The sequence below is a fragment of the Podarcis filfolensis genome (assembly GCF_964270895.1).
Source record: "Podarcis filfolensis genome assembly, chromosome: 5".
NCBI lineage: Eukaryota > Metazoa > Chordata > Lepidosauria > Squamata > Lacertidae > Podarcis > Podarcis filfolensis.
This window is the reverse complement of record NC_139608.1, coordinates 37,585,970-37,855,326: the sequence shown is the minus strand read 5'-3', so window position 1 is coordinate 37,855,326 and position 269,357 is coordinate 37,585,970. Positions and strand designations below refer to the sequence as shown.

General features: G+C 43.2%; 10 protein-coding genes and 4 long non-coding RNA genes across 33 annotated transcripts; 8 read left to right on the top strand and 6 right to left on the bottom strand.

Moving 5' to 3' along the window:
* The first annotated feature begins 2,509 nt into the window (after positions 1 to 2,509).
* Positions 2,510 to 23,523, top strand: UBE2G2 (ubiquitin conjugating enzyme E2 G2). 2 transcript variants are annotated; one of them, XM_083615045.1, is made up of 7 exons: positions 2,510 to 2,562; positions 3,436 to 3,615; positions 7,726 to 7,761; positions 7,845 to 7,890; positions 17,108 to 17,226; positions 20,070 to 20,210; positions 21,468 to 23,523. In XM_083615045.1, the coding sequence occupies exons 2-7, from the start codon at positions 3,573 to 3,575 to the stop codon at positions 21,578 to 21,580; spliced, it is 498 nt and encodes a 165-aa protein (XP_083471171.1). In that variant the 5' UTR covers positions 2,510 to 2,562; positions 3,436 to 3,572; the 3' UTR covers positions 21,581 to 23,523. The 2 variants fall into 2 exon arrangements, with proteins under 2 accessions (XP_083471171.1, XP_083471172.1); XM_083615046.1 differs by lacking the exons at positions 2,510 to 2,562; positions 7,726 to 7,761; positions 7,845 to 7,890 and having other exon boundaries at positions 3,539 to 3,615.
* A 25,684-nt stretch (positions 23,524 to 49,207) lies between these two features.
* Positions 49,208 to 85,283, top strand: TSPEAR (thrombospondin type laminin G domain and EAR repeats). Of its 2 annotated transcripts, XM_083616283.1 has the most exons (13): positions 49,666 to 49,767; positions 58,068 to 58,111; positions 59,453 to 59,673; positions 61,468 to 61,706; positions 63,591 to 63,681; positions 69,814 to 69,970; positions 71,412 to 71,543; positions 72,359 to 72,591; positions 74,093 to 74,279; positions 76,879 to 77,108; positions 80,889 to 81,070; positions 81,383 to 81,484; positions 83,763 to 85,283. In XM_083616283.1, the coding sequence occupies exons 3-13, from the start codon at positions 59,518 to 59,520 to the stop codon at positions 83,914 to 83,916; spliced, it is 1,863 nt and encodes a 620-aa protein (XP_083472409.1). In that variant the 5' UTR covers positions 49,666 to 49,767; positions 58,068 to 58,111; positions 59,453 to 59,517; the 3' UTR covers positions 83,917 to 85,283. The 2 variants fall into 2 exon arrangements, with proteins under 2 accessions (XP_083472408.1, XP_083472409.1); XM_083616282.1 differs by lacking the exon at positions 58,068 to 58,111 and having other exon boundaries at positions 49,208 to 49,767.
* A 1,569-nt stretch (positions 85,284 to 86,852) lies between these two features.
* On the bottom strand, positions 86,853 to 95,126 carry LRRC3 (leucine rich repeat containing 3). Its single transcript, XM_083616320.1, has 2 exons — positions 93,765 to 95,126; positions 86,853 to 90,265 (listed from the first exon to the last, which is right to left on the bottom strand). Exon 2 carries the CDS (start codon positions 90,235 to 90,237, stop codon positions 89,452 to 89,454), a length of 786 nt encoding a protein of 261 aa, XP_083472446.1. The 5' UTR covers positions 90,238 to 90,265; positions 93,765 to 95,126; the 3' UTR covers positions 86,853 to 89,451.
* On the top strand, positions 91,252 to 96,004 carry LOC310763712. 2 transcript variants are annotated; one of them, XR_014548769.1, is made up of 3 exons: positions 92,223 to 92,371; positions 93,305 to 93,405; positions 95,828 to 96,004. It is a non-coding gene; the product is annotated as an uncharacterized lncRNA (long non-coding RNA). The 2 variants fall into 2 exon arrangements; XR_014548770.1 differs by lacking the exon at positions 95,828 to 96,004 and having other exon boundaries at positions 91,252 to 92,371; positions 93,305 to 93,420.
* A 3,551-nt stretch (positions 96,005 to 99,555) lies between these two features.
* TRPM2 (transient receptor potential cation channel subfamily M member 2) lies at positions 99,556 to 138,339 on the bottom strand. 6 transcript variants are annotated; one of them, XM_083616220.1, is made up of 34 exons: positions 138,198 to 138,339; positions 133,250 to 133,312; positions 130,824 to 131,131; positions 130,476 to 130,561; positions 128,248 to 128,416; positions 126,571 to 126,751; positions 125,240 to 125,403; positions 124,319 to 124,499; positions 122,038 to 122,099; positions 121,156 to 121,356; positions 120,952 to 121,054; positions 119,243 to 119,364; positions 116,576 to 116,926; positions 115,209 to 115,346; positions 114,490 to 114,619; positions 113,431 to 113,576; positions 112,158 to 112,270; positions 111,789 to 112,002; positions 110,875 to 110,993; positions 109,758 to 109,890; positions 109,426 to 109,597; positions 107,811 to 107,994; positions 107,212 to 107,393; positions 106,591 to 106,723; positions 106,107 to 106,194; positions 105,518 to 105,605; positions 104,140 to 104,291; positions 103,205 to 103,281; positions 102,916 to 103,017; positions 102,740 to 102,826; positions 101,797 to 101,902; positions 101,209 to 101,310; positions 100,388 to 100,504; positions 99,556 to 99,759 (listed from the first exon to the last, which is right to left on the bottom strand). In XM_083616220.1, exons 3-34 carry the CDS (start codon positions 131,016 to 131,018, stop codon positions 99,634 to 99,636), a joined length of 4,524 nt encoding a protein of 1,507 aa, XP_083472346.1. In that variant the 5' UTR covers positions 131,019 to 131,131; positions 133,250 to 133,312; positions 138,198 to 138,339; the 3' UTR covers positions 99,556 to 99,633. The 6 variants fall into 6 exon arrangements, with proteins under 6 accessions (XP_083472346.1, XP_083472345.1, XP_083472344.1 ...); XM_083616219.1 differs by having other exon boundaries at positions 133,183 to 133,312; positions 138,164 to 138,327; XM_083616218.1 differs by having other exon boundaries at positions 138,164 to 138,327.
* Positions 123,470 to 124,388, top strand: LOC310763714. The gene is made up of 2 exons (XR_014548773.1): positions 123,470 to 123,799; positions 124,035 to 124,388. It is a non-coding gene; the product is annotated as an uncharacterized lncRNA (long non-coding RNA).
* A 204-nt stretch (positions 138,340 to 138,543) lies between the features above and the next one.
* CFAP410 (cilia and flagella associated protein 410) lies at positions 138,544 to 145,798 on the top strand. 2 transcript variants are annotated; one of them, XM_083616318.1, is made up of 7 exons: positions 138,544 to 138,766; positions 139,595 to 139,613; positions 140,731 to 140,777; positions 142,035 to 142,264; positions 142,520 to 142,694; positions 143,586 to 143,682; positions 144,804 to 145,798. In XM_083616318.1, the coding sequence occupies exons 1-7, from the start codon at positions 138,576 to 138,578 to the stop codon at positions 144,930 to 144,932; spliced, it is 888 nt and encodes a 295-aa protein (XP_083472444.1). In that variant the 5' UTR covers positions 138,544 to 138,575; the 3' UTR covers positions 144,933 to 145,798. The 2 variants fall into 2 exon arrangements, with proteins under 2 accessions (XP_083472444.1, XP_083472445.1); XM_083616319.1 differs by lacking the exons at positions 138,544 to 138,766; positions 139,595 to 139,613 and adding an exon at positions 139,675 to 140,139.
* Positions 145,799 to 150,346: 4,548 nt separating this feature from the next.
* LOC310763678 (ATP-dependent 6-phosphofructokinase, liver type) lies at positions 150,347 to 196,042 on the bottom strand. 4 transcript variants are annotated; one of them, XM_083616264.1, is made up of 22 exons: positions 195,256 to 196,042; positions 182,394 to 182,467; positions 180,275 to 180,352; positions 175,484 to 175,673; positions 173,682 to 173,847; positions 172,476 to 172,520; positions 172,188 to 172,296; positions 170,949 to 171,044; positions 169,887 to 169,979; positions 167,663 to 167,788; positions 165,968 to 166,032; positions 163,987 to 164,050; positions 162,850 to 162,996; positions 162,442 to 162,512; positions 158,952 to 159,039; positions 157,922 to 158,074; positions 156,931 to 157,095; positions 155,333 to 155,394; positions 153,589 to 153,700; positions 153,071 to 153,170; positions 152,301 to 152,406; positions 150,347 to 151,411 (listed from the first exon to the last, which is right to left on the bottom strand). In XM_083616264.1, exons 1-22 carry the CDS (start codon positions 195,359 to 195,361, stop codon positions 151,264 to 151,266), a joined length of 2,364 nt encoding a protein of 787 aa, XP_083472390.1. In that variant the 5' UTR covers positions 195,362 to 196,042; the 3' UTR covers positions 150,347 to 151,263. The 4 variants fall into 4 exon arrangements, with proteins under 4 accessions (XP_083472390.1, XP_083472389.1, XP_083472392.1 ...); XM_083616263.1 differs by having other exon boundaries at positions 153,071 to 153,166; positions 153,585 to 153,700; positions 195,256 to 196,037; XM_083616266.1 differs by lacking the exon at positions 195,256 to 196,042 and adding an exon at positions 182,909 to 182,983.
* LOC310763721 lies at positions 191,759 to 193,689 on the bottom strand. Its single transcript, XR_014548780.1, has 2 exons — positions 193,610 to 193,689; positions 191,759 to 193,169 (listed from the first exon to the last, which is right to left on the bottom strand). It is a non-coding gene; the product is annotated as an uncharacterized lncRNA (long non-coding RNA).
* A 4,623-nt stretch (positions 196,043 to 200,665) lies between the features above and the next one.
* LOC310763704 (endothelial protein C receptor-like) lies at positions 200,666 to 207,202 on the top strand. 2 transcript variants are annotated; one of them, XM_083616322.1, is made up of 5 exons: positions 200,668 to 201,463; positions 202,959 to 202,994; positions 203,913 to 204,164; positions 205,215 to 205,487; positions 206,321 to 207,202. In XM_083616322.1, exons 1-5 carry the CDS (start codon positions 201,406 to 201,408, stop codon positions 206,431 to 206,433), a joined length of 732 nt encoding a protein of 243 aa, XP_083472448.1. In that variant the 5' UTR covers positions 200,668 to 201,405; the 3' UTR covers positions 206,434 to 207,202. The 2 variants fall into 2 exon arrangements, with proteins under 2 accessions (XP_083472449.1, XP_083472448.1); XM_083616323.1 differs by lacking the exon at positions 202,959 to 202,994 and having other exon boundaries at positions 200,666 to 201,463.
* Positions 207,203 to 209,879: 2,677 nt separating this feature from the next.
* DNAJB11 (DnaJ heat shock protein family (Hsp40) member B11) lies at positions 209,880 to 223,474 on the bottom strand. The gene is made up of 10 exons (XM_083616314.1): positions 223,277 to 223,474; positions 219,754 to 219,910; positions 216,664 to 216,761; positions 214,982 to 215,114; positions 213,196 to 213,338; positions 212,600 to 212,682; positions 211,729 to 211,786; positions 211,287 to 211,398; positions 210,961 to 211,120; positions 209,880 to 210,243 (listed from the first exon to the last, which is right to left on the bottom strand). Exons 1-10 carry the CDS (start codon positions 223,342 to 223,344, stop codon positions 210,179 to 210,181), a joined length of 1,077 nt encoding a protein of 358 aa, XP_083472440.1. The 5' UTR covers positions 223,345 to 223,474; the 3' UTR covers positions 209,880 to 210,178.
* A 165-nt stretch (positions 223,475 to 223,639) lies between these two features.
* On the top strand, positions 223,640 to 234,521 carry TBCCD1 (TBCC domain containing 1). 6 transcript variants are annotated; one of them, XR_014548759.1, is made up of 9 exons: positions 223,640 to 224,343; positions 226,431 to 226,790; positions 227,108 to 227,257; positions 228,299 to 228,665; positions 228,786 to 228,972; positions 229,089 to 229,586; positions 230,863 to 231,020; positions 231,314 to 231,426; positions 234,066 to 234,521. XR_014548759.1 is itself a non-coding variant. In XM_083616308.1 (9 exons), exons 3-8 carry the CDS (start codon positions 226,446 to 226,448, stop codon positions 230,990 to 230,992), a joined length of 1,677 nt encoding a protein of 558 aa, XP_083472434.1. In that variant the 5' UTR covers positions 223,640 to 224,085; positions 224,157 to 224,343; positions 226,431 to 226,445; the 3' UTR covers positions 230,993 to 231,020; positions 234,066 to 234,521. The 6 variants fall into 6 exon arrangements, 3 of the variants coding, with proteins under 3 accessions (XP_083472434.1, XP_083472433.1, XP_083472432.1); XM_083616308.1 differs by lacking the exon at positions 231,314 to 231,426 and having other exon boundaries at positions 223,640 to 224,085; positions 224,157 to 224,343; XR_014548760.1 differs by lacking the exon at positions 223,640 to 224,343 and adding an exon at positions 224,350 to 224,476.
* Positions 234,522 to 240,886: 6,365 nt separating this feature from the next.
* On the top strand, positions 240,887 to 245,303 carry CRYGS (crystallin gamma S). Its single transcript, XM_083614941.1, has 3 exons — positions 240,887 to 241,126; positions 243,470 to 243,712; positions 244,956 to 245,303. The coding sequence occupies exons 1-3, from the start codon at positions 241,106 to 241,108 to the stop codon at positions 245,226 to 245,228; spliced, it is 537 nt and encodes a 178-aa protein (XP_083471067.1). The 5' UTR covers positions 240,887 to 241,105; the 3' UTR covers positions 245,229 to 245,303.
* A 7,392-nt stretch (positions 245,304 to 252,695) lies between these two features.
* On the bottom strand, positions 252,696 to 266,006 carry LOC310764017. Of its 2 annotated transcripts, none has more exons than XR_014548977.1 (4): positions 265,250 to 266,006; positions 256,476 to 256,556; positions 255,505 to 255,633; positions 252,696 to 253,265 (listed from the first exon to the last, which is right to left on the bottom strand). It is a non-coding gene; the product is annotated as an uncharacterized lncRNA (long non-coding RNA). The 2 variants fall into 2 exon arrangements; XR_014548978.1 differs by having other exon boundaries at positions 265,526 to 266,006.
* Between the last annotated feature and the right edge of the window lie 3,351 nt (positions 266,007 to 269,357).

Here is a 269,357-nt window from a genome sequence, read left to right as displayed (position 1 = left end):
AGGGTCTTTTCCAGGGAGTCTTCTCTTCTCATGAGATGGCCAAAGTATTGGAGCCTCAGCTTCACGATTTGTCCTTCCAGTGAGCACTCAGGGCTGATTTCCTTAAGAATGGATATGTTTGATCTTGCAGTCCATGGGACTCTCAAGAGTCTCCTCCATAACTCAAAAGCATCGATTCTTCGGCCATCAGCCTTCTTTATGGTCCAGCTCTCACTTCCATACATCACTACTGGGAAAACCATGGCTTTAACTATACGGACCTTTGTTGGCAAGGTGATGTCTCTACTTTTTAAGATGCTGTCTAGGTTTGCCATCGCCTTTCTCCCAAGGAGCAGGCATCTTTTAATTTCGTGACTGCTGTCACCAAATAATAAATAATAAACCATGGTGATATTATTTATCCTTAATATCTCAGATGAAATGCACTTACTATTTAGAAAAACGGATGGCGTGGGAGGAAGTGGTGATGGTGGCTTAAAGGGCAAGGCCATATTTTCTATTCAGTATTTCTGAGATAATTGCACATCAAACACCCATTTCAGGAAAACATTGCAGATCCATTTGGAATTGCTTCTATATGTAGTTACACCTGGACCATACAGCTGCTGCTTCTGTTTAACTTGCACATAAAAAGTTTCGCATTTGAGTAATTTAGCTTTAGTGTAAAATTTGAGTTGTTGGAAGGATATCTCACAATATGCCTTTACCACAGTAGTGTGCCAAAGCCACATTTTTGCAGTTGTAGCTTGATGGTGGGCAATGCTTAAATCTTTCACTTTGACATTATTTGGGGTTGTAGCTATGGAGATGTTGCCATTACTTGCTAAAAGTCTAGTTACCTGCAGCTTTTGTTTCAAAACCTTTGGGTTGTTGAGAGTCCTGCAGATTCTTTGTCCCTCAACTGTTTGACACCATCGGCATCAGGTTATTATTGAGTCCGTATACAACAATAATAGAGTTGTAGAGTAGAAAGGGACCACAAGGGTCATCTAGCCCAACCCCCTGCAATACAGGAATCTTTTTGCCCAACGTAGGTCTTGGAACCTATGACCCTGTGATTGAGTCTCATGCTCTACTAACTGAACTGTGATGGCATAAAAATTGCTGCATATCTTCGGGAAGCAGAGGAACATCCAAATATTGCAGCCTCTGGTGAAGCTACCTTTTTAGGAATGACTGCCTGTAGGTAAGTCACTTTTTGTTTTGCCCCAAAATGACTTCTGACCCTAGTTGGTCCAATGAATACCACTTTGAAGGGCTGGATGAATGCTGTGTGTAGATCAGGGGTCAGCAAACTTTTTCAGCAGGGGGCCAGTCCACTGTCCCTCAGGCCTTGTGGGGGGCCGGACTATATTTCGGGGTGGGAAATAACAAATTCCTATGCCCCACAAATAACCCAGAGATGCATTTTAAATAATAGGACACATTCTACTCATGTAAAAACACCAGGCAGGCCCACAAAAAACCCCAGAGATGCATTTTAAATAAAAGGACACATTCTACTCATGTAAAAAACACACTGATTCCCGGACCGTCTGTGGGCTGGATTTGGAAGGCGATTGGGCCAGATCCAGCCCCCGGGCCTTAGTTTGCTTACCCATGGTGTAGATCATGAAGTACATACTACTAAGTCTCTAACCAGGTATTTGAAATGTCCACATGAATTAAACGCTTTAAAAAACGGTATGAGCAGTGTGAGGATATGGAACCCAAACTAATAAGAATATCCCACGGTACTCCCATAATTTGTTTCTTTTCTTTTTAATCATTTTTTATTTTAGAAATGAATTCATAACCATACCAAATGCACATCCATGTAAAGAGATTACTTTGTGCCCCCTAATAGGTTCTATTGTCAACATTTTCAACTGCATATTGTAATCCATATTTTATGTCTATCCATATTGTCCATAGCATTTGTTCCAAGTGAGATTAAAATCTTGCTAATGTTTTTATCTGCTTTACAGTGGTCTAAATAAATTATAAACTTTTCACATTTCCCATAATCAGTTTCAAGACAGCATGTTTAATTGACAAGTACTGAGTAAAAGAAAGTTAAATGATTCCAAGCGCTTTGGCGATTCCCTTTCTATTTTGTGAAGAAGCAAAAGTCTGTTTCCTAGTACAGCACAGATTCTCCCTGTCTTTACAGTGTGTAGATAAAGAACTACACAACTTTTAGAAGACATCTGAAGGCAGAACTGTATCAGGAAGTTTTTTATGCTTGATATTTTACTGTTTTTATATATGCTGTAAACCGCCCTTATTGGCTGGGGGAAAACAAAGCCAAATGGGCCGAGTATAAATGTTATTATGGGCGGGAGTTTAGTAGTAGTAGTTATTTTATATACATCTAGATTACAATGGAAGCGAAATTAAGGATCGAGTAATTCCGATTGCACATGACAGTTCTTAAGTTACGGGAGACCGAAGCTCGAGTTCTGCGGCGCCGTCACCCAGAGCGAGATGGAGGTTGTGCAGAGGTGAAGCCGCTCGATTGACGCATGCGCACAAAAGTAGTTCAGCTGGGTGACGACATACAGGTTTGCTCACAGAGATAAGGTATGGGAAATGGCATATCATATCGTGGACATGAACAATTTCTGTGTTCATCTTGTTAAAATCTCCACCAGGGTAGAAACAAGCACTCGCTGGGGCACCAGCATGCCTTCTTAGAAGGAAGCAGTAAAAAGAGGAGTTTGTGCTCTTTCTAAACTCGAATAGCTCCGCCAGTGCAAACACAGGAGTGCCCTATGGTTGAGAACGATTTAGACGGAAGTGTGCATGCACACGAAAATTCATACCAACAACAAACTTAGTTGGTCTTTAAGGTCCTACTGGAAGAATCTTTTTTTTTGTTTGGTCTGTACTGTAATGTACTCCACATCCCGCTGCACGTTGGGGTTGGCACTGAGGCTGAGCAAGATCTTTGGTGATCACTCGTAGCAATGCAGCCCAGGGCTGCTATCGCCCACGTCTTAGATGGGAGTATTGCGGCTTCTAACAGCCCTTCAGCGTAATTCGCTGTCAGAGGAGGGAACGAGACTGGGTTGGCTTTCCATTCATCACCTTATGCAAAACACGACCTCTCAGGCTACACAAACGATTCCTTCCATTCCGAGGCCAGATCCAGCGCCCACTTGCACGCAGAAGCCCTCGTGCTCCGTTTGGTCCGTTGACTTGCATACCAGATGGGTTGCACTTTGGCCAAAAACCCTGAAAAGACGCCGCATTTCCCCACGAGTGGCAACCAAGCTAGAAAATCTATACTGATTTGGGTTGTGAGGCCCGCTTCCCAACGTCGCCTAAGGAGAACTGCGGGCTTTCTTTACCGATTACCATTATTCCTGCTCCCCTCCGAAGCGAGGAATGAAATAAAGTCAGAAAAGTCGATGGAAAACGTTTGAGGTTCCCTCTACCTATATCTACCTCTAGGGAGAGAACGAAGAGCCTCCTCCGGGAGCGGCCTCTCTATGGTAAAGGTCAACCGGAAGTGGCTCCTCGGATGGTTCCGGTGACCCGAGGCGCAACAGCTGGCGCCGGATCCGACTCCCCTCGTCACTGCCTGAGCTATGGCGGGCACGGCGCTGAAGCGGCTGATGGCGGAGTATAAACGTGAGTGGGGAGGCGAGGGCAGGCCCCCCCCGGGGTCTCTGAGGGAGAGGCGGGAGCTACGAAGCGGCGGCACCGGCCGTTTCTCCGGGCTCCGTTGCTGGGGGTGGCGGTGGGGCTGGGGGGTGGCAGTCCCGGCCGGCTTCGGAGCGATGCTTCCGAGTCCCTTGGCCGTTGCTCCCCTCACTCCTCGTCGAGCTCCTCCGTCCAGTCACGCCAGTCTCTGGCACCCCGGGCCAGGGCAGACATTCACCAGGCGCAAGGGAAACTCCTTTTGCTGGATCGCACCAGCGGAGGCCGTGAAATTGGCTTTGGCTTTTGGAGACTGAACTGCCCCTAAGCCCCCACATCAGTTCCCTGTATGTGGAAATCTGGTGCGTAGAGAGAGAAGAGTTTCTCTTCAGGGGTGGGGAGCCTGCGGCCCTCCAGAAGTAATTGGGACTCCAGTGTCATCAGGCCCGCCCAGTATAGTCAATGGGAATTGTAGCATAGCTGTCAACTGTCCCCTTTTCTTGCGAGGAATCCTATTCGGAATGAGGGAATTTCCCTTAAAAAAAGGGAAACGTTGACAGCTATGAATTGTAGTCCAACATTGTCCAAAGGGCCACGGGTTCTCCAAGCCTTGGTTCACTCTATATAGTAGTATTCTTCTTGACATGTTTTTTTTTTTATGTGCAAAAGGTGTGGGGTGTTTTCTTTAGGCGGTATATCAATTTCCTAAGTCCCTTCGGTGGTTTATATTTGAAAAACAAAACAAAATTTTCATAATGGCATATTGTAATAAGCGCTACCGTCTGAAGTGTTAGCAACGCAGCCGAGACTTCAGCGCTTGCTTCTCTTTTGTGTCTGAATTAGACAGCACCAAACAGAGGGTTCTGCTGTGCTGTTCTATTTAAGAACCTGAACAGAAATACGAGAGTTAGTTTTTGCTGTGTGGAAGGCGTTTTGTTTGGTCATTCAGTTACCAGTGTGTAAGAGAACTTGGAATGATGATGCCAAAAAGAAGGTAATATTTTTCATATAGACTGCTTAGGAAGTCTACAGTAGACAAACCTAGTGCCATATTAGCTAATCATGAGAAACCCTTAACAGGGCTGTCAGCTACGGTTGCTGCAGTGAGCTATGTATCCCAGTGTTTGACATTTGCCCCAGGTGCGTGGCATTTCCAGGTAGGACTAAAAGAGGCTCCAGCTCTAAGTTCTGGAAAGATGCTGCTCATTGAGTATTGAGCTCAATAGTATTGATCTTACTCAATGATCTTACTCTGCATAAGGCAGTTTCTTGTGTTTCTTGCAGCAGAGCCTATGGGAAAGCGCTGGACTTAGGGAAAAAATCCTGTTAATATAGCAGTCTTGTCAAATTTATATCATTAGGTATAAAGGTAAAGCTACTTTCATGTGTTTAACTTTGAATGGTAGTATATAAACACAAAAATTAACAAATACATGGCTCCCTTATGTGGGATGGAAATTTCTCCAGTGCTTTATTTTCCACAGAAAATTTTCTGTTTCATAAGTTTAACAGTAACAGTGAATAGAGGCCAATTGCAAAAGCAGTACAGTATTAAGCAAGGTGGACTTTTCAATACATTTTTTTAGCTTTGTTTACTAAATACAAGTAAAATAAATGTGCTAAATAAGACCACTCTCTAGGGCATCAGTTAGCTTTCCAATGCAAGTTAGGGTAATTTGCAAATGAAATTCATTTTTCCTGGAAAAAAACATTAAAAATTCATATGATTCTATGATTTTTAATTGTATTTTAATAGATTATGTTATGTCTTACATTTTATTGCATTACAGTTTGAATTCTATGGAGTAAATATAATAAAATAGATATGAAATAAAGGGAACAACAATAATACAATTAAAAAATCATACAACATCTACCAGAGCACATGATAATTGCTTCGAAATTGGCAAATTAAATTTTGTGAATGCATAAATCTGGCAAGACCCACAGCTTACATAAGGGGACAATCGGACCAGAAATTATTTAAAAAATGGGGTTGTGCTAAAGAGTATATGAAAAAACATTGTTCTGGAGTAAGTATATTGGTATGTAATGAATGATGCTTTACAGGGTAAAGAAAAAGAAAAATGGTGTAAAAAAAAAGTACAAAGGTGGAAGTAATCTAATTAGACACAACAATATAGTAAGAGTAAATTTTTTGAGGTCTTAGAACAAAGGAAGGAAGTCAATTTGTGTTTATGTACGTAATGATATGGTTTTTTTCTGTAGATGTGTGCTTTTTCGTTTTTGTTTAGTTTAGTTTTGTTTCCTTTGTTTTTTTTCCCCTTTTCTTTTCTGTTTTTTTTTTTGGTATGTTCTGGGTTTTTTTGTTTGTATAGTATTATTTTGGATTCAATGTTTGTAATTTTTGTTATGATTCTGCATTGAAAATAAAAAATTCAAAAAAAAAAAAGATAATTGCTTCCATAGGCAGAAAAATCATTAAGTAGTCTGCCAAGACCCTCAGCAATCTTCAAGTAGTCCATGGTGGGGGGAGTTTGAGAACCACTTTTTTTAAAACAATCATTTGATGCTGATATTTGCATCTTCTCCACTAGAGAGAGCAATAACTCCTCTTTTCACTCGACTTCTCCTGTCCTCTTCTCCTGCCCTCATCTCACATTCTAGATCTTATTGTTGTAAACAACTAGAAAAGTGGTAAGAATATGCCAGCCTTCCTCATCCTGTGGCTAATGTGAGTTGCAGTCCAAAACACCTCTGCAGGGTCCTAGGTTTTGGAATGCTGGAGTCTGCATTTGTTAATGAACACTGTGGGTCAGATTCAGCTAACTGGCTCTGCTAGCACAACAGGGCTTTTGCCCTTGTCAGCCCCAAGGTGCCCTGCACACAGCCCCCAAATTAGCTTGTAGGGGTGGTCAGTAGAACTCCCAAGAGCAGAGCATGGGGGAGGAGAGAGGAAATTGTTCCACCAGGCAAGCAGAAATGCTTGCACTGATAGAACATGATGTGGAATTCTTTCCAGTTTAGGAATCAGGAAGCCTAATAGATTCCATCTGCTAAAATAAATAAAAACTTGAATAGCTGTAAGATCGCATGCTTATTGCTTGCTGACTGTATTCATATACATACTTTTGCATGCCTCAATATAAATGATAGAATGCAAGCTTGTTTTATATATAAAACAAGTCATCTCTGTGGCAGTGAGAACTAGATTTAAGAATATAAGAAAAGCCTGCTGGATCAGACCAGTGGCCCGTCTATTTATTTTTTATTTTTAAAATTTGTATACAGCCCTTCATCCATGGATCTCAGGGCAGTTCACAACATAAAAATGCAAGATAAAAACATAAAACAACTAATAAAAACAACACCCCCCAAAAAACTAATAACCCCCTCCCCCAAACACATTTAAAAGGGTATAAGATGCTAATCAGTCAATGACCTATTTAAAGAGGAACATTTTTGCCTGGTGCCTAAACGTATAATGAAGGTACCAGCCAAACCTCCTTGGGGAGCCACTGCAGAAAAGGCCCATTCTTGTGCCACATCTGGATCTCTTGTGGAGGAGTCATGTGAAGAAGGGCCTCTTATGATGATCACAGGGTCCAGGTATGGAGAGAGGTTGTTCTTGCAGTCCTGAGCAATTTAAGGCTTTATAAGTCACAACCAGCGCTTTGAATTGGGCCCGCAAACTAATTGGCAGCCATCACAGTCCTGTATCCTGTTCTCAGAGTAGTCAACCAGATGCATCTAGGAAGCATGCAAGCAGGACCCAAGCCTGACAGCAACAGTGGTTTCCAGCAACTGGTATTCAGAGGCATACTGCTTCCAGTGGTGGAGGGTGAACATTTTAAAGAGAGAACTGGGTTTCCATGAATACAGATAATGCATGTTTACTTGGAAGTAAGTCCAGTTGTATTTGATGAGGCTTATTCCCTTGTGAGTGTGCTTACCCTAACAAGCAAGCAAGCAAGCAAGCAAAATAGCAGGATATAAAGTTTACTCTTGTTCTAAATCATTTCCCTGTGTTGAGTTATCTGTTATTGCTGTCAGAAATTATTGTGGCCATATAGATTGTTTTTGTGGTATTAATTAATGAAACGAGGAAAAATACTTTAAAATATTTATTCTTAATTTTAGAGTTGACCTTGAATCCACCAGAAGGCATAGTAGCTGGTAAGGAATCCTATTTATTTTATATCTGTATACCTTGACATTAGAAAACTTTAAATAAAATAATACATTTTGTCTTTAAATAGGGCCTATGAATGAAGAAAATTTCTTTGAATGGGAAGCTTTGATAATGTAAGTTTATAAGCTATTATTCTTTTAAAATTATATCTACATACATTTTGCTGGTGGACCTCAGAGAACAAAAAGTAATCCTATGTGCATCTTTTAATAAAAGGAGTATCAAGTTTAGGGATTCCCCTGAAACAGTTCAGGTTGCATTTATCCACCTGCCAACACAAGTCTTCTTAATACGTTCTGAAAAGATAAAAGCTTTGCCAACTTGCAAAGAGGGCAAGTTGTCGAGTTCAATAATAATCTCGTTTTCTTGTCTTAAATGAAACAAAAAGCAATGTTTGCCAACCAAGCAGGCTTCTCCTTTTTGTTGAATTCATATGTGGCCTTTAGTACTGAAAGAACTTAAGAGTTTTGCATGCCACCACACCTTCTGGGACAGACTCAGATAATGAAGAAGAGAAATAGTGTTAGTGTCTTGAATTTCACCTAGTTTATTCATAGCCACATAGGAACAAGAGAGACTTTTCAGCATTGTGCTCTCACCTACAAGGTTTTTTTTTTTAATTGAGATGAAACAGGCGGTGAAATTGTTGAGGTCTAGCCAACCTTAGGGGAGTTATTTTCCACGTTTATCTTAACAAGGCTTTGTGCATCCCATTTTCACTCAAAGGGGACCTTGGCTTGTTGGAAAGACTTGGGCTTTCTTTACCATAGCCCCAACTTTTGGGGTTTGTCTTGTGAAGTTTGCAGATGACTCAACTTGCCAGTGTCAGGGGAATGTTTCAGAAATGAAGAGTACAGACAATGGGAACACAAACAATATGACACAAGTCTCAAGATCTGGAATTTCTCTGAAGTCCGGTTTTCCTCTTCTGAAGTGCACTCTTTCTGTGTTATTTGGCAATGTGCTGTATAAAATTTCAAATAGGATCATAGCTCTGGAAAATTGTAGCAGTACAGTATGCATTAAGACACACTGGAAGAAATTAAAATAGTCTGTATACCATTGATCTGGGAGGCTTTTTCTAATAAGAAAGGCGGGTGTTAAAGTAATAAGCTAACTGTTACAAGTTTGCTGCAAGTTTTGATTGTGTGGCCATAGCTGATAGAATAGAGAAACACACGCTTAATTTTGTGCAGTGGCGTAGCGTGGGGGGTGCAGGGGGGGCCGGCCGCACCGGGCGCAACATCTGGGGGTTAGGGCAAATCCATGGGTTAGGGGGCGCAAATCCACGGGTTAGGGGGCGCAAATTACTTGCCTTGCCCCGGGTGCTGACAACCCACGCTACGCCACTGATTTTGTGCATCAGGCTACTAGTCAAATTGCAAGAAAATAAACTTTGGATTATAATAAACCAGTGCTTTGGAAGGAAGTGTGGCCAGTATACAGCGGGGTCATGTTTTTGTAGCTCTTAAATACCAAATGTTATTTTTCATTTTGTAACACATGTACACATGGAAAGAGTACTTTGAACATTTTTTCAAGGAATTTGTGTATCAGCATCTTCCCTTCCCACTGTGGTGGAGGTGTAATCAAGGGCTGCACTGATAATGAGAGTGCCTAATTTATGAGTGGCACCAATAAAGATTAAGCTAATAATAATGAGGCATCTTTGTTCATTTACTTTGGGCCTCTGTATTAGAGGCTCAGTTTGGAAGAACTACAGAGCTGTAATACTTTCATGATTTCTGAAAAATTTAATTGTATGTAGATGTGAATATCAAAGTGTAGAGTCTGAAGTTTCAGGAGTGAGATTAGAAGGGTGATGAGAATGACTGCTATTCAAACATACCAGAAATACCAAGCCTTGCATTTCATGATGAAAACTAGTATTGCTGAAACATCATAAATTGAGTAATTTCAGTGTGGCTAAAGCTGAAAAGAAACACTGGTTGGCATCTGATCCTAATACACTTACGTGGAACAAGACCCAATGATTTTAGCAAAAAAATCTTATTTAGTTTTGCTGTGTCCATCTCATGGCCAGTAGTATGTCCACTTTGGTAAAACTATGCTTGTTTTTAGGGCCTGAAAACAAGTGCTGTGATCTTGTGCACAATTTCTAAAGCAAATAAATGCTCACCTTTGATCTTGTCACATCAAAAGTGCAAATAGGCAGTGTTAGATAATGGGAATACATAAAGACTTCCAGCTTCATACCGTGTGAGTGCCGTGTTGCGTAAATCAATTAACTTGATATGTGAGATTAATGTATTTTCTCTCTCTTATCAGGCTATTCTCACTTAGCTTTATTAACTTCAAAACGGATGGCATTTGAAAACTGTTAGTGCTCATTATCACAACAGTTTACCCCACTAAAATGATACAAAAGTATTCATTGTTAGAACTTGGCTAGCCTAAAGGCTGCTCTTAAAAATAACAAGTACAAATTTAAGCCAATATTTCAAAAAGCTGTCTAGAAATGTAATTATATTTCAGTTTAGTGTAAATGTTTACTTCATTGTGGAATTCCCCTTTGTGCATTGTAAGATTTTGGGAGCAGGGATTGCAGCTGCTTTCATAAAAAATGGAAAAAACACACACAAATGTGCTTAAAAACAATTATTATAGCATTAACTGACCTCCCATAAGTGTTTGTTCTTTTGTTCCATATGTTTATGTGAAGGTTTTCTACCCTTTTATTTTCTGTAATTGTATGTTACTGTTATAATGTTTTTGCTTATGCTCTAAGATACATGTAAATTTATGGCTGTTTGTCATAATATTTTTATGTCATGTGTCACTGAAACTCAAGACACCACTAACTTTTGAAAACTTCCAAGTTTTTCTTATATCTTGAGCTACATGTGAATGGTGTTTCAAGAAATAAGAGCCCTGCTAGGACCCCTCAAGTCCAGCACTCTGTTAACCAGATGCCTATGGGAAAACCATAAGCAATACATGAGACTCCTGCTCAGGACTCCCAGGAATGAGTATTTAAAAGCATATTGAATTTGTCTATCCGCTCTTTAAAGCCAATCACATTGGTGGTCATCACTGCATCTTGTTGCGAATTCAATAGTTTAACTATGTGTTGTGTGAAGAACTACAGTCGTACCTTGAATCCTGAACGCCTTGCGAGTCAAACGTTTTGGCTTCCGAACGCCGCAAACCCGGAAGTGAGTGTTCCAGTTTGTGAATGTTCTTTGGAACCCAAACATCCAACACGGCTTCTAATTGGTTGCAGGAGCTTCCTGCAGCCAATCAGAAGCCGTGCCTTGGTTTCCAAATGTTTTGGAAGTCAAACGGACTTCCAGAACGGATTCTGTTCAACTTCCGAGGTACCACTGTACTTCCTTTTGTCACTCTTGAATTTTCCAACGTTTAGCTTTTTTTGAATGACTCTGGCTTCTAGAATTATGGGAGAGGAAGAAAAAAATTCTCACCACCCAGGCATCATTTTATACAGTTCCATCAGGTCGTCCCTCCATTCACCTTTTTATAAACTAAAAAGCCCCATACATTGTAACCTTTCCTCCTAGGGAAGTTGCTTCAGCCCCTTGATCTTTCTGTTTGTACTTTTCTGCGCTATAGTTTATATTACTGTATTGCACCTAATTATCAGCAACCATTATGTACTGAGAGCTGGAAGAGTGATATACAGTCTGTAACAAGTGACTACTTGCTCAGTGTCGCTATTTTAAAGTTTATGGGGGTAGGGTGGAGGAAGTATTAACGTTTAACCCCTTAGAAATTGTAGCAGTAAAACTACCTAGACTTATTTATTATCACATTTAAAATGTAGCAAGGAAGCCTAGTGGGAACCATGCTTAGACTAGGAATAACTTTTCTGTACAGGTTTATCATTAAGTAGTGAATTTATGATGTGCTATAGATCTAGGCATCTGAAAGTTGTCTGTCTAATGGCTGATCCAAGGTTTTTGTTTTTATTACTACTACTTATTTGTAATGCTTATTTGTAATGTAGTGCTCTGGTCCATGGGGTCATGAAGAGTTGGATTTAAAGTATTGGTATGTTCCCGCTAGTTCCCATAATGCTAGGCAAAGAAAGGAGGCATGCTATTTCTCTTCTCCCAGAAGTGAGTAGCTTTTCTTGTTTAATATCAAAGAAATAGCTTAGACTGGGAAATGATAGTTGCCTTACAAATAAAAGGTAATGATCAACTTTGATCCAGAAAGATCAACTGCCCAGGAAAATAATTTGTTATTCTAGGACCAAAAAACATCCATTTGGTTCTAGTCTAAATATGCAAATGATATTTTTTTTAAAAAATACCTAGTTGCATCCTACAATTCCATAATAGGAGACATTAAGCATGTATTTTGCTTTTATGGTGGAAGCTATATCATTTCTCCCTACTATGGTGACAGAGGCAATTTCCACGTGGGGAATGTTGGTTCAGAATGTTGCTTTGATAGTTCTGTACTACCTAATATGGAGTCAGAGTACTGGAAAAGTTCTAACTTAGAACTTGCTCCCAGCACCTGGGAAGCTGAAATAATTTTTTCTGCTACACGCGCATAGGAATAGTGAAATAACTGGCACAACCTTATTTAATTCCAGTATTATACCCTAACTGTTTAACAAATACTCAGGGTATATTACAAGCAAAATAAAAGCAGTGAAGAAAGATAAAAAATAAATTGGAGCTAAATCAAAAGTATAAAAACAAAGTTACAAAGCTGTTACTTTTTATATAAATAATTTATTATCACTATGATTTAGACTTCTTCTTTTGTTGTAACTTGGAATGCATGCCAAATATCTTCTACTTCAGTGAATAGAGCGTTCATCAATTTTCATTCTTAATAACATAGATTATGGTTCCTTTAAGAGGTTAAGGTACCTGACACCTCTAGTTTGCCTATAATAGCAGAGGTTCCTGACCCATTCATATACATAAGGCTTACATTTGCAATTTCTAACACCTACTACATCCATGCTGTTGTCTCTTTGGACATTCACAGTACAGCAGAAATGCTTTCTGCTAGGGCTTAAGGGTTGTATCCAACAGTCATACACCGAATAGACCCATTTAAATCAGTGGACCTTAGTTGGCATGACTTGGATACAATCCAGAGTGAGCAACATATATCTCATTATAAACAGAGGAACCCCCCCCCCTCTCTCTCTCTCTCTCTATATATATATATATCTGTTCAGAAGTAAGTTCCACCGAGATCAGTGGTTTTCCCCCAGGCAAAGTATGGGATTGCATCCTGACCAGACCAAGGGAAGCATAGAGGAAACTTCAGGTGATTGAGGATCAAAAAACACTGTTCTTGTAAGCAGATAAAGGTTCTTCTAAAATAAAACATCTAAACATAGCACTTGTCAAAATTGCCTATAAATTTTGTTCAGGGGTGCTCAGAGCATATAATAGTGTTGCAAGGCCATCCCAGTCCAGGAATCACAAGTGGGTAGAGTGATAGAGTTAGTATAGTCTTGTTGCTTGAGTGTTGGATCTGAATGTGAGAACCAGCATCAAATCCTTGCTCAGGCATGAAACTATCTGGGTGGTCTTCGACAAAAGCACAGAAATTAAAGGGTGAAATAAGGCCCTCCAAGGGGTTCTGCTCAATGCACTTAAGCTATATTAGGTGAACAGATTGGAAAGAAGAACCTGTTCTGTTTTTGGAAGGAGAAATGCGTACCGGTAATAGTGAAGTTCTACTTGGCTAGACTATGATGGCTCCAAGATTTTTTTTTGCCAAGGTGATTGTTGAAGAAAAAAAGGAGGGGGGATGTTTTTGTTTTCTAGAGGAGGAGAAGCTGTTTAGACCCAAGAAGAAATATGCTAGAAGTGACACTGAGAAAAAATGAGAGGCACAGGTTGTGCATTTGTAGGAGGGAAATAAAATAACAATAGAGAGGTAGCAAAGGTTGAAACTCCTACTTCTAATACTTACTACTTATGAGGACTCTAATTCTGAAATTCAGCCCTATGTTTGTTGTTGTTGTTGAGCAGTGCTCAAAAACACATGTTCATTATTGTCTAGAAAAGCTATGGGCATACAGGTGGAAGCTTCCACTTTGAATGATTTAGCTTGCCAAAAATTATGGTCAGTGCTTGGTATTTATGTAACCCCATTTATAATCTGGGTGTGCACCTTGGGTATACTTACCTTCAAAGTCTGAAGTCTGGCCAGCATGCACATCCTAATTGCGTATCCTGAAGTGGCTTTTATTACTTGAGTTGTTGTGTTAAAATCTAACATGCACATCTTTCCATCAGACCATTATAGAAATAATAAACATTGGTTATACAATGCCTTGCAAATGGCAGTTTCTGACACTTTTGTCCATGCATTATAATAGTGTCTTCAAAGTAGCAAGATCAAGCACCTGTAGGCTATATCTCTTGACGTGCAGGCACTAAAATCTGGAACATGCCTTGGAGACAGATTGAGCATAATTGAATAAACACACCCTGGTAATTAAGCAGTATTGTGACCTTCCTAGTAATTTAATGTGCAAGCTTTGATTTCTCTCCCTTTCAGCTTCTTGTTTTAGGTTAGAGAGGATGTGAACAAGTTAACTCTTTATAATCAAGGCTTCCTTCTAAGAAAACAGCATGAATTTTTCAGTACACATTGGGTTTCACTGTGTAGTATAGCCTTGTAAATAAGCTCACCAAAGTTACTTGTCTAATATTTTGTTTAAGTGGCACAGAAAGTTGGGTAAATGTGCTTTCCACAAATTGGGCTGGCAGTTAACATATGGAGCTGAGGGACCAGCTTCTTGTCTTCTGTGACAAGCTCAGAAAATTAACAAACAGGCTGAGAACAGCTAAAGAGACCTGTCCCTCCTTTGCCAGCCCACTCATTCGCTTGCATGGAATTTCTTGTCACCTGTGGTTTCCAAGCAAGGTGGTGGGAGAGACAGGACCAGTTTAGTACCTATAGTGGCCCATGCTGAAGCAGCTTCTGTAGAAGTGGTTACCATCCAGCACGGAAGCTCGCATGCTGTTAATTAGCTATGACAAATCACCAGTTGTAGAATGGCAAGCAGACGAGTGTAGGGCTGTGTGGATTGGGCAGAGTTGTCTCTGATAGCCTCTTGCAGAGACCAGCAGGAAGCCCCCAGATGGGTCTTTTCTAGGGAGGGAGAAGGGCTGAGGCAGCCCATGATCCATTGGAAACTGAGCTTGCTGCTCTATGTCATGTGATAGCATTGAGCCTAATTTGGGCCTGATCACTTGGTTGCAAAAGTATAAGTGTAAGAATAGTGTGTCAGAAAAGCTGTAACCTTACTATTAGGTGAGAAAACAGGGTTTCTTTTTGCAGTGAAAGTTGAGCCAAGTAGTAGCTTAGCTGTAGTATTTAGTGATGCATTTCCGTTGAGAATAACTTGGCACTCACCCCCTGCTGACAAAAAAATCACTTTCTTAACCTGGTATTAGGAATCAGACCTCCAATATTGGATGTTACAACTTTAAAACAAAACACAATAATTACTGAGAGTTAATCCTATTTCATATTTATAGTAACAGGAGTACAACTGTATACAGCTTATGTATGTAAAGACCCCAACAGGTGGAGTGATTTAAACTGAGGCTATTTTAAATCACAAATTATATATGAAGTTAGGTGAGGGGCAGGTGGAGATGCTGCTGTCCATGTACAGTTGGATGCTGCATTAGAAAGAAAAATGTAAGCCCAGCCAAATAGGGCTTGCCATTACTGCTGAACAGCTGATTGGTGGTAAATTCAAACCCCACTGGGATAAACTTCAGATTTTTCTTCCTAGTGTGGCTTGCCATAGTACAAAGAAAAAAAATGGCTCATAGTAATGTCATGTGGGCACGCCCTGAGAATGGGGGAACTCAGGATCTGGCCCACTTGTTGTTGTTTAGTCGTGTTGACTCTTCGTGACCCCATGGACCAGAGCACGCCAGGCACTCCTGTCTTCCACTGCCTCCCGCAGTTTGGTTAAACTCATGTTCGTAGCTTCGAGAACACTGTCCAACCATCTCGTCCTCTGTCGTCCTCTTCTCCTTGTGCCCTCCATCTTTCCCAACATCAGGGTCTTTTCCAAGGAGTCTTCTCTTCTCAAGAGGTGGCCAAAGTATTGGAGCCTCAGCTTCAGGATCTGTCCTTCCAGTGAGCACTCAGGGCTGTTTTCCTTAAGAATGGAGAGGTTTGATCTTCTTGCAGTCTGTGGGACTCTCAAGAGTCTCCTCCATCTGGCCCACTAGCTGGATCCACTTCTCTACTGCCATAGCATACAAAATGATGCAAGTTATTCTCCCGGGGTCATTTAATGATTCCAAATATGTATGACGGTTAAACAGCCATTAGTTAACTGGCCATTGTCTATTGTGGAGGAAGCAAGTGGTGGTATCCCTGCAGCACAGGCTTCCCCTGCTTCTTTAGCCTTTGTTCTTGAGTATGATTGCTGACTCAATAAGTCATCTGTGGCAGTGCCAAATGTACAGCTGCATCAAAGCACTATGACTATAACATCAATTATAGTTTATCATCAACTTATTTATGTTTAGGAAAATATATATAAACCATCCACTCATAAAATAGCCAGGTGGTGTACTACAATATATACACATAAAATCAACATGCAATAATCGTAAAACTGACTTGCTCATTTTGGCAAAATCTAAACAACTGAATGGGTCTGTCAGCACAAAAGATATTCAAGAGCTCCCTGAAAGTTAGCAGCAAGGGTGCTTGCCAAATCTCTACTGGATTACATCTTGGATATCCTCTTGAAGATTGATCTGTTTGAAATGGAGAATACGCTCCTAAATAGTTTATAGTTATTCACTTCATACAGTCTGGAAACTACTTCCATGTTATAATTGCATGTATCTACTAATCTAGAGACTTCCTTGTGCTGCTGAAATACTTGATTACCATCAACTTTCATTTTTAGTAGCTAATATTTTGGAACTAGTTTGAAAGTGGTGCCAACCAGTGGCGTAGCATGGGTTGTCAGCACCCAGGGCAAGGCAAGTAATTTGCGCCCCCTAACCAGTGGATTTGCGCCCCCTAACCCGTGGATTTGCGCCCCCTAACCTAACCCCCAGATGTTGCGCCCAGTGCGGCCGGCCCCCCCTGCACCCCCCACGCTACGCCACTGGTGCCAACTGTTTCCATGCTGCATAGATGTAATGTTTATTTTGCTTCGGCAGCACATATACTAAAATTGGAACGATACAGAGAAGATTAGCATGGCCCCTGCGCAAGGATGACACGCAAATTCGTGAAGCGTTCCATATTTTTGTGTCTTTTTTCAAGAGAAAAATTAAAGTACTCTGAGTCTTTCAAAAAAAAATAATGTTTCTTTTGTTTCAGGGGCCCAGAAGACACATGCTTTGAGTATGGCGTTTTCCCTGCTATTCTGAGTTTTCCTCTCGATTATCCTTTAAGTCCTCCAAAGATGAGGTTCACATGTGAGATGTTTCATCCCAACAGTAAGTTCTACCAACAGGTGCCTTGATGGTTTCTACATGGGTAAAGAATGTCATCAAGTCCAGCTATCTAAAAAAAAGCTTAATGGACCCTTAAAACACTTCGGCTATCTTTAGCTAGGAACTATGTGTTATCTGGACCTACCCTTTGATTTTTGTTGTTGTTCATTATTACACAATTAGAGAACCATGTACTTAGTCACTTGTTAACACCTTTTAACTATGTTTTACTCGTAAGCCACTTTGAATTGTGGTACAAAATAAAGCAAAGTACAAGATGTGATCTTCTGTATACCATATACCCTTAATGTCAGTAATTTCGTAATGTAAAATGCCCTGAAATAGAATGGAGGAGATAGAAGGGCTGAGCTAGCCTGGGATCTGTTGGAACCTAAGCTGGTCTCCCTGCCATCACATGATAGGATCAGCAACCTTGCTTCCCCATCTGAACTTCTGCCCTATCCATCTTGTGTCCATAAAGTCCTATTGGTAGGGGAGTGGAGAGGTTTGAGTTACAGCCTGAGATTACAAATACTTGACATATAGATTTACCAATGAGATTAATTTAGCTCTTCAGTAGCTCCATTTCTGGTGATATTTTGTCTTTGTTTGCCCAACTGATAACAGTAACTAGTTGGCCTCTGCATAATTCCCATTGTATTAAAAGAAAAAAATCACAGGGTTGAGACCGCCTTTCTGAATTCCATGTCTTTAATAACAGGAGAGCTGGATACTTCTCTAGGAGCATTATAGGCAGATGGATAGGTACCATGAAGTAGCAACTGAAGAAGAACAACAATGATGCCCACCAAAAGCATGGACCAGATTCAATTAAATAGTTGTTCTGGTGGAAATCTGTGCAATGAGTCCTACTAGTGCAATGGGGCTTTTTGCCCCCCTCCACCTCCTAAATCAGCTCTGCAGAGCATGAGTTAACAGTGTAATGTTGGAAAATGTCGATCAGTTCTCTTACCTGGGCAACTATCTTTCCACAAGGGCCGACATTGATGCTGAAATCCAGCATCGCCTGAGCTCTGCGAGTGCAGCTTTCTCCGGATTGAAGCACAGAGTGTTTGAGGACCGGGACGTTAGCAGGGAAACCAAAATGCTTGTTTACAAAACTATTGTACTACCAATCTTACTGTATGCTTGTGAAACATGGACCACTTGTAAAGGCCATTGCCACTCTTCGAAAGATTCCATCAAAGGTTCTCTCTGAAATTTTTTACATATCACTTGGGGGGACAGGTGAACTAATGCCAGTGTACTGGAAGAAACAAAGATCACCAGTGTCAAAGCAGTGATTCTTTAACATCAACTTCGTTGGACTTGTCATGTTATTTAGATGCCTGATTTTTATCTTCCAAAGCAACTAGTCTTAAAAAATGGAAAGCATAATGCCGGTGGTCAACAAAAGAAGTTTAAAGACTCTCAAGGCAAATCTTAAAAAATGTAGTATAAACACCGACAGTTGGGAGACACTGGCCTGCAAGTGCTCCAGTTGCCTTTACCAAAAGTGTCATGGACTTTGAAGACTTTAAACTCAGGACGAAAGGGAGAAACGTGCTAAGAGGAAGGTACATTTGGCAAACCCTCACCTTGATCAACTCCTGCCCAGAAACCTATGTCCTCACTGCAGAAGGACATGTGGATCCAGAATTGGCCTCCACAGTCACTTATGGACTCACTCTTAAGACCGTGTTCATGGAAGACAATCTTACTCGGCTGTGAGTGATCACCAAAGAAGAAGAAAGAAGCAGCAGCAGCAGGGCACGAGAGGGGAGATGGTTCCATCTGGCAAGCAGAAATGCTTGCACTAACAGAACAATTGTATTAGCATGATGTTGAATTCAGCTCTGTGTGATTAACTCTCTTTTCATGTATTATTTCCCCTAAGTTTGACTATTGGGACTTTCAAAGCATATCATCTTTGCCTCTTCTATTCAAGTTCCTCCTCTACAGAATAGAGATCCATCAAAGTCTTCTCTCCCTTTTCCTCAGCAATGGATAGACCAACAACAACCATTCCCTACCCTAAGGCTGTAATGAGGGAGTAAACACAGTAACCTATATATAGCACTTAACAAGTTTCAAACTTGCACAGAAATTAGCTGAAGGGGAGATTTGAAAATGTGCCTGGCAGCTTTCTACCACCCGTTTCACTCTGCTGTTATTTTGGGTGGAGAGTAGCTGGACAAATGGAAGAACAACCCTGGGGGGCATGAGAGAGAAAAGTGAAGAGTCAAATCTCTCTCCCAGTCAGTCGGTTAGAAGAGCAATACCAATTTATATTTATAGCATGGTCTTTCTCCATCTCATTCAAAGTGAAAAACAGTAAAATGGCACAAAACACTAGTGCAAGGCAGAATGTTAAAAGTGCACCAAAGGTTTGTTGACTTTAAAAATCTAGCATCTTTTAGGCTGTAGACCTACTTGTTACGGGAGTATTTTGGGGAGGGGGAACTTGTCCTTCTATTTTAAGACACCTTAAAATAAGAACTAATGTCAGTGTAATCCTATGCACACCTAAGTAAATTCTATTGTGTTATATGATATTTATTCCCAGGTAAAAGGATTAGGATTGTAGCCTAAAATGCATAAACGATGGACAGTGTTTGGACAGAAAGCATGTGGGGAAACATATTACACTGGAGAATTTGGAATCCCTCAGAAATTGATCTATTGACCCCTCCTTTTTATCTAGAAAGATGTGTTTTAAGAACATTAGCTCTGTAGTTGCAAAAAGTATACTGTTGCCTCCTAGATTCTTCCACTTTCTTTCTGTTTTTCTTAAATGACTGTTGTGTAGAGGAGGCTAAAGAACAAAATACTTTTCTTCTCCACAGTTTATCCAGATGGGAGAGTTTGTATTTCTATTCTTCATGCTCCTGGGGATGATCCCATGGGCTATGAGAGCAGCGCAGAACGATGGAGCCCAGTACAGAGCGTGGAGAAGATCCTCTTGTCAGTGGTCAGCATGCTGGCAGGTATGAAACAGCAGTTCATCTCCAAACACTAAGCTAGGAAAGCTGTTCAAGCAGCAACCAATTAACGGGCTGCTAAAATAACAAGAGTTTCAGCAGCCACCTTAGAAGCTGTTTAGCTATGGTTCTCTTTTATGTAGTCTACTGTTCCCTTAGATTTGGCATTGGCTTTTCTTTAAGATAAATTGTGTCTACGAAGAGAAGAAGTGACCAATTTAATCAATGTCTTGCTTCCAGGTAAAGCAGTCCACCTTCCCAAATGTAAGCCTTTATGTTGCTACTTTTGAAGACTGGAGAATAAGGCTGTCACTGGCTACTAGCCACAATGACTATGTTGTACCTACACTGTTAAAGACAATATGCCTCTGAATGCCAGTATCTGGGATTCACAGCTGTTGTGCTCAGTATCTCCACGCAAGAACAGAGTGCTAGACTAGATTGGCCTTTGGCCTGATCCAGCAAGGGCTCCTTAGGATGAGTTGAAATTCCTATGTTCAAATAGTTCATTGTTTACCTAAATAGGAGAAAGTTGTTACTCTCCCTCTATGGCAAAGTGCAAGACAAGGTGATGAACTACAGTATGTTCAGACGACAAGGGTGAAAAATACTACTCATTCTGGCATTGAAATAGTCATTATTTGAGGTCTTATTTCTGTAAGCCCCTGCAGACATGAATGGTATGTGCTTATGTATATAAACTTTGGCTTAAGTAAATCTCAAGGAATTGTGAGATTTGCTTTAATTAAGAAACCACCATTCTACTAATTTACTGTCAAAACAGCTACAAATTTAACAACAACAACCAAATACCAATTCAAAATCAAACTTATAGGTCCAATTTAAATGAAGATGGAGTAGCTCAGACCGTCAAATGTGGGTTGCCAAACTAAATTGTTCAGTGAGCCAGCTTCACCACCTAACCTACAATCCTGGAGTTGTTTTCAGTCCCTATACGTACTGGCAGTTTTCTGTAGCTGTTGATGCCTCAAATTCTGTGACTCCCTTTCTTTAACACTGTGCACGTGCAGTTGTGGTATAGTGTAAATACTTAGTAGCCCCATTAAAATATTGGTTGGGTCCGTAATCCATGTATAGAGTCCAGTACATTGTTTATCTTGCAGTTCTGCAAGGTGGTCTAGGGTGGCAGCAGTCCTTGGAAGCAGTAGGGGATGAAACTGAAGAGGCAGAGAACCAGTCAGAGTCTTAGGGTGCATTCAGATGTAATGCTAAACCCAATTTTTCTTTTATTCCCTTTTTCAGAACCGAATGATGAGAGTGGAGCCAACGTGGATGCTTCTAAAATGTGGCGGGAAGACAGAGAGCAGTTTAACAAAATAGCCAAGCAAATAGTCCAGAAATCACTTGGGCTTTAAAAAAAAGGAAGGAACAGACATTTGACAATCATAGTATTTGATCTTTTATCAGACAGACAGATGGCAGTACTCCGTGTTGATAGGAAAAAGCAAATCTTGCAAAATTGTTGACTGGATGTCTTAATAACACACACATCCTCTCTCCCCCCTCTCTTCCCTTTCTCTTTACTCTTCTGAGGGCGAGGGATCTCCCTCCACATAAGACATGTAAGTAGCTGCGATACAAGTGGATTTAGTCATAGGAGAAAAGTTGCATAGTGCTGTGGTTTCTTTGCACTAGTGAAAGCATGGGAGCATTGCATAGTGTCTGTGTCTCTTCAGTTATATTTATATTTTCCTAACCCTTTTCAGTGCAGTACTGTGCACTTTCTGGTAATGGGGTTGAGAAGATCTATGAATTAATAACTGCCCAGAACCATGGAAAGCTGCTGAAACACCATTGGACTCCCTTGTCTGGAAATGGAGAAATGCTGTTCTAAGGATGTCTTACTTCATAACTGGATGTAACTTTTGAAGGCCTCAGATTCTCTCCTCCTTAAGACCACAAAGCAACCACACCTGAAGTCAAATGAGAACATAGTTAAGCTGCTGGGCAAGAGTATTTTGAGAGCAAGTGAATTACTGTATCTAATTGAGGTAAATCGGAGAAGAAGTGGCCAATGTAATCAGTGTCTTGCTTCCAGGTACAGCAGTTAACCTTCCCAAATGTAAGCCTTCATGTTGCTACTTTTGAAAGCCTTCAAGCACTACTGAGTTCCTCTTGAGACATTATTTGAACTTGGTACAACTCCAGAAAGTTTCATAAATAATCCTCATTTCTAAAATGTATTGGTTTTCTTTAACAGCTATCTCTACTCATAAGAGATATACCTTGTATTGCAGCAGAGCAGTCTTTCCAAAGTTAATCTTCAGTCCTCAGCTGACAACACTTAAACCTAATACAAAGAGTCTGTCTTGAATCTAATGTCACCCAAACTGTATTCCTAATAGAAATCTGGAGAACAAAATCAAGTGTGAATATTATTTGGATTAGCAGGACTTGATGGTATTCAACTTCAGTTACTCTTTTATTTTCCTGAGTGTGCTGTGGGAGGGAATCTTTATCTTGGAAACACTAGACTAAGTAGTACTAGACATCCTCTAGTTTCTTAGTCTAGTACCAGGAGAATAAAAGTTATTGCTTTACTTTCTTACTGGCTGGGAACAACTGAGCAGTAAACAGGTTCTTGATGTGTATTTCAAAGCCAGGTTATATAGCAGTTGACAACCATTTCTTACTACATCTGTACTACTTTAGAATGCCAAATTTAAAGTTACATGGCAAGAAATACTATTAATATCTCTTGCTTAAGCTTGCATTTTAATTACTTTTATACTGTTTACAATTTAATCAATTTCTGATTGAGAGGAATTATCATTCTCTGAAATTTCATGCATTGAAATTCAATTTCATATTTTTTTTTACAGTGGCATAATTTCCAGGAAAAATAGCTCTCATAATTTGATTGATCCACAGCGGAAGCTGAATCTAGGCATTTTTTTAGCAGCATGAAGCCCTGACCTTATGAGAGTGATTTTCTGTGGGAGTTGTTCCTGAATTAGAAGACCTTTCTACTTTAAAGGGTTTTGAGAAAGAGATGATACTTTGGGCATGGATTAGGGGAGGGTGAAAGTAGTAGTATTTTTCCAAAACAACATCTACAAGTGGTGGTTTTCATGGCAAACGGGAGGTGTTTATTTATTCTACAAGTTGTAATTTAGCTTGACGAGTCCAACAAGACAGCAGCATGGAAAGAAGGTGCTCTTTGTTTAATTGTGATTAAGGCATATGGGAAAGCTGTCCTGCTCTTACACAGTATTCAAGTGTATTTAAACACATTGTTTTATATTGGACACAAATATTGTCAATGAAAATAAATGCATATTTTCCTTAAAGTACAAAATCACTTGTACTGCTGTTTTTGGGAGATGTCCTACTTTAACACATACTGCATGTGGAAGAGAGTGTATTTACCTCAGATTCAGTGCCACCATGAGAGAATGTGGGGGTCTTTCAGATTGTAGAAAATGAATTGTAGAATTGGAAGGGACACCCAGGGTCATCTAGTCCAACCCCCTGCAATGCAGGGATGCTGCCCACAGTCCTTGGGTGGGCTCAAACCAGCAAGAGAAATAACAGTGTATTTTTTTGCTCCACGTGTGACCCACCCTCACTGAAGCACATTTACCTTGAAACAGCAGGGCAGATACATACCAGTTTGTAAAGAAAGAACCTCAGCAATCTTCTATTTCATCTGGGATTTGATGGGCAAGTGTTTACAGGCAGGGGGGTTAACTGTCTACCACAAGGGTGGGGAACATCTGGCTCTCCAGATATTGTTGGACTCCAGTTCCCTTCATCTCTGACCATTGGTCGTGTTGGCTGGGACAGATGGGAGTTGGGGTTCAACAATATCTGGGGGGCCTCAAGTTAACCACCCAGCAGCTACAGTTCTTCTCAACCACACACATACATACACTGAGTTCACAACAGAAATACTCAGATATAATTATCTGCACAATTATCAGCTGTGCTGGCTGACCACTATTGAAGACAGATCTGATGAAGAAGAGAAGAGGAGTTTGGATTTGATAATCCGCTTTATCACTACCCTAAGGAGTCTCAAAGCGGCTAACATTCTCCTTTCCCTTCCTCCCCCACAACAAACACTCTGTGAGGTGAGTGGGGCTGAGGGACTTCAGAGAAGTGTGACTAGCACAAGGTTACCCAGCAGCTGCATGTGGAGGAGCGGAGACGCGAACCCGGTTCACCAGATTATGAGTCCACAGCTCTTAACCACTACACCACACTATGATCCAGCATAGACAGTCTTTTGTTTTCATATAGTGGTCTTAATACTTGTGCAGGTATCTATAGTCTACCTATGGTGGGAAAAACTAGGTAGCGACAGGTCTTTAGCAAGCACCTGCTTTTTGTGGCAAGGTATGAAGCATTTTTTTAGCTTCTTGAACTAATGCCCAATACGTATGTACTATTTCATTACGAGGGGAAATGAGCACATGTCTTTAACTTACATTGTAGATGGATGAGCTTGCATAACTTAATTGGGAACACTTGAGCCTCTTGGTGTGCTGGCAAGGAAGGGAACACATTATCGTGTGTGATTCAGCTGGCTCCATGTGTACGAAATTTAGAGATGATTAGACTGCTGTTGGAAGAAGCCATGAGGAAATCGCAACCAGGTCTAAAGCTGCTTTTTGCTCCAAAATACGGTCGTTTAGAACTGCAGCTTTGGGAGAAGACTGCAACGTAGTGCTTCAAAAGGCCGCTGCTCTCAAATCTTATTAGTGCCAGAGTAAGAATAATTTTTGTCCTCTATTCTTTTGACAAGGATATGTGTGTGTTAGCAGGCTCTGCATCCCTAGCTCCTGGAGACATTTCTAATTGGTGTACCTTTTCTTTCCTCTAAGAAACAATTACTGTAAAACTTGTTCCTCGGCAGATGTTATGAAATTTTTTTTTAAAGGTGTTACTATTAAATACATGCAAGTAGCTTTTTAATCTACAGTTTTCACCTTTCTGCTTAGATTGTTTGCTTTAGGCTTTGTAGTTGGAAAGGATGCAAACAAATGCCTCTCCCCTGGCAGCAAGGGAGGTGTTAGGACACACAAGACACAGGCAAGGGAGAGACTTAAATTAATCATGTCTTCCATCCCCCACCCCGCTTCTTTGAAAAAAAACAACCCTGCTGTATTAAATATGTTGGAACCACATAAAACAGTTGACGCTGGAGGGCAGGGCTGATCTCTGGATTCTTACTGCCTTCTTGTGTTTGGCCCAGTTCTCACTTCGCGATTATCAGCATGTTGAAAGAAATATGCGTGTTCTACAATCTAGCTGGCATGCTAGCTTTAAAGTTACTACATGCACTGCAATTGACACCTGTCTTGGTTTTTGGTTTTGTTTTTTACTTTCAATTTTCTTGGCAGGGTCCCGCTTCACAGTTAAGGCATGAGCAAAAGAGATCCAGTTAAATCTCACACCATGAGCTGCTGACAGTTCATACGTTACTGTGGAGTTAGCATCCTACCGATAGGCCCCAGCCACCACTGTAACCAGCCAGCTGACTTCTATGTCCCTCAATTCATGGTCCTTTGGCCCTGTCCAGGAACTGAAATCTATGCTCTTATAGCTCATTATATCTCTATATCATGTCTCATAAGTAGTCCTTTTATTTCCTTGCCCCTTTGCTGCCTCTCTTTGAGAGGAAGGTTTTTGTCTAAGCCAGGGGTAGGCGAACTAAGGCCCAGGGGCCGGATGCAGCCCAATCACCTTCTCAATCCGGCCCGCGGACAGTCCGGGAATCAGCTTGTTTTTACATGAATATGTCCTTTTATTTAAAATGCATCTCTGGGTTATTTGTGGGGCATAGGAATTAATTCATATTTTTTTTTCCAAAGTATAGTCCGGCCCACCACATGGTCAGAGGGACGGTGGACCAGCCCAAAGCTGAAAAAGGTTGCTGACCCCTGGTCTAAGCTGTCATAGAATAATTCCACAAGAAACATTATAAACATTATAAAGTTGGAAGGGACCCCTAGAGTCACCTAGCTCAACCTCTGATCATACTCTGGGGTGCTTTCATTAACTGCTGTCCTGTATACCCTCAGAAGGAGTAGAATACAGTGGTACCTCGGGTTAAGTACTTAATTCGTTCCGGAGGTCCATTCTTAACCTGAAACTGTTCTTAACCTGAAGCACCACCTTAGCTAATGGGGCCTCTTGCTGCCGCCGTGCCACCAGAGCATGATTTCTGTTCTCATCCTGAAGCAAAGTTCTTAACCCGAGGTACTATTTCTGGGTTAGCGGAGTCTGTAACCTGAAGCGTATGTAACCTGAAGTGTATGTAACCCGAGGTACCACTGTATGCTCATCCGAATCCCTTTGGTGCTGCTGGACAAACGTTGCCAGTTCTATCCCCAACATGTGGTTTAACCATGCCATCCGACTGAGGCCTAGCTTGGGTATTCTGGGTACTGTGGGTAACTAGAATTTCACCCGCTTTCTGGAACACCCTTGACTCAAAGTTCCTGTGTTTATCAGAGTGCAATTCCCCCAGCACTTGAAAATCAGAAAAAGAAAATGGTCAACCAAGGCATTTGCCACTATCACAGCTTCCTGTTTTGTAATAGCAGACACCTCTGGCCACCATGTGAAATAATCCATGGAAACCAAGATGTAGCAGTTGGGTCCTAGCACATCCACTGCCACATGTTCCATTAAGGCATCACCAGGTGTTGCTGTATTGGGGCTCTCTGTGCTGGGAAGAGAGCTTCTTTGTTATGCAGGCATCACACCTTTGACACCAACAGTCCACGCCAGTTGAACCCCCAACGTGTGGTTAAACCTCTCCTTAATGCCGAAGAAAATGACATTGCAGTTCCAGTAGATTTGGAATTAAACTTGCTGCATAGCCTGCCTTTTGGAGTTTATATCCTCTCAAGATGGGTTACAACAAATGCTACAGCATTAACATTCCAATCGTTAAATCAGCAGTAGTGAAAACAGCAAATAGAATGGTGTGTGCATATTTAGAGATTACAGCATTCATTAAAATTTGGACGAACCCAAATGAGAACGATTGGTTTCGATGGAAGTACTGTCTCTTGTGGCCTCAGGCTGGTACCCTGGATAGCGCCAGAAGGAAAGCGTTAAATCTAAAGCCGATCCATGTAAAATCCTGCAAAAGTGTTGCTTTTCACTCCTTCGGCCACTTGGTGGTGCCTCCAGTTTGTCTAAATGAAAAAATTGTTCCTGAAATGAAATAATCATCTAGGCCTCAACTATAAGAAACATGGAAAGAATGCAAGAGTCAACCAGTCCAGTCAGCATGGAAACATGCTCTGCTCTCCAGGAACAGATTGTCCCCTATTCCTTGAGACTAATTTCTGGTTGCTGGCCTTGAACATTCACAGAGCTAGAAGAACTTTTAACGGGATTGCAAGAGTATGAGACCAGCAGCATGAATTGGAGCATTTCACAAGGGTGGCTTAAATTGGTTTTGGCTTAAATTAGCCTGCATCATGAATATAAAACCTGTATTACCTGTGCAAAGGTGATTCTTATATCACAAGGGAATCAAAAGCTTAAGAGGTTTCACAGCTGTGAAAATGTCTTCAGACTCTATAATAGAATGGCTAATGTTATATGCAAAAGAATAGCTTTTCAACTCAATGGATTTGGAATGGAGGGCATATCAAACACAGCCCTGAGCCTCTGAGAACTGGCTGTCATGCAACAGTGTCTGGAGTCCTACAGCTAAGCTATATACGACTTCCATAATGTAGCTGATTCCCTTCAACAATACATGGAGTGAACCAGATTAGAATCATTTCAGGGGGTTGGACTAGATGATCCTCAGGGTCCCTTCCAACTCTACAATTCTGATTGTGGTGGGGATAGGGAAATTTAGCCCTTTGCTGCTGCCACAGCCCCAATCAGAATTGGACCCCTTCCTTCACCTTCTAATTGCAGTAGAGAAAAATGTGATTGTGATCACATCTTTGTTGTGTTCATGTATGGCATTTACATATACTGTATATATGTAAATGTATATGTATATACAAATGTATATGTATATAATGCATATATATATATATATATATATATATATATATATATGCATTTTATGGTTACATTATAAAAGTGTAAAGCAGCCATTAGATGATTCTTCAGATGCATTTCAACAGAAGCAAATATCAGACGAAAAAGATAATAAAAGTTTGCTTTGTTTACATATTGATATTCTGTGGCTGAAAATTGGAGTGCCAATGCTTGCTCAGAACTGCTTGTGTAACATATAAATGGCCAGTATCAAAATAAATGTAAAATAAACAACTATCTGACTTTTAGAAGATATCTGAAGGCAGCCGTTTAGGGAAGTTTTTAATGTTTGATGTTTTATCATGTTTTTAATATTTTGTTGGGAGCCGCCCAGAGTGGCTGGGGAAACCCAGCCAGATGGACGGGGTATAAATAATAAATTACTACTACTACTACTACTACTACTACTATTAGTACTACTACTAGTAGTAGTATTCTGTGAACACAATGGCACTTTGAATGTGTGGCCGCCTCCTTTAGCAGTTAGGCCCTGTACTGCATGAGCAATCAGCTTTTAAAACCAAGGGGAATTTAAAAAGCAATTTGTGAGAGGGCATGGATGAAGGTCAGTGATTCAAAGGGAACTGGAGTAAAAAAAGAAAGAAAAGACATCAGACAATGTGTTGGCACAAGTGCCATGTAAGTGTCTAACCATCTTTCTGGATCCTAGGCAAATGCCATCATTTACCAAGGTGAAAATATACAACTCTTAATTATACATCCTAAGGCTCAAGCTCAACAGTTTACATGCGTAATAAAAACCCTATTAACTAGTTGTTCCAGACAAAGCGACTCTTGGAGCGGGAAGCAGAGAAGGACACACGCATTTGAAGCCCCATGAAGGCAGTTACAGTGGGAAAGTGGCAAAAAGAAGGAACATCCCTTCCCGCTACTGCTTCTCCGCTGCAAATTTCTCGCTCTCCAAGACACTTTGCCTAGAAAAAGGAATCCCTGGGCTTTTATTGCCTATATTTGCATGGAATGCAAATATAGCTTGCCCTTGATCTTATAGTTATGGTGCTGTAGAAAACAATACGTGAGCAAGCCGTCGTCTGAAAGATTGGCTATTGTGCCAGCCAGTACTTGCTAGGGGTAAAACGGCAAAGCAGCCTAGAGATACCTTCAAGGCTTGTGGAGTTTGAATGTTGTTAGGGAGAAGAACCACACTAGCAATTACTGGCACTTTGCAGTGGGATTAAGGCGATTACTCAAAGTACAGCCCAGCAGCAGCCTGCTGTTGCTGTGCAATTACAGGGGGTCTGGCTGTGGCAGGGCACCTCAGAACTATTCCTGCTTTCACCTGGAGAAGCTGGAGCTGCCTGGCGAATAGCTGTGGCCGATAAGAGAGTGACAAATGTTCATCCTGCTACATCTGGATGACTTGGGATCTGTTGCTGTGATCTGAAGGCAACCTGAAACAAAACATTTCACAACCACCGTCCCCAGCTAAGGGCAAGACTTGGGAATCCTTCCTTCTAACAGCAAACCCGAGTGACTTAAGTGCCAAGGCGATTTGAACCATACTGAAAAGGTATCAGCATGCACAGGTGAGGCAAAATGTATGCAAAAAATAGGGTGTGTGTGTGAAAGTCCATCCCAGTGAGAACTAGGTATCCTCGGAGGTCTCCAGGAGCCATGACATGTTGGTGTCAGTTGGGAAAGAATCCCTTATAACTTCTTATAGTATCTTGGAAGAGGGCATGTCTAGATGGCTTGGACCATAAAAAGGAGCGCAGCTCTTAGGCCCCATTTGCACCACACATTTAAAGCAGTACGGTACCATTTTAAACAGGTCATGGCTTCCTCAAAGAATCCTGGGAAGTGTAGCTTGTAAATGGTGCCGAGAGTTATTAAAGGTAAAGGTAAAGGGACCCCTGACCATTAGGTCCAGTCGTGGCTGACTCTGGGGTTGCGGTGCTCATCTCGCTTTATTGGCTGAGGGAGCCGGCGTACAGCTTCCGGGTCATGTGGCCAGCATGACTAAGCCGCTTCTGGCGAACCAGAGCAGCGCACGGAAATGCCGTTTACCTTCCAGCCAGAGTGGTAGCTATTTATCTACTTGCACTTTGACGTGCTTTCGAACTGCTAGGTTGGCAGGAGCAGGGACCAAGCAACGGGAGCTCACCCTGTCACGGGGATTTGAACCGCTGACCTTCTGATCGACAAGTCCTAGGCTCTGTGGTTTAACCCACAGCGCCACCCACATCCCTTACCGAGAGTTATTAGGAGGCCCCTATTCCCCCTGCAGAGCTACAGTTCCCAGAGTTCCCTGGGAAGAGGCATTGATGTTCTGCAGGTCTGGCTCGAGACATTTTGGCACCTGAGGAGGACCACAAAATGGCGCCTCCCCCACCAAGGAAGGAAGGGCGAGAGGAGATCTTGCATCGGGAAGAAGGGGGGAATAGATACTACATTGGGAATAAGGTGAGAATCAAATCACCCTAACCCAACTGTTAAAATGGGAATCAAATGCCATGGGGTGGGGGTGGGGCTCTGAATCATGCTGGAAGGATGCAGACCCCAGGAGACCCCAGAGGGCAGCCCCTGACATTTCCTCCCTGGGGTGGGAGGAGATGAGCAGCACCTCCCATTCACCAGGAGGCCATTGGAGAGACAACATGGGGGGGGGAGGCATCAGATCCAGCCCCCAAGGAACGTGTTGCAGTGGGTGATTCATTCCTTGAAGCCTGATCTGGTCCTGCGGATCCTGCCACCCAAGGCAGTCATCTCAACTTGCCTCATACGTGGGCTGGCTCTGACTCTGGGCATTGTAGTTCTGTGAGGGGCTGTGTTGGAGAAGAGATAGCAGACGGGGTTGGCAATGGACTGGTGGAGCAGGACAGAGGCGTCTCTTACACCTACATCAACATTCTCACTCACCTGCATGGAATTCCTTGTTGTCTATAGTTACCTGCACAAATATTTAAGGATCCTGGGAACTGTAGTTTGATAAGGTTGATGGGGATTGCGGCTCTGGGAGGGGCAAGCTACAGTTCCCAGAATTCTTTGGGTTGAGGAAAATGTGCTTTAAATATATGGCATGTATACAGTCTATCAGCTGAGTATACATGGCTATCAGCTGAGTGCTTAAACAGACCAGGCCAAATCTCAGCTCCTCTTCCTAAAAGTGTGAGTGACTTTGGCAGACAACTCAGTTTTCCAAGCTGATTTTTCAGTGGCGAAACTACTATTCATGAGACAGTTTTCTCCCTCATTAAAACCCCAGCGCAACCCTTCGGGGCATTCAGAGGCATTACGACAATCTCCCAGCTATAAACCACTTTTGGGATCGCACTCTCTGGTGAGCAAGAGAGAAGAAAGGCTCGTTCCCTTGGGTCTCTTTAAAGGAGGTGACTTCAGAGGCCCCACAAAACTCTTAAAATGTGGATCCCACTCGGTGAGAGGCCAGTAAGATTATGGAGTGTACTGGTATATAATTAATGTTAATTATATGTTTTGATGTGTCATTATAGGGCATGTGCTTCCGCTGGCATCACATGTGTAAATTGCTTGTGAAGCAAAAGGAGAGGCCACGCTTTTGTGCAGAGCAGAAATCTGAGTATTTAGGGGCAGCTGAATAGATTCAAGCAAAGGCTGATTTCATACAGTCATTGTGAAGTGGTAAGATGCAGATTTTAGTGGATGCAGTTTAGCTCCTGGGAATATTAGAAAATGAGACGTATGATCACATGTGAATCAGCATGTTTACAGATTTATGGGCTGCGTGCATGTACAGAGGTACTGTAGCATACAGGCCTGGATCTAGACACATCAAAAAAAGTGTTTCAGAAAAATGAGTTGTAAACCTCAAAGTGGGGAATCACGTTGGTGAAAGACTGAACTCCACAGCGCCACCTGGTGTCACAGTGTTATAACACATATAATGCGCTTTTTCGTTACTAATGTAACCGAGTCCCAGTTGCCATATTAATTCACGGGAAAGGCCAGGCCAAAATGGATGCTTAATACAGCTGTGCTGCAAACAAGAACAGTCTAGAACAACCACATGACGGATTGCCACCATTTGACACAGTGCCACCTATAGTTGGAATAGCAGTATAACAGTTAACGCTACATCACAGCAGTGAAACAGATACTCAGATACTCAAAGGAATAACATTCAAACAGCATCCGCTCAACAGCTGCCTCTTTCAAAATGACCAGGGTCACCTTCTCGTCAGATAAATGGTCAGCCACTTCCTGGAGCCAGTCACTCATCTCTCTCCAGGCAAAGAAATCCAAGGAGCAAGTAAAATTGTGGCAATCCTTACCCTCCAAGCATCTTGTTCATGTCCTCAGCCCATACCAATTGAAACTCACCTCACCCAACAAAATAGGACACAATGATTAACTAGACAGAATTTCAGAAACAGATGCATCTAAGCTGTGGGAAATGTGAACTATTTTATTGCCAAAGTGTTTAGAAAATATGCTACAGGAGGTCTCCAAGGGTTCACACACATCCTTTTGTGGGCCAAATTGGAGAAGGTCCAGGACCACTTGGAAGATCAAACGAACTATGCATTTAATCTTATAATCAAAGAATGTGCATATCTCATCTGTGCTTTTCTCTTTAGAACTATAGATTTCCCCCCTCCTAATATGTAGAATCATGCATATCTAATCGAGCTATTATTCAATCAGGTGAAACTAATACAATTAATTGACTAGGATTTCTGAAGTCGTGAGGCATTATACAAGTGTGTGTGTGTGTGTGTATGAGAGAGAGAGAGAGAGAGAGAGAGAGAGAGAGAGAGAGAGAGAGTGTATGTATCTCATAGGTGCCAACTCCCTGGGGCCCTGGGTGCCTAAGCACCCACAAAATTCCCCATGAAGGGGCTCGGCACCCACACATTTTGATGCCAGGGCCATGCACACTGCATGGCACCCATGGTCCCGGGCACCCACAGTCGCGGAGCCAAGCTGGCACTCCTAATGTATATACACATATATATGCTGACACACACGTTTGTGCATATAAATATAATTAAATTTCATTTCCTTGCTGTCAAGCAGAGCATGAACTGCCCACTGGTGCTCCCCAGTAACTGGCATTCAGAGGCAGGCTGCCTCTTGAGCCTGGAAATAGTGCATAGCCATCCCCATTGAAAGCCTTATCCTCCATTATGATTCCCACCCTGTAAAGCTGACAGAGATTGACTATAAGACAAAAACTGTACAGTGGTACCTCAGGTTACAGACGCTTCAGGTTACAGACACTTCAGGTTATAGACTCCGCTAACCCAGAAATAGTACCTCAGGTTAAGAACTTTGCTTCAGGATGAAAACAGAAATTGTGTGGCGGCAGTGCAGTGGTAGTGGTAGGCCCCATTACCTAAAGTGGTACCTCAGGTTAAGAACAGTTTCAGGTTAAGAACGGACCTCCAGAATGAATTAAGTTCTTAACCCGAGGTACCACAGTCAAACAGTTCTAAGGAATTGAAATATTCTTGTCACAGGAGGGGATGAATAAGACCTTCCAGAACAAGAGCTTTCAGGATGGCTATTGTTTAATGGGGGGGTTTGAGGGGACATTCATGGGGAAATAGTGGAGGTGTGCAAGTATTCAGAGGAAACAGTTCAAACTGGAATCAGCTGTGGAATGATGCCAAAAGTGAATTCGCCCCCTAAACCTGACTGTGTGCTATTTCCCCAGCATTTGTTAAACTAGCAATTAATACCTGGGAACACCCTGTGAGCGTTCTATATATGGGAGACATATGGCAGTAATCCTTGGTAAAAACCTGTAGAGAGCTAGAAGGTAAATGCCCATAATTGTTGTGCTGATGGATATGACATTGTAACAATCTGGAAGCAAAGAGACCTGGTGTTTAGACACGCATAATATGAAGTATCAACAAAGTTTTTTTACAGGCTATTTACCTGTCAAAACACAGTTTATTGCTGGTGACAGGAGCCTTTTCAGATTGTCTTATCGAAACAATGGCAGGTCCCAGCCAGTATTCCCCAGGGAGGGACAGCATTAGTTTCTTCTGGGTGAAGCCTGTCCTCCTGCATTTGGACATGACAAGCCAGCGGGAATTGCCAAATTCCATGCCAAGGTGCTTTATGGAAGAAGCAGCTCCAAAAGCGAAAGCGAGATTCTGGGAGATGAGAAATCCCTTATCTGATAAGGCTTTATCTTGTAACCACAGGGAAAGGTGTGAGCTCAGTGGCAGACCACATGCTTTGCATGTAGACAGTCCCAGTTTCAGGACTCAGCATTTGGTCATGAAAACCCTGGAAAGTTGATTCTTCAGCAATGATTCTTCAACATCAACTTCGTTGGACTGGTCATGTTGTGCGGATGCCCGATGATCGTCTTCCAAAGCAACTACTCTATTTTGAACTTAAAAAATGGAAAGTGTAACGCTGGTGGTCAACAAAAGAGGTTTAAAGACTGTCTCAAGGCAAATCTAAAGAAAATGTAGTATAATCACTGACAACTGGAAAACACCGGCCTGCGAGCGCTCCAGTTGGAGAATAGCCTTTACCAAAGGTGTCATGGGCTTTGAAGACACTCAAACTCAGGACGCAAGGGGAAAACGTGCTAAGAGGAAGGCATGCTTGGCAAATCCACACCGTGATCAACTCCCACCCGGAAGCCAATGTCCCCACTGTGGAAGGACGTGTGGATCCAGAATTGGCCTCCACAGTCACTTATGGATTCATTGTTAAAACCATGTTTATGGAAGACAATCTTACTTGGCTATGAATGATTTTCAAAGAAAGAGAAAAAGAAGAATGAAAACCCTGGAAAGTTGCTGTCTGTCAGTGTAGACAGCCCTGAGCGAGATGCACCAGTAGTCTGACTCAGCACTCCCTGTGTTCTTATACAAAATTCATAGAACTGTCTGTGGGCGCAGCCACCAATGGTGCTGCTGCTTCGAACATGACCACATCATTGTCCCATCTTGCATGATCTCTCTCTTTCAAACACTGCCAGCATGGCTGAGGACCTGACCATGCAGAAATAGAAAATTGGCTGCACAGGTGACATCAAAACCAATCTGCCAGTGAATACAGAGGAATGGTGGTGTGGAAAATGTCCAAATTATCCAGGTGAAACAAATGTTCCTACAGTAACAGTGCCACGAGGGAACTGTAGATAAGGCAGCAGCTTTGCAGTGGCCACCACACCACAGAGAAATCCATGAAAATATGGAAGAATCCTAGCATAGCAAAACACCATAGTATGTGTGCCAAATACCAATTCACATGGCAAATATATATATATATATATATAATTTTACCAAAGTATTTTTTGGATAAGTACCGGTAGCTTAATTCATTTTTTAAATGGTACCCGAGCACTGGAAAATGTCAGGGACCACACACCGATGGCTCTCATAATTAGAATTTGGGTAATCAAAAGCATTTAACACTCCTCACCAGGCTCCTCCTGCTGTTTTTGATAAATTTGCTGTGTCATTAATTACATCTTAAAATACATTAAGAGAGTGTGTGTGTGTGTATGTGTGTGTGTGTCACAGATTCTGGGCACTGCAGACCAGTAAGGAACAGGCTATCCAGACACTGCATAACAGTAAGATAGAGTGTTTGGCTTTGGAACAGACTTCTGAGGAAGTACCAATAAATTAATGAAAATGGCATTTTTGCAAATTATGCACACTTTGTCATTTTGCATTTGACACACTTGTAACAGAAATGAAAAACCTAGTTTGCCTGCTATGTGCATTCAACTGGCTTTCTCCCCATGAGATCTATATGGATACCTTAATAGAATCTGCAAGGGCACAACCCTTGTGATGAAGAAGGGCCATGTAGCTCAGTAGCATCAGGGTTGCATGTAGAGAGGTCATCATTTCAAATCCCTGGCATCTCCAAGCAGGGCACTCCAGTTGTTGGACTCAAAGTCCTGTGAACCCCAACCAGTATCAGACAGGGATGATAGGAGTTGTAGTCCAAGAACGTCTGGAGAGCCACAGGCTCCCCATCCCTGGTGTAGCCAAGATTGAGCTACACCATTGTTTCCCAAACTTGGGTCTCCTGCTGTTTTTGGACTACAACTCCCATCATCCCTGGCTAGCATGACCAGTGGTCAGGGATGATGGGAACTGTAGTCCAAAAACAGCTGTAGACCCAAGTTTGGGAGACACTGAACGGGACCGATGATGTCATTCAGTATAAGGTCCTATGTTCTTGTGATCCTTATACTGGAGTTTAGTGGGCCTTCTTAGTAGGCACATATACTAAAAGCACAATTTGGTGTGTGTTTATTTCCTAGTAAGTCCCTCTGTGTTCCTTCCATTGTGTTGCTGGGTCAATATGCCTAGGTTTGCAGCCTTCGTTGGGAGTAGGCCTGAGTAAACACAGAGTATTAGGGTCTCTTTTGAAAAGATCCACACAATATTCTTTCCTGCCTTGCCCAGAACATTCAGTGAAAAACAAAAGACTTCTCTTGTCAGACCTCTCCCTTTCTCCCTGAGTCCAAGTAAACAGCTGGGTCATTTGCTGCCATACCCCAAAAGTCAATAAATGATGTTTATGGCAAACTACTTTTAATTAAAAGAAATGAGGCTAGAGGATTGCTTTGGATGCAAGAAGGGAAAGAAGGCCAAGTCATAGGTTGAGTAACAGGGTGGGGGTGCCACTTCCCCTATTTGAACTGAACTTCAGGATCAACGTATTTGGGAAGGAAAATGCCTAGTGAAGCCACATGACCACATCTCATCTGGCAACAAATGTTTGTCAAAGAGAGAAGAGTATTTCTCAATACACAGTCCGGCTTTCCCACATTAATACACAAAACAACAATCATGTGATGCAATCAAACACAAGAAAAAAAATCTAGTTCAGCACATCTTCACTATAACCTTTCCAGTCTCCACCATTTTGAAAAATAAATAAACTTTCAACTTGCACTTTTTTGTCAATTAAAAAAATGTTAAACTATATTTGCAATTGCACTTTAATGAAACTGTTTTAGTGTAATTTTTTTAAAAGTATTTTTAAATTAATGGTATATTTGAGGCTTTTTCAATTGATTCCATTTATAATCAGGCTTATTCCCTCCCCCGTTTAATGTTATATTTTACTTCTAATGTTAAACCTTTTTGAGTTAGTCATTCAATAGCTCCAAGTTTTTTAAAGCATTGTACTGAAGATTTAAAAAATATTTTTAAAAAAATGATCCAAAAAGTTTTGTTTCAAACGTCAGGCTCAGGTGACTCAACCTTTCCCCACCCACAGCAACAATACATCGCCTAGTCCAGGTGGAACATAGCAGAATGAACACACACAAAAAGCCCTAGAACATCCAAAGTGTGGGAAATGAATTGCAATTCCACATGCAGCTTACAGCGGAAAAGTGCTGGGAGCTGCCCATCTGGACACAATCCTGAGCGTGTCTACTTAGAAGCAAGTCTCGCTGGGCTCAATGGTGTTTACCACCAGTTAAGCATGAATAGGATTGCAGTCTTTAGGGTCATTCCAGGTGTCTGGCCAGCAGTGGCAGGCTTGGCAGAGCAATGCAGCCACCTTTGCTTTCACAGCCCCACTGCTCATATCAACCAGAGAAAAGTTCCCTTTTGCTACAGCAGCTACAGTACTACCAACAGGCGATACTTTGCTGGAGGTGCAGCTCAGCCTCCTTACCTTCCTTGACACTAGGACTGGATGTATCCGCCAATTTCTATTTTTCATTTTTTTCCAGTCTTAAGTTCAATTCTCTACATTTCTGCATCAGTTTGCAGAAGATTTTTTTTTTAACGCCCTCATGAAAATTCAACAGGATTGTAGTGAAAATTTCTTATAAGGTATGCAACAATAAAAACTTTTTTAAAAAAAGCAGTTTCCCTAATATACTGCATTTTATATGCCATTTTCACTAACATATACCTTTTAAGCACACTTTCCCCTAATATACACATTTTTGTATGCGTTATTTTGTTTGTAGACCTGCATTGCAAAATTCAGAGAAGTGCAATTTCAAAGGATAGCTGTTCTCATCTCTACACCATACATTTAAAGGCCCCCGCCCCAATGTTGGGAACTGTAGCTTTTAAAAAGGGTGCTGGGGATTGATACGGCATGTGAGATAAAGCACAGTTCCCATTAATTTTTTGGAGGGAGCCATGTGTGACCTGTAATTTCAGTCTGCAGATATTTTTGGAAGGCGAGAATTAGGTAGACATGCATTAAAATGTGAAGCAAGCTGAGTTTCCCCAGCCCTATCTTACACACCATCTTTTGGGGATTTCTGCTTGCTACTGCTGGCAGGGATGCTACTGGCAGCAGCTCCCACCCACGATTTGGGTGGCTGCATTGGGGTGCTCCTTGCAGGTGGGACTTCCCCACTGGCAGAGGCAAGCAGAACTGGGCAAGGCAGGGCAGAAGGACTTCTCCACTCCCTCCAGCACAGCAGATTGAGGGACCGGGCTTGCAACTAAGGTTAGCGCAACAAAACTCATTTCCTTAAAATGCATCTTTAGGACGGTGCATGGTAACCGAATCCAAACAGAACAGTAGGCTTCAGTTCTGCAGTGGTGGTGCTGGGGAAAATGAATTGTAATTATGGGAGGGAATCCTGGATCGAGCCCCCACCTTCCCCCTTCTGCCAAACACACTGCAATTAAGAGTGCAAAATTCCTGAGCGTCCTCCACATAATTTCTGAAAGCGCCGACTTCAAAGACTTGAAAAGTGGGAAAGAGGTACTGCGGCTCACTGACGAAGGGATATAATTATAGCTGAAAGAGGGGGAAAGGGAGAGAGAGAAACGCACACCAGAGCTCAGAGTGCGATCAAGGGGTTGCTCATCATCGTCATCACACACAGCTTCCCTTTTCTATTTATCTTCTGCTTTTTGTAAGCAGAGGCCTCTATTTACAGATGCACAACCCTATTAGGAACAAAGGCGCATTCTGTTTGATGTGAATCAAATGTAGCCTATAAAAGGGAAGTCTGTGCCAGGTTCTTCTCTGATAACATGTTGTTTTCTTCTTAGCTCTTTGATACTTTGGCTGTGTTTAACTTCCCTCCCTGCTCCCCATTTCTGGTGACGAGGCAGGCAAAGATACATTACCGACCCTACCCCACCCTACCTTACTCCATGTGCAACAAACCCAACCCAGCACCCCATGAACAATTAAGCATAAGCCTTCTGTGGTTTGTGCCACATACACAGTGGGTTAACCAAGGTTAGATGGGGTTCCATCCAAATGAAAGTCTGGGGAACCAATGTGACCATCATGGGCGACTAGTCCTCATGAATGAATGCATTGCCAAACAACTATCGTGTGGGTCACCCAGCCTCTCAGTGTAGCACTTTTTGCCTGTTTTTGAGACTTCTTTTCTCCCCAAATAAACACAGGAACAAATGAAGCTGTGTTATGCAACATTGGACCATTGTCCCATCAAGCTTCCAGCAACAGTTAGTGGGCTGGGGTAGAGTGTGGTGGCACTGCTTAACTGCCTTCCCAACATGGAGGTCACCACCATTAACCAAGGGTGGGGACGCCAGTGCAGCAGAAGTGTCAGGCTGGCACTGTGCCAACTGCCCCTGCCCATGACACCCTCCCTCTCTTGGTTACCAGCAGAGACCTCCTCGCTGGAAAAGCAGACAAGCAACACCCCCTCCCCACCAACCACTACTGCTAGCTTGGTAATGTCTATTCTGACTGGCAATAACTTTCCCAGCTCTATAATATCCTTTGAGGTGAGGCAGTATCTAAAGTTTGGTTGCACCATAGTTCTATAAATGCATGATTCCACTGGCAGTTTGATTTTCAGTTCCTTCCCTATGGCATGGAATTCACCTTTTCCACAGCTGCCAGCCACAAACTGGGGTGACCTCTTCATTGAGCTCTATCCCCTGAGGTCTCGTTCCTAGGCAGTCACCTCAGTTTCAGACCCCATGAGCATATATATGTGAAATTAAGTAATGTTTATGCTTACACTCGTTTTCATTGAACTGCATTTGCCGTTTTACTACCCATTCACGCAATTGGGAGAAATCTTTATGAAGCTCTTCACAATCTCTTTTTTTCTTAACCATCATGAACACTTGGGTTTCATCAGGAAACCTGTCTACCTCACTGGTCACCCCTAACTCTTCAATAACATCTCCTTTAGATTATTGATCTCCCCTCTCTCTTTCCCAGAAAAATAAGTTAGTTTATCCCAGGAGGCAATTGCAGAGTGGAGTTTTATTTTGTTTGGTGTGTTCTTTTACCTATTATTTTATATTTATTGTTAGTCACTTCATAACAGAAGCCTCATATATACAGTTGTTAAATGTGGGTAGAAAGCTCCCTGTACCTCCATTAATTCTTTGCTGTCCACAGGACATTCTCCTTGAGATCACTGCCTTCCTGCACTTTTCCTTTCATCGGTTGGGATTTTCTTATACCCTCTCCTTCTCAGAGTATCCCTGGATTGATAAAATCCAGGCTGAGGGATGGGAAAGTGTGAGAAGGCAGTGATTTAGAGGAGAATGTCATATGGAAAATTAGAAAAGTGGAAAATTAATGGAAGTACAAGAAGTGGACTATCCACATTGAACCAAAGTATGGATGAGCCTTTAGTTCTCTGGGTGTCATACAACTCTTATTTAATTCAAAATTTAGATTAACCAAACAAATTATGCAAATCGAAAATGCCAACATCAGCAATCAGCACGAGCAAGCAAATGAAGTAACACAAACTTTTTTTTAAAAAAACCAACCAACTGCCATGTACAGCAGAGACTTAGAAAACCAATCCTTAAGAAATAATAGCATTATCTTTACAAAGTAGTGAGGTTAAAACAGTATAAAAAGGCAATGTTTCTTCAGACTTCAAACAATCCATTTTCTACCACCATCAAAGCTAAAATAAGAATACAGCACATACTTTATTAACCCAATCCATTTCAGATTAATATTGAACTTTCCAACCACAAAGTTAGCCCGAACTTTTCATCTTGTATTTGAGGATTAATTACCCTTCAGTTTCTGACTTGGGAGTTTGTAATACTTTCCACTCTCACAGAACGGATTACACCATATCCTTCATAAAACCTCCCTCTTTGTTTTCCTGTATAAATCATTATTAAGTCAGCTGTGATGGGGGGAAGGGTGCATTGGCAGTTGTGACTCCTCTGTGCAAACAAGAGCAAGACAGGAAAGCAAGCTTTTATAGTCTTGCGTTTGGCCTCAGGAGCTATTATTTGTTGCTCTTCAAGACTGGTTCCAAGTGAGGTCAAAGGGAAATATTACACATTGCAATTGCTCTCAGAAAGCTGCCAAAATGACAGGAGGAACTACAAATTGTCAGCTACAAATTGTCAAGCAGCAGTAACAAGCCAGCCAGCCTGCCTGCCTGCCTATAACATCAAATGTAAGGAAGTGACTGGCAGGTGTGAAGGGTAGACAATCTCTGTTACTCTTAGAATCTATGACTCCTCTGTTTCCATTTGTTTGTTTATTGCATTTATATTCCACCTTTTTCTCCACAGAGCTCAAGGTGGAGTACATGATTCTCCCCTTCCTCATTTAATCCCCATGACAACCTCATGAGGTAGGTGAGCCGAGAGTCAGCGACTAGCCCAGGCACACCTAGGGAGAGGCTTCATAGCGGAGTGAGAATTCAAACTCTGGTCTCCTAAGTCTTAGTGCAACAGGTGTGAATGGGGCCAAGTACTTCCCATCTGAATTCCTTCCCCCATATTTCACAAATGCTGATTCTCCTGGTGTGATTTGCATGAATGCATAGCTGAGCCTTGCATTTCTCATGTTAAGATTGTTGTCTGCAGAAACCAGCAGGGTGTGGCAATGACTTGTGTCTATGGGTGGGAGTAACACCACCATAAGCAAGATTCCAGGAGCAGCAGGCCCAGTGCTCATGATAGAGTTCAGAGGCCCCAAAGCCTGTGTGAATAAAAGAATTATACCTCCAGTGTTGAAAGCGTGGGATAGCCAGTCTCACATAACCAACATACTTAAATCTAATTAATGCATGAAGGGGTTAATACCATAGAGTAAGCTGTCCTGCCAGGTTTAGTGAGATGTCACTTCTGCTTACCCTGGGAGGCAATGGGTAATCAAGCCTATTGTTTTATTTTCTACCTGATGTCCTGAACCCCTGGCCTACCTGGCAGTAAGTCAGTATGCCAAGTCCAAAGTCTGGGGGTCAAGCCACACAAGCAAAGTCCAAAGGTCAGGAAACACATTCTGGGGTCAATCCAAGTAGCCACATCTGAAGTCCCACAGTCAGGATACAATCCAGAGTCAAACCTGAAGCACAATCCCATAACGGTCCAGGAACATCCAAGCCAAGGGCCATCAACATGGGCAGTTGAGCAAACCCAGCACCTCAGATCTGTTTCCTTTTTGTATTTTGCACGCTGATTTCGGCATCGGGGCTTGATGAGGCATGTGACCCTCACCTGTTCTAAGCCTACTTCAGTTGAGGAATCACACCCCTCCCCCCAGAGCTAGTGAGCTCCATCTGGCCAGCTAGGGAGCTGGACTGTGGGCCCTTGCCTGCCTCAGCTTCCTAGAGTGCCACTCCTGCTGCTCCCTATGCCCCAGAGCCTGACACATTTGTGGGGACAGGGACCCCTCTGGGTCTGGCTCCTGCTTCTCCTGTACATTGACCTCCATTCCCTCGTCATCATCCATCACTCTGTGAGTACTTTTTTCTCCACCCCCCCCATTTGCCCCCGTGTATTCCAGTCCCAGCTACAACACTTACTGGGATCCTCTTCCTCTTCTTCCTCCTCCCTGTCATTCTGCCAATTCATGACACCTCTCACAAGCTACTCTTGAGTTCCTATACCAATAATTTAGGAAGTTTTACTGCTGTAACCAAGCCACATTTTACTGCCTGTGCAACTCTTTCTGAATGCTGTATGGAAAAGCCCATGAACCACCAGATCCTTGGAGAGTTTGTAACTAACCCAAATTTTAACTTGCCAAACATGTGGTCTTTTCCTATACTGGGGGAATAGGGAAGTTTTGGAACTCACAAGGGCATATTTTAAAGGTCTAACAGACTATATTTCCACATTCAGGTAGGTAGCCGTGTTGGTCTGACACAGTCAAAATAAAAAATTAAAAAATAGTCCAGTAGCACCTTAGAAACCAACTAAGTTTGTTCTAGGTATAAGCTTTCGTGTGCATGCAAAATTTGTATCTTGGCACCCAGGAATTCTTCCCTTCCATATCTATATATATTTTTCCTTGAACCAACACAAAGGGCATAGGAAAGCTGAAATTAGATGACAGGGACAGGAAACAGTGTCTAAAGGATGTCATTTGTGTCATTTGTGCATTGTTCTGCATACCTCCCATACTATGATGTATGGCTATAAATATTTATTAGGCATCCAGAAACAGGAGCTCAAACAAAGGGAACTAAATGAAACCACAGGGCACCAATCAATACTCCAGTTTTCCAAGCTATGCAAGGGGTTGTGCTTCAGGAGTTGAAAGTTGTACAGATTGGCTCAGATGGGCCCCAGCACACTGCGAAGGCAGTCTTGTTGGCCATATTTCTTGCTGGCGTGAATGCTGGCAAAATGTTAATACTTTTATATCCTTTTTTTAAAAAATAGAAGTTCCTCAAACCCCACCCTCACAAACGCATTGAAAAATAATGAGGCGCTTAGTTCAGAAAGACAGGCTGTATTTTTACTTTATTGGGATTTTATGAGGAACAGTTCATTAAACCATGTGCTACTTGTAGCTAATGAGCTTGCATCTGAGGCTTCTTTGGGCAACAGGGACGAGAAAGACCGAACTTGGCATTTTAATTAGTTCAAAATGTCTGCTATGCTCATACACTCAGAAAAGTCAAGCAGAGTCTTGTTTAATATGGACAATTATTATGATGCCATGGGTGAACCTTGACAACATTTAAGTTTGGGCACCTCAACTTTCAGAAACACACATATGGCACATGAAAAAAATTACAAAGCAGAGAGACCACTTTAAGTATGGCAGGAGACAAGACTTGACAGCTGAGTCAGCCATCAAGTTGCTGGTACACTTAAGGGCGATCTACTTTCACACCTCTCCATTCTTAAGGAAATCAGCCCTGAGTGCTCACTGGAAGGACAGATAGTGAAGCTGAGGCTCCAATGCTTTGGCCACCTCATGAGAAGAGGACTCCCTGGAAAAGACCCTGATGTTGGGAAAGATGGAGGGCACAAGGAGAAGGGGACGACAGAGGACGAGATGGTTGGACAGTGTTCTCGAAGCTGCGAACATGAGTTTGACCAAACTGTGGGAGGCAGTGGAAGACAGGAGTGCCTGGCGTGCTCTGGCCCATGGGGTCACGAAGAGTCGGACACGACTAAACGACTAAACAACAACAACAACACTTTCACACAGCTTTGTATACGCACAGCACTGGAAAATAAATAGATTCAAACCAGGAAATGGCAGAGTCCTCATGACTCGTGAGGAGACCCTCCCTGGAGCCCAAAGAGGACTTCAGTGAGAGCAGTGGAAACTCCAGAGAGACCTGAGTGGGGCTTTTTGTAGGCTGCTAACCTTCCCTGCTGCTTTCCCACATGTCCTCCAGCCTCCAGTTGGCCGCAGATCTTCAACTCTAGTCAAAGAGAGAGTTGTGTGGTGAGAGATGGGGAGAGAGAGCTGGAGAGCTGAGGAAAATAGAGGGTTTTTTTTAGAGAGTGCTCCCTACTTATGCAATTTTCGCTTATGGGCACAGGGCCTTGGAATGTAACCCCTGCGCAAGTGGGGGGGGGGAATGCCTGTATTCGTGCCTGTTTATCTTATGTTGGAGATCTGATCATGCTGCAGCAAAGAATTTGCTATCAATCTTCCCTTTATGTCAAGTGTGCAGTTTGTTCGATCCTTTGGATACAACTTCCATCAGCCCCAGCAAGCATGGCCAATGGCAAGGGATGATGGGAGTTGTAGTTCAGCATAATCTGGAGGGCAAAAGGTTCTCCATGCCTGCTTGTCTTTCAACACACATAACAAACTTAGAGGATAACTCATATATAGATGTATCTATATAGATGTTCCTCCTCGTTGTTTTGCCGCAAAGCAGCTTACAAAAAATAAAGTGAAAAACAAGCAGATCAACACAGTAATGAAAATGGTAAAAGCAGCAGTAAAACCAAGTGGACCACCAACGGGGCAAAATGCAATTTAAAAGTACAGAAAATGGATATACCCACTAAAAGCATGTATGAAGAGGGCAAACTTTGCATGATACCAAAAGGAAAATAAAAAAGTTTTTTCCCCCTTCATACGTTGGGGGAAGGAGTTATTCAGTTTGGGGGGGCCACACTGCCTCATTTCCAATTGGTGCATATTCTGTAGCTTCCTGCTAAAATCCCATAACTTTTCATAGCACAAATGTATTGGGGGGGGAGGTCCCACTCTTGCTGCACTAGAGCCCCTCCAGATGCATCCGCAGAACTTGTGACTCACAGGTTTCTGTGAGTGATCTATAGTTCCCAGTGCTGCCTTCGTGCTGTGACTATATTCCTGTTGGCCACAGTCTCCCTCGCCCTGGGGCAGTCCAGTGTGGGAAGGGCTCGATTCAATGGTAGGAAAGCCGCAGTGGCATCTGACGCCTTGAGGTCCAGACATACAACAATCTGTACCTAATTTGGAATTTGGATCATTGTTATTTTTTATGTCCAGAGGATGTCTGGGAAATCTGAATGAATAGCAGATCATACTCTTGGTGGTTGTCGTCTTTGCTCATCTCTGTTATTGGAACTGAGATTTCCAACGTTGCTGTAATTTTAACAAAAGCGCAGCATCTTCAAGGCTTATCCTAAGACAATTCAGTTGCTCTTGCAAAATCTCCAACATTAGATGGGCAATGTGTTAACACTCGGGACCACCTATAGGTGAACTGAGGGAGAGGAAAAAGCAAATAAATCAGGCCCTCGAGGTCTTTTTTGGTGGCCCTTGGCAACATTTCACATGCCCCCCCCTGACCCTGAACTGCCTTCCAAAGCCAGGTAAGCATGGCGCTGGGCTTTGGGAAGGAGGCATGAGGGCTCTGGCAGGGTCCTAGAGCCCTCTTCCTCCTTCCCAAAGCCTAGTTAGTGTTTTCCCAGATTTTGGAAGGATATGAAAGGGCTCTAGGACCCTGTCAGAGCCTCATGGCTTCCCAAAGCCCAGCACCTCAGCTGGCTTTGGGAAGGCAGCACAAGAACTTGGGTTTTTCACCTCACTCCCTACCACCACGTGAAAAGGTAGTGTGTGGCCTACAGGCTCTGTGTCAAAGTACTTGGTATGAAAAGTTGGGCTGCCTTGGTCTAAATCTATGCATATCCCGGCTTCTTGTTCCCCGCACTTTTGCCCCCAGCTGAGCTCAACACACTCCTGCAAAGCCCTCCCATGGGCTTTGTTCTTCCCCAGCAAAGCCACCATCCGTCACAACTTGAAGACTGTACTGTAGCGTTCCAAACCACAACTGAAATTTGAAATACATATTACAGCCACATCCAGAGATGTCAACAATTTCTTCCAGATAGCTGCCTTGCGCTGTCGTACTCTGAACACCCAAAGTATGGACGACTGCCATTTGCGGCTTCATTGCAAATCTTTAGCTGGAATTCATTTGCAACATTTGCCTGTGAATACTAACCCAGCTTGCTAGACGATATTCATATGATCAGGATTCTGAGATGCCTGAAACCTTGCTACATGCATTGCAGAGTAATGGGAGGATTTGGGGTTAGGAATAATTAACGGCACAGAGGAGGTCCACATCCTGAAATGGTCTGTTTTCTTTTCCCATTGTCTTGTTGTCTGTGTGCTCCTAAGTCTGCTCTCTTTTCCCACCAGGGTTCCTATAATTTTAAAAGCTGAGCAAAAGGCAAATATATTACCAGCTGCACCCTTTTCACAATGTGGAGCCTACCGTGGTTGGAAACTTTGTACCTGATCCATTGTTCTGCTCATGCAGCATCTTAAGAGCTGAAAAGCCCAGTCAGAGTAGGGAGGGAGTAAGGCAACAACAATAAAATGAGTAAGAAAAAATACCTTACTTTGGTGGATGCTTTTCTTTAACAATAAATAGAGCACCTCAGGGGGGAGGAATCCTGAGCCTCCCTCCCTCCTGGATCATCCTTCTTTGCAGTCAATTAGCTTATGTCACTTCCCCTCACCTTGGGAGGAAATGGGCAGCCAAGCCTTTTGTTGTACTCAGTCTAAATGAGAATTCAATATGTGAGGAGCCCCAAGCTGCTCCTTCCAGCCGCATGGCTTTAACCAGCCTCTTTTGTTTCAGACAATAATGGAGTTTGAAACCAATGTTTTCCTACACTGATAGTATAGGAATGTTTACCAAGTTTTATCCAAGCAACATCTTACCGCCTGTGCAACGTTTTCTGACCGCTGTATGGGAAAGCACAAGAACCTGGCCTTTAAATGGTTTTGTAAGTAAACCATTTTATAACTGTGGTCTATCTGTGTGCTAGGGGAAGTGGGAAACTGGAAGGAGCTCTTAAAAGAGACGTTTTGGAATTCACTGAAAAGGGCACATTTTAAGGTTTTGCAGCCTATATTTCCATGCTGTATGTTTTACCATATTAAATCTCTGCAAGGGTTCTCTCACTTGCCCCAAACCTGGATCTTGTCAGCCAGAATTCCCAACATGCTTTGCATTCAAAAAGTGCCTGGTTCAATTCGTGGCATCTCCAGCTAAGATTGGGAAGGACTCCCACCTGACTATAAGGAGAGCCAGTCAGTGACAATACTGTGCTAGATGGACCAATTGTTCTTCTGACTTGTACAAGGCAGCTTCCTATATTGCTTTCCTGGAACAGGCAGTTGTGTCAGTCTTGTCATGGTCAGACCATTGTCTTGTAGAAGCTCAGATGTCTGTGGCACAAAGCCTTCCATTTCTGGGTCTGATTGGAATGTTATGCTCTGGAGATTGATGAATCCCCTTGGTTTCCAGCACAGCATGTATGCAGGGCGGTGGCGGAGAGGGAAGGATCTAGTCATAGACCTTTTTGTCGAGACTCAAGATGCTAATCAGGGCTGTTCCCTGTCAAGAACAGCCTGGAAGAAGTATTTGAACGGGTCCAAATTCACCACGATGGTGCAAAACGAATTGGCACAGAATGGTGCCCATGTTCTTCCTAGGCATTCATTTATTATTTTCCAAGGAAACAGTCCCCATTGTTAAAGAACTGCATTCTCATTTTTGTGGCCACAGTAATTGGATGTTTGCTATTATCTAGAGACCTTGCAGCTCTGTCTCTAATTCTACTGTTTTAAATTTAATGAGCTTCTCAAGCTGTATGTTTTCTTGCACTTTTCTCATCCCACCCCACCCGTCTCACAGCCACCGCCTCATCTCAGGGAAATCCACAGCTTCACCAACCTCAAAGTGAACATCTCTGTGTGTACATATCACACATTTAAAGTACATTTAAAACACATGATTTATCCCAAATAATCATGTGCGCTGGAGTTTACCTTTCACAGCGCTTACACTACAGTTCCCAGAACTCTTTGGAGGAAGCTATGTGCTCTACATGCGGTTTTTAATGCCTGGTTTGTACGCAGCTTAAACCCAGCAGCATCAGTTTCCTTTGTTTTCTGCGCATAGATTCCAAATTGAGTTTTGGCAGCATTTAGACAGGCAGCTAACTCCCTTCAATTGCAGTAATATTGGTGGTGTGAAGCACTGCCTAGTTATTTCAGAATCCCTTTTTTTCCTGCAAAACTCTGGTGGGTGGGAATAATTACAGAGCCGGGAAGACAAGGCACATAACACACGCACATGGCTCTATCTTAATCTAGGCTTGCAGCATCACGGTAGATGAGATGATGATGATTTCAGGTGCACACAAAAGCTGAGCTCCTCCTCCTGCTCTTTTTCTGCCATGCCCTCTGAACACTGGCTCTGCTGGAGAGGGAAATTCCTTTGCTTAAACATTAAAACCCAACCTCAAGAGGGCTGGGCAAAAGATGAAAAGCTCCCCAAGGCAGTACTTCTCCTCCTCTTTTTCAGGCTAGTTTCCATTTAAATGTCTGCAAAGGCAGCCTCCTGCTGTTGCTTATTTTGTGGCTGGTGGGAGGTCTCTTTCTCCCTGCGTCTTCAGGATGGGGCATTTCAGCAACTAGACACCAGGAAGCCACTTTCTGGCTTTCCTCTGCTGATTATGTTTGTGCTTCCCTTTGGGGAGAATGCCTCTTACCTTGCAGCCTAATAATAGCAGCTGGCTAAGCCTGGACAAGTGGTTTTAGGTGGCACTGGGAGGAAAGCCTGATGAGGAGAAGCAGAGAGAGGGAGAATTCAGACTGTGGTCACCAGCCTGATACAACCCCTTCTTCTAGGAGGGGCAGGAACCTTGGAGGGCTTGGTCACTCCTTGTAGGTGCCCCCCAACAAGATGTTCCTGTAAGGTCTCTGAATGACCCAAGAGCAGAGGTTTAGGATATGAGGAGATTAGATGATGACCAGGAGTGACAAAGTTCTCCGATGTCTGCTCTGCTAATGGTCTGGGCTGTGCTTCTGCACTGGGGGATTGAGCAGACCCTGGCCAGAGGAGGAAAGTCATGGGAGCACTGCACAGGTAAGAAGGGCTGGGGTGTCAGTACTGGGGTGGTTGGCTACACTTCATCCTCTGATCTTCAGCTCCTCAAATGAACTTGCCTTCTAAATATGGAATCATGATTATATTGCAGAGCTCAAATACATGGGCTCCTTACCACCACCACCCCCGAAATAAACCATGATGTGTGGAATTAAAAGATGGGAGGGACAGCAAAGATATCATGTAGGGTTGAAGTAGAATTTTTTTATATAAAACAACAACAACAACTGGCTGCTTTGGACTTTTCTGTGTCAGGTTCCATTTCAGCTGTGCAGAACCCTTGTGTGGAGGAGCATCTCTTGGCGAGACAAGAACTGTGTTACTGTATTAGTTAACCTGGAAGTTAGTTTTCTTTCAGCTCTGTCATGTTATCTAGTTGTGAGTGAAAGTGAGTTATGTTGATGAGCCTTTTGAGAGCGATGCTTTCCCCCCCCCTCACACTTGTTCTTCGAGAAATCTCAGTTGATTAAAGCAAAAGTGCCACGCTGCCCGATCCTGTGCATGTTTGATCAGAGGTCCTCCTGTGGTTGATGTGTTTGGGATGGTAGCCGTAGTAAATTTACTAAAATATCATTTGATGGAAACTTTCACAGCATTCAGGAAGGAGAAGATTTTGACACACACACCCCAGTCCCCTCTTCCAATTAGCCATGTATTCAAAGATGCATTCTTGGAAGTTGCAAATTCTTGGGGCTGTTAACTGTGATAGGGTTGCCATATTTCAAAAAGTAAAAACACCCCGAAAGTTGTTGACCTTTTTAAAGGAAAAGTTGTTGAGCTATTTTTTAGACAAACTCCAGCGTTGTCAAGCTGTTTTTTTTTTACAATTTTTTTTTTTTTACAAATTGGCTTCAGTTTCAGCCCTTTGATCTCTACAGTTATTGGAATCACAGCCGTGGAGACATATATGCTGGGTCTGCTGAAATAACTTTTAGAAGGACCTTTTTAATACAGAAAACCCGTGCACAATTGTTGCCCCTAATGAAGGCACTTGTTGAAATGTTTAGTCGCATTAATAAACTCTCCTGTCACCTGTTTGAAGCTCACCTTATTCTGCATTTCTGGGCAGATTTGGTGCTGTTATTATTATTTTTTAAATCCCTTCCACTTTTCTTTCTTTTTCTATTTCAGTCTCGCATATTAACATATTTTGCATGGTAAGTGCTGCTCCACATGTTACAACACTGCTGCATTGAGGACACATCTGTCTAGCTATTGACATGCAACCCACATCACAAATGACCACGCAAGGGACATATGCCAACAAGCTGTGGTTTTCAGTGCTTCCCAAGTATGGGCACAGAGCAAAATAAACCCCACGTGTGCAACCATTGCACATTACTGTCTTCATCTGAGGTTTACATTCATTTCTAAAATGCATTCCTTCTGCATAGGAATTTTGTTCTACATCTAACAAAACAGCTCTAGCTTTGAGACTCGGTTCAAATGTTCATGCTGTGCTGGAGCTACTGATCCTTGTTAAAAGCACCAGAGAAATTGTTTCTCTCTTTGCAAGTGTCTACACGAATATAGAAAATGAATGAGTTTGCCATCTTTAGCTGATGACTAGTTATATGCATTGCCTTCATTTGCCTCTACTAAACAGTTATTTTGGGGTGGGCGGAGAGAATCTACCCCATAGTTAACTCACTGGGTTTTCAGGATTTGTCAATGTAATTTTAATTTTGCATAGAAATCAAACCATTTATATTTTGATTTGTTGTTAACAGCATTTAATACACAGCTTGTTTGCAAATAGAACTTCTAAGCGCTTTACTAATGGCAGGGTTGATGCAAATCATAAACCTGACAGAAAGAATAAAAGCAAGTATAAACACAAAATGCTAAATTCCCCTTGGAATCACAAGAATTAAATCTTAAATATTCATATAACATGATAGTTTATGTGCCCATGGGCTTATCTGTAAGTGTAATTACAGCTAGGCATGCCTGGTCAACATTTTTTTGATGCCTTCTCTTGGCAAGTGGGGAATATTATAACAGGCAGCGATGTGGTTTCTGGATTGTCCCAAGACACATTGCAGTGAATGAGCTCAACAGGGTAGTCTGGAAATGTCCATTTGCAAGTCCAAATCTATTCTGACATGTTTTCTTTTCTGCACACCGTTTGAATTTTGGTGAGTTCAGCATTTCCCTGCACATATCTGAGGGTGTCCAGTGTTTGGAACTGGCCCGTAAGATACGTAACTAACAAGGAACCAATTGAATACACTTTTAAAAATATATCTGCACATATTTTCTCCCCTCACCAATACAAAATCAAAGCAGTTTCAGTCATTAGTAATCTGTCTTGCTTTGAACCTGAGAATAAAAACTCAATTCCAGTAAGAAAAAGGACTAGCGTCAATTTCAGCAGGGTCATTTCAAGGACAAAAGCCTCCCGAGTACAGAACATTTCTGAATTACCCCTCCATGGAAAAAGGAGAGCAAAATGTTCGAACAGACTGCATAAGTTCTTCAAAGCTCTTTATAGTTACATATTGCTAAGTGCTTTTAGTCTTTGAAACTAAGTGATGAGTGATGTGTGATTATTTCTATTCCACTTGTGGTTCTTTTCCATTCATATCAGCAGTGGGAAACATGTGGCCCTCCAGATGTTGTTGGAGTCCCTACTCCTAGTCTAGCAACATCTGGAGGGTTCCTCACCCAACTGACCAAGCATAGCGAATCTCTCTCTCTCTCTCTCTCTCTCTGTGTGTGTGTGTGTGTGTGTAAGAGAGAGAGAGAGAGAGGGAAGTGTAAACTGAGTATATGTTACTTAAACTATTCTTCCATATGTGTCTTAAATAAGCAAGATTCTTTGATTCCTGAAGTTAGTAATCTAGGATAATGAACTGATTTCTGGACAGCACAGCAATACACAATTTTATGCTTGTGTATTGTACCTCTCCGGGTGCTTTCAAAAAGGGATTTAATATGGTGGTGTTGGTGTTGCAAATGGGTCGTTGAGAACAGCTTTGGTTTTCCTCACCAAGGGTAAATTTGGGGGAGGGGAATACAGACTAGTGTTTTGATTTCGATGTTTTGTGGATGCTTCAAAAATCTTGTGCGTGCGAGGAGCACACCGAACCCAGAAGAAACACCTGGCTTGCTCCTGATGTCTCTCCACATAGTTGGGTTCTTCTTCTGGGGCCGCTGAGCAATCTCTAGGAATGCAAGTTTGATTTCAGCCCATTTCCTAGGTTTTCTTTATTTTAAATTACTGAAACAATTGCACAGTTATACTCTCCTGGAAGTGACATTGCCGGTGCCTTTCCCACTGTTAAAAAAACTATATTGCCTTATGTCAACTGTTGGAAGTTATTTAAAATGTAGTCAAGGGAAATAATGGGGGAATCCCCATTCCATGGTAAATTTTACCTTTTGAACCCCGGATGAGATTTCTTTTGCCAGGTTCAGGTCTGCGTTTATTTTTACGGTGCGCTGAAGCAGGGAAATCCCCTCTGCATCCTGAGCCTTAATGTTTGGTATTGTAATACTGTACTGCAAGACATTAATTTCCATATGTTATCCTTTCAGATGAAGGATTTGTGTATTGCATGGGGTATTTCAAATATCTAGAATTGCGATAAGATCAGGATCTTCTATGGTTCTGTTACATAATCTAAACACAAGACAACAACAGCCCCCTCTTAGACTACTTATATTGAATTTATCGGTGGCAGAAAATGTTGCATTTGTCAGGCAGTGGAAATGGCTTTCTGCACCATCTGCTAAATATTAACTCATTAAAATAACAGGGACCATGGAGATGGATAAATTAATGGATTGTATCTGAAGAAGAAACAATATTCAGTCTTAAGTTTTTTATTTGAAAAATGAGGGAAAGGCACAGAAACTATATCATGCTAGGCGAAGATTTCTTTCGTGTGTGAGTTTTTAAATCTGTTTCAATCTTAGTCTTTACCAAGGAAAAATAATTGTAACCCTTTGATGGTGGGTCTGGTGCACATTTCAGTACAAACTGCACATATTAGGTGTACCAACACCTTGACTGAGCAGTGGCTCAAGGTAACCAACTAGTACATATATTATTTATTATTATTTATTAAATTTGTGAAGGAATTCCAGTGCAATCTAACTGCACAACCTTTGATTCTTTTCTTAGGATCTATTTACACAGTAGTTGTTAACCAGTCTGGTGCTACAGCACACAACTGGGAGCGTGGGAAATGCCAGCGGCACAGGAAAGCACATCTCTCATGAGCTGTGCCAGTTCTCAAAGTGAAATGTTTGCTTCAAGATTTTGCTGGAGCAGCATGGGCTGTAAAGCAAATTCCATTTGCCCACATGAATGCATCAAATCTTCAGCGTGAAGATGGATCCAGAAGCATGAAGGAAATGAAAGAATGGACAAGTGGGGGAACGTTCCCAAAGAACTCGGCCCTAGAGAAATATATAAAGCAAGACAACAATTTGCATAAGAGTGTATAAAAGCAATGGAAATACAGGGTTGTAGTCAACTAAGTCCTACTCTGACCCGGTGAAATAAATGAACCTATGTTAGTTATGGCCATTAACTTGAATGGGTCTACTCCAAGTAGGAATAGTGTTGGACGTTGCGCACATACAACACTGTACTATTTCAGTTGTTCCATCTGCATAAGCATTGTAACTTGCCCGATGAAACACCCCCTTGTCCCCCCTGTGCTGCTCTTTTAGTTCTCTCAACCCCCTTGAGCCAATTTTTGGGGGGGTGAAGGGGGAGGGGATGGGGGAAAGCCCTGTTGCACAAGTAACAATTGCTATCAATTGCATATGCATTTCAGCTGTAGACCGAAACATCTAAGGCAGTATTTGACTAAACAGTTCCCCTAGCATGAGGAGTTTTCAGTTCACAGTGAAAGTTCCCTGTGCAACCGCTAAATGTGTTCTAGTGGTGCCCCCAACCCTTCAGAACAAATTATGGGGTGCGAGCAGGGAGAAGAGAGTGTGGGGAGTTCCATTCTGCAGCTAAAATTCCTTGAGCTTGGGCAGTGCTTTTCTTCTAGAAAAAAAGGTGTCAGTACAGCGTACCATTGAGTGTCCAAAGGAAAAAAGCGCTGCACTTGGGAAACTCTTTAGTAAGAAGGCTGATCTAGAAAGCTCTCAAATGAAGCCTTTGTTTTGAGACAGGAATTTTTAAATTGAGACATGATGGGCATGCAGAGGCCCTGATCCACACCCCTTTCTAGAGTTTACCCACATAGGCTTCTGAGTTTCAGTTTAAAATAATTAACTGGAACATGTTCAACAGGAGAACTCAGCCAACTAGCCTTAAGTCTGAGAGCTGTGCTGAATTCCTGCTACAGGAATGGAGAATGGCCTCCATCTCTTAGGGCCTGGCACACATCTGCCATCCGATGAACAACCAGACTGATGGATAACTGGCAAAGTTGAACGCATTGCATGTACTGACAATACCAAAGGCTGATTCTCTCCAGTGTGGTTCAGAGACATGAGGAACCACTCCCAGTACACCTGGCAGGTGCTTCCATCACAACCTTTTAGAGCTGCCAGATCAAACCCACTGAACTGATGGTTGCACGTGGCCGATATTAAGATGTCATGTAGTTTTTAGAACGCTTGTGTATTATGCAACCTGATGCTTTTTTGAGTGTTTTCACATAGAAGATATGAAGGGCATATTCCTCACTCCCAACCCCAGTTGTATAATAACTTCAAGTGAACATGTTAATATGAATGTTTGCTGTGGAGATTTTGCAGGAAAGGCATTACGCTTGCAAGTTCAAACACCTTATACAAATGAAAAACGGACGTTTAAATCATATGCAGCATAAATATCTCAAGGAGGCTGCTGTGCTTGTGAGGTTCTGAGGGACTTTGTGCATCCAGAGTGCTATGCCAGTTTGGTTATTTTAGAAGCCGCGCTGCAGTCAGGCTGCTTTCCCTCCCTGCTTTCTTCTCTTTCGGGCCCAATCGCTTTGCCAGCCAAGGGAGATTTAGGCTCCTGTGTAACTTAAGAGCTTTTGAAAAGGCTGCCCCAGGCATTCCCTTGATCTCTCCGATGATGTGGCCCTCCTCGAGTCTCTGTTAAAAGTGAAAGAAGGATCTAGCCAGAGTCTTCGCAACATAATTTGCCTCACTTCTCTCAAGTATCCGCAGCTGCTGTTCTGTAATCATTAATAAGATTCTGCATAATCCCTCGCTGCACTTTAATCATTAAGAGCGTCTGTATAATGTGGGAGGTGAACTGAAAATAACTGCTTTGGCTTTCATTTTACGTCAGTTTGAGACCGAGGTGCTCCACCATCTCTGAGGAATCTGTCTGCAAGCCACAGACAGCTGAGCTGCTCAAAGTGCCTGTGGTAACCTACCACAGTCAGTCTTCCCATTGAGAAAAGAAACGCGGAGCAGCTTTGTCTACTTGAGGAGGCGCATCACCCCTAGGGATCTAGGAGAAGGGATCTGATTTTTTAAAATGGGTAGTTCATTTACATCAGGGGGTGTCAACATTTTTGGACTCCCATGGGCCAGCGGTGGAGTGTGCTTTAATGGCGTCCAGGGCGGGCGCACACATGTGCCGGGAGAGCTGGACAAAAGGAGCCCACTGCATGCCAGCCTAGCCCTTGCCAAAGCGATACCAGCCCTGAGCCTCTTTGCAAGGCTGGAATGATCCCAGCCTCATGAAACAGCACAAAGCTGGTTTGGGGAGGGCAGTGGGGGCAGCAGCCCCACCCAAGAAATGTGCCCCCCCAAGCCCATGCCATGGGCACATTTACAAACTAGAAAAACTGTTGTGGGCATCTGGCATGCAGCACACTCACCCTCCCCCACATGCACACAGGGTTCCTGCAGACACCCCTTTTTTCACATCCATGATCCTTTGTGCTCATGGTGCTATTAGCTGCTCAAACATGATCCCACTTTCAACACAGTTTGCATCTGCAAAAGTTTAGGGGCAGTCGCACTGCTTCATTTCCAATCAGTGCATATCCCATAACTTCCTGCTTCCTGTTTATTTTTGTCCCAGTCTTGTTGCTCCGTAGCAGGGGTCAGCAAGGTTTATCTTGCCTGGGCTGGATTGGTCCCATGGAGATCCCTCCATGGGCTGGATCGCATGCGCATGAGTGTGCACTCCCGCAATTTCCGGTGTCTGTGGATGTGCAGATGCAATTTCCAGCACCGCAGAAGTGAGTCCCCGTGCCGCACTGGTTTAGCGCAGCGCATGAGTGGGCAACTCAATTCGAGGGTAGCTCATGGGCCAGTCAAACAACCTCCGCAAGCCACTTCTGGCCCCTGGGCCTTAGGTTGCTGACCCCTACTCTGTAGCCTCCCTGGGCAGCAGTCATGTGGTAGCATTGAGGAAACGTCACACAACAAATGAAAGCAGAATAAATCCGCCACTAATATAGCACCTGTGTGGAGGGGCACTCACTCACCCCTCTCCTGTAACCCCAGTTATTAGACTTGGGAGAGACAAAAGGAAATAAGAAGCCAAACCTATTTTAGATGTTATATATGCATGCGTGGAGGTGCAGAAGTTTGTTGTGTATGTCCTACCTCCATGCATCCATCTGAAGATACATCAAAACATGTAGGGTCTTTCAGATCTCAAAACTAATATATATAGATGTGCACATGCCTCTCACCATTCTTGCATTCATAAAACATCTGCAAGGGGGTAAACTTGAGGGGTAGGGAAAAGCCCAGTAGCTTTGATGTGACTAACGGCATGCTGACTGATACAGGAAATGAAAACAAAATTAATGACAGCATCCAACCAACTCTGGTGAATCAGTTGCAGGCACAGGATAATTTACTTTGCCAATCTTTAGTTGGGATAGATGAATGCAATTTTTTTGAGTTGCACAACTCTTCAAGGTAGCTTATTCAACCTAGATCAAGGGAAAAGCTGGCTGCCTGTCTGCTGTGGCTGCCCAACTGGATTTATTGGCTCTTAATCCCAAACGAGGAAGGTTAGAACCGCAACTCAAGGCTGTCTACATTTACCATACTTTTAAAGCACATGACTCCCCCCAAATAATCAAGGAACTGTGTTGGTTAACAACAGGTGCTGGAAATGGTACCTCTGTGAGGGGTAAACTGCAGTACCAGAATTTTTGGAGGGGAGTCATGTGTGTATGGAGCCTTCCTTACTTCCAACTATTAATGACAGAATTACAAAATAGCTATCACTTCCATACAATTATCAGGCAATATTCTTGCAATGGCTCAAGACCACCATTTCCTTTTGCTCCTTAGGCAAAGAATAGCAGTTAATTTAAAATGTAGGTTTCTTTTTTTTCCTTTTTAAGGAAAGAAATTATATAGGTGCTGCATAAGCATGTGGAGCCTCCAGGTAAGGTTTAATCCCTTCCTATTTGCCCCCACCCCCCAGCACAATATTTGGGAAGACATCAAACGGTGGGTGTTTTCCCTGCTGCTAAATGGACCTAATTTGGTGTTGCTGGTGTTTGTTTGAAACACCGCAGACAATCTTCATGCGGCTCAGCTGGTCCTGCAAGGCTGGTGTCTGTGCTTACCAGATGTTTTCTGTCATAGAGGCTTATCCTCTTTCCCTCAGTCCATGTGATTCCCTAGGGCCACACATGTGTCTTGCTTTCTTCTGTGAATAATTTGAATTATTTGGAAACTGCCTATCTTTTTGTGGATGTAGATTTGAGTGAGTTTGTTGCGTAACAAAGATAGCTAGGCTTGAGGCCAAATCCCTGGAACCTCATATCCATATCTATCTAGTAATGCTGCAGTTGTCGGATTCTGGGCTTCTGAAATCACCTGTTTGTAGAGCATTCATCCTGATTTGATTGCACAAAACTCACATGGAGGTTAGACGATGTCTGGTCTTTATTAATCAGCTCAGGACTGCAATACCTCAACGACTGCCTCTCCCCATATAAATTCATCCTGGCTGTGTTCATCATCCGAGGCCCTTCTTTGTGTGCCTCTCCAGTGGCTCTCAGTTTGTGAAATTCTCTTCCCAGTGAGGTTCACCTGGCACCTTCATTATATAGTCATACCTCGTGTTACGTTTGCTTCACGTTGTGGCTTTGCAGGTTACGAATGTGGCAAACCTGGAAGTGTTTACTTCCGGGTTCACCGCATGCGCATGCGCATGCGCAGAAGCGGCACTCTACTCATGGACTTTTTGGGGTGCGAACGGCACCCCAGAACAGATCGTGTTTGTAAGTAGAGGTATCACTGTATATATATTTAGGTGACAGGTGAAAATGTTCCTCTTCAACCAGATCTTTGGCTGATTTATATTTTACTGCCTTTTAAATGTGTTTGTGGGAGGGTGGGGCTATTGTTTTATAATTTTGGTTTTAACTACTCATTTGTGTTTTCATCTTGCATTTCTATCTTGTGAACTGCCCTGAGATGGAATAAGTGTTTAGTTTCAAAAAATAAAAGATACTTGCTTTCAATAAGGGATGTCTGGCAACCATAGGACTTGATGGTCCACTTTCAGTTCTATGTCAATGTCCTTTTTAACCAATGTTTGGTTAAAAAAAACAGATGGATTAAGAAAAAATCTTCTGCATGCAGCCAGCTAATCAGTTCTTCCCATAATTTTGATTTATCTGGAAGCTGTTTTCCTGACATAAGTGCCTGGCCTTTGCAGCCCTTTGCTGTGTTTCCCCAGTTTTAGTAATGCCTTTTGGTGCTGTCTCTGGTGTAGATCTGCGTCCTTTGGATATTCTCTCCGAAGTGGTTCCTGTGAATGGGGTGAAGAGTGGGATACGGATGATCCAGATCCAAGGAGCACGTGGCTTCCAGTTCTCTGCAATGCGCCCTCGCTTTCTCAGTTTTCCAGCATCACGGATTTTCATATACTGTGACATCTTCCCAGAGGAATTCTCCATTGTGGTCACCCTAAAAGCTTTCCCCATGCAGTCCAAGGTAAGCATGTGGTAGGCTTTTTTTTTTACACTAGAGCAGAATCACGTATCCAGAATCACGTATCCACTGATAAAATTGTGGTTGGTGAATTCAGTTTTCTAAACCTGAGCTTAATTAATACTGTAATCAATTTGGCAAACTTCGCAATATCACGTGATTTAAATAACTCATCCCATATAAACTCTGACTGGAACAGTTGTTGGCAAATTTACTTGGATGTAAATGTACTCGGATGCCTGATAGAATCACTATGCATAATTTATGCTGTAGGTGATGAAATAAAACTGTCACAGGTGACAAGAGATAATCTTTAATTGGTCATGATGTACTTTATGAATTAGATCCTTAAAAAAAGAACTTGGAAAAACATCCTGGGGTTTGCTTTTTTCTGGATTGTGATAGCACAGGAAACAAAATGAAACTGGAGCTTGATTCTATCTTTATTTGGAAGTTAGGCTGCGTACACACACCCTGTTTACTCTGCATCCAGTGTGTTCCCACCACAGGTTTGGGAATCGGTATACACACAATATTTGCCTATATCCTGTCATTTCTTATGAAATACAATGGTACCTTGGTTCTCGAACTCAATCCATTCTGGAAGTCTGTTCAACTTCCAAAACGTTCAAAAACCAAGGCGCGGCTTCTAATTGGCTGATTGGCCCCAGAAGCAATGTCGACAGCTGAAATGGATGTTCGGCTTCCAAAAAATGTTCACAAATCGGAACACTTACTTCTGGGTTTGTGGCATTCAGGAGCCAATTTGTTTGTCAACTAAGCCGTTCGGGAACCAAGGTTCCACTGTACTGTGTTTTGAGGTGTTCCCTGCCATACCAGTTTCAATCTGAAGTTACCGTATTTTTTGCCCCATAGGGCGCACTGGCCCATAGGGCGCACCTAGTTTTTTGAGGGGGAAATAAAGAAAAAAAATTTATTTGCCCCTCAGGCATGGGGCTGGGGTGGGGGAAGCCCAAGCTTCCCCTGACCCCAGCCCCCAGAACAGGCTGCTATCTGCAAGCCTAGGGAGCCCGGCAGGAAGTCGCGCCGGGCTCCCACGGCTTGCGGATATCTGCCCAAAGCCCGGGGCACGCTGAGCACGCCCCAGGCTTCAGGATGCAGGCAGCTCTCCGCAAGCCGTGGGAGAGCTGCACGACTTCGCGCCGGGCTCCCATGGCTTGCGAATAGCTTCCTGAAACCTGATGAGTGAGAGGGGTTGATGCGCACCGACTCCTCTTGCTCTCCAGGCTTCAGCGAAAGCCTGCATTCGCCCCATAGGACGCACACACATTTCCCCTTCATTTTTGGAGGGGGAAAAGTGCATCCTATAGGGCGAAAAATACGGTAGCCAGAGAAGCCCCTAGATGTGTTTTAAGGTGGTGTACCCAGGGAACTGGGAATTGCAGTTCTCTGAGGTAAATAGGCGCATCCTAACAACTCTCAGCACTCTTGACAAACCGCACTTCCCAGGATTCTTTGGAAGGAAGCCATGACAGTTAAAAGTGGTATGGTACTGCTTTAAATGTATTGTGAAGATGGGGCCAGAGTGCTCAGAAAATTAATTTAGTGATTCATATGCTGGTAGAAGAAAATAATGTATTTCAGGCTGACAAGCTTATCTGTGTTTTCAAAAAATGAGTTTCGGAGGACATTTATTCTGTGAACCTTATTGTTCCTCCGATGCTTAGGATTAAAGGTTTTCTTTTCTTTTTTACAAAAGATTTTGACAGGTCAGGTTGATAAATAGGAGGAGCAGGAGGAAGCTTTCCGACTAACAGCCTTTAACTGTCCTTTCAGAGAAACGAGTACATCTTTACAGTTTTGGAGGAAAACAGTGACACTCTGCTGCTTGGACTCCGCTATTCGAGGAATAAAATTCACTTCATCTTCTGGAGCAGAGAGCTTTCCAATGGCTGGCAGACACGGGTCACCTTCCGGGACATATTTTTGGCAGACAATCAGTGGCACACACTGGTACTGGCAGTAACTAAAGGCTCCTTCTCTCTCACTGTGGACTGCAGCATCCCCACAGATGTGTACGTGAAGCACGTACAATTCAGGGGTAATTTTGCCACCACCACCATCCCTGGGTTGGGGTTGCATGGAAAATTGCACTGCCCAGAACTGGGAAGTCTGAAGGCTTTGTGCAAAACGTGGGAGCTCTTTTTATCAGGTCCTGGCCAAAATCTGCCTCTGGTTTTCTACAGACACACATACACACACCTCCATCTGCCTTCCAGACAAACAAGAGGCATTATCACAGGAGGAAGCGGAGGGTGTGTGAGAATGTAAGAAAAGCCTGCTGGATCAGGCCAGTGGCCTATCTAGTCCAGCATCCTGTTCTCAGAGTGGCCAGCCAGATATATGTGGCAAACTCTCTGGCAACACCCCAGCACAAGAACACTCTCCCCTCTTGCAGTTTCCGTCAACTGGTATTCAGAAGCACTACTGCCTTCGACTGTGCAGGCAGAGCACAGCCATTATGGCTAGTAGCCATTGATAGCCATACCCTGCATGTGTCCTGGGGAGGGGCTGGTAGAGAGCCCCAGGGGCTAAAGGGCTGCATTTGGGGCCCCCACCTGCTGCCTAATGGTGCCCTATACTCTAGTCTGGCCTCCAGACTATGAAAGTGGGATTGTAGATAGGGTGGGTAAGCAACTAGGACAACAAGATGCAATGTCATGGGAGTAATTAGCCTGTCATAGCCGCCTGGAAGGATTGAAGGCATAAATGGATTGCAGAAACAGCAGATAAACTGCAACCCTATTTTGCACAACTTTATAAACAAAAATATAGTACAGTGGTACCTCGGGTTAAGAACTTAATTCATTCTGGAGGTCTGTTCTTAACCTGAAACTGTTCTTAACCTGAAGCACCACTTTAGCTAATGGGGCCTCCCACTGCTGTCGCACCGCCGGAGCACAATTTCTGTTCTCATCCTGAAGCAAAGTTCTTAACCCGAGGTACTATTTCTGGGTTAGCGGAGTCTGTAATCCGAAGCGTCTGTAACCTGAAGCATCTGTAACCTGAGGTACCACTGTACAGGCGACTCCCCATTTACATGTGCTCAATAGGTGCACGACTGTGCATACACTCAGACTTTTCCAATGGTCTTTCAAATATATGCAATTTCACTTAAATGTGAGGTGCCTTGGAACAAAACCCCTGTGTGAATTGGGAGTTGCCTGTAAATGGTTTATTCCCTGACTCCCGGAGGAGCATAACCCTCTGAGTCAGACACCTGTATTTTCCAAGATTGATAAGCTAAGAACAAATCTTTGTGTCCCATCATGGCTTCTTTGAAGTGAAACAAACCACAGCCCCTGACTTGGACATAATGCCAAGCTAGGGGGCCATGGTTTGCTGCTCCTATTCAAACTAGGGAAGGTGGTGAAGCAGGAACTTCCTGTGTCTTCATGGTAAAGTTTACTGCAAGGGTAGAGGGCATTTTCCAGCCTGCATTCCCTTCTAGGCAACATTTGAGGAGTGTATGTGTGTCACATTCCAGGGGTGGGTGGAGCCTAGAGTAAAAGTGGGCGGAGCAATGAATGTGCATTTTATAGTAAGCTAGTTTCTGTACACAAACACCTCTCTAGCCTTCATCCAGGGAAGCAAGAGGCAACAGCAGAGAGTTCAAGGACATTCCAGCCAGGCAAAAGAACTCAAGGAGATTGTGAAGTAGGGCCATTAGAAGGTGTGGCTGGGAAGGATTCTGACCTGGGGAGAGTCTCAGGGGCCAGAGAGAAAGGCTTGAGGGGCCACAATAGGCCCATGGACTTCAGGTTTCCCAACCCTTGATGTATGAATGCATACATCAAGAGCCCAGATGGAAGGTGTAAGTCTGTTTACCTCTGCTGTTACCAGTGATGATGACTTAACTGTCTGGATACATATGTCCTTTCCTTTTTTATTCACCTTAGGATTACAGATGCTGTTTTCCCCACATCTTTGACTGTGACAGGATCCCGGTTTTATGTAGGGAGCAGAAGGAGAAGAAAAGGTTTCTTCACTGTGAGTACATTATTTGTGTTGAAGAGATTATCATAGCCATTCAGCATACAATGGGCTGACTCTGCTATACATGGGGATGGAGATGTGCATTATCAATGCATGCCCGTTTAATATCACTTTAACTTTCATTGGTACCCCCAAACCATTTTGAGAATTATAGCTTGGCAAGATACTGAGAATTCCTTGTTTGAGATTCCTAGCTCCCCCCTTATGGAAATACAGTTCCCTTGATTCTCTGAGGAAGATGACCAATTTAAGTATAGTATAGAGATAAGTAGAGACTGCAACAAAATGTTGCAGCATACCCATCCTTCTAGCAATGGGAAGGGCCAAAGCTCAGTGGTAGAGCACGTGTTTAACTTGCAGAAAGTCCCAGGTTCAATCCCTGGCTCTTCCAAGAAGGAGGATTAATTCTCCTACTGAGAATTAGTTAACTATTGATAGCCACCGATAGAAATAACGCTGAGGCAGATGGACTGAGGGTCTGGCTCTGCATGAGTCAGTTTTCTATGTTCTTCCTAACAGGAATGCTTCTGTTTCAGCCAGCCATTATCACCAAGCAGGGCATTCCACTCCCCTAGTTTTCTGTTTTTCTTTTCTGGCTGACACTTAACATACCTGGGACCTGTTCTGCAGTTACATGTTCCTGTGTAATGGTGGAGCAAGAGACACTGCAGGCGAAGTCAAACTCTGAGGATACTGGAGGAGCCATGTTTTCAGGCCAAGGCAGTGTTGAAGGGACGGGGACTACTGCATCATCTGACTCGGAACCCTCTTCAGCAGTGCTGGCTGGTGGCTATTGGGATTGGCGGGCCAGAAGGCAGGAAGGTCAACAGTGGGTGGAGCCAGAACCAATGAGAGGCAGAGCTAACTGATTCTATTTTTGTCCCCGTCTTTCTTCTGGCTGAGGGGCAATGCTGAGACTCATGAGAAGGAAGGGGACAGGCAGTGCCACCCAGTGGCGGAGGAAGCATGGGGCAGGGTGAGGGCGAGGCGATCAACCCATAGCGGCGGGGCGAGGACGGGGCAATCTGCCCATAGGGGTGGGGTGCACCATGGGGCCTCTGGAGTCTGCCTGCCTCCTCCCAGTCAGCCGCCCTACAGCTGGAGAGGAGGCAGCGGGTGGACCGTTTGGGCCGCACGGAGAATGTGCCACTGTGTCTCTTCCAGGAGAAACGCATGACTCAGGCACGCTGCAGGCCCCACTGTGAGTGCTGCCCACCATTTTGTCACCCCCATCAGTGTTGACACCCGAGGCGGCCCACACCCACTGCACCCCCCTTCCTCCGCCTCTGGTGCCACCCTCTAGACCAGCCTTTCTCAACCTGTGGGTCCCCAGATGTTGTTGGACTACAACTCCCATCACCCCCCTAGCTAGCAAGGCTAGAGCTCTGGGATGATGGGAGTTGTAGTCCAACAACATCTGGGGACCCACAGGCTGAGAAAGGCTGCTCTAGACTATTTGTAAATAAGAAGGCAGACAGGTGGGGTGGCTGAAGGCAGACTGAGGTTGGTGGGTCAGTGCCCCATTTGCCCCAGAGGGCCAGCCTTCACTGCTTTTCAAGCCAACACAGGTACCCTGAGGCAGGGGACGTGACAATTTTATGTAGGCTGTGAGGTGAGATATTGATAAAAAGTGGTCTGTGGTAAGAGTTTCTGTGACATTCATCAGCCATGTTCTGTGCAGGCCTCATAAAACTCTGGAGTATGCAAAGCTCTGCATAAAGATCAAACCAACTTCAGAACAGACCCTGAGGGAATCACACTGATGGAAGCCGTGGTACTAATCTGCTAGGAATGCTTTGGCTTTCCCTCTCTCTTGTAGCCTTTCCAGATAAACAGCAGATGCATACATGGAACAGCTTCTGTTCATTTCTGGGTTGCTGGCGATAATTTTTAGCCATTTTCTCAGATAGATCAGTAGGCTTTCATGAGCAGACATTGCAACAGATACATAATACCGTGTGTGGCTGGGACTGGGAGACACGATTGAGTGAGAGATAAAATTCTATTTTCCCTTCTTTTAAAACTAACTTGTGAAAAGAAGCCGACAGGAACAGAGAAGAGCCTGGTTCAAGATAACTCAGCCTTTGGAGAGGATGATCTGAGTGTTCCATGCCCACAAATTATGTACAAGATAAAAGCTGATAATAAGGCTACAAAGCCAAAGGAAAGCCAATCTGATAGCCAAAGATTTTCATAGCAAAAATCACAGGGAGAAAGACACAGAAACTTCTAAGGCAAGAAAGATGAGTCAAGAGTAGGGATGGGGCAGAAATTGGATTCAGTTACCATTTCAAGGCAAACTTGCAGAAATTTTCCAAAACAAAATGTGAAATGGAACACAGCCACCCTTTGAAATTCACACTTCGCCAGTTTTTTGCATTACAGTTCTCCAGCCAAGTAATGGGCACAAAATGCTTATACTAAGTTAAAGTGTGCATATAAATACATGTATTAGTGAGAAAAATATATGAAAGTGCATTATATTACAGAAATCGCTTTGAAATAAATGTGTATATGAGGAAAAATTGCATAAAACAATGTGCATATTAGGAGAAATGTGCAGTAAAATGTTACCGAATTTTCATTAGGACTTTTTTAAAAAATGCAAATGTGTGCTATATGTGGAGAAATGAAGACTGGAAAAACAAGAAATGGAGTGAAGCCAGAACCAACACTTTCATTCATCTCTGGTCCATGTGATATCTGAAGAGAACACAGATATACCGAAACAATGAGAAACCCGGTGGAACACTAATAATCCAGCCATCTGTGGGGATTTTATTATTTTATTTTTTTTCAAAAATGTCTATGCCACTTGCAGATTAACAAAACTTCCAGGGTAATAGTCGTTAAAACAATTTCAGATAGCTATAGATATCACTTAACAATGATGGAACTGTAAAAAACCTAAAGAGAGTAATAAAAACTAGCAGCAACCAATAAAATTTATTGGATTAAAACCAGCTGCCATGTTGGAAAGGCTGACTAAATAAAAATGTCTGCTGCGGGAAGGACATCTAATTCAGTACCAGGCAAGGCTCTCTGGGGAGAATATACGATGTGTGGGCTGCCAGAAGGACCAGGGAAAGGGGTGGGACCTCTTTCTTCTGTCATCACCAACCTCATTTCAGAAGGCAGAGGGATTTTTAAGTAGGGCTGGGAGAGAAATTTGATTCAGCTTGCATTTAAATGTAGAATTACCTAATTCACACTTCTCCAGATTTTGCAGCGCAGTTCTCCAGGCAAGTAATATGTACAAAAATGCACATACCAGGGCAAATTGTGCATATAAATTCATATTTCAGTAGCATACAAAAATGCATAGGTGAAAATGCTTTGCAAAAATGTGTATATTAGGCAAAACTGCATACAAAATGTGTATTTAGGAGAAATTTGCACTAAAATGCTGCTATGTTTTCAGGACGACTTTAGAAAGTAATAATCACAAGCTGATGTAGAAATATGGAGAACTGAACTTAAAACTGGACAAATGAGATAATGAAATTGATGTATTTGGCCATCCCTAATTTTAAGCAGGGGCCTCCAATTATCACCTTAGCAATCATACAGGTTCATATAAAAGAAAACCATTTTCCAGATATCTGGGCCCCAGACTATTTAGGGGTTTAAAAGGGAAGCACCACCACTTTGAATTGTGCCTGAAAATGGCCTATCAGCCACATTAGTTTAAAAACTGGAGAGATACCTAGAGGGGTGGTTAACTATCCCAGCAGGTTTTCAAGCAGGGGCTGTTGGGAATGCTCTGGTTTTCCTGCATTAAGGAGGGTTTCTTGGCTATGAGATGTGTTCCATTTGGTTGGTTCAAGTTACAAAACCTACAGAACGGACACAGTATATCGAAACGAGGCTCAGAGCACTGTGAATCCACACACACAATGTAACAAGTCATTGTGAGTGTGCCTTCTCTAGGAATTTACAGCTCTGTGGTCCTTAACCCCTTCATTTACTAACTAGCATAGATACTAGCATTGTTAGGTTTGACTGCCAAAACTCCCACACTTTTGCATCCCAGAAAACGTGATTTGTTTCTGAGTACATCTTTGCGACAAAACCACCTATCCCTTTCTTAATGTTTTGCGATGGTTAAAGGTCAACAATCGTTCATTTTTTTTAAAAAAATAATGTTTTCTTGAAATGCTTTCCATTGTAGTCAAAAAGAGTCTTTGCAAGATCAGGTAGAACAAACAGGAAATGAAGAAGACATTAGCTGAAGTGATTTATGCTGATCTTCATCTCGCACTTACAAATGATTTATTAAATTCAGATTATGACAAAACAGCCTGAAGCGTACATCTCAAACTTAAAGAGAACGAAAAGCCAAACTATTTGCACCGAGGGTGTGGGTGTGTGCTCAGGATGGGTGGCTGAAAGAGGTGTATTGGGGGAGTGCTAGAACTGGCTCTAAGGGGATAATTGGAAGATGGGGGGTCTGGCAAATTGTTTCTGAGATGCTGAGAGTAAATTTAGAGAGAGAAACTAGTGCAGGAAAGCCATAAAAAGGATCCAGTTACTGTCCCAAAAGACTTATAGATGAATGAGAGGCATAGGGGAAGAAGTAATTCCAGACCAGGTGTGGGAATCCTTTGGGCTTCCACATGCTGCTGAACTACAGCTGTCAACCCAGCCATTGTGGTCAATGACAAAGGATTATGGGAGTTCAGCAACATCTGGAGGTTCAGAGGTTCCCCACACCTGTTCTAGGCAAATTGGGTGCCAGACACGTAGCATGCAGGGACACCATCTGAAAGTCCAGGGAATTTTGTCTCTTGCTCCCCTTTCTGAATTAGATTTCACATGCTCACTTCTCAGGAAGACTCAGAAGTCATAGCGGCCAACAGTAGATAGAGGCAGAGCCACTGATGGGCAGAGCCAACTCTTCTCCCTGCTGAGTTCCAAAGGGGGCAGCTCTGAGGAAGAGGAGGAGGAGGAGGAACTTGACAGCCAGAGCCAGAGTAAGAAAGAAGGCAGGGCAGGTGGGGGCTAGCTGAATGAAGATTGAGGCTGGTGGGACAGTGTCCCATTTGCCCAAGTGGATCTGCCTCCACTCCTAGCACCTCTGTTTCTGCCAGCTCACTGCTTCTAAATGTGCCCCTGAGGACATTATACTCCACGGTTGAATAGTCATTCCCTTATTTGAAGTGAAGCCTATTGGAAGTGAAGGAAAATACTCACCACACTCTTACAACTACTGCACATGCATGCTTTTTTCCTAATCTCCCTCCTCGGACAAGCAGCCAGCCCAGCAGGTTTTTGTTGCATATCTATGTTAAATAATGTATAGCTCGATCCTTAGTTCAAGAAAATATGGAATAGTAAGTTTTCTTAGATTACAGGGTGTGGGTTTTCCTCCACCAGTAGAAGCTTATTTCCACATTAGCTTCAGTAACAGTTTAATCCCTATCAAAGTGGCAGGGTAACCATTGCAGAAGTGTTTTATAACAAACCAATGTTAACATGGGGTAGTATACTGTTGTTTGAAAGGCAAGTGCTCCTTAATATCCAGCATTCCATGAAGACCTAGTATGTTTGTGCATGAAATGTTGCTTTGATCAGCATCTACACTGTGGTGTATAATTCAGCCATACACTTTCAACAAGGTCAACATAACATGAAAGTGTCATAATTTATCTCGTGTTCCCTATTACCCTCAACGTTAATGTGGATAGTAAAAGGACAGATTAGTCAAAGAATTATTGCTCATATATCATACTTGTTCACCCATCGTGTACACATTGGTGAGAAGTTGCTCTTGTGAATAAAGAATAAAGGCCAGCAGCACAGAACTTATTTTGAGCAGAACCTCTGATGAGCTCAGCCCTGGAATCAATGTTCAATGGCACATTCAATAGCCCACTAACACATAGAGCAATATGAAGAGGCTGCCCCTGAGCACCTGAAAGGTAGTTTTCCCCTGTCACTGATGAGTCACAATTGCTCCCCACACATATGAAAATTGGGGCCCATGATTTTTCTAATGGGCTTAAGCCCCGTCATCAACTGAACAAAGAAAGAAAGAAAGAAAATCAATGTTGTAAACATACCAACCATGGTCTTCCAACAACCCTGATTGATTTCATTCCCTAGTCTGTCTTCCTCTCTTTTCAGGGCTTGCTAAGGCAGCTGGTCCTGTTGCCAGGATCTGATGCTACCTCAAGGATGTGCACTGGCATGAACTTTAATCTAGCAGTGCTCTCCATCCCTAAAATTCTGCAGGATCTCCCCGTGAAACCAGCGGGCAATGGGCTGCTGAAATACCCTTACGGTCAGTAAAACAAACAAAATAGGTTTTGAGGTGCTTCCAGCAACTTGCATTAGGAAACTATAGAGGAGAACAAGCTGGTAACCCTTCCAAGTGCAGAGAGTGAGCCTGGAGTTAGAGCAGATCTGGGCTGATTGACTTGCAGCAGCAGAAGGGTACGTTTCACTTTTGTCATCTAATACTATTCTGTTTCGTTTCCCCCTTCAATAAAATTGTGAGATTGATTCCTTGCAGTTAATGAACCTTTCTTCCTTGTGGACCTTTTCACTGATATACATAATATATTGCTTTAAGCCGCCCAGAAAATTTTGTATCTTAGGACAAATGTTGTTAATAAATAAAAACATGGTACAGTGTTTCTGTTATCAAATGCAAAACAATATTTCTTGCCTATACTTTGATGACAGCAACATATGCTTTGCCGTTTACTAGTAGAAAGGTGCCACCACAGAGAAGGCCCTGCTCCTTATCTCCACCTGCCTGACTTCAGAGGCTGGCAAGACTCAGAGCAGAACCTCTCCTGCAAATCTTACCATCCAGTAGTGTGTATATATGGGAGAAGAAATTGTATACACTGTAGAAGATTATGATTCCCATCTGCCTCAGCCACCATGGCCAGTGGTCAAGGTTGCTGAAGAGATATAATTGAGTGTTATCAGCCCACTGGTGACATTTAATTCTGAATCCTCAGATGAACTCTCCAAGTGGTTTTATGTAAAGATGTTAAAGAGCTACGAGGGACAAAATGGGACTGTGGGATTTCATACGAAAATTCCCAAGGGGAATTTTCAACAACAGTTCCACAGTGCAAGCTCCTAATTAAGCCAACTGTCATTGCTTAGTTTATGGCGTAATAAAACATTATACCCAGAGTGCTTCTGGATGAACTGTTCCTTTGCAGAAGATTTGGTTGTTATCACACACCACCATGGCTTGTTTATTGCCAACAAAACCACAATCTGAAGTGATGGTTTGTTGTTTTGCTTATGAATCTTGGTTTGTTTTAACTATAGCTTGGTGTTATGTGTGAACCCAGCAGCCTGCCTTTACCATGGCTTATTTGGTGACTTCATGTGCTATACCAGTGGTTCCCAACCCTTTTTTGGCCATGCCACACCTAAGCATCTCTAAAATCCTGACACCACCCACCCCCACATAACATATAATTTTTATTATTCAAAAAGTGAACTATTCACATGGAGGAAGCCTAAAAGGCCATTCACTGTTTATAACTCATTCTCGAATTGCCCCCCTAAAAATCAAAGACCATACTTGTCCAGCAGCAAATGAACACAGAGAAAAACATGTTTGTAGCCAAGCATTATCTCACATAATCCAGTGCAGTTGTGTATTGATATCTATAATTGCATTTCTCGTAGTGCCAGAGCAAGTATTTATTTGCTGCTAATTTGCTTGTGTTTTTTTTTTAACTGTTATCATTCAGAAGCAGACATGAAGGTGACTTTGGGGTCTCACCCTCCCTGTACCAAAAGTGAAAGTGGTCAGTTCTGGTTTAATGCTGCTCAGAAAGGGCTATTTATATGCAACGGGGATAAATGGATTTCCTTGCTAGAAGGTAAGCCTCTCTGGGTACCGATTGATTGGTTGTATTTCTGTTCCGCCTTTCATTCAAATGAATCTCAAATCGGCTTACAAACAATAAATAACAAATTGGTTGGCCTCCGTCTGTCTCGGGAGACAATGCAGGAGTGTCCCTTTGGGGGTGAAGTCAAACCTTTGGGGAATTACAGCACCTTCTGTGGCAGTAGAGACCAAAATGGGAAAGACATGTTTTGTTGCAGCTGGGGCAGATGAGGGTGTTCGGTTGTGCTGGTGCCGGTAAAGCATGGCATTTCTTCTGCGCTCCTCCAAGCAGTCATTCCTCTTCTGGTCACTTCTGTGGTTGCACAACCTGACTGCCTGTCTCCAGGTGCTGTGGTCATCTGTGAGGGATTCTTTCACGGTGGAGTTAATGTTGCCAGCCTTCCCATCATGTTTCCAGACATCTTTGTAATGCAGGGTTGGTCTGCCAGCAGGCCTGGTGCCTGAAGCCAGTTCCTTGGGGATCCTGCCATCTTCTATTGTGTGTACATGACCAAGGCAGTATAGATGTCAATGAGATAGAAGCGCAAACATGCTGAGAGGGGCTCAGCCACCATGTTTAAACTGGCTTATAGGCATCTGAGCAGAGAAGCTAGATCTAAATGTGAAATGTAAGTTTGAATAGGATCAGGAGTAAGGGAAACCAGAAGGAATGAGAGGGGAATTCAGGCCCAAGGAAGAGGGTCACAGAAGGAGTGAGGAGGAGAAGATAAATCATTTCAGGAATGCTAATTCTGCTGGATCATTCTGCCTACAGAATCCCCTTATTAATGCCATTTGATTTCATAGTTGAAGAAAGACTGGACTATCTGGAAGAATACCAGAGTTTAGCTACAAATTCTGAAACCATGGGCATTGAGGTCTTTGTCATCCCTGACGTGGGACTCTTTGCAGCTACTGCTAATCGGTACACTCCTCCAGGGTCAGCCATCTACAAATGGACGGATGAGAAATTTGTGGCATACCAAAATATCCCCACTTACCAAGCCCAGTCCTGGAAATTCTTTACTATCGGAAAAAAGGTAAATTGTAAGTTAATTTTCAGTATTACTGGATACTCCACTATTCCCATCAGCTTTTCTCTCTGGTCTTTTTCTGACACCTCCCTTACCAGTTCCTTAACTGGCAGTTAACCCCCCATTTGACAGTCAACTCCCAACTGAATTGGAACCTTAAGCCATTAAGAATCTACTGTCATCCAGACCGATCGGATTAAATTTACCTGATCCAGGCCTCACCTAATACATTTGTAAAATGATAATTCTCTCTCTCTCTCTCTCTCTCTCTCTCTCTCTCTCCTCTGTCATAACCTGTCCCCAAGAACTACTACTATGTAGGCTTGCAACACCATGACAAATCAAGGCACTTTGATAAAGGTCACAACACATTTCCCCCTTCAAACACAAATAAATATACAGATATAGATTGAAATGGATATAGATATAATTCCTCCATACTGGTGTTCTTATTTATCTAGAACAGGGATGGGGGGAACTCCTTACCATTTGGCCAGCAAGGGTAGGAATTCCTTTGATTGAGAAAGGTGTATTCCTAGCTACCCATCAGTTTCAACTCCCACTTGAGCTTTTCCTTCAGAACTCTGCAGTTTGAAGCATGGAGGGGGCTATGTTTGAAAGTGCACTCCTACCCACCCATTAGCTGATAAATGGTCAGCATGTGCCTTGATCAAGGCTTTCAAATGCGCCCCCCCCCGTGTTTCTTCAAACCATGATACTTCAAAGGGAAACATCACATGACATCAGTATGTCAGGTGTTGGGCAGGTGGGCAGCTCTGCCCACCTGTCAACTTTGGCCTGCCAGGGTGGAGAAAAGATCCAGCCCTCTGGCCAGAAAAAGTTCCCCACACTTGCTCTAGAAGAAGAGATTTGGAGCAGGCGGTTCTAGAAGACTTTAGCAGACCAAGAATCTCATACCAGAGATGTTTGGTGGCAAAGTGCAAGAGCTTTTCTAAGCTGACTTTCATTGCACTGCTGTGTCTTGCTCTATTGCTATTTATGAAATATGGCTTCTGTAGCGGTTTCACTATTTTATTGTAGGAAATTCTGAGAGCATTTTAAGGAGTGTGCCCAATAAATATTCCAAATAAAGTATGTGTGGTCTGGGGTGGGGTGGGGGGAAGGATAGCATATTTTCGTATTTTGAGAGTTTTTCCTCTCTGGAAAAGAACCTGTTGTGCTTACAGGCCTTCAGTGTAGGCCCCCCTCTGATACAATGCACCATTGACAACGTTCGTAGAACTGTTGGAAACTTCTGGAAAAGTCCTCTTTCCGTACTGCTTTCAGTTCTGCCATCACAGCAGCTTGGATGTATGAAATGTTGGAAAATCTGTGCCCTTTCAGTGCAGATTTCAGTTTTGGAAAAAGAAAGAAATCCGATGGGGCCAGACTGGGAAAATATGGAGGGTGGGACAACTCAGTAACCTTAGTAACGATTTCACGCAGAATATATGGATTGTTCTGTGCAAGAAGAGAGACTGAGCTGTTGTAGCTTCTTGTTTTTCAGATTTTCCTTGCAGTGGCAAATTTTGAAGCAAATGAAAGGGGTCAAGAGTTTTCTGTGATTTACAAGTGGAACTACAGAAAGGAGAAATTCACTGTGTACCAGAGGATCAACACATACAGTGCTCGAGACTGGGAGGCATTCGTCATTGATGGAGAGGCCTTCCTCGCAGTGGCTAATCATAGAAAAGGTATCTAGTTGCCAATGTACAGTGACACCAATTGGCATGTGCAAAATCCCTTCCCTTTGCCATTGGACAACCAGAACCACCTGGCGTGCACCTGCTTTCCTTACATATGTTCTGTTCCTCTTAACAGCTGTGTGGCATGCATCAAGTCAACAGGTGCAACTTTTGGCATGGAAATGCCGTGATGAGGGAAAAGCTGCCCTTGATTAATTTAATCTATCTAGTCTATGCCCTGCTTGCAAGACACAGAGGACAAGTACAGTGGATGCTGGGGTTGCAAACGTGATCCGTGCAGGATGCATGTTTGCAACCCACAGCATTCGCAACCCGCGTCTGTGTGTCTGTGCACGTGCGGGTTGCGATTTAGCGCTTCTGCGCGTGTGCAAAGCACGATTTAGTGCTTCTGTGCATGCGCAACCGCCAAAACCCAGAAGTAACCCATTCCAGTACTTCCGGGTTTCAGCGGTCCGTAACTCGAAAAAATGCAACCTGAAGCGGCTGTAACCCAAGGTATGACTGTATCTTAGATGACTTTCAAAGGGGATTAAATGAATGTGTATAGGGATAGGTCTGCCAGTCTCCACTAAATCACTGTTGCTCGGGGGAGAGCTACTGCATGGAGGCATCTGGTTGGCCACTGTGGAAAGCAGGATACTGGATTAGGTGGATCCTTGGTCTCATCCATCTAGGTTTGTGTTCTTAGGAGACTTCCACCAGAAGTGACTCTTCAACCAAGAGAGATACTGCAAGGGATCACTGAAGCTGCTGTCACTGTAGCTATTACAATCAGCAGTCCAACTGACTGCAGCCTTCCCTTGTGGTGCTAATCAAGAGTTTTTGTAGGGTCTATAACAGGGAAATAATGAGTTGCACTCCTCTTTCGCCCCCACCTGCCAGGGTTCAGAGGCTGCTGAGCAATTCACTGTGTCCTCTTTAAATTAATAATTCCTATTGCTAAAACCATTTTTAAACAGTGGGTGTCTGCTTCATTTTGCACCAGCTTTTTCATATTTGCATCTGTGCTATGTTTAGTATGTGGTTATACATATTTAGACCCCAGCAACAAACGGATGCTTTCTTTGTGTGTCAAGGCCTATGCAGTGTTAAGAGAGAGATTTTAAAAACCTGGATTTATGAAAGCAACCCTGGGGGTCCTCAATCCATAGTGAGATTGCAACATGGCAGGATGTCGTTGTCGTTGTCATTTATTTATTTTTAACCATTTCCCCCATGTTGTTTTCCTGCTGAAAATCATCCCCTTGTGGTTTCTGTCCCCCTGCCTAAAATTGCACAATAACGAATAGCAACTTTGTGAGGTATTTTCAGCTGGGAAATGGGTCCCCTGCTAGAGTGTGGGCCTTATCAGGTCCCCCACAAGGCCAGACTCTGGTGCTGTGCCTGAGAACAAACAACTGATTCTTAGTTTCCCACAAGCAGTATGCTAAACCTTGGATGAAAACGTGGCTGGTAGTTTAGATTTCAGGCATCTAGGTTAAAATTCTGCAACATTCCTCCAAACCATCAGAATGGTTTGTCACTTGGTATGGTTTGCACTTCACAAACTATGAGCCAAAAAGCCAAAGCCTGAACATAGCTAAACCACAGGTTTGGGTTTACCCAACGCATCAAGGCAACTAGAGCTTCATTTAACTCAGTACAGCAGCACAATTGGGAAGGAGCACAGAAACCACAATCACCTCTCAGAGGCTGCACACTCACATGATTGCCTTGGGCTTTAGCATGGCTTGCAAGCCTGGCCTCCAAACTACAGTGGTACCTCGGGTTACATACGCTTCAGGTTACATACACTTCAGGTTACAGGCTCCGCTAACCCAGAAATAGTACCTCAGGTTAAGAACTTTGCTTCAGGATGAGAACAGAAATTGTGCTCCGGCGGTGCAACGGCAGCGGGAGGCCCCATTAGCTAAAGTGGTGCTTCAGGTTAAGAACAATTTCAGGTTAAGAACGGACCTCCGGAACGAATTGAGTACTTAACCCGAGGTACCACTGTAAAGTAGACCCTCCTGGAAGCTTTTTGGGATCCAAAATCATTTGGAGTGCCCATGAAATGACCATATGCTGCCACCCAGTGGAGTCAGTTAACATAATCCATGGAAAGAACTGTTTTTCTAAAATGTAAAATGTCGGAAGAAAAAATAAAATGTATAGTTTCAGCCTTAATATAAAGTAAACAGGGACAATATGGAAGTAAATGCTATTAAATCAGTCCTAATTGTACTGGGCCCCTCACTTGCTTTTGCAAAAAGAAAAAGGGTGGTAGCGGTTATGATTAAAATCTAATGCTTAGCTGACCAAATTCTTTATTCCTCATTCATGTAATGCCTTACTCTCTTCCAAGTCCAGCCTTGCCATTAGGCAGGCCTCAGGCAGCTGATTCTATCCCATGCAAAAATTCCATTGTCTTTTGAAATCTTTTCAGGTGAATTGAATTATTAGCTCCCTTTTTGGTTCTTTATCTGGTCAAAAACTAGACAGTCATTTCCTCCAGCTTGACAACAACAACAACCCTCTCACTTGACTCTCCATTTCAGATAAAAACCTTGAGGTCAGTCCTTGACGTCTGACATTTTTTCTTCCTTAGGGAATAACCACAATATAGACAGTGTCATATACAGGTGGAACGCCAGGACAGGCCTCTTTGAAACCAACCAGACCATTCCTACCTCGGGAGCCTACGACTGGGAATTTTTCAGCATTGGGCCTTACTCCTTCCTCGTGGTGGCCAACACATTTAATGGAACATCCACCACAATCAACTCTCACATCTACATTTGGCTCAGTGGAGCCTTCCAGCTCTTCCAGTCAATATTGGTAAGATATTGAGAAGGAAAAACCAGTGTAATTGTTTGATTGCTTGGGCAACGTATTTTGCTCTGAACACCTCAGTGGATATACCCTATATAAGCATAGGGTAGGTGGGTGTGCTGATTTTTATACACAGTTCTGTATTCATGAAGCTGCACTGAATGCTGCCACTGCCACCAAAATGACATAGCCAAAGATTTCCCTTCCATTCATATATGTCAGTACTGAAGTCTGTTGCACACAGGTAATGAAAACTGTACATGCAGATGTGACTGCAGATCAGGGGGATGCAAGTATAGATGTGCATTGTGCAATCTATTGTCTGTATCCCCCTCATAGTGCAGGTTGTCTTGAGTCACCATATACCAACTTTTGTGTTACTTGTTTTAATGGGACTGCAAAATAAAAGTGTGGGGTCATCCTTCCTTGATTTATTTTTCCCTTAGTGCTGATCAGCAGCATCACTGAGTATGCTAATTGGTCATATTAGCATATGTTAATATGCACAGTTACAGCTGTGTGTGTTTTTAAGTTCTGTTGGAATCTGTAACATTAGAGATCAAGTTCATTGGGGGACTGGTAAATGGCAAATAAAATCATGCTTGAATTCAGCTCCTCCCCCTCCCCCTCCCCCTCCCCCGCAACCTGATGCCCTCCAGATGTTTTGGGCTGTAACTACCATAATGGCTGGAGCTGATAGGAACTGAAGTCTCCGACATTGAAAAGTTGGCATTTTTTTACTTCTTCAAATGTAATGGGTTTTTCTCTGTCCCATCCTGAGCTTGGCTAGCCATCTGCTGGGACTTATGAGCCACTCCAGTCAGCAGCTGTTGCCTGAATGAGTTTACTAAGCTGTTTGAAGGCAAAAAGAGCAGGTTGTCTAAGGCAGGCGATAAAGTAGCAAGATAGGGCTTGCTGCACATCCTGATGTCAGGGTGAGCTCACCCCCGGGCCACTTCAGTTCAGATGAAGGGAGTTGCTACTTCCCTGTTTCCCCACCTGCTGCCCGTAGTCTCAGGAATCACATGGCTCTCCTTCCTGGCTCCTGCTCCCTTTGGGCCTCCATGCTTCGTCATGCGCAATTCCTTCCCACAAGTCCCCCTGCTGCTGTGTTACTACCTTGGCACATCTCAGTCACCGTGGCAACCAGGCCAGCTTCCCAGCTGGAGATGGCAGCTGTGGTGGAGAGCATTCCAGTTGCCATGGCAATGTCACAGCTGTTCTTGGTCTTGCCATTCTGCAGTGCTCATCCCACTGGCCTGGAGAGAGACACTTTTGGCCTCACCTTCCTCTTTCCATGAGGCAATTGAGGTCACCACTGCTGAGCCTCACAAAAAAATGGCAGCGCTTGGGCCAGAGGCTCAGGCAAGTGGGGAGCAGCAAGATACAGGATCCTTGCCTGGAGCCAACAAAAATCTGGAGCTGGCCCTTGTTTTCCTTCATGGAACAATGCCTTAGAATGATTCCTTATGACGGAAAGCTATTGGAAAATGCTTCACTGGAATAAAAAATGCACATGGATTTTTCTGGCAAGCAAGCTGCCTCTGGGACTCTTAAATCTGCATCCATACAGCAGTTTATTCCATTTCCCCATTACCCTAATTGTTAATTTCTGCATTATATTTGAACTTCCACACAATGAAAAAGCCACTTCCAGGAACATAGAGCAAGTTGATAGATCGTTTCCGTGTTGTTTGCAAGCAGGGTTGTTGTTTTTTTCCTGGAAGCAAATTACATGGAGATGGGTGCTATACTTGCACTGTAGATTTCCAGAAGGGCTTGCTTTTAATGCCACGTGAAAGCTCAAATTAACAGTTAGGGAAATGGCATAAACTGCTGTGTGAATGCAGTCAAGTTCCAGTCTCAAGGAACTTTGAAGAATCTACATGGATTTTCAGCTTTGGCACAATATTTTCTGGCTACGTTCCTTCATAAATACATAGAAAACTGCTGTATACTGAGCCAGACCTTTGGTTCATTTAGCTCAGTGCTTTTAGCAGCAGCTCTCCAGGATTTCAGAGAGGAAGCTTTTCCCATTCTTACCTGAATCTGCCAGGGGTTGAGCCAGACACTTTCTTCAGGCAAAGCAGATGCTCTACCATTAAGCTACAGCCTTTGAAGTATTGCAATGGAGGAAAGACCATTGCCTCATTGAGACCACCCATAGGTCAGTGTAGATGTTCAGCAAAGGCAATCCTATTTCACGTGAGCTATGTTAGAAAATGGGTGGGTTGGCATGCATCATTTAACACCGCTCTGGAAATTGTGGTACTAGTTAAGAGCAGAGGACTGAGTTACATTTGTCCCTAGTAGGGCTGCTACTAAGATAATGTCCTAGTGCAAGGGAATGTCATGCATGAAATAAGAGAGCAGGAAGAAGCATTTGCCAGACATTCTGCTAGCAATATTTCCAATGGAACCCAGCTGTGCAGGAAGCAGAATGGAATGTGGTTTTGCATTCTTCATAATTGTGAACACCAGGGGGTTTCCAAGTAAAAACCAAGTGAGTGAACAGGCTGACATATCTGGACAGCTTTCTAAAATTGGGACCCACACCAGACCTTCCTTCTCATTGCTAACTAACTGTTAGGTCTGCTTCTGCAAGAGTTACGTGGCAACTCAAACCCTCTTGTACACCAGGCTGCAGGGGAGAAACGTCATTCTTAGAGCAGGAAGAAAGAAATGGTTTTTGAATGAGAGTGGCAGGGGAGGAGGGTAGCCCATTTTAATTTTGGTAGAATTTCCCTTTTTAAAAGGCGATATGAGCACTAATATGGAAAAGAAGAAAAGCATTCACCTTTAAAACACACACCCAAAAATGGGGGGGGGGGAGGGGACAAGGAAAAAATGCTTCCAAAATGGCTTGGGCATTTGGTGGATGGATTGGCGGTTGGAGTTTTCTTTTGTTTTCATGAGCAGAGGTCACAGGAACTGGGCAATGAGTGCCTGTGGCAGTATTGCAATCACCTTACACCAGGGATGAGTAGCCTTTGGCTCTTCATAGCTTCATGGCTGGGGCTGGTAGGAATTAGGAGTCCAGTTGGAAAGCTGCAGGTTCCCCATCCCAGGCTTACACACACTACCCTCAGCCTTTATTAAGAGAGAGAAGAATCAGATATGCAAGCAATTGTGGTTTGTCATTCAGTTACTGGCAAAATCAGTGTTCAAAGTCCAGCCTAAAAGGATGATGTCTGCACTGCTTGTCGCCAAAAGGTTATGACAGTGGTGTTAATAAAATTCTTACTGTATGTAGAAGCCCTTAATGCAGGAATGGGGAACCTTTTTCAGCCTAAGGGCCACATTCACTCATGGGTCAGCTTCTGGGGGCCACATGCCAGTGGTGGGTGTGGCCACAGGCAAAAAGTAGGTGGAGCAACAGTGTGGTTGTTGCCTTTGTGCAGTAGGCTACATTCAATCCATGTACATGAGATGTTCTACATACATCTCTCCATCCAGACACAATTCAAGGACATATTCTAGCAAGACAAAAACTCTCAAGGATGGGATGGAGTAAGGCCAGAGTGGGGCATGGCCTGGAGAGGGTGAACAGCCTAGATAGCACCTTGAGGCCTAGACAGAGTGGCCTACAGGGCTGAATGTGGCCCCCAAGCCTGAGGTTTCCCACCCCTGCTTTAATGGAAACTGATGTGCATGTGCTGAATGGCTTCCCTGAGGGAAAGTCGAGGTCTGGATTATTCTCCTCCATGTATTGTGTTGGATGCATTCTTCTGCAGTTGCTGCTCATTTTCTGAAAAGCTTTTATTCACGCCTTCTCTTTTGGTCTAGACTTTTGGTGCTGCTGACTGGGAAGTCTTCCAGATCCAAGACAGGGTCTTCCTCGCTCTGGCAAACAGCTATGACAGTACAATTGTTGCCCCAAACAACAGCTTTGCCATCAATTCTTCCATCTACGAGCTTAACATCACTGCACAGATGTTTGTCAAGTTCCAGGACATTCTTACCTACAGGTGCCTCCTTTATGTATTGCTGAAAACACCAGCTTTGTGTCATTTTGATAATAGAATGTGTTTTGGTCTGCCAGAATGTTTTGATTCTTTTTTAAAAAAATTGTAAGACTGCAGTCCAAAATGTGTTCTTAAATTGATCTAGGTGGTCGAAACGTATAATAGAAAGATGAAAACGCTCACTTCTCTTAAAATAGTCTGATTTTGGGAAATGATTTAAAAAATGTATTCTAAATAGTAAATGGAAAGAGGATGTTTTCCCAGGCAGTTATCCCGTTGTTGTAATCTCTTTTGTTTGGTTGGTTTCTGCTGCAGTGCTGTGGATTGGGAGTTCTTTTCAGTTGGAGAAGATAACTTTTTGGTGGTAGCAAATTCATTTGATGGTGTGACCTTTGCTGTAAACAGCATTATTTACAGGTAAGTAGGTGCACAACACCCTCAGTGTCATAGCTTGAGTCATACTTGATTATTTTCATAGTGAATGAAAGCGGAACTAGTAAAAGCACTAGTAAAAAGGGTAGGTAAAGGTAAAGGACCCCTGGATTGTTAAGTCCAGTCAAAGGCGACTATGGAGTTGCAGCGCTCATCTTGCTTTCAGGCTGAGGGAGCCGGCATTTGTCCACAGACAGTTTTCCAGGTCATGTGGCCAGCATGACTAAACCACTACTGCTGCACGGAGGACCATGACGAATGCCAGAGCACACAGAAATGCCTTCCTGCCGCAGCGGTACCTATTTATCTACTTGCACTGGCATGCTTTTGAACTGCTAGGTTGGCAGGAGCTGGGACAGAGCAATGGGAGCTTACCCTGTTGAGGGTTCAAACCGCTGACCTTCCAAGAGGCTCAGTGGTTTAGACCACAGCACCACCTTATGATGGTAACTAATATAGGAAGGAAAATCAATCTGATCTCAACCTGTGGGGCCGTGTTATTGTAAGGGTCTGGATGCAAATGGATATGCATATGTAAATACCATAGATCAAATATCACAGGCAGAATTTTCTTTTCACCTGCTTAGGTCACATAAAACAAAATGCACTCTTCCCTCACATTCTACTTGGAATAATTAAAGGGTATACATATGTGCACTAGCCCTCAATACATTGAAACACCAGATGCAGGAACTATCCCAGGAGCATGTCACTGGATACCACTGTTGATTAGTTAATATTTACCCTTTAAGTACAATTTCCCAGACTGCTGAGAACCCATGCTACCTGTCCGCAACACACTCTGCTACCTGTTACATATTTCAGAAGCTTTTCCAGGAGGATATAAAATACACCACCTCTATTAAGTCAGCTACTTTATGAAAGAAGGAAACTAGGTCAGTCTGGCATCATTTGTTCTCAATAAGACCATGTGAACTGTTAATGATCACTCGTTTGTTCTATTCAGTAACAGATATACTGGTTTTTTTATTGTTTCCTCCACTTGATATTAAAACCAAACCAATTAGCTCTACTTCCCTGGGTTTTATTCCTTCCATTAAAAAAAGGCATGGTGTTTGATCTTCTCCATTCCTCTGGGACTAGCCACACCAACCCAGTTTCCTTTTTGATCACACAACCAAAAAAGGAGAGCATAGCTGATGCATGTCCTCTGGGAGAAAGGATATGACTTGCAACAACTTGCTATGAAGACTGGCCTTGTGCATTGTATTGGAAACCTTAAGTGGAAGTGAATGGCCCTAAAATTATATCTGAATACTGTCAAGCAATAGCAGCCATCTACTATTGGATTCTGGACTTGATTGTGCAGTCCTGGAGAGGAGGGATATACAGTCAGGAGTGGGTGTGCACAGAGGGTGCTGCACATGCAATTCATTCCCTAATACAATTGTTAGGACTGTTTTTCTTCCCTTCTGCCCCTCCCACTCCCTCTCAGGAACCGGCAGTGAATCATGGTGTAGGAAAGTCAAAAGGCAATGCAGCTCCACTTGTGTAGCCCTGCTGGCTACCACGACTCAGTCTTTTACCCCCAATTTGTGCCCACAGTACATTTCCCTTCCTAAGTCAATAGCACTACCATGTGAGTCTCTGAAAGCCACATAACTTTGTACACTAGGCTACATGCAGAAGTCACCTCTGAAAGCCAGAGGTGAGGAGCTTTAGGCTTAGGGGCCAAAAATGGCCCTCTGAGCCTCTCTGTTTAACTCTTGGGGCCAGCTCACCCCTTCATCCCAGCCTATGCCTCCTCTCACGAAGCCACACCAGCTCACTGACTGTGCTCCACACACTTCTTAAGTGCTTTTGCCTGGCCAGGACATGTCATTGAATTGTGGCGATACCACTTGCTTACCTGAATGGTGGCTGGGGAGATGTGCTTTCTTTGTAAATCTACATATGATCCACTGTACAAAGGAAGAGACACACATCTGTTACACCACTCACATGTGTCCCCTAGAAGGGAATGTGGCGCCTGGGCGGAAAATAGTTTCCCACACTTGCTTTCAAGTGCTGCCTTGCGGCACAATGCCACAATGCCATATTCAAATATGATACAGTTATACTGGGTGTTAGGAGCGTGTCCGCTATCTATAAGGTAAGCTCTTTGAACTGGTGTTAAAGGAGCGCATTTCCTCACTAGGCCTTTTTCTGAATGGGAAAGCTGTTTGAAGGCAGTGGGGTAAAACGGATCCTGTGAGGTTGGTGATCATGAGCATTGAGTAACTCTTTTCTCTCTCTACTGTAGATGGCAAGGATATGAAGGCTTTGTAGCTGTTCACCATCTTCCAACGTTTGGCTGTAGGGACTGGGAAGCTTTCACCACTGCAGCTGGCTCTTACCTCATGTATTCAAGTGCAAAAGAACCACTATCCAGGGTGCTGAAGCTGAAAACCTTTTGATCTGGACAGGGGTGCTTTGATTTGCTGCAAACAAGTGGGCAAGTCCGGACTTGTGAGGAACTACTTTGGCTACTCAGGGCTAGGATCAGGAATGCTGTACCAAAGAGTCACTGCCATGAATGCCAGAGATGCCACAGGATAGATACCCAGGTTGCCTCTCTGGATTAGGCTGCTCAGGATTAGATTTCAAACCTGTTTTCCTGGAATGAGCTAGGAATATACATAACTTGGAGCTGGCCAGTGATATTAGTGAGTACAGTAACCTTGATTTCTCTCTCTCTCAGACATACCACACCATCCATGCAAGACAAACACATGCCCACTTCTGAACACCTTCCAGACCTAAGGAGCTGCTAATATAATCCACAACCTTGTGGGCAACAGAAACTAGAAGATGCCTTTAGCACATTATGGGCTACTGACCCCCAACTTAGCAATATGGAACAAATATAAGCATTTGGGTTCACTCCTTCCAGATTCCAGATGAATGCTTCCACTGCCATGTCACTTTATGGGAAGAGCTTCAGTGTGCACCATTTTGGCATATTCCAACCCGCTGTGAGCTCCTGTGGATATTGCTGGATCCCTGAGAAAGATCCTAGTAGAATGGAAAGAAGATTCCTTAGGATATGGATATGCTGTATGTAGCTTGAGAGCTTTGTGCTACAGCAAAGACTCAGCTGTTGTTTTTTCAAAGCTATTAAACCAGTTCAGGCAATTATTTATGGCTCTGGATTTTAGGAGTTCAAGGGAAAATATCTGGGCCTTGCTGAGAAAATCTGAAGCCCAATTACTCCCTTAATACAAAGTACTGCATTCACACCAGAGAAGATGCACAACCCATACTGGCTTGGGACGTCGTCATGCCAACAGTTGCACAGACCAGTGGGCTATGGTGAAAGCCCTGGCCTTACAAAGTGCCTCTGATCTGTACATTAGTCTTCCACATTTTCAGCATAACTACAAGGAACAGAAAGTCAGATGTATTCTTGTTATGTTTAGGCTTTATGAACAGCTATTGTGGATTTCACAAAATGGTGCTTATTGACATTTGGAAAGCCATTAGTACCTTGTCATGTGGATCTGTGACACTTCTCTAGTAAGCTCTACTCCATTTTCATTGGTGCTTTCTCAGTCTTTGCTTACATGTTAGCCTGTGAATAATCCCCCAAAATATAACTAATTCTTGTTATTGCAAAGGATTTCAAATCATTCTCTATAAATGATATGTTTATATTGTATGAATTGCTACTATTGACAATAGCAGTTCTTATAGGGAGGTGGAATTATTATTTATTATCCAAAGAATATTTGCAATTTTGAAAGTAGCACCCAATAAAATTGACAGAGTGACTTTGATAACCTCAGGGGTTATTTTTTGTTAGCACTGTAGACCCAAACACCCATCTTAGCTGAAATAAGTGAACAAATGCAGTTCCAGTTGCCATAACACTCTAGGTCCACATTACCTGGCTACCAGACTTACCTAAGTCAGGTTCAGCTTTGTCTGCAAAAACACACTGAAGTAACAAAACATAAAAGATGACTGTTGATTTTTACTACTACTTTGCATAATGCACAATTAATTTATGGAATTCACTGCCCCAGATTGTGGCTTTGGCCACTAGCATAGGTAAATCTCAAAGGGGATTAGAGATGAGAACATTTTACAGGGTCTGGAATGTGCTTATAAAGCAGCCTACAAGGTGCAAGGATGAGTGAAGCAATCCCATTCCAAAGCATCCTATGCAATCACAACTCCTAGTGAGACGTTCTTGACCACTTATGTCAACTAATCCACTTATGTTAACTAATCTTATAATTTATATAGTTTAATTTTATAGATAGGTTTAACTAATTTTAGCTCAGGCTAAAACTAAAAAATAAAATGGTTGTGTTCCTTACCAAGCCCAGGAGGGGGCAATGAAGGAGAATGTTCCAAAGGATGCTGTTAACAGTATGAAGGGGACTAAGCCAATTAGTGGGGTTTTTTAGTAATGGCATTTTCTAGGTAGGTCTTTTGGGCAATATAACCCTCATGCAGGAAATATGTGGGGTGTGTGAAGCAGTCTGAGGAAATGTTTGCCCTGTTCCTCCCATACCAGGCACAACAAACAGCAGCAAGCCTGACTTTACTGTACTAGTAAGCGTACACTTAACCAGCAACAATGTAAGACTATTTTATCTGTCTAAAACAGGGAGCCTACATTCTGCACTCCAGATGTTGCTATGTTCCAGCTTCTCTAACCCTCAGCCATCATGGCCAGGGATGATGGCAGCTGTAGTCCAACACATCTGGATGGCACACCACTGGCTACTCTGGACATACACCAATATTCCAGCTGGGAGTAGCTGTCTAGGGTCTCATGGAAGTTTTTCTCACCATCAGCTGTTACCTGATTCTTTTAACCTGAGGTGGCAGAGATTTAATCTTGGATCTTCTGCATTCAGAGCAGGGGCTGTTCTCGGTGAGTTGTGATCTCTAAAGTCAGTCAGAAAGCTGCTCCTGGTTCTCTGACCTAGATGATGTCACCTGTTTGTTACTTTCACATTTTGACAGTTCCTTTGAGGTGAGGGAATCTTAAGACAGTGCCAAGCTTTTTTGAAAAGGCAATGTGTGAAGAAGTCCAAACATTTCGGCTAAACAGTGCTGTGGGTAGCTGTTGCCTAGGTAACACACACACACACACACCAGGCACAAATAATGAGCAAAACCCTCCCAGCAAAACTTGCTAATTATTCCTTTTCGGTTATAACCAAGTCCTACATTCATCTGCTTGAAATAAGATGAATGGTATCTTTATGGGCTGGCTTCCTGCCCCTGGACCCACAGAGTGGAATTGTTGCTGAAAAGATACTTGATTTAGGCTTGATAACACCTGATTTAAGCTTCAGCATAATGTGTACGACTGTTTTCCAGACAATAAAGACACACACAACATACCAGATTTTATCCATTGTGCTTGCATTAGCTCTGATCCAGCATCAACAGCATAATATGTCATCCTTATGTATAATGGATGCAGGTAATCATCTTGTCAGGGAAAGGATATCACTTTTTTAAAGGATATACAACTTCTTTAAAAATGTGCAGTAGGAGTGCTCCAGCACTGTATCTGCGGGCAGGGGTGGGTGGGGTAGTCACACTCGACAAGAAAATTACCGTATTTTTCCGTGTATAAGACTAGGGTGGTTTTTTTACCACAAAATTAGGTTTAAAATTGGGGCTCATCTTTTACATGGGTAGTGCTGAGGGGTGTTTTCTTAATTTGGAGTCCCCCAAAATAGGGGGTGTCTTATATACAGAAAAATACAGTAAATACAGTCATACCTCGGATTGCGAACGTGATCTATACGGGAGGCACGTTAGCAACCTACAGCACCACGTCTGTGCCCGTGAGTGACGCGATTCGGCACTTCTGTGCATGCGCGTGACGTCATTTTGTGCTGCTGTGCATGTGCGAGCACTGAAACCTGGAAGTAACCCGTTCCAGTACTAACGGGTTCGGCGCGGTCTGTAACCCGAAAACGCACAACCCACAGTGTTCGCAACCTGAGGTATGACTGTAGACAAATAAAATCCAGTAAAATATATCCACTCCATTCTTCAGCTTGGCTATGACAAACTGTCAATTGGCTTCTCCGTTCCCAGAACACTCTCTTAACAGCCACTCCACTTGGTCATTAAACATTAGTATAAATTCTGAAAGAACTGGTGCCTCAAAGTGCTTAATTTGCTGTTTCATGCCCATCCCCTTTTTCAAATGTACCCTATAGGCAGGGACTGTATTGTTTTTCAATCTTTCTGAAGTATCTAAAAATCTTTATAGGCAGCAGCAGTAGCAGTGCTCCTGAAACTGAAGAGCAAATGGTTAGGTGAGGGAATCTTAGACAGTGCCAACCTTTTTTGAAAAAGCAATGTGTGAAGAAGTCCAAACATTCCTTTTTAAAGTAGCACAGGATGAGCGCTCCACTATGGTGGCAATGGAACCCAAAGAGCACACAGCCTCCCAATATAAAGTTCACAAAGCAGGCATTTGTGTAATGCATCATGAGTGATGTCACAGGCACAAGTTGTCTGTGATACACAACTGCACACTACAAGGACATCCCAGTAGCAATGTGTGTGCTAACAGAAGGATGATTTGTGTTCCGCCAGTAATGTAACATAGCAGTTCTGAGTGTTGGGCTGAGAGATATCCCTGCAACCCAACCTTGAGGCAGTCATGGGCACAACAGCTGAATAGCAAATGTGCATAAAGGGATAATCAGAAAAAGGCCCTAAAATCCTGTTCTTTTGGCACTGTGTTATCCCTCTTTTTTATTTTGGCTGTTAATTGCCAGAGTACTATTAAATTGGATCGTGTGTACTGTAGAAACAGAGTCTCAACAAACATGCATGTAGCTATACCCATTTTTCTAAAAAGGCTACTGGAGCTTTGAATACTGCAGCGGCTGAGATTATTTTAACAGTTTGAGGAACCACTTGAAATTTTATTTCCTTACTGTTTATTGTTTCAGCAAATGAGCTGCGTTGCCTAGGAATTTTTGTCAGCTGGAAAGACATGTTGAGTGTAGCAACTTGCCACTGCCATGTGCCCCCTAATTTTTGTTTAGGTTACATATAATCCATACCCTACTTTTCCGCCTTACTAAATACCAGTACCAGCTACATCTTAGGACCAACCTTGAGGAAGGGGGGTGGGTTTGCGATATGAGAAAGAGGCATATTTAGAAATAAGCATTTTCGGTCACGTGCTTCCTTCCTCCCTTTCTGTGGAAGAAGCCTGCTCAGGCTCGTTCGTTACATAATATATGCTTAAAATTGTCCTCTCTGATTATTTTCAATGTTCACCTTAATAGTGGTCACCATGAAAATAGGTTAGTAACCTAACAGAGAGTGAAGAGGTGCAGACTCCAAATGCCATGTAATACGTAAGCCCAAAGGAAGCACATACCCTCTTCAGCTTTGCAACACAAGCACGCTTACATCAAACATAATTCCTGCTCATGTACATGAATCTATGCGTGTGCAGGCTTGCACAATTTACTGATTTGAGAGAAAGGACTTTGTGTGGTTCCAAAAACTCCTGAGAGTGTGTGTTTGCAGTGTCCCAAAGAATCAAGTAAAGGTCAACCATGTACATACTTCCCATTGAAATCAAAAGCATTTTTGGAGCCACCAAGTTCTAGACACTGCAGGGCTTTGGGGTCTCTCCCACAGAATCAAATCCTGATTGTAAACATCTCACATCAACCGTCCATTGTCCTAAAGTTCTCCTAGAAAGCAGATCTCCTTATCTCTAGTTTCTGCTGGAATCCTTCTGCTGGTAATATGGCACAGAACATGAGAACCTTGGCTTGGACACTCTTCCTATATTTATATAACAACAAGTTTTCATTTTCTATTAAACTGTTGGTTTGTTTTTGTTAAAAAAAAAGTTGTTGCAGAACTAGTTGGACATAAATGTCCCAAGTCCCTCCCAACGTTCTTTCCTACATAGAAAACTGGAAGCCAAGGATCAACATTCCTGGCTACAGGATAGTGCTGATGGTCTCTTTAGGGACCCTTGTGCTAGGCAGGGATTTCAGATATTCCAGGTGCTTCTTTGTGTCCTCTTGGTTGTGCCGAACATAGTACACCACATAGCTGATGACTAAAGTAAACCAGCTGAACATGGTAACGAACATGGCGACATCCGTGGTTTTCTGGTGCATGTTGCAAAAGTTGATGCCCGAATCGAGGATATGGAGCAGGGGTTTCCCAGCGTACTCCTCTTGCACAGATGTCTGGCAGGTGATCTCGTTGACTGAATCGGGGTCTAGTTTCACTTCCCACAAGACTTCCTGCAGAGTACATTCACAGTGCCAGGGGTTATTGGACAGGCGGATCATGGCATTTAAGTTGACCAGAGCTTCCTTTGGGATCCTCTGGATGTGGTTGCCAGAGAGGTCAAGCAGCCGCAGGCCATCGGCAACCCCTTTGAACGCTGCAGAATCAATCTTCTCAATGGCATTTTTGGAGAGGTCTATCTCCTGCAAGTGGGCGAGGTGCCTGAATGTGCTGTTAGGGACAGAGGTGATCTTATTGGCATCCAGTTTCAAAAACATGGTGTCCTTGGGAATATCTTTTGGAATTTCATCTAGGTTGCTAGCACTGCACAGAACAGCTGTGGCTCCCGAGTAGTTGGTGCACTGGCACTGGTCTGGGCAGGAGGTACAACAACCGGAAGGGGCGCAGAAGAGGAGGCAGAAGAGGGCTTGAGACCAGAACAACAGTGCAGGCCGAGATGCTTCAGCTGCTAGAAACATGCTGGTCATCCAATCAGGAGTGTGCAGTCCTGCATGGCTGCAAAGGCAAAGGCAAGGCTCTCTCAAAATCTTTTAAACTAAGAATTCCTACCATCACACAGCTATCTGCAGAGACACAGGTCCAGCCCAGCCATCTGCTCCTCATTCATTCCTCTTGTCTTCCAGAGGTGGGTAAGCAACCCAAATCAGTGCCGGATTAAACCCTGTGGAGGCCCCTAGACAGTCAAAATCTTGGGGGAGGGGAGGCCCTCACATTGAACTAAGAAAGCTTGATTGTAATTTTCTTTCAACATCAAATCAATATTATTTTGGCCCATTGTTGTAGGGCCCATAAGATGGTGCTTACTCTGCCTATTTGGTAATCTGGCACTGATCACCACAGGGAAGACAATATGAATAGGTTTTTCTAGGATTTGTGATTCTCTGGTTCAGTCTAAGACAGCCGACCAAGCACCTGCTGTCCTACAAAGTTTGAGGACATGTTACAAATGCATGTTACGAAGGCCTGACAGCCAGCCAGCCTTCCTTCCTTTGCTGGAACCATGGACATGGGCGGGGAGGACACAAACAAATGACGGCAGAAGTTAGCCCATATGGCCTTGGCAAATACATGCTCCCAAAGCCACATTGGCTGAGATTAGTACAAACACAGGTCTGGCACCAACAGTGGAAGCAGGAGGCAGGGTGCTTAACTGGTTTTGGATCACAGCTGAAGAGGACTTTAAAGATAATCCAAATATTGGTGTTCTTCCATTTAGAAAGGGCAGGGGACACGTGAATAAATCCTGTTTTACATTTGAATTACATTTTACTGGCGACAATGCAATGTGTTCTGACATTTGTATTGCACTGTCCATTGTAATGTTTTTTTATGTGAGGAATTTTCTGTGTGGCAGTTAGTTTAACTGTCGCTCGGGGCCTTAACTGACACCTATGAAGAAAGGTTGGTATTAGAATTCCCAGTATGCAAATAAAGAATTGAATGTATGCACATTTTGATTGGTGGGTGCAGGTTTAGAACTTTCAGTTAAACAGTGTGATTGGCTGGGACTGGAATGGAAGGGCCAGAAGAAGCGCATATAAGGTCGGCTGCTGGTCAGTGGTTAGTTAGTTGGGTTGAGACGGCTGGAGGTGCATGGTGTCTGTGGAGTCAGCCAAAAGGAAGAGACAAAACCAGATGAAGAGGATTGGATAAGAGGAAGGAAGACCTGAGAGGCAGGTAGAGCGGCTTGGTGGATGAAGGACAGTGGAATCATTTGGCTTAGGCTGAATAGAAAAGGGGAGAACCTGCCTGCAACACTGAAGGGAGAAGGGAGAAGCAGCTTGAAATGCTGGACTCTGGTGACTGGCAGGAGTAGTGAGGGAAGATTCTGACGGCAGTACAGCAAGACAAACCAGTACTTACACAGGTCAGAAAAAAGGATTGGAAAAAGTCTTCCACTACAGTGTTGGTGGGGATTAACTTGGGTGGAGAGAACAGAAGGGCAATTTGGCAAAAGATTTTTATAGGGTAACTAACTGATTCCTTAAAGCTGTCTCCGTTTAACATTATAGTTGGATATAAGCTGTTGATATTTAAACTGACAGTAACAATACTACGGTATACTACGGTAATATTTTAAAGTAACCAGCTAAGCTTGTGCACCTTATAATCTTGTAGGTCATAAAGGTAAAGTACCTTCGTTAAATGTAATATCCGTATATGACTAGCTTTGTACCATGCCTATCCCCCAACCTTACTGGGTTACTGGTAAGTTAAGGGTTCAGACAAAGTAAGCGAGACTGAATGAGCAACAATGGAATGAGAGATGGGTTTTGTTATTATAGATTAAGTAAGGAAATGCCCTGCCCTCCTTTCCTCCACAGGTGGCAAGAAGGAAATGGGCCTTCTCCCCTGTTATCAGAGAGGTATTAACAACAACATGCTTCTGTCACATCCATTTAATCAAAGGTTTTCCCAATAATTAATGCTAGATTCTGCAATCATATATTTTTCTGATATTTGTATTTTTCAAAATCGTTTTAATGTATGCAGGAGCAACCAGTGCTGTGGTGCCAGTCACCCTCTGAGCAGCAGCAACACTGCCAAGTGTGGCGGCAGGGGGGCAGTGTTTCAACCTTACCACTGTCTTGTCCCATTCAGGTAAGTGACAGCATCACCCCACCCATTCCTGAACATATTTTACATTGTGAACTGCTTTGGCATTTTCTTAATAATAGGAAGCGATATAAAAGTACTTTAAAATACATTAAAATAAATAAAATGTGTAACCTCTGCAGAGGGAAAAGCAGCTGTGGAGGGCAATGTGGAGTGGAGAAGTGATGAGTCGGAAAGGGGTTAGGCACTCCCTTAACCCCTACCACACCTCTACTTTAAAAAGCGTACCCTTCAGAAGTATTTTTTCCTCAATGAAACCAGGTCTATCGGGTTCGTCACATGCATTTGTGCATAACACTCAAATATTTATTTGAATCATGTTCAGAATATATTACCAACTTCGTATGGCTGTTGATAAAATGACCCCAATTTTTTAAAAAATCAAGACACTGAAAACTGCATAACTGATGGCCATTATTGTTGCTGTTGCATTTATCAATCCATGCCTCAACCTACGCTACTCATAGCCCATTCTACACCACAAATTTGTATCAGTTTTATACAAGCTTAACTATGATGGATGGGAACCCTAGTCTGGGGAAGGGTACTTACAATTCTATGACATCTCTAAACCTTCACTCATAGAACTACAATCCCCAGAGTTCCCTGAGGAAAGGAAATGACTAGGACTGCTACACTACAGCTTAAGTCTGTAGTATAAATATGCCCTGCTAGTGGCCAGCTGGGAGCTAGAAAATTGAAGTTATTTTGCATTTGAACATCAGGGCATTATAGGGTGTTGATGACCAGCTGTATGTATCCTGTTATGGATCTCAGTCTTTGACTGTAGTGATGATGACGATGGTGATGATGATAGAGGAGAAATCCCCTCTATCTCCGGGAGAATCCCGCTGCTTCCCCCCTCCCTTGTCCTACCTAGGACCGTTTTCAGCGGCGGCGTTCCTTTCCCTTTAATAGATGCGTCGTCGAGGGAATTCTGACAGGCGCAGCTTTTCCAAGCTGGGCAAGCGCCGTGACATGACAAGAGGCATCTGCTGCTTTCCCCACAACTATTAAAGGTACATGAGTCATAACGCCCAGAGGTTTGGCCATCCCTGCTGTAAGCCCAGCAGGGAAAGAGGCTGATCTCGCCTTTCCCTCCAGGCGATGTGAATATGACACTAAAGATCTCGCTGCAGCATCCGCCCACACGGCGCTTCTCAGACTTCCGAGCACGATGCCCGCAGTGCAAAAGCAGCCCGGATCTCGGAATCCCGCTTTGCAGGGCTCCGAGAGCCTCGCCAACAGTGCTTTAACTTAGATCGCTATGGATCCCATCCATCCTGCAGTTCCGTCCCCGTTAAAATTACAGGCTGGCCCTCCCCGGCGCACCCCTCCCTCCCTTGCACAACCTGAGGATGGCGTGCAGGCGCGTTACCTGAGCTGAGGTCACTGGAGCCCACCGGACGCGACTGTGCCAAGTTTCTCCCGCGCCACCAGCGCAGCGCCGCTCTCCTGGCCACGCCCTTAGTCGAGGGGGCGGGCGCAGCCCGAGGCGGCGGCGGCACCGCGGCGAGGACTTGCAGCCCGCTTGCGCGCAGGACTTGTTGCTGCCATCCTCTCGCCTTCCTCCCAGTCGCACACAAAGCCGTTCATGGGGGCTGCCGGCTGTAATTGGATAGCGCCTGCTTGTCACCGACAGCCTGGAGGGGGGCATCCTTGGATTTTTTAAAGGGGCAGCTGCTGCTCAGGCAGAAGGGAGTCTCGCCTTGCCTCGCGCTCACAGCCATATTGCGCTTTTACGCATTTGGAAAGCAGATCCGGGGAGGCCAGAGAAAGCCGCCAGTCCTTGTTGCGTCTGCTGTCGAGCCGCCGGCTTGGGTCTCGCTCCGAACGCCGCTTTTATTATCTACTAAAATGCCATCTGTGAAGTTGCATTTCAGTCCTCGTGTTGAGAAACGGTGGCATGGGATGGGGATCTCGCGTCTGCGCGCACGTGGCACATGCATACCCGACATGTGTTTGCAGGCGCGCCTCCCGACACCAGGGAAAGGTCCACGACAAACGCCATAGGGCGTGAGTCCCGTTTGTCTGGCCCAAAGACTTAAAAGGCCGTACAGTAATTTATAGGCACTTACTACCATTCTACCGTAATAGAACTTTGGTTGCAAGTCCGCGGCGGGAAGGGATCCGCACACGTGTGTTGGGATGTGTAGGGAATTTTGAGAGGGAAAAACCTTTATGGAAACTGTCTGGCGCCTGAGGCCTGGAAGGACTTCTCATTCTGTATACTGCAGTTAAGCCTTTTTAGATGGGCTGAGAGATGTCAGTGTGGTCAGTAGGCTCCTGTTCAAAGGCCCTTTGCTGTATTGCCACATTACACAATATTTCTGGATCTCACTTAAAAATATGCAGTGTGCAGTATACCAGACCAGTTGTCATTTTCAAAACTGCACTATTTGAAAGCTGTAGATTTGATTCAGTATCAAAATTGTATTTGTATACTGCTTTTGTTTGTCCATTTTCAACATTGCAACACTACCGAACTATTCACTGGTCACAGGTGTTAAATTGTTGTTGCCTAAAATCTACAAGGGAGGAGAGCACTTTGGCACTCTGGTCATACTTTTGAGCTTCCCATAGGCAACTTGTTGGCTTTCGTGAGGCCAGGATGTTGTATTAGATAGGCCTTCAGAGTGCTTTTTGCAATAGTCTTCGTATGTTCACACACTTAAACCCATCTTATGGCATAGGTGTAACCAGGATTTATGGGGGGGTGGGCAGAACACACATGTCTTGTTCCAGAACTGAGCTACCTGCAACACAATTGGTCAGTTCATAAAAGCCATGCGTATCACTTATCACTAGAATGCACATCATCATCCAAGTGACCTCCGCAAGCATTTCAATTTCAAATATTCTGATTAAAATACAGTGGTACCTCGGGTTAAGTACTTAAGGTGTAATTTTAGGCTGAATGCACTTACCCATTCCTGTGCACAAGTGTTTCTGCTGTAGAGTGACCTCTTCTCCCAACTGCCACCTTAAAGGACATGCATACATAGCTCCAAACTGAAAGCTGGCGGTTTTTCACGCACCTGTTTGTCTTGTAGTTTTCAACCACTTGGTTTATTTCAAATTTGTTTAAAACTTTAAAGTTGGTAAGCACTTTACTATTAAAAAAGCACTTTAAGATGGGAGGAATGGCTTTGTTATTTGCATGAGGTCGGTCAGTAGTAATAAATCAGCATGTGCAAATAAGGCTTTTATTGAAAACCAAAACAGGATTACTCTGAGCTTGATGTGGGGTATACTATGGAGGGGGACATGCACAGTAGGTTATCTGAATCCTCCAGATGTGTGTCCATAGTGATCTCACTGCTAAAATTATATCATTTGGTCACAACATATTCACGTTTCATATTCTCTGGGACCAGCCCATCAATACAATTCTATTAAAAACATGTCTTCAAGTTCTGTCTCTTTCATGAACCTTCCCAGATTTGTCTCAGGCTTTTAGAATATTTCTACATAAAACAAGAAATCTCCAAATGAATGGGAGATCAAACTACTTTGCAACAGATTAACAGAGAGAGTAAAGCTATTGAGGAAAAACTAGCTGACAGTGTATTATACAATCTTCCCACCTATAAATAAAAAGCAGCAGCATTAATGGAATCTCTGGCATGGATATATCAACACTTGGCGAAAGCACAGCTTTTTATTAAGCAGCAGCAGACCAATGTGAGGCATAAGCATAGAATCCATTAACATTAGCACCATTGGACTAACATGAAATATCAAGATGCCCCAATATTAAGGTGAGTATGAGGAAGAATGTGAAGTAGGAGCACTACAGTCCAAAGAAAATTCAGAAGCAAAAACATTTCAGTAATGGCATTTGAAGCAGTTTCTTCTAATTAATTTTACACATAATGGATTAGTGGTATCTTACAAAGAAGGATTAGACCAGCACCATTTGGAATTGTGAAAATGCTCATGGGAATACTCTTTGTAAAATGTTGTTTCTGTGTAATGAGTACTTGTGAGCAGGGACCATCTAGTCACTTATGCATTGCCAAAAGAGAGGGCAAACAAAAAGGATTTGTCTGTGCAAATTACCTCCATTGAAACAAATGAGGTTTGTAGTGTTGTTGAAAAAGAATTCAGAGTGTATCAGAACACTAATAGAACAGATTACTGGGAATTAGTATCTCTGGCCATAGTTCACTGTGTAGTAATGTTTCAAGTAACTTTTACATGATTTAAATTACACAAATGGAAATTTATTGAATGCGTAACACAAGCTAAGCTTATGATATTTGGGGAACATTTTCCTTTTTTTACCTGAGGCTAAATCCAGAGTTTACTATTACAGCAAGAAATTGTTACTAATATTAATTACCATGCTGTGGCATAGATTGTGGTCACATTCTTTCAGTAACTCTTCAAGCTAAGGTTGCCATATTTCAAAATGTGAAAATCCAAACACAAAAGTTCCGACATGGGTTGCCATATGTCCAGGTTGTCCCAGACATTTCAGTGCTTTCTGCCCAGTTTCCAACTACCATATTCCAGAATTCCAGACACATGGCAACCCTACTTCAAGCAAACTATTTAATTTAGGCTTTGAACTCAAATAAATTGACTTTACGTTGAACTCACATTGACTTCACTTGCACCAGTCTTTTAGATCTGGGGCATCATGGTGCCATCTTGTTGGACTACAGTTCTCATTGTTCCTGACTACTGGCCATACTGGCTAAGGCTGGTGGGACCTGGAGTCTGGCAACTTCTAGAGGGCACCACATTCACTAATCCTTACTAGGTAAGGCCCAACAGCTTCTAGCATGAAAACATAGAAATGGTAAGTTGCTGCAGTTTTGTACGTTATTGTTTTTAAAGCTGAGAGCCTGGGCCTCTCGAAGCACAGTCAATTTGCCCCATAAATAAGGCAGAATAAGACTGAATATATTCCTGAAAATATGGAGCACTAAAAAGAGGAGTGTATTAAATGCAAGAGAACTGTAAGCAATGCAGACAAAGCTGTGTGCATCCAAATGGCAGTACAGGATCCATCAAAGAAAACATGGAGCTTTGTGCCTTTTTAGCACCCTGGCTAAAGGCCTATACTTAGAGGTAAGTTTTATTATAGTGGCTATTAACTAAAACAGAAACAGTTATGTTCAGAGATGATGCATCTGATTGCCAGATGCTGGAACCAAATATCTGGGAAACTATCTTCATCTTGCACTTTTTATTGGAAATCAACTGTTGGATTATTTGGACCTTGGTTTGATCCAGGTAGGGCATTTTAGATTCTTATGGATGACTGTGACATGACCCAAGAGAGCATGGAGAAAAGTAATTTGATTCAAAGACTGCACTCAGATTCAGCACAAGAATCAACACACTATCAGCTAGATGGCAAAACGGTGAACACAGAATCAGAAAATGGGAAAACAGTTAAGAAAATTCAAATGATGTGGGTGCCTTGAATGAACAAACTAAGTTTTAATTATGTCAACATCTGATGCAATTTAGCTATCAGCCTACTTGAAAATTGAGAAGACAATTAGTTTTATGTTGCAGTAGAACAGGGGTGAGGAAACTTATTTCAGCCCAAGAGGCAGATCTGAATTTGGCCAGCCTTTTAGGGGCCACATTCCTGTGGTGGGTGGGGCAAAATAAAAGCTACCAAAAAGGAAACACATGTACAGTATCTCCATTCCCTACCATTGTCAGAAATATACATGTATCAGACATGAAGGCATACGGTTCTCACTCACTTCCCTCAACACTCTCTTATCCACCCTCACTCTATTGCTGCGGTGGGTGGAAATGCTGCCTTTTACTTTTAAGCACACAATTTATCTCTGTGCACTGTGGAACTTAGCACTAAAATTGGAGATAAGCCCTTAAGGAGCAGGCAGAGGGATCTCTTATCTCCATAAAATGACATGGGGTGATTGGCAGGTGGGCAGGGCTCACTGGGACAGGCTTGGTGGGCTGGATTGTGGGATATGGTGGGCTATATTTGCCCCAAGGTTCAGAGATTTCCCATTACTGGAGTGAAAGCTCCTGTAATTTCAGTTGAAAAGAGCCTGGAGACTTTATAAAACTTTACCCTGCAGGGCCTAGGATCAACAGTGTAGAAAGCCCATGTGATGTCATGGTTAGTGTGTTGGACTAGGACCTGGGAGACCAAGGTTCAAATCCCCACACAGCCATGAAGCTTACCGGGTGACCTTGGACCAGTCACTGTCTCTCCACATAACCTACTTCACAGAAAAGTGACCTTGGACCAGTCACTGTCTCTCCACTAATAATAATAATTTATTATTTATACCCCGCCCATCTGGCTGGGCTTCCCCTCACATAACCTACCTCACAGAAAAGGAGAGGGAAGAGCCATTTGCACCAACTTAAGCTCCTTGAAGGAAAAGGTAGTATATAAATGTAAAACAGTAAGAAGCCTTGTGCAGAGGTTCCTTCTGCCTTGACATATCTCCACAGCAAAGAACGGATTTGGTTATACTTTTAAAAAAAACCCAGTGTCAGAATGAATTTCCAGCCTCAACTTGGCCAGAACTGCATTGATGAAAGCAAAGCAATAGGTAGCAGTGGAAGAGCCGCCTTCTCTTAACCTTGGCAACCACTAATGCCTGGTTCAGAGATGCTTCTTCAGCTCAGTATGCCAAAGACTTATCACGGAACAACATCAGACTTGTGAATTGATCTACTGAAAGCTGATGGTCTTCTGCTTGTGACAAATTCCTAGCTCCAGAGTCTTTGGGAAATGGCTTGTATGCTGGACACAGGACTACTTTTTCCAAAGGCAGCATTGATGAGAGGACATGCATCTTGAAGGCAGTGCAGCCGGCCTCTTTCCATTACCTAACCAGTGATCCTAACCAGAATCAGGCCCCACTGCACTGCCTACTTTGCAGATTTAGAATGCCATCCTGAGCGCTAGGATTATCTGTATCGGTTGCAAGATACATTGTTAGCCAATGGAACAGCTGAAAAGGAAATCCAGTGCCCCAGCAGCCCTGCTCCAGGAAGAACAACAAAAGAATGCTCTGCCCCTTTTCCTTCTATGGGCAAATACTGTTATTCAAGGGCCAAGATTACATTGCTTTCTACAGTCATTTTGTGAGGGTCAGCTAAAGTGTTATTCTGCACACAGGAAAAAGAAAATGCACAAAGAAAATCACCAGAGGGAAAGATGTCAGTCAGGTTTTGCTGCATTTTTAAAGAGCTGAGAGAGAAATGAGAGGAAGACTAAGGGTGATGGTCCTGTGTCCTCAGTAGTATGCCCCCAGGAGGACACATGCTTTCTGCAGGAGTTCTTTGTGGTTCACATAAAGCGGGATTCTCTTATCCACAACCTGCCACCGGACGGTCGCCTCCAGATCACAGCCCTGGAGAAACTGCAGAAAGAAACCCCAAAAGGAATATAGGTTACTGTCAGCTTCCTATCAGCCTCTCGCAAGCCACAGTTACAGTCCAAGTGATATGGATAGATTCTCTCAGAACCATCAATACATCTACTAACAGGGGTTTACCGAGTATTAAAAGAACCTGTGGGAAATAGTCAAAACAGGCACTCTTGGGGCCTGCTCCACTTCTTTCTACTTTCTACTTTGTGCTATATATAGCACTGTGCCTGCATCTGATTACACCAAGGTGTGCTGAATATTCCTGATTACAGCCCTCAGGAACTGCAATGCAATATTTTAATTACAGAGTAGTATTAGGTAATTATCTCTCACACACACTCAGACGCATACATGCACACACAGAGAACCACCTCTCCAATATCTGCCCATTCATTTCTTTTTCTATGCCCTCAGCATCGTCTTTCTTAAGCTTCCCAAATATTTTCACTTGGCACCATGCCCATTCTGATGCTTAAGATTCAAGGAGCTGCCCTTCCTCCCTCTTCTTACACAGCAAGATTTCATGCCATGGTTTCTGCAAAACCTGTGGCTTTCATCCCACTACCTCTAGAGGAGAATTTTGTGGCATAAGGGTAATAAGCTGTATTATGGCATGTACCGAATTCATACGCTTCATCTCCACATCATTATGCTCTTCAAAGTGCACACTAATGGCCACCGTTTCTATCCAGGCATTGTCTGTGTTCCTGGGGTCATCCACGTATCCTTTGTATACCTAGAAGTAGGTGAATGAAGGGTAGATGGAAAAAGAGAAGACATAATGTATGGATTCTTCCTAAAACTGGTGATCGTTATGTTCTAAAGATCTCTCCAAATGATTGAGGTGAAGAGTAGATATTAAAGTAGCTTTTCCAAGGGCATGGTGGCTTTGCTCCTTTATTAAAGAAAATACAAGTCAACCAAAGTGCCCAAGGATGGAAGGTTAGTACCAGACAGCAATTAGATTTCATCAGACTCCTACAGCTACAACTACCAATTCAAGCTTACCACTTGTTTCCTCCATCTTTCTCTTCCGCACCATGTCTCTGTGTCAGCTTTCCATACTGGGCCTTGTAGGGAGGAATCACTGTGTGGATCTCGGGTTAAGGGCTCATGGGAAAGCATGACAGAGTCTACTCTGCTTCAGCACCCCAGCCCACAGATGTGATCTAAGGCAGCAGTTGAGGAGTGTATGACCAGAGGAGTGTCCACAGGAAATTACAAAGTACTGGTGAATTGTCTGGAGCCTGATACCTCCTCTTCATTTTTAAAACACTATTGATTTAAGACTATGTCATGTGCCCATTTGGTGCATCATGCCCCAAAGCCTAATGGAATGTGGTTCCCCACCATCTTCTCATACATTATTTTGGGAGTGGGGCGAAGGGGTTCACTGATAGTGCCCTTGTTTCTGTAAAGCCCCACTGGTGCTCAAAGTACCTCTGTACCCTGATTCAGCAATTTCTGAAATTGTGGCCAGAATTCCCGTCTTAGGATCCGCTTCAACTTCTGTGGCAAAGCTTCCCCTGGCTCTAAAGATCCCTGGAAGAAAAATCAAAACATTACTTGATGTAAGAAGCAGCTAAAGCTTTCCACATAGTATGTTCCAAGATACTAGGCCAAGAAAGCAGGAGTTTCTATCTGGTTTCCAGCTGGCAAACGTTTCTTGGAATTGCAGAAAAGTATGCCTTTCAAGTGAATGAGTATTACAGTCAAATCTTGGAAACTCAAGAAAGCTAGAACGTCTGGCTTGAACTTTTAAGAACCAATCAGACAAAAGATACACCTAACACAACAATCAGTGGCAGCTCACTGGCACAAGGCTAAGAAAGAAGGTCAGCTTAACATAGTTTTAGTGCCCTATTGTTTTATGAAAGGCTTTTTAGGTTTGGCATTTTCTCTGGCAGAACCCCTGGAATGCAGGGGTTTAACAGCTCATGTAATTTATCACTCTGACTTTATTAAAACCTTGGCATACACCTCCCTTCTTCAGATATGGGCTAGATGTGAAGAAATATAACTACTTACCCCAGGCAAAGCCCAATGATCCGAAAAGGGGAATTTTACTATTAAGACTTCCAGCATTTTCTTTAAGCTTTTTCTATAAATGGATCCATCCACATTCCTCCTCCAGCTACAAACACCATAGAGAAAGATGTTACAGAGTATTATCCCATGGTTTTGAAGATACTTGATACAATGACTTTGAGGCAGCTATGCAGATCTGGGTCTCGACACTGTCTGGATGGAAGACCACATGGGAACCCAACATATGCCGCCTTGAATCGTGTAATGGAAAAAAAGACAGGATATAGCTATCATTCTTTGTATACATGCATCTTAAAAAATGATAGTGAGAAGTCTCTGCACCACAGCTACTGTGATGGACTTCTCTGGTGCCTGTGAAGTGTTCTCAGCTTCAAATACAATTTCTTTGACATAGTTCCCGGACACAAGGACAAAACGCTGCTTTTTGGAAGCAAGAAAGTGTCTTCTGAAGCAAGGAAGCTATCTGCAGCCCACATGACCTGCATCAGTCAGTTTTCAGGCTAGGGACATCCATGTTTCTTTTCCTGGCCTGTTGTTGTCATGGATACAGCACTTACTCCTGCAAAGGCACTGCATTTATCAGCTAAGGCTCAAAAGTGCTCTGAAAATAGGCAGGGCACTTTACAGTATTAACTTGTGAAAAGCAGACTGCTTGTGGATGAGTACAAGTCTGAAGTGAGGAAAAAAATGCATCTTGCTGCTCTAAAAATGAACCTGGTGAAATTGCCCTTGATTGGAACCAAGAACTGAGGAGTAAGAACAGGCTCCTGCCCTTTATTGGAAATCAAAGTAGAAATCATGGTAACATTTCATTTATAGCTTATTTTGTGGTTTCTCACACAGTCCTGAGCACAGAGCTACCAAATTAGAGTAGAAGACTACACTTATAGGGATGAGAAATGGCACTCTGCTATCTACTCACCGTGTCACAACAGGGTGAAGAGCATGATTTGGTCCAAAGAACCGAAGAATACCTTGGCCCTTCAGGCCTGTCCTTCCCATGGGATTCCTATAAAAATATTAAAAGAACTATGTTGCTGCTGGTGTGATGTGGGCACCATAATGAAGATTCCCACTCTTGTTATCAGACTCACTCACAGTGGCAGGCCGTCCTCAATAAGATAGGTGCCATGGAAGCTCTGTCTGTTGATATCTCCATCCATACTGTTGAAGTTTATCCTTGAAAGATTCTCTAAAGAGCTGAAAGATAGGGACAAAGCTTTCATCTCCGCAACATGTCGAGTCAATGAAAATCAAACCCAAAGAAGTTTACCAGTACAATGAAATACAATCACTAGAAGGTGGGTGGCATAAACAGAGGAAGAAAGAGCAAAAACAGTACAGATACAGTGTGTGTATGTTTCTGACTCTCTGAGGACATACATACTCTTTCAGGAAGTCAGGTGAAGCATTCTCCTGCCTTTCTGCACTGTAGAAGGGAGGGTTGTAGATCTCAAACTCTACCTGTCAGGGGGAAAGGATGTTTTAGACATATCTCAGAGTCTTCCAGAGCAGCACAAATTCACATTTCAAGCAAGATCGATTAATAAGAACCCAGAAGCAAGAACTCAGAGTTCTTCATTTATGATTTTCCTTGTATCTAAATTCCGGAGTGTGTTTTTCTTTGTTTGGCAGCTCTGACAATACTCCCAGAGCTAATGTGCCACATGATTTTGCTTGTTTTTTCCTGTGTTACTGTATGTTATATATGATTGTTATTCATACTTTTATCTTGTTATGATCTTGTGAGCCACCATGAAAGCTTGTTAGCTTAGGGCAGCGTATATAATCTTAACAAACAAGTAAGTATGTTTTCTCATGCATGAGCAATGAACCCGTGGCAAAAACTGCACATGGGCTCTCTTCAGACCCCTCTTATTGTGCCAAGGGAAGCTGACAATATTGCTACCATCAACTTTCAGTGAAGGTTGAGCCCAAAGGCAATTCTGGGGGGGGGGGGGCGCATGCACACACACATTCTAATTGAAGTCTATAGGCATCATATACACACTACAAATATCTGTATCACCTCTCTATATACATTTTTTGCCAGTTTAATTGACATGGCTTCTCCTGTGTCAGAACTATAGAATGTGAGAGTATGGCAAATTCTTGCTAGAAATTTCTAATGCCCCTGTCCTCACAGAAGGACAGTTCGCAGGGTTCACTGGGGAGAGGTAATGGCTATTAAACCATCTTAAGATTGTAATATAGCTCTGCTCTCAGTCATGCACAACTGTGGTCACATATAATGACTTATGGCATCATTCCTTCTTTTTTATATGAAACCATATCTTGCTCCCAAAGATATAAAGCTCCTACCTCCCAAGGCACCTTCTCATCTGGTACAGGAAAGCAGACAGCAGTGGAGCTGGGATACATGAGGTTCCTGGCGCTCACATGATACATGGTGTCAAAAGATTCTGGGACATCCTCTTCATGGCATTCCTTCATCTCAGGGGCTCTGCTAGGAACTAGGTCAAACAAGATGACTTCTTCACACTCCACATATTCAAACTGTGGATCTCGCCATGCCATGCTTTTGTGTCTCTATATTTTTGGAATTTATTTTATTTCCAGCCAACCAGCCACTGCTGGAAGACAGTATTCTGATATACTCTTTTACTCAAAACTGGTTAGACTAAGGCAAATTCTATCACACTCATTGTCTACAATTCTGTTTGTGTCTTTCCTCCTAATGAAACAAGTTTTCCTCCACAGGTATAATTCAATTAGCAAAAAAAGTTACATTTCAGCATGTTATGTTAAGTGTTTTCCATGTTTTCTCAAGCTCCAAAAAGCAAGGAAATTACAGCAGTTAAGGGCCACACCTAACAGATGCATTATTTAGGTAATATGGTAGGGTATCCTATTGAGCATCACCACTACCTTGGATCTGGATGGCTGTCAGTGGTAGACTTCAGTCCCAGATTTGTCTGTTTACTTAGGGTTGCCATACATCTGGAATTTCCTGGACATATCCAGAATACCTGACATATGGCAGCCCATGCCGGCAGTGCCATTTTTGCCGATTACCCATAAAAATAGCTCAAAAATGGCAATTTTGTTTGCTATTTTGCCAAAATGCTCAACAACTTTTCTGTCCAGATCTTCGCTGTTTGAAATATGACAGCACTAGTTTACTAGAACTGACACATGGATAAATAATCAAAATTGCCATGTCCAGGCAAAGTACTGCTCAGTATAGCTCAAACTAAGTTGGGCAATTGGCCCAATTCTTGTGACACATTTTGCACTCAGGTTCCAAAAACCAAGTAGAAAATACAGTACACACATTTCACTTCCGTTATGAACAATAGCATTTGTGTGTGCATGTATAATTCGCAATATTTCTCTTATAAAATACATGCAGGGAAGCGGAAGGACATATATGTCTGGAAAACCTGAAAACAATTCATGCTGTTCCCTCATATAACTGTTGAGTTGGAAGGGACCACAAGGTTAATCAAGTCCAACCTGCTGCAATGTGGGAATATTTTGCCCAGTGTGGGGCTCCAGACCACAACCCTGAAATTAAGAGTCTCATGCTCTACTGACTGAGCTATCCCAGCAGTCATAAGTGATGAGTACAAAGTAGGTATATACCACAAGTATCAGAATCAAAATTTTATACATATATATATATATAGAGAGAGAGAGAGGAAACAGTCCTCAGACTCATATTTGTAGCCAGACATACCTATGGTGGGGACATCTTCTTCTGATCCAAACCCACTGCTTGACAGTGAGTGAACCACCCACCGCAGTGCCTTTGAAAACTGGAACATCTAAAAAGAAGCAGCCCATCAAACTTGTTAAGGCCTGTACTCATCAACCAGCACCTCTGTCCAGAAAGGAGGGTAGGGAGGGAGAAGATGTCTGTTGAGTGAGTCTAGGTCCCACAGAGGAACCTGGGAATGATCTTTTCTCCAATTTTGGTCCAGGAAACACATTGTTCTTACTGGTGAATCATTCATGGATCTCCCTTCTTCCCTAGAGAACATCCTCTCCACTTAGATAAGGTTAATCATGTAGGTGAGCAGACAATTGGCCACATTTCCTCTGGCTAGTTAATGGCAAAAAGAAGCTGGCACTTAAGAGACTCCTCTGTATGGAAACCTCTGTAATGCAGTGAAGTAATGTGGCTGACACAAGATAGGGCACCTGATCTTATTTTCTTCCCACCCTTTCCAGTTTCCTGACATTGACTGACAAGCTTCAGTTCACCCCATCCTCCTCATGAGCCTTCAGCATCCTCCAGGTGGGGAAGCCATAAAGTCACCCCTCACCTGCTCTTCCAGATACGCCAACTTCTGCTCCACCAGGCCTGTCCTTTTCACCCGATCGAGGTCCAGCATTTCTACCAGCATATCCATTCTTGGGGGAACAAAATCAGTGTTAAGTGAGAGGTGCAGGCAGTATCCTATGGACAGCCACTGAGTCCTCAAAACTTGCCATTTAGGTGTATCATTTATAGCTCCAATGAATGAGTAAGGATGTTTTTCTATGACTGTCCATGGGGATCACCTCTAAAATGGAGTCTGGGCTTATGACACTAATTTCCACAGTTAAGTGGTATTCTAAGTCATGATGAACAAATAGCAGTAGGATAGGGTAGGGCAATGGTGAGGACGTCTGGCAGCTGCAAGGCCTTAAGAGCAGTATGCATGAGTGAAATGCTAGCTGCACCAGGTTCTTTTGAGTTGTACCCATGAGCAGCATACCCAGTTGGTCTGGCATTGGTGACTGCTTAGCATGGCAAGGATACCTCACCTTTCTGCAGTGTCACTGATCTTCTGTTCAGTGTTCTGCTTCTGTTGAGACTGTTGAAGCTGCAGGTAGTTTTCCTTCATGTACATCTCCCAGGACAAGAGAGCTGCCTCTTCATTCTTCTCAAGCTTCTCTTCTGCAGATCAATCAAACAGAAGAAGCAATGTAATGTACACAGTTCCCAGTTATGGAAGAGGAGAGGCAGATTGGCCATCCCTTGAATCCAATATATAAAACAATATTCCTTTCTCTAATAAGATTAAAGCTGTTAATGTAGACATTCCCGTTGTTGCCTTTAAACATTCTGTGTCACCCTCACATGTTGTGCATACCATAATGTCATAGGAGTAGGAATTACATGAAGAAAGGCACAGAGAAGACTGAGGTACCAGCCAGCCAAGCAAAATTGCTGTTGTTTTCCAGGGTCCGCTAAGAGAACCAATGGCTCTGGTGTCCCATGTTATAGCACATGCTTCAATCTCCTCCCTTCCAGTATTGATGAATGTCACAGGTCATCATAAAAATGGTCAGCAGTGATGGATGGGGCACCCTCGTATCATAACTCCAGTCAAGCTGACCCTGCAACACCCGCTCTGCAAGGCCCTACCCAGCAGAGCTTCTTACTGAGCTGCTTATGCCGTGTGGCTGGCTTCCGGAGAATGACCCGCTTGATGAAGAGCTGAAGGTGGTTGAGAAGAATGAAGGGTGGTGGAGCAGGGGGCCTGCCATGGTACTCCTCAATCAGGTCATGGCGCTGAAACTTCCAGATTTGATCGGTGTGCTCCTGCACCTGCTGGAATGTGTAGCTGGGAGAAAAGAATACAAGAGTTAGCTCTGCCACTCTGTGGTTGTAATTTAAATACACATAGAGTGTGGTGGTCTCTCCTAAACATCCCATAAGTAGTGATGGAGGGGCAAAGTCTTGCAGAAGCACATCTCCATACTGAATAGTGGAGGCATCTTGCAGAACTGCCTGCTACTATCCATTAATACTACCTCTGCTTAGCTGCTCAAGTGATGTCCTGAGCTGGCCCATGCAACCTCTAGTTGGGTTCTGTGCATGTTGCAATTTGGCAACCTGGGCTTGATGTAAATCACAAGAAGCTTAATTGATCAAAGGGCAGTGACCATGACAGGTTTTCTAGGCCTGTCAGTCTCATTGTTGTTAGAAATGAACTAAGGGGAAAGAAATGATAGAAGTTGGTGCTGAATGTAGAACTCACTTGAACATTGCAATGAGGAGATTGAGGAGAAGGATGTTGGTGAATAGCAGGTACAGGCAGAGCAAGATGACTGTCAGCCACTCAGGGAAGATGGGCTGTTGATTTGTCTCATTGTTTTCCGGGCACTTGGGCTTGTATGGGTCAGTACCATTTGGGCTGCACTGATCCGGGTTGAAGTTCACTCCTGCCATAAAACACAATGAACCTCAAAAGTGCTGAGCTGTTCCTGGAACAGGAAGTCCTCATCCTATTTTCTTGCCTGCTGAGAGTAATCTGAAATGCCATATCTATAACACAGAATGACAGACGTCAAGCTCTGTTTAGAGTTTAGAAAACAAAGTTTTTCGAAGGTATGGAATGAATGACTCAGTACTTTACTGACTGATATGAAAGCAGGAGCTAATCTGAGAGGAGATTCACATAATCACACACTTTTCTTCCTCCCTCTGAGAAATGTTATTAAAGATGTGCTGCCAGTGAATTGCTGCCAGAGACATGTCAGAGGAGCTCATCTCCTGGGGACCCTGTATTTGCTTGAAGTGCTATTTATGGCAGCAGCCCAAGAACAAGGGCTGAGAAACCCAGTGATGTAGCTGCCTTGGGACTAAGAAGCAAATATTGGTGCATATACTTCAGATGATACTTAATCAAACCAGAACTTACATAACACAAGAGGCACCATTGGGATAATTTTATCACACGTACAAGGTCAGCAACACATGATAACAGCATGATGGTTGCTTATGCCAGAGCAGTCTCAATCAAAAGCATATTAGGTAGCCATATTTTTCTAAAAAGCTTGATTATCACATGCTTAGTTAACGATTGCTTGCACCATTGCTTCATATTTACTGTTTTTTATACAGTGCCCCCATGTGAGGTCAGGTCTGGGCCTATTTGGAATACAGTCAGCCCACAACTTACATGTTCCTGGGATTATGCCTAAAGCCAAATTTTGTATAGTCAAAACACATTGGGTTTGATTGCAGGTGGGGTTGCCAAAGTCTTTTTTCCCAGATGCTCACCCCCTTTCAATTTTTTGGGGATTATTTTTTGCCAAACATATAAGTTATGAGCTTACTGTATACAGGCATCCTCCTACTTACATGGGGGTTACATTCTAGGCCCCCACATGCATAAGCAAAACTTGTGTAAGTGGGGAGCATCCTCCAAAAAGCCTCTAAACTCGTTTTTTCCTGCTCTTCTGCTCTCTCTCCACACAACTCTTCAACCAGAGTTGAAGCTCCGAGGGTGGCTGGAGGCTGCACAGAAAAGCAGCTGCTGCTGCTGCTGCTGCCCTACCCTGTGTTTCAGCTGTTAAGTGGGGACTCTGAGCAGTCTAGACAAAGCCTCGCTGCATCTCAGATCTCTTTGGGACTTCCTACGCCCTCACTGAAGTCCTCTTCAGGCTCCAAAGAGAGTCCCCTTGTGAGCCAAGGGGACTCTCCAGCTGTCTACTGCCATTTCCTGGTTTGAATCTATTTCCCAGCACCACGCAAATATTGGGTTACATGCAAGTGGGGGTGGGCTGTCTGTACTCTTAGTGGTGAAGTGAGGCATTCAAGCAAATTGTCCCTTGCTAGTCCACAGTACGCAATGATTCTGTATTCTGTACCATCGATATAGGAAGGGATCTGTCCAAATATTGTCAAATAAGAATGGTAAACAACGCCTCGGAAGATCCAGTCCACACGCTTCTCATTGTGGATCAAGATGGCTTGCTTGGCGACTCCAAAGGACACAACCCAAACAGCCAAGAGGAAGAGGAAGAAAAAGACATCCTTCATCTGTAAGCCCACAAAACAAAGCAGAAATTTATTTCTTTTCTCTTTTTTAACATGGAAACAATTGTTGCCCCAGGGCATATTTGATTCTGGCACCCTCATCATAAAAGGAATGCCAGAGACTATGCAGTCACCATGGTGCTTATCAGTAGAAACAACTTACCATCCTCTTCACTATGATGATCTTGGGACCTAGAGTTTTACTGACTGTGAATATGTGCATCAAACGCAGGCAAAAAATAATAAAAGCCAGTGACAGAATGATCCTTCCAGGATATAAAGTGGCTGGAATCCATCTTAGCACAGGGGAAAGAAACAAAAACACACTTATTGAGATAGCAAGAGGAAATATCAGAAAGACATTCCCAAATATCACTATACCCAGACACAAGGAAGCAAGGAGGCTTAATTACCAAAGGACCCATATATCTCTGCACTAGTGTCCAACCTGCTGCAGCAAACAACTGTCATTCAAATGAACAAAGGGGATTGCGCATATGCTCCTGCTACAACTATTTCCTAAGGCAAACCAAGCACAGCAGCCAAAAGATGAAAAATACCCATAGAAATAGAAGAGGCTTAGAGGCTTAGAGGGAACTGGGTTGGGAGTTTCAGGAGTGAGATTAGATCTCCAACCAGGAAAAGAGCAGCAAGTGATGCCAAATGCTCAACAATTCCAGTCCTGCCAATTCATGAAAGAGACAGTTAAAGGGAACTGTGGCATAGCAGGCAGCAGCTTTGCATACATAAATGTACTTATTTTTCTAGACCATTCTTCTGAGAGATGTCAGAGCTGCTTCCTAAAAATGATCAGTGAGGATGACTGTCATATCTTCCACAACCAGGGCGCTGCCACTAGGGTGGCCCTATTCTGCATCATAGCAAGATGGATAAAGCCATCAGGATGATCAGAAGAAGAGTCTTCCCTGAATAACACAGGGCCTGATTTGAGAGGTAAGGGGAGAGATTGTCTTTCAAGAGTTTGGGCCTTTAGTCATTTAGGGTTTTATATGCTAAAATCAACATGTTGAATTGGGCCTGGTAGAAAATGGGCAGCTTATAAGCTTCCTCATACATTGATCTAAAGGGGACTGAACTGAGGGATAAAAATACAACATAAACACAAGCCTCCTCCAATTATACGTTGGCAAAGTGATCCAGTTTGATGAAAAAATTAAGCATAAATCAGCATTTAGATTTTAAAAACCCCCACTCATTTTCCAAACATGCCTTGTTCTCTTCCCTTTCCAGCTAGCTGGAATCATTGCATATTAACTCACCTGCAGCTTAGCCCAGCTATAAAGATTAGGATGGCACACACATCTAATTTATTCCAGAAATCGTTGAGGTACAAGGAAGCCATTTTCACTAAGCCAAACCCATCTGGGTCATAAAAAAGCTGAAGGAAGAGAAATGATTTTACTAACCATAGTTTATTGGATCAAAAAAGCATTGTGCCAAGGCACTATTCCCTTCTCTTTTGCATATGAACCAGAAAATTGGGACTTGCTCTCTAATTACAAACCAGGATATCAAATGCAACTTCCCCACTGTAGTTTTCTTGGAGGTTGATTCCAAAAGCTGAGTAACATTTTCTCATTTCTCACACATAAAACAATAATCTCAAAAGGACCAGAAGACTAGGGAGGGAGGGAGGGAGGAATCTCAGGCCCACAGAACAAATATGGCCATCAAGGTTTCTATAATTGGCCACTGAGATTCTCCATGCCATGCCTCGTCCCCAGGCTACATCCCTCACTGTCTCTGCCTAGCACTCTTCATGAGTGCTTTTGCATAGCTGAAATGTATTCTTGAACTGTGATGATGATGCTTCTCTTGCTATCCTGGATGAAGAGAGTTGTGGTGTGTTTGTCTGTAGAAATCCCTGACTTTTGCAGTGCTAGACTATAATATAGCCAAATATAATATAGGCTATATAGACTATAATATAGTCAAATATAATATAGGCAAAGTGTACAAAGGTAGCATCTATTGCTCTATCCACTTTTGTCCCCAGTCATGCCCTGGCCTCACTCACTATTCAGCACTGTCTTGTGGCCACCAGAAGGTTGCCTATGAGGGTATGTGACCCTTTGGGCTGGAAAAAGTTCCCCACACATAGCCTATGGGAACAGGCACTTGAGAGCACTGTTTCTGAACTGCATTGTCACAGCCGCCTTTGCACAGCCAATACCTGCCGTGTCTCCTCGCACACCAAGGAGAAGAGCCAGAAATAGATGATATACTCCCGCCAGGATGGAGTTGGCTGGAAATCTATCATCAACACATAGGCAAAGAGCCAAAGGAAGGTGAAGTAGGAAAGGATATTGAGGTGGAAGATGACGACAGGAGCTGTAAAGAAGGCTCGGAAGCGGTTCAGGCAAGTCATAGGCTGCAGCCTCTTCTCTCTGTGAAAAGAAAGAATGATATAGTTTTACATCTTTGGAGGAGATACCAGAGAATTGTTAAGAGTGGACTGGTCATAGCTGCCACCATGCAGTACAAAAACGTGAGAACTGAATCTCCACGCCAGAGAGTGGTGCAGTCAAGCCCTGACAAGTACCTGAATGTGATGAGGCCAGTGTAGAGAAGGGGGAAGAACAGCATACACATGATGACCCGACATATCCCATTATCAACACTCAGCTTGCCCCACCAAACTTTGGTTAAGAAAGCCTAGAAAGAGGAACACAGTGCAATGAAGGTTGAGGCCTGTTTCCCATGTCCTGGGTAAGGTCAAGAACAGAAGGCGAAAGATGGGACATACTTGGGGATCAATTTGCAGGGAGGACAGCAGGCAACATTCTCTGCTGAAAGTCTGTGGGCTTTATGCCAAAGAATAGAGGACAAATGCTAAATAGCATGACTGTGACTGTGGTAAAAAGAATGCCAGAAATCTGTGTGGTTTGAACTTGGCAAAGGTAACAAAGGAGGGTGATAGGGCTTGTCACTTGCTCTGGCAAAATGAAAGTGGCCATCATGTGTGGATCTCAGGACCCAGAAGGATGCACACAAGCATGAGCTGTGTTGTTAGCTGAGTCAGAATCACTGGCAGTACAAGGAATCCCACCTATCGGGAAAATTTAGACCACACAGTAACTGTAGGCCTTGACTTAACTGCTGTGCCCCCATATCACACACTGATTCCACATCTGCAACCTAGAACAAATGGTGTTTCCACAATAGCTTTCCCCCCCCTCCTCTACAGTCAACACCATTCTTCCTGGTGCATTTGGTTAGCCACTCTGAAAACAGAATGCAGGACTAGTAGGCCTTTGGTCTCATATAGTGGGGCTGTTCTTATGTTCATTCACTCACTCATTTGTTTCTGAAAACCCAGATGATATTTCTCTTATTTTTTTAGATATGAACTAATGTAGTCCTGGTAGTATTGCTTTATAATTTTCCACCATTACTTGTTCTAAAAGGCCTGCTCTTTGCTGTAGAGTTTCTGCAGTATTTCTGCAGTTCAAACCCTGAGTGTTCACCCTTAATGGAGAAGCAGGAACTACAACACAGGAGTTCTTAAAGGGGCAGCCAAAGTTTCCCAGTAGCCAAATGGAACTGTACTTAGAGAAGGGTGACCTTTTCTGTCAATGGAGCATCAGCAGCAATGGCCATGCATAGTGAGGTCTGAAGTTCCTCAGGCAGTAGTAGCAACAGAGATGGTTACTTTAATTAAAGGGTGGAAATTGGGTGATGTTTCCCCAACAGTGGTCTCTCTTTTAAGTATTTCAGTTAATCCATTCTGTTGGGGCTACATATTGCATAGTTAGCTGTAAATCAGATTAACATTACTATTTTAGCAACAAAGTTTTGTCAGTAAGCACTCCAACCTGGATGCCCCCATAAGACACAAATTTCATATTTTTGGCCTCCAGGGCTAGTTGTAAGCAGGTGGTCTTCCCCCAAGCATCAGATATGCGGATCAACAGTTTTTGGGCTCTTTCTTCATCCTTCCGGTAACACTCAGTGAAGACACCTAGAAGAGTAACCGGGATTAGAGATTCTTATTATTTCTTTTGTATTTCTCTCCCACAGGTTCTCTGAGAAGCACTTCCACCTCAAACAAGCCTGTGAGGTAGCTTAGCCTAAGGATTAGTGAGCTGCTATGTAAGAAACTTAACATCCAAGACTGTGAAAGCCACAACAATGTAGTGGATACTGTATTGACCCAGGACTGGAGAGGCCTGGTTCCAATCCCTACTCAGGCATGAAGCTCTCTGGGTGACCTTGGCCAGCCACTGTGGTCCTAGACTGAGGGGTTTTCCACCAGCCCTGCCACTATCCCTGCTTTTACCACTGAATCAAAGCAAATGTCAGTCCACAGAAAACCCCAACTGACATTTGCTCTGATTCAGCAGTAAAGAACGAGTTTCCCTGAGGGAAAAGCGGTGGGGTGAGAGGAAGTGTGGGCAAGCCCTGTGCCTCTCAGCCTTATCACAGGTCACAGGTGAGCATCATGTGCATTGCAGGGACATAATAAGCAATAGTACCAGTATAATGACACTGCATTTCTAGTCACAGAAACAGAGACTACAACTGTGTGTGTGGCTCAGGAAAGAGCTCAGGAAGTAGGATATGTGTTGGGGGGGTCTCTAAAAGCAACTTAATTAGAGAACAGGCATAGTTGTAGTATAGCTTCTTGATCCCAGTGTTCACCTGTTGTTGGGATCATTGCTTACAGAGCATTTACATACAAAACGCCCATGTTTCAGAATGAACTGAATTTATAGGATCTGTGTAGTTGTACTGAGGGATCTAGCCTTTCATGAGATAACGCCATGGTGGTCTGTAGTGTGAGCAGGGGAGACAGAGTAGGTATCACAGGAAAGCATCCAGTAAGTTGGAGGACTTAACGTGCCCTGATCAGAGGCCTACCAGCCCAGACTCACCAATGGCTCGGTACTCATACTCCTCTGCCAGGCTCAGCATTTCCTCTGTGCTGTCAGTGTCATCTTCCTCCTTGGACAGCTCCTTCAGTATCTTGCTGCAAGCCAAAGCTGCTGCAGTGCAGTCCTGGCTCTGAAGCAAAAGGACTCAGGTTAGCAAGAACATGATACTTCTGGGTCCCAGGCTGACCGTGTAACCTTCAGGAGTCCTCTCTTTTGGAAGTGAGCTTGCTGCTCTTTCAGCCCTTCCCACTCCTAGTCTGTGGACGTCTTTGTCATTCCCAGCCTCTCACTGACTTCTCACTAGCAAACCTGTGACTGGCCTGGACTGCTTCAAACTCCAAGCAGAGACTCACAGGAGTAACAGCATCTTTGCAAAAAAATAAAAAATCCCTGTACATTAGAAATCCAGGATAACCTTCTATGTGGAGAGTATCTTTCATTTTTTTTAATGGAAGAGCATCCTGCAGTGTGCAGCCTCAACTGATGCAACCCAGATTCAAATTTATCACCTAAGTGAGAACTAGGCCCAAGGCCCCTTCATGTTAAAGGAGTGCCAAAGGAACCCCAAGTCTCATGCAAGGGGGCTGCTACTAGCAGAGGCGGTGAAGGTTGTGAAGGCTCAGGACTGTAAGGAAGACAAGTATGAAGACATCTTACCAGCTTTTCTTGAGCTGAGTACGGAACTATCTGGAAATGGTTGAAAAAAAGGAAAACTTTACCTGGGTCCAGATGATGTCAGCCAGTTCCTTGCGGTTTTGGACAATTGCCCAAATGAGCAAGTCCCTAATGGGATCCATTGTGAATGTGACTCGGCCAGCAGAACGCTTGTACAGGGATCGGAGACTAACCCCTTGTACCTTTAAAAGAGGGGTGGGGGGAGAACATGATTATAAAGCTGGAATCAGATAACAATTGCTAAGTGGTGGTGTGAGTGAAAGGAGGACTATTGTTCTTAATTTTCATGTTCATTTTCTGTCCTACTATCGAGCATACACACCATGGTCAGTGATGCCTTCTTCATACAAACGTCAATACAGGATCGGGTGTCTTCAGCCTCAAATTAATTTCCCTCATGGAGGCTGTGTACACATAACTTTAAAGCTCATTCAAAGCACATTCTTTCCCTCAAAGAATTTGGGGCATTGTAGCTTGCTCCTCAGATTTACAATTCCCAGCAACCTGTAACAAACTACAGTGGCCAGTATTGTTTGAGGGGGGGAAAATGTGCTTCAAAAGTCTAGTGTGTACACAGCCATAGACTCACCATTCAGCTTCTGCCACCAACAGAGGGCACAAGGAAGGAGGCATCTAACCCTGGTACAGTCTCTTTTTCTCCTTCAGCTTGCTTAATTAATTCTAAGGCCATTTCCTTGAGTCTAGGAAGATACAGCACATCAGGCCTTTTCCTGGTTTGAAGTTATGGAACAAAATCTTGGAACTAAATTTAAGAGGAGAGAGGCTGGGATACAGAGAGCCACAATCATATTGAAAGGAAGTCAAAATCAAAGATTTGCACCAGTGAGTGGAGAAAGGGCACTAGACATAGTAAATGGAACCGGCAACAAAATGTTTCAGTGTGACGTGCAGGATTCCAGCTGCACTATTCTACTCCCATTTTTGTCTCCATACCCCCAAACATTGAGTCAGCATTCTGTGGCAGTAGGTTGACAGGGTTTCCCTCCTTACAGTTGTATTTTTTTACTTCTGCAAACTGGAAGGTTTTTTCAAACCTGCTGATACCTCTCTGTTGCAATTGGGCAGTGCTGTTTTGGTTACATAACTGATGGCACTTGCAACTTGAACATTGGAAATAGGGGGAATCACTGAATGAATGTCCTGGATGCCAGTAAAAGAATTCTCCAGTATCAATTCTTCATTCAGCTTCTGCTGCTACAGCAAACTGCCTGCAGGACACAGTATAATATTAAAATGTATACATATAACTAGCTTACCAAAGGTGATGTTCTCCTGGCATTGGTGCAGGGACCACTATTAGAAGTGGCAAGGGGATGTATGGACTGCCCTGTACTAAAAAGGGGTGCCATGAAAGGTTATAAGGGATTAGTAACATGCGGAGATACATTACATTGAGCTTGATATGGGGCACGGCGATAGAGAGCCGGTGTCTCTCAGTGTTCTTCGGCTTAGGGTACAGCTGCTGAGTGAAATCTCCCAACAGCTCCCTCAGCACCTGGGACACATGGTGCATTTGGACTCTTGGCACTTTGGAGAAAGCTGAGCGCTCCTTCTCTTCCATTAACACCTTCTGTAGCTTTGTGTGGAAGACGCTGGAGTTTGCCATGTTTTCATAGAGGTAGATCAGGGTGTCCCAGGTAACAAACTCCTTCAGGCGCACACCTTGCTCAAGAAACAGCTTGACAAAATCTGGCTTGTTGGCTATGAGGGCAGCAGCCATCATTGGGTGCAGATCAGAGGGCTGTTGGCCAAGAAGACAACCAGAAAGAGACAACATCAACCAGAGGTAATGCAGGTTGTCCTCCCCATGGGGGGGGGCATGCGGAGAGAGAGAAAGAGACAGACAGACAGACAGACAGACAGACAGACAGAGACATACACACAGTGCAAGCTCAAAGGTAATGAGGAAGCATACAGGAGTTGCAGCAGTCTCTAGAAAGGCAGAAGCTGATAGCTAAAGCAAAGTCCCTGAAGCAGATGAAGCAGGCAGTAGAAAGCTAAGAGATAGAAGCTGGCCAGCTTATGTTCAAGTGTTCTATCTCCCGTTTAGTCCACATTTACACCTCAGCAAAGCACAGAAAGCAGCAGGCAAATTGAAGCAAGCAGGTCTCACTGATGCTGATGGGGCACAGCCGCTTCCTCTCTAGCATGGAGTGATGGATGCATGAGAAGCCAATAGTAAGAGTCTTTCCACAGCATGCTACCCTAAGGGACAACAGGACAATAGTGGGTGAGCCATGCCCACGGGGTCAGTCAGCAACACACGCCACCCCCTCATGGTTACCACTGCGTCCCATTCCAAGAAGTAGCTGGAAGTTGCCATGTTGGCTCTGACACAAAATATGTATGACACAGGTATTATTAACATGCGATTTTTCAAGGGATGCAGGTGGCACTGTGGTGTAAACCACTGAGCCTTGGGCTTGCCGATTGGAAGGTCAGCGGTTCGAATCCCCGCAATGGGGTGAGCTCCCATTGTTTGGTCCCAGCTCCTGCCAACCTAGCAGTTCAAAAGCACGTCAAAGTGCAAGTAGATAAATAGGTACCCTTCCAGCGGGAAGGTAAACAGTGTTTCCGTGCACTGCTCTGGTTTCACCAGATGTGGCTTAGTCATGCTGGCCACATGACCTGGAAAAACTGTCTGTGGACAAACGTTGGCTCCCTCAGCCAGTAAAGTGAGATGAGCACTGCAACCCCAGAGTCGTTCATGACTGGACTTAACTGTCAGGGGTCCTTTACCTTTTTAAAAAGATTTTTCAGTGAGGGCAGAACCCAGCTCTTTAGCATGTCACAGCAACAGGGCAGCCACTCAACCACACTTCCAGTGCAGCAACAACAGGGTTTAAATAACTTGGTTTACCTATCTGTAAAAACCCTAAAAATGTGAAAGTATTCACTATTTGATGAAATGTTACTTGGAGCCCATGGGATAATTCCACCTTACTCTGCTATTGTCTTCTGGTGCCAATTGACCAGGGAGAGTGTTTTCGGCACAGACAATAAAAAATGGCATTTCCCCTGCTTTTTGTGGACACCTCTAAGAAGCATGACGCGATCCCATAAGGCAGTTTACACTTCTGATAAAAGTGGGTGTCTTAAAGATTCCTCAAAGTAGCAAGCTGTAAAGGTTGAGTTTTTAAGAGTTCACATCCAAACGGAAAAACCTCTGGCAATGTAAGAGTTGTTTTGCACCTTCTGACACCACGAGTTCTCTGAATAAACTGTTCTTTGATCATCCCAAGTATGCCTGCCATTGCCAGACAAGCATTATGGCTATTCTGTCCTCCGTATGAACAATAGCAAACAAGGAATGCGTTACATAAGACCATGCATACTGCTGCACTGATCTATTATTCCCTTACACAAAGTTCTCTGGGCAGCTTACAATGCAACTGAGTGAAATATATAAAGGCGAGCCAGGAATTACTGTTGAGATACAACAGGCACCCACAACTTTGCAGAGACTACTGAATACATTTTTGTATTAACAATGCATCTACATGAGAAGCTCTCTGCCTTAAGTGTTCATTCTGTATTGTTTTTAAACCTAGCTTTAGTTGTTTCCATACTGTTTTAAAAACTATTTTATATGTTTTTATGGCATGTTTGCAAATATTAGTCACTTTTTTGCCATGGCAATGCAAAGCTACTTACAAAATGACTGTAAAGAACTAGAAGAGCTGCCATTCCATTACTCTTGACCCTCTCTTCCTCATAATGTGTCTACAACACAACACAACATCATTGCATTGTGTCTCCTCATCCCTGCCTGCCAATTGTGTGAAGGTGGGGAGACACACCTCATGATAACATGTCACGGGTATTACACAGTGTATTGCAGCACATATTAGGGGGAAGGAAGAGCAAAGAGACACAGCTTGGCAGCTGTGCAAGGCAGCTCTTATAACATCTGGTTTCACCCTCAAGACACCCCATCCCTTCCCAAGAGACATGCATGCAGTCAAGCCAAGCCTAGTGCTTTTAGACCCTGCTCTAATTATGCAGCCAGAAAGCAAATATGCTCATTGCCAGTGTGTGTCACCAAAAGCTTTCCTACCTTCCACTCATGATCATCGGTGAAAATCTCACTCCGGGCAATATCCACCCTGTTCCATGCCACTGCAAGCTTCAGCTGGTGGTCCCAGTTTTCATGGCCTATGTGATCTCTGTATCGAGAGGCTGCAATAGAGGAATAAACAAAAACATGGCTGAAACTAGGTTGCAAAGGGCTGACCTTTACTGGCTGTCTCTTACTCGAACTTGAAGGGGAATGAATGGCAAGAGAAACATACAGTGGTACCTCAAGTTAAGTACTTAATTCGTTCTGGAGGTCCGTACTTAACCTGAAACTGTTCTTAACCTGAAGCACCACTTTAGCTAATGGGGCCTCCTGCTGCCGCCGCGCCGCCGGAGCATGATTTCTGTTCTCATCCTGAAGCAAAGTTCTTAACCTGAAGCACTATTTCTGGGTTAGCGGAGTCTGTAACCTGAAGCGTATGTAACCTGAGGTACCACTGCATTGGGAGGCCTAGGTACCTTGCAACATAAACGTATCACTAGCATACCCTTTTGGCCCCCAACTGCTTCTTTAAATATCCTGTGGATTTAAGCACATGTGACATACCCAACATTACTGCCTAGAGCTTGGTTACTCTGAGCATTTTCCAAAGAGACTTTCTTGTTTATGTTGACATTTAATGGCTGGAGCAAAGCAAGTATGGAGTCATTTTAATGTTTCCATTATGTGGCTTGAATGTTTTATTAAGTATTTGAGCTGGGTTTTTTTAAATTGCTGTTACCTCCTATGAGCTGTAAGGTTAACAATCAAACTCAACACATCAAATAAAATGTGTTTGTGTCAAATGACTTTGTCTCTCCTAGGTATTGCTCAACATCCCACTTCATGCAATGTCACAGTTTCGGGTTATGATACCAGGTAGTATTTGCTGTACTGTACAGTTACTGACTCACACTTCCATGTGTGAAAGGGTTAACCTGAGCTCTGGTTGCCAGTGAATGTGGCTTAGCAGGCTGTCAGCAGCCTCTGCCCCCCCCCTCCTTTCCCCCCTTAATGCTTCCTAGAACAAGCAAAGAAGGAGCCATGTAGCTTTGGCTCCCCACTCAGCTGATCCTGTAAGTGAACTGAATCTCTTTAAAAGTGAGTTTTTAAAACCTGCAACTTTGCAAACCCACAGATTGCATGATTCCTTTTGTAAGGAAACAAAGTATGGTACTTTTCTTTTTAAAGTTGTTTGGAACCTTTTCATCTTTGTTTTACTGCCAGATGATGGAGATTTGTTTGCTGTAACTTCTGGGAATTTCTTAAGTAAAAAAAATCACTTATTTCCAAGCTAAGTGTATGTGATTTTTTTCTAGCCTAAGTATTTTAATGGGGAACATTCTTTAAAGCTGGATGAGGGTAGATGCAAACCTAACCAAGTTTTAAAGTTCTTCAAGCAATCACCATTGTGCTTAACTCTGCTGCTGGAGAGTATGAATCTCTCTTCCAAGCCTCTCTCTCCAACAGTATTTTGCCCACTGCATATGGTGATCAGGTGTCCTTGCTGTGCCTCCACTTCCATGGAAACAAATCCCTCAAGGTAAGTGAAGTCTAAATTATGACACACAAAAGGTTCTACAGTACAGTACTGTCTTGTGCTGCATTCTGAAGCAATATCACATTCCAACATAAGGGGATGTCCTAAAAGAAACAGTTTCACTTACTGATCTCTGTAGCTCATCTGCAACACCCACTGCACTTCTCACCTTTGAGCATTGCTTGAAGAATGGCTACATCGACATCCTGTTGTCCATCCTTGCCTTCCCTGAAGATGGTCAAGAGCTGCCTGTTGCGCACAATATCCTGGATCTGCAAATGCCAAAGAAAAGGTAGGACTGAAGGTCCTAGCTCATGATTGCAACTTCACCAACAAAACCCAGTAAAAGCTGCACAGAGACCATTTGCCTTACCTTTTTGGTCCATTCCACAATCTTACTCTCAGTAAACTGCTCATAGCTCTCTTTGAAGAATATGCTCAGTTTTTTCTGAATGAGGGAGATGCTTATTTGGGAGATGGGCAGATTAGCCACTTGAGCAATGACATCAGCCACCCGTCCTGAGCCTTCCACAATCACACAGGGGGTGCCATTGGTAATTGCATTGTAGATGGTCTGTAGAACAGAATACAGGAGCATGACTACATTTGAGCTGGTGCTGTCTCATGGACATCACTTTGATATTGCCACTAAGTTCAGAATCAATTTATGAATTGATTGAGCTTGTAGAATGACATCTTGGAATTCTGAACTGTATCATATCACATGGCACAGGTGGGAGATCATATTTCGGAATATATATGCTCCTTGTAGGAGCATATCTGGGATTAAGGAGTAGTATAGAGAACTTCTTATGTGAAGGAAAGTTTACAAACATGATTCTCCCATCTGCTGTCTTAAGTGATGTAGTTCAGAATTCCACCTTGCTCTGCCACTTCATTTTGCCGATCAGCATGTTGAGCAGGTTTCAACAGTTTTAGTGTGATTCTCATTGTTTATGGCTAAGGCATATTCTCATATCTTCTGCTATGCAGAATCTCTTTGCTATGTGTGAGTTAAAAGGGCTTGAAATGTACAAGTCAGAACTCTCTGTGCCCACACAGCCAGTCCCTGCTTTGTAGTTACAACTAGATGTGTTTCTGCAATGTCACACAGACACCACAAAAGTGGTAACCATGTGATTGAGGCACACTGTGCTCTGAGAGAGAAATATCCAGGGGTTAACAATTACTGAATTCTCCTACACTCTGCTTCTTTTCCCATAATTAGTTGCCCTGATGCCTGTAGAGTACTTACATCAAGAGTCCCAGGGCCACCCTCGAGTACTACACAAACGATTGGTATTTTAATGGCAACTCCTGTAAGGAAATAAAGGCTCAGTCAGTCCCATGTGCCAAAAGCTAGTCATTCTTTCCCTTCTTGCTGATGCCCATTGGCAGTTACCTTTGAATCCAGTTAAAATGAACAATATTTATCTCAAATAACATTAAGAGCAATCAATTAATAGCAGCTACATAATTAACATTTCTAATGATGATGAACAAACGCAACCACCATCACACAAATAAGACAGCGTTAAGCCACAACTGGTTACTTACTCACTATGGTATCAGTTGTTTGTTGCTTGCAGTCAGTCCATTTGCTTATTTCGTTTAAATGATTTTTAGGGGAAAGTATCAGAGCAACATACAATAGGAGTGATAAAAGGCCAATATACAATCATATAAAAAGTAATAACAGGATACAGCAACAGCAGAAAACGTGTGCAAAAACATCTTTGTAGTTTTTTTGTTTGTTATGAAAACCTCCACCTCCTCTTATACTTTGCAGCCCGTTTTATTGCTTATATAGAAAATAAAACCATGTCAAACTGTAAAGTCAGATTCTGGTTGGGATTCACCCCATAACATGGCTGCCGCAAACCACAACTTTGCCTACTACCCTTCCAAGGCAACACCCTTAGCATTTTTCCATTTCTGCAACAAGCATAAAGTCATTCTTTGGAGGGTTTTTTTCCTAAAATCAGGCAGTATAAAAATTTTAATAATATAAATAAATACAAGATTTGAATTTATACTCACAAAAATAGATAACATAATTTGGCTCACTTAACAACTTGCTCCCTGGTTTATCACAACTGCCAGTATGTACCCTTATGCCAGCAGCTTCTCCAGTGCAAAGCCGTTGTCTCATCCTGTTACTTTAGCTAATCAGACTTTGATATAAAACCATCTGAGTAGGAATTCCATTTGGGTTTTCATGGATATCAGCTGAGGTAGACCTGAGAGGCATACATTGCCACAGGGAATCCCATTGTTTTACTCTAGTTCTTCATGGAGGTCATTTTCTCATTGATTATTGAGACCTGAGAATCCCTTAGAATTGATATATCTCAATAACACATGTATTTTTTAGACCAGGTCTTTATAACTCCTCAATTTCTGGTGACTATTCATTTTCTTCCACCTTCCTTAGGTCTCTCCATAACTTCTTTTCTTCAGGTCCAACTGTCACCAACTTCTTTTTCCCACTTGCCCTTTCCCATCATTCTGTGCCCCTCCCTTCATTTGCCCCGCATTCCACCATGTCACAAGACTAGCCATTTATGCTGTCACAACTAGGAACATAGGAGCTGCCTTAGACAAAGTCAGACCATCAAGCTCACAACTGTACACTGAACAACGACAGCACTCAGACTCTCTTTAGAAAACAGTCATTCCCAAAGACTGCAGTATCAAATGGAAGAAATTGCATACCACTGGAAGCAACAACCAAATCTAAAGAAACAACTGTTCTTCCCTCCCATCTCTAACAACAGTGCCCCTATTATATGGATGTTGATTCAAGGATTCAAGTCTTTTGGCACTTTACCTTAGCAAATAATTTCCTGATATTTCAGTGTCCTGATATTTCATGATCTCTCCATGATCTCTCCATGATGTCTCCATCTGACATCATCAAGGCCTAATGCAGAAGCCTAAAAATAGGGAACCTTTGGTCCTCCAGGTGTTGATGGGCTTAAAACTTATATTGAATCTATTCCTGTAAATGTACAGTGGTACCTCAGGTTCAGAACTTAATTCATTCTGGAGGTCCATTCTTAACCTGAAACTGTTTTTAACCTGAAGACCACTTTAGCTAATGGGGCCTCCCGCTGCTGCCGGAGCACGATTTCTATTCTCACCCTGAAGCAAAGTTCTTAACCTAAGGTACTATTTCTAGGTTAGCAGAGTCTGTAACCTGAAGCATCTGTAACCTGAAGCGTATGTAACCCAAGGTACCACTGTAATAAGTTTCAACTGTTTTTAATTCTGAATTTTAAATAACTGAAACCCACCCAGGGACTTATGATGAAGGGCAAGTAATCAATTTAACAACAACCAACCTGGCTATTGACCATGCTGAATGGAGCTGATGGGAGCTGAAGTCCAACAGAACCTGAAACAAGTTCTTCATCATTGGCCTGGCTGACATAAATGAATTCCAAACTAAACAAGCCTTAGAGGAGGGAAGGGCTCAGATTGTACATCAGACTTTTATCAGTAATGAGATACCCTGTATATTGCATCACAATTACCTTCTTTCACCTTCGTTTGCTCCGAAATGAACTTCTCAAGTCTGGTCCTCAAGGGGATCTCCACACCATATTTCCCATGTGTCCCATCATCCACTAGGATGAAGTGTGAGTGATTACTGTCCAGGCAAGAGAGGTTCCCTTGAGTCTCCTCATCCAGGACATATTCAGCTGGGAAGCTACCCTGTAAACATCCAGGGGTTGGGGGGGGGGAAGTGGTCAAAAACCAACAAAGGACTTAATTATTGGGGCTCTAACTCTTGCTTGGGTTTGCATAACATGCTTCACTAAAATCTTCTTGTAGAGGAATGCCTTATCTTTAGAAAATGTGGCATGTTTTTTGAAAGTGGGCATGTTGAGGTCTTTTTCTAGTACCAAAACAAACGCTACAAATGGTGCTTACTTTTCTTAGAGTTTGATGAGGTAGCAGTGGGATCTGCAGGGTGTTAGAACACAAAACTTTCCACTCCCCAAGAAATGGTACTTGTATATGATTGGTCTATATTTATAATGCAGTACCATTATAATGAATTGTACCTGTATATGATTGGTTTGCATTTATAACTTATAACTTACTGCTCATCCTTTTTCATCTGTCATCAAAGTCTTAACAAAAGAAAAAACAAAAACTTCTTTTTGCAGTGCACATGTGATCCTATACACCTGTTAATTTCACCTGTTTCCTTCCTTTTCTTTTTTCAGCAGAAGCTTAAATGCAAATTGGATTAAGTATATTGGGGGTGGGGTGAGAAATTATATGGATATACCTGCACACTATTTTAGGAACAGTAAGCACGTATGTATATGAAATATAGCCATATTTCCACCAGGATAGAACAGCCAAAATGACATTAAATATGACATGTATGGGATTGATCTGTAAGCATCCTATTCTTCTAGTAGCACAGCCTGAAGATGGCTCACCATAGGGCAGATGAGGCTACTCCGGTTATGTACTGTCCCCCATGTTGCAATGCCAATGGTGATAATCTCTCCTTTATAGTTGCTGCTCATGCTGAAGTCCCGTACTGCTTCTCCAACTTGCTTCATCACGCCAGCATGAGAACCACCAGTGATGATCCAGGCACCTGGGAAACAAAAAAACATGACTGGATTAATGCCAGCTACTTCATTTCTGAATCTTTGTTCAGGATTAGGGAGTAATACTTCATTTTAATAATAATAATAATAATAATAATAATAATAATAATAATAATAATAGTAACAACAACAACAACCCTGCCAGCCATTTAGTCTGGTGGAGTTGAGTGTTTGTTACCCACTGCTATGAAGTCTTTTTACTGGCTCTCATTTTAGCTTTCTGATCTACTTTTGTTGGGAATTTTATTTTAGGGTTTATTACTTCTTAATGAATGAAAACCACCTCAGGGGTCCATCTGATTCTTAATGATTGAAAGAAGAGGTCAAAATATTGTTATCAGATTAGGGATTGGGCTGGGTGGACTCTTTGTGTCCCTTCCATCTTTAGGTGTCTATAGTTGTTAGAAGAGGCTGCTAAAATGGTCACACTGGTTGAGATACATTTTGCACAGCAAAACCCCCATTTTAAAAAATGGAGATTAGCTTAGGGCTGCCATACATCTGGCATTTGTCCGTCGAAAATGGTGTGGTGTCCAGGTGGAATTTTTAGAAAGCAGCTGAAAAGTCTGGAAAATCCTGGGTGTGTGGCAGAAGCATTGGGGTTTTTTTGGTGATTTTCCTAAAAACTTCAATTTATTTACTTACAAAAAACAGCTCAACAACTTTTGTGTCTAGATTTTCACTTTTTGAAATATGACAATCCTAGCTATTGGCTCTTAATGGCAAACTTTATCAATGGCTAGCAAAAATCTGAATGATATGTCCATAGTACACATCCCTACACATAGCAGCTTGAGGCAGATAGAATCAGACAAAAAGGACAGATTTTGGACTTCTGGACCTCTAAAGGTGCTGCAAGACTTGATGTGGATGCAGTGAACTTTGGTGGGGGTGTCAGTTGGAGTACTTGATGCTGTATCTCCACTGAAGTGCAACTTGTATATTTGTGAATAAATACAAATATTACAAAACACCAGTAAGCTTCCAGTGATTTCTTTCCATTTGAAACAAAACCTGAGTACGTGCTGCTTCCTTGTAACCCTCTTACCATCTGGAGAAGTGAGGGAGCAGGTAACAATATTACATAAAGAAACAGAGAAACAATACAGGAATATGTCCTTTATTGGTGGCTTTGGAGCAGGATTCTGCCTTACCTGTTGTCTGCGCTACTTTAACAAGCCCCCTCCGGAATATGTTTTTCAGTCTCAGCTTCATGTTGAAGTTTTTAGCTCCTCCTGTCACAGATATTAAGAGGTTGGGTATATCAAGTCCCCAGTGCTGCGTCATCAGCTGGTAAATTACGCTTGGAGGGGTATTACAGGAGACACGCACAAACTGCAACAGGAGAATAAAGTAAATAAAGCACAGATGGTATGAGAAAGCTATTCTATGATTCTAGCAACTATGGCCAATATCGTAAGAGTTCCAGGCTCTCCACAGGCCCTCCCATTTAATTCAAGCATCCAAGGAGTCTTGTGAATCAGCAACATATTCCCAAAGCTTTGTGTCTGAGTGGAATAGGAAGTCACAAAGACAATGTAGAGAATATCTTCTGTGACTTTTTTGGGGGGGGCAGAAATCTATTTCAAGCTACAAAGGGTTCTTTTTCACTCAGAGACAACTCTTCTTATTGTTCCACTTATTATTTATTAGAGAATATAAACCACTTGATAAAAATCTCCAAGCAATGGACATAAAAATTATCAGTGTAGCACTGATAAATTCAGCAAATATTAAAAACAAGTGTACATGAATAAATTATGTGTCTGGCTAGGCTTGCTAAAATAAAATAAAGAAGTTTTTATCAGACATCTAAAATAGTACAGTGAGGGTACCTGCCTAAGGTTAATAATTCCCAGTATCTATGCTATGCAAGCTCTATTTCTGGACATTTTGGGAGCTGGGAAAAACAACACATAATGGCGGGCTGTGGAAACAGGTGCACTAACTGTGTTCCCCTCCCCACCCCACTCTGTAAGTTGAAGGGTGACAGGAAATAAATGTTCTGCCTCATGTAGGGAGCCTCCACATGCAGAAGCAGGCTCCCCACTCCTGCCAGTTGCTCCCCTTATCACAAAAAACACTATTCAGCTGAAATGCTCCATGATGAATCTACATGAACTGGTACCTCCACCCAATGTCACACACACCAGCTTGCCTCAGCCTGAGGTTCATGCACTTAGAACAAACATCTGCAGTGAGGGAACATTTGCATGCACAGCTTCCTCTCTGCAGACATTCAAGCTCTATATGCAGACATCAGGCACAGATGATGAATGACACTGGGGGTGGGACTACCTTGGGGGTGGGCTGCTTCAGATATTGATTCAGTGCATAAGCATTTCAACTGAATGGGACTAAATTGTCACCTTCAATACTGTCAAGATTATAATTTTGAAATGAGACACATGCAATTGGTCGTGCCTGCATGGCTGTGGGATTATTAACAAAAACAATAATACCCTGCTCATCTGGCTGGGTTGCCCCAGCCATGAAGAGTTATAGCAACAAAGTAGGATATACTCGTTGCATAGGGGCTAGCTTGGAGCCCCCATAACATTTAAAAGATACCTAGTAGGTTAGAATCCCAGAGTATAAGTACAGTGTCTTACTTTACATTCTTGCCCTTGCAGCCTGAACACTTAATCAAAAATTTAATTGGCAGGTGTTTTTTTAACCCACTTCCCTTACAAGCTTTATAAACAATGCTCTCTTCTTAGCTTCCAAATCTTGCTAGAAATCCTTGTGGCCTACACAACTTTCAACTGCTATGAATGCTAACCACTCATGTTGAAGTAGTAGGCTCCAGTCCCTTGCATGTGCTAACTCACCTTCCCTGTTTTCTGCCCCACGGTTGTGAAGCTGAGATCCCCAAAAGCATCTGTTGGCACTTCCTGGACGTGTCTTCTGGGATCCCATTCTTTCCCCTGAAACATGGCAGGCTTTATGGCCTCCTCCAAGTGCTGCTCCCTGAGATAGCCACACTCACACACTACTTTCCTGGGGGGAAATAAAACACCACCATTGAATCTAAGAAGCTACTTGGTAGCCTTTTCAGAGCAGCCTGCTGGATCCACAATAAAACAGAGGGTTATACTTATAGCAATTCATGAAATGACTATTACGTGGCTTTGCTAGAGTTGTCAAATTTCTTACAGGACAGAACTTCTATGGCTTTAATCATTGTGCAATGGAGTAAATTTTGGTGCACTCAAGCTGTACTGTTCTTCATAAGCAACATTAAGTTCAGATACGAGATGGTGGCCTCTGGATGGTTTCATTATGTAGTTTGTACTGGACTTACTTGAATCTGAGACCTGCGTGGAGTAATAGGTTTTCCATTGGTCTTGTATTCTTGACAAATAATTAAAAAAAAGATAGCTTCCTGACTAGTGTATCTTCTAAGCCAGCCATAGGCAAACTTCGGCCCTCCAGATGTTTTGGCCTTCAACTCCCATGATCCCTAGGTAACAGGACCATTGGTCAGGGATGACTGGAACTGTAGTCCAAAACATCTCGAGGGCCAAAGGTTGCCTATGCCTGTTCTAAGCCTTCCATGACAGTGGAGCATAGGGTCTCCAGGTCTCACCATTCCATAATTCACAATTCACTGCATTTCCTTTCTCAAAATTTTGGATTCCTCCTGTGGCACCTTAAAGACTAGCACATGCACTGATGCATAAGCTTTCATTAGATCCATCTGTTTTGTGTACTGAGCATATGATGATAACTGCTCAAAAATCTTGTTCATGCTGGATTTCAGTCCACCCGTTAGTAGACAAAGTACAGTGGTGCCCCGCAAGACGAATGCCTCGCAAGACGGAAAACCCGCTAGACGAAAGGGTTTTCCGTTTTGGAGGTGCTTCACAAAACGAATTTCCTATGGGCTTGCTTCCCAAGACGAAAATGTCTTGCGAGTTCCTGCGGGGGTTTTTTCCTCCCCCCCCCTTTTTCCCAAGCCGCTAAGCCGCTTATCAGCTGATCCGCTAAGCCGCTAAACAGCTGATCACTAAGCCGCTTATCAGCTGATCCGCTAAGCCGCTAATCAGCTGATCCGCTAAGCCGCTTATCAGCTGATCCGCTAAACCCGCTAAGCCGCTAATAGCGCTAATCCGCTAATGGGCTTGCTTCGCAAGACGAAAAAACCGCAAGACGAAGAGACTCACGGAACGGATTCTTTTCGTCTTGCGAGGCACCACTGTATTGATCTCTTGGCAAGCTACTACAAACATCACTATTTTGGAGTGTTTGCTAGCACATGCTAGCAGCTGAATTTCATCCATACTAGCAAATGTGCATGATCAGTTTTGCCAGGGGCTGTGGGGTATCAATCATAGCATTTCCAAGTGACTTTTGCCTCAGCTACTCCCCACAACCTGGCCAGGTGACATGAATAGGTCCACAGGTGTTAACAGGATGACAATTCCATCCTCTAAATACAACTCAAGATAGCTTTTGTGCATGAAGATTAACAGTGCAATCCTATACATGCCTACTCAGAAGTAAGTCCCACTGAGTTCAGTAGAGCTTATCCTTAGGTAAGTGCATATAGGATTACAGCCCTAATTGGTTTTGTTTTAAATTGGCTCCTAGGACAAACATAATATATATCTGTTTTTCTTCTGAATTTCTGGCATAACAGCATTCATAGCAAGACACACATGAAGCATGAGAGAAGCTCAAATGCTCTTAAGCATTATGTATAGACATGCATTCAGCTCAACTGAACACAATTTGCACAGCATAGTCCTTTTACTGAGTTTGAATTTTAAAATTTTAGGTTTTATTTTAAATGTAAATTTAATTTAATTTTTCTATACAGTGGTACCTCGGGTTAAGTACCGTATTTTTTTCTCTATAAGACTGACTTTTTCCCTTCTAAAAAGTAAGGGGAAATGTGTGTGCGTCTTATGGAGTTAATGCAGGCTGCGCAGCTATCCCAGAAGCCAGAACAGCAAGAGGGATCACTGCTTTCGCTGCACAGCGAAAATAATGGTGAATAATGGTTGAAGCCAGAGTTAGAAGTGTATGAAGTGAGAAGTGAAAACAAGGCACTTACCCAGAATCTGACATTTGGGAACCTTCAATAAAATAGACACATTCTTTTTTCCGTATGTTTTCAGGGATCCATGTGCTGAGATTTTCCTGTGATATTGGGAACAGAGCAGTCAACAAAAAGTAGCAGATAAAAAATAAAATGCTACAAAAAAAGTGCTAATTTGCATCATTTGTATAAAATTCATTTTTGCACAATGCGGAATTTGGGGTCTTTTAAGGGACACAGTTCAACTTGTAGCCAAGCTATCCCTTTAAGATGGGGTTATTTTTTCACTTCAACTTGCACTCATGATTTCCACCCCATGTCAGTGTACTCCTCCAATGTACGACTTCCTTTTATTTAACTTACCTTTTCATTGGCACCAGAGTTAAAGTGAGCCCTCTTCTTGCTCTTACTAAAGGCGCTGTTACTTCGCCTGAGATTGGGGACCACATCAAGGTCATAGTAGCTCCTAGGATACACAGGATAGCCATCTCCTTCATCAGGGCAGACCTTATTCAGATCCGTAGGGAGTGTTCTGATTCGCCTGCCTGGCCCAGCCATGGCTATATTTCTCAGGTCACTCACTGATGCTGTTCAGACTTCAAACACAATTGGAAAAGGATCCTTCAAAACCATCACCTCAGAGATAGTGGAATTCAACAGGAGTGCACTACCTGCATTTTAGAAACACCAAAATGGATCTGCTGACTGAAGCACTTCCATCATTTTCTCATATTTCAATTTAAGTATTATGGTGAATTTGCTAGATTCCCTATGTTCAGATAGTACCACAACACTGAGGTTATGACTAGTATTCAAGGTACACAAATATATTTTAAGTACTAACATTCTGAAAAAGCACTGAGCTACAGGGATAAATGTTGTCCTGTTAATTGAGCAACAGCAGGGGAAAGTCTTAAAAACACAAAAAGAGCCTTGCTGGACCAGGCCAAAGGCCCATCTAGTCTAGCATCCTGTTCTCACCATGGTCAATCAGGTGATTATTTCTAGTTAGACAAGATCCCCCTGACTGATGCTACTTATTTGTAGACAAGACAAATGTAAGAGTAAAATATAGAATAATCTTGATACTTTCTGCATCTTCCACTACATCATAATGCCCTAACCATAGATGTCAACTTTCCCCTTTTTTAAAGGGAAATTCCCTTATTCTGAATAGGATTCCTTGCAAGAAAAGAGAAAAGTTGACAGCCTAACACAGGGGTAGGGAATCTGTGGCCCTCCAGCAGTGGCTAGACTATAGCTCCCATCATCCCAGACCTTTGGCTATGTTGGCTGGAGTGGATGAGAGTTAGAGTCCAACAACATCTGGAAGGCCACACAGGCTTCCCATGTCTGTCCTAACGTTTTATGGGAATCATGGCAAAATCTGTTTGGTCAATAATTCTTTCTCACATACTTTCCAGTATCCAATCCAGTTTTCTGCTGTTGTCTGCACTGAAAGAAATTTCTGCTATGCAGCAGAGAAACCCACCTTTATTGGATATATTATTAGTCTTCTACCCAGGCATCTTAGGTACCAATGTTTAAGGAGTGACTGGTACACAAGGTGGTATAAGGTGACATGGAGACCCGAAGTCTTTAATAATGGCAACTCCTTATATCTGTTACTAGATGTAATGTCCTTTCCACAAGAAAAGGCACAGCAGTTGTTCTCGCATTAAGGCTGCAATTCTGAGCATACTTTCAAGGCAGCAAGCCCATTTGAATTCAGTGAGACTTCCAACATGCTTAGAATTGTGCTGCATGCCTACTGTCAGCAGTGCCTCTCTACACACCACCCTGATCTCTCTTTTGTTGGGAAACATTTGTGAAATTTTAGACAAAAAGATACAAATGGGCAAACTATGGTAAGTCTCTTCATTTATATGAGTTATCTACATTTCCTGGCTCCAATACTGTTTTCTTAAGATTAGTAATTCAATTATCTCTCCCCCCCCCTTTTAAATTCACTTAAGGAAACATCTGAAACAACACGTATTATGCCACTAGAGACTAATGACCTCAGGTGGTTTTTATGATGCTTCAAATATTTCTAGCAAAGGGAAGGTGGACATATAATTGGGAATGGTGTAACCAGTGAAGTTCACATCAGCTGAGAGACCAATAAAAAGTATCAGCATGTGCTCTAGTACTGATTGCACTTCTGTCACAGCAGCTTCCTAATAATGTCATTCTAACTCCAAAAATCAAAAAGACATTTTTCTATCTCTGGATAGTCTCATAAATGGTCTCGCTGTAAGCACATTGCCATGGTTTTCCTATAGGCATAAACTACAATCCTATGCACACTTATTTAGGAGTAAGAAACATTAAATCCACATACTTCTGAATAAATACACATTAGCTAATGAGGTACAGCTTGAAAGAAGAAAATACAAAGCATCAACTCATCCACGCATGCACATACAGTTAATATCTCTATGCACATTAGCATCCAGTTCCGTGTGCATTGCACAAAGCGATCTCAGACTGTTTAAAATGCATCAAGGATTTCTCCTGACCTTGCAGTGCAGAGTATTTCAGTCCAGTCAGTAGAATTACTAAGCAATTTCTGCAGAGACTGTTTTATCCATCTCTAAATGTGCAAAGCATCACTTAGGTGCAAATTCCCAGCCTTTGCTACTTCAGCCCCCCTCCCCCCATTTTAAAGGTTCTTAGAATTTGCAACGAAAAGCCACACACACAAACAGCTTGTCTCTACCTTTCCTGCAGCATCCTCCCGATCCCTCTCCTACTCATGTACTTCCTGCCAGACACGAGGGACATACCTCTGTCTCATGCTGCAAGCTGGTCACTTTATGGCTGGAGAAGAGGAAGCCTTTCTGAAGTGACTGCAGTTAAGAGGAGGAGACAGATCAAGGGTTGGCAGCTTGCCAACAAATCACACTGCAGAAATAAACTGTCCCCAGCCCCGCTCAAGAGCTTGGGACATGAAGACAAATCCAGAGTTTGCTAGATTGTGTGGTGTAGTCAACATCTGTCTTGAACAATTGTAGAGAAAGCAGTCTAGTTTTTGAACAGTCCTGTTGAGGAGCTTCCCCCAAATGAGCAATACAAATGATGGGGCGAAAGTCAAATTGCTTTTTGATGCATGTTCCAATGTGGCTACTAGTCCACATGTATCATAAACAAATAATGCCCCAATAATTTAAGAAGATGTCTCTGGGGTCTGATCTGCATACAGTATGGATGCAGTATACTTGACTGCAATTAGCCGACTCTCCTTCCTGCTTCCGGGTGGCGCTGTGGGTAAAACCTCAGCGCCTAGGGCTTGCCGATCGCATGGTCGGCGGTTCGAATCCCCGCGGCGGGGTGAGCTCCCGTCTTTCAGTCCCAGCTCCTGCCCACCTAGCAGTTCGACAGCACCCCTAAGTGCAAGTAGATAAATAGATACCGCTTTATAGCGGGAAGGTAAACGGTGTTTCCGTGTGCTGCGCTGGTGCCGGCTCGCCAGAGCAGCTTCGTCACGCTGGCCACGTGACCCGGAAGTGTCTGCGGACAGCGCTGGCCCCCGGCCTCTTAAGTGAGATGGGCGCACAACCCTAGAGTCGGACACGACTGGCCCGTACGGGCAGGGGTACCTTTACCTTTACCTTCCTGCTAGTGTTATTGGTGACATTCTTGTAAAAATAGGCTAACAATTCCCCAGAGTGAATAACAGCATTTAGCTCACAATATTCCATATAATCAGGATAAAATACACTAAATTGTTTGGGGGGAAAGCCAAGGAATGGCCCAAGGTAGTAGGCCTGCATGAAAATCTTAGAGACTGTGACTACATGCAACCACAACAGTCCAGCCTTATAGATACTACTGCATGTACTGCGTTAGCAGTACATGCTTCCAGCTGCCATAATATCTGTTGGATCCTTCGTGGTAAAAGCAAGGGTCAAAATTCACTCACCACTTCACGGGTCCTCCCTTTACGTATTGATAAATAGCTGTCCCCAAAATAATGTTGTGGGTGGAGAAAATCACTTCTAGTGGAGATTGTTTATTTATAAACATATCTGTGAGCAATGCAATTAAAAGCAGAATTTTAGCTTTCCATGTACACATGCAAAACCATTTTAAATAAATTATTTAAAGGTGGGAATAAGAGCCAAAATGGGAAAAGTTCTAAAAAGATAAGACTCCCTTTACACACACACACACACACACACACACACACACACACACAAAATTATCATTGATATAATGATAATTGAAAATGACATTGCATTGCATAAAGCATTACTGTATTTTAATGGAGATATAGTAATAGTCACCTATCTCACAAAGTACTAGTTACCAAAGCAGCAAAATAAGTGACAGGCTGAGCCAGAATGTTGTCCTCAATATGATAGTTTTCTACTTAAAATGATTTTTTAACATGGGAAAGCATTCCACTCACCTTTAATCTCATCTAGTACTGTCTATTAAACCACCTCTTTATTCTATCACCTTATTAATACATCTGCTGCAAATGCAGACTCATGATGCTTAGGCCAGTGATCCTTTTCCTTTGACCATTACTTCTCCAAGCTCTCAGGCAAAGGTATATAACTATCTTGCTATCTCAGATGCAGGTATTATAACTGGAGATTCTAGTTAATAAATCAATAAGTTTAATACATATGTAGCATAAGCCCTAGCACAGGGTTAGCTCATGTGATCCCCTCCATTTCTAAGTTTTATACTACAACTCTCAACACCATTCTATTCTCATCTGCTATTTTAGGCTGCATCAGAAGTGCAGTGTCCAGATGAACGGAGGTAATAGTACTACTCTATTCTGCCTTGGTTAGACCCCACCTGGAATACTGAGTTGACTTCTGGGCACCACAATTGAAGAAGGTATTGACAAGGTGGAACATGTGCAGAGGAGGGCAACTAAGGTGATCAAGGATCTGGAAACCAAGCCTTATGATAAATGGTTGAAGGAGTTGGGTATGTTTAGCATGATAAAGAGGAGTCAGGGAAGAAATATGGTGGCTATCTTCAAATATCTAAAGGACTGTCACATGGAATATGGAGCAAACTTGTTTTCTCCTGCTTTGAAGGGTAGGACACAAACCAATGGCTTCAAGTTATAAAAAAGGAGATTGCGACTAAACATCAGGAAGAACTTTCTGACATTAAGAGCTGTTTGACAGTGGAATGGACTCCCTCAGGAGGTGGTAGACTCTCCTTCCTTGGGGGTTTTTAAGCAGAAGTTGGATGGCCATCTGTCATGGATGCATTAGTTGAGATTCCTGCATAGCAGGGGGCTGGACAAGATGACCCTCAGGATCCCTTCAATTCTAGGATTCTATTATCACCGACCATTGGTCATGCTGGCCCAGTCAGATGGGAGCTATGGTCCACAACAGGCACCACACTGGCTATTCCTGATTTAGCTGCTTCTTTTCTCAGCCAACTTAGATGCCCTCCACCCCACCATCTGGCTGGCATCGTGCTGTCTACAATATAACCACTGAGGTCCTGATCCAAGTCTATTTAGGCAAGTATGTCTAAAGCTCTAATGAGCTTAGAAGATGCCCCTGAGTGCCCATGAATAGGAGTGCTTTTCAAGTTTTTACAGCTCTGTGAAAGGAAAAACCAACAGGCAATTATATAAAAAATTACTTTAGAAAAGATGGAAAGTGCATTAATCCCAGACATCAAGGTCACCAAAGAGCTTCTAGGATATATGCTGAAGAAATATGAAAGGTGCTCTGGTGACTGAGATAAAGGGTGGCCAGAGACATGAATCTTTTTCCATCCACACTGTGATATAAATGCCAAGTTGTCACTTATTTGTTGCACAAGCTCTAGACATCTTTCCTCAAGGAAGTGTATCCTTTTATGGATTTTTGTTAACCTACATACAGTACCACCATATCATAAGAGCCCTCAAGTTAAAATATAAGTGAGATAAAACAGTAAATACACCAATAAATAAAACACAGTAAAGTTTACAAATCAGTGCAAATGACACAAGCACAAGAAGAAGACCACAAGAATGGAAGCCCAGCTGCATTAAGGTACTACATAATTAAGCACCATAAAAAAGCATAATTAGGCATTTCATGGTAATGGATAGTTTAGTTGCCTCCCTTAAAGTCCATAGAAAGGACACCAAGGGCCATATGACCAGATCACAACAGGGGACAAACACAAAAGTTGTTTCTCAAGTATGCCAAGTCCTGACAATTTCTGACTTTACGGGGTTTTAAAAAAAATCAGAACTTTGATTTGTGTGCCCAGAAGTTTAATTGTAGCTAGTACAAGTGTACTTGTGTAATATTGTATCAGTCAACAACAAATAGAAAACTCTTGCTATGAGGCTACAGATGACAGCAAATAATAAAAATAAATAAACTCAGCAGCTGCAAATTGTCCAAAATAAAACTTCTAAGCAGTGGCAACTCCAGTAAGAGTGAAATTTGTTGTGGTAATTAATCTAGATATTACCAGATCATGGCTAATTCTGGCCAATTCCCAATTCTTTAGGAGAGAGTACAAAAGACTAGGAACAGTTACAAGCTGCAACTATGGTCTTCAGGAAAGTATGATTCCATCTATAATATTTAAGTCTTGTTAGTTACCAAGTTATTATAATCTCCATCTTGTTTTAAATTTGTCCATCCTCACTCAGCTACTGCATTTCCTCCAAACTCATTTGTTCCATTCTTGTGATTTTTACCCTGCATTTTATATATATATGCCATTTATCAATTGCTAATGAGTGGTGTGGGTGATGTAGTTGCCTAGGTAATCATGGGCATCTGCGCCCCATGTTATTAAGACACACAGATACAGTGAAAAACAAGGTATTGTTGTTGTTTAAATTTATATACTACCCTTCACCTGAAGATCACAAGGCAGTTTACAACATGAAAACACAAAATACATAATAAACTAGCAAAAACAAAACAAAGCTCCCAGACACATAATGTTGTAACTCAAAAGTTTGTTTTGTTTGTTTTTATTTATTTAGAAACTTTTAAAATTTGCATAGTTCTTTCTGAAGACTGGATGTTGCACTAGCACCAATGGAGCCAATTGCAAAGTAAATTTATTTTACCAGCATTAATATACAGAGGTGCCTTGGTTTTCAAACATCTCCGTTGGCAAACGTTTCGGAACTTGAAGGCCGAAAACCCAGAAGTAAATGCTTCCATTTTTGAATGCGCCTCGGAAGTTGAACGGCTTCTGCTGAGTGTTTCTCAATTTTCTCAATTAAATTTGCAGACTGCCTTTACGCCTCGGTTTTTAAACATTCCAGAACTTAAACGGATTACTTTCAAAAACTGAGATGCCACTGTACTGCTTAATCATCAAAACCTCTAAGTAAATGGGTACAGGATAGGCATATAATGGCTAGAATTTTTGTGTGCCTGATGGATCTACAAACTGAGCTAGAACAGTATATTTCAAAGAGTTTTAGTGCAATGTTCCTCACTCAAGTATAACTGCTTATGAAGTCTAGCTTTATTTGTTGGATATTATTGTTCCTGCCCAGATTATCTGAGGTATAGACTCAGACTGACAAGCTTTGCCCTGGGCGGGTTGCAATCTCTCAGCCTAGTCTACTTTACAGGGTAGCTGTGAGGATAAAATTGGAGTGGAAGAAACCGCACGTGCTACTTTTAGTTCCTTAGAGGAAAGACAAGGTAGAAGCAAAACTCATAAAAAATAGTTTCAATATACATACATACCACCTTAACCCCCACCGAGGTCAAACATACAAACCGCACAGGGTCGCTTTAGCATTTCAAAAAAGGGGGGGCTAAGCTCCATGTATGCTACTTTTGAGGTTCTTGGCTGGAAAAAAACGTAGGAGCGATAATAACAATTAATTTGAGGAACAGGCGAGCGCCGTCAACCGCTGCATTCCTATTTCAGTTGACGCGCACGCGCAGAGCACAACGCCGCCAAAAGGTACTAACGGTCTCCCGGCGACTCCGCCCACTCATCTGACTCCACCCCTCGGGGTCCAGAGCCTCGACTAACTCCGCCCCCTGCAAGTCGTTTGGCTCAGGCTCGCGCTGCTGGGTGAAGAGGGCGAGGGGCGGGGCAGGCAATTTAAGCTCCGCCCCGGCCCAGCGTGCCGGCTCTGCCGTGAGCGGGATGGAGGCGAAGGCTTCTGCGCCTGCGCCCGCGCCCGCCCTTGGAAACGCGTCGGAAGCTGGCGAGCGGGCCTTGGCGACCAGGCCCGGGAAGGCCGGCGACCCCGCCGCGGCCATGAAACTGACCCGTAAGGTGGTCCTGTCCCGGGCAAAGGCCACCGACCTCAGCGGCGTCCGCAAGCTGAACTGCTGGTACGGGGAGAGAGGCCCGCGCTCACCTGGCGGCGGAGCTGGGAGGGAAGAGCCGCATTGCAAACCGGGGTGGAAGAGGGGTCCGAAGCTGACCGGCTGGGGAACGGAAGTTCCGGGAGTTAGAATAATGGCACCACAATTCTATGGAGTTAGGAGGGACCCCAGGATCATCTAGTCCAGCCCCTGCAATGCAGGAATCTCACCACGCGGTCGAAACACAAAATAAAGATGCTAAAACCGGTCCATTCTCCCTCCCCTCCCCTGTTGTGCTGCTGCACCTGATAGGGTTGCTACGGTTTCCTCCTGGCCAGTATCTCTTTTGGCAGCATACCTGGCACAAATCAACAGGTGGTTTGCCCCCAGCAGATGCAGCCTTGGGGGAAGCTTCGCCAGCAAATTGGAGTCCAACAGCAACATCTGGAGGACGCATACCTGATTGCTAGCACTTTTTTCAGTCATCCAGTGTCTGGCTCCTCTTCCATTGGGACGTTTGCAACATCCCTGCATACTCGTATGTGCATAGCAAATTCTCCACTGTTTCGGATTGTGTGGAGAGGTGCTCATGCACATATAATTGTAGACGCACTGCAGAGGTGCAGAAAGACATGTGTACAGATATATTTGTGCACAGGGGCTGAGGAAGAGCTTGTCATTGCAGTGCCACTCGACACACTTCCATTGAATGCAGAGGAGAGCCAGAATGCTTGTAAAGGCCTTTAATTGTGTCTCTTTCACAAGTGGCTTTCCTTTGCTTGCTATAAATACTGTTTCAGCCTTTTAAGTGCATGATCTGTTTCACCTATTAAAAAGATTGTTTTTCTCTTTTAGGGGCAGTCGCATCTCAGATGTAAGTGTTGTTCCTAACTTTCTAAAAAAGCAGTGAATTGGCATGGTGTTTGCCATTGTTGTTTTAAAGGATAGAAGCAGAGAATTTGGATGCCCCCCTTGTATACCTTACTTGTTGGTGTATCTCAAAAAATTTGCTTTCTGCTTGTCTTCAGTAGCTAATTATAATGAGAGGATGCATAGAATCCAGTTTTCTCCTGCCTGTTTTAGTTATTGGAAAAGGGAAATGCTCCAGTCCTCCTATGATTAGTAGATATGGCAAGGTCTTCATATCAATTATAGCACTTGCATTTTCCCAGCAGAGGAAGGAATGGGGTCAGGAGTGGTTCTTAGCTGTTCCTTGTTAAAATCAAACTGAGAGAGAGAGACCAGCCCTAAGGAGGAAGCAAAAGTTAATAACTTGATCCTTTTTGCTTCTTTCTAGAACTATACTTCTATACTAGAAGTATACTAGAAATAAGGAGGTGATGAGGTGGCTTTACAGTAGCACAGGTATCAGCAGCCACTATTTCATGCAGAAATTGTCAGTAAGTATGAAACAAAGAGCTGTCTGGCTTCCTTGAGATGCTGCCTTTCTGTGCTTTGTCTTGGCCTACCTTTCACGGCCAACTGGGAATTACGGTATTGACATGATTGCTGTAATGGACCCAGAGCCTTCACTGCCTGTACTGATCTCCATTAGCTCATTGGTAGAGTACATGCTTTTGCATTCAGAAGGTCCCAGGCTTGATCCTTGGCGCTTCAACTTAAAATGATTACTGGTAGGAAAAGATCAGAGCAATCACAGTCTTAAGAACCTAGGAAGCTGCTGTTGTCAGAAAAGAGATACTAATCTTTTGTAAGTAATTTGGAAGCAGAGCACCCTGCCTTGACACAGGTGACCTTTCCAGCCCTGTAGTCCTGGGATTTATTTATTTTTTAAAATATTGGTTGATTCAGAGTTCTTTGGCCCTAAGTTAAATAAATGGTTGCAAAACAAAACTTCCAATATAAGTGCCTAAAATTTCTAACAGGCTTACTGGGTCAGTTAGCAAGCTACATGCTTCCTCCCTGCCCCACCAACAAGAGACTGCTAAAGTTTGCTAAAGCTTCTTTTCTGCTTGATTCTCTTTTTCTAGATTTCTATCTGCCGTGAGCTTCCCAACATTGAGGTAATCACATTCAGGTATGTGTTGGAGTCTCTTAAAAGGTAATTGTTGGCTTAACAAATCAAGCCAGGGGAAATAAAAATCTTCCTTCTGAGGATGAATAGGACTCTCCCTTGAAAACCTAACCAGTCCAGGCTATTTACCTGCTACCATGTTGAGAATGCATAGCATTTTGACTCCTTTTCTTCATCTTCTTACCTTGATTGGTTGTTGGGTTGCCTGGCTTCTGCCACACACTCTTTGTATCTCTTTCATACTTGCCATCAATTCTGCTTGGAACAGATGTTATGAAACTAAATAATGCCCGCCTTCCTTCTGTATAATAGAATATTTTGCTTGTACCACTGTGAATATGAGCACCAGCTTAAAAATAAACTTAGATATATAGGATTTGAGATGTGCAGCACTGTACTAGCTAACAGTAAATAATTGTTGATGACCATTCTACATACTTTAATTTTGGGTTTCCTACATGTACGGGTAAAAAGAGGGGATAGGCTTACATACAACACTCTGAACTCTCTTTAAAATTATTATTATAATATTTATATTTATATACCCGCAGGTCTCAAAGCAGGTGACAGAATAAAATCAAAATATAAAACCACAAAATACATAATCAAAATAAAACAACAACCCAATAACACCCCCCTAAAAAAACCCGCACATTTTATGAGCGCATAGGATTTCAATCAAATCAACTGTTACAGATGCTGACCATAAGAAAGACCCTATGTGGGAATATTTAAAATATATTTGAAAGAGTGTGTGTGTGTTTTTTTATATATATAAGGAAACCATGCAAAATATAGACAGTGTGATAAAGAGATGCAAGACTTGGTTGTAAGAAAGTTGTGGACAGCCCTGAGATCTATGAATGAAGAGTGGTATACAAATTTAATAAATGAATAAAACTAAATAAAGCAGTAATATAAACAATACTGTCTGTGGTTTACCTAATGTTTACTTAGTTACCTAATGTGGCTGCCCAGATGGTGGGTTGTACCAGCAGGATCTAAGCCAGTGGTAACCAGCAGAAAGGGCGGTGGGAGGGTAGACTTTGAACCAGCACTTGATCTGCTGCATCGTGTGCCAGCCATACTGCTGTCATGAGGCTTCATAAGCTCCCCTGCAGAGAGACAGGGCAGTGCTGCAGATAATGTGTATTTCTCACAGGGAATCACAGTCAGATCATGAGCCTTATGTCATGCAAGCCTGATACAGGTGATAACACTTGCATCTGGTTTCCAACTTTCCTTTGCTTTCTCCAATAGTGCAAATCACATCTCCAGCCTGGAGCCAATGAACCAGTGCCAGAACTTAACGGAGCTTTATCTCAGGAGGAACAATATTGCAAGCCTCCTTGAGCTGTTCCACCTGAAGAAGCTGCCCCGCCTGAGAATCCTCTGGCTCTCTGAGAACCCTTGCTGTGGTCCTGATCCTCATCGCTATCGGATGACGGTGCTGCGCAACCTTCCGAATCTCCAGAAGCTTGACAATCGGAGTGTGTATTACGGCAAATTGCCCTTCCTCTGTTGGTGTTTTGCATTTGCTGATTGAAACTTCTCTTAGGTCTACATGCCGTAAAATGGGGTGGTGGTAGAATCCTACCATTGGGGATCCCATTTTCTTAATACTACCCACGTGGGAAACCCCTTGCAAATAAAGAACTAGCCCACAAGGGCTCCCTGTGGCAGCCCTAGATCACTGAGCTTGTCTAACGAAAATGCTCCCTCTGCATTTTTCCTGATATTTGCAGTGGTGACAGAGGAAGAACTGTCCCATTCCCTGCTGGAAGGGGAAGAGATAACGTCACCCCCAGCCAAATTGGACGTGGAAAACTTCTCCCAAAACTCCACCACTGAATCCAGTGTAACAGAGTCTACAGCAGAGAATGAAAATGAAGTCATGAACTTCACCTTGGAGGAGACAAAGTGAGAAGGGCTCTGTTTCTTGCTGGTGGCATTTCTTTATTGCAACTTTATTAATACACAATGGGGGTGGGGTGGAGATCTGTGCCTCTCCCGCTACGATACAATACGATATCTTTATTGTCATTGTTCCATACAGAACAATGAAATTGAAAAATCTACATAAGACATTCAAAAACCCCTAAAAACTCTGAAACCCCATTTTAAAATACAATATACTCCTATAGAGACTCCTTATACTGCATTTAAAACCAGAATTGCATTTGGGTAGAAACTGTTTCTGAGGCAGCTAGTCCTGGTCTTTATGACCCTATACCTTCTTCCAGAAGGCAGAAGCTGAAAGAGATCATTTCCGGGGTGCGTACTATCCTGCACTATCTCTGCAGCTTTCTTATGGCACCTGACAGCATAGATTTGATCTAAGGTGGGAAGAGTGCACCCATTTATTCTCTCTGCAGTCTTTACAACCCTGGACAGCATTGTTTTCTCCCTGGCCGTGCAGCTCCCCAAACCACACACACAGACCATAAGTTTATCACTCTCCACAGTACAGTGGTATGTTGTTGAATTCCATTTCCTATCAGCCCCAGCTAGCATGGTCAGTCATCAGGGATGATGAGAGATGAAACCCAACAACATATCAAGGGCCACAGATTCCCCATCCCTGCTAGAGAATGTCCAACTCAACACAGAGATTCTCCCTCTTCCTGTATAAATTCACATAGTGTGTTACTGTGTGGGATGCCAAGAGCTCGTGTCTTGAAATGCTCTTGTGATTTGATCTCTTGTGTCCAGCAGGAGCAGCTATCCTCTGCCATTTCCGATAGCGCTGGTGGGTGCTTCCATATGGCTGCTTTACTTATTTCCTTTTTCTTTTCCTTTTATCCTGCCCAGTAAAATCCGCGAGCAGCTTGGGATGAAGCCTGTTGCTCCGAGGGAGAAGTTTGTCTCCTTGTGCCCTAGGCAGATGGAGGGGAACCGAAAGAAACGGGTGCGTGTGAGAACCTTTCCCCACTCTCAGTAGTTCTCTGTGTTTTGTGCGTGATGCGCTATGCCACTGCTTTGAGCTAAGCCCTGCTGTAGCGCTCAAGTCAGGAATAGCTTGGTCCTGCTTCTTTGAAATGCTGCAGGATCCTATACGTAGAGTAAACTGGATATGTGTGAATAATTTGCTGTCCCTGTGCAGCAGCATGTGGGAGAGCTACCCTCACAACACTGGAGCCATTGCTGAAAACCTGGATGGGGCATGGTGATGGTGAAGTCAGAACTGTGCAGTTGCAGGAGCTCCGGTTGGATGGCAATGCTCCCATACAACCCTGATTTTGTTACCACCCCATAAAGGGAAGCCGCAGCAGTGCCAGTGTCTGGAGGGCAGCTCCACTTCACCATGTGCTGCTGAGTAGTAGGAAGGAGTTGCTATCTCGCTCTCCCTTGGTAAAGCAGATCTTGGCTACAGGGAAGACGCTGCTGGCCGGCCTTGCTTCCTCATCCCATGGTTAATTCTAAGTAACTGATCTGCCCTTGCAGTCTGGGAGGGGAAGGGCAGATTCATATCATAACATAACTGGCAGACTCTCAAAAGGTAGCCTGTTCTGACTCATGCATTAATTGACCTCATCCTGATATATTTTGCCATAAGCAGCAGTAAACCAAGTGCCCCTGTTCAGAGATGCCTGGTCTTGTGGCATTGTCCTGCAGATGGGACAGCGTTGTTTTCAAGAGCCATAGTTGCTGCAGCTTATGAGCAAGGGAGTTCTGCCGCGTGTTTGGGCTTCTCAGAGGCAACTTGCTGGCCACTGTAAGAACAGTTTGTTGATCAAGACGAGCCTTTGCTCTGATTCAGAAACCTATGTTTGTGTAAGAAAATTGAGAGGGCAAAGTATGGTCAATAATAATAATAATAATAATTTATTATTTATACCCTGCCCATCTGGCTGGGTTTCCCCAGCCACTCTGGGCAGCTCCCAACCGAATATTAAAAACACAATACAGCATTAAACATTAAAAACTTCCCTAAGCAGGTCAAGTACTAGTAGAGACTAGACGTCAGCAAAGTAGTGAATTTCCTGATCCATTTTTGATCCCTTTGTCTTGTGTGTCCTGGGTTAACAGAACAACATCCTCAATGCCATCATGATGCTCCTAGAAGAGCTTGATTCAGATGGACTAGAAGTTGTCCATCAAACAACTGGGAACAAGCTCCAAGCCTTGCAGAAGAAGGAACTCCATGAGGACCGATAGCGACTCCGAGGCAGCTGTGTCGTGGATCAGCGGAACTAGCATCACCAGCCCCGGCTGCTCCATCCCTGTGCTGTTGGGCTTAGTGTGGGGATGTGCTACTGAACAGAGGAAGAAACGTCATACATTCCTTGTGCATCATGCACTTGGACCATGCTCTAAGGCACACTTTCCTCTGCAATCACAACGTGTGTGCCTGCATCTATGCAACTGCTACCCAGCAACCTGCAAAAGCCTTTGGCAGTGGGGGCAAACAAGTGTACACTGAATTACAGCAAGTAGTTGTCGCATGGAAAAAGGGGTCAGCATTTGTGGCCCTGCCTTCTCCTTAGTGCCTCCCCAGTAGAAGAAGAAAATCACTCTTCGTCTTGCTTCAGTTGTGAATCTGTCAGCCAAAGCTGCTGATCTGTTAGCATAGTCTTAATAGTGGAACACAAATCCCTATGATGCCGCCATCCTCCTGCAGTCAGGAGCTTCTGATCCTTGATCTCAAGGCCTGATTTATACAAAAACTGAGACATTTTTTAAAAAAAAATCATTGAACTTCAAATTTAGTGGCAAACTTTTAGGCTTTCTCTTCACCTTTCCTTCTCTTCTAAATAGTGATTTGGACTTAACAAGAATGTCACCTATAGTCAGAATTCTGGATTTGTATAATGGAGCATCTTGTTTCTTACTTGATTAGAATGCGGTCTTGCACCTTTTGGATATTGCCTTGACTTTCTTCTGCCACTTGCTTGCTTAATCTACACAGTAACCTCAAAAAAGAGAAAAAGTAAGTTTACTTAGTTGTTGTGACGGAAGGACCAGGGGAGGTGTGGTTGATGGTATATGGTTCAGGAAGTGTATTAAAGTCTGAATCCAACAACTATACAGACTTTGTCTCTGCTCAATATAGTATCATCTCCGTTGTGTTTAGTCTGTCAAGCTGCATCTGGTGCACAGCAGCACACTTTAAGTGGATGCTGCTAAGTAACTTATAGGTAGTGTGTTCTTACTTGTAATAGGAAGCTCTTAACTACAGTATCTAAAAGAATAATATTTTTTCCTAATAATTCTGGTTACAAATATGTCTCAACCAAGGGAAGTGTTTTCTCTGATTACATATAAAACACAGATCTGATATTTCTGTACTCCACCTCTGGATTGATGGCACCAATTGAGAATTGCTTACTTTGTAGTGCTGGTTTTCTCTCCTGCCTTTTTTTCTGTTTCTGTGTCCCTTGGAGTGGATGGATGTTACACAGGTACAAGCAAGCTCTGAGTTCTCAGCCTCAGAGGTAGGCCCAAAATGCTACTGTTGGCAAGTCGTGGCCACTTTTCCCACACAAGATGTTATATGTGACATCAGGTGCAGGAAAGTTCAAGCTGTAGTTCCTGAATCTTCCTTTGCAGGCAAAATTCGGCACTTTTTGTTTTTGACACCTTTTTCTCTTCCGCACACCAAATTCAAAAAGCTGTGGCTTTAGAAAGTGCTCACCGTTCTTCCTCTGCAGTCCTAGGTTGAAGTTACACTCACCTGATACCATATGACAAGTGGGTGTCCACAACCATCTGTCAAACTGACCTTTGAAGGGCTGACCCCTTTGGTTCTCCACCCCTGTCGTAAGCAATAAGACTTGTTTGAAGAAGCAGTAGCAATGACTCTCAGGGCATGGAGAGGGCAGTATTCACAACGTTTTAAGCCACAGGTGCCAGCCTCTGAATGGCTCTCAGTTTGATAACGACACAACTAGTAAGGAGCTACTTGTGGAAAAACTGAGCTGAAGGCAAATGTGCCAACCAACAAAGCCTGAGTAATATTTACCAGCTGAATATTCTCTGAGGAATCCGATTTCTCTTTTGTTGCAGTAGAAATCCAACATCTTGTAAAGGATGTAGGTTCATCACAGGAGAGACCATTTGTGAAGTAATACTGGTTTACCCTAATGCAAGTATTTCACTGTATTCAAAGGAATGCTTAGCATAATTACGTAATACAATTAGCTGTTAGATAGCCACTACCAAACACAACTACCAAAATCATAATGCCCGTGTCATAATCATAACAAATCTATTATAGGCCCATAGTTGGAATACGGTGTCCAGTTCTGGAGAAATAATATTATAAGGCTGGAAAAGATGCAGAAAGGGGCAACCAAAATGACCAAGGAACTAGAGCAACTCCCCTATGAGAAAGGTTCCAAAGTGGGACCTTTTTAAAAAAAAAAAAAATCTTTTTTTTTTTTAAAAGGCAAGTAGGTAGGGACATGATAAGTGGGGTACCAGCCCAAGCTGGTAAAAGATGATTCTAGCCGCTGTAGCTACTTGACTTACAGTGACAAGGATGGATCAAGGAACACCTCTACAAGTGCAACCCTGGCCAGAACATGCATTATTGCCCAGTTCCTGGATCCACAAGATTTGTCTTGTAAGGATATGGCTTCTTGGTCTTCATCACCGCTTTAAGGCGCTGGTCCAGACCTTGCATGGCACCTCCTGATTTGGGTACAACAGAGAAACAGCTGAGTATCATCAGTGTACTGGTGACAGCATGCTCCAAACCTCCTATATGCCAAATAATATTGGCATGTATGGACTTACAAGTCTGTAATCCTTTGGCACTTAGGAATATACAACTCTGAAGGAACGAGATCAGTGTTTCCCAAACCTGGGTATCCAGCTGTTTTTAGACTACAGTTCCCATCATCGCTGACCACTGGTCCTGCTATAGCTAGGAATGATGGGAGTTGTAGTCCAAAAACTATCTGGAGACCCACGTTTGGGAAACACTGAACTAGATTTCTTAGTAGACGTGCCTAGGATTGGGCTGCAAGATAAGACATTCTCTTGGACTGCATGGACTAAAATTTGCTCCTGCAGGCTGACTCATCTGTATTCCAGTATAACCATAATCAGCATAAAACGGTTTTATACTGAACTCCTGTCACCCTGAAAAATATCTCATTCTTCTTTAGAAGTGGACTGTAAAATGAACCTCGATGTGTCCCAGGGTAGCCTCTTCTAGGGTGCCAGGAATCTGAAATCGGTTACAACCAGACTAATGAGCCATAAAAGGGGACTTGCATGCTATTTTGTAATTCTCCACACTGGCAAAGATGTATTTGTTCACTTATTTTAATTGCTCCTACTCATGAATCTCTAATTGACTCTTCTTTTGAGGTTTGTACTAATAACTGTAGATAAAAAATGCAGTTTTAGGTCTGCAATAAAAAAGAGAAAAAACATCAAAGACTCCAGTCGAGTTTGTGTTGAAGTATCAGCAACTGAAGGCACTTTCAAAAGGGACAGCAGGGACAGTTCTTAGTGCAGGGTGTATCAATTGTGAATGCCATTAATGTGTTCTGGAAAATAGAATAGGGCTCCTTAAAAATCAAGAGCTATGTTCCAATCAGTGTAGGTTTTACTAATGTAGGAAATATAGGTTATGGTAAAAGTTTATTTCATTATAGCTTTCTCTGAATTTTGGGGGTGTTGTCTCATTCTGTGTGTTTGCCAAATAACTGAGAAGCATAGAGAAGATCCTTGCTCCCCTCCCTGAACACAAAACCAGGCTTACCTTTTTTCTGTCTACAGCATGTAGTACAGCATAAAGTGTGTTTATAGAATGTATGTGAATGTTATCTTTGTACAGCAGGCAAGTTTTACACATGCTCACAGACACCCCTCTATCTTCCACCAATCAGGAAAGCAGTAGGCACTATCAGAGCTCAAGGCCACAATCCAGCTATGTGAAAACACAAAAAGAGGGTAGAGAGTAGGGCTGGAGAGGGTGTGTGGCTGAGGTACAGTTGTACTCTTGGGGGAGCTGCCATATTTGCCCTTAGGGACCCCCCCCCGACAGCTTTAAGCAACTGCAAAGCAGCCCTGTGAGCAGTCCATATTAAGTTTATACCAGATGCTAACATGAGTGTAGACTAGTGTTGAAAGAGGGAGGAGCAGGTACACCTGAACTGATCCAGTTGTCTCCAAAGCGACAGCAGAGTTGTTTCATGTTGTCACTCTTTTCCATGCGAAGCAATTGTTCCACCAATTGCTTTTATGCTTTGGCCCTGGTTGTGAGAGCAAAGATATAGTAACCTGCCCATCATTTTCTCTGCACAATAGTTAACTTCACATAGACACAAGATCAGGTTTTGCAAACCAGAGCAGTGAGCTGCTGACTCTGAGGATCAGCCTGTTCCCACTTGGAAGGATGAGGCTATCCACCACCTGCCAACTTGCCTGACCTCATTTAGAGAATTCTGGTATATCCTTGGGTGCTGCGCTGTGCTGGGCTTATCATTGTACATTCCTTTTGATGAACTTCTTGTTCCTATGTGGGCCCAGCATAGAACACTACCTTGAGTCCTATGGACCCCTCCCCCCCCCACAGAAACAACCTGTACAAAATAATTAGGAATGATTAACAATTTCCCTCTTGCATAGTCCAGGGCCTAGTCATCTGAGTAGTTTTTGACATCCACCAGAAGTTCTAGGGAAAGTGCAACTGAGTTGGCTGATTAATTGTCCCAACATGGTGTGCTATGAGTACGCTGCATTGTAATCTCACTGGGATTTATGTCCAGAACCTGTCATGCTCTTCCTGAAGATGTGGGTGTTAAAACAGCTACTAATGCATTCCCTGAGCCAGGCACCGAGAAAGGTATAAGATTCTACCTGTGTGTAATGTAAGACACAACCCATCTATTGATCTTTGATCCTAAATGTCTTCTAATTCTGGAAGTAGTGGAAGAAAGCATTCCAAGAGTGGCATGGAGTAAGGAAAAGGTTAAGAAGACAACAGGTTTCTTGGTCTAGGGGTATGATTCTCATTTCAAAGAAACACAGAACTGAAATGTTGGGAGGGATTTCCAGGGTCATCTAGCCCAACCCCATGCAATGCAGGAATCCTGTCCACAAGCCATCCCTGGGTGGGCTCAAACCACCAACCTTCTGGTTAACAGCCAGACACACTGACCCATGGCGCCACACGTGTGCGGTTCTAGGCTGACATTCCTGATAAGCTATTCTTATCAGGGATGGGCCATGGCTTAGTGGAAGAGTACATAGCCCAAGGCACAGGCTTAGCAGGTCCCAGGTTCAGTTCTTGACATCTGACTGGATCTGTCTGAGACCCTGGAAAGCTGTTACCAGCCAGAGCAGACAATGTTTGAGGGACAAACTGTGATCTAGTATAAGGAAGTTTTCCATGTTCTTATGTCTTCATTGTGAGGAGACTAGAGGCAGAAGATCCATCACCTTTCCTGTCCCTCCTTCCTCATGTTACAACTTCTCCCCTGATAGAGAACTTAGAGTGCATAAGGCTAGTATTCCAGCACAGGACCGCATCATTCCTGTTAGCCCATCCCATGCTGTGAGGTCAGAGACAGTTTCCCCAAACAGGAAAGAGAATCAAACTGAAAACACACACAGGCTTGGTTCATTGATTTCTTTTAATGTATTTCTAGAAGTCACAAAGCTGTGGCACAGACAAATACAGGCAACACAGGACACTGAGTTCACAGAAGTGTATTGGGAAGAGTACGCAAAACGGGTGCCACCATCGCAGCTCTAGCCAGGAAGATGGCTCAGTCAAACCAGTCAGACAGCGTGGAGAAGAGGGTTTTCCCATGCAAATCCACGACACACTGGGCAACCCCAGCCCAGCATTCAGACATGCTGCCATGTCCTGGTTGGCATGCATCACCCCAGTGAGGGAAGGTGGGGCAGGGGAAGAGAGGAGCTGTTCCACTGCTTACTGCTACTTGGCAGTATGCCACCAACATACTTCTGCTAGACAAGATCTTTGTGCTGCATGTTAACATGATAGGGGCAGAAGTTCTTGGTCCCAAATCAGACCCATCAGTTGTCCTACAGCACTCCCCAAGTTGGGGAGGCACCTCATATTCTCTGTGACTCCCATCTAAGGGACACCTCCTTCTGGACTCCTGCAATCTCCATGGCACCAGGCCCAGAAAGAATCTAAAACTAATCCCCATTGTCCATCTGATTATTGAGTACATGATTCTTTAAATAGTGTCTGAATAAAAGAGCAGCCTGGGAAACAGGGATGGACCCTTTCTGGAGTGACTCTGCTGCCTGGAGTGAATAGGCTCCAAAGAGGGAGCCATGGACAGAAGAACACTCACCCTCTTAGGCAGTGAGGAGTATACAGCAGTGATTCCGCAATGTCAGCCAGGCTGGCCTCAGTCACACTCCTACAGGCTCACAGTGGCACCAGCACTGCACTCAAAAGGCATGAGAAGGCCAGAGGAAGGGGGGGGAGTTGTGGGTGTGTGCAGGGAAAAACAATGGAGAACTAGTCTGGGGTGAGCAGAAGAGAAGTTTGCAGCTAGAACCCCTTTTCGATGCTGAGCGTGCGACGGGTGACATGCTCAATCTTCCCAGACACATATTCAGTCAGGCTGATCTGGTAGTGGGCCAACATCTTCAGCATAAGGCGCAGGTTCAGCCACCACTGCTCCTTGGGGAGCCTGTGCCTGCAAGAACGGAGGGGGAAAGCGAACTCAGCACCAGGGTTCAATCTGAGCTGGGGCTCAGCCCTGGAATGCGTGATGTCGTTAGCAATAAACAGAGCAGCTCTGTGCACCTGTGAAGTCAATTCCCCTCTCATAGTTGGGGGAATTAAAATCTTTGCAAATTGCAACGGGAATTGACCCCAATCTTTACCTCCCAGATGGATGTACAGATCAGCTTCTGTGCTGAACTTAACAACACAGAAGGCTCAAAAAGTGTAGCAAAATGCGTATTTTACAATAAGGTATAATTACAAGTGTGTACTTTGACGGGAAAAGCTTTCACCAATGTTGTGGGGAAAAGACATCCAAATATACATATTTAAACACTAAACATTTTCTCCTGAAGTTTTTTAAAACTCAAAGAGATTAATGCAGAAATGGGAGGGGATATGGCTGAACACATGTGAAACTGGCACAAATCGGAAACATACCGGCCCGCCCATATCCCTGTTTACAGGCAGCCTCCACCCATCTGTGGCTGTGGAGCATATCTTAAGTAAGAATTCATCAAGGGAGAGGCAGGCAAGGAACTCACCCAGCTCACTTTGATGCTCAGTATTCTAAATTCTGAACATTTGACTCCCAGGAGGGATGAAAATGTCCCCACTGGCAAACAAGTCACAAGGCTGGCCAGCAAACAGAGAGTACCTCACCATTTCCCAAAATATCTGGGCACTTCCCACTTCCCTTAGAAAGGAAGCACAAAACAGAGCTAAGAGGACTGTAGTTAACGCCTCACAGCCGCTCTGCCCACCAGTCCTTTCCATGAAAAGCACTGGCAGGAAGTGTCCTCCCTGCTCCCAGAATCTCACATTCCGTGACTCAGATGGCAAAAGAGGTGCCTACTTACTCAAAATCTGTGACTTTCTTGAGCTCAGTCACAGGGCTAAATGACACAGCCTTCCTCCTCAGGCCTATCACACAGGCAGAATCGGCAGAATTGGCAAATACCCGACCTGTGGAAACAGAGAGGACTTTTACGTCTGGTGCTGAGCAATTCTGACGTCAACCAAATGGCTTGCCATTACTTGAGAAGGCCTGGATGTGGCTACCCTGGTTGTCTCCGGCAGAGAGCCAGTAGCTATAGAGGCTCCTGGAACTCCAGCAAGTCAACAGGACTCAAGAAAATCAGTTGCATACTGTTTTCAATGACTATGGGCACACACTGAAATGCTGGTCTCATGAGCAGTCCCCACAGAGAACTTAGTGGCTTCAAAGCACAAGCACAGCAAACCAAGGAGGCCTCACTTTAGGATGGCATCCTCCTCCTAGGTACAGGCAAGGTACCTCAAATTACAATGGTTCCCTGGAGTGCCACCATGCACAGTCCTGGCTAGGCCCTGGCAGGGAATGGACCATCTCTCATGGTAAGGGGAAAGGCACATGTGCACAGCAGCCTCCTGGCATTTGTCCCTTACTGAAGGAGCAGTGGTCTTCACCCGACTCCCTTAATTCCTCTGCTCGGTTGATTAGCAACCGTAAAAGTGGTTGACAGGTAGATGGAGGCATGGTGCATAAGAAGTTCACCTCATTCTGCCAAAGTTTTCCTGAGGATCTTCCCTATTACAAAACACCAGGGTGAAAATTTTCCGTTCCCAAGGTGATCCTCTCTGAACATACCCTTGCGGTAAACTTCCTTCAACTTCTCCGACATCCACAGTACAGCTTTCACACCCAGCTTGGTGCCGTAGTTGCGGTCAAAGGGGGTTGGGGCACCTCCCTAGAGACAGAGAAAAGGAAATGAAGGCAGAGCACAAAGGGTGGTCATGCCACTCCTGCTGCAAGGGAGGCCCAGCTTTTCTTCTGCTGGGGCCATCCCACGGAGCAGCCATTTTGCATGCCTCTTCTGCAAAATGAAGATAGTTCAATGAAAACTAAACAAAAAACCCCAGTCAGCTGAAAGCTGGAAAACAGGACCTTGGCATGTACCCCACTGCCCTGAATGGAAGAAGTAGCTGATGAGTGTTTTCATGCAAGACAAAAAGTATTCCGGTTACAAACTCTCAAACAAAAGCTCTGCTGTTTCTCCCAGTTAATATCTGCCTGCCTGCCTTTTCTCCACCACTAATCTTCTAACCCATTAGAAGTGACTTAGCCTGACACTGCCTTGTGGCTACCTAATATGTAGCCCCACTTGCCTGTTGGAGGTGGCCTAGGACGTTGATCCTGCAGTCAAATATTCCTTTCCCTTCAGAGGAGTATAAGTTGTAGAGGAACTCGGTGGTATAGTGCTCATGGCACTTCTCGTTGCTAAGAAGACAGCAAAAGGGAGAAGGCACTTTAAAACACAGGCAGCTGCCTAATAATACCAAGTCAAACTCTCAGTTCATCTAGCTCAGTGCTGTTGACACTTGACAAGCAGTGGAGCTTCAGGGTTTCAGGAAGGAGCATTTTCCCAGGCCTGGTGGGAATCGAACCCAGGGACTTTTACATGAAATGTATGTGCTTTACCTGCTGAGCTACAGCCCCTCCTCCCCTTTGATGCACTAAGTGAGTATGACTGTATCTCTCACAGAAAATACAGCATAGAAAGCATCATGGGCCCAACTGATTTAAAATGCTGAAGCCCTCGGTGGCGGAGTCTCGTGTTTTTTATACACTGGCTTTTTCCATACAAGACCTTCTGCCCTCTGATTTCATAAGGAGGGCCCTGCTTCAGGTTTCATCCCCTAATCCACAACAAGAATAAAGGGTGGGGCTTTCTTGGTAGAAATCCAATGAAACACACCAGGGTCACTCATTCTTAACTCATTCTTGATCTTGTTTCAGTGACTGGTTCCTGATTGTATGCTGCATTTTTATTGGGTTTTTCAGGATATATGTTTTAGCTTTTAAAAATATTTTCTGAGGTTCTGAATTCTGCACACAGACTTTATCTTAATTCCAAAACAAGGGAAAGATGAATGAAGTGAGTTTGTTTGCACAAGTTAACAATGCCAGGGATAAGAGCTTTTGAGAAGAGTCCTTTATGATCCAAGAAGTGTGCGGGATTGAATATTCTTAAAGTTTTGCTCTGCCAGGACTACACAGAGAACTGGGTTTCAGGCAAATGCTGACAAAATTTAGACAAAGGAAGCAGAACTAAACCAGTGACAGTGTAGCCAGCTACTGAGCACTGGCAAAACCATTCTCTCCCCTGTACTAGCCTTGCACTTGAGGAATCTCCTCTGCCCTTTTTCCGCAGGACTGCGGTAGAATTCATCAGATCTCCATCCCGGCAGAGAGCCAAGCCCAATCTCATCACATTTCTAAAACCATCCATCTCTTTTCAGTGTTTCAGAGGTTTCTAGGCTGCAATTCCTTCATTTGTGCTGAGTCACTATTCACGCATGCTACAGAGATGCAAGTCTTGGCAATACTCCAGGGATTGGGTCAGCAGAGTCACAGAGAACAGTGCCAACCCTGTGATCCAGGAGCAGGTGATGGCATCCTGCACTATTAGCTGATGCTTCCCATAGTTCAGAGGCAGTGAACCAAGCTCCCATCATCCCTGAGCACTGACCATGTTGGCTGGGACTGCTGGGAGATAGGAGTCCAGAATCATTTGGAGGGCCACAGATGCTCCTATCACAGATATTGTACAGCATAGTACACTCCCTCTGCTGAACTCATCACTTGCTCCCTCCTTTCTTGAGGGAGACAGTCTGAAAAAGACAGTCTGATGAACCCATTTTGAGCCCCAAATCTCTTTATGGCTTTTTCAGCTACCGTCTCAGCCTTTTTAAAAGAGCTGCTGCCATAGCATTGGCACACTCAATATAAAACTGTGTATTCAAAAAAGCTACAGAGATAAAAGTTATTTCAATCCCAGATGACACTGAAGATTTCCATCTTCTTCAAGAACTGAAGCACGGCCGTTTCAGAGTCTTTTCCGCAACTCACCGCAGTACTAGGCCTCTCTGAATGTCTGTTTTCATTTTGTCAGTTAAATGTTCAACATTTGCCTGGAAAGACACAAAGACCAATCGTTTTCATTGGAACAATTTTTGCTGATTTAAGAGAAAACAGCTCTTCAGAAAAAGGAAGAAGGAAATGTCACTTCTGAGCTACAGAGAGAATGAGATTAGATAAGACAAGACTATAAATGCTTTGCTCAAGCCTGACTGTGTTAGAATCAACTGTCATTAAGTGCAACAAACAAGTGAAAAGAAAAGGTTAACCAGGAGGGAAACAGAATGTTTTAGCAGCTTAAATAATCTTGGTCACTGTTGTTCTTGATAGCAACACATTTATATGAACAACAGTTGCTGCATTTGTTCCATTGAGATCAATGTAAGTCAGCCTTCCCCAATCTGGTGCCCTGCAGTTGTTGGTGGACACCAACTCCCATCAGCCCTAGCCAGCCTGGCCAATGACCAGGGATGATGTGAGTTGTAGTCAGAAATATCTGGAAGACACTATGTTGCAGAAGGCTGTCTTCAAGTAAACCATTTTATAGCTTGGGTGTATTCATTGCCAGCAAAGATGACAAAGGCAAAAGGCTCCCCCAGAACAAGAATGGAAAAAATCAGAAATGGAGAAGTGGTCACCATCTGATGATATATTGCTTTTGTTCTATGATCAGGAGTTTGCTAGCATAAATGCTTGTATAAGGCATGTCTAAGTAGAGGAGAGATTGTTGCCTCAAGCAAGCAAAATGCTTGTCTGATGTAACAGAGCTACTTTGAATTCCATCCTAACTGCCTTGGGCTTTGGAGCCAAAATTTGCTGTAGCGGAAAAAGGTGGCAGAGGGGTAATTCATTCTGCCTCATTTTTAATTTACCCTGTAAAAGGAGACAGACAAGTTGTCACGATGAGCATTGCCACCACACGTGGTCCTAATACCTCCTCTTTCTTTCAGCCAGTTCATCTCACCTGCACTTCCAATATCCAGATAAGTTACAGGATTCATTGGGAACACTTCAGTCTTCTCACAGATGGAACATGACTTATGTAAGACAGGATGTCTGCATTTTATAGAACTACATATGTAATTTAGGTCTTGCTTTTTCAAATATTGTTTAATAATAATAATAATAATTTTTATTTATACACCGCCCTCCCTGGCCAAAACCGGGCTCAGAGCGGCTAACATCAAATGTATAACACATTAACGTAAAATCAGCCAATCAATTAAAATACATCCAGAAATCAGATCAGGATCAGAATAAAATCCAATCAGATGGCAACCAGCAGATTAGGGTTGGGGACCTTAAATGCTCACCAGGCCCAACTGTTTGTGCTGAACTTATACGAGCCTGTGAGAAAAATTGGGAGGCCACTTTCATGCAAGTTCTTATGAAAGGGGAGGGCTGCAACATGAAGTACACAAATCAGTAACAATTTATAGGTTCCTGATAAGCCTTGATTTGAAGTTTGGAATTTTTCCCCCAACCAGGATTCATCTTCTTTTCCATATTCCCTCCTCATCCACCCCCAATTATCACCCAGTCCTCTGCCCTTTGCACATTTGACAAATGCAATTCTGCCACCAACACACCTTTAAGTCATGAATGGTGAAAGGATCTTCGTAGACGTAGGCAGCATCAGCTCCTGTTGCAATGCCAGTCACTGTAGACAAGTAGCCACAGTAACCGCCCATCGTCTCCACAATGAACACCCGTCTTTTTGTGCCCGAGGCGGACTGCTTGATACGGTCACAGCTCTACAGATTGGGGAGGAAGGAAAAGGATGCTTAGTTGCCCAGGTGTTAAGCTGAGTTTCTGTCTACCATTCTGGGGCAGGTGTAGTTTTACGTGCTCTGTATTACTCCCCTACTCCACCTCCTGCCTCCTCTATCTTTCTTGCCAACATTTCTGATATACGCAATAGAAATACATTGATGAAAGAAAGGTTACATAATTCATCTCCCCGCATGCCTAGTTCCCGGCATTCTGTTTTTTTTTTAAAATACATATTTATTAAAGTTTTAGAGAACAAAGAATTCATCATTTCAAAATGTATCATTTCCATACATAAAGCTCAAGAAAAACAACAATATGTGACAGAAAAAAGAAAAAAATAAAAGAAAAAAAATAAAAAACAGAAAAAAGAAAAACACTCTTTCTTAAATTTGTAAAGTTCGATGCCCCTCTGTCTTGACCTCCTCACATCCCCCTTTTTTGTGTTCCACTTTACTCCAATCAGATTCAGCAAATTCAAAACCTTATTTCAACCATACTTAATGTTATATTCTAATTATTATGTCCCCATTTTCCATTTTTTTTTAATCCGTACCTCATCTTATAAAATATGACATAATATTGTTCTGTTCATAACCCCTTATCCTTTTTTCTTAAATTCTTCTTTTCACACACCTTTGGCCAAGGTCACACAAACCCTGTTACTTTTACTTCCCACATCCTATTAACACTCAAAGATTTTACAGTATTTTTGTAAATAGTCCTTAAACTTTTTCCAGTCCTGTTCCATCGATTCTTCTCCCTGGTCAGTTCCCGGCATTCTGTGGCTGCTGGATAGACCCATCTTACCTCCATGGCAGCATTGACAGCTGTATCAGAACCCAGGCTGAAGTCAGTGCCCGGGACGTTGTTGCTGATGGTGGCTGGAATCACACACATAATGATGCAAAGCTCATCATACTGCCCACGAGCTTCCACCAATTGTAGTACTCCCTCATACGCCTGCAAAAGACAAGAGTGGCAGAAATGTAAGCCACATACCCAAGCCTAAGCACTGGGCTGCAAGAAGTACAAGATAAAAAGAAATTTTACACCTCTGAGCATCTTAAATCAAAATTTTGATCAACTCTCTTGAGCTGGGAAGGAGTCATGACCTTGAAATGAACCCTTGGAAACTGGGTATCTATCAGTCCAGAGGTATTTTTGATACATAGTCATTTAAAGCGTATGTTTACTAAAGAGGATTGCAATTGTTGAAAAAAAAAATGCAATCCTATGAAAAGAGACCAAAAAGAGACTAACTCTATAGATCTCACTATATACTATATTTAACCTAGTCCGTCATCACATGGTTTTTATTGGCTGCTTCCCAAGGGTCGAAAGGCAGGAGTAGGGAAAAGACGATGGGCAGGGGTGCGGGGAGAAAAAGGAAAACTCATTGTAGTACATGATGGGGGGGGGGGTTACAGGAAGGCCTTGGTGTGGGGAAGAAGAGTTTCTGTATATGACAGTTTTAGTTCTTTGGTGGCTGCCGGGAAGAGAAAGGAGGAATTGGGAAGCAGCAAGTGGAACTGGCAGGAGAGTGGTTAAGGTGGCATTTGGAAATATGAGGGGGAATATGGGAGGGTTATTTAGGTGATGAGTGGAAGAAAGCTGGAAAGGAGGAGGAATTGGGATGGGGAAGGTGGAAGTGGAAGGGGTTAAAGGGGCATGTTTTCTATGACTGAGCTGGAGCTCAATGTGGGTAATTCCAGCCTTGCAGTCTGTCTACACACTGAAGTACCAACATCAGTGCAATCATGCCTGGCCCAGCTTTTTAGGAAAAGGAGAGAGGCATTTCTCATTCAAATCTGAAAGTGTCCAGTGAACTTCTCCACACCTCAAATCCTCCAACAACCAGCAGTGCATGGATGTTAAATTTCCGGACATTTTCGACAATCTTTTCCATGCATGTCTTGGGAAGCGTTCTGGCAAAACAAGAACAAAACAAGCTGTTAGAAAAGCTGCATCACGATGCCTGCCTCTTCCTGCTTTACCGAACCTGCTTAAGAATAGGATTGTCTTAGCACAGTGAAGGAAAAGAGAGGAGACGCCAATTCCATGAAGCAGGCAAAGAGATCCTTTGAAATCTTCCACGTTTAATTTGCTGCCTTACTTCCCAAATAACAGCATAAAGGCAAGTTAGAGCATGCACCAACGGCCAGCCTTTGATAGGATATGTTCTTTGCCAAGGGAGCAGAGACAGACAGGCTCACTCCCACAGACTGGCAAGTGCAAGTCATTTAGGAACAATGCACCTTTTGTATTGCTTCCTGCAGAATGAATGGCCTACTGACCAGCAAGAGGAAACATGCTTATTAAACCAACTTCCTCCCACTTTGGCCATGCTAACAATTGAAGAGTACAGTCCAGATACTCTGGAAAAGACTCTTATGTTCAGATAAGCCCAGTAGAATAGCTACTTAGCCAGATAGCTCATAAAGGTCTCTGGTCACTCTTCACCTGCAGAACTAAGCAGAAACGAGGCTGTCTATGTGAACATAATCCTGGCAGTTCACATAGCAGGTGGTTACTGCAGTTGCTACTCATCCCACTACCTTAAAAAATACTGTACTACACAAGTGGAGCAGGGTCAGTATAGGAAAGGGTAAAGATGTAACATGCAAAACTGTTACATTTGCAATGGCCTTGTAAATGATTTGGAAATGAGTTCATGCTTGCAACCTGTGACTGTTCCAGCTATATAGTCTCTGCAATGGGATACAGCAGGGGTCAGCAAACTTTTTTTGGAGGGGGCAGGTTCACCATCCCCCAGACCTTATGGCAGGCCGGACCGTGCACACACCCAGCAGAGGGGGCTTCTCTCTCTCCCCCAGCCCCTCCCCTCCCGACCTATGGTGCTGCCGGCGCAAGGGCTGGCTGGCTCTGGAGAAGCGCTGTGCTCTCCCAACTGCGGATCCTGTGCCTGCCCTTGTGAACGGCAGAGGCTGTTGGCGGAGGGACAAGCGGCCCGAAAGGGCTGCTTCAGGACGCTCATCCCTCCGCCGCTGCCAGCCTCTGCCACTTGCAAGGGCAGGCACAGGAGCTGCAGTTGGTAGAGGCGCTGCACTCTGCCAGCCACGACTCCTGTGCCTGCCCTTGCAAGCGGCAGAGGCTGGCGGCGGCGGCAAGAGCGGCTCTAAAGGTGCTGGCTGGCTCCGGAGAGTCGCTGCCCAAAATGGCACTCAGCCAGCTCAGCCCAGCCCCCTTCCTCCTCTATGCAGGGCGGGCAAAAGGATGAGGAAAAACCAGGAGGGAGGGAGGGAGATGCCGCTGTGTCTGTGTGTGTGTGTGGAAATGGTGCCCCCCCCAAAAAAATGGTGGCGCAGAAAAAAAAATAACGAAATTTTTTAAAAGAAGGAATCCACACGATTCACAGACTGTCCGTGGACCGGATGTTGAGGGCAATTGGGCCGGATCTGGTCCATGGGCTATAGTTTGCCGACCTCTGGGTACAGCAACAGGATATACAGTGAAATTATCTGTTAAGCCGACATAGCACAGCTGAGACCGAGGACTGCAAGGAGACAAATCTCTGTAGGACTGAATTCCACAGGTATTCTTGACTGGTGAAACAGTCCAATGAAACTTGTGTCTGTAGTAGATCTGGTTTTGCATTCATTACCAGTTTAAATAAACCAGTTATTGTACAAGCCACATGCACTTTATGGCAAGTGTGTGCAACTGGTGAACATTATCCAAATTCATACTTACAGTACACATTTTAAGATCCTCTGCCCCATATGTAATTCATAGATGAGTATTTGCATGCACGCAGACCCCATCAGGTTTCAGACACAATCATCACCATTGCCATCACATTTCAAACCCTCACAAAATGTCAGAGCCCACAGAAATAAATGGCAAGCTCAGTAGGTCCCCCTGCCCTGTTTACCAGAAAGGAGAGCAATTTGGATGAGATAATGCTTCCTGCCTGATGGGACTCAAGTCTCATGACATTATTATGCAAACCCAAGAGTTTGCAACACTTAAGACTCACCCTTTCTAACATTCCACAACTTGATTATCAACCTAAAGCAGGGGTGGGAATCTTTTTTGGCTTCACCAATGAGATCCTTATTAGGATCTGCCTTGTGGGTCAAATTTGACAGGTGGCATCATTATGACATCACATGACTGACAGGTGGGCAGGACTGCCCTATTGTCAAAAATCCCTTTCACCCCAATATTGAAGGTGGGGAGCAGGAAGAGGCTTCCAAAAGCCTTTGCAGGCCTCCCTAACCTTTACAGTTAGAGTGAGACTGGGGGATTAAAAGGGAAGCGGGGGAGGAACCTTGCAAAAGCCATTGGGAGCCTCCCACTTTAAGACTTGCAGCATGTGGGTGGCCTATAAAGAAATGAGAGAATGAAGCATGGCAATTCCACATTGAATAACTATTTTGGAAGCCCTCCAAATGAGACAATGAAGAATTGGCAAGGAAGTAGGAAACAGAAAATATTATGTTTGCTTATCATAGAGCACCAAAACATTCAGGAGAAGCAGATAAAGCATTCTATGAAAGAGAAATAAAATAAACAAAGGGCCATGAACTAACAATAAAGAAGGATCCTGTAGAGATAATACAGGAGCATGACGACTGTCCAAGAAGTTCAGGCATGCACTTTCCATTTCCGACAGCTGAAAAAATAAGATAGAAGCTTGGCAATTTTAGGTTTGCGTCTAAGAAATGAAGAAGACAAATGACACTGGAATGTTAAAGGGGGAAAGTGTCTATGGAGAAAGCTGGTTATGAGATGACTATGGTAAGAAAAGAATATAGAATAGCAAAGGATGAGTACATAGAAAAACTGACTGTCATAAGCTTGGTATGTTATCAAGAGACCTTTCAGAGAAATATGTTGATATGTTGACAGTGGCCAGCAATTTTTAAGAATAAATCATACAGGAAAAACAACCACACAAACAATTAATTTCCACAACTGGAAGGCAGAGGTAAGATAAGCTGCAGGGGGAGAATTCTTAAATTACAATAGTTCTGTAATAAATTAAGCAGTGATACATCCCTGATCACCTTCATGAAAGGTTGAGAAAGGTTTGCTCTGTTTTAGGTGAAGAACAATTGTGTAAAACTGCTATGCTATGCTATGCACCCCCTGAGATAATAAACTAATTCCGTTTTAGAACAAAAGATCCCTAATTGAGAGCCAGATTGCATGTGAGAATTGCAGGCTTGCATGCTCACTACACACTTCGTAACAGGTACCAACCTTTTGGAAGGTTTTACCTGTATCGTCCCCTCTTTGAACTCAGTCCTGCAATTTCTCCACATCTGCAGAGAACCACTCTGTGGGCTGTCATGCCAACTTACCTTTTGGTCCCCAGCATGGATCCTCCACGCCCTAGCCAGCCTGCAACATCGTGCCAGCCCACCTCTCGGATCTACGAGAAGAAACATTTCATTAGACCTCTCATGATTCGCCCAGCCATTCCCAACTGCATTGCACCAGGTTGTCTTCCAAATCTTGGATTTGAAAGTGAAAGCAGTGTGGTTTAAAAGAAGAAAGATCAAATTGATATTTTGTTTCCTGTTACAACCAACTCTGCCTCACCCCCCCAAACAGAAATTAATAAGTCATGGTGCCAATTTCCAGCAGAAATGACAGCTGGAGTTCCAAATAAATGTTGCCCTGTAGATGTTCTAGTTTACAAAGTAATAAGAAGGACTAGTAGTCCGACAGGAGGGAGGACCTCCTCCCTTCCAATTAGAGAGACTCACCTGTCCTTTGCTCAAGCCTTCAAAGCCATCATTCACCACATACATTGTGTGGCCTTGGCAGATCCCAACGCGCACAGCTGACCGGACTGCTGCGTTCATGCCGGCTGCAGGGGCTCCCACATTCAGAATGGCAATATTGAAATTGCTCTGTCCGAAACAGAAACGGATACTAAACAGCTGGAAGAAGTCATTGTCAGCACTCAGAGGGTGCTGAGAGTGCAGAGAGCCTTTAGGAGGTACTTCTGCTACAAAGCAAGCTATGTAAGAGGATACTGTGCAACTTCCTTGTCCTGCAATACTTCTGGTACCCTAAGTATTTTGAGGACTTCAGACAAAATACTGAGTAGCCTCGGCTGAGACGTGCCTCACTTCCTTGCATAACCATCTCAAACAAGGTGGTCCAACTTTTCATACCAAGCGGGCCGCAAGAGTACTTCGGCACAGAACCCAAGGGCTGCAAACTGCCTTGTTGCTCAGGGGGAAGGAAGTAAGGCCAAAATTTGACACCCCCTCTCAGTCCTTGCATTGCCTTCCCAAAACTGGCTAAGTGATTACATGTCAGGAAGACATTGCTTTTATTGTCTGTGAACATAGAATGCAAGTGCAATTTGTGGACATTTTTTAAACCTTGCATTGTATCCAATGATGTGCCAGCAGGGTTCCACTAGTGCAACAGGGCTTCCGTTCCCTTTCCTACCCTGATGGGTTCCCAAAATCAGCTCTGGAGGGTCCCCCAATATAATTTTGAGTGTGTACAGGGGGCTGGTGGGGACAAGAGAGGAAGTTCCATTGCACACAGAAGTACTTTTTGGAGCTGCAGCATTGTATAGGTCCGTCCATCATTCAATGTCCAGATGCACCCTCTTGAGACCTGCTTCCTGCTGCCTTGGGGCTTTTGATTTGTGCTTGTGCGCACAAATTTATTTATTTATTTATTGGTGGCTTTTTCAAACACTTTCCTTACAAGGAGCTCACAAAAACAAATTAATAACAAAAGCAACATGCTTACAACATGCAACAACAAACAACAGACCATGATAAATATGGAAACATTAAAGCAGTAAAAGAAATAACAGCTATTCCTTTCACACTGCAAGAAACCTGCAGAACAAAATCTGTTTCTCTTTGCTTCCTCACCTTTTCCATTGCAGGCTTCTGGTGTGCAAGAAGCTTGTAAATGTTCCAGTTGTTTTCAAAACTCCTGGTAAAACAAGCCCACAATTATATTGGTAATCTTTTATTGTAAGAAACCACCAAAGCCAAGTCTAAGAGACAGAGAGAAAGTCTCTTCTCTTTCTTACTTGGACTCTAGAATGCTCCTAAGATGCACAACACCTTCAAACGTGAACCTCTTTTTAATTCCTTCCAGAAAATGTACCATCACTGAAGTGCATTGTGGATGTAACTTCTCAAATTTAATTTAGCTTTTGCCTTGAAAGTGCTGACCTATGGAATCTTCCACCTATTTCAATTAAGGTAAGTGAATTTTCTACTCATGCATCTTAAAGCATGCTCAGACCTTTTTACTTATATTTGTTTAAACAAAAAATACACACAAGAAAATTTGCACTCCCAAAAACAGTCTTAAATTGCTACTCCTGTGTCTCCTTGCCAGGAAGATCACTTAAAGCAGGCTTCCTAATTCTAAAGGGAATTTAGCTATTGCTGGACTCCTTCAGCTATTGTTGTATTCCAAGTACCATTAGCCCCAGCCAGCATGGCCAGTGGTCAGGGATGATCGAAGCAAAAGTCCAGCAACATCTGGAAGGTCACAAGTTCCTCATCCTTGCTCAATCTGGTGTCCTCCAGATGTTTTGGACGGCACTAAGTGGGGAAGGCTGCCTCCCCACTGTGTACAGAATAAATTATTGCCTTGTTTTGCTGCAACTGGTTATCAGTCATTTCCTGAATATGTTATGTTTCTGTTTTCAAAATAGGCTGATAGTTTATCTAGGCCTTGAGTCTGCTATAGCAGTCACTGTGACACTGTCTTATAGGTGACAGGAAAAAGCGTTAGCCTGCAGTTCCTTCCTTAAGCATTAAGGACTTACTTAAAAGAGTGGCGTGACCAGAATACTGGTCAAAAAAATTCTCTCTGTCTTTGATGTCTAGACTTTCAGTGGATTGCTTACGTAGCCAAAATGGGGCCATCGATGCATGAGAGAGGGTAAAACCCAAGGTACGCAGAAGTACAAAAAACCTTGAAAAATGGGAACCCTAAGGAAGGACTCCAAAAACAGCCCTATGAGGGCTAAGTGTGCAGTAGTCGTGGAAAGCTAACAGACTCTGAGGAAAAAGAGCAGCAGAAAAGGGAAATGATGGAATGGAGTGGCTAGAACTCTAAACAGAACCAATTCTCACTGCAACGTTTTGCCTAATTCTGCCCTCCCCCAATTTTAGTTCCTGTAACACTATATAGTTATGGAGAGGTCTTGCCATTGAATGAGTGACCAGAACATACATAGTATGTATGTATGTTGCATGTCCACCCAAGTAGTAGTAGAACGGGATTAAAATAGTAAGAAAACCAACTGCTCGGAATCCAAAACATGCGTGAGATTTATTTCATTCTCGTGAACTAATGATCCATGAAGAAACAAGGTTAGTCCATATATAAGACACTTAAGATGCCCATGTTGCTATTAATGTCAAGGAGATGGGCCAAGTGGGTTGCAGTAGAAATGAGAATGAAGGAAAAGTAACCATCAGCTCTGATCATTTGGCTCACAATAAATAGGACTGGCCGTTAGAAGTTGAAAAAAAGAACACAGATCCACTAACATCTAGAGACTTCCTTAAACTGTGAATCATGGCTATGGGGTGGGGAGTCAGGGTTTCTCTATGGGCAGGAAAAAAGAGGTAAAGAACTTCTGTAATGTTAGAGGAGTTTTTAAATGCTTTTTTTGTACCTGACTTCACATTTCCTATGAAAAAACACCTTGGAAATGTTAAGAAAAGAGAATTGAACAAATGAGTAACAAGTTCTTGTCTTTGCTACTAAATACCAAAGGTCTACAGCAAGACTTGCCTTCATAACTGTTGTTATTTAAAATGTTAATATAAACAAACAGATGAGAGGAAATTCAATTTCCACCCAGATCCCAGAAACATCTCTCACCTCCCTCTGAGCTGAATTGCTTCATCAAATCTTTTGTCATCCATTGCCTTCTGGACATCTTTGGTCTATAAAGATATTGTGGAGGTGGGGGGTTAGAGAATCATAGCGAGGCCCTAGTAGAAATCTAATAAAACCAAGGGTACAGTGAGATTAATTCTCTTCTGCCAATTCCTTTTCAGGACATTCACGAACACGCTCATTGGAGGGCCATTTCAGGCACAGAGAAAAAAAGCAGCATAAAAAAGGGAGGCTGGAAGGACCAAAGGATTGCAAGAACCCCTGGGGGAGATGCATTCTCCAGAAAGGCTGTGCCAGGGCAAACCAAGAAAAAGAACTCTCCCAGGGAGAGTTTACTGGCACAGCCTATTCCGTCATGTATGCCAGACTCCAAATGTTTATGGCACTGAAAAGGCATGGTTCAGGGGCTCTGGAGGTTCTGCGCTCAAAAATCCAAAACCATACACCCACAAACTCCATGTTGACGAATTGCAACAACTTATGCATGCATATTGCATACTTGATTTGGGATGTTGTTGTTTTTTAATCAATTTTATTTTGTCAAGAACCAGAAGAAAATGGTTATTCTGGTTAATTATGTTTTTAAACAGTGCTTCATCCCAAAGGATCCCAAGGTGGTAAACAAATATTCCAATAATATACAACACATGGTAATATTAAAACTATAAAGCAATAAGTATTGGGGGTGTCGGGGAGTAATATACACAATTTTGCTGCAGACAGACCAACCCTTAAGCTCACATATCCCTGAAAACTTGGAAAGGAAAAAAAATCATTTCCCCAGTGTGTTGAAAAGCTCAACCATCAATGGGACCATAATAAGCCTTCCTTGCAGAGCTTAAGACTCAGGCCTCATGGGAAAATATGGGGACAAAAGACAACTGGACAGCTATATATAAGGGTGCAGATGCATGGGGAGAGGCTGGTACCTATGCTAATCAAGGCTGCATTCAGACATGTTGTTTTTTCTGTTAATCTGATTATATTGCTAGATTTCTTATGTTTCTTTTACGTTGTAGCGCATTATGGAACTGTGGCTTTTCAATCAGCATACTACCATGCCATGCTAAATTTTAATGGTGGGAAAGGACACGTACACTGGGATGCCACCTTAGATTTCGTCATGTGCAATTACGACACAAAACTCCTGCAATTTTCCATGTGAACAGGGTTGCAAATGGACTCTTTTGGTAGAAACAGTTAAAATGGAAATCAGTGCTAAACTTCCACTAGATTTCCAGAGGTGGTTTTTATGTTGTGCAAAAGTTCACATAAAACAGGGGAATGAGCAGGTAAGGAAATGTAACAAAAAGAAAAAAAGAAAAAACAACCCCAACTACAGAATGCAAGCTTAGTCATACCTCCTACCCACTGGAAATCTAGCAAAACCTCATACCATGTTTTCAGATTTCTTTCTACGTAGGCTATTTTTCTTGTTTGTTTCAATGAAAGCAAATATTTTTGGTATTCCGTCTCAGATGCCATATTCCCTCTACATATGCACAATTCCCGCCCCCCTTCCAAATATCTGCTTGTTTGCTGATTATCATTCATCATGTGTCAACTGTGAAGCTCCCTGTTACCCCACTCACATATATAAAAATGGAGGCCCCTCCCCAATGCTGTGCTTCTCCACACTGCATATATTTGGCTTCTGTGATCATGTGAAATACTCACCACTTGCACACATTCCATTAGGGGTAGGCGTACTGACTGGTTCCCGGAGAGACTGACCACACAGGCAGGAGTGTCTGGTGTTGCTTCCAGCAGTGCCATCACAGCTTCCATCCCCATTTTGCTGCTCTGGGGGACACACAATGCATTTCCAGAGACAGTCAGCTATGTATACCTTGCATATTTAGGCACATACCATGTCTCTTTGGGATTCTGCAGCACAACATGCTTTGGAAGGTTGGAGCCTTGTCTCACCAAGCACTGGAAACCATACTTCACCCATTCAAAAATGTGTACGTGTTTCAATGTAAAAACCACTGAGACAGAAAGATGGGGTAATTGTGACGCTAACAAATGCCCATGGTTTTCACATCAGCAGCAGCACACAACCTGTGTAATATGCATCTCCTAAAGTTACAAAGCAGCAAGACTACAAAGAAGTGCTAATGGGAAAAGGCTTGCCTTTAAAGAAACAAAAAACTCCCAGCAGCAGGAATATGAACTGAGATGATAGGAAGAGCCAGTATTCAAAGTTTCCTCTGACAGAAAACACTCTTCCCAGGTGTTCCCACATTTGGAGCAGCACAGAATGGCTTTGGTCCACAGCTGCTCCCTCTTACCCAACAAAGTTCTGCAGTGCTATCTGACACGTTCTCATAACAGCTGTTTTTCCAAACTACTGTATTTTCTCTCTTCTTAGTGCACGTTTCTAACTATCATGTCGACCGATCTTGTTTAACAGGCCTAGAGAGGCACATCTTCAGAGGAAACTGAATACGTGCAACTAATTGGGTTGTTTGCTTTACTGAGAAACGGAAATCTGTCTTTTTCTGTTAGTTCCCATTCTTGGTAGTGGCAGATAGGAGCAGCCCTTACTTTGAGGGCAGTGCTTCCTCTAGGTCACAGGGTCAGCTTGCAAAGATGCCAAGGAGGGCACTGCCAGGCTGCACCAGAAGCTGAAAAATAACTCCTCCTATCCTGTAGTACTGGATAAAACAGCAGTTTGCAAAATTCAGCTCTCCAAACACCAGGTTGACCAACTGGACAAATATTACTGTAAAAACACATCTAATGGACCATTTCCGAAAGAGAAAACACAAAGAAGACAGGACAGAAGGTCATCCCCAGGTCTTAAAATGGTCTAGCCTACAAATGCAGAAAAATATTCACCCACTCCTTTCTTGCGGCACAGGAATTCCTGGTGCAATTTTCCTACCCTGTTTAATAGTGTGTGTTTTTTGTGGGGTGGGAAAAGACTGCCTTGTTTCAATACCACTAAGAGTGCAGGAAATCCTCTGGAGCAGTGGGAAAGGTTAAGACAAAAAGAAAACCATGACCTAATGAAAAGCCTCTCCTTCCAAGTCCAGTCCTAAACAAAGAGGAGGGCAAAAGAGGTAATAGAAAAAAGAAGTATCTAAGTATTCTGAGCTCTGAATGGAGCTCTGCTGAGAATCTTGCTTTTGACCAGTCAAGCCAGGGAGAGTTCCTAGCCCTTGGATTATTTACAAGTTAACTACTGCTTGCAACAAGATGTGACACTATCTTGAAAGTGAAGACTGCCCCATCCCTGCATTAATGAAGAATACTCAGGTCCTGGAAAATTTCAAGGTTAACAAAGGTTTCTAATAGTGTTAAATAGAAACGGATCAGGCATTCTACACAATGGAATGAAGAACACAAGGCTGTCTCTATTATGCACAGCAGGGTTTATTGTTCAGACAGGACTAAGTCACACCCAGAGATCTAGAAGCACTAGCCTAAGAGAAGGTCCAGGAAGCCTCTGGATTTAACACCAGAGCCTGCAAATCCAGGGCAATTTTTCTGTTTGCTTCCGAGTGGCCAAGCCAAGAATAAACAAAACAAACACCATGAAGGGTGCAGAAAATGCCTTCTTGCCATCCAGTCTATTGCATTTGCCTATTGTGAGTTCTGCATGCCAGTTTTGAAAGAGGACTTGCAGTACAACATACCAGCTGTGGTTCCTTTTAGTTATGGCTTACTTATCTCCACCTTTATACAGTGGGGCATAATGCTCAACCAGTGTGGGCAACTGATTTCTAAATGGCAGCAGGGCACATGCACTCAGTCTGTGAGGTTCCTGCTTTTTTCAGGGTCTTCAGCTCTGACTCGCCTTTCTGCTGTTAACACAACGGCACTTTACCAAGAGAGTGAGAAGCCATTCCTGAACGTCCCAGACATCTAGCAAAAGGAAAAGAGTAACACTTACCAGGACACGATCAAATGCTGAGGGGGTCCCACCACGCTGCACGTGGCCAAGCACAGTCACACGAGTGTCGAAACCCAGGCGCTTAACAACCAGCTGATCAGAAAGTGGGGGGGGGGGAGGGAGAAAGAAAATCTGGAGTTAAAGTATGCTTACACCCTCCCTGTACCAGATTCCTTGGTAAACTGGGAGAGGGGCTCTAGGTCAGACATTTATTATTACCATCCTTATTACTATTATTATCAGTTTATTAATCACATTCTAAACCACTGTCTCAAAGCAATTTACATGATGAAATACTGCTAAAACCACAAATATAATAAATACATTTAAAACAAGACTAAAACCTAACAAGTGAATATTCATAGCAAAGACCCATTTATCCAGCTGGGAAAGCCTGCTGGAACAAAAATGCATTCAGATGCTTGTGGAAAATGCAGATAGTAGGTGCCTGTCACATATTGACAGGAATGCTGTCCCACAGAAGAGGGGTGGCCACAGTAAAAGCCCTGCTCCAAGTTACCATAGGGCAGGCTTCTGGTACTTGTAGGCGAGACTCTCTTGTGGACAGCAGTGATTTATTGGGTGTGTAAGGGATAAGGCGGTCTCTCAAGTAACTTGGTCCTAAGCTGTATAGGGACTTGTATGTTAGTACTAACACCTTGAATGTGGACCGGTACCCAATTGGCAGCCAGTGCAAATCCTGCAAGCAAATTGTATGCCCCACAAGCAACCTAGCCGCAGTTTTCTGCATCAGCTACGGCCTCCAGATCCACTCCAACAACACATGTAACAACACATAGAGTGCATTGCCGTAATCCGTGAGGTTGCCAATGCAATGTTTACATCTGCATTGAAGCTGCAAATGCCCACTTTAAAATTCTCCGGAGTGATTCAAAGCCCGAAGAAAGCTGGGAAGCCCATGAAAAATGGACAGCTGTCAAGTTCACAGGATATTTTTATACTCAAGATAGTTCCAAAATATGGAAAAGCCTGTTTTCTAAGAACCATGTGCTGAAAAATACTTTCACTGCTATGGCTCTACAACATTAATCAGTTACTTACATCCTTCACGTAGTTAGAAGTGATTGGTTTTCCATTTCTGTCTATGGCACCTTCAGCAATGATGATAATATTCAGCCGGGATCCTCTGCTCCGGGTCTATCAAAATAAAAATATGGAAGCTAATGATTGATCCATCAGGGAAAGGCAAGAGGCTATGTTAACGGAGACTCTCTCATAATCCTAACATTAACACCTTAGGCTTGACAGTCAAGCCTTTCCCCATCAGCAACTTTGCAGTTCAGGGATGGGGAAGTAATGGTCCTCCAGGTCTTGCTGCTCTACAGCTCCCATCACTTTTGACTATGGTGATGCTGGCTGGGGCTAACAGGAGTTGGGGGTGTCCAACAATATCTGGAGGGCCAAATGTTTCCTGCCCCTGTTGTAGTTCCTGCCTGCTGAGAAAGGATGACTAAAGGCAGTTAGGTGGTTTGGTATCTAATACTAAGATATTAAGAATGATCTGCTGGATCAGGTCAGTGGCTCTTCTAGTCTAGCATCCTGCTCCCATAGTGGCTAATCAGATGCCCATGGGAAACCTGGAAGCAGGGCCTGAGCGCAGCAGCGCTTTCCCCTCTTGCAGTTTCCAGCAACTGGTATTCAGGAGCTTATTGCCTCCAGGAGTGGAGGGAGAATGCAGTCAGGGTGGCTAGCTTCTGATAGCTTCATCCTCCATGAATCTGTTGAATCCTTTTTTAAAGCATCCAAGTTGGTGGCCATCACTGCCTCTTGCGGGAGTGAATTCCATGTGCTTCACAAAGGAGTATTTCTATCCCAGATCTTCCAACATTCAGCTTCATTGAATGTCCTCAAATTCTAGTATTAGAGGAAGAAAAGCTTCTCTCGATCCACCTTCTCTAAACTAAAAAGCCACCAATCCTCAACTCTCTCTCTCTTGAGATCCTGTCCTTTTCCCCCCAGCTCCATGCCTCTCTCGGCCAGCTTTTCCTACCCAGTGTCACCTGCATTTATCTGCAGTACAGCATACACACAAAGGAAGGTTTTCCACAAAGAGCAACACATCAGCAGCATAGAGAGCTCTGGAATGCTGCTGTGAGCTGGTGCACAGTGCATTAATAGATCTGATTCTGTAAGCTCTCTGGAAAAAAAAATATGGCCCCATCAACTTAGATGAGACCACTAAAGAAGAGAATATAAATGAAATGTCCCCCCATTTGTACTTATCAGAGAAAGAGCACATAATTTCATTTTTGTTGTGCAACAGATACCACCGACACCCACCTCACCAAGCCTCTCACACATGAAATCCTCCCAGTCATCCTCAGGAGGTGACTCAGGGATGAAAAGCCAGTCTGCACCAGAAGCCAAAGCTGAAACTAATGCAAGGTACCTGCAGAGGAAGAAGAGAGTCAGCTTGTGAATGATGAACCCGGGGGTATCAATCATGGTGAAAGATTTGGGAGATGGGTGGGTGGGTGGCAGGCATATACCCATGTTTAGATTTAATCCCCTAATTGGAAACCCAGGTCTCCCTCAACGAAAAAAATAACAAGAGAGCTCTCTCCTTACCCACAGTGCCTGCCCATCACCTCCAGCACAAATGTTCTCTGGTGACTGCAAAGCAAAATAAGAGAGTAACGACTTGTCCAGATGGTCATTCAGTGCATGCTTCAGTTGCATCTTCTCATTACTGCAGTATTTACACACACATTAGCTGGACAGGGGAAGAGACAGCATCAATGCTGGGAGCACGAGCCCACAGATGTGCTTGAGAGCTTGCTGCTGGTGAGCACATTTTTCATTTTATCTTCCTGCCAGTCTCCTAGGCCTTTGAAGGGGACTCTCCCAGGCCTTGTGCTGACTTTGGAAAGAAAAAAAAAGCGGCAAGTTGTCTCCAGACTTGGGAAAGAACATCTTGCTGCTTACTCAGCAAACCTCATTGTGACAGGGATGAGCACCTGAGGTTGCATGCACATCGGAAGTGCTCAGAAGGATGTCACAATTAAGACTCCACATTTTCTCACAGAGGGAGGAGCAACCAAAATCTGTAGAGCCTAGGTTAGAAAATGAGCCACACCAGGGAGGAGTGAGAGGGGAGGTACTGTGGTGCTGCTTCTCCTCCACCTCTCTGAAAGAGTGTAGGGTTGTGCATTTTAGCCCAGGAAAGATGCAGTGCACTGCTACGTGTGGAAGGAGCAGAACGCTGCTGCGGCAGTGGCTGCTTGCCTCTGAAGATCAAGGAAGGCAACTAGGTCTTGTTTCTGAATCATTAGGGCAAGCAGATATTGCTTACATGGTGCCTCCAGCACAGGAGCTCCAAAGTGAAACAGTGCTCATGTGACAAAGACTGCACATGTCATGCAGGCAGGCAGGGATTCACATTTTCTTAGCAACATGTTGCTGAATGAGTGGGGAGAAATATAACATCTCAGCAACACAAGTGTCATATTTGATGAAGACCTCTGTGTACTTGGCTAATGAGTTCCTTTTATAATGCAAGGAAATAAAATGACTCAATAAAAATGACTAAGTTAGGTCCACTGATTTCAATGGCTCTAACTTAATTGTTCTGGGTGGTGCAACTATCTGGGAAGGCTCTAATAGGAGTTAGTCCCAGAGAAGCAGGTTCCTCACATCTACACACCCCTCAGAAAAATGCTTCCGCAGGGCAGGAGCTATCTGTTGGTTACATAGCTCTCAGGCTAGTCCTAGGCATGCTGCAGTCTTTTGTAAAGAAACATAGGAAGCAAAAGACCTGAGAAATCATTTGCTGACCTCTGGGCAGTAGTGGTGATTGCATCAATCACCTCCATGATACGGTGCAGGGCAGAGTCAGTGCCAATGGTCATATCTGTACCACAGAAATCGTTGTCAATGGAGCCCACCAGGCCCACAATGTTTAGATGACAGTATGTCTGAGACACCTCCTCAGTGATCTTCCCTGAGAAAGAAAGAAAGAGAAAAAAAATATTAACAAATGGATATGAACGAGAGATGGTCTGTCTAGGGAAAGGACTATGGAAATGACAATTACATATGAAGAGAACATATCCTACAGTAGAAAACAGGATGGTGTTAGCCCAACTGGAAATGGTTAATTGTTAATTTGAGTGAAGTTATATTTCTTTCCTATTAACTTGAGACTGTAAATGAGATTATAACCTTAATGTCTTTTCAACTTGATTTGCAATTGCATCTTGATAATCTGAAAACCATAATTTGGCACTGATACCAGCTTGATTGCAGAATCATGTTTTTAACTAGGGGGAAAAAAGAATTTTAAGAAGGAGCAGGGCAGCAAATTAAGCCCTACAAATTAAGTTAGCATTGACTCCACTGAGACAGAAAGCTTTCTAAACTCAAGTATAACTAGTCTCATATACTAAATGTGTTACTATTGTGTAATTTTTAGAGAGATGAAAAAGCCAGACTCATTTGTTAGATTGTTTCCTTTCAAACATCTTGGCCATGGATACACAATATCATGTAACTGAATCACTGGCAAATTTTGTATTCTAAGCTATAAAGATTGCTAAGCAACTTTTTGCAGAATTAAGGAGTGCTCATCTTTAACTTTGCTCTATTTTGTTCTTTTTTTAAAAATCATGAACAAAGTAGTGTTCATAGGCTCTCTTGTATATTTGAGTTTCTTTTCCTCTCCATTGTCTGAAATCAGTATTTGTTTTTGGAAATTGAAAGTCTGCAAACTAGCAAGAAACTTGAACAGTCCTCAGTGGTCAGGCTCCTGTGTGTTTATTTCTGTGCTACTGAAGGTCCCTTCTGCTCACTGCATGCATGTATTGAAGAATGAAAAGGTAAGTGGGTGTGTAATTGAATGTAAAACATAGTCACAGTAAGTTTCAAGGCCCTTCATAGTGATAAACTTTCACAGAAGGTTGAAGTTGAAGAAGACAATGCTGCCAGGGAGGGAGGTTGGGGAAATTAAATGGGGGGAAAGCATGTATATGAAACTGCTTCAGAATGAGTTTTTAATGACCCATTTTCCTTCCTCGTACCGTGTAGTGTTTTTGTACTGGTAACCTGCATCTTACGGTTCTTTTATTTACGTGATCGTAGCTTTGCATGGAAGCTGAAATAAATAAATGGACAGCGGAGGAAATCCATTCTCTATTCATTTATTTATTCCCACCCCTGTGAAAGTTTAAATTGCCGCCTGTGAGGTCCATGCCCAGGATACAGTAAGTTGTAAGGGAATCAAGCAGGACATTTTACCCATGACACCCACCCACCCCAGTTTTTGTTTTTATTTTTGAACTGACACTCAACATTTTGATATTGAGCAATGGATGCTCTGTCCTCAGTGGACTGGGAGTGGGTGGGGTTAAACCAAACCTTTTTTTTTTGGCAGGGGGTACCTCTACAAACCTAGCATGCTGATCCATCTCTCTTGTTTCTCAAAGGCTCAGTTTGGGCTCCAATTCTATTGGCCTTTACCATGTGGGCTCATTGTTACGGGGATTTCTAACATCCAAGACTGCTATTGGGATTTCTCCAATATAGGCATCAGCTTGACTCACTGGAGTAGCGCTCTGAAGGGGACTAAGGTTCACACGTACCTTCTTTGACCAGTTCCTCCAAAAGACCACCCCACTCCGAGCGGAATATATTTGCACCAGTCAGGCTTCCGTCCCCACCAATGACGCACAAGTTGGTGATGCCATGCTGCACCAGGTTGTAGGCAGCCTGGAGGCGGCCCTCCCGGGTCGTGAAAGCTTTGCAGCGGGCACTGCCAATGATGGTGCCACCCTACAAACGAAGAAACCAGGTGAGAAAGGAAGCTCAGAAGACAAATCAGAAGTCAGCAGACAGATCGACGGATAAGCACACAGGTCATCAACATCTTGAAGGGCTGGGAGTTCCAACAGGAATAAAGCATGGGGACTTTCTACATCTGGGTTGGGGATCCCCTCCAGATGTTGGATTACAAGTCCAACCACTCCCAGCTGGAACGGCCAATGAGAGCTGTGGTCCACCAAACCCCAGAGGGCTACAAGTTTCCCAACCCTGTTCTAAACAGAGATACTGTTAAAAAGATGGTTTCTTTGAAGTTCCAGATTCAAGCAGAACTGGATTGCAATATCCTCTAAATACAGAAGGCATATGCCACATCGGCCCAAGAAGTGCAGATTATTTCTAACCTGATGTACCAGGGGACTCCAGTACTAGTGGATATGAAGATAAATGCAACAACCCCAAGGCATGGGATTATATAGAAATGTCTCTTTCTCTATCCAGTCATGCTGCTGCCAGAACTGTGATCTTCAGTGGACATGGTGTTGCAGTCTTTATAAATCATGTACTGTTGTAGTCCTTATAAATCATTTTATTGATAAACAGCAGCTCTGACTATTGCTAATAATAATAATAATAATAATAATAATAATAATAATAATAATAATTTATTTATACCCCACCCATCTGGCTGGGTTTCCCCAGTCACTCTGGGCGGCTTCCAACAAAGTATTAAAATACAGTAGTCTGCTAAACATTAAAAACTTCCCTAAAGAGGGCTGCCTTCAGATGTCTTCTAAAAGTCAGGTAGTTGTTCTCTTTGACATCTGGTGGGAGGGCGTTCCACAGCACGGGTGCCACTACCAAGAAGGCCCTCTGCCTGGTTCCCTGTAACTTGGCTTCTCGCAGTGAGGGAACCACCAGAAGGCCCTCGGCACTAGACCTCAGTGTCCAGGTAGAACGATGGGGGTGGAGACGCTATGTAATATGTACCACTGAACAGCTGACTTCACTATCAGGCAACTCTCCTTTTGAAAGGGTCTTGGACAACACAGCTAGAGGAGCACAGGCCTGGCCCAGGCTGTGTGCTGCAACCCAGCCAAGTGTGACAAATCTGCTCTGTCCCCCACCATAATACAGGGGCATCTCTCATTTCACTCAAAATCACTCCTGCCCCTTGATCAGTGTTCAAAACTTACATTGTTCTAGGTGCATTTTGCGACAGGGAATTTCATTAGCACAAGCAGTTTCTGAGCTATGGGCGTAGAAATGCACCTAAGATTTCAGATTAAAACTGCAGAGTGGAAGAAAAGGAGCACCTTTTTCTGCCTCCCCACTTCCAGCTATTCTCTGAAGACTGGAGAAGAGACCCTCTTAAGAATATTAGGGGGGTGAGCAGGGGAAGGACTAGACCATGTGAAGAATGAACATAATAGATTTAGCTGCAGTTCATTCATTTTCAGCTTTGTATTCTTGTTATAAAAAAGCTCACCTAGACATTCTGTTGTTGCACCCATAACCTAGGTTTAAGGTGCCATTTAGCTCCTGGCTTTCATATCTCAGTTTCTAACACTGCCTTCGATGCTCTTCACACAAAACTGCTGCTCAGTCAGATCTCCTGCTGGGATCCTCACAATGTTGATGAACGCTGCTGTGACAGGGGTAATGATCTTCCTGAACACCCTCCCCACTTTTGAACAGCACGGGAATAGCACCACAAACCTACATCCATTGAGCTAAAACTCCAGACTGTGACCAACAAGCGTCACTTTAGAGCAAGAAAACAAGAGGGGGTAGAGAAACACAACAATGAGGGATGCAAGTGTTACTGGAATAAATACAAAGAGCAATGTTGCTGTGAAGGTCTGTAGAGGGAGAACATGCTGTTAGCACAGTTAAGATTCCTGCCCGGAGGCTTGCCATACCCTGCTAAAGGGGTGCGCCAGCACCACAGTCACTGACACAGCTGCCACCCTTGTCCTCATCTTTCTGAAGGTAAGTCTACATGGGCAGGTAAAACAAAGCGCTGCAGACAGCATGCTGGGCTTGCTTAAGCCCATCAGAAACAGCAGGCTGCATCGACAGCATCAGAAAGACATGGAGGGTGAGGAACAAGAAGGGGAAATCCTGCAGAGGCATGCAAGACCAGAATGTTACCTGAGGGAAAGGAGGCACACCAGTCAAATTGGGAAAGGCTCTAAGAAGGGGAAAAACAACAACACAAACACTATTAGGAGGGGGCTGAGCAGGTCCCAGTTCAGAGAGCTCCTGACAATCAGGATCACCTAGGAAGCAATTCCAGCTCAGTGGTGCGAGAACTGCAGCACTCCCACCCTGCCCGCAGGTGACGGATGTTATACCCAGGTGAACGGAGCTGAGTTGGATTAGACCCAGCCTACAGCACAGTTTCTGAGACATCTGGAATTACCAGGCGATAACTCGGGCTGTTATGATGAACCAGGTGGAAAGAAATAAAAACAGGAGTAGAGTCAAAAGCCAGAAATTGCGAATTACACTTAGTTATATTCTATACACCTGAACAAAGCAAGGTCACTTCAGAGAGAGAGAGAGAGATTTATTGGGAAAACACAATTCTCACATAGGTAGGGCTGCTATACGTCTGGACATATTCTGGATTAGGCCAATGTAAACAGTAGAAATCATTGCAAGTGGAGTTTTTGGAGTATTTCCTTAAAAATAGTTTTTTAAAGTTTTGTGTCCAGATATTCACTTTTAGAAATATGATAACCCTACACATACATATACAATGCAGGAAGATGTGGCCATTTCAGGGTTCCTTGAAATCTAGACATGCATCACACATGTATTTTAAATAAAAGCATTGACTCTCATTAGGCATTTTAGTTAAAGAACTTAAAATTGACAAGGCCCTGATGATGATTTCTCTGTCAACACACACTTTTTTGAGCCTGAGGAAGGAAAAAGGAAATTTAGCACCTGCCTAATAATAATAATAATAATAATAATAATAGTAATAATAATAGTAATAATGGTAATAATAGTAGTAGTAGTAATAATAATAATAATAATAATAATAATAATAAATCATGTGACACAGATATTTTAAAACTGTGCCACCACAAATTAATTCCTATCACTTGTGACTGTGGTGGGCCAAAGAATGCATATGTCTAATCCTCCCACAATAAATGGCTCTTTTTGTAGCACAAACCCAAAGCCACCATTTGACCTTCCCTGAAACCAAGCACAGTGAAGAAATCATAAAGGTGAAAGGGCAAGTTAAGCATCCCAGGCTGACAGATGAAATCAAAGGAGTCTCTCTGGAGGATGTCCATATGAAGTAACAATGACTGACAAGGAAAAGTGATGTAATCTTTGGACTGGGGAATGCATCAGGTATGAAATAATGTGAAATCAATTAATTAGGAGATTTAACTGACTGGATTGCTTTCTCCAAAACTCAACCCTTTCTTGTGATTCCTCCAAGAAAACATTTCTTGGTAAACTACTGCAAAGCTTATGCTAAATATCCCAATTCAGGGAGGGACCCTGCCTCATCTCACAACTGGGGCCATATCAGATAGAGAGGCTACAAGGGACCTCTGCCTGAGACATGGAAGACCTTACATAAGAACACAAGAAGCCGCCTAATACAGAGTCAGACCAAATTGGTCCACCTGGCTCAGTATTCTCTACACTGACTGACAGTGTCTCTCTGTGGTTTCAGGCAGGAGATGCCAGGAATTGGATGTGGGGCCTCCTGAAGCATGTGCTCTGGCCCTTTCCCAATCTTCCTAAAGCTTCTGCTAGCTGGGACAAACAGTACCAGGTTAGAATGAATGGGTTCAATTCAGGGCAGCTCCTGCAATCTTATTATTCAGGCTTCCTTTAGAAGTCAATTTAAGAGTACGATAATGTACCAAAACACTCCTCCTTTCTCCCTGCAGTGGCAGCCAAGTACAACTCCCATCTCTCATGAGGCCACGCTAGGCAGCTACAGAACCTTTCTTAAACAGACCAAGGGATCTCATTTCCAGTGCTAGTCAACATATATTTCTGGTCTGTTACCTAACCAGCTGTGCCACAGCTATACCAACTGTTGTGAATTCACACATTGTAGACTCTTCCTCCAATTGATTCCTGTTTCCTTCCTTCTAACATGGAGCCTTCTAGGAGAAGGAATACCTCACTGCCTATCCAATCAAGATTTTGGGAGCAGAACTGTTATTTATAAAGGGCACAGGAAAGCAGGGGAGGTGGAACAGGTCATAACTGGTGATCTGGGAGACAAAGGCTGAGAAGAACCAAACAGAGCTTTTGCAGAACTATGTAGGCCATGTTGCTACCCCAGCACAGTCCTTCTCCCTTCCTGTGAGGAGAAAATTGCATCTGCATGAATTTTGAGAAAAATGGGACCATGAGAGGAGGTGGTTTGTCTTCACTAGCACCCATAAATTAGCACTTCAACTCAGAAATGTACAACTAAACTAAACCACTCAGAGAGCTACTGTAAGTCAGAGCTCTGTACTCCAGAAGGCAATGTGCGGCTATAGACGGACCTGAGATGGGAAATGTCATGAGGCCTATCTGCTTCCACAGCAGGGAGTCAGGCAGCATGACCATTTGGGCCTTACCAGTTGAATTATGTTGGATACACTGAGCCAGTTTGCTTGCTTGATATTCTCTCCTCCTTCTACCAGTCCCTCGTAACCCTGCAAAGAGGAAAGAGAGCAGTGTGAATGCGTCATTGCACTAGGGAAAGCTTGCTCCATGACCCTTTAAAATTAATCCAGCATAAGGAGTGTTGCAAGAATCCCTTAAAACAGCTCTAAGCCACCCATATTTTCTCCATACTCCTCAGATCACACAAAGACTGACAATTAAATGTGAAGCCCTTGAATATACAAAAATAAAGTTGCAAAAGCTTCAAGGACACACATTACAAAGACAAATGGCATGTTATCACAACATTTCTACAGGATTTGATCTTGAGGTCTGGCAATTTTACAGTACCACAGCAAGAGTTCTTGCATAACTTGCTGGACTGTGAGAAGCTCGTGAGGAAAACTATGGAACTGTCTGCCACAATTTATAGGCAGCACAAAGTGTCTTGTGGATTTACAGTTTGAAAGTTATCACAAGAACAAAGGCGTTTTTGCCTGTTTATCTCACCATTGCCATTGCTTTAACTTTTCTATGAAGAATACAGTGGTACCTCGGGTTAAGTACTTAATTCGTTCCAGAGGTCCGTACTTAACCTGAAACTGTTCTTAACCTGAAGCACCACTTGAGCTAATGGGGCCTCCTGCTGCTGCCGCGCCACCGGAGCACAATTTCTGTTCTCATCCTGAAGCAAAGTTCTTAACCTGAAGCAATATTTCTGGGTTAACGGAGACTGTAACCTGAAGCATATGTAACCCGAAGCGTATGTAACCCGAGGTACCACTGTATACTAACGTTTTTGAAAGATCCCTCAATGCTACTCAGCTGCAGAAATATAATGTATTCAGCATTTGTTCTTGTAAAGCATGTTGTTAAATTATTATACTACAATTAATTTTGTATGTCAGAGAATGCACAGATTGTCAATTTTTGTGAAGTGGTATCCTAGGTGACATCTAGTTCTAACTTGATCATCGTGCCTCCCCTGAGCCCCATTTTACAGCTGCCTCATATTCCTGGCCAGGGGCTGCCAAGGTGCCATGCTCTGGGATCTTCGTGAGAGTCATGTGATCACTAGTCAAACTGTGCAAAAACTGCACCCAGGAGCACTAGTTTACTGCATGACTAATCATGCTGTGAATTGTGAAATCGGGCTTCAGATGTGACATCCTGTGCCTGTATGACGTATTAGATTCTTGGTTTCCCTTTTAAAAAACCACACAGGCATGATATTTAATCTCAATAGGTGATGGGGAGGTTTGTTTTTAAAAGGAAGAAGCAATAGACAGGATCCAGGTGGCCATACACACTTGCTTAATTTGCATATTTAATTTTATTTCCTGTATATTCATTCTAGAAACTGCACCCTGGATTTCCCTAACTTCAAAGGACTATTTAATGATACTGATTCTGCCCATGGGAAATTTGCCTTTCCAGGCTGTGGCTTTTTAGAGGGAAAGGAGTGAAACAGTCAGTTATGTTTCTTAATCACACAACCCCTGCTAAGACAACTTCTGAGCACCAACCTTCAGAGAAAGAGACTGATGCTGTTACCACATCAATGAGACCCAGGCCTACTTTGGTAGATACTCGTACCTTCTTCCTTTGACTGTGTAGAGGTGGAGTTCTTACCATCCTATTCTGCCTACCAGGCACACATGACCTGCCTTTGACACTCCCAATATGTTCACAAAGTTTGAATAGCGTTATAGATCCATAAAATTCAATGCACATTAGCCCAAATCACAGAGTCAATTTCCATCCTCACCCTGCCAAATCTGGGAACTGGCCCTTCCCATAGTGGAATTTATGAATGTATGCCCAATGTAAACATTACACTCTAGCATTGCAAATGGTGTCAAAAGGATGAATAATCACATGGTGGGCAGGGCAGAAAGGTGTGATCTCACTCTCCCAGTGCTAAGAAGGTAGGAAACAGTATAATCCAAACCAGGCTCCGCTATCATTTACATGATTCCAGAGTCTCCTGGCAACTATCCAGCAATTTTAAAAAGAACAAGGCTATACCAATAACCACCCACATGCAAAGAAAAAAACAACGCAGCATTTTGATGGGTAAAAATTTTGAACCTCATAGATCAGGAACACTTTTGCTCCAATATATATCCCCATGCGAGTCACAGCTCGGACAGCAGCATTCATACCTAGAGAGATAGAAGACAAGGTAAATAAATGGTACAAACCTGAGCTAAAGTGACGCAGAATTCTGCACTTTTATTTTGGTAAGAAGCATAGCTAGTATTGCATAAAGCAACACACTGCAAAAAGGTTGAATTCTCACTTATTTTCAAGGAAGGACACATGAGACTTACAATCCCCATTAGCTCAACAAGACTCAGGAAGTTGTCCTAAATACACTTACTAAGGAGCAAGCTCCTTTGAACACAGTGGGATTTCCTTCCGAATGTTTAGGTTTGCTTTGTTACAGTGCCCAGGGTGGCATTAGTGGCATGCAAGTTGCCAGTAACATGTTAAAACTCCTTTCACAGAAAAGCTAATACACTCAAAAAACGAAGGCAAAAAACAAGTATAATTTGATGATAAAAGAAATATGTATGAAATCCCACAAAAATGGCACAACATACCTGGGAAATAAAAAATGTAACTGCAAAATGTTTGTCTTGACATATTCAGTGTGTACATTTGACTTTATTTCACTTTAGCTGCCAAAAGAAAATGCCAAAGATGATGTTGCCTCCTTCTCACATTGGGCAGAATAATTGGAGAGGAGGGAAGTATGTTCTTAAATAAAAATGTATTAACTTTTAATAAACCATTACAAATTAACCAAGAGATCCACCTGACTTTGGCAAAACAGGATAGGACTTTTTAAGCTATTCTAGTTCCAGAGATTTTTTTGATTGGAAATAAAGCAACAGTGTCTGCAATCTGTGGCAGAGATGCAATGAGAAATAAGATACCCACTAAAGACTCAGATTTCATTAACTTTTGGCCTGAACATGAGGCCAAACTAAAGAGGCATGAAATATATTAGAACCAGTGTCATTTGCCAAATTTCATATACTCTCTCTTAACTCATCACAACAACGCTGAATCTTGATATTTACCGTATATAATGCCTTTCCTAACTCAAATCATTTTCACAAACGTTATCTGTGCAACCATAACAGCCTTGCAATGTAGAATGCTATTTATTATTACCCTCATATTGCAAACTCGCAGTGATGGGGAGTGGGGGTTATAAGCATAAGATGTAGCAGCTTGCCTAAGTCTACCCATTGAGCTGGGAATTGAACTGTGAATTCCCAGTTTATTGAAACCACATTCTGCACTGTTTCACACAGCACAAGTTCCAAAAGTGAGACAATGCAATTTGGCTCCACTGATCATGTTTTCTTCTGTCCAGAGAAATGGGAACCCTAAAGCACAATTTCCCCCTCTTAAGTACCATTTTCTCTCTTTAATCTGACAAAAGAAGGCTTATTGGAAGCCAGGAAATTTGAACGGGCGTTTTCCAAAAAAGGCCTCTTTCTCCTTTAGATAACTAATAAGCCAGTTATGCAGGATGTTTCTTTTTTCTTGGTACATTTAGTTGTTGTCTCTTTTCTTGTCCTTGACTGAGTGTCAGCAGCTAGTCTCTCTGTTTCTGTCTCTCTCTCTCATGGCTTTCTCCCCACTCACTTGGTTCATTTGTTGGATTTTTGTAGCTTACTCTTCAAAATCTGGTTCTTTTCTTTTCCTTACTTTCACCTCCTTCCCCTTTGTATAGTACAGTATATACCCTTCAATCTTTGAGTCCCTTATTTTGCACCCCTAGATTTCCATAGCATCTTACAGATGCTCACGTAAAAAAATTATCTGTCTGCAACACATATCCAGCGGCTTTGTATTTTATGCCAATAGATTTCCTTAACATGGGGTCTGAATTCTAATTTCAAACAGTTCCGTAGATACTGACCCCTCATAGTCACACTGAATCCATGGAGTCCAATTCCCTGCTCTAAAGATGGGAAGATCCATCCCACTCTCCCATTGTAACAGGTCACAAGGAAAGGCAAAAAAAAACTTCTGTCAGCAGGGAGCTGTGTCAGCTACCTGATAACAAATCACAGTGGGCAGTTGTGCTATCGGGGCTTCATCCCTGCAAAATATGCAAGTAGATCAGCTATTTACAGAGACCTACTTCCCCTGGAGGGACGCGGGTGGCGCTGTGAGTTAAACCACAGAGTCTAGGACTTGCTGATCAGAAGGTTGGCGGATTGAATCCCCGGGACAGGGTGAGCTCCCATTGTTTGGTCCCTGCTGCTGCCAACCTAGCAGTTCAAAAGCACGTCAAAGTGCAAGTAGATAAATAGGACCACTCCGGCGGGAAGGTAAGCGGCATTTCCGTGCGCTGCTCTGGTTCAGCAGAAGCGGCATAGTCATGCTGGCCACATGACCCGGAATAAAGCGAGCCAATAAAGCGAGATGAGCGGCGCAACCCCAGAGTCAGTCACGACTGGACCTAATGGTCAGGGGTCCCTTTACCTTTACTTCCCCTGGAGAAAAGCAGATAGAGTCGAAATACAAATATGCCTAGTGTGTCACAATAGCTCAGACCAGATTTAACTCGCTTCTCATAGGAAGTTGCCTTGTGCCAGGTCAGACTATTTCGCCATCTAGTCCAACTTTCCCCAGCTTGGTGCATTCCATATGTTTTGGACAACTCCTACTATCCAAGATATTCCCTTCTGTACTCAGATACAAATTGCTACCTGCCTCCGATCTGTATATGCCTGCTGTACTTTGGTCATTCGTGTACAACTCACAAGCAGCTCTTCTTGTCATGCGAGTCATCTCTGCATTGGAGTTAATGTGTAAAACAAGTCCCAGTTATTCAACTAATTTGCCATATTGGGCCATGTATTGCATAAAATACTTTTCAATACCATTAAAAGTGATGCCCAAACAATAATGAGATCAAAAGTTGATTCTGAGTATACTGCCATTTATTCTGCTATCAGAATATTACCCCATTTGCTCCAGTATACTGTGCTAAAACTTGCAAGGATTAAACAACGTATTTATTTTAAAGTTTTCTATTCTGCTTTTCATCTACTAGGAGAAATCAAGGAAGCTACTTAAGAGTTAATTTCCATTTTTTGTGCAAATATAAAGTATTAAAACCACTGTAGAGAGAAGCTAGACAATGTGAAGTTCTAAAACAGGGGCGGGAAAAACTTTTTTACTGGAAAGTTGCATTGCCCCTTGGTCAACCCTTCAGGGGCCCCAGGCCTGTAGTGGGCATGGCCAACTGGATGTAACCAATTTCCAGCACAAACACCACAAAAATACACAAACATTTGCTGCCCTGAGCTCCTTGGGGAGGAAGGGTGGGACGGAATAGCAGTAACAATACATACAGTACCCACATGCACACAAAGCAATTTTATTGAATTCCACGGATATGCTTTTCCCAATGATGCAAGGTGCTGTGGTTTTCCATGCTCAGTGGAGGCCTGCATCAGGCTGCATGCATGGAAGAAAACTCATTGCAACATTATTTTATTTTAAAACTTCATGACTTTTAAATCGGTTTTAAAACATTGGGATTAGGTGTGCCAGAGGACATGAACTGACTTAACTGATTAGAGGCAGAAATCACAACTGGCCATCTGGTGCCATCTGTCTAGTTGTCGTCATACTGTGCTTTGTTTACAGGCCCCATCAGCTACACAAGAGTAGCCCTTGCCAATATTCTGCCATGTCTACAGCTTTCTCCCTTGGTGGGCAAAGCATCTAGAAAGAGACACTGGTTTGCTACAAGATACCATGGTGATGTCAGAAACCTTCATTGATGTCATCCCCAACAAGAGGCAACCCCCACCCCACAACCCTGTTTATGTCATATAAAGCACTAGCCAAGTGATAATGTTACGTACCTTCCTACCTTGGGGCGAGTGGAAATATAGCCACTTCTCTCAGGGAAAGTACAGACCAGCAAGATTTTCCACATCAGAAGGCTTTGAGAAGGGATTTGCTAGGCACCTCCCTCCAAAAATTTGCTCCAAGCACCAAGTGAGCACACAGGTCCACAGGCATACTTCAGAATCACAACAGAGATGTATTACCTCTTCCATACTAAATGGATTACATCCTTTACTGGTTTACGTCATGGAACTTTGAAGTGTCAGGCATAGCTCTAATGGCTTTAGCCCAAACGTAGCAGAGTTTTCCTGCACAGCGAAGAAGCTAGTTGAGGTGGAAATGACTAGTCAGCTAGACTCAGAATAACTATTTACAGGATTTATTAAAAGGAAAAATAAAACCAGCAGAGTTTCTGCATACAAAACAAAGCAAAATAAATCCTTTCTTTCTCTCTCTCTCTTAACCATACACAGCACTTCTACTCCTAACACACCTAACACACTCCAAACTGTGCTAGCAATCCCTAGATAACAGAGTTGAGTGCTGGTCGTTAACCAATCAGAGTAAGTAGTTTCTAGGTCAAGCTGACCTTGGCTTTCTGCCAAGAGTAAATTGACACGGCCTTGAGTTAATTGTGTGAAGCCAGAATCTGTAAGTTTCCCATGAGAACCAATTAACAGAAACTGAACACCCCCTCACAGATTCTGCTGGACAATTAACATCAAATACACCTATGTAGGAGATTATTTTTCCAGCAAACCTAAACCCTTGCACATTCGCTTGTTCTTTACCTTTGCCAATGGTTTAGTTAACACATCTGCTACATTTTCTTCACTTGATACATAAGTACAGGTGATTACATTGTCTTGTACACAGCAACGCACATTTTGGTATTTTACAGAGATATGTTTGGAACGCGATTTGAAACCCTCTGTTTTACTTAAGGTTATACAAGCTTGATTATCAATGTAAACTTGTACTGGTTCTCCACAATTGACATTTAAATCTGTTAACAAATGCTTGAAATAAATCACCTCGTTGCACAATTCACTCAACGCGGCGTACTCTGATTCCGTTGATGACACACTTACAACGTCTTGCTTGCGTGACCGCCAGCTGATTAAAGCTCCACCGACCATTATGACTAGTCCTGTGACAGATTTTCTATCTGGCAAATTTCCCCAGTCACTATCACAGTAGCAACTCAACATTTCATCCTCTGAAGAATTTAATTGTAACATATAGCCAATTGTCTGTTTGAGGTATCTCAGAACTTGTTTTACCCCTTTCCAGGCATTTAGTGTGGGTTTTGAGACCAATCTACTTAATATGCCTACTGCATAGCTAATATCAGGTCTGGACCACTGTGCTAGATACAATAAACTTCCAATTACAGAATGATATACATCAGGATGTTCAAATTCAGGACTCTCATCTGTATGAAGTGTTTTTATGAAACCTGGATCCATAGGCACCACTGCCCCTTTGCAATCCTGCATGCTGTATGTAGTCAGTAGTTGTTTAACTTTGTTCTGCTGACTAATTAGGCAGCTGCCATCTTGGGCCCAGCACACTTCCAACCCTAGATATGTCCTAACCGGGCCTAAGTCTTTCACTTTGAACTTACTGGACAATTGCTTGGCAAACCTTTTAGTTTGTTTATCTGTTTTGCAAGCATACAATACATCATCTACATAAATCAGACAAAACTCTTGATCACTGCCTGTACCACGTACATAAACACAATTGTCAGCTGTACTCTGCTTGAAACCAAATGACACTAAAGCCTCATGGAAACATTTGTTCCAAGATCTTGCAGCCTGTTTGAGACCATATAGAGCTTTGTTTAATTTCAACACTCTATTGGAACCTGTCTCATAACCAGGCGGTTCGGCTAGATACAGGTCTTCTGATATTGATGCATGTAAATATGCAGTCTGGATATCAAAATGGTTTAACAGGAGTTTTCTCTTTGCTCCAAGCGTTAGAATCAGCCTTACACTGTCCCCCTTAGCAGTAGGGGAAAAAGTCTCGTCATAATCTTTTCCAGGCCTCTGAGAGTATCCTTGAGCCACTAAACGAGCTTTGTATTTGTACTCTCCTGTCACCAGAGGTTTAAGTTTGTACACCCACCTGCAGCCTACAATCTTTGCCCCCTCAGGCGCTGCTACTGGTGTAAAAACCTTGTGCTCATTCAGAGAGGACATCTCTTCCTCCATTGCCTGCTTCCAGAGCTCTGCCTCCTCTTTTGGTAACTTTAACACCTCGTGAAAACTCTTGGGCTCTGCAATTACACTAAACACATTTGCAGTATCTGGAGAAAAACGCACTGGAGGCACTCCTTTGTTTTGTCTTTTAGATCTTCTGGGAGAAAATTTTTCTTCTGACCCACTTTCCTCCTCAGAACTACGACCTCTCTTTTGTTGCTTAGCAACTGGTCTCTGGCTAATTCCACTTTCTTGAGAGCTCTTATCTGAACTTTCCTCCCCCTCAGACTCTGATTCTCTATGTTTACCTTCAGAGTCATGAAGCTCCTGGGAAGGTTCAAACCAAACCTCAGTATTGGCATGTAGTCTCTCCCAGCCACTATGTTCACAAAAACTGGCATTCCTGGAGATCACAATGCCATTTGTCCCTTCAGCAAAACGGAAACCTTTTCCCAGCTCCTGGTAACCCACAAACACTAACTGTTTGGTCTTAGGATCTCCCTTCTTTCTCATTTGTTTTGGAATTAATACCCAGGCTTTTGATCCAAACACATGCAAATGGTCAATTTTGGGTTTTTTCTGAAACAATTTAAAGTATGGAGTTGTAGCTATTGTTTGATGAAAGAGCCTATTTTGGAGATAACACGCGGTGAGCATGCTCTCCCCCCAATAAGACATGGGCAAATCAGCATCATCAAGCATGGCAAACATCATGTCTTGTAAAGATCTGTTTTTTCGCTCTGCAACGCCATTCTCCTCTGGGGAAAAAGCGTTCGTTTTTCTATGCCCAATGCCACGCTTTTGTAACCAATCTCTAAAAGCATTTGACATAAATTCGCCACCTCTGTCCGTCTGAATCCTTTTGAGTTTAATGGACAGAAATCTTTCCACAGATGCCACCCAGCCTTTAAACTTAGTGAACACGTCACCCTTATTCTTCATGGGGAAAACCCAAGAATAACGCGTGGCGTCATCCACAATTGTTAATGAAAAACGCGATCCACCCCTGCTTACAGCAAACGGACCAATTACGTCCATGTGAACCAGCTGTAGCGGTGACTCACTAACTCTGTCACTTCTGGGGTAAGAGACTCTGTGGGTTTTAACCTTTTTACAAACATTACAATCAAGGTACTTGTTACAACTCTTTAAATTACCCCCATCAGCCAATTCAGACATTTTTAGTACACTTTTCCAGCAAGCATGCCCCATTTTCCTATGCAATAAGTGCACACAGTTGTCATGTATAGCTTTGTTATTCACTGCAGGCTGAGATTTACTGACTACTGCTGCAACTTGAGATCCCGCTTTAAGCCAAAACAAGCCTCCCTCTGACTTAGCAGTGCCTAAAATCTCACCAGCCTTCTTAATAATGCAACTGTCTCCTTCAAAATACACTTTAAACCCAGCTTTTAGCAAACAATCTACAGACATCAGATTGCTCCTTAATGAAGGCACATAAAGTACATTTTGCAGGCATTCATGAAGACAAGGAACAAAAACTGCACCCCCCGAAATCACTTCGGAAGTACTTCCGTCTGCTAGAGCCACCTGGCTGCGCTGTGCTGAGTTCTTGGAAACAAACAATTCATCTGAATTTACGATGTGCCGAGACGCTCCCGAATCGACCACCCAGACAGCTTGTTTCTCATCAGCAATCTTGACCTCGGCGGTCACCAGCTGAGCCGACTGTTTTTGTTTGAAGAACTTCTTTTTCCGCTGCTGCTGCTGCTGCTGCTGCTGCTGATCTCGTCTCTGCTCCTGCACCGGCCACTGAGACTTGACCAACTCAGGACATTGTCGTTTTAGATGCGCTGAAGACCCACATCGGAAACAACGCCTAACAGCAAACGCAGACTCCTCACCGGCACGCTGCTCTTGCTTCACCCCTGGCACGGCATGAGAACTCCTTCCAAACCGCCCGCCTGTAGAAGCCTCTGCAGCCAACGACCTTTCTTGCCTCTTCTGCCACTCTTCAATCAAACGCCCAGTAACGTAACTGATTGATAAATCACGCTCCTGTATGCCTTCTAGAGACAAAACTAAATTATCCCAGCTTTCCGGGAGAGAACTCAAAATAATAGCCACCTTCTCCTGCTGGTCTAATGCACAGTCTCTTTCCTGTAGCGCAGCAAACTTTAACTGTAAACTGTGTAGGTGTTCCTGCATTGTAACCCCAGGCTGTAACATTGCCTTGTACAATGCCTTGCGAATGAACAGCTTGGAAACCGCTGTCTCACGCACATGGAGTTCTTTAAGTGCTTGCCACACACCTCTAGCTGTCTTGATTCCCCTCACATACGGCAACTGGGAATCTTCCAGCCCCAAGACAATTGTGGCCCTTGCTCTTTGGTCTTTATCGAGGTCTTCATCATCAGGCTTCGCAGGAAACTTACTCACCACTTGCCAGAGACGATCCCTCTGCAGCACTGCCTGCATGCGTTCCGACCACAGCAAGTAATTGGAGTCATTCAGACGCTCAAAAGCCATCTGAACTGGTTGTGAGGCCATCTTGAGAGCGATGTCCCTGGAACCCGGAACCAGCTACTCACGACCACCGAGAGAGAAAACAGGAACCACAGCACCCAGCACTCACACGCTGCAGCTGTTGTCCTTGTGTCCACTGCGTCACCAGCTCACCACAGTCAGGAACCAGCCAGTGTCCATCTGCTGCACCAACAGGAACAACAACTTCTGGAACTACTGGAACCAACGCCGTTGATGCTGACACCACCACAACTCAGGCTGGCAGCACAATACCCATAACCTCATGGAACTTTGAAGTGTCAGGCATAGCTCTAATGGCTTTAGCCCAAACGTAGCAGAGTTTTCCTGCACAGCGAAGAAGCTAGTTGAGGTGGAAATGACTAGTCAGCTAGACTCAGAATAACTATTTACAGGATTTATTAAAAGGAAAAATAAAACCAGCAGAGTTTCTGCATACAAAACAAAGCAAAATAAATCCTTTCTTTCTCTCTCTCTCTTAACCATACACAGCACTTCTACTCCTAACACACCTAACACACTCCAAACTGTGCTAGCAATCCCTAGATAACAGAGTTGAGTGCTGGTCGTTAACCAATCAGAGTAAGTAGTTTCTAGGTCAAGCTGACCTTGGCTTTCTGCCAAGAGTAAATTGACACGGCCTTGAGTTAATTGTGTGAAGCCAGAATCTGTAAGTTTCCCATGAGAACCAATTAACAGAAACTGAACATTACGTTAGGCTGCTTCCACTGAAGATACACTCACATACTTCCACTTCAGCAGTTAGGTAACTTGCCAAGCCCTGGAGCATATCCACAGTAAAGATCAGAAACCCAAGACAAGGGAGTAATTAGTGGGACTAAAGGGCAAAAAATATTTGCCAACTGATGGTTGATGCAGGAACTGGATAGTTCCAAGTATGTTATGAATGCAATTTGCCAGTGGAAGAGGGGAATGGTTTCTAGGGCACATAACAAGGAATATTAAATTGTTTGTTTTTACAGTGCTGTTATAATGCATGGTGCTTTGCAGGCAAGGTATGTGTCATAACATTCTTCAAAACATTCTTCACTCTAAACCGAACAGATTATTTCATTACAAATGACCACAGAAACTACAGAACAAAAAACAAGGGCAAAGAGAAAGCTGTGTAAGGGTAGAAAGCTCTTCCAGAATTTCCCCCTCCACACACAAACATCCAGCAAATTCAGTTTGTCTGAAACATTCTCATTTTATTCCTAGCCTTTATGTAATCCCCCCACAAAGTGAAAATTAAATTCAATCAGCCTTCACTGTTGCACATGATAAATTTATTTGGATCTCCTGTATTCCAACAAAGCTCAAAAATTTTACTGCTAAAATGGCAGGGAAGAGGGAGTTGAAATTAAAAAGAGTTGGATGCTAGAATATTGTCTATCATTAGACAATATTATAACATCCAACAAACAGTCAGTGTTATAACTTAACATCCAGTCTTAGGGCTGTATCCAAGTTCAATTCAGAATAGACCCATTGCAGTTAATAAACATGACTAAGGTTCATTAATATAAAGGGATCTACAATGAATAAAACTTATTTGTATCGAACACTTAATTTTGATTTTTCTTGGGAATTTGTCATACCAATAAGTATTCTAAACTAATGTTTTAACATTCAGCAATTACAAACAAAATAGTGATAAACACTTTCCACTCATCTGCTTAACTAGGCTGGAGAAAACCCACTACTGCCCTCAACAATATGTTTATTGTATAGAAGACCATCATGATATATTTATCCCTACTCCATCATAGTATACAGACTCAAAGATGGCTCTGTCCCGTCAAGGGCAAAGCAAATTGATCAGGCAAAAATAGCTGTATGTCTATTTTTAATAGGTTCCTATGATGGTCACAGCTGCACCACAACACACAACAGGGGCAAGTTCAAAAGAGAGAGAAAATCATTAAGGTACCATTAACACAGAGAAATCTGAACTTCTACATATGCAACTGTCAATAGATAAATTAGCCCAGTTATACCAGAAAACTCATTAACTGCAAATACAGTTTTCCTTTCCTTATGAAGGAAAAATATCTTTTGTCAGTGAAGTTATAAATGTAACAGTTGTTCCATTCTAGCTTGCTACAGAGATACAGGCAGGAATCACAGAGGAAAATGGGCAAACCTAATCCAGGCCCCTGGAGCCATGTGTATAGTTTAACTGCAGTGGAAGGGAACTAGAAGGGCCTTGATGTCACACTGAAATCATCTAGGGTATCTCATGGTTAGTGCTATTTCAGAGTGCCTAAATATCTGTAATTAGCTTAAAACAAAACAAAAAAAAAATTCCTTCCAGTAGCACCTTAAAGACCAACTAAGTTAGTTCTTGGTATGAGCTTTCGTGTGCATGCACACTTCTTCAGATACACTGAAACAGAAGTTGCCAGATCCTTCTATATAGTGAGAAGGTGGGGAGGGGTATTACTCAGAAGGGTGGTGGGAATGGGTGATTGGCAGATAGCTGTGATGAGCCTATTGACGACTCTTAACGACTGCAATAGGTCTTACAGGAAAAAGCAAGGGGTGAGAAGACCTATTCCTGTAAGACCTATTGCAGTCGTTAAGAGTCGTCAACAGGCTCATCACAGCTATCTGCCAATCACCCATTCCCACCACCCTTCTTTAAGGTGCTACTGGAAGGAAAAAAATTTTTTTGTTTTGACTATGGCAGACCAACACGGCTACCTATCTGTAACTGTAATTAGCTTGCAATGTATCTCCTAAATTAGCATGTACAAAATATGAAAATTAGTGTAGCTGATCCCCCCCCATTGGAATGATCAATAAATGTGTTTTGGACCCAATGCTTCAGTAGATCAGCACTTGATGCTGACCAGTGACCCTTGCCCTCCTGTGCCTAATCTTGTCATGCACTGCTAGAATGCACATTGCATAAATTTTCATGGCAGTTCTTACAAAAGCGGGGGGGGGGGCACCTGGCCAAGGGCCCAATTAGGCCTGTCCTATTCGGCTGGCAAGGCTGTTTCAGCTAAGACATGCCTACATCTTACATGAAATCAGGCATGGGGGTAGGTAGACATGATTTTGCCCGGAGGTCTCAGGGCGGTTCACAGAATCAGGTCATGGTTGGGTCTTGGAAGAGCTGGCCTTGGACTTCACAAACCTGAACCATCAGTTGATCATTGGCACAGCGTACAATGTGCTGATTGTCTACAATGTGTGGGCTGTGTCTTTGCCTAAAAGTTTGACTTCAAACTGTGCGGACAAAAATAGGCCTCCTGACTTTTGTTATGTGAGGTGACTGACCAGTGAGTGGCTGCAACCACTTGTCAAACTTGGCCCATGGGGGCAGGAGGAGATAATGGTTTGGTTGCTGCCTTAAAATAATTATTTATGGTAGGTCAGCATTTATCCCCTTATTGCAGACAGAAGCGAGGGATGAGGCAGACAGCGCAGCTTCCCTAAATAAAGCTAAGGAGTTCATGACTGAGATGAAATGTGAACCAGGGATGAAGCCTTTCCTGCTTCCTGACTCTCACACTTTCTCTTCTGCTTTTTCTCCCTCACAGAGCTCAGGGTGGCAAATGTGAAATTCTCAGGTGGCTTCCCACCTAGGCGCCTCCTAGAACTGCTTAGCTTCTCCAAGGTGACTAATTTTAGCCACAAGGTCAGGCCAGGGAAACCTGGTTCCTTCCTAAAGTTGCTGGACTCCAACAGCGCCAAACTAGCAAAGGCCCATCCATGGTGAAGACTGGCGGGAGTCCAGTGGGCTCTCAGTGGGAATCTGCTCCTTCTCCCCAACCCCAGATGTACAAGGCCTGCTTCTGGCCCACTCATCAGGCGAGAGAACTCTTCACATGCTCCAGGGCGCTCTCGCTGCTGCTTCACACATTCCTTACTCTTACTCTAGCCTTCCCACACGCCTTGCAGCACAAGGATATGACCCCGAGCGTGACCCGAGGGGAGCAGCAGGGACGCGCACACGCGCGCGCAGCCCTCTGAAGTAACTGGGGAGAGAGTGGCTGAGGGGAAGCGGTGGGCGGAGCTCGCCTGAGGAGACGCCGGTCGCTTGAGGAATCCTTGAGGAATCCGTTTCTCTGGCTTCGATTGAGCAGGCGACCCTTCCCATCCCCGCTCAGCCCCTCGGGGCGCCGTCCTTCCATTACTCAGGCCTCGCGAGGAATAGATATCCTCCTGCCGTGTCCGCCTGCACGTTCCACCTGGCGGCGCGAGACGGGAGTCCTCCCCCCCCGCCCCCCTCACGCAATATCCTCCCTCGAGCGCAGAAAGAGCGCGCCCGTCTCTCTCGAAGGCGGCAGGAAGAGGATGGGATGCTGAGGAGGATCCTTCCTTCTCCTCCTCCGACTGACCTTGTGCGTCGCCGCCGCTGGTGAGCACCGCGAGAGCCAGGCCGGCGCCCGCCATGCGCAGCTTCTCCAGGTCCAGCCCCGCCGAGCCCAGGCCGGATCCCGCCATTGCCCCGGCTGCGTCCAAAGTGCAGAGCCACGGCGAGAATGACAGCAAGCGGCGGCGGCGGCGGCACTCGGAGCCCGCGAGTCCAGCTCCCTTCAGCCACGCCCCCAGCGACCGCCCTCAGCCTCTGGCTCCGCCCACAAGGGGTGGGGCTACCTGCCTCGGCCGGGCAGCAGACGTCACGGCGCGAAAGCTTCCCCGGGGGTCGGTTTTTCTGAGCCCCGTCTGAGGAGGAAGGGGCTCTCTGCTCTTCCGGCAGACCACCGCCTACCTGAAAGGCCTGCAGGACTTGCTTAGCAAGGGTGATGTGGGGGGTGGGGGCCGGGGAATGGCAGGTCGTCGTGTGAGCATGAAAAAGGAGCCCCCAGCTCAGCATCCCGCTTCCCACAGTGGCTGGTCAGAGCAGAGCATGAAAGCCGCAGTGCTTTCCAGCAAATAGTGGTCAATGGCATGTTTCATCTGAGGGTGGAGGTAAATGACCCTGTAAGCATCGCAGATTCATAACCTCTGTGAATCCGAAGAGGATCCCTTCTGAAGGCAACTTTTATTTGGCTACTGTGTTGCTATCAATTTATAACGTTGCCTTTTGCCAGTTTCGTGTCCGTGTTCACGTTTCTCTCTATACCATGCAGCTTCATAAAACTCTTTGATACTATATATAAGGCCAGATTGCAAAAAAAAAAAAGAACCAGCATATTTTAAGAGCGCTTCCTTTTTTAATCTTTATTTATCCTGTGGACACAGCCAATTAATTTTATCACCGTAGTAACACCCAGGGCCAGATTTAGGTCTAATGAGGCCCTAAGCTACTGAAGATAATGGGGCCCTTTATATGTCCAGCTGTCCTTTGTCAACAACAATATGTCACTGTTTTTTGTGTTGAAAATATGCTATATGGTAATTTATGGACCTAATTAGTATCTAAAGCCTTTTGCACATAACAAAATATGTAGTTTATCAAAGTAATTGTTGGACTGAAATAAATTAAGAAGTATATTAATAGTGAAATACAATTAAGTATATTGGGGGGGGGGGCAAGAGAGTGAGGCCCTAAGCCATTATGCCTTGTTTAGCTTATACATAAATCAGGCACTGGTCACACCAGTGAACTGGCCAGAAAGATCCGTGGTTATTCCTGGGGCATATTTATATATCTGGCCAGCTTGTGATGAATGCTAAAAGCATTTATTGATTATATGGAAAATAATTGTGTACAGCTGAAAATGCTGGCAGCATTAAGATAAATTCAACAGTGTAAATAAGTTCTGATCAATGCAGTAATGGAAAACCAATTGGTATAAAGGTAAAGAGACCCCTGACCATTAGGTCCAGTCGTGGCTGACTCTGGGGTTGCGGGCGCTCATCTCGCTTTACTGGCCAAGGGAGCCGGCTTACAGCTTCCGGGTCATGTGGCCAGCATGACTAAGCTGCTTCTGGTGAACCAGAGCAGCACACGGAAACACCGCTTACCTTCTCGCCGGAGCGGTACCTATTTATCTATTTGCACTTTGACGTGCTTTCGAACTGCTAGGTTGGCAGGAGCAGGGACCGAGCAACGGGAGCTCACCCCGTCGTGGGGATTTGAACCGCTGACTTTCTGATTGGCAAGCCCTAGGCTCTGTGGTTTAACCCGCAATGCCATCCACGTCCCTTCAACCAGTTGGTATAGTTTTTGCAAAATATGCAGGGATATAAGATATGCAAAATGAACCATGAAAATAGAAGAAGAAGTCACTGATAGTTTAAGTTGTAAAATGTTTATTTTAAATTGTTAAACAGAAAATTTAATATAAATCATATTTTTAAAAAATGATGAATACTGAAAGCACAAAGGGAGAGTGAGGCTGATTCTATAGTTATGAGATATAAAAAAGTAACTGTAACAAGTGTTCTTAAAAAATATTTTTTTGCAATTTGACCTTGAACATGTTGAAGGTACTATTTGGGGAAGGGGAAGGATGCACACCTTGCATGCAGAAGGTCCCAGATTCAATCTCTGGCATCTCCACGTAGGGTTAGGAAATACTCCTGCTGGAAAGCCTGGGATGCTGCTGCCAGTCAGTGTGCACAACACTAAGCTAGAGAAGCCAATGGCCTCTTTATATGAGGCAGTTTCCTATGATACTAGGGGGTGTTTACTATGCTGATCTTTACATTAAGTACTAAGAGAGCAGAATATTTACCAGTGGCTTCCAGGACATGTTCAAGATAAGAACTAGCACCAGGGTCAAAACAGTTCATAATGGAGATCTCTTTTTATATCAAATTATGCCAATGTTACTGATCTATAGAAATAAACCATAAGTTCAGGTTGACAAACACCATTACAGTGGAGCTAGGATGGCCAAATCCTTTAATGCCATTCCATTCCATTAACTATAACCATAAATCAGTCCAGCACATGATGGCTTCCCATTTTACATTTCTGTTTCTTTTTATGGGTAATTTTGGTCAATTTTCATACTCAAAATACCAGAATACATAATAACAAAAGGCGGCTTTTCCCAGCACCAAACTGAAATGCTCAGGCTGACCGCACTCTGCATGAATCACCATGTAGAAGACTATACTAATTATTTTGCAAAGTGGAAACATGTTTTCACGTGAAATTATTCTATACAATAAGATTTCATACAAGGGGGTTGTGGAAAGAATGGAAGACAGCTGTACTGTTGTGGAAGATTGTAGAAATTGTAAATTAAGGCTAAGAATAGTGTGTGACTGCTGGATGCACCTGAAGTGCAAAAGACAATTCTTAAAAATTTAATTGATTTGTTTCTTCTATTAGCTGTCCTCATCTGATTCCTGTTGGTCCTTTTGTTTCTCAGCTCTAGCCATGTTAACTGGGCCTTCTAATTATTATTCATTGACTGACCTCAGATGTTCAGCTTTAGTGAGTTCACCTGTATCCACGTCCAAACAGAAACCAGAAATGCATTAAAAACCCAAGACTGCTAAACCAGGTTAGATGAAAATAAGATAAACTTTAGTGTTATTCTTTTAAATTAAAAGATGAGAACTGGATATTATTGCTGCACCTATATCTTCGCACATCTGCACCACACATTCTCATATACAGATTGAGCAGGAGAAGGAGCATGCATCTTAAACCTTTCAAGAATGTATAGAAGACTTCCTGAAAACACTTAAGTTTGTTAACATCTCTGTTGCCCTTTGGGACTCCTTTGTTAGATATATAACTACATTCAGCTGCTAACCTATACTTGCCCAACAATCTCAGTTACAAGATGCATAACCTTTTGTGTTTATCGAATTCCAATCTTCATGGTAAGTACTCTACAAGTTTCACATAAAACTTAAAATTCAAAGCATGTCTGAGTTTTGTGAAATAAAACATCTGTTTTTCTTCTGGAAAATTGTGCTGTTATGTTTTGGGTCTGGCTGTGCTATACTTCATTTAAATCACCACCAGTGCACCTCCCACAACAGACTTTCTGAAACCACACTTCGTTTTCTCTGCAGAGAAGTGGGGGAGGAAAAGGAAGCATCCCTGCTATGGCAAGGCACAGTAACCGGGAAAACCATTAAAACGAAGAACTCCAGAAACATGCTGTATAAAAGAAGGCCTCTTGATATGGTTTTTTTTTACTGAACCCACTCCAGCTGGAACACTTAGCGTGTAAGCATTTTGATGTTTTAATAAACTGACTGAATACTGACAATAAGGAGGCGCAGTGGCATGTCCAGATTAGTTAATTGCCTGCTTTGGATGTGGCCATACTCCTCTTAAGGAGCAGATTCATAGTTTGGGGTGCTCTTTGACCCATTTTGTTGCTAGAGTCCCAGTGGAGCAGAATATCACCATCATATTACTCCATTGCTGAAAGAATTGCATGGGCTGAGGGGTCTGATATATGACCATTGGAGCTCTGTTAGGTGAGAAACGGAGAAGCAGAGAGAACAAGATGTTTTAGTGGGTTCCCCTCCTCCTTTTAGTGGTTGGACTAAGACTTGAGATACTGGGGTTCTAAACTCTACTCAGCCATGAAGCTCACTGGGTGACATAAGGTTAGTCACTGTCTCTCAGCCTAACCTACCTTATAGAGACCCATGTACACCACCTTGAGCTGCTCAGAGGAAAGGTGGGATATGAATATAGTACATACATACCTACTGTGATCACTGCCAATTTGCTTGCCTCTTTCTTCAGGCCCAATCCATACCAAAACCTGGAGGTAAAAGCTGCTGTCTTGAGCCGCTGAACATGCATTGAGAGCACAAAACGGCAGCAGGATCTGGGACTCGAGGGTTAGCAGTGGGTTGCCTATAGGGGTGTGGGCTTTGTCAGGCGCCCAGCAAGACAGACTTCTAACACCACCCCTGGAGACAACAAAATGGGGAGATGTAGAAGTATGGATCTGGGTTTACATCCCTTTGTCATACAGTCATATTACATTTTATATAAAAGCTTGTACTCTCATTTTTCTGTTGGCCTGAAATAAAGCCAGAAGTTTCCAGCCTTGCTTGCTAAAAGGCTTACAGCAGGATGTTGGGATTTTCTGTCAAACACACAAAGTCTATTGTTTAATTAAAGTTGGGAGCCCTGCATCACACAGACGAGATTTTGCTATCTGCTGAAAGGAGATTTTTCTAGTCATTCTGGTAATATCCACTATCTTGGAATTACTTAACTTAGTCATTGCTACTGATAGGGTTAATCAAGGCTGCAAGGAAATGGGTTTTTGTTTTAACTTTGGAACTGTGAGTTAGAAATGGTTTAGTCAACAATGAAAGGAGTAGAGAGCTAGAAAAAAGAATAAAGGGGTCAGGCAGAAAAGAAAAAGCAAAGCAAACAGTCTGAAAAGGAACCTTTCTTCATATAGGTTTAAAATTTAGCTAGTTAAGGACATTCAACACTCTCAAGTTGATTGGTACTTTGAGGGGGTTTTGTGCAATATTTTCTGCATTGTTTATAGTTGTCGTTTAATTGTTTAATGTTTACTGAGTTAATTCATGTTTTAAAGGAATGGGGTTTAAGAATTACTCAGCCCAGAGATGGATTAACCAGTCTGCATCCTCATATCTATACTGAAGAGATCATCCTGATATACTTGTTGGTTGACCATTGCTTTATTAGATGAATTGCTGGTTAATAGTCCAGGATGGAGTGGTATGGAATGGTTTTCTGATAGATGGAAATCTCTCTTTTGAATCAGAATTTGAATAAAGTAAGAGAATGTGTGTATACAAAAGCACATACACACATGCATGTGTGTTAAAAAGCAATGGGTCATTTAGGGAGAGTGAGAAAGAAAATCGTGATACAGGATCCCTGGTGACCTGCAGTCTAGTGGATACGCTGCCCTGCAGAAGTGCTTCTGTGCCTCCACATATATTAGTAAATGCAGCAAATATCACAGGTAGCATAAATCTCTTGTGCATAGGATATTAGACCAAAAATGCAGCCTCTGGAGTAATCTAATTGCTTAGGGAGGTAGAGACTTTGCAACAATATGCTTTACACATTTGAGCCTTGAAACTGTGTATTAACTGCAAAAGTACCTGTGAACCCAAAAAGCTCTGCTAGAGGCAGGAAACGGGTTTTCTTTTCCAATGGGTATAAATAGTACTTTCCCCACAATGCCCTATTTTGATTTCCTCATCACATTTATTTCCTTCCCCCACCCGCTTTTCACACAATAAACTTGGGGAATCCTTTAAATAATTTTTTAAAAAATCATTTCCCAGTTATAGTCTGGGAATGTTGCAATAGTAATAGCTCTGGGAGAAAAGAGGGGCGAGGTCTGGCAAGGAAAAGTGTCAGTTCCTCTACTGCAGATGAGGAAATACGAAGATAGATGGAATGACATGCTCCACCCTTCAATTCCCAAGAAACCCTGGGCTCCCTCCTCTAATCCTGACGGCAGGGTAGAGAGCTGGATCCCAGATTTTGTTTGCATTTCCAAAAGACTTCAGCTCATGGTGGCTTGAGATACAGAAAGCTTGGATTTCTTTCCACAGACTACAACACTGCACAGCACCTCCAGCACTCCTGGATTTTGCAAACAAGCGATCACCTTCTGGGAATGTTACTCCTGCAAATAATCTTCGCTTGGGCTCTCTGCCACTGGGTGTATGGCGTAGGTAAGTGAAAATGCCTTGTTCTCTAATGGTGCAATTCTACTCACAAGAAAGAAGCTAGATTATTGATAGAAAACTTCACATAGAATTATAGCGTGCAATCTGTTAAGACGGGGAGTGGTGTATGGCATAGTGCAGTTTTATTAAACTGAAAATGTTTGTAGAGAACTTTTAGGGGTGGAGACAGAGATGTCTATTACCTAGGGGTTCCCTTCGTGTGTGATCTATATGCATATCTTTACTTCTGTATCAACCCGCCTGATCAGTGAAATCATCTGCCAAGATTCTCCATGTGTCTCGTCAGGGTTTTGAAGAACATCTACAAAGCAGAGGGGCTTACTTGAACACCCTCCTCAAGAAGTTTGCCTGGCGCCACTCACAGCTGTTTAGGCATTAGACAAAAACATTTGTATTTATCCAGACATTTAAATAGATTTCGTTTTAGCCAGCAATCCTTAAAGCACCCAGACTAAACCTCATTCAACACAGTGGGGCTTCACTCTGCATAAACATGCACAAGTTGGTCCTGTTATTCTTTTGCTTTCATCCTTTTGTTTTTACGGTGTACGCTGCCTTGAAAAATGTTTTAAATAAGTAAGACTACGGTCTGAAATCTGGGTGAGGGGGGTGGAGAATCAGAACAATAGATATTTGGGAATCTAGCCAGCATTTGTAAGTTCGGCTTAGAGCAAAAGATGGAAACGGCTGGCAGGAACACAGAACTGCAAAGTAGAAACTGAATTCAGCCTCATGTACAAGACCTGGTTATGAGAACAGCTCTTGTTGGTCTCAACAAAACAGACTTGCCTGATCCATTAAAGTACTATATGCAGGCACACACACATATATTGTTCAGTGAGACATCCATTACGTTCTATAGAGCAATGGTGTTTTTAAATAAGAAACAACCCTTAAAGGCAGGTGAGGGCTCTCTGACCCTCCCGAAATTGTTGGGAATATACTATCACAAGCCCCAGCCAGCATGGCCAGTGGTTAGGGATGATGGGAGTTCTGCAACATCTGGAGGGCCGCAGGTTCCCTTCCCTGATTTAAAGAATGTCTTGACACAGCTGTGTTCCAGAAGCCCTGTCCTGGCCCCCTAAGCTAACCACAGATTGCCAAAGTTGAAGTAACATTTACTCCCAATCTAGTTAGTTTTTGTACTTAGCAGCAGGCAGCAAAGCGTTTTTGGTTGACTCTGGCATCTATGCTTGCACCATGCACCAGAGTTCAAGCTCTCCTGCTTACCATGGTACCATTACATAAGAAGAAAATCTAATCTGGGATCTTGACTTTTCTATGTGGCACAAAAAAGTGCTCCACTACAATAGAGACCATTATAGCCCTGGGTAAATATCACCTACTACTGATTCTTAATAACTGTCAGCTCTTGACCAGAATCTTGTGACTATTTGGCATGGTATTTGGCATAATGCTCCATTATTATTATTATTATATTCTTATTGCCATGCATCAAATGATCTATATTTGTTTTCAGAGAGAGCTCATCATTCAACAGCAGCCTTTGTAGCAGGTATTTTATAGCATCCTTTTTCAAGCTCAGTGTTTTAAACAAATTCCAAGCAAGCACCAACTGTAAAAATTCCGAATTTTAGTTTCCCTGTTTGAACTGAGGAAAATTTCCCTTTTCGTTTTAAGCATGAGAGGGACAGAAATGAATCAGGTAGGAAATGTGCTAACATTCCAGATAAACAAAAATATGGAATACATATATAATACATTCAGAATTATTTTAACTTTTAATAAAGCATGCTAATTGGTTTAAAAATTTCCAGAACAGTTCCGTAGGGCAATTTGTTACCAAGCCCTAACTACCTCTCACCACCTTGACTGCACAGGGCTGGCCTTAACGGATTTTATTCTTTGCAGCTACAGCAAAATTCAAATTGATACCTCACTTCCACTCATCGTTAGTTTGAACTGCACACAGAGGATGGAAGCAGGGAAATAGCACTCCCTCTGAAATCTGTTTCCTGAAGTAGCTGTTTTTATCTTGCTTCAGAGAAAGGCCAGCCATATGATAAGGAGCTGGCATTTACCATGGGCACAGCATGCACCTGCATATAGGAAGCTACCTGCTCCCTCTGTGAGGGAAATTTATTTCCCTCTTAGCTGCTTTCGAGCAAGAGTCACCACAGGAAAAGAGTGGTGCCTTCCAGTCTAGGAACAACAATGGGATGGCAGTCAAATTCATGCCACTTTCAGCCCTGCACCTAGAAAAGCATCCCCTTGAAGGATAAGCCAGGAAAGAAACCCCTTCCTTCCTTCCTTCCTGTATGAAGTTTCCTGTCAACTTTAGTTTTATTCACTTGTGGTTGCCTCTGAGCAAAAGGGAGCAAGGAAAGGCTAGTGTGAAAGAACGTGCTTTTGCTATTTCTCATTTGCAGGTGGCTGAACGCAATAACTTAGGTTGTTCTGGTTTTCCTCTCAGAATCTCATGCCTTCGTTATGACTCACCTGGCCTACTTCCCAAACGACAGTTCAGTGGAAATGGTAGGTAATGCCACTCTGGATGGAAAACTTACCCACAGCGTGGAGTATCAAAATGAGCAAATGAATGCAAGCCAGTTGCTCCAGCTGGAATCTTTAGATCTCTGGGAGCAGAGGAAGAGTGCACTGCAACATTACCTTGACCTTTTCAAGACATTGGTCAACCTGTATGCTCGCGAAAGGAAAATACCATGTGAGTATTGTGGTGCAATGGTAATGGGCACAGTTGTTGCCATAGCAACTGTCACAGCTGCTTAAGATGATGGTATCATTGAGCACCAAACTTTGGGACATGGTGTGATCACGGAGTAAATAGTTTATCTAGAGATTTGTGTATGACGGAAAGTATGGTGCCATTTACTGTTAAGTAAAATTAAGCCACAGAGGCAGCCAAGAAGCCACCTCCTATTATTGCAGTCAGCTATGAGACCAGCTATGAGACCAATTTGCAGTCTGTGGTGGAAATAAAATTATATACTAATATATGCATTCATTCATATTATATCCCTTAATGAATACTAAGAACTCTTAAGGTGCTTCATTTTGTATTATGCTTTATAACACATTCCAGGCCTTGTTCTAATTTGCTTGTATAAGTTTGTCAAATAAAGACACAGGTTTAGTAAAACTGACTTGCTAAAGAAAGCAAGAGATGGCAAAGGGGCTGTATAGTGAAGATGCATTGCTTTGATCCAGCAAGTTCAATGCTTGGATATTTTAGTGGGCAGTAAGTGCTAAAATGCCTCAATAAAAGGTAAAATTGCCCTGTCTGATGTCAGTTCAGATTTTGCACTGAGAAAGTGAGATCTTGAAAAGAAAAATGGTTTGTCTTCTCAAAATATTCCCAGAGTAGGGATGCATTTGGTAAACCTTCCAGCCTCCTATACTGAAGATTATTTCTTCTGCCCCTATTACTTTCTGAGGTGTAGTTATTTTTTTCCTTGTCTATCAAAAAGTATGAAATAGGGACGTGGTCAATTATTTGAAAACATGCACATCTTGCTTATTGTGTTGTATGCATATTTACACTTTCTGGAGAGCTAGCATTAGCTGTAGCCTGTTTGCCACAATTTGCTACTGTATACATGAAATAGCTCTTTGCGGACATGTCAGGGCTAATTTCCCTGAGAAGTACAGACAGAATGCTTCCTTAGGTAATTCAGCATAATACAAGGGTGCATGTGAGAAAGATAAGAGGCCAGTTACGGGGGAAATATTTCTAACACATTTGCTTTTGTTGCAGACCCCCTACACATGCATTGTACTTTGGGGTGCCAGATCTTTGGGAATGGCACCAACAGAACCTTCTACGAGGTTTTAGTCAATGGGACTGATTTCCTGAGATTCAATGCAGCCAATAAGAGCTGGGTACCTTTACAGAAAACTCCTGTGGCCAGCTATACCAGTATGCAGCTGAGCAATTACAATGAAACCAGTGCGGACCCAGCTTTCTTCCTGCAGGAAACTTGCATCAAGATTGTAACAGAGCACACTGCAGTGAAAGGAGCCTTTACAGGTATGTGAAACACTGGTTATATGATGTCTGAGAAGCACTCCTACCCTGTGCAGGTTGTCCAAGGGAGGACACAACCAAGTATCCTTTATGGCAATCTTCTTACCAACACACACTAATGGACAGGGATGGGTATATTTTGTGGTGCTGTCACACCACAAGCATAGATGTTGGAATGAGGTACAGAATTCTGAATCACTGCCTTTCTTTAAAAAGAGAAATATAAGCACCTTGTCCTCAATATGCTGAAGATAGTCTTGGAAGTGTTTGATGAAAGCAGGAATGCAAAACACCTGACAATTCCGTAAGATGTCATGGGGCGACAGTGGGGTGGAGAGGCAGAAAGAGTGCAGCATATTACAGAGGCTTTCCAGAGATCCAGACTTCAGGACCCTTGCTAGCTTTGCTGCTTCTGACTAGCTGCAGAGCTCTGCGCACGTATAAAATGCTTTATTAGCTGCAGAATCCAGAATTACCTTGGTGCAGATAATATACCAACTGACATTTGCTTTGAGTTTTCTCTTCCTTGCAAGGGACACCCACAATCTCCTGCTGAAGCAGTGGGTTAAAAGTGGACGAGTCCATCAGTTCAGTCATATTTTCCCCCAAAACACCATCCTACCCAACTTTTTTCATAGCTGACTCAAATCGTTAGAATTTTTAGAGTGAATGCATTAGTTCAGACAGTAGCAACTTAAATCTTGAAACCAAAAATTCCAATCCTTGAACCCACCCACCTAAACAGCTAAAGCAACATTTACTTATCAAGTCTTAGAATGCAGCTGCAACCCCTCAGTTGTAGAAAAAAACTCTCAAATCTTTTTTTTGCCTTACAGGGAAACATGAAGGACGTTCACACACTCCGCTGGTGGTAGGCATCAGCCTTGGTGCCCTTGCTGTAATGGCACTAGCTCTTTGCATCTTCCTATGCACAGGCGGGAAGAGATAGCATCTCAAGTATTATATGGACCAGCAGCTCTGCAGATGGGTTAGCCAAACACCACAGAAGAACAATGAAGTTGGGATGGGTGAATCTGCCCAATTCCGTTTCTCATCTTTCCAATTTTAAGTCCACTTCTCCACATTTCTACATCAATCAGAATTTTATTTTAAGAGTCCTTATTTTAGTGTGAATTTCTATGTCATTTCACCAATATATGCATTTTTGTTCACATTATGTGGCTGGAGAGCTGCATTGCAAAATTCGGAGAGTGAATTTCAAAGGATGGCTATATTTTGCTTTGTGTATTTTAAAAAGAAAGTGTGGATCAGGTAGGTTAGCATTTAAATGTAAACTGATTCAAATTCCTCCCATCCCTCTTTTTAAAAAAATTTCTTATGAAGAAATAAGCCAATGTCTATATAAATCTGTATCCCTTGCCTCACATCTACCTGTAAGAATAAGATGGGCTCTAGAACAGCAGCAAGATCACTGCTGGTCTCACAGGAATCTTTCCATCTCCTGTCATTACTACCAGGGCAAACAGCCTCTCCCCATAGAACTTTAGTGTTTCACCCACATCAATGGACAGACACCACAGAAGCACAGCATAAAAACATACCTGAACCTCGTTTTGCTCAGTCACAGCCTCCTTTAAAGCATCCTAAATCTGGGAATTATTACCGCTCCTATTTGACATTATTTCAGTCCAATAGCATAAGATATTGAGATGGGATCGATGTATAGTTTTTAAAATAAAGTCTTCACTGCCACAAAATGTGGTAATGGCCAGACTAATTAATGAAGGATAGGTCTATCCATGGCTATTAGAAAGACTGGCTAAATGGAGCCTCCATTTTGAGGCATCATGTTGCTGTAGTGAGTGTGTGTGTGTGCGTGCGTGCATGTACAAACTACTGCCTTTATGCCCAGATTGTTGACTTTCTGGAATCATCTGGCTGACCGCTGTTGAAACAGAATGCTGGACGAGAAGGGATGTTGGAATGATTCTGGATCCAGAACTGGGCATTGCAGCATCTGTCCCCCGTCTTCAGAAGCAGCAGTGAGATCACGCTGTAGTGCAGAGCTTTCCAAACTTTTCATGTTGGTGACACACCTTTTTGACACGCATCACTTTGTGACACATTGATTCAGTTCTCCTAGCAAACCAGAGCTCAAACTAACCTCTTATAAGAGATACAGACACATATCGCGCAACACACCTAAACGCTGCAGCCGACACACTAACGTGTCGCGACACAGTTTGGAAAGCTCTGCTGTAGTGTTTCGTGTGGCAGGTATATCCAAGGCACTGTGGTATATTTCAGCAGATTTTGGAGAAGAAAGCCATGTGCGATTCTTGTTATATCTTCATACCTCCCTTGGATATATAGCATGCAATGCAGAATGATAAGTTTCAACAATAACAACCCAACATCTCAGGAATATCTATTGACTGGGTGAGTGAGTGGGGGCGGAGGAGGAATCAAGAGCCACAGAAATGTCTACTTTGATGAAAAGGAAGCCAAGCTAGAAAGAGTGCTTCTCTTACCGAAGCTAGTACTGAGCATACAAGAACACTTCCAGAAGCCAGGACTCCCATTAACTTTCTTTCCACAGACTTCCTTGAGATTACAGCAGCAAGGGACAAACCAGGAGTTGCTCCTCAACTCTACACATTTTATCCTTGCAACAGATCTGAGTGGAAAGCCAAAACTCATTTAAAAATGCTCTGAGGAACATTAGACATCTGCTCAATCAAGCCTCACTGGGTTACACCCCAAATAGGTAAAACTGTTCTATTTCTGCAAAATAGGAAACTTGTCTCTTTCTGCTTTGAATTGGTAAAGGTTCTTTACTAAAAGCAACCCTAAAACCCTTCCAGCTCTCTCTTTAAGGCCTCTTCCCTTTATACGTAAAAATACTTTCAACAGTAGGAAGAAGGATAGGAAGGGGCTGGCTTTCTGAATGTAGCAAATGCTGCATATTTTTATAAAATCATTCCAACTTATCAACAGTTATGTGGACACTTTCAATGCTAATCTATCTCTAGTTCTCTGTGAGAACCATAGATTATGGTGACAATACATTGTTACTTCAATGGCTGTTATTTCAGATAGTATTAGTGCCAATACAACACTTTCATCTTCAGCAGAGAAAATAAGCACTGATTCACTCTTATCTAGCACAAGGAGCTGATATATAAAGAAAAAAAAATCCAGCTAACATTTCACCAAGAAGAGAACATAAGCCATATTGAAACATACACAACTAATTGCAGGGCATATATTTCAGGAGCCTGAAAGATTTTAAGATTGCTGTGCTCATTAGCCAAGGGACAGTTTGGATGATAAAGGAAGAGCTGGATACCATTCTGAGTCTTTCTGTCTTGCATGAATGTATGTGTTATCAACAAGTCTTCAAAGCAGTTGGAAACAAGGGCAAATTCAGATACAAAAGGATGTGTTGCATATATGCCCAGTGTTTGCAGGAGTACAATACCATATGCAGTGTGAAATGGAGGCAATGGTTTGTAAGCATATGGGAAGCTCAAAGTGTCCTAGGTTCCTGAGTGGCTGGGGTTACCACATCGCTTATTGCTGCAAACATACTTGTTCTGTAAAATATGAATTGGCTTTACAGTTCCCACATGAGTATGTTGGCTTACATCAATTGCATAAAATGCAAAGACTGAATTTGTTGAACCACAGGCTAGGGAGGAAGTGTTTTGATGCAGTTTCTAAGAAATAGGGGGAAAGCAGCAACAGCTGCACAAAGGTGGAGGAGTGAGGAGTACATTTCTCTTTTGGAGCTGCATGGAGCAAATTCTCTATCAGCAACGAGAGTCTTATCACTTTCACCCCATATAACCAAGTGTAAACCTTCTCTACTCAAATGGTGCTCCATCTAAGGGACTGCATAGTCTTTGCTTGCTGGATTGTCTGTTTATGAACCACAGATTACAAATCCATACACATTTGCTGTAGTCTATAAAAGAAACCCAGTGGTAAGTACTGCTGCCACTCTTAGAAATGCATAGTAAGCTGTCAAAATTTTTCATGGACAGTGTCATGTACTGCAGCAATGCTTGTGCAGAACGAAATGCAAAACTGTGTGGTGGCAACAGCTACAGTACACTTCCACAGTACAAACAATAGGAAGTATCTGGACAGTTGTCAAACCCCAGAGGACAATGCAGAAAGCAAATGAAATTTCAACTGCAGAGATAAGGGTTTCTCATGCCTCAATTCCATTAGAGTGAGTGATAAGAGGACTAGGTATGTACAGAAATTAGGAGACTGAAAAGATTTTAAACCCATATTTTCTAAGCTGGGCCCAAGAACCAAAAATGCTAGCAGCAAAGAACCCATTAGTTTAAAAGTCTGAAACGGAGACAATATAAAGTAAAACAGGGATAGGGAACGAGTTATGAAAATTCACTCAGAGGGGCAAGAAAAAGTAACATCAAAATATATTTTAAAACCAGAATTTCAAACGTGGTACGTGTGTTAAAACGCCTCACATTTCTCAACTGCTGGAGCCTGATTGCTCCAGATAGAGCACCAGTTGTGTCCCAAATAAGGAAAATTCTTTTACCGTCTTCTGATCTGTCCCCAAATCACCTTCACTATTTGTAAAAATGGAGGGCTCAGCAGTCACTCCAACACCCCTCAGCTTTGTTCTACAACAACCAGAAGACTGCAGTTCATAGCACTGATTTCTCTCATTTGCAACAAAGTTCATTTGTCACCACTTAATATCCCTGCAGTCCATTGTACACCTTCTGCACTGATGCCTGTTTCAGCAGTTGTTTGAGACCTGCAAAAGATTGAAAAAAGTAATAACCATACAATGTTCCGAATATGTCACAAGGAGGAAAGAAAATCAAATGAATTCAGGCTCTTCCAATTTTAAGCCAGCACATTCAGTTTCGATATTTTGAGACCAGCTCACTCAAAACGGTTTTGAGAAAAACTCCCAGAATGATGTCTATGCAAATACTCCCCAAACATAGAAAAACAGATATGCTACAAAAGCAAGGATATTACCTTGGTTAATAACTGAAACAGACTAGGAACAAGCAAGATGTCTGGAAAAGATTCCTGACCTGTTTTTAAATTTCACTGTTTGAAAAGTTAGCAATATTTTAAAAATTGTACAAAGCAGCAATGGCTGCTCTCCTCCCTACCATCCCTAGTCTTCCAGAACATACCCCTGAAAAGATCCTGTCACTTTTGTCACAATGTCTGTAGTGGCTGGGACCATGTTATAGCCAGAGCAGCCCTTTCTGACAGGCTGCAGCAAACTGGTTGAATCATTATCTTGCAGCCAACCTATTCTAATAGATGGCATGCCTTTCTGAACACAGAATCTTAAAACTGGAAAATGACAGAATGATACCCACAAGATGGACACTTAGATGACAAAGTAACTTCCAGATCTCAGCATGAAGAATATATCAGTAAATGGAATTACTGATCAAACCATGTGGGATTTTACCATAGCAACACTATTCTAGGATACATAGATACAAACCTTCTCGTTGTTCACTTGTCAGCTGCTCTTTGGGAAAGTCTACATCAAATGTAATTATTAGAGAGCCTTTAATGTTATTGTTGTCAAAGTTGGGAAGACCTTCTCCTTTTTTCCACAGCTTGGCTCCAGGCTTTGTGGTTTTATCCCGGGCAACATGCACCTAGTAGATGGGAGTGTGGTGAAGAGTTTACAGGATTGGCATTTGTGACTAGATACTTTGACACCCCCCCCCCCATATTTTAGTGTCAACAGATGCAATTATCATGGAAATAACATAGGAGACTACTCTGAAAATGTATTATCTCAAATAGAAAAAACTGCCTTACCTTATGCCCATCTAAATGGGCAATATCCATTTCAAAACCCACAAGAGCCTCAACCAGTGAAATAGTCACATTTGTATATAAATCATCTCCTCTTCGCTCAAAAACTGGGTGCCTGTAGGAAAGATGTTAGAAAACGTTAACATATTCTACTTGTTACTTCATCAATTTTCTGTATACTTGTCAAACTCTCTGGCATTTAACTTTAAAAAAATGAATGAATTATCCTGTAAGTCTGTCACTCTTGTTGCCAAAGGCAATAAATCCACCTCAGTCTTTGCAGGAGGGGACAATTTTCTATGGGGATCATCAAAACCTTCTGCAGCTTAGCGGGTGGAAATATTTATGCAAAGTAAGTTTGTACAGTGACTAGTTAATATATGATTTTTTTGGGGGGGGTAAACAATTTATGGGTAAACAAGGCAAAAATAACTAAGCGACTTACTTGAGAACTTTTATTCGGAAGCGTAAGTCACCTGGCTCTCCATCAACATGTGGTTCACCTGTGGAAGTTCGAATATGGATTGGGTCTGGTTTCAAAACCATTTCACTTCCCACAAATGAAACCCAAAGCCAATTCTTCCCTTTAAGCTTCCCGATAGTCACATGATCCAAGAAAAAGATGTTTAAATAATTCTATCCTGCTCTTACACCAAAACAGGATTGTATAGTAGCTTACAGATGATACACACAAAAAATCCTCACTCAAGTCCCTGCCCACATACTTACCATCTACAAAGTAATGACAAAAGTAAAATGGATTGGATGGCAGAAAATAAGTAAACTCAGGTACAAGTTATTTGAAATCTAATGACTAGTTGGGGTGAAAGTGTTAAAGGAAAAGAGGTGCCAAAAGTTGATGGTTTCTCAGCTGTACTGATGGTGTGGTCTTCTCTTCGTTCTCTTCTCTGCTGCAGCCTGACAGAATAGCTGCTGCCAGGTGTCAGGGGAAGAACCCTGACTTATTAGCTGAGTTAATGGAAACCCCGCATCCCTTCCTTATTATAGCCTAATGCAACTGGTGCCATTGAAGGGGGCATGGCTGCTGCCCATGGCCAATTGGAGGCTCTCCACCAGAGCATCCTCTGGAACTGCCATTGCTAAGGTAGCTGTGGAGATAATGTTCTGTGTAGATAGTGCTGAGTTAGAAGAGGTGAATCTTTACTGCTGTTCTAGCCCCAAAACAGGTTCTTTCAACAAGGAAACCAATTTGAAAAATCAACCAGCTTTTCTGACAAGTTCTACCCCCCACCCAAGTTCTTTACTACCTCAGACCCAACAAGATATTAACTCCAGATAGAAAGGGAATATTGTACCTTCTCCAATAAAGGGATATTCCATGCCATCTCTCACACCAGGTTCTATCTCCACTTCTAGGGTTCGTTCTTCATTTACAAGCCTAAGAAACAGGGGAGAAAGGCAGTACTCTTTTTTTTTTTTAAAATATGTTTTCTTTCTTTAATGATTGCACTATAGAAGAGATGTTTGCTTTTCTTTGCTATTCAGACCATGCTGTGCAACTGAACTACAGAAGTGTTGGGCTTACTACATTATGGAACCTTAATGGTACACAGAAACAAGGTGTTTCCAAATGACTCAAGAAGTCATCTACAAGAATGCTGCAGGGAGCATTCACATGTTCTATTCCATTCCACAACACAAATGAAATGCTCTATTTGACAGGGGGAAAACTCTATCAGGGAATCTATATTGGTGGGGCAATTATTCAAATTCCAGTCAGTATCCCTGGTTTTCCAACAATTTCTCCTTCCTTCTTTCATTCCCATAGATGAGCTACACAATACACCACCATGTGGCTCAAAGTGGTAATTCTCTCTCTGTGCTACTTTCAACAGCGATGCATAATTGCAAACTATGCATGCACCAAAGAGCCAGAGGACCTCAGACTCACTTGACATTGGGACATTCATCACAAACTACTTCTTGGGTCATCTGGAAACGCCCAGGGCCTAGCTGAGTTGTCCTCATCTCTTGCCGGCAATTGCATTTCCGCTTCCCTGGTGCCTGCCTTGCTACTGGCTTGTTTCGAATAACCTGCAGAAATATAAAGAACCAGAGTCTCATATTCAGATTATACACATAAAGCACTTTAGTCTTGATGGCTTGAGTAAACGCACACATTCCACTTACCTCAGCTTGCCACCTTAGGCTTTGCAGCTAGCATGTCACATACATATATAAGGATAAAACAAGGCAGCCTAGCAGAAGTGAGAGTGCTGCTGCTTCCTCTAAAAATGCTTATATATTTGGTGGGTAGGACTGGTTGTCTCTGTTGTATTAATGGGCAGTATCCAATGCACTCTGTTTGTGCAATTGATCCCTCCTGCACCCTCCCCCAATCTATTTTGGAGGATTGAGGAGACCCAGAGAACAGATCTGGGGGGCACACAGGGGGAAATTCCATTGTGCAGCAGAAATCCTTACTCTGATGGAACAAGTCAGTTAGATACCAACATATCCTAATTTAGGTATGTGTCTGAACAGGTGTTTTTGATAGCTGTTGATTGGTGAAGATTAAATTATGTATTTTAAAATGTGTACAGTGGTACCTCGGTTACATACGCTTCAGGTTACATATGCTTCAGGTTACAGACTCTGCTAACCCAGAAATAGTGCTTCAGGTTAAGAACTTTGCTTCAGGATAAGAACAGAAATTGTGCTCTGGCAGTGCGGCAGCAGCAGGAGGCCCCATTAGCTAAAGTGGTGCTTCAGGTTAAGAACAGTTTCAGGTTAAGAATGGACCTCCGGAACGAATTAAGTGCTTAACCTGAGGTATCACTGTACAGTATTCCTTATATTGTATGTTGCTAATGTTTTGAATTGTAAAGTTGCCTACACCTTTTCTGCATAGGCGACTCGTAAGTTTAGTAAATATTAATAGCAATCTTGACCTACTTATGAATACCAAAAGCACAACTTATTTCAATGATTTGTGAATACCTGCAGCAGTTAGAGCAGGAATCCACAAATTTGGATACGGCTTACCAGAAGCCAGCCCTTATTTGTGTCCAGCTCTGGTTGTTCCCCTCTGAATCCAAAGTATGCTCGAGGATTGAGGGAGGGATTTATCTCCCTTTGCAGAAGGTAGAAGCTGTGTTAAAGACTGTTTCTGAAAAAGCAACAGTAAATATGACCCAACCACTAGTAGCAGTCTTCTTTTTTTGGCATCACAGTCTTGTTTCACTTCACATAAAACTCTCCAGAGGGCAAGATGCAATTTGAGTTTGTTGCCACTTCCTTCTACACACACTAGAAGCAGAAATAACTTGGCAGCCTGCTCAGTAATGACGAAAAGCAGAAAGATCAATTAGCAAAAGCTTTAGTTAGACCAGTTAAAATTGCTGCAGCTGTTCCACTGGAACATTAGCACTACCAGCTGTTCCACTGGAACATTAGCAATACCCTCAAGACTAGCTCAACAAGCACTCAGGTGACAACAACATTCTTCATTGTATGGTCTGTTAAAGGCAAAAGTGCCAGGAAAGGCAGAAACCACAAACTCTCAGTAGCAATACAAAAGTGATAGTGATTTGCTACTTTTCTGTATGCCATTCATGGGAAGAAGAAGCCTGATGCCAAATTTCAGTGTAGACTCTCATTTATGTTCAAACAAGAATATATAACTTCCATATCCCCAGAACTTAACAAAATAATAAGGAGCAGACTGGCATGCTTACTTCCACAAAATTTCCTGAGTACACTTCTTCCAGTGTAACTTCTAGGTCCACAATGATATCACTTCCTCTTGGAATGTTCCTATCTTGCTGGCGAGGATTACCTCCAAACATGAAACCAAAGTCTCCAAAGAAACTGTAAAGAAACGAACCATCATTATTTAAGAGAAAAGAGTAATGGGCCTATTGTGGGGCTCCTTCAAATCAACTGGTAGGAGAGCATGCATGAAAGGGTTAATTTCATCAACTCAGAAGATTATCAGATTTGTATCACCTTCCTGAAAGGAATCTCTTCCCAATTTGAGGGATAACTTCTGTGAAGAAATAACTAATAAAAACAGGAAGAGGAGCTGCTTGCAAAAACAAAAGCAAACTGCACTGAGACAATCAAATTGCAAAAATTGAAACGTGAAAAAAGCTTATGGGGCAATCAGAAACAGCTCTATTACTCAGTTTTGCATAGACTCTGAGCCCCCTTCTCAGTAAACTTTGCCTGGTCTATACATGGGTGGGTCTGCCTACTCTTCTACTAAATGAACAGTGTCAGAACAGGAAGGAAAGGGATGTATAAAACCTGCTTCAGATCCCAGAGTGGGTTTTTAAGTGGTTGTGCCCTCTCAGGGAATGAAAATATTACAGAATATATCTCCTGAAACAAGAGGTTTGCAAATTTGTGCATCATTACAAAATTGATACACATGTGGACAGGGAAAACTATACAGCTGGCTTACTGATTTTTATTTAACTATTTTAAATATATTTACCTTGCTTCAGAGCATCTTACATAAAACCACTGATATTCTCAGCTTTAACATTGCTTCTGAGAGCTGCAGAGATTTATTAAGCATATCCACATGCTACCTCCAGAAAATTATTTGGAACTGCTAACATGATAACAAAAGGCTGCTGTGCCTTGGAAATAGGAAGGCATGATACATGTTGGAAATGGAGAGCCACTGTGAACTCTGCCATGGCTTCTGTGTCTAGAGGGTTAACAGCTCCAAGAACCACATATGTTTCTGCCAAAATGAAGCAAACAAGGTAATCTCTGTTCAAGTGGCCTTGATATTTGGAGGAAAACTTTAACACTATCCCAAAGCAAGATGTGAAAGCATTGGGGAAAAATCAGACCCAGGGGCCAGAGAATTGTGAGAGTGTTTTCTGCCTTTGCTTTCACTATCTGGAACTTGCAAAATAACTGTCCTGCCTTGGCATACCCCTTGCATGTGAACTGAGCCAATGTTGGGCCTCTCCTCATAAGGAGGATGAAAATGTCCACACGGAGGACCCATTCACACCAATCAAGAAACTGATATTCAGGCATTCTAGTTTGACTTTCAGATCCCCTTGGAAGTGTTTGCTCCAGCAGAAATAAAATTTAATTGCTTCTGTCTTCCCAGTCACAAGGGACTTAACTCTTCCCTGCCTCTTCTATAGCTGATTTTTAAAAAAAGGAATATTCACTTGTGTGATATGGATTCAGTGCAGTGTCTACTCACCATGACAGACTTCTATTGCTGTAATATATTCTTGCACATGTCACTCATTATGAAAGAAGCCAGAGGAGAACCTGAAGACAATATACTACAGCAATAGTGTTGGCTGCAATGAACTACCAATGATATCCCTTCACCGTAAAGCTTGTAATCTTGTGCAAATATGTTGGAGAAATAAAACAGACTTACTGTGAAAAAATATCTCCATGAGAACTCTGGTGACCCTCTTTCAATCCCTCTTCTCCATATGCATCATACTGCTTTCGCTTTTCCTCATCTGACAATACCTGCAGGAGATAACAGTGTGCATCTACGTATCAGGCAAAACTTTAACATAACTGTTACAAAGCAGTGAAATCTGGTATTGATTCCACGTCAAGTGGAAACACGTTCCACTGATTTTTGTCAGGGAAATGCCTTCAGCAGTGGCCTTATGGCAGCCTAAAATGTTTGTTTGCTTGATTGCAATTGATGTCTTAAGGCTGATGGAAGATTTTGAATGCAGTTATTCTTAGAACTGCATGGAGACTCAGCATTATAAAACCTATGAACAATGGATTGTGTCCAATATTGTCACTCAGCTGCCAGTAAGGTTTCAATTAGCAGAATGAGCAAAGAAACATTTTTTGGCAATTTCCCACTGGCAACCCCCTCTCCCTCGGGCTCTAGAAGGTTGGAGGATCCTCCAGAGAAGATTTAGGGTGGGTGCAGGGGGAGGGGGGGAAAATCACAAAAAATTGCTTCTCTCCTTGTTTTAACAATGGAAGCTTTATTGTCAGTTGAGCAACACTTTTTGATATAACCAAATATGCAAATATTTAAAAAACAATTTGTGACTTTTCTTGACACTGTAGATGAGATAAGCAACAGTCACTGGTTTCCATTCTCAACCTGTAATACAGTGAAAGCTGTAGAAGGGCTTACAAAACATTTTTTCATTGTCCATACTTTATCATCAGAAGATGTATGCCCTCCTCTTGCGGGGGCCCAATTAGTGCCATTGCCTTCCGTTAAGAGTTTGAGTGTAATCCTTGACTCCTCCCTTTCCATGGAGGCGCAAGTTACAGCAACAGCCAAGGCGACATTTTTCCACCTTCGCCGCATCAAGCAGTTGGTCCCTTACCTTTCCCGCCCCGACCTGGCCACAGTGATCCATGCGACGGTCATCTCCAGGCTTGACTACTGTAATTCGCTCTACGCGGGGCTGCCCTTGAAGCTGACCCAGAAACTCCAGAGGGTGCAGAATGCTGCAGCGAGGCTCCTCACGGGGTCTCTGCCACGGGAGCATGTTCACCCACTGCTTTTCAAACTGCACTGGCTCCCGGTAGAGTACAGGGTCAGATTTAAGGTGCTGCTTTTGACCTTTAAAGCCCTTCACGGCCTAGGACCCTCGTACCTACGGGACCGCCGCTCCCGGTATGCCCCACGGAGAGGCTCAAGGTCCATAAATAGCAACACCCTAGTGGTCCCGGGCCCTAAGGAAGTTAGATTGGCTTCAACCAGAGCCAGGGCCTTTACAACTCTGGCTCCGGCCTGGTGGAACGCTCCTGCAGGATCTGATTTCTTTCCGCAGGGCCTGTAAGACAGAGTTGTTCCGCCTGGCCTTTGGCTTGGAGCCAATTTGATTCCCTCCCTCCCTTTCTTTCTTTTTTCCTTTCCTTCTCCTCCTGCGATGAGGCTACATTTTAATATTTTAATGTTTCCATATTTTAATGTTGTATTTTAATTTTGTTTTTAAGTTGAAATCATTCAATTTGTTTTTATTATTGCTTGTAAGCCGCTCTGAGCCCGGCCTTGGCTGGGGAGGGCGGGGTATAAATAATAATAATAATAATAATAATAATAATAATAATTTGCACCCCAATCCTATGTTTACACAAAAGCAAGTCATACAAAATTTAGCAACAGGCAAGTTAGGGTTAGGGTGATTAATTGCATATTTAATAACATACTGCAGACTTTAATTTCAGCATAAGAAGCGGTCAACTAGATAAAGCTAGCTTGCAAGCTCCTAGTGCAATAGTTCTTATTTCTCTAGAGTTCTCTTCCTGCCAACCACACTACTGTGCATTCCATGCTGCAGCCTGTTCAAGTATCTTGATTCATTGAATTTACAGAGCAATGGAAAAACTGTGTGACTGTCAAAAGGGGATTCCTGTTCTTCAATTCAGAAGAGAGAGATCTGGCTATCTAGAAAAAGCTAGCAGAAACATGAGGCATGAGCAATGCATAAAATGTTTAGAATTTCATCTGTTTACCTCCCTCTGCCAATAACATTCCTGAGTTTAATTTCTGTAACGTGTCATTCAGTGGTTAGGCCAGTGTGCTTTTTTATCCGTATCAGGAAGGTGCACCAGAAAGCCAGGCATGGCCTATCTAACACTAAAATCTCCACTTGTACATTAGCCTGGACTAGTATTTGCAAATACAAGAATCACGCCTGACAACTGTGCTCACTTTGGGCTCCCTGGAGATGTCATCTGGACTAAAATCTTTTGTTGTAAATTCTTTAGAGGCTTAAAAAAAGAGCAGGCATTATATAAATTTTGTTAAATAAATCCTTCACCTATGCTCCCAAAAAGCACAATAACAGGCCAACCAACAAGCTAATGATTTTTTGTTAACCAGCCATTAACTTCAAGAAGTCCTTTCACTATGTCAATTTAAAGACAATTGGTAGAGCATGTTAATTTGGCACAGATAAAATACAGATATGATACATTTTGTTGCTAATGTAAAAACAACAGTAAAAAAAACTCTGTGTTTTGTCTGTTTGCCAAACTTAAAACCATCTACAGAGCATTTTCAAATACAGCCGTACCTTGGAAGTCGAACGGAATCCGTCCCAGAAGTCTGTTTGACTTCCAAAACATTCAGAAACCAAAGCTTCTGATTGGCTTCTGATTGGCCAACTGGAAGCTGCAGAAGCCCCATTGGACATTCAGGTTCCAAAAAACGTTCGCAAACCGGAACACTCATTTCCAGGTTTGCGGCATTCGGGAGCCAAAATGTCCGAGTACCAAGGCGTTCGGGATCCAAGGTATGACTGTATAGGTGTGTCTATAAATTATCCTAAAGAAATGAATGATAGGAAAGGGGATGGAGATGACTTTCTAGGAATGCCTGTTAATGACACTCTATCATAACCATGCTGTAGTTGACTTAAGACATTGTCCACTTACTGCTCACTCTGCTAAGGTTTTGCTAAATAGCAAATATTGAAACAGAGAAAGCAATGGGTGCACTAGTTGGGCACAGACTTTCCCCCAATACACCAACCTCATAGGCAGCCCCAAGATCCTGGAATTTTTCCTGCGCACGTGGATCATCAGGATTCCGGTCTGGGTGAAGCTGCAGGGCGAGTTTTCGGTAGGCCTTCTTAATGTCTTTAACAGATGCACTACGGGGCACCCCCAAGATCTTGTAGAAATCTCTCCTAAAAGAAAAATGAAGCCAGTTATTGTTGTGCATCTTCTTCCTTTAATGCGACCACATACTCAGGCTACAAGTTAGAGAACAGCAGGAGGGCTCCGTTTCCTTCTTCAACTCCAATATTGCTGCTTACCACAACAATTATAACTTGTAATAAAGCTCTACAAGCATGGCATCCAGAGAATGACAGAAATGGTGCCTCCAAGGAGGTATTAGAACTTTCAGCCAGAGAATACTTGAAGGGAAGGTCCTGTTTTTAAAATGTGAGCTCACTGAAAACCACATGCCATATACACAGCCAGTCTCTCTCTAATAGTGCAATCCTAAACACACTTACTAAGGAGTAAGCCCTACTGAACACAGTGAGATTTACTCCAGAGTAAATAAGCTTAAAATTGCCCTATAAATGTACTATGCGGTCTTAATCTACACATTAATAATATGCATATTCCCAAGTGTCTACTCAATGCCTGTGTCCCCTGAGGGAAAAGAAAAAAGAAGAGAAACACAGGCAAAAATTAAGGAGCTGACGTGATAAGAAGGCTACAATAGTGTGTTTGTGTGTAGGCATGAATACATTAGTATTTAAACTGGATACCCCTTTGAATACATTGGCAGAAAACGGATGCAAATAAAATGGGATGTGAAGTATATGAAATAAAAGGTGTTACCAAAAATACACAATTACAGTGAAAAGAAAAACAGAAGGCTTGCTTGGTCCCCACTCTTAAGCTTCTGCCATTTATTGAAAACATTTGTGGTCCATAGGCTTTTGGCCAGATGGACTGAATTATTTTAATACAGTATAGTCTTAGTAGACTTATATATGTTAGGCATTTATTATTTATTTAGGTAAATTTATATACTGCCTTTCTTCCACTACTGAACTCCAAGTCGTGTACATGGGGTTACAAGACACACGCTCATCTAGAAACAAACCAAACCCAGACATACTTAGCTCCAATAAGGTGGCTGTATCAGGCCACAACCATTTATTTTAATTGTGTAAGCTTCCCTGTTTATTGCAATTTCAATAGAAAGGAATGTATAAGCTAACAAATAAGTGAATTTACTTGTGGGATTTATGATACTGTACATTCTCAACCAACGTCACGAGAAGGGACAAGCAAACATAAGTAACACACAAACTAACATTGGCTGTGTTTTATCTTGGAGTTCCCAGACCTTATCTTTATTCAATGTCATTTGGGGCAAGCCTACACATATTTATTTACTCAGAAGTAAGACACCCTGTGTTCAATAGCATGCTCCTGTACTTTATTTATTATAGATTTATATTTTTATATATTTTAATTATTTCAAAAAAATGTACACAGCTTAATCACACCGATCCCTAAGTGGTGTAACCAGGTGACTGGCAAAATTTCAATTCACAATAAAACAAATCAAAATATATAAAAATAATACAAATAGAAAAGGCATAAAAACAAGTCCAACCAAGATAAAATGGATCAATCTGAATTAAAAAGTCTTGAGAAACAACAAGGCCTTTCCCTGAACCTAAAATGACATCAGAGTGAGTCTCCCTGAGAGAACATTCCACAACTGGGAGGCTACCACTGAGAAGGCCCTTTCCCCAATATTCACCCAACTGTACCTCAGATGGCAGGGAACCTAAATAAGGACCTAAGGATCAGCTATGAAAATATTAATGTACAGATAGGCAGACAAGGATAAGCGGTCCTTCATGTACCCTGGGCCCCATATCATAAAGGGCTTGAACTAGCACTTTGAATTGGACCTTGAAATAGATTTGGAACCAATGCAACTGATGAAGCACAAGCATACATTATCATAATGCCTAGTCCCAGCTAGCAATCTAGCAGTTGTAGTTTCTAAACTGTCTCAACATGTATTTTTAAATTTTTTAAATTACGGTAAATTTGTATCCTTCCATCCATTTTAAATTACCTCAAGACAAGTAACAACCTCTAAAATTAGATGAAACCAACAAGAGGATAAAAGACAGCGCAACCCTAAAACAATTGATCAATCTACCTATCATTATCAAACCATACAGGTTCTTACACCTAACATACTCAAAAGACCTGGAAGAAGGGCTAGGTCTTCAGCCTGTGCTGAAAAATGTTCAGTGTTGGCATCAGTCAAACGTCTGGGACAGTGTGTTTCACAAGCAGGTAGCAATTGCCGAAAAGCCTTCTGGTGAACCAGACTCCCAAACCTTACTCAACAATATTACCAAAAGCGCCTCCCTGGCAGACTTCAAAGCTGAGACAGCACTATGTAGGGGGAGGTCCCTCTCAGGAGGTTACTGGATCCTGTAATAATGCATCACAGTTGTCTAATCTGAGGGTTATCAGAGCATGGATAAGTCAGTGAAAGGTGCTCAATGACAGCAACAACCTGCACCTTGACAATGATGAACTATCCCCAGGCTGCGAACCTGTTCCTTCAGAGGAGACAAACACGGCCCCAACAGTATCTCCATCTTTTTTTTTAATCAGGCCACAGCGTACTGGCCTCCATTCAGTTCCTGCCTCTTCCTAGTGCACTAGCATCTCAACCCGTACAACAACGCAATGTGAGAGGCAGCACCTGCTTCTGTGCCACGTACCACATCTATAACCTGCCTTTCCTCAAATGAGCCCAAGGCAGTGGGTGCAGGCCTTCCTCCAATCTCCCACAACAACAACCCTACGGAGTGGGCTAGGCTGAGCGTGGTCCATGGCTGAACAGGACTTTCAACACAGTCCTGGCCGGATAACTCTGATACCCCGAACTACAGGCGGAAATACATGACTAAACAGTGGTACCTCGGGTTACATGCGCTTCAGGTTACATACACTTCAGGTTACAGACTCCGCTAACCCAAAAATATTACCTCAGGTTAAGAACTTTGCTTCAGGATGAGAACAGAAATCGTGTGGTGGTGGTGCAGTGGCAGCAGGAGGCCCCATTAGCTAAAGTGGTACCTCAGGTTAAGAACAGTTTCAGGTTAAGAACAGACCTCTAGAACAAATTAAGTTCTTAACCCGAGGTACCACTGTACCAACCAACCGAAACTCCCTCGTCTGCACAAGCTGCGAAAGCGGCAGCAAACCGGCCTTCTTCCCGGTCACCCTGGGCGGGGGTTGGGCGAGGAGCCATAACGGCTGTAACCGGGGAAAGGGAGGACAGGACCACCCGCCCCGCGTGGGAAGAGGAAGGCGAGAGCTGCCCCTGTGAGGAAGGGGAGAGGTGGCGGCGAGGGGCGGGCGAGACGAAGCCCCCTGGGCGGCAGTGAGGGGCGAGGGGAGCAGGGGGGCTCCACCCGACCGCGAGGCCACCTGCCAGTACCGGTGGGGCGGCGCCGTTTCCTCCCGGTCCCTTCCCGCTCCCCTCGGCTCACCCGGCGACGGCGTCTCCGAGCAGGCACAGCAGCAGCAGCAGAAGCCCGCCGAGGGAGCGGGGTGACATGGCGGGAGGGGTGGTCTCTTCGAGCAGGTTCCAAGCGCGCCCCCTCCTCGGCTCCTCTCACACGCCGGTAACCATAGGCACGCACGAAAGAGAACCCGGTGAAGCTAACCGCCCAATCAGGCTCCGACTCGGCGCGCGCCGCTGGCCAATCACAACCGCACACTTCACCCGCGGCCCGGCTACAGCCGCCCAACCAGGCTTTGAGACGTCAACAAATGGGGACGGGGCGAAGCCGCGCGTCGCTGCCTTAAAGCGTAGCGTTGGGGCGTTGCGACGACGTCACGAGGAGACGCCTACGGCGCCTTCAAGAAGGGACTTCCTACTTCCTTTCTGTATTATTATTATTATTATTATTATTATTATTATTATTATTATTATTATTATTATTCATTGTTTTGCCTGCGGCTCCTTATGGATGGTTTGCAGCAAAAGGGAGGACTTTAAAAGTTATTATTAAAAAACCAATCATGGGGATGATCGAAATGAATGGCAATCAAATCATCAATCGAATGCCATTTTCAGTTTTCCTTTAAATGCCTTTGTGTGAGGCAGAATTGGGGAGCGCTTTATCCCCAGATCTGTGTTTTCCTGTTTCTTCGGGGGTTGCCCCAACAACAGCCTTGCGGTGCCTAAAGAATTACGTTCATGCCATAAATTGTATACTGGACAGTTCACTGCCGGATACCTGAAGTGTTATCCTCAGTTGTGGCAGATAAATGAACATCGGCATATGTGTGCAAGGTGAGGGGATCAAAGCAGGGGAGTCAAATAGCAGAGAAATGTAAGAATCTGACGATTCCTCCCCTCCGCAGGGGGCGCAGTTGCCTCTGCTCGGCCTCTCCGCTAGCATTCCAACTGGAATACTACACATTTTTAGCGGAAGTGCTGAAAGCTAGTAAGCGGAGGGGGCGGCTGATGCTCTTGCCACTTGCTAGAGATTCGAAATGACGGCCCTGCCGCTCTAGGCGAGCATTTCTCTCTCTCTCGAAGGTGCCTTGGGTGAGTGTTTTATCTGCGGCTGGCGTCCAGATTCGTCTGTGCGCAGGCGCAGTGGTGGGCGGAGGCCGCGGGCTTTCGAAAGTAGCTCGGTCGGCGCAGCCGGGTCGGGAAAGTCGCCGACGGAGGCGCGCAGGTAACGGGAGGCGGGCGGGAGTTTCGTTCCTCAGCCTGAGGCGGGCTGTCGGGACCCACCTCCCAGGCGGGGAAACGCCACAGGCTGAGGGCGGACTTTTCCCTTCTCCCCTGTTTCAGAGGTTGGAGCCGCCCTCCGCCTCCTCTTCCTCCCTCTTGCTTTGGAGCAGCATCTCCAACCCTCGGCCCTCCAGATGTTTTGGACTACAATTCCCATCATCCCTGACCACTGGTCCTGTTAGCTAAGGATCATGGGAGTTGTAGGCGAAAACATCTGGAGGGCCGCAGGTTGGGGATGCTTGCCTTGGAGCCTTTCATTCGCTCTTCCCCTCAACACGCGGGACTTCCAAATGCGTGTGGAAGGGAGAAACTTGCCGCCTTGCTCCTGCTGCACTTGACATGAAGCAGGCATCGGGGGCTGGGGCTTCACTGGAGTGCCCTCTGTTACTTGTCAGAGAGGGAAAATGTGCCAGTGTTGACTGAGGGAGCAGTGGGATGCAGTGAGGAAACCTCTCTTCTAGGGAATCAGCTAGAGCAGTGTTTCCCAACCTTGGGTCTCCAGCTGCTGTTGGACTACAATTCCCATCATCCCTGACCATTGGTCTTGCTAGCAAGGGATGATGGGAGTTGTAGTCCAAAAACAGCTGGAGACCCAAGGTTGGGAAACACTGAGCTAGAGGATAGAGATTTTCAACTGGTGGATGGGAATTGCGGTCTGAGACAAGCTGGGTCTCACTGGTTTCATTAAAACCGTTGCCAGTTACTCTTCAGCCGTGGCTCTTCTCAGAGTGGCATACTAAGTAAATGGATAAAAACACTATTAAAACATGAATGTTGGGAAATAATTTTTAAACCCCAACCCCCCCCCGGAAATCATTTGCTTAGGGACATAAAAAAGCCCTATGGTGCTGAAAATAAAAATTGCACTGTCATGAGAAGGAAGTTTGAAAGGTGGGGTGCTATAACTGGAAAGTCTTGATCTCCTTTTCCCCACCTGCCTTAACAGTAACATGTTTTCTTGGAACAAAGTTGCAGGGTGAAATTTGAGGTAGTAATTTTTTATTTAAATGAATAATAATAAAAAATCAATGGGACACACACACACATGGACCTAGAGGAACTTGGAAAAGACCCAAAAAAAACTTTGCAAACACAGGTATGATAGCATTCTGCCCTGCTGCCTCTGGTAACTAGCACACAGAGGAAGAAACTTGTATGCAAAGCAGCAGGAAGACTGTTGAAAATAAAGTTTGGGGCTTTAGAAATAATGAAAGCTGGTAAGATTTAATTGGCCTGGTTTCTGGAGTCTGGGCAACAGGAGGTATGTCTATCGTAATATGGTCTGGCTTTGAGGCCATGTGGTAGTACATGACTCTACTGTGCCTTTGCTGCCTTGAATAGAGATGCCGTTATTGAAGAGTTCCCTATATTGAGTGAGCTGCTACAGCAGAAACTTCTGAGCGTTTTCCTCTTATGTACTGTATTCCATCTGCTCCCTCATTTGCATGAGCAAAGACATATGCAAACAGGAGTGTCTAATGTGAATAAGAGAATGGTTTGCCCAAGCTTCCTGCTGTTCTTACTGAGGAGGAGGGATTAAAGAGCCAATGTTGTGTGCCTTTGAACTTTGACTTAATTCAAAATACAGCTTTAGCTAAAAATATTTGCCGGTTGGGGCTATATGGCATCCAGTGACTGGCAGGACCCACTAAATATATTTGAAAGTTTAATTTCTCAATAGTCATTTCTGTGTTATGTAGAATGAGTGTGTGCATACGGTTTGGGACTGCAAATGTTTAAATATAGGATATTGAGCAAAAAAGAAGGCATAATAGAAGAGGGAAATAGACCATTGACTTCCTTGCAAAAAAGTTCAATCTGAAAATATGGAAATGTGTATTATTATTTTTTAATGGTCGAACTAACTTCTTATTTTCATTTTCTTGAAAATATAGATGTGAGTTTTGTGGATGGCAAACATGGATCAAATCAGTGTCAATCTCTGGGTGAAAATGGAACCTTTTATAGTGGGAGCCTTACAAATCCCACCTCCCTCCAAGTTTAGCATGCATTATCTTCGGAAGATGTCAACTTATGTCCGGATGCGCTCCAGTGAAGGCTATTATCCACACCTTTCTTGGCCTATGTGGCGACACATTGCCTGTGGGAAGCTGCAGATAGAAAAGGACTTGGCTTGGCTATACTTTGAATTATTTGACAGTCTTGTTGAACGGACTTCAGAGGAGCGACTGGAATGGGCAGAGGTGATATCCAGCTGTGCAACTGAGGAGGAGGCAGAGAAGCAGAAGAATAAGGCATGGAATGTCATATTGTCACTTTTAATACTATGGGTGTATGCTTTTCATAGCAGCCTTACTGACCCAGGCTTCTCATGCACTCAGTGTGGAAGAAATGTCCCTGCCCAAGTACATTACATGCTGCATGTGAGCCACAATCCAATATGAGGTTAGCTGTTGGGCCACTGTAATTGCTTCTAGTTGTTAAGAATATTAGCAGTGGTCTGTCTTTTTCTTTTCCACTTCACTACATGCTGCTAAATATAAAATAAGAACCCCTGCTAAATTATGTACTTGAATGTTCTTTAAAATAAACCTTTTTTAAATCTTCTCAGTTGTCTGTGGACACTCTACAGTTCCTGCTGTTCCTTTATATTCAACAACTAAACAAGGTTTCCTTGAGAACATATCTACTTGGAGATGAGTGGCCGAATCCTAGATCCAAGAATTACAGTCTGATTGGAGAATCCACCAATCAGATTAAGGTATTGCTTTGAGGTTCTTTGAGTTCTTCTTTCATCCATGCTTCGTTAACCATTAGGTTAAATTGCTGCAATGTGTTATATGTAGGGCTGCCTCTGAAGACGGTTTGGAAACTTCAGCTAGTGCAGAATATGGCAGCCTGGTTGTTCATTGGGCAAGATGGTTTTAGCATATCACACTGTTCCTGCTGACTGAACTGACTGCCAATTCATTTCTGGGCCCGGTTCAAAGTGCTGTTTTTGACCTATATAGTGGTACCTCTGGATGCGAACGGGATCTGTTCCGGAGCCCTGTTCGCATCCTGAAGTGAACGTAACACACGAGTGCGCGTGTGCGTGTCACGTTTCGTCGTTTCCAGGCATGCGCGTGACGTCATTTTGAGCGTCTGCGCAAGTGGCAAAACCCAGAAGTAACACGTTCCGTTACTTCCGGGTCGCCGCAGAGTGCAACCCAAAAATGCTTAACCTGAAGCGTATTCATCCCGAGATATGACTGTAAAGCCTTAAACAGCTCAGGACTGCAATACCTCAAGGACCGCCTCTCCCCATATGAACGGACCTGGACCCTGTGATCATCATCCAAGGCCCTTCTTTGTGTGCCTCCACGAGATATCTGGAGGGTAGCAACACAAGAATGGCCCTTATCTGTGGTGGCAGCTCCTGGTTTGTGGAATGCTCTCTTCAGGGAGGCTTGCTTGGTACCTTCGTTACATAAGCTTATGTGTCAAGCGAAAATATTTCTCTATAACCAGGCATTTGGTTGACTAACATTCTATGGCCTTTAAAATGTGTTTGTGGGAGGGAGTTATTGAATTGTTTTTGTTTTATTATGTTTTGTTTTATTATTTATTATGTTTTGTTTTATTATTTATTATGTATTTTGTGTTCTCATTTTGTATTTTTATGTTGTGAACTGCCCTGTAATATTCAGATGAAGGGCAGTATTCTATTACAACCACCACCACCACCACCACCTAGGATTTTGTTTGTGTGAATGTCCATTCTGTATCTGATATTTTTCTGTTTTTATTCTTTTGGTCTAAGAACTGGAATGACAACTATCAGCAAGACTTTATCAAGAACCACCTGCAGGATATTCTTGAACTGCTGCTGGACCCGGATCAGCTCACTGCCTCCTCACATTCTACCCACAATAGCCTGATGTCACCTGAGGCTGTTCGCGCTCTTGGCTTCCTTATTGAAGGATGTGTGAACAGAAACAGTGCTGTCCACTCTCTTCATGCGCTTGCACTCTGGCAGCCATTACATGCAAAGAGTGGCTACTCAAAGATCTCCAAAGCCTTCTCCTTCCCCAGGCTTGAGTCCTGGCTGAGGGCTTGTCTGACCGGGAACCCGTTTGGAGCATCAGCTTGTCTCAAGTCTGGGAAGAAACTTGCATGGGCACAACAAGGTACAGTTATTTCAGGCCATCAAAGCTTTGGCACAAGGATAAAATCTCCCTTTTCTCTTGCTGTTATAAAATGGCTTCTTTCACTTTTTTAAAAAGCAGTGTTTAATTTTATTCTTGCAGTTGAAGGAACAACCAAGCGAGCTAAGATAGCCTGCAATACTCATATGGTCCCTTCAGCACACCGCATTGTTGTGATGAGCCAAGTTTACAAGCAAACACTGGCAAAAAGTTCAGGTACCCTAGAAGATACGCACGTGAAGATTCATCGCTGCTGTGAATCCTTCATCTATTTGCTTTCTCCCTTGAGGTGAAAGAGCTTTCAGCAGTCATTTTTTGCAACCACATTTCGAAGCTCTGTGACCATTTTTGTTGTGTTCTTTTGCTCCAGCTTTAACTGGCTGCTTTCCCTTCTTCCTCTTTCAGATCTGTGACCATAGAGAAGTGCAGGAATAGTACCTTTGTACTTGGTCCAGTGCAAACAGTAGTTCACCTCCACAGCTGTGACAATGTCACACTTATTGCTGTTTGCCGCCGTCTGTCTCTGTCATCAACCACCAGTTGTACCTTGCATGTTCTCACCCCAACTAGACCTCTCATCTTACTGGGGAACCTAGCAATAACTTTTGCCCCCTTCCATACGCATTATCCAAAGCTTGAGGACCACATGGGCAGGACTGGCCTGGCTACTGTGCCTAACTATTGGGATAATCCAATGTTAGTATGTAAAGAGAACTGTGATCGAAATGTCTTCAGACTCCTCCCACCGTCAGAGTTTTACCCCTTTGTTGTCCCATTTGAAATGGAAGGAGACACCACAGAAATACCTGGTGGGCTGCCACCTGCGTACCAAAAGGCACTGAGTCAACGAGAACAGAGAATTCATATCTGGCAGAAGACCGTGAAGGAGGCGGGGCTGACCAAGTAAGTAAACAACCTTCTTCTTCCAGGTAGGAAGAACCAGCTGCAGCAGCAGATAAGAACAAAATGTAGCAGTGTTAGCAGATAAAAAGATTGCTATATGTATGTTGCTCAAGTATATATTCACAATTTCTGCAAGACAGCTACAAACCATTTGTTAATCTTTTATAAGTCATATACTTGTTAGCTAATGCTTTTTAAATTGACGAAACTGAGAAAAACACTACATTGATGCTTTTTAAACTGACTCACGAAACTGAGAAAAACACTACATTGATGCTAAACATGCTGTGTATCCTGCCACCATTTCTCTAAAAGTACTGCGCAGATGTGCAAGTAAATTTTCATTGAATTGACACCTAGATGGGATTGCTTGGATATGATGTTTACTATCTGATTTGCTCTCGTATAGCTGCAATCCTGTGCACGTTTACTTGGGAATAAGACAACTGAAGACAATGGGGCTTAATTCCAAGTAGAAATGGATAGGATCAGGCTGCATGTCTCAACATCTTTTGGCCTACATCCTAACCAATGGAGCCATGGTAGACCTACTTGGTCAGGCGTGTCCTTTGTCCAAGCTTTAAGAATTGTCTTGTCTTCCAGAAGCACCCCAAACCTATAGTTATTTTAAACCTCATCATTTCAGAGGCAGTTTGAATAAGGTTTGAATTCATACGATTGGCCAAGTCATCCAGTTTCCACTTAGAGTTAGTAGAATCCGCAATGTGTGGGGCACGAATGGTAAAAATTAATATACAAACTCAAAGCCGTCTTGGTTAGAGGTTCCCTTTCACTCAAAAGCATTTAAATAATCTCTACCCTCAAAGTATAAAAAAGAAACGCCCACCCAAAGCAAAACCCCATGAAAAGATTGCCTGTTTTTCCTTGCAGAATTCACACCTTTTATTGCAGGGTTCTTACTCTGATGGGCAGAAATAAGTTCAACAGATTTTAAAAGACACAGGAGTGTAATTTAACTATCACTCACCTGCTCTGTTTTCAAAAGTGTCCTGCTCTCTTCTCCAAGAAGGTAAACAAAAACAGTTTCAAAGATATTTTGTGGAGGAAAGGTTTCCATATCTTTGAAAATTGATAAACATAGCTCTCCAACATGTAGCAGTACCTAAATAGTAATGAAATTAGGTAGGACCATGAAAATCGCACACCCCCCAACCAGAACTTCCGAATCATGTGCATGCACTTCAGCAAATATTTTCATTGATGGGTCTTACATTCATTGTATGCATTATAGTGCTAATCTTTTACTGGATTTCAGAGACCAGAGAAAGACGTTCCAGGTGTATGTGGAGAACAAGTTCAACGAATGGCTAGTCCAGACAGGCAGTCGCCAACAACTTGACAGCCTGGTGCTTCCTGCTGCAGGTTCGAAGCAGGCAGCAGGATAGGAGAGCTTTTGAAGCACACAGTTATTTGGTGAGTCCGGAGGCCATGTTCTCCTCTGCAATTGTGAAAAGCTTGTATATTGTCTTTCACACATTACAAACTAGAATTGCTCAGATGGATCACTTCATCGGTCCAGATAGTCTGGCACCCCTTTACCTGTGGAGGATGTTCCTTAAAACTAAACAGTTTGTCTCCTTTGTTTCCTTCTCTTTCTCTCCCCGCTCCCCTGGCAGACTCTGTTTCTTCCTCAGTTTGGGGAGGGGTGTTGTCTTAATTAATTAATTTAATTAATTTACTAAAATTTAGATACCTCTTGATTGTAGAAAAAACATCAAAGCGGTTTAGTTTGAACCGAAGAGGCAGTCAGAGGCTTTGCTGGTTTGGTGCAGTTCGAAAACTCAGCAAGAATGCATTGTCCATTTCCCTGAGGGAGAAGGTCAGAGGCTCTTCTTTGCAAGTACTGAGCTTCAGATTATGGTTGTGCAAATATTACTGTTTACTTCAGCTCCAGTGCACTCCCACCGCTGGTTTTTTGTTTTTGTTTGTTTTTAAAGCGTTTATTAATTTTCCAATAAAAACATCCAATTAACATATCAAATCAAATCCAATAAAAATAAAAAACTGAAATAAAAAAAGTCCAATTGTCTTCCAAATTGTAATAATTTTTGTTTTGGCTTCCCACGGTCTGAATTCCGAAGCGCTTTCAAAATCATAGTCCTGCCTCTCAGCATCCTCAATGTTTTTCATAATTCCATATCCAATTTTTTCCTCCACGTTTTGACTCTTTCAGCTGTTTTGGTTTTTTCATCACACCGCTTCATTTAATTGCATCCAATTTCAAAGTTCTGTCCAGCTCTTTGAGAATTGTTATTTTGGCAGCTCCCAAATCGTTGATCTTTCCCGTCCAGGTGTTATCAAAGAAACAGAGAGAAACCGCCTTCTTTATTCTTAAGCAGACTGTTTGCAATGTAGCCATATATCAGACAGTTAACAATTGGCCTTTGGAATCGACCCAATCCCCCTCCGGGCCCTAGAGGGGGGCTGCCAGACATCCATTTAGCCCTCTCTCTCGCTCATAATAAAAAAAATCTTTTTGCAAACAGTTGTATATATAACATTGTTTCCAGTCTTTATGACCAATCATCAGTTAGCTCCTGTTTCTCTTAATCAGGGAAGTATTTCAGATATTCCATAAGTGCATGGTGGGTAGAAGCCATTTTGTCCTTTGTTCTTTGTTTTCGTCTTTAACAGGCATTTCAAATCTTAGAAGAAAAGCAGCTGCGAATAGGTCCCAATTATATATGAAAGTCCATCTGTACTCACTTTTTGAAGAGCAATTTAGGTTCTTAATGAGGCTTGGCATGCAATACGAATTGTTAATGTTAGAGGGAGAAGAAAAAAACATACCAAGCCCCTCCAGATTCCAAACATGATGAGGATCTCTTTAAAGTTCGATCTTTTGCACCAGAGACTGTACATACTGCAGGTTTTTCCCCAGCTTTGTCAGTTCAGAGTGTGTCTGTTTGTTTTCCAAATCTTTATATTTTCCCAAACAGATGGCGTCCAGCTATGGGGTGGCGCTGCAGGAGTGTCAGTCCGTCCCTTGCTCCGTGACCCAGTGCCCCTGCCGTCTGCCACATCGGCAATCTGGGGCAAACCGTGGGTCGTCGAGACAGTCCTCCCCTGCCCTGGGGAGGCTGCCAGGGCTAATTACCCCCATATCAGCCCTGAATTTTCGGAACGGCTGAGGTCCAATCGTGTGGGATCTGCCATTTCCCACCGCCGGAAACAGGAAGTGCCCACTGCTGGTTTTTGAAGCAGAGTACACATGATGTCACCCACAGTTTATATGTATTCTCTGGTTTCTTGAGAAATCATGTTGCTTTATGTGTTTTCCCTCAAACCAGTTTTTATCTGGTTTGAACATATAAGGTACAGCTAAGCTGAAATGTGCACATTTTACACATGTGCAGATGATGGCTTCATTGAATAGAATTGGTTTTGTGTGTGCAAACAAATTAGGTAACGGTGTGTACAGCAACATAAAAATGCAGCTTGAAACACTGTGTGTGGAGGGGTCGAGGAATGACCTTAACTGCGTTCCAGGCTGCTAATGTGTACACGCTGAAAGCTCTGCCATTATGTGAAGCTTCTGAATGCCTCTAAAGACCAGTGAGAGGTCCAAGATGAACCACTGCCCATCTCTCACTGTGAACTTGAGCAGGTATCCAAAATATGCTTTCCACTGGTTGTTCTTTCCTGAAGCCTAAGTCTTTGCATCATCTCCCTCCTCAACTTCTAACTCATTTTACTCCATGTTCCTTGTATTTCCATTTAAAGCACTGTGCCATTCGTTACACTGGTTCTCTCCATTTCCCTTCTTTTCCGTCATATTCTGCGCAAGCTCTCCTGTTTGTTCTTTTAACCCCATCTTCAGAATATCCACTGTGCCACTCTAGGCACAGAACAACCTAGCTCTTGTTCTCTGTCATGCTGCTACCTTTTGCCTTTGAAAACATACTGCTTCAACAGAGTCTTACTGACTTCTTTAGTTCCTAGTTAACTGTTCTCTATCTCAGTGTCACTAAAGCTGTAAGGTCAGACATGGCCAAACTTGGCCCTCTAGCTGTTTTGGGACTACAACTCCCATCATCCGTAGCTAACAGGACCAGTGGTCCGGGATGATGGGAATTGTAGTCCCAAAACAGCTGGAGGGCCAAGTTTGGCCATGCCTGTATAAGGTCATTCCATCTCTTTAGTATTCTCCACAGCACCGATATACAGCAAATGCTTTATATGTGTAGTATTGGTATTTGACTAAGCTTCTGATACTTTTATTTCATTCTTGTGGCAGTTGCATAGTGGTGGTGAACTAAACTGGAATTTTACCCACATGATGACGTTTTTGTAGTGTAGTGTGTGTGTGTACATGCAAGAGAGTGAGAGAGTGTGATTCCAGCTAATAATTGCTGTGTAGTCAGAAAGCAATGGGATTGTTGTTGTTTTGTAAAGAAGCAATGGGATTGTTGATTGCTGCATTCAACAAATACAATCTGTTTATCTGCTTTGTTACAGTTCTAGAGATGAACTTTGCAAAACTGAAAGTGTTTTTACTGCAATAAACTGGAGCCAAGCTGATTAAAACTCTTATGGCATTGCTAATGAATTTGGAAACTTGAATTTGCTTTGTTTATTGTCAAGGCGAGGATCAACTTTCTCTCCCTGTTACAGCTGTCATAGTATCTCCCTTCGTTCTACACCTTTCTCAGACAGCCAGTATCTATAGAAAACAAGCCAAGACTTTGCTGTTAACATGTCTATCTATGGCTGAAATGAAATTTATGTATAAAGGTACCCTGAAAAGGACTTTTACTTTCCTGGTGTGAAGATAGGGATAAGGTTCTGGCTGCTGAATGAACCTTTTCACTTCTATTAACTAAATTTGTATTGTATAAAACTCACAGATGTATTTTTATACCAGTTGTTTAACACTTCAACTATGAAATTTGATTAAATTCACGTGATTTCTTTTGTTTCTTTTTCTTCTTTTCCATATTTTAATTAAAAATGACCTTTTTCAGTATTGTCATTATGCAACATAATAAGGGTCACGGAGGCACTGTTTTTCCTCTTTAAAAAAAACCACTGGTATCCTGCTCAGTCCCCTGCTCCCTTAAAATACTTTACAGATATAGCATTCTCATCTGAAACATTCATTTCACTCCAAAGATGGATATACACATTGTGAATCCATAAGGTGTACTGACTTACCTTGCTTTTTCTGAAGACACACCTAGGTAGGACAGTGAATTAGCCCAGGCAAAAGTTTTTTGAAATGGGAAGGTAAGGAAGTGACATAACATGTGTTCAGGTCATCTATGACAACTGTAGGCATAACAATTTTGAACAAAAGTTGTTCAATTATAAAATGTTAGTGGTTCAAGAGGTCTCCTATTGCACCTTGTTAAAAGGAAAAGAAAGTCATTTTGCCTGCAATCCTATATATATATATTTACTTAGGAGTAAACTCTATTAAACTTATTTTAAGGCTTATTTCTGAGTAGAGCTACATATTTCTCCCCTTCTACTCACATTTTGCAACTTTTCTGTCATTCTGTGTATAAAAGTGGAGGGAGAGGGATTGTTTGTATACTTGGTGTTGGCTAAATTTGAATGCTAACATGGATGACAAAGTTAAAATCCTTCCTTTCTGAAATCATGGTGGTTTTTCTAATTAACTAAAACTATCTAGCTCTTATATGCAGTGGGAAAAATATTCAAGGGAATCAGGGTTTTAACATGGATGTCTTTCACATCATCAAATCCCAGAAGTGCTTTGTTATGCTTCTCATCTATAATGACTTCAAAGCATGCACGCCTAATTGGTCTAATACTACAAATGTCAGCTCTCATTAATACTCTGGATTCATAGTGCAATGAGAGCCATCTTAAAATTTTCCATTTACAAAGTCACATTTTCTTTCAAGCAGCAGAAACTCCCAGTTGAATAACTCTTCATTTTTATGGAAGAGGACTGAAATGCAAGTTTCTAGGTTCAATTGTTGCAGAATTAATGTCGGAAACCGTGATAATAGTACACTAAAAGCTCAAAAATACTGAAGAGGAGCACACACAGATCAAATGTCACATTATTCCTAAACCCATTTCATGTTTTTAAGAATTAATATTCAAAAGTATACCTCAAAAATTACATGTTGCATATATTATAGATTTTGGAAAGAAGCCTGCCACAGATTGCAGTTCGCTACTTTCAAAACAGTTCTATTTATCGCTCTGGTGAACAAAGCATTTTCAATAATATGTTTATTCAGATTTCTTTATCCTGAAGACTTGGGAGTAGGTTGCCGCAACTTAAAATGAACAAAATAAAAAAATGCCCCAATCCTGTTCCATACACTGCAAAAATGCTGCTTCCCATGTTGCTTTTTAATGGTATGGGGATGAATCTTTTATGTTGGGGGGGGGGGGAAACTAATGGAAGAAGGCATGTTAAGTGAGGATGTTCCAATAAGCAGGAATGAAGAAGCGTGCAACCCAAACATAACACTGTTTGCTGGAAGAAATCCCAATTGTTTTGAAAGAGCTGTTAGTGTTGCTCCCCCCTCACCCTTTTGAAACCTGTGCAATCATGTGCAAAGAGTGTGGTGGCTTTTTGGGTACATGGGAATGGGAAGAATTCAAAACAGAATATTGCTGCAGGGTTCATCTAGTGGAATTTTTCTTTAGGTCAAAGAAGAGAAGGCTGGGAAGATAAATTGAACTAATGAAAAAACACTCTTTACAAACAGTAAAAGTGCCTTCTAGTCTTTGGAACAACTTGTAAAATCTGATCCAGCAGAGGTTTTGGTCAGCAGTCACACCGAGGGAGGCCATTTTTGCCAGTTCCCTCCCACTGCAGGCCCCTGCTGTGTTCTACAGAAGGTTGGGGGGCAGTAGTTAACCGAGGTTTTTATACTGCTTTGCATTATTATTATTTTTTGCAAAGCTAGTAAACTGCAACACATTTTTAAAACGTGTTTCTCTGCATAACTACCATTCTAAGTAGTAATAGATTGAAAGAAATCCACACCCTAGCAGTCCTCTTAAATACAGTTTACTTAATAATGTAAGAAATCTCAAGGAGTTTAATGCTAGAGGTTGCATCTGATAGTGTCCATCCACCGATGGGAGGCTCTTTGAGTCAGAGGAGGCTTCTGTCAGCAGGAGGGAGATGAGAGGCATCTTTGGCCACTTCCTCCCATGCAACCTCTCACACTGTTCTAAAGGGTCCTCCAACCTTCTGGAGCAAAATAGAGGGAGGCAGTGGGAGGAGAAATTGGCAAAAATGGCCTCCCTCCCTGGTACTGTGGACAAACCCCTTCTGCATCAAAGAGCCATCAGTGGAGGGACACCATTGGATATGGCCCTGCCTAGGCCTTTTCCCATTTCTTCCAATGGATGCTGAATCCTTGTAAAGCTGGGATGGAGAAGTACTGGTCCTATAGATGTTGCTGAACCACAGCTTACTTGACCATTGGCCATTCTGGCTGGCTTTGCTGGGAGTTGGAATCTAACATGTTCCCCATCCCTCCTGTAAAGTTTTGGGGTACCCTTTCTCCTGTCTCAAATAACCATAGAATGGCAAATAGATGGGGGAGAAAGACCACTGTAAGCCAGCTAACGTTCAGGTTTTTTTTTTTTTAATGTCTCTGACATTTCTTGGCTAGCCCATGTCTTCTGAAATTATTTTCTCTTATTCTCTTAATCTCTCTTCTGTCCCGCCCCCCCTTTCTTCCACCAATAAATCCATTTTGGGATTTTGCTGTTAAATAACGTCTCAAGTGTATGGGGATATTTTGCTAGCTGGTTGCAATGACGAGTGTAATGAGCGTCTAGTTAATTTTTTGAGCTGTACCATTTCAAACTTTTTTAATCTTCCCACACAAAGGATAATTAAAGCTCAAATTGTTCTGTAGAAAGTAAATTGGTTCTAAGAGCGCCACACTGAAATTCAACCTTCTGAGCAATTAATTGTGTGCATGATTGTGCATAATGTAGCTTCCTGCTTTTAAACATGCCAGTTGGCAAGTATTTTAACATCTAGAAAAATGTGCAGGATTTGGCTCATCAAATTATTTTTATTTTGTGTCTGTCTCTGTGCTGCATGGTTTAAATCCTGCTCATTTCTCTTCTCCCACATCCAACTCAATGTAACATCTGAATGCAGCTGATCTCAAGTCATGATAAAAACTGGGTTGATTGCGCACAATTCAATCTTCCTTTTATAGATTTGGATCCTTCTTATCACTTAGGCAATGTTTTTGGGTTTAGCAGTGGTCTTTGCCACATTGGATAGCTTGGTCAAAACAGATTTAGGAACTCCTTTGGTATTCTGTAAATGGTTCGTTTAGTTATAAAGTCAAATGCTTGAAAGTAATGCAGTAGAAGATTAATTGTGTGGTTGATTTATCCTTAATTCTGAGTAGAGTAGCAATCCAGAGGACATAACGGTAGGTAAAGTTTAGGGCTACAATTTGTGAATCACCAGGTTTCTGGGAATAAATTGGTAAGGGCCAGTCAAAAGCAAAGGAGTGTTCGCTTTGCTAAACACACTAAATTGATCTCAAATGGGACAGAGTCTTAAACAAAGATGTACTCTCCCAAGCCAACATTCCCAGCATGTTTGCACTCCTATCTTGGTAACGTCTGCACTGAGTTGATCATGTCCACAGAATGAAAGATGGCAGGATCCCCAAGGACGTGCTGTACAGGGAGCTGGCTTCATGTACCAGGCTCCTTGGCAGACTAACTGTTTTACAAAGATGTCTGCAAATGCGAAATGAAGGCTGGCAACATCAACCCCTCCATGTGGGAATCCCTTGCAGACGACTGCAGTGCCTGGAGACAGGCAGGTTGGGTAATCCATAGAAGTAACCAGAGGAGGAATGACCACTGGGAGGAGCACAGAGAGAAGAAATTCCATGGTGCATCTGCAGCAGCATGATTGGACCTTCATCTGCCCCAGCTGCAACAAAACATGTCTCTCCTGTATCGGTCTCTACAGCCACAGCAGGTGCTGCAGCTTTCCAACAAGTTGACTTCATCCTCAAAGGCTCACTCCTTTATTTTCTCCTGAGACAGACGGATGCCAACTCTAAAAGCTAAAGGTAAAGGACCCCTGACAGTTAAGTCCAGTCGCGAACGACTCTGGGGTCACAGCGCTCATCTCGCTTTACTGGCTTAGGGAGCCGGCGTTTGTCCGCAGACAGTTTTTCCAGGTCATGTGGCCAGCATGACTAAGCCGCGTCTCGCGAAACCAGAGCAGCGCACGGAAACGCCGTTTACCTTCCCGCCGGAGCGGTACCTATTTATCTACTTGCACTTTGACGTGCTTTCGAACTGCTAGGTTGGCAGGAGCTGGGACTGAGCAATGGGAGCTCACCCCATTGCGGAGATTCGAACCGCCGACCTTCCGATCAGCAAGCCCTAGGCTCAGTGGTTTAGACCACAGCACCACCCGTGTCATGTCCCCAACTGTAGCCTCAAGGTATTTGCAGTGGAAACATAGATGCCCCTAATGAACTCTGGAGACAAGGTTTGCTTAACAAAACCCTTACCTCACCAATACTGCAGAGGAATTGCTCTGTGATATTGCCCCCTTCAGTCCGTGTAGAGCTTAGAGGCCCAGGGCAGGAATCTTGCTGAATAAAATTATAAACTCGAACAAAAAAGCAGCTGGTCCTTGCTGCTCACCACAACTGGCTTACCCTTCTGAGGCCCAGGACAAACGGCTACCTCTCCCGCTCTGCACAGGCCTGGCTCCTTTTGTCCCAGATCCTCAGAATAATAAAAGCCCTATCATTTGCACCCACTTCATATAATAGTTTTAGGTGTATACCTAAAAGCTCAATGCCCAAAGCTAAGTGGGTACAATATGTGATAGCAAACCTAGGTTTGCTGTTGTGTGATGTGCAAAAGCATTCCCATATTATGGTCTACAAATAATACATGTTGGCACCGCTCAGGAGTTATTTTTATGGACCTTCTCTGGAGCATTGCAGTTGCAGAGCTGCTGTGCTCCAGTTTAAACTCCTTTTCCATGTGGGTCTGTGAAGCTGAAATGTATGAATATGCAAAAGCACGGCACATACTTTAGTCAATGGCACATAGTGTTACTGCCCCACAAACCCCTGGGCAGGATCCCAAGGGCCACATAGATGTGGAGGCCTCCTGCTGTAGTGGCACCAGTATTTTAAAACACTGTTCCTAATGAAATCAGACAGGCACATTTTTTATATTTTCTTGTTTGCTGAAAGCCTTTTTGTTTCATCAAACATTTTTAGAGAATTTATTACATCCATTGTTGTTCTTGGACTTTATTATTCTATGATGTCTTAATGGTTTTTATTGTATTTTGGAACACACTGCTGCAATATACCTTATTAGTTTGCAGTTTATAGATACCCTTAAGCAATAAAATACCCCTTGAGCTGTCTTTCAGAGGATTCTCCGTAAGCAAAGGCACTTTTCTTCCTCTGCTAATGTTCCCCAGTTTACCTTCTGACTCATACAAGGTTGAGGAGTTGTGTGGTTTTCTAGATTTTGAGTCCCCCTGTAGGGTTTCTGTAGTTGAACTCATAGCTATACATATGTCAAAGTTGGGTTGGGAGTGTTGGCCCACTCCACTAAGATGGTACATACCAGTATGGTACTCTGGTTATCTCCCGTTTGGCTGTTTCAATGTACTTTATGTGGAGGCTACCTTTGAAAGTGACTGGGAAACTATAACTAATCCAGAATGCGGCAGCTAGACTGCTGACTGGAAGTGGACGCTGGGAACATACAATACCAGCCCTAAAAGATCTACATTGGCTCCCAGTATGTTTCCAAGCACAATTCAAAGTGTTCATGCTGACTTTTAAAGCTCTAAACAGCTTTGGGCCTGTATACCTGAAGGAGCGTCTTCAACCCCAACGTTCGGCCCAGACACAGAGATTCAGCTCTGAGGGCCTTCTGGCTGTTCCCTCACTGCAAGAAGTGAGGTTCCTGGGAACCAGTAGAGGGCCTTCTAGGTAGTGGTGCCCACCCTGTAGAATGCCCTCCCATCAGATGTCAAGGAAATAAACAACTGACTTTTAGAAGACACCTGAAGGCAGCCCTGTACAGGAAGGTTTTGAATGTTTGAGGTTTTTTGTGTTTTAATACTTTGTTGGAAGCCACCCAGAGAGGCTGGGGCAACCCAGTCAGATGGGTGACATATAAATAATAAAATTATTATTATTATTAGAGGGCAAGCACTTTTTATTTTGAATATTTCTGACAGGAGTTCAGTGTTCTGACTCAGCAAAGCATTCAAAACCTGATAATGCAACAGGCATTGCCGAAAAATAAAAGGAGCAATGAAGCCTGCCTTTATTTTGTAATCCTGTTTGTTTTTCTAGAACAGATGAATAGCCTCAGAATCACTGACTCAATTTTTGGATGCCATTTTCATGACAAAGTGAATGTCTAGTCTAAAAATGAGCTCACTATAAAATGAGGCTTCCTGATTCTTGCTCTGGCAGCTGCTTCTAGTTCACCTCTTCCTCCAGGAATATTTGCACCCCACATTGATCATGTCCAAAACTGGAAGCAAGGTAAGTATGTTTGTGGTCTCAGGATGCCTCTCTTCCATTCATTGTCTGCAAGAAAATGAACCTCTTCTAACAGGAATGCATTGTTTGCCAGCTTGGCAGAACCAAGAAAAGAGCAGATCTTTGAGTGGCTCCCTTTTTAAGGAGGCAGGTGGTTCATTGCTAGTGGAAGACGTACAAGATATACCAGGTTAGATAATAAACAAACACCTGGAATAATTAGTGGACTTTCCTAGTTTTCCTGGTAGCAGCTCCAGCAGATATAATTCTGTCAAACTGAGATCAGTATTTGAGAATTACAACATTAGACAGTGTGAGATGCTTATTTCCTTTGTTGTTGTTTGTTCTGTGGAAGAGGAATAAAGAGGAACATGGATTTAGTGGCGTGCTTTTCTTTTAAATGCGGCTTTATTTCACATATAGAATCAATAGTCTTGCAGAGGACATGCAGCTCAGCTTGATAAACTTGCAGCATACTGCATGTGAAATAAGTATCTTCGTATGTGCTCTACATTTGTATTTATTTAGAAGGCATAAAATGGGTGGAGAACCTGCGATCTTCCACATACAGTGGTACCTCTGGTTATGAACTTAATTCGTTCTGGAGGTCTGTTCTTTACCTGAAACTGTTCTTAACCTGAGGTACCACTTTAGCTAATGGGGCCTCCTGCTGCCGCTGCGCCGCCGCTGCGTGATTTCTGTTCTCATCCTGAGGTAAAGTTCTTAACCTGAGGTACCACTTCTGGGTTAGCGGAGTCTGTAACCCGAAATTACAGAGCTGTTGAATTTGGAAGGTCACATAGGAACAATTGTATCTTCTTTCGCATCATACTAACAAGCCAAACTGCAAAACCACTCATAATAGGAGAATAAGCTCTCAGAAGGAAGCTTTGCTTGTGCTTCAAGATATGGCACTGCTTCACTGAGGGCATTTCCAGACTTCTGCTATTGTCAAGTGTGGGTCACTCATATTGACAAATCCAAATGGACAATTATGGCAGATTGGGAGGTCTTGCATAACATACCCATTTCCCCACTTGATCGGTTATCAGAGTTAAAAAACAAAGTGCATTTTGTGTGTGGCTTAGATGTCTTCCCTTCATGTTGCATTGCATATCTGTTGCTGTGCTATTTTGTCTTACATGTCCCAGCTGTGATTACTGGGGAGATACCGCCATTGCTATTGTAACTGCAATTTGGAAAGTGGTCGCATAAGAATAATGGGCACCTGTCAGATATTATCTGTGATGCTGTTTGTTCCAAAATCTAAGCAAATAACTACCAACCCCCCCCCCAACCCCTTATTTGATGAGCCTCCCTGGGGAGGGCATGCCACCACTGAAGAGTTGGCTACCTATCACACCTCATTTGGCAATGATACATGGAGAAGGGCGCTTAACCCTAGTCCTAATCTGGATTGCCTAATCGGGTCTTTGTACAAACAATGAAGCACAGAAATACAAATGTATTGTTTTGCGTGACCTTTAGATTCTTGTTCTTCTAATTTAAAAAGAAGAGGCTTGACCAAGAATGGAGAACACTTCCTGCCTCTGAAATGTCAAGCAGCTACAACCTTTGGTACTTGGTCAAGGGTCCAGTAGGTAGACTCTGGTGGAAGCAGAGCTAATAGAAAATTGCTTTCTGTTTGCTCTGCTGGGTGGTGCTAGCAGATGGTGGGCCAGTGGTGGGATTCTGCTGCAGGATTCATGCAGAGAATTGGGTGCAAATGTAATCCCCACACAACCACTTCCCCCAAACAGTAATCTGTGTACCCACTGAATATTTGTACGGTTTGAATGCACGAAGGATAGAACATATTGGAGGAGGGGACAGCTGTGATCTCACTTTCCCTCCTCATGTTCCTGTCCCTGGATATGTTGTCCAAATTGGGTTTGTGTGAATTGGCTTTGATGCACATTCTGAAAGGGACAGGTGTTTAAGGTAGCCTGGAGTTCCCCTGTCTTGAACTGAAATGATGATTCCCCGCCCCCTCTGGTGCTCAGTGTGACGCCCTTGTGTGAAGTAGCAGGATAGGATTCATAACCAAGCTGCCCATTTTCTAAGAATGTCAGAGGAGGTGCTTTTCCATGTTCCATCTTTACGTGAAACACATCATATACAAAAGAGAGGGCCTTATCTGTGGTGGGTCCCTGACTGTGGAATGCCCTCCTGAGAGACATACATCTGCTACTGACAATATATTATTTTTGCATCAGGTCAAAAATAGGAAATGGAGAGAAACTGAAATTGTTATACGCTTCCATCGCTCGTGTCTGTGTAATTTTAGCTAAGCTGCACCATGTCCAGTGGAAGCATGATTCATTTTGTACTTTGCTTGTGTTTCAGATCACCTTCTACGAAGGCAAGAATTTCCAGGGGCGCCGCTATGAGTCTGACAGGGACTGTTTGGATTTCCACACTGACTTGAGCCGCTGCAATTCTATCCGTGTGGAGGGGGGTGCCTGGGTTGTTTATGAGCGGCCAAACTTTGCAGGGAACATGTACGTGCTGACTCATGGGGAATATCCTGAATATCAACGATGGATGGGCCTAAATGACCGCGTCAGCTCATGCAAATCTATTCAGCTAGTAAGTCGGACATTTCCTTCCTCTCTGTTTAACTCTGAAATCTGGGCAAATGGGATATTGACACTTGAGACAGGTTCATTTATAAGTCTCCCCCTTTTTTTAAGTACATACAGATTCTCACACTGTATCTGTATCTAATGTTATTAACATGGATAAACACTAAAACAGGGGTGAGGAAACTGTGGCCCTCCTGATGTTGTTGGACTCCAACTCCCATCAGCCCCAAGCAGCATGGCCCATGGTAAGTATTGATGGGAGTTGTAGTTCAACAACAAATGGAAAGCCATGGGTTCTCCATGCCTGCATTGAAGAATGTGAAAGCTTTCTTGCTTCCGAGAGCCGTGCTGAATCAAAGCAAAGACCCATCATCTAATCCAGCAACCTGTTCTCATAGCGGCCAACCAGATGTCTATGACTTGATCCACCTAAAGCAAGAGTGGTCAGGGTGGTGCCCTCCAGATATTGTTGAACTGCAGCTCCCATCATCCCTGACCTCATGCTTTTGAGGCTGGGATGGTGCTGGAGGACTCACCTCTTTTGATAGAGCCTTTTGCCTGGGTCTGCAAAAGTTCTGGTAGGCTATAAAGCATGGTTAACAGAATGCATGTCGCATGGGACCTTGGAGTCTGATATGCCATAGGATATTAAAGATGACATATGCCATATTGGGAACAGCTTGCCCAGAGGGCTGAAGACACAGCAACAGCCTCCTGGCAGCAACACTACTGCCTCATTCCTCTGGTAAGCAGCAGCAACAACATTGCTTCTGGGAGGTTATTGCTGCATCTCCACTGCAAGCCACTCCTGTGCCATGTGCAATTCCCACCATTTGGTTTTACAACAGGGATGGGGAACCTGTGGTCTCCCAGAAGTTGAACTCCAACTCCCATCAGGCTAAGCCAGGATGACCATTGGTCAGGGATGATGGGAGTTGGAGTCCTGCAACAACTGGGGGGGGGGCACAAGTTATCAATCCCTGTTCTATACTCACAATTGGTAATGAATTAGATCCTTCCTGCTTCTTGCTAGGGGGCACTGGCTGACAGGGGTCTCACAGAAAGTATAAAAAGTATAATAAAGATAACTAAATACACATAAAGTGGTGGTTGGTTCTGCAGCCACAATACATTCTTTGCTTTATTGGGTAATGTCTATTTTCCATCCAATATTGCAGTCTGAACTGTACACAGCCTCTGCTCAGCTCCTCAATAACATGTTGTGTTCTCCATCCTCCTCCTTCTAGCCCGGTGGAGGCAAATACCAAATTCAGCTCTTTGAGAAGGGTGACTTTAGTGGCCAGATGCACGAATCCACAGAAGACTGCCCTTCTGTCATGGATCAGTTTCACCTGCGCGAAATCCACTCCTGCAAAGTCCTGGATGGGGCCTGGGTTTTCTACGAACATCCCAATTTCCGTGGCAGGCAGTATCTTCTGGAGAGAGGAGAGTATAGTAAACCTGTCGAGTGGGGGTCTGCATCCCCAGTGGTCCAGTCCTTCCGCCGTATTGCAGAGTAATGGGCAGCATTAAGTCTAAAGCCGACATGAAAGCTGACTTGATGAGTTCAGTTCAATAAAGCACTTGTGAGTTCAGTTCCGCTTGTCATCATTCATAGTAAAAATGTGTGTCTGTGTGTTTTCTTTAAGGAAGATGACTAATCTCTGCAACATCCATTCACAAGGAAACTTGAGTTTTGCTCAAATTATTGGGGGTGGAGAAGAAATGAAGTTTGCCCCTTTACTTTCTATGACAGCCCATAGAATACTGTTTTTGTTTGTTTGTTTTAAAAGGGATATTCCTAATGGTTTGGCTAAAAGAGGTGAGTCAGAGGGCAAGGTTTCAGGATTCCCTTAAGGACCCCTCCCATTTTCCTTTTTGACCCCACCTGCACTATACATTTAAAGCAGTATCACACCACTTTAAACAGTCATGGTTTCCCCCAAAGAGTCCTGGGAATTTTAGTCTGTTAAAAGAACAGGGATTGACTATTAAACCACTCTAGGAACCTTAGCTCTGTCAGGGGGATAGAGGTCTCCTGACAACTCTACGTATTGCTGTAATTTCCATCATGATAATCCAACAATTGGTTCAACCTTCTCCAGCCTTCGCTCTCCAGATTTCTGGATGATTATGATTTGAAATGCACTTTCTGCCCTTCACCCCCAAAGCCGCAGGGCAGCTTACAACAATTAAAACTCAAGGTTAAAAACAGTTAAAAACAATTGAGAGTCACAGAAAGAAGGTGAGTTTTTTTAAAAAGCTACACTGCAGGTGTCCAAAGTCAGGGTAAAGAGGACTGCAGCTCCCATTAGCCCTGGGAGCTCTGTTAAACTGAAATAAAACTGATTTAAGTTTGTAGTCTTTCCAGCTAACTTAGTCTACTGTAAGCAGACAAAGAAGTCCAGGAGTACCTTTAAAGCTTCATACAATGATCAGATGAACACCCCAGTTTAGATAATAATAGTGGGGTGATTAACTCTTTACTGGAGTCTCTGTACAAAAAGCAAAATAAATAAATAAATGAAATAACAATATATGGACCCATGCGTTCAGAATTTCCATCTCAACATGGACATGTACAATTATAGAGTGGGCTTCTCATAAAAGCACTCTCAAGTATTGCTGAAGGAAGCACATTCAGTCGTGCACTCGAAAAAGCTCTTCTATATTTTAGATTTGTTAGATTCCAAAGATAACGTGCCATTGTATCAAGGGGACTAGTTAGAAAACAGTCATAGCAGGGATAAAGTTTTCTCATTGCAGAGAGATTGCTCTGTTGTTCAGTGTCAAACAGGCATTGCTTCAATATGTGTTTTGCTTTACCGAGACGTAAAACTTAGTAACTATTGTGGCAAAAAGCCAAGAAGGCATAACCTTAAATTGATGGCTTTCATCCAGCTGCTTTTGTGGGAATCAGGCAGAACTAAAGGAAGAATGGCAGTAGTGGCTAAATTCAACTCGAGTCAAAAGTTAAATGCCCTCAGCCAAACCTGTGTGGAAATGGAGGGAAAAACAGCTTTGAATCATAGAGCAGCATTTAAAACACATCCTGGTACAGGGAACATTTATCTTAAGGTATTAAGCAGTGCTTTTCCCCTCTAAAGAAATGTTTAGGGGTACAGTGGTACCTTGGGTTAAGTACTTAATTCGTTCCAGAGGTCCGTTCTTCACCTGAAGCACCACTTTAGCTAATGGGGCCTCCCGCTGCCGCCGCACTGGCGGAGCACGATTTTTGTTCTCATCCTGAAGCAAAGTTCTTAACCCAAGGTAATATTTCTGGGTTTGCGGATTCTGTAACCTGAAGCGTATGTAACCTGAAGCGTATGTAACCCGAGGTACCACTGTACTCTCATTTTCCTACTCATATTGAAATACTGCCCCTCAATGAGGCCAAACTTAGATTCACAAAATGTTTAGGGCTATGTGTACCCCTGCATGCCCCCAGAAAAAAGCACTGGTATTAAGACCACAGAAGGTCTTGTGGGTTTTATAAGGCTCACCCAAATTTGAATCTAATGAAATAGTTGAGTTAAAGGTTTGCCTTAAGAACTTCAAGCAGAGCAGGTATAAAATCATGACCTCATTTGGAAGAAATGCATTAAAATGTTAATACTACTCATAGCTTTTTCGACCACATATTTTTGTTGAGCTGACCACATTCCAGAGGCCAAGCCCAAATACATTAAAACTCTTACAAGCCTTGGTTTTGGTGTAATTTTTTAATTAGAAAAAGGAGTCTTTTTACAGTTGATGCAGTTAGTCCCCCCCGCCCCGAACCTCATGTGTGAAATTGAATCAAATGCTACCCTTAAGTCAATGGATGCTGCTTAGAAACCACCACTGGACATCCCCCCCCGCCCTGTATTTATCAACCAAATGGTTTAGAACCAAACAATAATCTACAGTGGTTCTATCCTGCTCAAACCCTACCTGTTCATATGCCAAAGTGGTTTCCTCTTCTAATCAGCTGGTTAGTGTACTGTGCAGGTGCTCTGCAAAAAAATTCCCAATTACACTTAACTAGGGTTGCCATGTAGGGACACAGGTGGCACTGTGGGTTAAACCACAGAGCTTAGGACTTGCAGATCAGAAGGTCGGCGGTTCGAATCCCCGCGACGGAGTGAGCTCCCATTGCTCGGTCCTGCTCCTGCCAACCTAGCAGTTTGAAAGCACGTCAAAGTGCAAGTAGATAAATAGGGACCGCTCTGGCGGGAAGGTAAACCGTGCGCTGCTCTTGTTCGCCAGAAGCGGCTTAGTCATGCTGGCCACATGACCCAGAAGCTGTACGCCGGCTCCCTCGGCCAATAAAGCGAGATGAGTGCTACAACCCCAGAGTCGGTCATGAACTAATGGTCAGGGGTCCCTTTACCTTTACCTTTAGGGTTGCCATATTTCAAAAAAGTGAAAATCTGTGCATGTGAGTGTGTGTAGAAAGCAGCCTATTGGACAGAGGTTAAAATCTATATTCTGGCCACATCCACTACTGGGATGTGGCTCCCAGAACATTGCCAATAAGAGAATGCTGCCCTTAGGATGAAAAAGTTTCCCTGCCTCTGCTTTAAAGAACATATTGTAAACTGGCTTTATTTCCTTTGCCTGCAGTTAAGAACTGCAGTCTAGAGAAAGTTAGCCATGCTTACAGTCCAGTGAGATAAGCAGCAATTAGACATGTTTGGTTCCTTACCAAGCACCCCAGGTTGCGCCCCAAGTTCTTTCCTGCACTCTCGATGCAGAATTCCCAATTCTTTTCTAATTTGAATAGATGTTCTTCACCTCTTTGCCACCAGGTGCCACCCTTTCTCTTCTTTCCTCACCCACAGAGACGGTTTGATGAAATCTTTGGGTAAGCTGACTTCAGTGCCCCCCCCCGCCCCCGCTTCCCCGGTTATGTTATGCCTCAAGTCTTAGAAAATAACAAATGTTCATTTTGGGTGGGCATTTTCTTTGCTGGGTACTCTGGGGAACCTAAGAATTTTTGCATATCAAGCAAGGGAACGGGGGACTTTGGATAATGATATTCAGCGTATAAAGTGCGCACTTCTATAGCAAGGGCCCTGCAGTCTCTTCCAGTTTGATATATGAGGTTATTATGTAGGAATGAGGCAGGGGTATGTGATGCTTGTCAGCAGCTACAATAATACAACCCTTGTGAATACCGTATTAATTAGGGATTGGCCAAGTAGGATGCACACTCTAATAGGGCCAAGAGTGAGGAACTCTGCTTCAGTCTGGTTGTGGAAAGCAGGTGGTCATAGAATACAGTGGTACTTCAGGTTAAGTACTTAATTCGTTCCGGAGGTCCGTTCTTAACCTGAAACTGTTCTTAACCTGAAGCACCACTTTAGCTAATGGGGGCCTCCTGCTGCCGCCGCACAATTTCTGTTCTCATCCTGAAGCAAAGTTCTTAACCCGAGGTACTATTTCTGGGTTAGTGGAGTCTGTAACCTGAAGTGTATGTAACCTGAAGCGTATGTAACCCGAGGTACCACTGTAATAGAATTGTAGAGCTGGAAGGGACTACGAGGGTCATCTAGTCCAAGCTCCTGCAATGCAGGATTTTCTGCCCAATGTGGAGCTCAAACCCACAGTCTTGAGATTAATAGTCTCATGCTCTAGGATGATGGTGTGATGATCAAGGTGTACTTGAAAGTGATGAGGTGAGTAGTGGATTAGGGCCTCATCTGCGCTACACAATTAAAGCAGTATCATACCACTTTAAACAATGCTGATTATCTCCCCCCCCCTCTGATAATTCTGGGAGGTGGGGTTTGTTAAGAGTTGAGACATATTAGGAGGTCCCTCCTCGCCCCCTGCAGAGCTACAATTTCCAGATGGGTTTAGCAGTCAGGTAATGCCGGGAATTGTAGCTGTGTGAGCCCAATGACAGTTTAAAGTGTCAACATAGTGTTTTGAATGTATGGGGTGAAGGGGGCTGTAGGCCACTGAAATCGGGAAGAGAACAACTGATTTGATAGGTGACGGGCAACGTGTTTGGATCTTGACAGGCAGATGATACGAAATTGGCTCAGCTGCACTAGGGGCATGTATAAAGTGGCGCTGGGCGGGAAGTGTCAAGTTCAGTTTAAGCTGGAGCTAAAATGGCGCCACAAACTCTGCGCTCTAGGAGGAGAAAGGTAAGCATTCTGCAGCATATACTCCATGGAGACAATAACTTCTCAAACATTTTCTCAGGAGTGGTAATGGGACATCCACAAAGCCCAAAGACCAGCCACCATTTTGCAACCACTAAAATGGCCCAGACGTAGCATCATTCCCTGCTTCAAAGGCAAAGAATATTTGAAGACTATCCTGAAAATTTTTCCCCTTTTGTGGGAGAAGTGGGTAGAAAAGAAAAATCTCTGGAAAATTTCTTCAGGGAAACTTGGACTCAGCTCTAGTTTAAACATGCCTCTTCCTCTCCAGGATAAAACTATGAAGAAAACGGTTCTACAAGTTCGCAAATGCTGTTTGTGCACAGCCTTGACAGGTTGGGACCTATGATGTTGGTACCAAGACACATTCCCCACCCCCAGCCTCTCCAGAGGAGCTGAGCACTTAAAAATGTTCTATAGAACAATAAATATTAATATAATAAATAAAGCAATAAGTACAGGCCATGCTCAGAAACATGCAAACAAAAGATCAGGCAAACAAGCAACCTGAAACATGGCAAAGGGTGTCAGACTAGCAGCTGATCCAGCGTTCAGTTGGCTCATATGCATGTGGTATTTATTATAAGATTTGTTAACTGCTTTTCACTCTTAAAATAACCCCAAATTGGGGTGTAACACCAAGTCTTGTCATTTCAGTTGTGAAGATGGGAGAAAAGCTGTACTAGGCTCCCCTTATGACTGAGGGGCACACTGTGAGCTTGCTTCTTATTAGGGAATGTTTGATTCCAAATCAATCTACAGACGCTGTATCATTCCCCACAGGGGATTCAAATGCATGGAGAAGTGGTTTTAGTGGGAAACAGTAGGAAACAGCAAATAAGCAGCATGCAAGTCATTTCCAGGAGTGAGGATAGGTCAAGGTCAAAGCCTGGTTTGTGTATGTCGAAAAAGGGAGATTGGGGCAGAACTGGTCTCACTTTGTGTGGGGACAAGTCAGTGGACCCTGAATGTGAGCCCTTTACAGTGTTACAGTCAGTGTTACATCTGTCTTAGACCACAGTTTCCCTGAAGGATCTTTGGGACAGTAGTTTTAGGAGACAAATGATAAATCCTTCATTAGATCCTTCCTAGAACTACAATTCAACAGGCCTGAATTAAAATTAAAATTGGATGTCAACCACAGGTGGAGTGAAGATGCCTGTAAGTGAGCTTCAGTTACAAACTTCTGGCCTTTAGGGGCCTCCTGTAGTTTTATAGTTGATTCTTGGGATTCTTCTCTTTTTACTGTCAGCATTACAGAGACACTGAACCAGTCTGTCAACTTGCCATTTGAGTCTCAGGTGACTTCTGTGGCAAAGAGCACTTATGCCCAACTTAGACTGGACTGTCCTCAGTTTTCTATGCCCTGGTGACATCCTGCCTGGATTACTGCACTCTAGGTGGGGCTGTTACACCTTCAAGGTTGCCCTTGAAGAGGGACCGGAAGCTGCTGCTCATGTGGCTGACAGGTTGGTGAGTGGGGCAGTGTGACGGGACCATGTGTCGCCAGTCCTGAAAGCAATGCACTGGTTGTCTGTGAGCTACCGGATCCAATTCAAGGGGTTAGTACTAGTGTAAAGGTAAAGGGACCCCTGACCACTAGGTCCAGTCGTGGCCGACTCTGGGGTTGCAGCGCTCATCTTGCTTTATTGGCCAAGGGATCCAGCGTACAGCTTCCGGGTCATGTGGCCAGCATGACTAAGCCACTTCTGGCGAACCAGAGCAGTGCATGGAAATGCTATTTACCTTCCCACCGGAGCGGTACCTATTTATCTACTTGCACTTTGACATGCTTTCGAACTGCTAGGTTGGCAGGAGCAGGGACCGAGCAACGGGAGCTCACCCCGTCGTGGGAATTCGAACCACCAACCTTCTGATTGGCAAGTCCTAGGCTCTGTGGTTTAACCCACAGCGCCACCCCTAAATGGCTTCGGACCCAAGCACGTCCTCCAATATCAGTGATCTCTATGATAGTTTAAGGGCACAGGAGACCTTCAGATAGCGGACGGTGGGGAGGGCTGGAGAAGAGAAGGTTGCATTCAAGAATAGATAGAGATATGAAAGCAGAGAGATAAAGTGGGGTAGCAGCAAAGTCATGGAGGGCATTATAATAATATTTACATAATGAATAATAATATTTGCATAGCACTTTTGTGCACTTTTGTGCATTCAAAGGACTTCACACAAATTTTCTCATGTATATTTTTTGGAACACTTGTGATGGGGAAGCTGTGGCCCTCCAAATGAGGATGGACTTGAAGCACCAGGAGCCCTAGTCACCATGGGCAGTGGCCAGGGGTGGAGGGAGTTGGTAGTCCGGCAATAGATGGAACCACAGGTTCTCCATTTATGCTCTGATGTATAATTGTTAGCATTATTATGTCCAGTGCTTTTTTTTCTTAAAAAATGTTTAGGGGTACTCTCATTTTCCTACTCATATTGAAATACTGCCCCTCAATGAGGCCAAACTTAGATTCACAAAATGTTTAGGGGTATGGATACCCCTGTGTTCCCCCAGAAAAAAGCACTGATCATGTCTGTGCCTCAGGGGATTGTGTGTGTGTATGTGTGTATGTAGGCCAAAGCTGGGAAAACAGAGCCTTGTCTAAGTCCACTTGGCAAGTTCCTAGCTGAAACGAGAATCCCAGCTCCCACTCTTAGCTAGTGCAATATAGCAACTTTCAAAAATTACAACACTAACAACACTCCAGGCCTTTGTGCTGTCGATCCAGAAGTAGACGATGGACAAGCAGGTCGCTTTTAAAGATCTGGAAAGTGTAATATCAAAATCAGAATGTCCTGTGATAAGGGCGAATACACATAAGCCATGAGACCTTGTTTTAGCACTGCTGCTGTGACAACTGAGACTCCATGTATCCGCATGTACACATACAGAGCATTGCCCATCACTTATGCCAGGACAGCTGGGCCAGGCATGACTATGTAAAGGGGGAAGCTGAGTAAGATTTGAGTGTGCAGAAGCCATTTTGCTTGCTTGTTCCACTTGTCCTACATTAGCATTTCCTTTGAGTGTCCTTTTATTGGATTGCTTGATCTGCCTAGCACCAAAATGCAATTATCAGAGTTCCTTTCTCTCCCCTCCAAACGGCTCTTGCCCTCTGGTGAATTTCACATTGTGCCCCAATGTTGGCAACTAATACGAATAACAATAAAGTGTGGTAGGTGTTTTAGAAAAAAAAATTTTTTTTTAGATTACTTTTTCCAGTGGGGGCTCCCTTGTTGGAGCAGCAGACAGAACAGAGTGGATATGGATATGAGCCACAGACAGAGAGCAAGCAATCGGAACTGCTCAGCTGATGCCTTGCCTTGACAGCTAATTTCCATTTTTCAGTATCAGGGGGTCTGTTCCAGTAATTGGCATGCAGATTGTGTCTGATGGGCCTGTTAGACAGAAGAAAAGAATCTGCTAGTTAGAATAAACCAACCCCAGGCTGATGGATGGGGCATAAGGAGGTCATTCCAAAAGAGAATATATGTAGGTATATATACCACACACTCTACATAGCATGTATATAGAAATTCACAGTCCGTGCCCTCCCCTTCGCCCCTTCTCCCTTTATCCTGCAAAGTCTAATTTATCATGTTCCATTGAGACAAATCCGGCTCCATTCCCCTCTCTCTTTCCCTTTTTCCCTTTAAGGGATATTTGATGGAACCTATTCTTGGTTTTAATAACAAGACGGTGGGGCAAGGAAGAAATTAAAGTGGTGCCATGGTTCATTACCAGCCCAAGATCCTCCAGAACTGGCCCAGTTGTTAATTACACTAAAGGAATTAATTCCTTTCCTCCATCATCCTTAATCCACTGGGCAAGCAGGGAGCTCTTTGAGCCTGGCAGGAAATCTGGGCATTTGTATTTGCTCCCTCTACTTTGTCTAAATGATTGTTTATATTGGCTTTCAAACTTGGGATCTTTTCCAGTGCTGAAACGCGCTGGGCTGGAGCAACGTGGCCTTGAGTGTGCCGACTCAAGCTTTGCAGAGGCTTGGAGGCAGTTTTGTTGATGAGTTGCCACTGATGCACATTTGTGTGTGTGGCCCACCTCTGGTCAAAACAGCTTGGCAGGTTTTGTAGTAACTTTGACCAATACACTGGAGAAGCCCCCCAAGAGAGAAACCAGCACTGCTGGTGTCTGTTGGATGGTGCCAGTGGGAAGCTGCATACTCACCTCCCCCCATAATACCTACAGCAATTTTGAATTGTTTTCATTTAAACAATTATTACTTTTTTAAAAAAGAAAGTGGGTGTGGTCATGTGGCTTTTGAAAAGTACAGTGGTACCTTGGTTCTCAAACTTAATTCATTCCGGAAGTCCATTCCAAAAACAAAGCGTTCCAAAACCAAGGCACGCTTTCCCATAGAAAGTAATGCTAAATGGATTAATCCATTCCAGAGTTTTAAAAACAACCCCTAAAACAGCAATTTAACATGAATTTGACTATCTAACAAGACCATTGATCCATAAAATGAAAGCAACAATATACGGCAGTCACACAAGCAATCAATCAGTAGCTGAACTGGGTTCCACACAGTCACAAAAACAACAAAAAAGAGCTGCAAAAGCAAAAATGCAAAATAAATAGCAAAAACTGACAGACCTTGGTGTAATACTCAAAACGGAAGTGTGGCACTCAAATCGAAAGCGTAATACTCAAAACGGAGCACGTTTGGCTTCTGAAAAAGGTTCGCAAACCGGAACACTTACTTCCAGGTTTGCAGTGTTTGGGTTCCAAGTTGTTTGAGTACCAAGGCATTTGAGAAACAAGGTACCACTGTAAAAGTAAACAACAATGAAAGGTTGCACGAGCACCTCCAGTTTCTTTAAAGGAGGAAACAGAGTTTCTCTCTTCTCACTATCTACTATTCCCCCCAGTGGCATAGCGTGGGGGGTGCAGGGGGGGCCGGCCGCACCGGGCGCAACATCTGGGGGTTAGGGTTAGGGGGCGCAAATCCATGGGTTAGGGGGTGCAAATTACTTGCCTTTCCCCGGGTGCTGACAACCCACGCTATGCCACTGATTCCCCCTGCAGCAAGACTCCCCCTCTCTTTCATTACATTTGTGCCCTTAACTTATCAAGCTACAGAAAGAGGATCTCAATGATAGTGCCACCATGTTTACTTACATACAGTAAGTAATTAGCAGAGCTGGACAGTGGAAGTGTGCTGGGCCCATAACCTTTGTTGGCTGGACTCCAAATCCACCCAACATACCATGGGAAAATGTGGGATATCAGTCTCATTGTTCTATAAACTTTTGTGCCTTCCACTGCCGAGAGTCCCTTTCCACTTGTTACATGGCTAGAACAGCATAGTGAGTAGGATAGTTATAATGACTATAGCAAAGACAATTGTTTGTTAAAGTCTTCTGCATCTGATGAAGTGGACTATGGTCCACAAAACTTTATGCCATAATAAATCTGTTGGTCTTTAAGGTGCCACCAGACTCTCTCTTTTTTTTGCTGCAGGAGGCTTGATGTGGCTATTCCTCTGGAAGCCATTTCCCTCAAAAGTTCTCTGACTTGGAATTTTAAATGATATTCTGAATATTCAGCAGATCAGGTGCCTAAAGCCAGTAGCATTGTAGGTGCCTGCAGAGATGTATTTTTAGGTTAACTACTTACCTGTGATGGAACTTGTGCTTATAAATGGAACCTGCAACAAAATGTTGCTGCATGGAGTGTTCCTGTCCAGGGTTTCAGCCAGGGCTTGTGTCCGTATATGCCATTCCACATACAACCATTTTTTGACCCCTGCAACAGAAAGTCAGAACTCTATGCTCATTGTGTATGCTTAATTCTCATAGGTTAAAGTGAAAGCTTTTTTTCTTTTTGCAAACTTTGGTGTTCCTCTAAACCTGCTGATCTCTCTCTCTCTCTCATGCGTGGATGCTGCCATTTTTTTCTACGTATAGCGTGTTGGTACTAAAGGGTTAAGAGGTAACAAGTCGCTCTAATCACTGAGCAGCTGGAAGTCATTAAGCATCCAGGAATGTGAGTTAGTTTGTATAAATAGTCAGTTCACCCGTGTGTTTCCCCCCCCCTTGACCTGACTCGCAGACTCAGTTTGTGGCCATGGGCGTGTTTGCTGATATGAGTTAAGTTTAGAGTAAAGTTTTCTTTATGCCGGAGATAAAAGCATGTGTGCTTTATCGCCAGCGTTTTTCTTTTGTAAATAAAGTTTTTTCCCTGAGTTCCAAAGTACTTGCTCCAGGATTCTTCATTGAAAGGTACTGACTCTCCTGCCTTCTTCAACCTCTGCACGAAATTCTCTGCTGAGATAAGATTTATGGTGTTGGAAGCGCACTGGACGTTTACTTAACATTAAACTAATTAAAGTTTAATGGACATGGCGTGCCATTCAGAATGAGGTATCCTGGCAATAAATCCATATTTCCACAGCTTTTTTTATAGATTCAACATTGCTACTGGTTATACCAAGGATGTCAATAGCTTTGATCTCTGGAAGTCTGGCAATTTCTGTTGCTCTTCTGCTTCTGAACTGAGGACATCTCTGTTGGTCCAAGGTTAATATCAAGTTGTCCAAGTTCATATTTCTGAGACTTCTGAAAATGCCTTTGCAATCCATTGCTCACCTATTGCTGTAGTCCAGCTCTTTTGCAAAAATGTCCCTGCCTTTGTTTTTGATTCCTGTTTAGAAATGTCCATGTGGCAACCTGTGAAGGGGAAAAAAGAGGGAAGGTCGAGAACAACATTCAGCCTTTCTCCACTTATTCCACTGGCAATCTCTTGCTCTCTTTTAATATGTTGTTAAGTACTAGCTCTTAGTAGGGTGTCCTGCTAGCTTAACTATAGTATGCACAATGTGGCCGTGAACTACAGGTTGAAAATATATTTTCTATTCTTTCAGAATTGCCAGGATAGAGAATGGCTGTTAGCATTTGCCCTTGAATATCTAATTATACAATTCTGGCTGCAATGTGTACACAAGGAGAGAGATGCGTTAGCAGCAGCTTGTAATGGATTGGTGAGCCTCCACAGAATTGAGCAAGAGTCAGTGGGAGAGGAGTGCAAAAGATCAGGTCCTCTAAACAAAGTAGCTCCTCTGAGGTATTCAGAGAGAGAGAGAGAAAGGGGGAGAGAGAGAAAGGGGGAGAGAGAGAGAGAGAGAGAGAGAGAGAGAGAGAGAGAGAGAGAGAGAGACTGGCTAGCATGGGGCTTTAAAAAGCGCTATCACACTCAGTGAAAGAGGAATCGGATTGGAACTGGGGAAAACTTCAGAGTACCCTGTTAGGGACTGTTAGGGTAGCCTCAGTGACTTCAGTACTGTTGCAGTTACAAGATGCATTCTAAACCTATGGTGGCTGAGAGGAGGGCATTGTGGGAGTTGGGGAGTCCTCCAGAGGGTGGAAAACTGGTTTTGGAAATACAAGCATAGGGAGAATCATAGAATTGTAGAGTTGGAAAGGACCCTGAGGGTCTTCTAGTTCAATCCCTGACAATGTAGGAATCTCAGCTGAAGCATCCATGACAGATAGCTATCCAGCTTCGGCTTAAAAACCTCCAAGGAAGGAGAGTCTACCACATTCCAAGGGAGTCCATTCCACTGTTGAACAGCTCTTACGGCCAGAAAATTCTTCCTGATGTTTAGTCAGAATCTCCGTTCTTGTAGCTTCAAGCCATTGGTTCGAGTCCTGACCTCCAGAGCACGAGAAAACAAGCTTGCTCCATCTTTCATGGGGCATCCCTTAAGATATTTGAAGATGGGCTGTGAGGAAAGCTCAGAATGATTTGAGAAATGCAGAGTATGCAACAAAAGACTCCAGAACATAAGAAGAGCTCTGATGGATCAGAACAAGGCCTGTTTAGTTCATGATTCTGTTTTCCACAGCAGCCAATCAGATGCCTATGGACAGCCTGGGAGCAGAAAAGGACTGTCCTCTCCGCCTGCTGTTCCCCAGTCACTGGTCGTCTGAAGCATGCTGCCTTTGAACTTGGAGGTAGCCATAGCCATCAAGACTGGTAGCCATTGATGGCCCTATACTCCATGAATTTGTCTAATCTCCTTTTAAAGCTACCCAAATTGGTGGCCATCACTTCCTTTTGTGGTAGTGGATTTTATCATTTAAGTTGGTGCCGTGCAAAGAAGTATTCCCTTCTGTCTGTCCTGAGTTCCCCACTATTCAGATTCATTGGATGACCATTGGTTTCTGGAATAATTTATGGCTTTCTTAAGAGGAAGCTAAGACGGGGAAAATGTACAGCAGCAAGTTGGGCATTAGGAATGCACCTTGTCCTCTGAGCAAGCCTGAGGCAGAAAAGTTAAATTGTGCCTCCCTCCCCAAGGCGGTAAAAATGTAAGAACCAAAAATACAATAATTGGCAATTTACTGCTCTTTAGTGAGACTCCAAAACTGTTGAGCTAATTCTCCCTTCCTAAAGATAGGATGTCTCTGTCTCTGGAATAGATAAAGTTGGGCACACAAATAAAACGACTAGTCCTTTTAGGTCCTCAGTACAGGCCATGAATAGATGTACTTTTTGTAATGAATGATATTGTCAGTTGTTTATGAAGACAGACTATGGTTTCCCTTTCCTACTTTTTTGAGGGGTTGGGGAAAGAAAAGATATCTGAGAAAATGTATTATTTATTATTAAATGTTCTACCCCACTGTCAGGGAACTGTCATCTGAGACGAAGGAGGTGAAAGGGCTCATGGAGGGTGAGAGAGACCACTCAGCGGAGGAGGGGACCAGCAGGGGGAGAAGTGGAGTTACAAGGGAAAGTGAGTCGGAGGGAGAGCTCAGAGATACTTCAAGCGGGAACAGTGGAGAGGTTTCAGGACCTCCCGTAGGCACACCCACTCCTCGGCGGAAACTGTCACGCCGAGAGTCCAGAAGACGCGTTTCCGTCAAGGAGCTTTTATGCTGGAAGAAGTTCCGTAAACGCCCACTGTCCGATTCAACGAGCGATTGATGGAGCCATGCTTAAGGAGCTCCGTCACAGACAGAGGTTTGGGAACTTAGCCAAACTCTGAGGGATCAGGATTTTACGCACAAGCAGCTCACCATCCCATCACAGCAATCGGACAGTCCCTGAAAGCAGCTTGTGCAGAGAGGCATCATGAGCAACCCAGCTGGAGCCGGAGGAGCAGCAGGAGCTGGAGAAGGTCCAACTCTGGAAGAAAGGTGCAGAGTTTTGGAACTCCAGCTAGCAATGCAAACGGCGAGGCTAGAAGAAAGGAGGGCGCAGGATGCAGAAAAGGCAAAAGGCGCTACACTAGCAAGAAAGATGCCAGGAATGGTGCAGAAGTTTGGGGGGGACCCCAGGAACTACCAAGCCTTTAGGACAGAGATGCAGTATGCTCTTGAACTGCAGTTTAACGACTTTCCCGATGAGGCATCGCGAGTGGCGTTTGTGATTGGCCATCTCGAAGGGGGGGCGAGAGACTGGGTCCGGCCCCTGATGGCAGGGAATAGTGACATGCTGAAGGACGCGAGGAAGTTTTTTCGCGCCATGGATTTGATGTTTTCCAGCGAGATTAAACAGGGAAGTGCTGAGCCAGCTGCAAGCAAACCAGTTGTGGGTGAAATTGGAGAAGTGTCAGTTCCACGCCAAGGAGGTGGAATTCCTGGGGTACCGCCTATCAGACAAGGGATTAGCCATGGATCCAGGCAAGGTACAGGCGGTGCTGGAATGGAAGACACCGAAAACGAAAAAAGATGTGCAAAGGTTCTTAGGGTTTGGGAACTTTTACCGTAAATTCATCAAGAACTTTGCCCACTTAACGGCTCCCATCACGGACTGTCTGAGCAGCAAGAAGAAATTCGTTTGGACGGCGGAGGCGGAGCACGCTTTTGAGGAATTGAAAAAGGCATTCGCTTCGGAAGAACAGCTCCTGCATGTGGATTTACAAAAACCCATGAGAGTGGAAACTGATACCTCAGACTGCGCGGTGGGGGCGGTGCTGCTTCAGCCAGGGAGCAATAAGTCGGAATGGAGACCGTGTGCCTTCTTTTCGCGTAAGCTGAACAAATCCGAGAGGAACTACCCGGTATATGACCGAGAACTACTCGCCATTCACGAAGCGTTCCGGAGATGGAGACACTTACTAATTGGTGCACAGCATAAGGTACAAGTATGTACGGACCACAAGAATTTGGAGTATTGGAGAACGGCACGAGTGCTCAACCAACGACAAGTGAGATGGGCCCAGGAGTTCTCCAAATTCCATTTTGAAATCTGCTATGTGCCAGGTCCAGAAAACATCAGAGCGGACGCTCTCTCTCGCAAACCTGAATATTTGGAGGGGGAGGGAGCGCCAGAAGAGAGACATATTATCCCAGAGGACCACTGGGTGTGTGGTGCGGCCTGGGTGGGGCAAAGAGAACTGGTAGAGGGAACGGTAAATGATGAGTACGCCCAGGATAAGCTCAGAGGTTTAAGGGGAGAGGGAGAAGACCCCGGAGGTTTTGAAGAAAGAAACGGGGCATTGTATTACAAAGGGGCGCTATATATACCCGAAGGGGAATTGAGGGGGAGAGTACTCAAACAGCTGCACGACAATCCCACAGTGGGGCATTTTGGGCAACACAAGACCATGTGGTTGGTGACCAGGGAGTTTTGGTGGCCCAAGGTGAGGGAGGATGTACGGGAGTATGTGAGAAGGTGTGACCAATGCCAGAGAGCCAAAGGAGAAAGGCGGGCACCAGCGGGGTATTTAGAACCGTTACCCACACCAGAACGACCGTGGGAGGCGGTGTCGATAGATTTTATGACTGATCTGCCCAAATCCCAGGGGAAAACCGCCATACTAGTCGTAGTAGACCAGTTAACTAAGATGGGTCACTTTGTAGCTTGCTCACATGCAGTCACGGCGGAAGAGACAGCAAAATTGTTTGTAGAACATATTTTTAGGCTGCATGGCGCCCCCTTGAGGCTGGTTTCCGACAGAGGGAAACAGTTCACGTCCAGATTCTGGAGGAAGCTTATGAGCTTGTTGCACGTAGAGGTCAACTTTTCGACTGCCAGGCACCCTGAGACCAATGGGCAGGCGGAGAGGGCAAACGGTATCCTTCAACAATACCTGAGGTGTTATGTCAATGACAGAGAAAACGATTGGGTCGAAAAGTTGGCACTAGCGGAATTTGCTTACAATAATGCAGAGAATGTGTCCACCGGGATGAGCCCCTTTTTGGCTAATTATGGGTGCCACCCCAGGGCGTTTCCAGGGGAAGGAGGAGAGAGATGGAGTGTTCCGGCCGCTGAACTTTTTGTAGAAGAAATGGAAGCGATCCATCGTCAACTCCAACACAACTTAGAAAGGGCCAAAGAAGAATATAAGAGGCAGGCAGACAAGAGCAGAAGGGAAGGTGAAACAATTAGGGTGGGGAGTCGGGTCTGGCTATCAACCCAAGGGTTGCCGTTCAAGGGTAGTTGCAAGAAATTGAGACCCAAAAGATTGGGACCATTTGAGGTCATCCAACAGGTCAACCCAGTGGCTTTCAGACTCCGGTTACCGAACCACATGAAACTGCACCCAGTATTCCACAGGTCATTACTGTCACCATACAGGGGGGAAGGTGAAGGGGTATCCACACGGGGGCCAGCCATAGAAGAAAGGGAAAGCCGCAACTATGTGGCGGAAATCATCGACTCCAGGTGGAAGGGTAATCAGGTGGAGTATTTGGTCGCGTGGGAAGGGGAACCGGAGTCGGAAAACACCTGGGTGAAGGCAGAGGAGGTCCATGACGAGGTCTTGATCGAAACGTTCCACCAAAGGTTCCCCAGGAAACCTCAACCAGTAGCGAGGTTCCGGAGGGAGTACTTTGGCACCACCGACGATGAGGAGGAACTGGAGGGATTCAGGGAATCGGAGTTGGAAGAGGGTACAGACTCCGAGGAGGAGGAGTACTTGGAAACCGGGAACAGCAAAAGGTGGAGGGAAGTGTTCGAAACTTCGGAAGATGAGGGAGGTTCCTTCAGGGGTTTTGCTCCCTCGCCTCCCGCAGAGGAGGGGAGGGAAGGGGGTGAAGGGGGCCCTAGAGGGGAGGTGGATGTCAGGGAACTGTCATCTGAGACGAAGGAGGTGAAAGGGCTCATGGAGGGTGAGCGAGACCACTCAGCGGAGGAGGGGACCAGCAGGGGGAGAAGTGGAGTTACAAGGGAAAGTGAGTCGGAGGGAGAGCTCAGAGATACTTCAAGCGGGAACAGTGGAGAGGTTTCAGGACCTCCCGTAGGCACACCCACTCCTCGGCGGAAACTGTCACGCCGAGAGTCCAGAAGACGCGTTTCCGTCAAGGAGCTTTTATGCTGGAAGAAGTTCCGTAAACGCCCACTGTCCGATTCAACGAGCGATTGATGGAGCCATGCTTAAGGAGCTCCGTCACAGACAGAGGTTTGGGAACTTAGCCAAACTCTGAGGGATCAGGATTTTACGCACAAGCAGCTCACCATCCCATCACACCCACCTTTCAACAACAAGGTTCCCCAATCTGCTTACAAGAATTTAAAAACAGCACACAATAAAATCACAGCAATAAAAGGCTGTTAGTAAAACAGGGACCTAAAAGAAACAGGAGCAGCAACATCACAAACCACAAGAGAATGGTTAAAGCACCTTGGTGAAAGTGGAATATCTTCACTGCTAGAGAGGGTGCCAATCAGGCTTCTTTAATCTTGGTGCTACTACCAAAAAGGCCCTGTCATGGTTCAGAAGATGGTACCATGACAAGCACCATGGAGAGTAGCTTTGAAGATGGAAGGATAAGGTGGTACTGTATTAAAATAAAAAAAAAATTTTTTTTTTCCCAGTAGCACCTTAAAGACCAACTAAGTTAGTTCTTGGTATGAGCTTTCGTGTGCATGCACACTTCTTCAGATACGTATCTGAAGTATCTGAAGAAGTGTGTATCTGAAGAAGTGTGCATGCACATGAAAGCTCATACCAAGAACTAACTTAGTTGGTCTTTAAGGTGCTACTGGAAAAAAAAAAGAAAAAAAAAGAATTTTTTTTTTTGTTTTGACTATGGCAGACCAACACGGCTACCTATCTGTAACTGTATTAAAATGTTTGACATACAGTATTGTTGGACACATTGGCTTGGATCTTATAGATCTCTTGTGCAGGGCCAACCTTACTGTTAGGCAAAGTGAGGCAACTGCCTGAGGCGGCAGACACATTTTTGTGGGGTTGGGGGGAAGCTGTGGCAGCTCCTGTCCAAGCTGTTCCTTGTGGGTTTCCTAGCCAGTCCCCTCTGTTAAAAAGGGAGCTATGTGTGCCACAGGTTTGACATATACCTCCTAAACTAGCCTGCTGTCCTTGAGTGTACTGGCAGATGCCATCTCACTGCCTGTATTCAGCTCCTAGTCGAGTCATCATCTACAGGGCAGCCTCTCTTAACTATGCTACAATTAACTGAAAGCCAGATTGAGGCAACATTATGTGGAATGTTAGCATCCAAAATGCATATGTAAAGGGTTAAGGTTTAAAAGGGCTGTAGAGCCCAGTGATGCCATGTGCATGAGGCAGTTGTTGTCATTTGGTTCAGTCATTAACAATCTGGGGAGTCTTAACACAGCAGCAGGTATGTTGTGTTGTGCTGCTGTCTGCCTCAGAGTCAAGAATGTCAGCCAGTCTGTAAATGTTTGTTAGTCTGTAACAGTTTAGTGTATGTAAGATGTTTTAGCAACTAAAAGAAACATCCACCTGCGTGGTATATATATTTAATCTTCAACTGCAAGTACACTAGCTACAAGTTAGATGTTCTTTATAAGAGCGTGTCTTGCGTAGTTTTTGTTGGAAAGAGAACTAAAGGGTCAAACAACCCAGGGCTGTCTTCCACATACTCTGCAAATTGGAACTAGAGTCTAATTCTCCACACATTAGAGGGGGACTTCTCAGTAGTGGCACCTCATTCATGGCACCCCTTCCTTCTCAGATATTGCTGGCACTGATTCCTGTCAGTTTTCAGCATCAGCTGAAGATCTGCTTATTTGCCAGGCTTTTAGGCGAGGACTTACGGTCCATCATTGTTTCTTTTGTTACCTGTGTATATTCTGTGCCTCTTTTGTTTTCATATGTGCTGTGTGCTTGATATTAATGAAACCCGCTCCAGGCTTGCTTTGGCAATGAAGGAGTTGGTGACAAATATTTTAAATAAATAAGGACACTATGGTTGCTGGGACTACAATGAATCTCTGTAGTTCTATTCTTCCTGTAATCTAACGGAAACCGATTGCCTCCCTTCCCCCCACTCACCATTCTGTTTTTCACCTAGGCTTCTTCACTAGAAAATGTCAAAGACGTTAATAAGACAGGATGCGCTTTGTGCCAGGGGGCGTAAGTGATATGCTTAGGAATGAAGAATATTCCTCTGAATGTTGTCAATTTGTAACTTTTCAGAGATGCCTGGTGGCTGCTTAGCAAGGGGCACGGTTATCTTTGAAAGTGGGGATCAGTGTGCAGATGTTCTGCCTGGTCTCTTAGATAGTGTTGCATAGTCCCAGCGGGACATGCAGAATTTCCTTTTTTTTTACTAAAAAGAAAAGTTTAAACATCCAGCAGATTCTGGTTGCCTGTATGTATCATTTGGGCTAATACAGTATGACACCATTTAGTAGTTGGCTTTAATGATCATGGGCAGAATGCATGTCCTTAAAAAATGCGGGTATTAGCTACAGTGTTCAGAGCAACTGAATTCAGGAATGAGTTTGTAAGTGTAAGGTAAGTGAATATGTGAGTACAAAGAAATATCTTTATCTTGCACTCAAGAATGTAGAAAACAATCCTCCCACAATCCAAACTCTGAAGGTTTATCTTACCTCACTGACTAAAATTGGCTTAATAGACTTTCTCTCCCCTCAGGGATCTCTGGGAATTATAATTCTGTGAGGAATCTCAAAGTATTACCACCCTCATGGCATTTCCACTCCCAGTATTCTTTGGAGGAAGCCATGACAGTTACATTTAATAAAGCAGATATAAGGCTATAATATAGAATAGGGATGTCGGAAATTTCTTGCATAAATAAGAGCAGAAATTGCAGGGGTTTGCTTATTTGTCCATGTCCAGAACAGAAATCAAGGCAGGTAATATGATTATATTTGATGCTGTTGTTGCTTTCAGCCTGCAAATGATACATGACTGATCACATTCTGTCTTCCCCCACCCCAAATTTACATTGAGTTTCCTTTGTCTTGAAAAAATGTGGTCACATTTTTCTGTAATTAATTTTGTAAGCTATGCAATTTCTGTAATTAATTAAGTCCGTTGTGTAATTTTGCCACAGCAGACAATGAGATGGATAACATTGTTTTTGATGGAAGATGAACTGCAGCAAGACAGAAAAAGTGTTGCATACACCGTAAGTCTTAAAGAAATAGCCATCAATTTACGTATAGTATTTACCTTTGTGTAGTACAAGTCAAAGCTTTCTATGTACAGCCACACCTCACACACGCCGTCTTACAAATCCTTGACCTTTCATTTAACCCCAGGCTGAATTTATGCGGATGGGGACCTTTTTCAACCTAAGGACTGAATTCCCTCATGGGCAACTTTCCTAGGACCACGTGCCAGCAGTGGACAGTGCCAGAGGCAGAAGTGGGTGGACCAACTTTTACCTGATTTTACCTTTGTCGTTAATAATAATTAACGAGCAACTTGTTACTTTTGTTTACTTACAAAATGAGTGTGGCTAGTCTCTGCACCTTGGCATAATGGAGAGATAAGTCATGAGTATTCTGGAAGTAGTAACGATGGGAACGGAGAGGGTGAATGATTTAATGCGAGTGTAGAGGATAACAAGCTACTCTGGAAAAATGACCCTGTGAGCTACTTCAAACAAAATGGCTGCCCTGCAGGAGTTACTCAAAATGGCCTCTGTGGCAACTGCTCCATCCAACAAGCCATTCATCTGAGTCACCTCCCATGGTAGGATTTATCTTTGCAGCACTGACAGCAGTTTCATAGTTACACAGAGACAAACCACGTGGGATACTTGACCCTGCTGGATGAACTGGGACAAGTTAAGCAGACTGATGTGTGAGCCACATTTATGGCAATATATAAATACACATTGCTTCTCTTCTGATATCTGATGCCAGCACTGAGTACTTCCCTTACTTCAGAATGGGCCTAGCTTGCATATCATTAAAAACACAAGTCCCCAATTATCCCCACAATGTCTCAGAATAGTCATGCTCTATTTTCAATATCCAGCAGAGGGAACCAAAGGCATACTTAAGCCACCCTGCCTTGAAGCGAGCAAGTTTCACTGACATCTGCCTTCATCCCTCGGTTGTGAAAAGTAGTCTACAAATCCTACTCAAAATTCCTATTAACTTGATTTGCTTTGAACTGGTGGCTAAATGAATAGTCGCTTGACTGGCAACATTTGTGTAATGGATTGCTATTGCTATATAGGCTCCGGGGGACAGAGGAGAAATCGATAAAAGGTTACGCCCTTTTTGTATTAACATGCATTGTATTTAAACGTGCAAAGTGTCAAGGGTTCACAGAGCTCTTAATCAGGAAGGAAAGATCAAATATGAAGGTTAGTATGGCAGGGCTGCAGAACCTGAGTTCCTTAGGGCTCTTCTTGAACCCTGCCCTCCTCAGACTACAGTCTCTCACTGGCTTCCCACAAAGCCCAGGAACTGTAGTTGTTTGAGGCTGCTTATAGTTTTTAGGAGATCCCTATGGAGGAGACTCTTAAGAGTTCCATGGACTGCAAGAAGATCAAACCTATCCATTCTTAAGGAAATCAGCCCTGAGTGCTTACTGGAAGGACAGATCCTGAAGCTGAGGCTCCAATACTTTGGCCACCTCATGAGAAGAGAAGACTCCCTGGAAAAGACCCTGATGTTGGGAAAGATTAAGGGCACAAGGAGAAGGGGACAACAGAGGACGAGATGGTTGGACAGTGTTCTTGAAGCTACAAACATGAGTCTGACCAAACTGCGGGAGGCAGTGGAAGACAGAAGTGCCTGGCGTGCTCTGGTCCATGGGGTCACGAAGAGTCAGACACGACTAAACAACTAAACAACAACAATGTTTATCCCACAAAACTACAATTCCCAGAGTTCCCTAGGAAGAGGGATGGACTGTTAAATCACTCTTGAAATTATAGCTCTGTGAGGGAAATAGGGGGGCTTTCAAGCAACTATCAGCACTCTTCACAAACTACAGTTTCCAGGATTCTTTGGTGTGTGTGGCAGAAGCCATGGCTGTTTAAAGTGGTATGATATAGTTTTAAATATATAGTGCAATTGGGACCTTTGACATGTAAATGAAAGACTGCATGGAGTGCTCCCTCACACTGAACCCCAGGGAGAAGGCTTTTTCTTAAAGCTTTTTGTTTTTTCACAGAGGGATTTCTTATTGAACATGCAGGAGCATGTAAATATGAACTATCTTACCTGAGGTGTTATGCTCAGGAAACGTTTCCCTATGAGATATTTTTGAATGTGGCTCTTGGTGTCTGTGGCTATGACACAGGGCGAGCTGATCATATGGCCTGGTTCTCACAGTTGGGCTGTGTCCATGTTGCTGCCCATCATTTCTCACCTCAAATTAGAGTACAGCAGGGAATGCGGACCAACCAGGCAGTGAGGGACAATCTGTGGGCTACTGTTTCAGATGAATGGTTCTCTGCAGCTTCAACTTGCCATATTATAGGAAGCCATTTTCTGTCTGGCGGTTCAGTCATATATGACAAGCAATCTGAGAAATGACATTGCAACAAATCAATATGATGCGATGCAACTGAAACAACCCATTCTCCATTCACGGACAATGTCTGCAATATGTGTTGGACGTTCATGCTACAAATTTCCACACGAGGGTGCTGCTCTCTTTGCCAAACTTGGAGACGACTAAAAAGATGCTGAATAAACAGAAGAGAGTTCACAAATAAGAGGTTGTCGGGAATCTAATATTTGTGTTTCTACTATTTGTTTTTATATTAATAGACTTAAAACAAAGTAATGAGGGGGTTATGTTGCTATGCAATCCAGGTCTGTTAATGTGGGGTGGGGCTGGGGCTGCTGGAAATGCAAGCAACTGCTGTTGGAACAGCTTCTAAGCTGGCTATCAATAATAAAGCCTCAGACCTTGGGGCAAAATGTGTCCTTCCATGTCTCTCTGGCCTTTGAGACCCTTCCACAGGCTCCCCTTCCCAGACTACACCCCTCACCAGCCCTTTTCCATGCCCTCCTCAAGAACTTTTGCCTGGCTGGAATATACCTTCATACTATGATAATGCATCTTGGTTGCCTGGATATAGAGGTGTCTGTAAAAAACTCTAATTTTCAAAAAGCTTGGGGGAACCCCCAGAATATTTCCCTTGCAGAAGGGTAAATCCTTTTTTAATATTTATTTTTTAAGTGACAAATTTAACAAAGAAGGGGGTGAAAGCTCAGTCAGGCACTTGGAATAGCTCAGTTGGTAGAGCATGAGACTCTTAATCCCAGGGTTGTGGGTTTGAGTCTCATGTTGGGCAAAAAGATTCCTGCATTACAGGGGGTTGGACTAGATGATCCTCATTGTCCCTTCCAATTCTACAATTCTGTGATTCCGTGATTTTAAAAGAAGAGAGAACACACACAGACAGCAATAATACACACTGCCAGCTCACATTGGGAACACAACAGCCATTAATACTTTCAGCTGAAATTAAACATATAAGTTGATTTAAGCTCTCCAGCTATCCAAATAGGTATCCACGTGAAATTGGCATTCATTAAAAATATATTCAAATATTTATCCTTCCACGCTTGAAGTAAGTCTCTTGGCAACCATAAGGGCTCACAACATCCACTTTTATATCCCATTGTTAATCTCCACACTATAGGAATATAGTTTAAAATTACATGAACATCTGCAAATATCAAACATTTTGCCAGTACAGCAGTTATACAAAAACAGCTTTAGACCAAAAAGACTATAATGCTGGACATGCCCACATCATAGGCCTCAACATGGCCTTCACAGCATTAAACTTCCAATATCTATCTGTATTAGACAGTGCCTTCCTGTACAAACATTGTAGAGTCTAATATATTAGAAAAATCATTTTTTTCTTGGTTCAATCTATTTTCAAATCTAGTGAAATGTTCCTATATTCTTAAGCATTTTTTAAAAAAGTTTCACCGTGCAAGGGTAGATCCTGATATTCACCACCTGTTATTGTGGTTAATACCACAATATTGTGACTTGGTGTTATCCAGAATTCTACTTCTCACCTCCCCTAGCTCCAGCAAACACAGATTTACTGTATTTTTCGCTCTATAAGATGCACCAGACCACAAGACGCACCTAGTTTTTGGAGGAGGAAAACAAGAAAAAAAATATTCTGAATCTCAGAAGCCAGAACAGCAAGAGGGATCGCTGCACAGTGAAAGCAGCAATCCCTCTTGCTGTTTTGGCTTCTGTGATAGCTGCGCAGCCTGCATTCGCTCCATAAGACGCACACACATTTCCCCATATTTTTAGGAGGAAAAAAGTGAGTCTTATA

What these genes read in the sequence shown, in the direction of transcription:
- UBE2G2 (XM_083615045.1), top strand. Translation starts at nt 3,573, where the DNA reads ATGGCGGGCACGGCGCTGAAGCGGCTGATGGCGGAGTATAAAC. An exon ending in GAATGGGAAGCTTTGATAAT is followed by an intron (nt 7,891 to 17,107) that starts GTAAGTTTATAA and finishes CTTTTGTTTCAG; the next exon opens with GGGCCCAGAAGACACATGCT. An exon ending in TGAGATGTTTCATCCCAACA is followed by an intron (nt 17,227 to 20,069) that starts GTAAGTTCTACC and finishes TCTTCTCCACAG; the next exon opens with TTTATCCAGATGGGAGAGTT.
- TSPEAR (XM_083616282.1), top strand. Translation starts at nt 49,674, where the DNA reads ATGTCTGCTCTGCTAATGGTCTGGGCTGTGCTTCTGCACTGGGGGATT. An exon ending in ATGGATTTCCTTGCTAGAAG is followed by an intron (nt 71,544 to 72,358) that starts GTAAGCCTCTCT and finishes TTGATTTCATAG; the next exon opens with TTGAAGAAAGACTGGACTAT. An exon ending in AGTGGCTAATCATAGAAAAG is followed by an intron (nt 74,280 to 76,878) that starts GTATCTAGTTGC and finishes TTTCTTCCTTAG; the next exon opens with GGAATAACCACAATATAGAC.
- LRRC3 (XM_083616320.1), bottom strand. Translation starts at nt 90,237, where the DNA reads ATGACCAGCATGTTTCTAGCAGCTGAAGCATCTCGGCCTGCACTGTTG.
- TRPM2 (XM_083616220.1), bottom strand. Translation starts at nt 131,018, where the DNA reads ATGGCTGGGCCAGGCAGGCGAATCAGAACACTCCCTACGGATCTGAAT. An exon ending in TCACCTGACTTCCTGAAAGA is followed by an intron (nt 103,018 to 103,204) that starts GTATGTATGTCC and finishes CCTATCTTTCAG; the next exon opens with CTCTTTAGAGAATCTTTCAA. An exon ending in AGATGAAGCGTATGAATTCG is followed by an intron (nt 99,760 to 100,387) that starts GTACATGCCATA and finishes TTCTTTCTGCAG; the next exon opens with TTTCTCCAGGGCTGTGATCT.
- CFAP410 (XM_083616318.1), top strand. Translation starts at nt 138,576, where the DNA reads ATGGAGGCGAAGGCTTCTGCGCCTGCGCCCGCGCCCGCCCTTGGAAAC. An exon ending in ATTGAGGTAATCACATTCAG is followed by an intron (nt 140,778 to 142,034) that starts GTATGTGTTGGA and finishes TTTCTCCAATAG; the next exon opens with TGCAAATCACATCTCCAGCC. An exon ending in CCAGAAGCTTGACAATCGGA is followed by an intron (nt 142,265 to 142,519) that starts GTGTGTATTACG and finishes TGATATTTGCAG; the next exon opens with TGGTGACAGAGGAAGAACTG.
- LOC310763678 (XM_083616264.1), bottom strand. Translation starts at nt 195,361, where the DNA reads ATGGCGGGATCCGGCCTGGGCTCGGCGGGGCTGGACCTGGAGAAGCTG. An exon ending in AAGGCTTGAGCAAAGGACAG is followed by an intron (nt 162,513 to 162,849) that starts GTGAGTCTCTCT and finishes TTCTTCTCGTAG; the next exon opens with ATCCGAGAGGTGGGCTGGCA. An exon ending in AAGAAAGTCACAGATTTTGA is followed by an intron (nt 151,412 to 152,300) that starts GTAAGTAGGCAC and finishes CCGTTCTTGCAG; the next exon opens with GCACAGGCTCCCCAAGGAGC.
- LOC310763704 (XM_083616322.1), top strand. Translation starts at nt 201,406, where the DNA reads ATGTTACTCCTGCAAATAATCTTCGCTTGGGCTCTCTGCCACTGGGTG. An exon ending in AACAGCAGCCTTTGTAGCAG is followed by an intron (nt 202,995 to 203,912) that starts GTATTTTATAGC and finishes TTTTCCTCTCAG; the next exon opens with AATCTCATGCCTTCGTTATG. An exon ending in TCGCGAAAGGAAAATACCAT is followed by an intron (nt 204,165 to 205,214) that starts GTGAGTATTGTG and finishes CTTTTGTTGCAG; the next exon opens with ACCCCCTACACATGCATTGT.
- DNAJB11 (XM_083616314.1), bottom strand. Translation starts at nt 223,344, where the DNA reads ATGTCACCCCGCTCCCTCGGCGGGCTTCTGCTGCTGCTGCTGTGCCTG. An exon ending in GATGAATGTCCCAATGTCAA is followed by an intron (nt 212,683 to 213,195) that starts GTGAGTCTGAGG and finishes CCTGTTTCTTAG; the next exon opens with GCTTGTAAATGAAGAACGAA. An exon ending in TTCCGAATAAAAGTTCTCAA is followed by an intron (nt 211,399 to 211,728) that starts GTAAGTCGCTTA and finishes TCTTTCCTACAG; the next exon opens with GCACCCAGTTTTTGAGCGAA.
- TBCCD1 (XM_083616308.1), top strand. Translation starts at nt 226,446, where the DNA reads ATGGCAAACATGGATCAAATCAGTGTCAATCTCTGGGTGAAAATGGAA. An exon ending in CAGAGAAGCAGAAGAATAAG is followed by an intron (nt 226,791 to 227,107) that starts GCATGGAATGTC and finishes AAATCTTCTCAG; the next exon opens with TTGTCTGTGGACACTCTACA. An exon ending in TATTTGCTTTCTCCCTTGAG is followed by an intron (nt 228,973 to 229,088) that starts GTGAAAGAGCTT and finishes TTCCTCTTTCAG; the next exon opens with ATCTGTGACCATAGAGAAGT.
- CRYGS (XM_083614941.1), top strand. Translation starts at nt 241,106, where the DNA reads ATGTCCAAAACTGGAAGCAAG. An exon ending in TGTCCAAAACTGGAAGCAAG is followed by an intron (nt 241,127 to 243,469) that starts GTAAGTATGTTT and finishes CTTGTGTTTCAG; the next exon opens with ATCACCTTCTACGAAGGCAA. An exon ending in CATGCAAATCTATTCAGCTA is followed by an intron (nt 243,713 to 244,955) that starts GTAAGTCGGACA and finishes TCCTCCTTCTAG; the next exon opens with CCCGGTGGAGGCAAATACCA.